This window comes from Chiloscyllium punctatum, chromosome 21 (genome assembly GCF_047496795.1).
Source record: "Chiloscyllium punctatum isolate Juve2018m chromosome 21, sChiPun1.3, whole genome shotgun sequence".
Lineage (NCBI taxonomy): Eukaryota > Metazoa > Chordata > Chondrichthyes > Orectolobiformes > Hemiscylliidae > Chiloscyllium > Chiloscyllium punctatum.
Window position 1 is genome coordinate 9,715,691 of NC_092759.1, and position 254,997 is coordinate 9,970,687.

The following is a 254,997-nucleotide window of genomic DNA, read 5'->3' on the forward strand; positions in this document are numbered from 1 at the left end:
CCACTCACTGTAACACTCTCTGATATACCCCACACCCCACACTGTAACACTCTCTGATATACCCCACATCCCCCAATGTAACACACTCTGATATACCCCACACCCCACACTGTAACACTCTCTGATACACCCCACATCCCCCAATGTAACACACTCTGATATACCCCACACCCCTCACTGTAACACTCTCTGATATACCCCACACCCCTCACTGTAACACTCTCTGATATACCACACACCCCTCACTGTAACACTCTCTGATATACCCCACACACCTCACTGTAACACTCTCTGATATACCCCACACCCCTCACTGTAACACTCTCTGATATACCCCACACCCCTCACTGCAAGACTCTCTGATATACCCCACACCCCTCACTGTAACACTGTCTGATATACCCCACACCCCTCACTGTAACACTCTCTGATATACCCCACACCCCTCACTGTAACTCTCTCTGATATACCCCACACCCCTCACTGTAACACTCTCCGATATACCCAACACCCCTCACTGTAACATTCTCCGATATACCCCACACCCCTCACTGTAACTCTCTCTGATATACCCCACACCCCTCACTGTAACACTCTCCGATATACCCCACACCCCTCACTGTAACACTCTCTGATATACCCCACACCCCTCACTGTAACACTCTCTGATATACCCCACACCCCTCACTGTAACTCTCCCTGATATAACCCACACCCCTCACGGTAACACTCTCCGATATACCCCACACCCCTCACTGTAACTCTCTCTGATATACCCCACACCCCTCACTGCAACACTCTCTGATATACCCCTCACCCCTCACTGTAACAATCTCCAATATAGCCCACACCCCTCAGTGTAACACTCTCCGATATACCCCAAAACCCCTCACTGTAACACTCTCTGATATACCCCACACCCCTCACTGTAACACTCTTTGATATACCCCACACCCCTCACTGTAATTCTCTCTGATATACCCCACGCCCCTCACTGTAACACTCTCTGATATACCCCACACCCCTCACTGTAACACTCTCTGATATACCCCACACCCCTCACTGTAACACTCTCTGATATACTCCACACCCCTCACTGTAACACTCTCTGATATACCCGACACCCCTCACTGTAACAGTCACTGATATACTCCACACCCCTCACTGTAACACTCTCTGATAGACCCCACACCCCTCACAGTAACACTCTCTGATATACCCCACACCCCTCACTGTAACACTCTCTGATATACCCCACACTCCTCACTGTAACACTCTCTGATATACCCCACACCCCTCACTGTAACACTCTCTGATATACCCCACACCCCTCACTTTAACATTCTCTGATGTACCCCACACCCCTCACAGTAACACTCTCTGATATACCCCACACCCCTCACAGTAACATTCTCTGATGTACCCCACACCCCTCACAGTAACACTCTCTGATATACCCCACACCCCTCACTGTAACACTCTCTGATATACCCCACACCCCTGTCTGTAACACTCTCTGATATACCACACACCCCTAACTGGAACACTCTCTGATATATCCCAAACCCCTCACTGTAACTCTCTCTGATATACCCCACACCCCTCACTGTAACACTCTTTGATATACCCCACACCCCTCACTGTAACACTCTCTGATCTACCCCACACCCCACACTGTAACACTCTCTGATATACCCCACACCCCTCACTGTAACACTCTCTGATATACCCCACACCCCTCACTGTAACTCTCTCTGATATACCCCACACCCCTCACTGTAACAATCTCTGATATACCCCACACCCCTCACTGTAACACTCTCTGATATACCACACACCCCTCACTGTAACACTATCTCATATACCCCACACCCCTCACTGTAACACTCTCTCATATACCCCACACCCCTCACTGTAACACTCTCTGATATACCCCACACCCCTCACTGTAACACTCTCTGATATACCACACACCCCTCACTGTAACACTCTCTGATACACCCCACACCCCTCACAGTAACACTCTCTGATATCCCCCCTGCCCCTAACTGGAACACTCTCTGATAAATCCCAAACCCCTCACTGTAACTCTCTCTGATATACCCCACACCCCTCTCTGTAACACTCTCAGATATACCCCACACCCCTCACTGTAACACTCTCTGATATACCCCACACCCCTAACTGTAACAATCTCTGATATACCCCACACCCCTCACTGTAACACTCTCTGATATACCCCACACCCCTCTCTGTAACACTCTCAGATATACCCCACACCCCTCACTGTAACTCTTTCTGATATACCCCACACCCCTCACTGTAACACTCTTTGATATACCCCACACCCCTCACTGTAACACTCTCTGATATACCCCACACCCCACACTGTAACACTCTCTGATATACCCCACACCCCTCACTGTAACACTCTCGGATATACCCCACACCCCTCACTGTAACTCTCTCTGATATACCCCACACCCCTCACTGTAACAATCTCTGATATACCCCACACCCCTCACTGTAACACTCTCTGATATACCCCACACCCCTCTCTGTAACACTCTCAGATATACCCCACACCCCTCACTGTAACACTCTCTCATATACCCCACACCCCTCACTGTAACACTCTCTCATATACCCCACACCCCTCACTGTAACACTCTCTGATATACCCCACACCCCTCACTGTAACAATCTCTGATATACCCCACACCCCTCACTGTAACACTCTCTGATATACCCCACACCCCTCTCTGTAACACTCTCAGATATACCCCACACCCCTCACTGTAACACTCTCACATACACCCCACACCCCTCACTGTAACACTCTCTGATATACCCCACACCCCTCACTGTAACACTCTCTCATTTAACCCACACCCCTCACTGTAACAATCTCTGATATACCCCACACCCCTCACTGTAACACTCTCTGATATACCCCACACCCCTCACTGTAACACTCTTTGATATACCCCACACCCCTCACTGTAACACTCTCTGATATACCCCACACCCCACACTGTAACACTCTCTGATATACCCCACATCCCCCAATGTAACACACTCTGATATACCCCACACCCCTCAGTGTAACACTCTCTGATATACCCCACATCCCCCAATGTAACACACTCTGATATACCCCACACCCCACACTGTAACACTCTCTGATATACCCCACATCCCCCAATGTAACACACTCTGATATACCCCACACCCCTCACTGTAACACTCTCTGGTATACCCCACACCCCTCACTGTAACACTCTCTGATATACCACACACCCCTCACTGTAACACTCTCTGATATACCCCACAGACCTCACTGTAAAACTCTCTGATATACCCCACACCCCTCACTATAACACTCTCTGATATACCCCACACCCCTCACTGTAAGACTCGCTGATATACCCCACACCCCTCACTGTAACACTGTCGGATATACCCCACACCCCTCACTGTAAGACTCGCTGATATACCCCACACCCCTCACTGTAACTCTCTCTGATATACCCGACACCCCTCACTGCAACGCTCTCCAATATACCCCACACCCCTCACTGTAACTCTCTCTGATATACCCCACACCCCTCACTGTAACACTCTCCGATATACCCCACACCCCTCACTGTAATACTCTCTGATATACCCCACACCCCTCACTGTAACACTCTTTGATATACCCCACACCCCTCACTGTAACTCTCTCTGATATACCCCACGCCCCTCACTGTAACACTCTCTGATATACCACACACCCCTCACTGTAACACTCTCCAATATACCCCACACCCCTCACTGTAACACTCTCTGATATACTCCACACCCCTCACTGTAACACTCTCTGATATACCCGACACCCCTCACTGTAACACTCTCTGATATACTCCACACCCCTCACTGTAACACTCTCTGATAGACCCCACACCCCTCACTGTAACACTCTCTGATATACCCCACACCCCTCACTGTAACACTCTCTGATATACCCCACACTCCTCACTGTAACACTCTCTGATATACCCCACACCCCTCACTGTAACACTCTCTGATATACCCCACACCCCTCACTGTAACATTCTCTGATGTACCCCACACCCCTCACAGTAACACTCTCTGATATACCCCACACCCCTCACAGTAACATTCTCTGATGTACCCCACACCCCTCACAGTAACACTCTCTGATATACCCCACACCCCTCACTGTAACACTCTCTGATATACCCCACACCCCTCACTGTGACACTCTCTGATATACCCCACACCCCTCTCAGTAACACTCTCTGATATACCCCACACCCCTCACTGTAACATTCTCTGATGTACCCAACACCCCTCACAGTAACACTCTCTGATATACCCCACACCCCTCACTGTAAAATTCTCTGATGTACCCCACACCCCTCACAGTAACACTCTCTGATATACCCCACACCCCTCACAGTAACATTCTCTGATGTACCCCACACCCCTCACAGTAACACTCTCTGATATACCCCACACCCCTCACTGTAACACTCTCTGATATACCCCACACCCCTCACTGTAACACTCTCTGATATACCCCACACCCCTCACAGTAACACTCTCTGATATACCCCACACTCCTCACAGTAACACTCTCTGATATACCCCACACCCCTCACTCTAACACTCTCTGATATACCCCACACCCCTCACTGTAACATTCTCTGATGTACCCAACACCCCTCACAGTAACACTCTCTGATATACCCCACACCCCTCACAGTAACATTTTCTGATGTACCCCACACCCCTCACAGTAACACTCTCTGATATACCCCACACCCCTCACTGTAACACTCTCTGATATACACACACCCCTCACAGTAACATTCTCTGATGTACCCCACACCCCTCACAGTAACACTCTCTGATATACCCCACATCCCTCACTGTAACACTCTGTGATATACCCCTCACTGTAACACTCTCTGATATACCCCACACCCCTCACTGTAACACACTCTGATATACCCCATACCCCTCACTGTAACACTCTCTGATATACCCCACACCCCTCACTGTAACACTCTCTGATATACCCCACACCCCTCACTGTAACATTCTCTGATATACCCCACACCCCTCACTGTAACACTCTCTGATATACCCCTCACTGTAACACTCTCTGATATACCCCACATCCCTCACTGTAACACTCTCTGATATACCCCTCACTGTAACACACTCTGATATACCCCACACCCCTCACTGTAACTCTCTCTGATATACCCCTCACTGTAACACACTCTGATATACCCCACACCCCTCACTGTAACTCTCTCTGATATACCCCTCATCCCTCACTGTAACACTCTCTGATATACCCCTCACTGTAACACACTCTGATATACCCCACACCCCTCACTGTAACTCTCTCTGATATACCCCTCATCCCTCACTGTAACACTCTCTGATACACCCCACACCCCTCGCTGTAACACTCCAATTTACCCCACACCCCTCGCTGTAAAGCTCCGATATACCCCACACCCCTCACTGAAACACACCCCGATATACCCCACACCCCTCACTGTAACACCCTCTGATATACCCCTCATCCCTCACTGTAACACTCTCTGATATACCCCACACCCCTCACTGTAACACTCTCTGATATACCCCACACCCCTCACTGTAACACTCTCTGATTTACTCCACACCCCTCACTGTAACACTCTCTGATATACCCCACACCCCTCTCTGTAACACTCTCTGATATACCCCACACCCCTCACTGTAACACTCTCTGATTTACTCCACACCCCTCACTGTAACACTCTCTGATATACCCCACACCCCTCTCTGTAACACTCTCTGATATACCCCACACCCCTCACTGTAACACTCTCTGATATACCCCACACCCCTCACTGTAACACTCTCTGATATACCCCACACCCCTCACGGTAACACTCTCTGATATACCACACACCCCTCACTGTAACACTCTCTGATATACCCCACACCCCTCACTGTAACACTCTCGGATATACCCCACACCCCTCACTGTAACACTCTCTGATATACACCACACCCCTCACTGTAACACTCTCTGATATACCCCACACCCCTCTCTGTAACACTCTCTGATATACCCCACACCCCTCACTGTAACACTCTCTGATATACCCCACACCCCTCACTGTAACACTCTCTGATATACCACACACCCCTCACTGTAACACTCTCTGATATACCCCACACCCCTCACTGTAACACTCTCTGATATACCCAACACCCCTCACTGTAACACTCTCTGATATACTCCACACCCCTCACTGTAACACTCTCTGATATACCCCACACCCCTCACTGTATCACTCTCTGATATCCCCCATGCCCCTAACTGGAACACTCTCTGATATACCCCACACCCCTCACTGTAACACTCTCTGATTTACTCCACACCCCTCACTGTAACACTCTCTGATATACCCCACACCCCTCACTGTAACACTCTCTCATATACCCCACACCCCTCACTGTAACACTCTCTCATATACCCCACACCCCTCACTGTAACACTCTCTCATATACCCCACACCCCTCACTGTAACACTCTCTGATTTACTCCACACCCCTCACTGTAACACTCTCTCATATACCCCACACCCCTCACTGTAACACTCTCTCATATACCCCACACCCCTCACTGTAACACTCTCTGATATACTCCACACCCCTCACTGTAACACTCTCTGATATACCCCACACCCCTCACAGTAACACTCTCTGATATCCCCCCTGCCCCTAACTGGAACACTCTCTGATATATCCCAAACCCCTCACTGTAACTCTCTCTGATATACCCCACACCCCTCTCTGTAACACTCTCAGATATACCCCACACCCCTCACTGTAACACTCTCTGATATACCCCACACCCCTCACTGTAACACTCTCTGATATACCCCACACCCCTCACTGTAACACTCTCTGATATACCCCACACCCCTCACTGTAACACTCTCTGATATACCCCACACCCCTCACTGTAACATTCTCTGATGTACCCCACACCCCTCACAGTAACACTCTCTGATATACCCCACACCCCTCTCTGTAACACTCTCTGATATACCCCACACCCCTCACTGTAACACTCTCTGATATACCCCACACCCCTCACTGTAACACTCTCTGATATACCACACACCCCTCACTGTAACACTCTCTGATATACCCCACACCCCTCACTGTAACACTCTCGGATATACCCCACACCCCTCACTGTATCACTCTCTGATATCCCCCACGCCCCTAACTGGAACACTCTCTGATATATCCCAAACCCCTCACTGTAACTCTCTCTGATATACCCCACACCCCTCACTGTAACACTCTTTGATATACCCCACACCCCTCACTGTAACACTTTTGATATACCCCACACCCCACACTATAACACTCTCTGATATACCCCACACCCCTCACTGTAACACTCTCTGATATACCCCACACCCCTCACTGTAACTCACTCTGATATACCCCACACCCCTCACTGTAACACTCTCAGATATACCCCACACCCCTCACTGTAACACTCTCGGATATACCCCACACCCCTCACTGTAACACTCTCGGATATACCCCACACCCCTCACTGTAACACTCTCTGATATACCCCACACCCCTCACTGTAACATTCTCTGATGTACCCAACACCCCTCACAGTAACACTCTCTGATATACCCCACACCCCTCACAGTAACATTTTCTGATGTACCCCACACCCCTCACAGTAACACTCTCTGATATACCCCACACCCCTCACTGTAACACTCTCTGATATACACACACCCCTCACAGTAACATTCTCTGATGTACCCCACACCCCTCACAGTAACACTCTCTGATATACCCCACTCCCCTCACAGTAACATTTTCTGATGTACCCCATACCCCTCACAGTAATACTCTCTGATATACCCCACATCCCTCACTGTAACACTCTCTGATATACCCCTCACTGTAACACACTCTGATATACCCCACACCCCTCAGTGTAACTCTCTCTGATATAGCCCACACCCCTCACTGTAACACTCTCTGATGTACCCCACACTCCTCACAGTAACACTGTATGATATACCCCACACCCCTCACTGTAACACTCTCTGATCTACCCCACACCCCTCACTGTAACACTCTCTGATATACCCCACACCCCTCACTGTAACACACTCTGATATACCCCATACCCCTCACTGTAACACTCTCTGATATACCCCACACCCCTCACTGTAACACTCTCTGATATACCCCACACCCCTCACTGTAACACATTCTGATATACCCCACATCCCTCACTGTAACACTCTCTGATATACCCCACACCCCTCACTGTAACACTCTCTGATATACCCCACAACCCTCACAGTAACATTCTCTGATATACCCCACACCCCTCACTGTAACACTCTCTGATATACCCCTCACTGTAACACTCTCTGATATACCCCACATCCCTCACTGTAACACTCTCTGATATACCCCTCACTGTAACACACTCTGATATACCCCACACCCCTCACTGTAACTCTCTCTGATATACCCCACACCCCTCACTGTAACACTCTCTGATATACCCCACACCCTTCACTGTAACACTCTCTGATATACCCCACACCCCTCACTGTAACACTCTCTGATATACCCCACACCCCTCACTGTAACACTCTCTAATATACCCCACACCCCTCACTGTAACACTCTCCGATATACCCCACACCCTTCACTGTAACACTGTCTGATGTACCCCACACTCCTCACAGTAACACTCTCTGATATACCCCACATCCCTCCCTGTAACACCCTCTGATATACCCCTCACTGTAACACTCTCTGATATACCCCACACCCCTCTCTGTAACACTCTCTGATATACCCCACACCCCTCACTGTAACACTCTCTGATATACCCCACACCCCTCACTGTAACACTCTCTCATATACCCCACACCCCTCACTGTAACACTCTCTGATATACCCCACACCCCTCACTGTAACACTCTCTGATATACCCCACACCCCTCACTGTAACACTCTCTGATATCCCCCACACCCCTCACTGTAACACTCTCTTATATATAAGTTAATAAGTTATGGCTCATTTCTAAACTTCCTGTATTGAATATAAGTTTGTTGCTTTATTTTATAGCAATTGAGTTCAGCTTTCTTCTTTAGTACTGTGTGGGTGTTCAGATAAGTGGGGTATGGATGCTGGGCAGTTGCTTGCTCCTCCTGCAGAATGTGGCAGGTGGGAGACATGGCACACGTCTCCGCTGGCTACATCTGCAGGAAGTGCACCCAACTCCAGCTCCTTGGAAACCGTGTTAGGGAATTGGACCTGGAGCTGGATGAACTACAGATCATTCGGGAGGATGAGGGGGTAATTGAGAGGAGTTACTGGGAGTTGGTCCCTCCTGAGGCTCAGGATAAGGATAGATGGGTTACTGTCAGGGGGAGGAAAGGGGACAGTGCAGAGATCCCCTGTGGACATTCCCCTCAGTAATAAGTATATACCGTTTTGGATACTGCTGGAGGGGGGATGACCTTCCAGAGGAAAGCCATAGCAGTCAGTTCTCTGGCACTGAGCCTGACACTGTGGCCTCGAAGGGAAGGGGGCAGAATAGAAAAGTACTCATGGTAGGGGACTCGATTATTTGGAGAATTGACAGGAGATTTTGTGGTCAGGTTTGGGGTTCCCTGAAGGTATGTTACCTCCCTGGTGCCAGGGTCCAGGACGTCTCCGATCGGGTGTATAAGGTTCTGAAGGGGAGGGCAAACAGCCAGAAATCGTGTTACACATTGGCACCAATGATATAGCCAGGAAAAGGATCGAGGATAGAAAAAGTGATTTCAGGGAGTTAGGGTGGAAGCTGCAGAGCAGGACGAACAGAGTAGTATTCTCTACCGGTGCCACGAGATAGCTAGGCGAGGAACAGGGAGTGGGCGCAGCTTAACACGTGGCTGCACAGCTGGTGTAGGAGGGAGGGCTTCAGACATGTAGATAATTGGGATGCCTTCTGGAGAAGGTGGGACCTGTACAAGAAGGACGGGTTGCATCTGAACTGGAAGGGGACCAATGTCCTGGGTGGAAGGTTAGCTCGAGTAGTTCGAGAGGGTTTAAACTAGTATGGTGGGGGGGTGGGAACCTGAGCTGTATACCGGAGGTGAGAGTTGATGGAGATGAGGCAAGAGCAAGAGGTAGACCAGCCAGTGGGAAGGAGTTTCCTGGGAAAGAACCAAGGGATCAGTTAAAGTGTGTTTGCTTTAATGCAAGGAGTATCAGGAATAAAAGTGATGAACTTAGAGCATGGATCAGTACCTGGTGCTATGATGTTGTGGCCATAACAGAGACATGGGTTTCTCAGGGGCAGGAATGGTTGCTGGATGTTCCAGGGCTTAGAGCATTTAAAAAGAATAGGGAGGGGGGGAAAAGAGGAGGGGGTGTAGCACTGCTAATCATAGAGGGTATCACAGCTACAGAAGTTACCATTGTCGAGGGGGGTCTGCCTACTGAGTCAGTATGGGTGGAAATTAGGAACAGTAAGGGGGCAGTCACCTCATTAGGGGTTTACTACAGGCCTCCCAATAGCAGCAGGGAGATTGAAGAAAGCATAGGTCGGCAGATTTTGGAAATGTAGTGTAAGGTTGTTGTAATGGGTGACTTTAACTTTCCCAATATTGATTGGAACCTCCTTCGAGCAGATGGTTTGAAAGGAACTGTTTTTGTAAGGTGTGTTCAGGAGGGTTTCCTAACTCAGTACAGGCCGACGAGGGGAGAGGCCATTCTAGACTTGGTGCTCGGCAATGAGCTGGGGCAGGTGTCAGATCTTGTGGTGGGAGAGCATTTTGGTGCTAGTGACCACAACTGCCTCACATTCTACATAGCTATGGAGAAGGAGAGAAGCAGGCACAATGGGAGGATATTTAATTGGGGAAGAGGAAACTATGATGCTATCAGAGGTGAGTTGGGAAGCATGGACTTGGAGCAATTGTTCCATGGAAAAGGCACTATAGACATGTGGAGACTGTTTAAGGAACAGTTGTTGCAAGTGATGAATAAATATGTCCCTCTGAGACAGGCAAGAAGTGGTAAGATAAAGGAACCTTGGATGACGGGAGCGGTGGAGCTTCTCGTCAAAAGGAAAAAGGTAGCTTACATAAGGTGGAGGAAGCTCAAGCTCAGGGTCAAGCTCAGCTCTACAGGATTACAGGCAGGCGAGGAAGGAGCTCAAAAATGGTCTGAGGAGAGCCAGGAGGGGGCATGAGAAAGGCTTGGCAGAACAGATTAGGGAGAACCCAAAGGCATTTTACACGTATGTGAAGAATAAGAGAATGATCAAAGAAAGAGTAGGGCCGATCAGGGATAGCATAGGGAACTTGTGTGTGGAGTCTGAGGAGGTAGGGGAAGCCCTAAATGAGTTTTTTGCTTCTGTCTTTACTAAAGAAAAGGACCTTGTAGTGAATGAAACCACTGAGGAGCAGGTAAGCATGCTGGAACGGATAGAGATTGAGGAAGCTGATGTGCTAAAATTTTTGACAAACATTAAGATTGACAAGTTGCCAGGCCCGGATCAGATTTGTCCTCGTCTGCTTTGAGAAACGAGAAATGCAATTGCTTTGCCTCGCTCTCCACTGGAGTCGTACCCGAGGACTGGAGAGAGGCAAATGTAATTCCTCTCTTCAAGAAAGGAAATAGGGAAATCCCCGGCAATTACAGACCAGTCAGTTGCCCGTCTGTTGTCTGCAAGGTGTTAGAAAGGATTCTGAGGGATAGGATTTATGACCATCTGGAAGAGCATGGCTTGATTAAATGCAGTCAACACGGCTTTGTGAGGGGCAGGTCATGCCTCACAAACCTTATCGAGTTCTTTGAGGATGTGACTAGACAAGTTGATGAGGGTCGAGCTGTGGATGTGGTGTATATGGACTTCAGCAAGGCATTTGATAAGGTTCCCCATGGTAGGCTCATTCAGAAGGTCAGGAGGAATGGGATTCAGGGGAACTTAGCAGAATTGGCTGGTTGACAGAAGACAGCGAGTGATAGTGGAAGGAAAATATTCTGCCTGGAAGTCAGTGGTGAGTGATGTTCCACAGGGCTCTGTTCTTGGGCCTCTACTCTTTGTAATTTTTATTAATGACTTGGATGAGGAGATTGAAGGATGGGTTAGCAAGTTTGCAGAAGACACAAAGGTTGGAGGTGTCGTTGACAGTATAGAGGGCTGTTGTAGGCTGCAGCGGGACATTGACAGGATGCAGAGATGGGCTGAGAGGTGGCAGATGGAGTTCAACCTGGATAAATGCGAGGTGATGCATTTTCGGAGGTCGAATTTGAAAGCTGAGTACAGGATTAAGGATAGGATTCTTGGCAGTGTGGAGGAACAGAGGGATCTTGGTGTGCAGGTACATAGATCCCTTAAAATGGCCACCCAAGTGGACAGGGTTGTTAAGAAAGCATATGGTGTTTTGGCTTTCATTAACAGGGGTATTGAGTTTAAGAGTCGTGAGATCTTGTTGCAGCTCTATAAAACTTTGGTTAGACCGCACTTGGAATACTGTGTCCAGTTCTGGTCGCCCTATTATAGGAAAGATGTGGATGCTATGGAGAGGGTTCAGAGGAGGTTTACCAGGATGCTGCCTGGACTGGATGGCTTATCTTACGAAGAGAGTTTGACTGAGCTCGGACTTTTTTCATTGGAATAAAGAAGGATATGAGGGGACCTAATTGAGGGAAACAAGATAATGAGAGGCAGAGATAGAGTTGATAGCCAGAGAGGTTTTCCCAGGGCAGAAATTGTTAACATGAGGGGTCATAGTTTTAAGCTGTTTGGCGGAAAGTATAGAGGGGATGTCTTTATGCAGAGAGTTGTAAGAGCATGGAATGCGTTGCCAGCAGCAGTTGTGGAAGTGAGGTCATTGGGGATATTTAAGAGATTGTATCACTATATAGACTGCACTCAATGCCAGTGTGAGATGTATCACTATATAGACTGCACTCAATCCCAGTGTGAGATGTGTCACTATATAGACTGCACTCAATGTCAGTGTGGGATGTGTCACTATATAGACTGCACTCAATGCCAGTGTGGGATGTGTCACTATATAGACTGCACTCAATGCCAGTGTGGGATGTATCACTATATAGACTGCATTCAATGTCAGTGTGGGATGTGTCACTATATAGACTGCACTCAATGTCAGTGTGGGATGTGTCACTATATAGACTGCACTCAATGTCAGTGTGAGATGTGTCACTATATAGACTGCACTCAATGCCAGTGTGGGATGTATCACTATATAGACTGCACTCAATGCCAATGTGGGATGTATCACTATATAGACTGCACTCAATGTCAGTGTGGGATGTGTCACTATATAGACTGCACTCAATGTCAGTGTGGGATGTGTCACTATATAGGCTGCACTCACTGAAGGTTTGGAATGTGTCACTGTATAGACTGCACTCAATGCCAGTGTGGGATGTATCACTATATAGACTGCACTCAATGCCAGTGTGAGATGTGTCACTATATAGACTGCACTCAATGCCAGTGTGGGATGTATCACTATATAGACTGCACTCAATGTCAGTGTGGGATGTGTCACTATATAGACTGCACTCAATGTCAGTGTGGGATGTGTCACTATATAGACTGCACTCAATGCCAGTGTGGGATGTATCACTATATAGACTGCACTCAATGTCAGTGTGAGATGTGTCACTATATAGACTGCACTCAATGCCAGTGTGGGATGTATCACTATATAGACTGCACTCAATGCCAGTGTGGGATGTGTCACTATATAGACTGCACTCAATGTCAGTGTGGGATGTGTCACTATATAGACTGCACTCAATGCCAGTGTGGGATGTGTCACTATATAGACTGCACTCAATGTCAGTGTGGGATGTGTCACTATATAGACTGCACTCAATGTCAGTGTGGGATGTGTCACTATATAGACTGCACTCAATGCCAGTGTGGGATGTATCACTATATAGACTGCACTCAATGTCAGTGTGAGATGTGTCACTATATAGACTGCACTCAATGCCAGTGTGGGATGTATCACTATATAGACTGCACTCAATGTCAGTGTGGGATGTGTCACTATATAGACTGCACTCAATGTCAGTGTGGGATGTGTCACTATATAGACTGCACTCAATGCCAGTGTGGGATGTATCACTATATAGACTGCACTCAATGTCAGTGTGAGATGTGTCACTATATAGACTGCACTCAATGCCAGTGTGGGATGTATCACTATATAGACTGCACTCAATGCCAGTGTGGGATGTGTCACTATATAGACTGCACTCAATGTCAGTGTGGGATGTGTCACTATATAGACTGCACTCAATGTCAGTGTGGGATGTGTCACTATATAGACTGCACTCAATGTCAGTGTGGGATGTGTCACTATATAGACTGCACTCAATGCCAGTGTGGGATGTGTCACTATATAGACTGCACTCAATGCCAGTGTGAGATGTATCACTATATAGACTGCATTCAATGCCAGTGTGGGATGTATCACTATATGGACTGCATTCAATGCCAGTGTGGGATGTATCACTGAGCAGACTGCACTCAATGCCAGTGTGAGATGTGTCAGTAAATAGACTTCACTCAATGCCAGTGTGAGATGTGTCACTATATAGGCTTCACTCAATCCCAGTGTGGGATGTATCACTATATAGACTGCACTCAATGCCAGTGTGAGATGTATCACTATATCGACTGCATTCAATGCCAGTGTGGGATGTATCACTATATGGACTGCATTCAATGCCAGTGTGGGATGTGTCACTATATAGGCTGCACTCACTGAAGGTTTGGAATGTGTCACTGTATAGACTGCACTCAATGCCAGTGTGAGATGTATCACTGAGCAGACTGCACTCAATGCCAGTGTGAGATGTGTCAGTAAATAGACTTCACTCAATGCCAGTGTGAGATGTGTCACTATATAGGCTTCACTCAATCCCAGTGTGGGATGTATCACTATATGGACTGCATTCAATGTCAGTGTGGAATATATCACTGTATAGACTGTACTTAATGTCAGTGTGGGATCTATCCCTATATAGACTGCACTCAATGCCAGTGTGGGATATATTACTATATGGACTGCAATCAATACCATTGTGGGATGTGTCACTATATAGACTGCACTCAATGCCAGTGTGAGATGTATCACTGAGTTGACTGCACTCAATGCCAGTGTGGGACATATCACTATATAGACTGCACTCAATACCAGTGTGGAATGTATCATGATATAGACTGCACTCAATGTCAGTATGGGACGTATCACTATATAGACTGCACTCAATGCCAGTGTGGGATGTATCACTATATGGACTGCACTCAATGTCACTGTGAGATGTGTCACTATACAGACTGTACTAAATCGCACTTTGGGATGTATCACTGAGCAGATCGCACTCCATGCGAATGTAGGATGTATCACTATGCAGACTGTACCCAAGGCCAGTGTGGGATGAATTTCTGTGCAGACTGCACTCAATGCCAGTTTGGTATCTGTGACTATATAGACTGCGCTCAATGCCAGTGTGGGATGCAACGCTGAGCTGACTGCATTCAATGTCAGTGTGAAATATATCACTATATAGACTGCACTCAAAGGCAGTATGGCATGTGTCGCTATATGGACTGTACTCAATACCAGTGTGGGATGTATCACTATAGAGACTGCACTCAATGTCACTGTGAGATGTATCACTATAGAGACTGCACTCAATGTCACTGTGAGATGTGTCACTATATAGACTGTACTAAATGGCACTTTGGGATGTATCACTGAGCAGATCGCACTCAATGCCAGTGTGGAATGTGTCACTATGCGGACTGCACTCAATGTCAGTGTGAGATGTGTCACTATATAGACTGCACTCAATGTCAGTGTGAGATGTGTCACTATATAGACTGTACTCAATGCCATTGTGGGATGTGTCACTGTATAGACTGCACTCAATGTCAGTGTGGGATGTGTCACTATATAGACTGCATTCAATGCCATTGTGGGATGTGTCACTGTATAGACTGCACTCAATGACAGTGTGAGATGTGTCACTATATAGACTGCACTCAATGTCAGTGTGAGATGTGTCACTATATAGACTGCACTCAATGTCAGTGTGAGATGTGTCACTATATAGACTGTACTCAATGTCAGTGTGGGATGTATCACTATATGGACTGCACTCAATGTCAGTGTGGGATGTATCACTATATGGACTGCACTCAATGTCAGTGTGGGATGTATCACTATATGGACTGCACTCAATGTCAGTGTGGGATGTGTCACTATATAGACTGCACTCAATGTCAGTGTGGGATGTATCACTATATGGACTGCACTCAATGTCAGTGTGGGATGTATCACTATATGGACTGCACTCAATGTCAGTGTGGGATGTATCACTATATGGACTGCACTCAATGCCAGTGTGGGACATATCACTATATAGACTGCATTCAATGTCAGTGTGAGATGTGTCACTATATAGACTGCACTCAATGTCAGTGTGAGATGTGTCACTATATAGACTGCACTCAATGTCAGTGTGAGATGTGTCACTATATAGACTGCACTCAATGTCAGTGTGAGATGTGTCACTATATAGACTGCACTCAATGTCAGTGTGAGATGTGTCACTATATAGACTGCACTCAATGTCAGTGTGAGATGTGTCACTATATAGACTGCACTCAATGTCAGTGTGAGATGTGTCCCTATATAGACTGCACTCAATGCCAGTGTGGGATGTATCACTATATAGACTGTACTCAATGTCAGTGTGGGATGTATCACTATATGGACTGCACTCAATGTCAGTGTGGGATGTATCACTATATGGACTGCACTCAATGTCAGTGTGGGATGTATCACTATATGGACTGCACTCAATGTCAGTGTGGGACATATCACTATATGGACTGCATTCAATGCCAGTGTGGGATGTGTCACTATATAGACTGCACTCAATGTCAGTGTGAGATGTATCACTATATAGACTGCACTCAATGTCAGTGTGGGATGTATCACTATATAGACTTCACTCAATGTCAGTGTGGGATCTATCATTATATGGACTGCACTCAATGCCAGTGTGGGATGTATCACTACATAGACTCCACTCAATGTCACTGTGAGATGTATCACTATAGAGACTGCACTCAATGTCACTGTGAGATGTGTCACTATACAGACTGTACTAAATGGCACTTTGGGATGTATCACTGAGCAGATCGCACTCCATGCCAATGTAGGATGTATCACTATGCAGACTGTACTCAAGGCCAGTGTGGGATGTATCACTATGGACTACACTCAATGCCAGTTTGGTATCTGTCACTATATAGACTGCACTCAATGTCAGTGTGGGATGTATCACTATATGGACTACACTCAATGCCAGTTTGGTATCTGTCACTATATGGACTGCACTCAATGCCATTGTGGGATGTGTCACTATATAGACTGCACTCAATGCCAGTGTGGGATGTGTCACTATATAGACTGCACTCAATGCCAGTGTGGGATGTATCACTATATAGACTGCATTCAATGTCAGTGTGGGATGTGTCACTATATAGACTGCACTCAATGTCAGTGTGGGATGTGTCACTATATAGACTGCACTCAATGTCAGTGTGAGATGTGTCACTATATAGACTGCACTCAATGCCAGTGTGGGATGTATCACTATATAGACTGCACTCAATGTCAGTGTGGGATGTGTCACTATATAGACTGCACTCAATGTCAGTGTGGGATGTGTCACTATATAGGCTGCACTCACTGAAGGTTTGGAATGTGTCACTGTATAGACTGCACTCAATGCCAGTGTGGGATGTATCACTATATAGACTGCACTCAATGTCAGTGTGAGATGTGTCACTATATAGACTGCACTCAATGCCAGTGTGGGATGTATCACTATATAGACTGCACTCAATGTCAGTGTGGGATGTGTCACTATATAGACTGCACTCAATGTCAGTGTGGGATGTGTCACTATATAGACTGCACTCAATGCCAGTGTGGGATGTATCACTATATAGACTGCACTCAATGTCAGTGTGAGATGTGTCACTATATAGACTGCACTCAATGCCAGTGTGGGATGTATCACTATATAGACTGCACTCAATGTCAGTGTGGGATGTATCACTATATAGACTGCACTCAATGCCAGTGTGGGATGTGTCACTATATAGACTGCACTCAATGCCAGTGTGGGATGTATCACTATATAGACTGCATTCAATGTCAGTGTGGGATGTGTCACTATATAGACTGCACTCAATGTCAGTGTGAGATGTGTCACTATATAGACTGCACTCAATGTCAGTGTGAGATGTGTCACTATATAGACTGCACTCAATGCCAATGTGGGATGTATCACTATATAGACTGCACTCAAAGTCAGTGTGGGATGTGTCACTATATAGACTGCACTCAATGTCAGTGTGGGATGTGTCACTATATAGGCTGCACTCACTGAAGGTTTGGAATGTGTCACTGTATAGACTGCACTCAATGCCAGTGTGGGATGTATCACTATATAGACTGCACTCAATGTCAGTGTGAGATGTGTCACTATATAGACTGCACTCAATGCCAGTGTGGGATGTATCACTATATAGACTGCACTCAATGTCAGTGTGGGATGTGTCACTATATAGACTGCACTCAATGTCAGTGTGGGATGTGTCACTATATAGACTGCACTCAATGCCAGTGTGGGATGTATCACTATATAGACTGCACTCAATGTCAGTGTGAGATGTGTCACTATATAGACTGCACTCAATGCCAGTGTGGGATGTATCACTATATAGACTGCACTCAATGCCAGTGTGGGATGTGTCACTATATAGACTGCACTCAATGTCAGTGTGGGATGTGTCACTATATAGACTGCACTCAATGCCAGTGTGGGATGTGTCACTATATAGACTGCACTCAATGTCAGTGTGGGATGTGTCACTATATAGACTGCACTCAATGTCAGTGTGGGATGTGTCACTATATAGACTGCACTCAATGCCAGTGTGGGATGTATCACTATATAGACTGCACTCAATGTCAGTGTGAGATGTGTCACTATATAGACTGCACTCAATGCCAGTGTGGGATGTATCACTATATAGACTGCACTCAATGTCAGTGTGGGATGTGTCACTATATAGACTGCACTCAATGTCAGTGTGGGATGTGTCACTATATAGACTGCACTCAATGCCAGTGTGGGATGTATCACTATATAGACTGCACTCAATGTCAGTGTGAGATGTGTCACTATATAGACTGCACTCAATGCCAGTGTGGGATGTATCACTATATAGACTGCACTCAATGCCAGTGTGGGATGTGTCACTATATAGACTGCACTCAATGTCAGTGTGGGATGTGTCACTATATAGACTGCACTCAATGTCAGTGTGGGATGTGTCACTATATAGACTGCACTCAATGCCAGTGTGGGATGTGTCACTATATAGACTGCACTCAATGCCAGTGTGAGATGTATCACTATATAGACTGCATTCAATGCCAGTGTGGGATGTATCACTATATGGACTGCATTCAATGCCAGTGTGGGATGTATCACTGAGCAGACTGCACTCAATGCCAGTGTGAGATGTGTCAGTAAATAGACTTCACTCAATGCCAGTGTGAGATGTGTCACTATATAGGCTTCACTCAATCCCAGTGTGGGATGTATCACTATATAGACTGCACTCAATGCCAGTGTGAGATGTATCACTATATCGACTGCATTCAATGCCAGTGTGGGATGTATCACTATATGGACTGCATTCAATGCCAGTGTGGGATGTGTCACTATATAGGCTGCACTCACTGAAGGTTTGGAATGTGTCACTGTATAGACTGCACTCAATGCCAGTGTGAGATGTATCACTGAGCAGACTGCACTCAATGCCAGTGTGAGATGTGTCAGTAAATAGACTGCACTCAATGCCAGTGTGGGATGTATCACTATATAGACTGTACTCAATGTCAGTGTGGGATGTATCACTATATGGACTGCACTCAATGTCAGTGTGGGATGTATCACTATATGGACTGCACTCAATGTCAGTGTGGGATGTATCACTATATGGACTGCACTCAATGTCAGTGTGGGACATATCACTATATGGACTGCATTCAATGCCAGTGTGGGATGTGTCACTATATAGACTGCACTCAATGTCAGTGTGAGATGTATCACTATATAGACTGCACTCAATGTCAGTGTGGGATGTATCACTATATAGACTTCACTCAATGTCAGTGTGGGATCTATCATTATATGGACTGCACTCAATGCCAGTGTGGGATGTATCACTACATAGACTCCACTCAATGTCACTGTGAGATGTATCACTATAGAGACTGCACTCAATGTCACTGTGAGATGTGTCACTATACAGACTGTACTAAATGGCACTTTGGGATGTATCACTGAGCAGATCGCACTCCATGCCAATGTAGGATGTATCACTATGCAGACTGTACTCAAGGCCAGTGTGGGATGTATCACTATGGACTACACTCAATGCCAGTTTGGTATCTGTCACTATATAGACTGCACTCAATGTCAGTGTGGGATGTATCACTATATGGACTACACTCAATGCCAGTTTGGTATCTGTCACTATATGGACTGTACTCAATGCCATTGTGGGATGTGTCACTATATAGACTGCACTCAACGCCAGTGTGAGATGTGTCACCATATAGACTGCACTCAATCCCAGTGTTAAATGTATCGCTATATAGACTGCACTCAACGCCAGTGTGGGATGTATCACTGTATAGACTGTACTCAATACCAGTGTGGGACGTATCACTATATAGACTGCACTGAATTCCAGTGTGGATGAAAGAATTTTTTTGTCTCAATGTTAAATTAGTACCAGATGTTTGATTTGAAAATGTGCAATGAATTATATCATGACCCTTGATCTCCGCCTGTGTTGACCTCTAAGATCAGTTGAGAGCCAGTGTTGCATTTAGCTGCTGCAACATCTGTGGCCAAAGTGTGTGTGTGTGTGTGTGTGTGTGTATGTGAGGTGTGTGTGTGTGTGTGAGAGATTTGTGAGTGTATGAGTGTCTGAGTATGTGTGTGTGTGTGAGAGAGAGAGTGTGTGCGTGTTTGAATGTGTGTGTGTTTGTGTGAGAGTGATTTTGTGTGTGTGTGTGTGTGTGTGTGTATGTGTTAGAGCGATTGTGTGTGTGTGTGTGTCTGTGTGTGTGTGTGAGTGTATGTGTTAGAGCGATTGTGTGTGTGTGTGTGTGAGAGATTTGTGAGTGTATGAGTGTCTGAGTATGTGTGTGTGTGTGAGAGAGAGAGTGTGTGCGTGTTTGAATGTGTGTGTGTTTGTGTGAGAGTGATTTTGTGTGTGTGTGTGTGTGTGTGTGTATGTGTTAGAGCGATTGTGTGTGTGTGTGTGTCTGTGTGTGTGTGTGAGTGTATGTGTTAGAGCGATTGTGTGTGTGTGTGTGTGAGAGATTTGTGAGTGTATGAGTGTCTGAGTATGTGTGTGTGTGTGAGAGAGAGAGTGTGTGCGTGTTTGAATGTGTGTGTGTTTGTGTGAGAGTGATTTTGTGTGTGTGTGTGTGAGTGTATGTGTTAGAGCGATTGTGTGTGTGTGTGTGTGAGTGTATGTGTTAGAGCGATTGTGTGTGTGTGCAGTTCAGTGACGCTGTGTGAGTGAGTGAGGTTTTGGTTCAGTGGGGTTGTTCCGATGGGAGAGTTTGATTCCAGCTCAGCGGCTGGATATGGCCAGGGACTGTTTGTCTTTGCCTTTTCATTAAACTCGGTGGCTGCGTTTTTCTGAAAGGGGTCACCCACGGTCTCCCCTGAGGGGTGTGAGAGAGAACGAGAGCTTGACTCAGATCTGACAATGATGTTACAGTGAGGAGGGGCCCCTGGAGTTGGTGTCACAGGAAGACTTTATAATGAGATTGAGGAGCATACTCAGCTTGCAGTGAGCTCTGCACTCAGAGAGACAAGGAGCTACTGATAACCCAGCAACCAGAGGGTCAGGACACTCATCGAGTATGTCTCGCCTTTGCCTCCTGCTCCTTGCTTCCATCTTACACCGTCTGGCTGGCTATCAACACCAGGAGGATGGCAATTTCCTCTTTTACACGGACACGCTTGAAGACAGCCTCCAAGCTGAAGGTCAGACCACGTTACTCATAGTCCCAGGGCAGTCTCAGTGTCACTGGGGCCGGGGGACACCTGGATGTGGGACAGAAGGCAGGAGAAGAGTGTTGGCAGGGGGCAAGGGTGGATTGACAGTGAGCAGTGTTTGTCAGTGCGGAGGGGGTAGCTGGGGGAACAGGAAGGCAGTACCACACTCGGGGTGTTGAAGGTTATGGTGAATCAGGGAGTGATGAGTGGGGTAGGGAGTTCAGTGGTACAGGAAGAGTGAAGGTACAGGGTGACACCATGGGTACTTCCGCAGGAGTGGGAAGATGACAGGGAGGGGAGAGGGGCAGGGGGACGGGGGGAATGGGGAAGATGACAGGGAGGGGAGAGGGGCAGGGGGACGGGGGGAATGGGGAAGATGACAGGGAGGGGTGAGGGGCAGGGGGACGGGGGGAATGGGGAAGATGACAGGGAGGGGTGAGGGGCAGGGGGACGGGGGGAATGGGGAAGATGACAGGGAGGGGTGAGGGGCAGGGGGACGGAGGGGAATGGGGAAGATGACAGGGAGGGGTGAGGGGCAGGGGGACGGGGGGAATGGGGAAGATGACAGGGAGGGGAGAGGCGCAGGGGGACGGAGGGGAATGGGGAAGATGACAGGGAGGGGTGAGGGGCAGGGGGACGGGGGGAATGGGGAAGATGACAGGGAGGGGTGAGGGGCAGGGGGACGGAGGGGAATGGGGAAGATGACAGGGAGGGGTGAGGGGCAGGGGGACGGGGGGAATGGGGAAGATGACAGGGAGGGGTGAGGGGCAGGGGGACGGAGGGGAAAGGGGAAGATGACAGGGAGGGGTGAGGGGCAGGGGGACGGGGGGAATGGGGAAGATGACAGGGAGGGGTGAGGGGCAGGGGGACGGAGGGGAATGGGGAAGATGACAGGGAGGGGTGAGGGGCAGGGGGACGGGGGGAATGGGGAAGATGACAGGGAGGGGTGAGGGGCAGGGGGACGGAGGGGAATGGGGAAGATGACAGGGAGGGGTGAGGGGCAGGGGGACGGGGGGAATGGGGAAGATGACAGGGAGGGGTGAGGGGCAGGGGGACGGGGGGAATGGGGAAGACAAAGCAGAGGTGAGGAAGTGAGGGGAAGAAAGATGATTGATACAGAACATAGGAACTGATCACTGCTATAGACTCAGTCACATATTATCCTTTTCTTTATTTTTATTTTGTTTATTCTACAGTGGGATAAAGGCCACTCACAGTGTACAGAATCATTGCATTTTCAGTTAATGATCACCCTCTGTGTAACTGTACAGGGTCAGGGTTTATTCAGGTAATGATCACTAACTGTGTAACTGAACAGGGCAAAGTTTATTTAGGCAAGGATCACTCTCCGAGTAACTGTACAGAATCAGTGTTTATTCAGCAGGGTAAGGGTCACTCACTGTGTAACTGTACAGAGTCAGTGTTTATTCAGCAGGGTAAGGGTCACTCACTGTGTAACTGTACAGAGTCAGTGTTTATTCAGCAGGGTAAGGATCACTCACTGTGTAACTGTAAAGAGTCAGTGTTTATCCAGCAGTGTAAGGGTCACTCACTGTGTAACTGTACAATGTCAGGGTTTATTCAGCAGGGTAAGGGTCACTCACTGTGTAATTGTACAGTGTCAGGATTTATTCAGCAGAGTAAGGGTCACTAATTGTGTAACTGTACAGAGTCAGTGTTCATTCAGCAGGGTAAGGGTCACTCACTGTGTAACTGTACAGAGTCAGGGTTTATTCAGCAGGGTAAGGGTCACGCACTTTGTTACTGTGCAGAGTCAGTGTTTATTCAGAAGGGTAAGGGTCACTCACTGGGTAACCGTACAAAGTCAGGGTTTATTCAGCAGGGTAAGGGTCACTTACTTTGTAACTGAACATAGTCAGTGTTTATTCAGCAGGGTAAGGGTCACTCACTGTGTAACTGTACAGAATCAGGGTTTATTCAGCAGGGTAAGGATCACTCACTGTGTAACTGTACAGAGTCAGTGTTTATTCAGCAGGGTAAGGGTCACTCAGTGTGGAACTGTACAATGTCAGGGTTTATTCAGCAGGGTAAGGGTCACTCACTGTGTAACTGTACAGAGTCAGTGTTTATTCAGCAGGGTAAGGGTCACTCACTTTGTAACTGTACAGAGTCAGTGTTTATTCAGCAGGGTAAGGGTCACTCACTGTGTAACTGTACAGAGTCAGTGTTTATTCAGCAGGGTAAGGGTCACTCACTGTGTAACTGTACAGAGTCAGTGTTTATTCAGCAGGGTAAGGGTCGCTCACTGTGTAACTGAACAGAGTCAGTGTTTATTCAGCAGGGTAAGGGTCACTCACTGTGTAACTGTACAGAGTCAGGGTTTATTGAGCAGGGTACGGGTCACTCACTGTGTAACTGTACAGAGTCAGTGTTTATTCAGCAGGATAAGGGTCACTCACTGTGTAACCGTACAGAGTCAGTGTTTATTCAGCAGGGTAAGCGTCACTCACTGTGTAACTGTACAGAGTCAGGGTTTATTCAGCAGGGTAAGGGTCACTCAGTGTGGAACTGTACAGTATCAGTATTTATTCAACAGGGTAAGGGTCACTCAGTGTGTAACCGTACAGAGGCAGTGTTTATTCAGCAGGGTAAGGGACAGTCACTGTGTAACCGTACAGAGTCAGGGTTTATTCAGCAGGGTAAGGGTCACTCACTGTGTAACTGTACAGAGTCAGTGTTTATTCAGCAGGGTAAGGGTCACTCACTGTGTAACCGTACAGAGTCAGTGTTTATTCAGCAGGGTAAGGGTCACTCATTGTGTAACTGTACAGAGTCAGGGTTTATTCATCAGGGTAAGGGTCACTCACTGTGTAACTGTACAGAGTCAGGGTTTATTCAGCAGGGTAAGGGTCACTCACTGTATAACTGTACAGAGTCAGTGTTCATTCAGCAGGGTAAGGGTCACTCACTGTGTAAGTGTACAATGTCAGGGTTTATTCAGCAGGGTAAGGGTCACTCACTGTGTAACCGTACAGAGTCAGTGTTTATTCAGCAGGGTGAGGGTCACTCACTGTGTAATTGTACAGTGTCAGGATTTATTCAGCAGAGTAAGGGTCACTCACTGTGTAACCGTACAGAGTCAGTGTTTATTCAGCAGGGTAAGGGTCACGCACTTTGTTACTGTACAGAGTCAGTGTTTATTCAGTAGGGTAAGGATCACTCACTGTGTAACTGTACAGAATCAGGGTTTATTGAGCAGGGTAAGGGTCACTCACTGTGTAACCGTACAGAGTCAGTGTTTATTCAGTGGGGTAAGGGTCACTCACTGTGTAACTGTACAGAGTCAGTGTTTATTCAGCAGAGTAAGAGTCACTCACTGTGTAACTGTACAGAGTCAGTGTTTATTCAGCAGGGTAAGGGTTACTCACTGTGTAACCGTACAGAGTCAGTGTTTATTCAGTGGGGTAAGGTTCACTCACTGTGTAACCGTACAGAGTCAGCCTTTATTCAGCAGGGTAAGGGTCACTCACTGTGTAACCCTGCAGAGTCAGTGTTTATTCAGCAGCGTAAGGATCACTCACTGTGTAACTGTACAGAGTCAGTGTTTATTCAGCAGGGTAAGGGTCACTCACTGTGTAACCGTACAGAGGCAGTGTTTATTCAGCAGGGTAAGGGTCACTCATTGTGTAACTGTACAGAGTCAGGGTTTATTCATCAGGGTAAGGGTCACTCACTGTGTAACTGTACAGAGTCAGAGTTTATTCAGCAGGGTAAGGGTCACTCACTGTGTAACTGTACAGAGTCAGAGTTTATTCAGCAGGATAAGGGTCACTCACTGTGTAACTGTACAGAGTCAGGGTTTATTCAGCAGGGTAAGGGTCACTCACTGTGTAACTGTACAGAGTCAGTGTTTATTCATCAGGGTAAGGGTCACTCACTGTGTAACTGTACAGAGTCAGAGTTTATTCAGCAGGGTAAGGGTCACTCACTGTGTAACTGTACAGAGTCAGGGTTTATTCAGCAGGGTAAGGGTCACTCACTGTGTAACTGTACAGAGTCAGTGTTTATTCAGCAGGGTAAGGGTCACTCGCTGTGTAACTGTACAGAGTCAGGGTTTATTCAGCAGGGTGAGAGTCACTCACTGTGTAACTGTACAGAGTCAGTGTTTATTCAGCAGGGTAAGGGTCACTCACTGTGTAACCGTACTGAGTCAGTGTTTATTCAGCAGGGTAAGGGTCACTCACTGTGTAACTACAGAGTCGGTGTTTATTCAGCAGGGTAAGGGTCACTCACTGTGTAACTACAGAGTCAGTGTTTATTCAGCAGGGTAAGGGTCACTCACTGTGTAACTACCGAGTCAGTGTTTATTCAGCAGGGTAAGGGTCACTCACTGTGTAACCGTACAGAGTCAGGGTTTATTCAGCAGGGTAAGGGTCACTCACTGTGTAACTGTACAGAGTCAGTGTTTATTCAGCAGGGTAAGGGTCACTCACTGTGTAACTGTACAGAGTCAGTGTTTATTCAGCAGGGTAAGGGTCACTCACTGTGTAACTACAGAGTCAGTGTTTATTCAGCAGGGTAAGGGTTACTCACTGTGTAACTACAGAGTCAGTACACATGGAACCAAATGCCACCCAGCATACAGATGGGATGGCATTCAGTTCCATGTGTAGTAAGGAACAACAGTGTAATCAGGCACTGTCTCGACTAGAGATGTCTGAACTTTGTTAAAGAGATTCCCGCACATGATTCCAAGACATTGGAATCCGATGATTCGTTCACACGTTCTTCCCCAAGGTAGATGCCAAACGTGGGTAATGGTCGGTAAACAGAGCAAGGGAATCTCAAGAAGGCATTACCTTCAGAACACTATTTGGACGATATTCCTAGTTGTTGGTTTAGCACCCAATGGACAGATGTATGGAGAGCGTGCCTGGTTGTGTATGCCTTGCTGATGTTATTATAGTAATAATCAAAACCAAAGAGGAACATGGTCAGATCCTTAGCTCTCCCCAGAGGGCTTATTTTCCACAGCAAGAAGTCCCAGGGAATGTCAGTCGGATCCAGTTTCTTCAACTGCCCAAATTCCAAATGTGGAATCTGTCCTGACCCAGGGAAAGTTGAAACTGTAAGACAAATGGCAGCGAAAAAAACCTGGAGTACTAACAGATTAATCTCATTGATGTTGGGAAAAGGGCTCATAAACTTAGATTCTTCAACTTCTGGCACCATACTTTTTAAATGTTTTGGACCAAGCATTATTGGGAGAGCTTCTCAACGGGGTCATATGTTTGGCAGAAGGATCATTGATGTGTCTTCAAAGTGGCTCAAGCAAGCATCTCAAGCTGAAAACAATTCCCTGCAGAATCCTCAAATCCCTACAGTGTGGAAACAGGCCCTTCGGCCCAACAAGTCCATTCCAACCCTCAGAAGAGTAACCCACCCCTACCCTACGACTCTAAATTTATCCCTGACTAATTCACCTCATCTACACATCCCTGAACACTATGGGGTAATTTAGCATGGCCAATCCACCCTAACCTACACATCCCTGAACACTATGGGGCAACTTAGCATGGCCAATCCACCCTAACCTACACATCCCTGAACACTATGGGGTAATTTAGCATGGCCAATCCACCCTAACCCACACATCCCTGAACACTATGGGGTAATTTAGCATGGCCAATCCACCCTAACCTACACATCCCTGAACACTATGGGGCAACTTAGCATGGCCAATCCACCCTAACCTACACATCCCTGAACACTATGGGGTAATTTAGCATGGCCAATCCACCCTAACTGACACATCCCTGAACACTATGGGGTAATTTAGCACGGCCAATCCACCCTAACCTACACATCCCTGAACACTATGGGGTAACTTAGCACGGCCAATCCACCCTAACCTGCACATTCCTGAACACTATGGGGCAATTTAGCATGGCCAATCCACCCTAACCTACACATCCCTGAACACTATGGGGCAATTTCCCATGGCCAATCCACCCTAACCTACACATCCCTGAACACTATGGGGTAATTTAGCATGGCCAATCCACCCTAACCCACACATCCCTGAACACTATGGGGTAATTTAGCACGGCCAATCCACCCTAACCGACACATCCCTGAACACTATGGGGTAATTTAGCATGGCCAATCCACCCTAATCGACACATCCCTGAACACTATGGGGTAATTTAGCACGGCCAATCCACCCTAACCTACACATCCCTGAACACTATGGGGTAACTTAGCACGGCCAATCCACCCTAACCTGCACATTCCTGAACACTATGGGGCAATTTAGCACGGCCAATCCACCCTAATCTACACATCCCTGAACACTATGGGGCAATTTCCCATGGCCAATCCACCCTAACCTACACATCTCTGAACACTATGGGGTAACTTAGCACGGCCAATCCACCCTAACCTGCACATTCCTGAACACTATGGGGCAATTTAGCACGGCCAATCCACCCTAACCTACACATCCCTGAACACTATGGGGCAATTTCCCATGGCCAATCCACCCTAACCTACACATCCCTGAACACTATGGGGTAATTTAGCACGGCCAATCCACCCTAACCTGCACATTCCTGAACACTATGGGGCAATTTAGCACGGCCAATCCACTCTAACCTACACATCCCTGAACACTATGGAGTAATTTAGCACGGCCAATCCACCCTAACCTACACATCCCTGAATACTATGGGGTAATTTAGCACGGCCAATCCACCCTAACCTATACATCCCTAAACACTATGGGGTAATTTAGCACGGCCAATCCACCCTAACCTGCACATTCCTGAACACTATGGGGTAATTTAGCACGGCCAATCCACCCTAACCTACACATCCCTGAACACTATGGGGTAATTTAGCACGGCCAATCCAGCCTAACCTACACATCCCTGACCACTATGGGGTAATTTAGCACGGCCAATCCACCCTAACCTACACATCCCTGAACACTATGGGGTAATTTAGCATGGCCAATCCACCCGAACCTACACATCCCTGAACACTATGGGGCAATTTCCCATGGCCAATCCACCCTAACCTTCACATCCCTGAACACTATGGGGTAATTTAGCACGGCCAATCCACCCTTACCTGCACATTCCTGAACACTATGGGGCAATTTAGCACGGCCAATCCACCCTAACCTACACATCCCTGAATACTATGGGGTAATTTAGCACAGCCAATCCACCCTAACCTACACATCCCTGAACACTATGGGGCAATTTAGCACGGCCAATCCACCCTAACCTACACATCCCTGACCACTATGGGGCAATTTAGCATGGCCAATCCACCCTAACCTACACATCCCTGAACACTATGGGGTAATTTAGCATGGCCAATCCACCCTAACCTACACATCCCTAAACACTATGGGGTAATTTAGCATGGCCAATCCACCCTAACCTACACATCCCTGAACACTATGGGTAATTTAGCACGGCCAATCCACCCTAACCTACACATCCCTGAACACTATGGGGTAATTTAGCATGGCCAATCCACCCGAACCTACACATCCCTGAACACTATGGGGCAATTTCCCATGGCCAATCCACCCTAACCTTCACATCCCTGAACACTATGGGGTAATTTAGCACGGCCAATCCACCCTTACCTGCACATTCCTGAACACTATGGGGCAATTTAGCACGGCCAATCCACCCTAACCTACACATCCCTGAATACTATGGGGTAATTTAGCACAGCCAATCCACCCTAACCTACACATCCCTGAACACTATGGGGCAATTTAGCACGGCCAATCCACCCTAACCTACACATCCCTGACCACTATGGGGCAATTTAGCATGGCCAATCCACCCTAACCTACACATCCCTGAACACTATGGGGTAATTTAGCATGGCCAATCCACCCTAACCTACACATCCCTAAACACTATGGGGTAATTTAGCATGGCCAATCCACCCTAACCTACACATCCCTGAACACTATGGGTAATTTAGCACGGCCAATCCACCCTAACCTACACATCCCTGAACACTATGGGGTAATTTAGCATGGCCAATCCACCCTAACCTACACATCCCTAAACACTATGGGGCAATTTCCCATGGCCAATCCACCCTAACCTACACATCGTTGGACTGTGGGACAAAACCAGAGTACCCCGAGGGAACCCATGCTGACACGGAATCCACATATCCACAAAGTTAGACCTGGAAAAATTGTCAAAATACTACGTGAGATTTTGAGGAAGTAGAACTAGAACATAGAACATTCCAGTGCAGTCCAAGCCCTTTGGCCCTCAACGTTGCACCGACCTGTGGAACCAATCAGAAGCCCATCAATCCTACACTATTTCATTCTCATCCATATGTTTATCCAATGATCATTTAAATGCCCTTAAAGTTGGCGAGTCTACTACGCCCCTACTACTCTCTGAGTAAAGAAACTACCTCTGCCATCTGTCCTATATCTATCACCCCTCAACTTAAAGCTATGTCCCCTTGTGCTAGCTATAACCATCTGAGGAAAAAGACTCTCCCTGTCCATCCTATCTAACCCTCTGATTATCTTGTATGTAACAATTAAGTCACCTCTCAACCCCCTTCTCTCCAACAAAACCAGCCTCAAGTCCCTCAGCCTTCCCTCATAAGATCTTCCCTCCATACCACGTCACACCTGAGTAAATCTCCTCTGAACCCTTTCCAAAGCTTCCTCATCCTTCCTATAATGCGGTGACCAGAATTATGAGGCCACACCAGAGTTTTGTACAGCTGCAACTGACCTCATGGCTCTGAAACTCAATCCCTCTACCAATTAAAACCAACACACCTTCTTAACAACCCTATCCACCTGGGTGGCAACTTTCAGGGATCTATGTACATGGACACCGAGATCTCTGTGGAGAAAGTGAGGACTGCAGATGCTGGAGATCAGAGCTGAAAATGTGTTGTTGGAAAAGCGCAGCAGGTCAGATAGCATCCAAGGAGCAGGAGAATCGACGTTTCGGGCATGAGCCCTTCTTCAAGAATTCCTGAAGAATTCTCTGCTCCTTGGATGCTGCCTGACCTGCTGCGCTTTTCCAGCAACACATTTTCAGCACCGAGATCTCTGTGCTCATCTACACTAACAAGAATCTTACCATTTGCCCAGAACTCTGCATTCCTGTTACTGCTTCCAGAGTGAATCACCTCACATTTTTCCAAAGTAAACGCCATTTGCCACCTCTCAGTCCAACACTGCAGCTTACCTACGTCCTTCTGTAACCTGCAACATCATTCAGCACTATTCACAACTCTACCGACCTTAGTGTCATCCATAAATTTACTAACCCATCCTTCTATGCCCTCATCCAGGTCATTTATAAAAATGACAAACAGCAATGGCCCCCAAAACAGATCCTTGCAGTACACCACTAGTAACTGAACTCCAGGATGAACATTTCCCATCAACCACCACCCTCTGTCTTCTTTCAGCTAGCCAATTTCTGATCCAAACCATTAAATCACCCTCAATCCCATGTCTCTGTATTTTGTACAATAGCCTACTGTGGGGAAACTTATCCAATTCCTTACTGAAATCCACATACACCACATCAACCGCTTTACCCTCATCTACCTGTTTGGTCATAGAGTCATAGAGATGTACAGCATGGAAACAGACCCTTCGGTCTAACCCGTCCATGCCGACCAGATATCCCAACCCAATCTAGTCCCACCTGCCAGCACCCAGCCCATATCCCTCCAAACCCTTCCTATTCATATACCCATCCAAATGCCTCTTAAACGTTGTAATTGTACCAGCCTCCACCACATCCCCTGGCAGCTCATTCCATCCACACACCACCCTCTGCGTGAAAATGTTGCCCCTTAGGTCTCTTTTATATCTTTCCCTCACCTCAAAGAACTCAATTAAGTTTGTGAGGCACCCTTCACAAAACCAGGTTGACTATCCCGAATCAGCTTATTCCTCTCTCAATGATTCTAAATCCTATCTCTATAACCTTTATCAACACTTTACACACAACCAAAGTAAGGCCCACTGGGCTATAATTTCCAGGGTTGTCTTTACTCCCCTTCTTGAACAAGGGAACAACATTTGCTATTCTCCAGTCTTCTGGCACTATTCCTGTAGACAATGATGACATAAACATCAAAGGCTCTGCAATCTCCTCCCTGACTTCCCTGATAATCTAGGATAAATCTCATCCGGCCCAGGGGACTTGTGTATTTTAACACTTTCCAGAATTGCTAACACCCCCTCCTTGTGAACCTCAATCCCATCTAGTCTAGTAGCCTGTATCTCAGTATTCTCCTTGACAACATTGTCTTTTTCCAGTGTGAATACTGAAGAAAAATATCCATTTAGTATCTTTCCTATCTCCTTGGACTCCAAGCACAACTTCCTACTTGTTTGACCTTGATTAGCCCTAATCTTACTCTACTCATTATTTTATTTCTGACATACTATAGAAAGCTTTAGGGTTTTCCTTGGTCTGATCTGCCAATGACTTCTCATGTCTCCTCCTGGCTCTTCGTAGCTCTCTCTTTCGGTCTTTCCTGACTACCTTGTAACTCTCAAGCACCCGAACTGAGTCTCCTTCTTCCTCTTGACAATAGATTCAACTTCCTTAGTAAACCATGGTTCCCTTGCTTGACCACTTCCTCCCTGCCTGACAGGTACATACTTATCAAGGGCACGCAGTAGCTCTTCCTATATGAGCTCCACATTTCAGTTGTGCCCATCCCCTGCAGTTTCCTTCCCCATCCAATGCATCCTAAATCTCGCCTAATCGCATCATAATTACCTTTCCCCCAGCTATAACTTTAGCTTTTGCCCTGCGATATGTACCTATCCCTTTCCATCACTAAAGTAAACATAACTGAATGGGTGGCACAGTGGCTCACGCTGTGAGGTGGCACGGTGGTGCTGCCTCACAGCGCCAGATTCAATTCCTACCTCAGGCGTTTGCACATTCTCTCCATGTCTGTGTGGGTTTGCTCCAGTTTCCTCCCACAATCCAAAGATGTGCGGGTCAGGTGAATTGGCCACGCTAAATTGCCCGGAGTGTTAGGTGAAGGGGTAAATGTAGGGGAATGGGCCTGGGTAGGTTGCTCTTCGGAGGGTCGGTGTGGACTTGTTGGGCCGAAGGGCCTGTTTCCATACTGTAAGAAATCTAATCTCTAATCTCACTATCACCAAAGTGCTCACCCACCTCCAAATCTAACACCTGGCTGGGTTCATTACCCAGTATCAAATCCAGTGCGGCTTCACCACTTGTTGGCTTGTCTGGGTATAGTGTGGGTCTGTACATTGTTCAAGGTGAACAGATGGCTTTTGGAGTGATATGTTCTTCTTGCTCAATACAGCTAAAAATCCCACAACACCACGGTTTATTTGAAAATCCAAGCTTTCGGAGCGATGCTCTTTCATCAGGTAGCTCGTGGGGCAGGATCATAGGACACAGAACTTATCGGAAAAGATCAAAGTGTCATACAACTGACGTGATGTACTGAACAAACCAAGATTGCTGTTAAGCCTTTCATCACCCAGAATGGGGTTGCAGGTTTCAATTGATTAATATGTAAAACCCAGAACTTCTTTCAAGTCATACTCCTGCGGTTACATAAGGTTTTATGTAAAAAGGGGTTGACATCTCAGCTCAGACAATGTATTAAAGTTTATGTTTAAAAAGTGACAACTCAGCACATACTTCCAGGTAAACCTGGTGTTGTGTGATCGTTAACTTTACGGAGGTGAGGACTGCAGATGCTGGAGATCAGAGTCAGGATCAGAGCGGTGCTGGAAAAGCACGGCAGGTCAGGCAGCATCCGGGGAGCAGGAAAATCCACGTTTCGGGCAAAAGCCGATTTTTAACTTGGTCCACCCCAGTCCTTTCACTTGGATGTTGGGAGATTAGGGAGAATTTCAATGTCCCCGGAGATTATGTCCGGTCGAACATGAATCCTATTGGATAACGAGGATTAATTGGAGCAGCAATTAGAAGCAATGAGGAAATTACAGGAGCCCGAGGGTGTGATGGATGGCAGTTTCGGGAAGGGAGGAAAAATGCAGGTATATTCAGGTCGAGGGGTAACTGCTGGGAAAGATAGGAGAGGGAGGCAGGTAGTGAAGGAGTCTCCTGTAGCTATCCCTGTCTCAAACAAGTATGCTGTTCTGGATACTGCTGTGGGGAGGATAGTCTTTCAGGGTAATATATCGCTAACAGCCAGCCTTCTGCTACTGAGACCGGGCTCTGCTGTCATGAGAGTATGTCATGTTTGGAGCGATTGAGTGTAAGAGGAGAATCTCCAGACAGACATTTCTGCAGCAGACAGCAAGACATTAGAATGGAGTGCAGCCTCCCTCGTGCCAGGGTCAAGGATGTCTCAGGGAGGGCACAAAATGTTCTCAAAGGGGAGAGTGAGCAGTAGAAGGTCCCAACAACATAGGAAAAGGACAAGGTTCTGCAGAGACAATATATGGAATTGGGTGGGAGGTTAAAAAGTAGGTTCTTGGGGTTGCAATATCTGCATTACACTGGTGCCATGTGCTAGTGAGAGTAGTTAAACATCAGACAACACCAGGTTATAGTCCAACAGGTTTATTTGGAAGCACTAGCTTTCGGTGGGTCACTCCTTCATCAGGTGGTAGGATAGTGCTCCGAAAGCTAATGCTTCCAAATAAACAGGTTGAATTATAACCCTGTGTTCTGTGATTTTTAACTTTGCGAAAGTGAGGACTGCAGATGCTGGAGGTCAGAGTCAAGATCAGAGTGGTGCTGGAAAAAACACAGCAGGGCAGGCAGCATCCGAGGAACAGGAAAATGGACGTTTCGGGCAAAAGCCCTTCAACAGGATTCCTCGGATGCTGCCTGACCTGTTGTGCTTTTCCAGCACCACTCTGATTTTGAACTTTGTCCAGCCCAGTTCAACACTGGCACCTGTACAGCATGGCAAGTGAGAGTAGAAATAGTGGCATAGGGCAGGTGAATGCTTGGCTGAGGAGCTGGTGCAGGGGGTAGGGATTCACATTTTTGATTCATTTGGATCTCTTCTGGTGGGACCCAAAGAGATAGTGAGAAAAGAGATAAGAGAAAATTTGGGTTGAACTGTAGGCCCCCCAATAGTCAGAGTGAAATTGAGAAACAAATATGTCAGGACATCTCTGCTATCTGTAAACATAATAGAGTGGTTACGATAAGGGATTTTAACTTTCCAAGCATAGACTGGGACTGCCTTAGGGTTTAGATGGAGGGGAATTTGTTTAGTGTGTACAAGACAATTTTCTGATTCAGTATGTGGATGTACCTATGAGAGAAGGTGCAAAACTTGACCTACTCTTGGGAAATAAGGCAGGGCAGGTGACTGAGGTGTTGGGGCCAGTGACCATAATTCAATTAGTTTTCAAATAGTGATGGAAAATATAGACCAGATCTAAAAGTTAAAGTTCTAAATTGGAGTAAGGCCAATCTTAAATGTATTAGGCGAGAACTTTTGATTGGGAGAGGTTATTTGCAGATAAAGGGAGAATTGGAAAGTAGGAGGCTTTTAAAAATGAGATAAGGAGAGTTCAGATGCAGTATGTTCCTGTGAGTGTAAAGGGTAAAACTGCTTGATGTAGGGAATGCTGGATGACTAGAGAAATTGGGATTTTGGTTAAGGAAAAGGAGGCATATGTCAGGTACAGACAGCAGGGACTGAGCACATCCTTAGAGAGCGGCATTAGGAGTGTACCTAAAAGAGAAATAAGAGGGCAAACAGAGGACGTGAGATATCTTTGGCAAATAGGGTTAAGGAGAATTCAAAGGGTTTTTACAAATACATGAGGGAAAATAATAACTAGGGAGAGAATAGGGCCCCTTAAAAATTCCTGAAGAAGGGCTTATGCCCAAAACGTTAATTCTCCTGCTCCTTGGATGCTGCCTGACCTGCTGTGCTTTTCCAGCACCACATTTTTCAGCCCTTAAAGATCAACAAGACCAACTGTGGCTATATAGAACCCTTGTTAGGCTGCAATTGGAGTATTGTGTGCAGTTCTGGTCGCCACACTACCAGAAGGATGTGGAAGTCTTGGAGAGAGCGCAGAGAAGGTTCACCAGGATGTTGCCTGGTCTCGAGGGCATTGGCTATGAGGAGAGGTCACAAAGATTGGGATTATTTTCACTGGAAAGATGGTGGCTGAGGGGAGACCTGATCGAGGCCTACACAATTATTATAGGGCAGATAGTCAGAGGCTTTTTCCCAGGGTTGATGTTTCAATTACAATGGGGCACAGGGTCAAATGGAAGAGGAGGAGAGTTTGAGGGCAATGTGCATATCACGCAGGGAGTGGGAGGAGCCTGGAACACACGGCCAGAAGAGAAGGTGGAGGCAGGCACCTTGGTGACATTGAAGAGGCATCTGGATGGTTCCGTGAACAGGGAGGGAATAGAGGGATACGGACCGATTAAGGGCAGAAGGGCCGGTTGCTGTACGTAGTTCTCATTTGTTCTTCTTTATTTTATGTGTGGAACCACAGAAAATGCGTTAGATACTAAACTAGTATTTTACAGTACTCATTGTAGAGAAGGATATGGAACTAGAGAACTTGGGGAAATAATTAGTGATACCTTGAAAAGTGTCCACATTACAGTAGAAGAGGTGCTGGATATCTTAAAGTTGGGTAAATTCCTGAGACTTGATCAGAACTCTGTGGGAAGCTAAGGACGTGATTGCTGAGCCCCTTGCTGAGATATTTGTATCATTAATAGTCACAGGTGAGGTTGGCCGCAGTGATGCCACTTTTTAAGGTGGTAAGGACAAGTCGGGGAACTAGAGACCAGTGAGCCTGATGTCGGTGGTGGGCAAGTTGTTGGATGGAATCCTGAGGGACAGGATGTACATGTATTTGGAAAGGCAAGGAAAGGACTGATTAGGGATAGTCAACATGGCTTTGTGCGTGGGAGATCATGTCTCACAAACTTGATTGAGTTTTTTGAAGAAGTAACAAAGAGGATTGATGTTGTCTATATGGACTTCAGTAAGGCATTCAACAAGGTTTCTCACGGGAGACTGGTGAGCAAAGTAAGTTCTCATGGAATACAGGGAGAACCATTTGGATACAGAACTGGCTTGAAGGTAGAAGACAGAGGGTGGTGGTGGAGGGTTGTTTTTCAGACTGGAGGCCTATGACCAGTGGAGTGCCACAAGGATCAGTGCTGGGTCCTCTACTTTTCATCATTTATATAAATGATTTGGATGTGAAAATAGGAGGCATAGTTAGTAAGTTTGTAGATGACACCAAAATTGGAGGTGTAGTGGACAGTGAAGAAGTGGCAGATGGAGTTTAATTTAGATAAAAGTGAGGTGCTGCACTTTATTAGATTAGATCACTTACAGTGTGGAAACAGGCCCTTCGGCCCAACACGTCCACAATTCCGAAGAGCAACCCACCCAGACCCATTCCCCAACATTTACCTCTTCACCTAACCCTACAGGCAATTTACCATGGCCGATTCACCTAACCTGTACATCTTTGGACTGTGGGAGGAAACTGGGCCACCCAGAGGAAACTCTACACAGTCAGTTGCCTGAGGCAGGAATTGAACCCGGGTCCCTGGCGCTGTGAGGCAGCAGTGCTAACCACTGTGCCACCCCTTTGGAAAGGCAAATCTTAGCAGGACTTATACACTAAATGGTAAGGTCCTAGGGAGTGTTGCTGAACAAAGGGACCTTGGAGTGCAGGTTCATAGCTCCTTGAAAGTGGAGTCGCAGATAGGTAGAATAGTGAAGAAGGCATTTTGTATGCTTTGCTTTATTGGTCAGTGCATCGAGTATAGGAGTTAGGAGTTCAAGTTGCAACTGTACAGGACATTAGTTAGGCCACTTTTGGAATATTGCGTGCAATTTAGGAAGGATGTCGTGAAACTTGAAAGCATTCAGAGAAGATTTACAAGGAAGGTTTGGGCTATAGGGAGAGGCTGAACAGGCTGGGGCTGTTTTCCCTGGAGGGTTGGAGGCTGAGGGGTGACCTTATAGAGGTATATAAAATCATGAGGGGCATGGATAAGATAAATAGACAAGGCCTTTTCCCTGGGGTGGGGGAGTCCAGAACTAGAGGTCTCAGGTTTAGGGTGAGAGGGGAAAGATTTAAAAGGAACCTGAGGGGCAATTTTTCACACAGAGGGTGGTGTGTGTATGGAATAAGCTGCCAGAGGATGTGGTGGAGGCTGGTACAATTACAGCATTTAAAAGGCATTTGGATGGGTATATGAATAGGAGGGGTTTAGAGGGATATGGGCCAAGTGCTGACAAACAGGACTAGAATAGATCCAAACTCGACATGGACAGGTTGAACCAAAGGATCTGTTTCCATGCTGTACATCTCTATGACTCTCAGACTTCAGCACTTGGAGAATTTTACAATCCCTACCTCTGTATAATTATCATTTGGAGATGCCGGTGTTGGACTGGGGTGTACAAAGTTAAAAATCACACGACATCAGGTTGTAATCCAACTATAACCTGATGTTTCCCTGCTCAGAAACCTAGTGCTTCCAATTAAATCTGTTGGACTATAACCTGGTGTTGTGTGATTCTTAACTCTGTTATGGCCTAATGATTACCTATTTTCCCTTGTAGCATATGATAACATCCCCCTTTCTTCCTAAAAGTAGTTCTGTTATCAGCTTTGGAGTGATGTCCCGTCAAGATTGTGACGTGAATGTGAGCCATGAAGCCAGATGTTGTGATATGACCTCAGGTTTTCTGCACTGTTATCTCTAACACAGGATGTGGCTGCAGATTCCTTCGTACTGGATAGTTTAATTTGCCATTAAATAAACCCACCACAGAGTCATAGAGATGTACAGCACAGAAACAGACCCCTTGGTCCAACTCGTCCATGCCGACCAAATATCCTAAATTAATCCAGTCCCATTTGCCAGCACTTGGCCCATATCCCTCGAAACCCTTCCTATTCATATACCGAACCAGATTGTGTTTAAATGTTGTACCAGCTTCCGCCACTTCCTGTGGCAGCAGACACTTTCAAGGAACACAATTCACAGAGCTCATTCCCATTTTATTTAGATGGGAGTGAAGAATATAAAAAATCATATCAAAAGAGAAAGTTTAAGCGGGAGAGTTGAGCAGAGGGAAGAAGGTCAGAGGTGAGGCAGGAGCAGGTGAGAGGAAAATAAAGAGAAAGAGTAAGGAGAGAGAGAGAGAAAAATGAGGAAGTACCGAAGAGTGATCAATGGATCAAGAAACAGGAAGGAGGAAGCGGGGAGAGAGGGACAGGAAGAGAGGGACAGGAAGAGAGGGGAGTGAGGGTTGTGAACCCAGTGCTGTGTTAGTGACATCTTGATTTGGGATGAAGTGTTAGTGACATCTTGATTTGGGATGAAGTGTCAGTGACATCTTGTATGCTCCAGCTCTTGTCTAACCTGCAGCGCCTTCCCAACCCCACAGCTGAGGCCTGTCCATGTCGTAAGGACCTCTCACGTTGGGACAAGGCGTTTGTGATGCTGGAAGACTCCCAAATGCGTCAGAACATGCTCCTGCATTCTGTCGACCAGGTCCTGGCTGGTGAACTGCGTGCGGTACGCTCTGAGGTGCAAAAGGCACTGGCTGAGGGCTCTGAGGTCCGTGGGCATGCCCACCATCACCTGAAGGATACGGTGAGTGCCCGTCTTGCCAAGCTGTTGGAACAGGCGCGTGAGAGTGCACTCAAATGGCAGTTGGAGCATACCAACAAACTGAAGGAGGTCTTCCTCTTGGTGCTGGGCCTATACGAAAGGCTCGAGATGCTCGATAAGCGCCTGGCGAAGTCAGAGGCCAGCAAGGCAATGTCAGACAGGCAGACCATGTGCACACCACTCATCGAGGAGTTGCAGCAGACCCGAGACGAGATGCGGACCCTGAGATCTCAGGGACCTGCTCCACACTCAGAGACTCACAGCCAGGAAACTCCAGGAGGTAAGAGGCCATCTTGAAAGCTAACCAGAATCATACAATATTACACTGACTTGCACTTCACTATGTTTCATGCTGACACAGTTTTCACCAATACAGAGTCATAGAGATGTACAGCACAGAAACAGACCCTTCGGTCCAACCCGTCCATGCCGACCAGATATCCCAACCCAATCTAGTCCCACCTGCCAGCACCCAGCCCATACCCCCCAAACCCTTCCTATTCATATACCCATCCAAATGCCTCTTAAATGTTGTAATTGTACCAGCCTCCACCACATCCTCTGGCACTCATTCCGTACATGTACCACCCTCGGTGTGAAAACATTGCCCCTTAGGTCTCTTTTATATCTTTCCCCTCTCACCCTAAACCTATGCCCTCTAGTTCTGGACTCTCCCACTCCAGGGAAAAGACTTTCTCTATTTATCCTATCCTCATTTACCCCCATAATTTTGTAAACCTCTGTAAGGTCACCCCTCAGCCTCCGACGCTCCAGGGAAAACAGCCCCAGCCTGTTCAGCCTCTCCCTGTAGCTCAAATCCTCCAACCCTGGCAACATCCTTGTAAATCTTTTCTGAACCCTTTCAAGTTTCACAACATCTTTCCGATAGGAAGGAGACGAGAATTGCATGCAATATTCCAACAGTGGCCTAACCAATGTCCTGTACAGCCGCAACGTGACCTCCCAACTCCTGCACTCAATACTCTGACCAATAAAGGAAAGCATACCAAATGCCTTCTTCACTATCCTATCTACCTGTGACTCCACTTTCAAGGAGCTAAAAACCTGCACTCCAAGGACTCTTTGTTCAGCAGCACTTACCATTAAGTATATAAATCCTGTTAAGATTTGCTTTCCCAAAATGCAGCACCTCGCATTTATCTGAATTAAACTCCATCTGCCACTTCTCAGCCCATTGGCCCATCTGGTCCAGATCCTGTTGTAATCTGAGGTAACCCTCTTCGCTGTCCACTACACCTCCAATTTTGGTGTCATCTGCAAACTTACTAACTGTACCTCTTATGCTCTCATCCAAATCATTTATGTAAATGACAAAAAGTAGTGAACCCAGCACCGATCCTTGTGGCACTCCACTGGTCACAGGCCTCCAGTCTGAAAAACAACCCTCCACGACCACCCTCGTCTTCTACCTTTGAGCCAGTTCTGTATCCAAATGGGTAAAAGCAATGACTGCAGATACTGGAAACCAGATTCTGGAGTAGAGTGGTGCTGGAAAAGCACAGCAGTTCAGGCAGCATCCGAGGAGCAGTAAAATCAACGTTTCAGGCAAAAGCCCTTCATCAGGAATACAGGCAGTGAGCCTGAAGGGTGGTGAGGTAAATGAGAGGAGGGTGGGGGTGGGGAGAAAGTAGCATAGAGTACAATAGGTGAGTGGGGGTGGGGATGAAGGTGATAGGTCAGGGAGGAGAGGGTGGAGTGGATAGGTGGAAAGGAAGATAGGCAGGTAGGACAAGTCATGGGGACAGTGCTGAGCTGGAAGTTTGGAACTGGGGTGAGGTGGGGGAAGGGGAAATGAGGAAACTAGTGAAGTCCACATTGATGCCCTGGGGTTGAAGTGTTCCGAGGCAGAAGATGAGGCGTTCTTCCTCCAGGCGTCTGGTGGTGAGGGAGCGGCGGTGGAGGAGGCCCAGGACCTCCATGTCCTCGGCTAAGTGGGAGGGGGAGTTGAAATGTTGGGCCACAGGGCGGTGTGGTTGGTGGATGCGGGTGTCCCAGAGATGTTCCCTAAAGCGCTCTGCTAGTTCTCCCTGTAGTCCGTGAGCTCTAACCTTGCTAATCGGTCTCCCTTGTCAAACGCCTTACTGAAGTCCATATAGATCATATCTACTGCTCTGCCCTCATCAATCTTCTTTGTTACTTGCTCAAAAACCTCAATCAAGTTTGTGAGACATGATTTCCCACGCACAAGGCCATGTTGACTATCCCGAATCAGTCCTTGCTTTTCCAAATACATGTACATCCTGTCCCTCAGGATTCCCTCCAACAACTTGCCCACCACCGAGGTCAGGCTCACCGGTCTATAGTTCCCTGACTTGTCTTTACCGCCCTTCTTAAACAGTGGCACCATGTTTGCCAACCCCCAGTCTTCCGGCACCTCACCTGTGACTATCGATGATACAAATATCTCAGCAAGAGGCCCAGCAATCACTTCCCTAACTTCCCACAGAGTTCTAGGTACACCTGATCAGATCCTGGGAGTTTATCCACTTTTATGCATTTCAAGACATCCAGCACTTCCTCCTCTAATCTGGACATTTTGCAAGATGTCACCATCTATTTCCCTACAGTCTATATCTTCCATATCCCTTTCCACAGTAAATACTGATGCAAAATCTTCATTTAGTATCTCCCCCATTTTCTGTGGCTCCACACAAAAGCTGCCTTGCTGATCTTTGAGGGGCCCTATTCTCTCCCTAGTTACCCTTTTATCCTTAATGTATTTGTAAAAACCCTTTGGATTCTCCTTAATTCTATTTGCCAAAGCTATCTCATGTCCCCTTTTTGCCCTCCTGATTTCCCTCTTAAATATACTCCTACTTCCTTTATACTCTTCTGAGGATTCACCGTGTGGGCGGCACGGTGGCACAGTGGTTAGCACTGCTGCCTCACAGCGCCAGAGATCCGGGTTCAATTCCCGCCTCAGGCGACTCTCTGTGTGGAGTTTGCACGTTCTCCCCGTGTCTGCGTGGGTTTTCTCCGGGTGCTCCGGTTTCCTCCCACACTCCAAAGATGTGCAGGTCAGGTGAATTGGCCATTCTAAATTGCCCGTAGTGTTAGGTAAGGGGTAGATGTAAGGGTATGGGTGGGTTGCGCTTCGGCGGGGCGGTGTGGACTTGTTGGGCCGAAGGGCCCGTTTCCACACTGTAAGTAATCTAATCTAATCACTCTGTCTATACCTGACATATGCTTCCTTCTTTTTCTTAACCAAACCCTCAATTTCTCTCGTCATCCAGCATTCCCTATACCTACCAGCCTTTCCTTTCACCCTGACAGGAATATACTTTCTCTGGATTCTTGTTATCTGATTTCTGAAGGCTTCCCATTTTCCAGCCCTCCCTTTACCTGCGAACATCTGCCTCCAATCAGCTTTAGAAAGTTCTTGCCTAATACCGTCAAAATTGGCTTTTCTCCAGTTTAGAACTTCAACTTTTAGATCTGGTCTCTCCTTTTCCATCACTATTTTAAATCTAATAGAATTATGGTCACTGGCCCCAAAATGCTCCCCCACTGACACCTCCGTCACCTGCCCTGCCTTATTTCCCAAGAGTAGGTCAAGTTTTGCACCTTCTCTTGTCGGTACATCCACATACTGAATCAGAAAATTGTCTTGTACAAACTTAACAAATTCCTCTCCATCTAAACCTTTAACACTATGGCAGTCCCAGTCTATATTTGGAAAGTTAAAATCCCCTACCATAACTACCCTATTATTTTTACAGATAGCTGAGATCTCCTTACAAGTTTGTTTCTCAATTTCCCTCTGACTATTACAATACAATCCCAATAAGGTGATCATCCCTTTCTTATTTCTCAGTTCCACCCAAATAACTTCCCTGGATGTATTTCCGGGAATATCCTCCCTCAGCACAGCTGTAATTCTATCCCTTATCAATAATGCCACTCCCTGTTCTCTCTTGCCTTCCTTTCTGTCCTTCCTGTAACATTTGTATCCTGGAACATTAAGCTGCCAGTCTTGCCCATCCCTGAGCCATGTTTCTGTAATTACTATGATATCCCAGTCTCATGTTCCTAACCATGCCCTGAGTTCATCTGCCTTCCCTGTTGAAATAAATGCAGCTTAATTTATTAGTCCTACCTTGTCCCTGCCTGCCCTGACTGTTTGACTCACTTCTGTTCTCAGCTGTACCTGTCTCAGATTGATCTCTTTCCTGACTATCTCCCTGGGTCCCACTCCCCCCACCTTACTAGTTTAAATCCTCACAAGCAGCTCTTAGCAAATTTCCCTGCCAGTATATTAGTCCCCTTCCAACTTAGGTGCAATCCGTCCTTCTTGTACAGGTCACTTCTACCCCAAATGAGATTCCAATGATCCAAAAATGTGAACCCTTCTCCCATACACCAGCTCCTCAGCCATGCATTCACCTGCTCTATTCCTGCCTATTCACCTATTCCTGCCCTCACTAGCTCGTAGCACTGGGAGTAATCCAGATATTACTACCCTTGAGGACCTCCTTTTTAAATTCCTGCCTAACTCTCTGTAATCTCCCTTCAGAGTCTCAACCTTTTCCCTTCCTATGTCGTTGGTTCCAATGTGGACAATGACCTCCTGCTGACCCCTCTCCCCCGTGAGAACATTCTGCACCATCTCTGAGACATGCTTGATCCTGGCACCAGGGAAGCAACACACCATTCTGCTTTTTCTCTGCTGGCCACAGCAATGTCTGTCTGGACTTTGGACTACAGAATCCCCTAACACAATTGGTCTCTTGGAAGCCAACGTACCCCTCGTTGCATTAGAGCCAGTCTCAATACCAGAAACTTGGCTGTTCGTGCTACGTTCCCCTGAGAATCCATCACCCTCTACATTTTCCAAAACAGCAGAAATGGGTATATCCTCAAAAGACTCCTTCTGTAACTGCCTACCTCTCTTACCTTTCCTGGAGTTAACCCATCTATGTGACTGTATCTGAGACTTTCCCCCTTCCTATAACTGCCATCCATCACATACTGTTGCTGTTGCAAATTCCTCATTACTTCATCTGTCTCTCTAACCGATCCATTTGATGTGATAAGATTTGCAGCCAACAGCATTTATGGCAGATATAATCCGCAGTAACCCTTAAACTCTCTTTAAATTCCCACATCTGACAAGGAGCACATATCACTGCAAAGGCCATTTTTGCTCCTTCACAATCTACAGACCCAGAAAATAACACCGTCTTATTCCTCTACAAACACTGCCCCAGGTTAAATTAGGAGTTATAGCTTATATTTTAAGTTTATTCAAGAGACATATCTCCAAAGACATATAATCAAGAAAGAACCGACTCTACTCACTACTGCAGACTTTCTGTAGGCCACACTTAAAACTATTAACTTATCTGATTCTGTGCTGTGACTTCACCCAAACAGTTCCTCCAAGATTAGTTGTGAATTTCACTGTTTGTTAATTTTCCCAGATGCACTCCGATGTCCAGCGATACACGAATTCAAACAGCAAAGGCAGGTTCTCTCTCTCTCTCTCTCTCTCTCCTGCACTGTCCTCACCATGTGCTGCCTTTGTCTGCTCTTCTCCCTTTTAAAACTGCTGTTGTTTTGACTTTTTTTTCCCAAAGTTCCAAAACAATGCAACAGCATATAAAACAGGAATTACTGCTCCTGGAATTCGAGGAAATCTCCTCCAACACCTAAAATACCTCAAAAAAGGAGGGGCTGTTACAGACAGACATTTTTCCCATCCTCCAAGCCATTTGGCCCATCTGTTCTGTACTTGGAACAGTGTTGTGTGGGGGAGAGCGGTGTGGGCTGGGCGGGGCGGGGGGGGTCTGCAGTGTTGCTTCAACACCAGACGACAGCAGCTCAGGAAGGCAGTCCAACAGCACCTTGCCAAGGCCAATTAGGGATGGGCAACAAATACTTGTCCAGCCAGTGATGAACACAGGCTGTGGGAGAAATACAACAAGGAGGAGGAATGGGGAAAGATGCATGGGACAGTTACAACCATCCAGTTCATCATTTCAGAGGGAGATCTGTACAAGAACAGCTCAGCTGATCCCACTGTGCTGCAGCACGCCCAGCGATTTGCACATAACACGTTCATCTTTACAACGAGGTCACTGTCTTAATGCAAAAGTGGTGGGCAATTTGTACACAGCAAGATCCCAAACATACCAATATGTAATAAATGGACAATGTCCTTCTGTCATGTTCATTGAGGGACAGGTATTGCCTGCAGAAAACCACCCTACTCCCCTCAAACAAAAACACTGAGAAACAGTATTCTGGTATTGTAGCGCTCACTCTACACTGCCCCTCCTTCAGTGCAATACTCACTCTACACTGCCCCTTCCACAGTGCAATACTCACTCCACGCTGCCCCTCCCACAGTGCAATACTCACTCCACACTGCCCCTCACACAGTGCAATACTCACTCTACACTGTCCCTCCCACAGCGCAATACTCACTCTACACTGCCCCTCCCACAGTGCAATACTCACTCTACACTGCCCCTCTCACACTGCAATACTCACTCCACACTGTCCCTCCCACAGTGCAATACTCACTCCACACTGTCCCTCCCACAGTGCAATACTCACTCTACACTGCCCCTTCCACAGTGCAATACTCACTCCACGCTGCCCCTCCCACAGTGCAATACTCACTCCACACTGCCCCTCACACAGTGCAATACTCACTCTACACTGTCCCTCCCACAGCGCAATACTCACTCTACACTGCCCCTCCCACAGTGCAATACTCACTCTACACTGCCCCTCTCACACTGCAATACTCACTCCACACTGTCCCTCCCACAGTGCAATACTCACTCCACACTGTCCCTCCCACAGTGCAATACTCACTCCACACTGTCCCTCCCACAGTGCAATACTCACTCCACACTGTCCCTCCCACAGTGCAATACTCACTCTACACTGTCCCTCCCACAGCGCAATACTCACTCCACACTGTCCCTCCCACAGCGCAATACTCACTCCACACTGTCCCTCCCACAGCGCAATACTCACTCCACACTGTCCCTCCCACAGCGCAATACTCACTCCACACTGTCCCTCCCACAGTGCAATACTCACTCCACACTGTCCCTCCCACAGTGCAATACTCACTCCACACTGTCCCTCCCACAGCGCAATACTCAGTCTACACTGTCCCTCCCACAGCGCAATACTCACTCCACACTGCAATACTCACTCCACACTGTCCCTCCCACAGTGCAATACTCACTCCACACTGTCCCTCCCACAGTGCAATACTCACTCCACACTGTCCCTCCTTCAGTGCACTACTCACTCTACACTGCCCCTCCCACAGTGCAATACTCACGCCACACTGTCCCTCCCACAGCGCAATACTCACGCCATACTGTCCCTCCCACAGTGCACTACTCACTCTACACTGCCCCTCCCACAGTGCAATACTCACGCCACACTGTCCCTCCCACAGTGCACTACTCACTCTACACTGCCCCTCCCACAGTGCAATACTCAGGTTATACTTCCCCTCCCACAATGCAATACTCACTCTACACTGCCCCTCCCACAGTGCAATACTCACTCTACACTGCCCCTCCTTCAGTGCAATACTCACTCTACACTGCCCCTCCCACAGTGCAATACTCAGTTTATACTTCCCCTCCCACAATGCAATACTCACTCTACACTGCCCCTCCCAACATTGCAATACTCACTCTCTCCTGTCCCTCCCACAGTGCAATACTCACTCTACACTGCCCCACCTTCAATGCAATGCTCAGTCTATACTGTCCCTCACACACTGCAATACTTACTCCACACTGCCCCTCCCACAGTGCAATACTCACTCTACGCTGCCCCTCCCACAGTGCAATACTCACTCTACACTGCCACTCCCACAATGCAGTACTCACTCCACACTGCCCCTCCCAAAATGCAATACTCACTCTACACTGTCCCTCACACATTGCAATACTTACTCCACACTACCCCTCCCACAGTGCAATACACACTCTACGCTGCCCCTCCCACAGTGCAATACTCACTCTACACAGCCCCTCCCACAGTGCAATACTCACTCCACACTGTCCTCCCACAGTGTAAAACTGAGTCTACACTGCCCCACCCACAGTGCAATACCCACTCTCTCCTGCGTATCCCACAGTGCAATACTCACTCTACACTGCTCCCCCACAGTGCAACATTCGCAATACTCACTCTACACTGCTCCCCCCACAGTGCAGTGCTTACTCTACACTGTCCCTCCCACAGTGCAATACTCACTCTACACTGCTCCCCCCACAGTGCAGTGCTTACTCTACACTGTCCCCACCCACAGTGCAATACTCACTCTACACTGTCCCCACCCACAGTGCAATACTCACCCTACACTGCCCCACCCACAGTGCAGTGCTCACTCTCTCCTGTCCCTCCCACAGTACAATACTCACCCTACCCTGCCCTCTGACAGTGCAGTGCTCACTCTCTCCTGCCTCTCCCATCGTGTAGCACTTACCCTGTTTGTAAATATGTATTTGTTGCTGTGTGTGTGTTTTTCATGGAATCCTGACAATTTGGAGGATGGCCATTTGCCCCATTGAGTCCACACTGACTCTCTGAAGGACATCCCCTCCAACACCTACAATATCCCCCCATTCCTGTCATCTTGTATTTCCAATATCCAATCCACCGTAACCTGCATATCTTCAGAGTGTGGGAGGAAATCCCCACAGACACAGGGAGAATGTGCAAACTCCACCGTCACCCGAGGTGGGAATCAAACCCAGGTCGCTGGTGCTTTGAGGCAACAGTGCTAACCACTGAGCCACCGTGCCATTTGCAACTCTGCATCTGTGTGTTTCTTACTCTGTTATGTAACTGTGTTTGTTGATCTATGTATGTGTGTGTGTGTGTGTGTATATTTGTTGGTCAGTGTGTGTAGTTAGAACATAGAACATAGAACATAGAAGAATACAGCGCAGTACAGGCCCTTCGGCCCTCGATGTTGCGCCGATCAAAGCCCACCTAACCTACACTAACCCACTATCCTCCATATACCTATCCAATGCCCGCTTAAATACCCATAAAGAGGGAGAGTCCACTACTGCTACTGGCAGGGCATTCCATGAGCTTACGACTCGCTGAGTGAAGAACCTACCCCTAACATCAGTCCTATATCTACCACCCCTTAATTTAAAGCTATGCCCCCTTGTAATAGCTGACTCCATACGTGGAAAAAGGTTCTCACTGTCAACCCTATCTAACCCCCTAATCATCTTGTACACCTCTATCAAATCACCCCTAAACTTTCTTTTCTCCAATGAAAACAACCCCAAGTGCCTCAGCCTTTCCTCATAGGATCTTCCTACCATACCAGGCAACATCCTGGTAAACTTCCTCTGCACCCGTTCCAGTGCCTCCACATCCTTCCTATAGTATGGCGACCAAAACTGCATACAATATTCCAGATGCGGCCGCACCAGAGTCTTATACAACTGCAGCATGACCTCAGGACTCCGGAACTCAATTCCTCTACCAATAAAAGCCAGTACGCCATATGCCTTCTTCACTGCACTATTTACCTGGGTGGCAACTTTCAGAGATCTGTGTACATGGACACCAAGATCCCTCTGCTCTTCCACACTACCAAGTATCCGACCATTAGCCCAGTAATCCATCTTTTTGTTACTCTTACCAAAGTGAATCACTTCACACTTAGCTACATTGAACTCCATTTGCCACCTTTCTGCCCAGCTCTGCAGCTTCTCTATATCCCGCTGTAACCTGCCATATCCTTCCTCACTGTCTACAACTCCTCCGACTTTCGTATCATCCGCAAACTTGCTCACCCAACCTTCTAACCCTTCCTCCAGGTCATTTATAAAAATGACAAACAGCAATGGTCCCAAAACAGATCCTTGCGGAACACCGCTAGTGACGGCACTCCAAGATGAACCTTTGCCATCAACTACTACCCTCTGTCTTCTTCCAGAGAGCCAATTCCTAATCCAAACCTCCAACTCACCCTCAATGCCATATCGCTGTATTTTCTGCAGTAGCCTACCATGGGGGACCTTATCAAACGCCTTACTAAAATCCATATATACCACATCTACCGCTTTCCCCTCATCTACCTCCTTAGTCACCTTCTCAAAGAATTCAATAAGGTTTGTGAGGCACGACCTGCCCTTCACAAAACCATGCTGACTATCCTTGATCACATTATTCTTATCCAGATGTGCATAAATCCTATCCCTTACAATTCTCTCTAAGACTTTGCCCACAACAGAAGTGAGACTCAATGGCCTATAGTTACTAGGATTATCCCTACTCCCCTTCTTGAACAAGGGAACCATGTTTGCTAGCCTCCAGTCCTCTGGCACTACTCCTGTCGACAAAGAGGACACAAAAATCAAGGCCAATGGCTCTGCAATCTCCTCCCTTGCTTCCCAGAGAATCCTAGGATAAATGCCATCAGGCCCAGGGGACTTATCTATTTTCACCCTTGCCAGAATTTCCAACACCTCTTCTCTACATATCTCAAAGCCATCCATTCTACTTATTCGTGCCTCAGTATTCATATCGACAACAATGTCCTGTTCCTGAGTGAATACTGACGAAAAGTATTCATTCAGCGCCTCCCCAATCTCTTCAGCCTCCACACGCAACTTCCCATTACTATCCTTGATTGGACCTATTCCTTCCCTAGTCATTCTTTTATTCCTATGTGTGTGTTTGTTGCTGTTTGTGTGTGTAACTGTCTGTGTTTGTTGCTGTGTGCTTGTTTCTGAGTGTTTGTTACTCTGTATATAACTGTGTTTGTTGCTCTGCGGGCCTGTGTGTTTGTTGCTCTGCGGGCCTGTGTATTTGTTGCTCTGTATGTAACTGTGTTTATTGCTCTGCGGGCCTGTGTGTTTGTTGCTCTGCGTGCCTGTGTGTTTGTTGCTCTGCGGGCCTGTGTGTTTGTTGCTCTGCGGGCCTGTGTGTTTGTTGCTCTGTATGTAACTGTGTTTGTTGCTCTGCGGGCCTGTGCGTTTGTTGCTCTGCGGGCCTGTGCATTTGTTGCTCTGCGGGCCTCTGCGTTTGTTGCTCTGCGGGCCTGTGTGTTTGTTGCTCTGCGGGCCTGTGTGTTTGTTGCTCTGTATGTAACTGTGTTTGTTGCTCTGCGGGCCTGTGTGTTTGTTGCTCTGTATGTAACTGTGTTTGTTGCTCTGCGGGCCTGCGTGTTTGTTGCTCTGCGTGCCTGTGTGTTTGTTGCTCTGCGGGCCTGTGTGTTTGTTGCTCTGTATGTAACTGTGTTTGTTGCTCTGTGGGCCTGTGCGTTTGTTGCTCTGCGGGCCTGTGCATTTGTTGCTCTGCGGGCCTGTGCGTTTGTTGCTCTGCGGGCCTGTGTGTTTGTTGCTCTGCGGGCCTGTGTGTTTGTTGCTCTGTATGTAACTGTGTTTGTTGCTCTGCGGGCCTGTGTGTTTGTTGCTCTGTATGTAACTGTGTTTGTTGCTCTGCGGGCCCGTGTGTTTGTTGCTCTGCGGGCCTGTGTGTTTGTTGCTCTGCGGGCCTGTGTATTTGTTGCTCTGTATGTAACTGTGTTTGTTGCTCTGCGGGCCTGTGTGTTCGTTGCTCTGTGGGTCTGTGTGTTTGTTGCTCTGCGGGCCTGCGTGTTTGTTGCTCTGCATGCCTGTGCGTTTGTTGCTCTGCGGGCCCGTGCGTTTGTTGCTCTGCGGGCCCGTGCGTTTGTTGCTCTGCGGGCCCGTGCGTTTGTTGCTCTGCGGGCCTGTGCGTTTGTTGCTCTGCGTGCCTGTGCGTTTGTTGCTCTGCGTGCCTGTGTGTTTGTTGCTCTGTATGTAACTGTGTTTGTTGCTCTGCGGGCCCGTGCGTTTGTTGCTCTGCGGGCCTGTGCGTTTGTTGCTCTGCGGGCCTGTGCGTTTGTTGCTCTGCGGGCCCGTGCGTTTGTTGCTCTGCAGGCCTGTGCGTTTGTTGCTCTGCGGGCCTGTGTGTTTGTGTGTGGGTACGATTGTGTATTGGTTGCTTTGTGTATGTTACTCTCATACTGAGTCTTTCGTTATCTCTGTCTCACTCTGATCTCATTGTCTCAATCACTCATGGATGGTCAGGGTATACCTATGACATGACTCTTTCTAAACGTTCAGGCCTGTCGAGAGATTAAGCTACTGCAGGAAACAATGAACATCAGAATGCTGACACAAAGAGTGATTAAAATATACTGGTTTGATTGTTTCATAAATGTGGTTTGACTCTAATCGTTGTCTGAGGCCTCAGAGGCTTTGGTTTGGGCACATTCCCATCTGACACTGGAATTCTGTGGGAAGCATGCATGTCCCGGGAATACATTGCAACACTATTTATTTCATGGTCGTTGGTTATTCCATGTCCCCCAGGTTGTATTTGATATCATCAGTTTTTGAAAGAGCTTCTATTTTCCCACACCCAGTCTGTTTCTCACCCCTTCCCTACTGTAACAGATTAATGAAAGAACTCAGTGGCTCTGGTTACCAAGAGAAGTACAGCAGAACCGACAGAGGTCTAACACTCCGACCCTGACTGAAAACACACAGACACTCAGAGACAGAGACAAGCACTGTCACAGACACACACAGAAACTCAGACAGAGACAGAGACAAGCACTGTCTCACACACACACAGACACTCAGAGACAGAGACAAGCACTGTCTCACACACACACACACTCAGACAGTGACAGAGACGAGCACTGTCTCACACACACACAGACACTCAGAGACAGAGACAAGCACTGTCACACACACACTCAGACAGAGACAGAGACAAGCACTGTCTCTCTCACACACACACAGACACTCAGACAGAGACAGAGACAGAGACAAGCACTGTCTCTCTCTCTCACACACACACACACACTCAGATAGAGACAAGCACTGTCACACACACACACACATACACACACACACACATACAGACACTCAGAGACCGAGACAGAGACAAGCACTGTCTCACACACACCGACACTCAGATAGAGACAAGCACTGTCTCACACACACACACACAGACTCAGACAGAGACAGAGACAAGTACTGTCACACACACACAGACACTCAGACAGAGACAGAGACAAGCACTGTCTCACACACACACACACACACACACACACACACTCAGATAGAGACAAGCACTGTCACACACACACACATACACACACACACACACATACACATACAGACACTCAGAGACCGAGACAGAGACAAGCACTGTCTCACACACACCGACACTCAGATAGAGACAAGCACTGTCACACACACACACACACACACACACAGACTCAGACAGAGACAGAGACAAGCACTGTCTCACACACACACACACAGACACTCAGACAGAGACAGAGACAAGCACTGTCACACACACACACAGACACTCAGACAGAGACAGAGACAAGCACTGTCTCACACACACACACACACACACACACACAGAGACACTCAGACAGAGACAGAGACAAGCACTGTCACACACACACACGGACAGAGACAAGCACTGTCTCACACACACACAGACACTCAGACAGAGACAGAGACGAACACTGTCACACAGACACTCAGAGACAGAGACAAGCACTGTCTCACACACACACACACACAGACAGAGACAGAGACAAGCACTGTCACACAGACACTCACACACAGACAGAGACAGAGACAAGCACTGTCTCACACACACACACACACACAGACAGAGACAGAGACAAGCACTGTCACACAGACACTCAGAGACAGAGACAAGCACTGTCTCTCACACACACACACACAGACAGAGACAAGCACTGTCTCTCACACACACACACACTCAGACAGAGACAGAGACAAGCACTGTCACACAGACACTCAGAGACAGAGACAAGCACTGTCTCACACACACACACACACAGACAGAGACAGAGACAAGCACTGTCACACAGACACTCACACACAGACAGAGACAGAGACAAGCACTGTCTCACACACACACACACACTCAGACAGAGACAGAGACAAGCACTGTCACACAGACACTCAGAGACAGAGACAAGCACTGTCTCACACACACACACACACAGACAGAGACAAGCACTGTCTCTCACACACACACACACTCAGACAGAGACAGAGACAAGCACTGTCACACAGACACTCAGAGACAGAGACAAGCACTGTCTCACACAAACACACACACACAGACACTCGGAGACAGAGACAAGCACTGTCACACACACACTTAGAGAGAGACAGAGACAAGCACTGTCACACACACATACACACACACACACTCAGAGAGAGACAGAGACAAGCACTGTCACACACACATACACACACACACACTCAGAGAGAGACAGAGACAAGCACTGTCTCACACACACACACACTCAGAGAGAGACAGACACACTCAGAGAGAGACAGAGACAAGCACTGTCACACACACACACACACACACACATTTGGATACTCATGAAGACACACACAGAGATACTCTTTTACATAGACTCAGCGACACATTCACGCAGACACTTGCACGCGCACACTCACTCACACAACTTCCTAAAGATACATACACTCACACTTTTACATGGACACCTGCAACCAACAATTCAGCATCAAATAATTTCTCTCCATCTCCTTTTGATTAAGAAACCAGTCAAAATGGTCATGACAGTCGTGGCTAGTAAACGGAAGAGTTTCTGTTCCATGGAATATACAGGAACTTGCTGACTGGTCACTGAGCCTCTGCAAACTTTGGCTCGTCCAGTCTGTTTTCTCAGGTTATACTGGCGATGGACGTTGGCTCCTACAGTTTTCAAATTATCATCCGCATTTTCACATCATCCACTCACCCGCCCATCCCAATCCCTGCAACCTACTCGAGTTCTGGCTGACAGGGAGGGGGGGGTGCGATTCGGGAAGCTGGTGGGCTACTGACCATGTCGAATCGTACGGTGGCCCAGACTAATGTTCTGGGAACATGGGTTCGAATCTCACCATGGCAAATATATTCAATAAAACCTGCAATTAAAAGTTGTGATGACTGTCGGTTGTCATAAAAACCCTTTAGGAAAGGGTTTGCTTTAGGAAAGGAAATCTGATGTCCTTATCCAGTCATGGCCTCCACGTGACTCCAAACCCACAACAATATGACTGCCCCTGGAAATGGCTGAGCAGAACACAGTTCAGCAGGAACAATGACTGGTCTCGGCAGCACCTCCCACATCCTTTACAAAATTAAAGAATTTGACGGATCTGCTGATCCAGTTGCTTGTGGATTCAAATGAATTTGGAAAGCAAAGCAACTGGAGTATAATAAGGAGAAAGTAAGTCATTGAGCAAGGATACCCATATTGAAGATGATTGACTGAGGGGCAGATGAGGAGAATGCTCTTTCTTTTAGCAGGGACTTTGAACAGGGGTTGTGGGAAAGTACCCAAAAAAGGGAAATTACAGGGGTTATTGGATAGCTCATTCACAGAGCTAGCACAGGGACACTGGGCTGAAAGGACACCTGACTTGCAAACTCTAAGCTCTCTCCATCCTTAAGACACTTTGTAAAAGTGAGCAAACATTTACTCGACTATCCCTAATCTCTCTTCCTGCTGCTTGTGTTCAAGTCTAGTTTGACAATCTGTCTTATGAAGTGCTTCCGATGTTGCTTCGTGATAAAGTTGGCTACATAAATCTAAGTTGCAGTCGATGCTATAAGCCGCAGTGAAAGGCAAATCAGATGGGTATGGGGGAGCGATGTGTTGCAGAGTAGGGGGAGGTCATTCCATTTTTATCCAGAAAGCCCTGTCTCTGTGGGAAAGTGGTTGCCAGGTGTAGATGTGGCTGTAATGTCCCTGTAGTCCAACAGCCCACAATCAGTCCTGAGTCCAATGCAAAGAAAGGTAAGGCAGTGGAACCCGAGAGAGGTAACAGAAAGGTTTGATGAGTTGGTGTACTTTGACATCCAGAAGGTGTTAGATACAGTGCCACACAACAGTCTTGTGAGAAAGGTTATAGGCTATGGAATGACAGGGACAATAGCAATGTGGATGCAAAAGGGAAGGATGTGGAAGCATTGGAAAAGGCACAGAGGAGGTTTACCAGGATGTTGCCTGGTCTGGCGGAAAAGTCTTATGAGGAAAGGCTGAGAGACTTGGGTCTGTTCTTATTGGAGAGAAGAAGGGATTTAATAGGGACACACAAGATGATCAGAGGGTAGACAGTGAAAGTCTTTTTCCAAGGATGATGACGTCAACTTGTACGAGGGGGCATAACTACAAATTGAGGGGTGATAGATTTAAGACAGATGTCAGAGGCAGGTTCTTTACGCAGAGAATGGTAAGGGCATGGAATGCCCTACCTGCCAATGTAGTCAACTCAACCACATTAGTGAGATTTAAACAATCCTTAGATAAGCACATGAATGATATTGGGATAGTGTAGGGGGACGAGCTGAGAATAGTTCACTGGTCGGTGCAATATCGAGGGCCGAAGGGCCTGTTCTGTGCTGTATTGTTCTATGTTCTATGTTCTAAAATTGGCTGATGATAAGAAACAGAGAGTAATGCTCAATGAAGCATTTTCGGGCTGGAGGATGGTTTGTTTTCGAGTTCCCGATGGGTCAGTATTGGGACACTTGCTTTTCCTGAAACAGACCAATGGTCTGGGATCTTGGTGTGCAGGAGACAACTTCAAAATTTTCAGATGACAGGAAACTTTGAAGATTTGTAAACCGCGAGAAGGATCGTGTCGAGCTCCAAATCGACATTGACAAATGAGGGGAGTGGGCAGCTAGGTGGCAGATGAGGTTCCAGGTAGAGAGGTGAGGTGTTGGTACAAAGAGCAACAAAACACAGGGGCTAAAATTCAGAAGGTGTGCAGGTGAAGAGATCACCAAAGGTGGCAGGACAGCAGTTAATAAAGCAGGCAACATTCTCAGCTTCATTAATAGGGGCATTCAGTACAATAGCAGGGAGGTGATGTTGATCTTGTACAAGACACTTGTTAGGCCTCTCTTGGAGTCTTGTGCACAGCTGTGGGTGCCACAGTATTGGAAAGATATTAGTTTATAGAAGAGATTGCAGAAGCAATTTGTCCAGGAACGAGAAAGCTCAGCGATAAGAATAGATTGAAAAATTTGGGACTGTTTTCATCGGAGAGAAGAAGGCTGAGAGGAGATCTATTGGAGGTTTTCAAGATCATAAGAGGGCTGGATAGAATAGGTAGGGAGAAGCCGTTACTAAGGGTGATATTAGCAAAACCTTTTTCACACAGTGAGTAGTTAGGGTCTGGAATGCGCGCCCTAGAAATGTAGGTTCAATCGAGGCATTCAAGAGGATGTTGGATGATTAGATTACGTTTAGATTAGATTAGATTAGATTAGATTACATACAGTGTAGAAACAGGCCCTTTGGCCCAACAAGTCCACACCGACCCGCCGAAGCGCAACCCACCCATTCCCCTACATTTACCCCTTTACCTAACACTATGGGCAATTTAGCATGGCCAATTCACCTGACCTGCACGTCTTTGGACTGTGGGAGGAAACCGGAGCACCCGGAGGAAACCCACGCAGACACAGGGAGAACGTGCAAACTCCACACAGTCAGTCACCCGAGTCGGGAATTGAACCCGGGTCCCTGGCGCTGTGAGGCAGCAGTGCTAACCACTGTGCCACCGTGCCACTTGGGTAAACATAATGTGCAGAGATATGGGGAAAAACAGGGGTGTGATGGAGTACACTGTATTCCCCACTTACCTGGATAGGTACAACTCCAACAATACTCATCCTCCAGAATAAAGCAGCCTTCTGACTGGCACCCCATCCACAAACCTTCACTCCCTCCACCATCAATGCTTTGTAACAGCAGTGTGTACCGTCTACAAAGAAGCACTGCAGAAATTCGCCAAGGTCCCTTCCAAACCCACAACCACTGCCATCTATAGAAGGACAAGGACAAGGACAAGGACAGGGGAACACTATCATCTGCAAATTCCCCTCCAAGCCACACACCATCTGATTTGGAAATACATCACTGTTGCTTCAGTGTTGCTGGGTCAAAGTCCTGGAATTGCCTCCTGAGTGTCTTTGTGGAGGTTACTGCTGCCCTTGAGCTGCAGCAGTTCAAGCTGGCTACTCACCGCCACCTTCTCAAGGACACCTAGGGACAGGCAATGAGTTTGAGCACCTTGATCTAATCTCCACTCAATGTTCTCTACTCTAACAAAGTTAAAAATCCCACAACACCAGGTTACAGTCCAATAGGTTTATTTGGAAGCACTAGCTTTCGGAGCGCTGCTCCTTCATCAGGTAACTAGTGACGGAGCAGCGCTGCGAAAGCAAGTGCTTCCAAATAAACCTGTTGGACTATAACCAGGTGTTGCATGGTTTTTAACTTGGTCCACCTCCACGGCATGTTCTCCAAGAAAAGCAGTCCCAGCTTCACCCATCTATCCAGGTCATTGGAGTCCCTGGTCCCTCAAAAGTGAGGTCAGGGGGAGTTCTCTCACTGTCCAAGGCCTATGTTTATCCCATGAATGACTCAGCAGGAACAGATGATCAGATGATCTTGCTGTGCACCGACTGGCTGGTCAAGTGTCCTGCCTTTCCACAGTGAATAGACCGCGGTGGCCAGGAAAGAGCTTTGGCATGTCCTGAGGGCTCTCGGAAGGGTTAGGGTTATTCTTCTCATCAGCAGTGTGTCCTGACGCAGGGGGTGACCATTGAACAGGTCTATTCACCAGTCAGATGAGCAGCAACACTCTCTGGCTTACCCTTCAGACCTTTTCGCAGTTTGTGCTTTCTGTCTTGTTCCCGGTCCCACACAGAAAATAACTTGGATGACGATTTGCTTTCTTTATTAATGTCGGTCTCCCCCAAGAAGAGGGGACAGTGATGGGGGGGAGAATGGGTGGGGGGACAGTGAGGGGGGGGGGACAGTGAGGGGGGACAGTGATGGGGGGAGAATGGGTGGGGGGACAGTGAGGGGGGGGACAGTGAGGGGGGGACAGTGATGGGGGGGACAGTGATGGGGGCAGTGATGGGGGGGACAGTGATGGGGGGGACAGTTATGGGGCGACAGTGATGGGGGGACAGTGATGAGGGGGAGTGTGGTTGGGGGGACAGTGAGGGGGGGACAGTGATGGGGGAGAATGGGTGGGGGATCTCTCAGTTACTTTGTGGTTCAATCGTTTAGAGATAATGTGAGCAGAGATTCGAGAATCAGATCCAATAGAAAGAGAAAAATGACCAGGTCACCCTCACCGCTGCCGTGAGTCTTGAGCAGAGCTCACTAACACTGCAATGCTGTGACTGCTGCCCCTGCTGATGCCACCACCTCAAGCCTTGCACCTCATGGCTGCCTGAACCAAATTCACCGACAATGTCAGCAGGGCTCCAGTTGCTGGGCTCACCTCACTGACGCCGTTATAGAATCTATTAACTATCCAGAATCCACAAGCTTCCTCAACAAATGCTTTGATCCAGCGCTGACGTCAGACCTTCCAACGAGTCAGCACCTCCAGCCCATTCCAGTGGCCAGCGAATAATTATCCAGGTCTGGACTCCCACCGAGGCTGGGCTGGGCTGGGCTGGGCTGGGTAAGAACAAAGAAGAAAGAAAATTTACAGCCCAGGAACAGGCTCTTCGTCCCTCCAAGCCTGAGCTGATCCAAATCCACTGTCTAAACCTATCGCCCAATTCCTAAGGATCTGTATCCCTCTGCTCCCCACCTTCTCATGCATCTGTCCAGACGCATCTTAAATGAATCTACCGTGCCTGCCTCTACCACCTCTGCTGGTAACACATTCCAGGCACCTACCACCCTCTGTGTAAAGTACTTGCTGCGTGTTTTCCCCCTTAAACCTTTCACTTTTCACCTTAAATGTGTGATCTCTCGTTATTGAATCCTTCATCCTGGGAAAAAGCTTATCTCTATCCACCCTGTCTATACCCTTCATACCATACGCCTTCTTGACCACTCTATCCACCTGTGCAGCCACCTTCAGAGTACAAGGGACCTGAATTCCCAGATCTCTCTGCTCATCAGCTTTTCCCAAGGCTCTTCCGTTTACAGTACAGTTCGCTCTAGAATTAGACTTCCCAAAATGCATCACCTCACATTTGCCTGGATTGAACCCCATCTGCCACTTCTCTGCCCGACTCTCCAGTCTATCTATATTCTCCTGTATTCTTTACAGTCCCCTATGCTTTCTGCCGCTCCACCAATCTTCATGTCATCTGTAAATTTAATCAGACCAACAGTGCCCTCTTCCAGATCATTGATGTGTATTACAAACAACAGTGGCCCCAACACTGATCCCTGTGGGACACCACTGGTCACCTTTCTCCATTTCGAGAAACTCCCTTCAACTACCACTCTCTGTCTCCTGTTGCTCAACCAGTGCTTTATCCACTGAGCTAGAACACCCTGCACACCATGTGACTTCAATTTCTCTATTAGTTTACCATGGGGAACCTTATCAAACGCCTTACTAAAGTCCATGGATATGACATCTATAGCCTTTCCTTCATCTATCAACTTGGTCACTTCCTCAAAGAACTCTATTAAGTTGGTAAGGCACGATCTCCCCTGCACAAAACCATTGATAAGCTCATTCTTTTCCAAATATAAATAGATTTTATCCCTCAGTACCTTCTCAGTGACGTCAGGCTCAGTGCTCTGTAGTTACCCAGAATTTCCCTACTACTCTTCTTGTAGGGGGACAACATGAGCAACTTTCCAGTCCTTCGGCACCTCACCTGTATTTAAGGATGCCACAAAGATATCTGTCAGAACCCCAGCTATTTCCTCTCTCACCTCCCTCAGCAACCTGGGATAGACCCCATCCGGTCCTGGGGATTTGTCCACCTTAATAACCTCTAGCCTATCCAACACATCTTCCCTCCTTATGTCAACCTGATCCAGAGTAAACAAACTTCTATCTCTAATCTCAACATTCATCACCTCTGGTTCCTCAGTGAACACTGATGCAAAATAACCATTGAGAATTTCACCCATTTTCTCAGGTTCAACACATAGCCTTCCTTCCTTATCCTTTCGTGGACTAACCCTTTCTCTGGTTACCCTCTTGCTTCTTATATAAGAGTAAAAGGCCTTGGGATTCTCCTTAATTTTGTTCAATGAACTTATTTCATGACCCTTTTTAGCCCACTTGATTCCTCATTTAAGATTGGTCCTACTCTTCCGATATTTCTCCAGGGCCCGTTCTGTTCTTAGCTGCCTGGACCTTATGTATGGTTCCCTTTTCCTCTTGGCTACTCGCACTTACAAATTCTGCACCATCCAGATCTCTGGCACTAAGTGTATTTCAGATAATGTTGGGCAAATTAAAATCTCCCATCACCACCACCCTGTTGCCTCGACATCTTTCCGTAATCTGTTTACCTATTTGTTCTTCTACTCCACGCTGACTGTTGGGAGGCCTTTAATACAGGCCCAACAATGTAACTGCACCCTTCTTATTTCTCAGCTCAAACCATAATGCCTCACTGCTCAAGCCATCCGTAGTGTCCTCCTTTAGCACAGCCGTGATATCGTCCCTGACCAGCAATACAAAAGGTGATGCATTTTGGGAAGTCTAATTCTAGAGCAAACTATACAGTTTACAGGAAGAGCCTTGCGAAAAGTTGATGAGCAGAGAGATCTGAGAGTTCAGGTCCATTGTACCCTGAAGGTTGCTGCACAGCTGGATAGAGTGGTCAAGAAGGCATATGGTATGCTTGCCTTCATCGGACGGGGTATTGAGTATAACAGCTGGCAGGTCATGTTAAAATTGTACAAGATATTGGTTCGGCCCCATTTAGAATACTGTGTACAGTTCTGGTCTCCACATTTCCAAAAGGATGTGGACGCTTTGTAGACGGTGCAGAGAAGGTTTACGAGGATGTTGCCTGGTATGGAAGGTGTGAACTATGAAGAGAGGTTGAGTAGATTAGGATTGTTTTCATTAGAGAAAAGGAGATTGACGTGGGACCTGATTGAGGTCTACAAAATCATGAAAGGTATAGACAGGTCAATAGCGAGAGGTCACACTTTCAAGGTGAGAGGTGGAACGTTTAAGGGGCAATTACTTTACACCGAGGGTGGTAGGTGCCTGGAACGCGTTGCCAGCTGAGGTGGTAGAGGCAGGCACGGGAGATTCATTTAAGATGTGTCTGGACAGATGCATGAGAAGGTGGGGAGCAGAGGGATACAGATCCTTAGGAATTGGGCGGCAGGTTTAGACAGTAGATTTGGATCGGCTCAGGCTTGGAGGGCTGAAGGGCCTGTTCCTGGCTGTAAATTTTCTTTGTTCTTTGTCCCCCTGGCCCCCAACTTTACTTCCCTCCCTGTCATGTCTGAAACAGCTATATCCCGGAACATTTAGTTGCCAATCATGCCCTTCCTTCAACCGAGATTTTGTGATTACAGTAATGTCATACTCCCAGGCACCAATCCAAGCCCTAAGTTCATCTGCCTTACCCACTGTACTCCTTGCATTAAAGTATATCCCATCGCTTCTTTTGCAATCACCTGCTGTCTACCTACTCTTCCCCTTGGTAATGCCAACTTCATGATCCTTACAGTCTCCAGTTTCCACCTCACTATCTACTAGTCTTCTCTTCTGGTTCCCAGCCCCCTGCCACATTAATTTAAACCCTCCCCAGCAGCAGAATCAAAAACTCCTCCAAGGACATTAGTTCCAGTTTGGTTCAGGTTTCCTGCCCTAAAGGTCATTAGGGTTTTTAACAATAAAAGGTTATAATTGGCATGGTCACCACCACTGAGACAACCTATCGACTGCAGGTTTTATGTGAGAGATGATTTTTCTTCAGAGCAGGAGTTTGTGCCTCTAAGTTGTAGCAAAAAGGCCAAACCTCTACCATCGACCCATTAATAATAAGGCCTTTTAGTATTTTTCTGCCCATATTCTAACTTGCCAAAAGTGAGAACTGCAGATACTGGAGATCAGGGTCGAGAGTGTGGTGCTGGAAAAGCACAGCAGGTCAGGCAAGCAACCGAAGAGCAGGAGAATCAACGTTTCGGGCAAAAGCCCTTCATCTTCCATGCTCCTCGGAGGCTGCCTGACCTGCTGTGTTTTTCCAGCACTACACTCTCGACTCATATTCTAACTTCCACCAAGTCCTACTTCATGAATCATTTCTGCTGTGCTCACCGATCCACGTTGGTTCTTGGTCTGACAATTCTCAAGCTCCCAATCAAATCCCTCCATTGCATTGGCCTGTTTGTCACTGTCACCTCCTACAGTCCCTCCCTATCTCTGAAACCTCCTCCAGCCCCTATACCCCCTGCCTATCTCTGTAACCCCCTCCCTATCTCTGAAACCTCCTCCAGCCCCTACACCCCCTCCCTATCTCTGTTACCCCCTCCCTATCTCTGAAACCTCCTCCATTCCCTACACCCCTCCCTATCTCTGTAACACCCTCCAGCCCCTACACCCCTTCCCTATCTCTGTAACCTCCTCCAGCCCCTACACCCCCTCCCTATCTCTGTAACTTTCTCTGGGTAACAATGTTTGTTTGAAAACCTGCTTCAAGCATGATATAATGAATGGCCTCCTACATCGTTACCCCTTGTATTTGCACACCTCCTGCCTTCATTCTCTCATTGCGAGCTCCAAGATTCTGTTCCGTGCAGCTATGAGAGCACTCAGGGTTCTCAGTATAATACCTCACTCCAGGTCGGTTACCTATCGCGGATTGCTACACTCCTTCAGTACTGACACTCAAAGCGTGAGCCCGGATTATCAGCCTTGAGTCTCTGGAGTGGGCTGACTGACTCACAGACTGGGGCAGAGGCAATGGGCCCTGGCTCAAGAAAGCACCACCAAGTCCACAGCTCCTGGAGGAACAATGCTGGCATTTGGGTGTGGGTAAAATGCAAACGTGGTCATTTGGTTGGCCTTTGAAGTAAGGACGAACAGCAGAATAGTGAACAAACATGTCTCTGTCTGGTTCTGCTCGCACAGCTGTTTAACATCCAATCCAGCCCCTGTTCCATATGACCAAGTAATGTTTGTGCTTAAAGGTCAGGCAATTGTGAGCTCTCATTCTCTCCTCAGTCTTGTTAACCTTTGACCTTACTGCATCTAACAGAACGTGTCTGTTGTGTCAAATCATGCTACAGTTCTTTCAGTCAGATTAAACAATGTGTTCAGAGGGACTCTACCATTTACGTCAGTAATCAGCAGTATCCTTCGAGTCCTGCCTCTCTTGCTTATTTATCCAGCTTTCCCTCTTCGATGTATGAATACTGTTCCTGTCACCCACTCCCTGTGGGAGCAACTTTCTACACTCTCTTGGTGAAGACCTACACCCCCTGCTGAGATTTATCAGGGATTGACTGAGATCAATGGCCCAGGGCTCTGGTCTCCATCACAGCTCATTTGTGGGATCTCACTGTGCACAAATCAGTAATCCCGTTGCTTAGAATACAATAGTGTGAAAACAGGCCCTTCAGCCCAACAAGTCTACATCGACCCTCTAAAAAGTATCCCACCTAACACATCCTTGAACATTATAGGCAATTTAGTACGGCCAATCCACCCTAACCTACACATCCCTGAACACTATGGGGTAATTTAGCATGGCCAATCCATCTTAATCTACACATCTCTGAACACTATGACAATTTAGCATGGCCAATACACCTGACCTGCACATCTTTGGACTGTGGGAGGAAACTGGAGCACCCGGAGGAAACCCACACAGACACGGGGAGAACGTGCAAACTTCACACAGTCAGTCGCCCGAGGCTGGAATCGAACATGGGACCCTGCTGCTGTGAGGCAGTAGTACTAACCACTGAGCCATCGTGCCGTGCCTGTATAATAATAGTGGCTATGCCTCAACCAAGTTATTCCAGAAGGAGGAACACATTACTGCAGATGCTAGAATCTGTACCAAAGACAATAAATGCTTGAAATCATTGTGGGCTAAGCAGCATCCCATGAAGTGAGAGTAAGCTAATGTTTTGAATTGAGGTGACTCTTCATCAGAGATGAAATCGAGTGTGGAGGGGTTAGCAGTAATGCAATAGTTTGGGGGGGGGGGGGGGGGGGCGGGGAAAGCCATGTAGATTGTGATCGGATGTGAGGATATAAGATTTACACCAGACCATCAACACCCTTTCTCCCCCAGCCCTCCATTATTGCCTAAATGCTGCCCTTCCATTAGCTTGCTCTCTCTCCATGGACGCTGTCTGACCCACTGTGATTTCCAGTATTTTTTTGTTTCCGTTCCAGAAGGAGGTAGTTTGGCCCATCATTTCATAGATAGAACCCTTACAATGTGGAAACAAGCCGTTTAGTCCAACACGTCCACACTGACCCTCCAAAGAGTAACCCACCCAGACCCACTCCCCTACCCCAATGCACCGGACCTCCACATCCCGCTTTGGGCAAGTTCCCATGGTCAATTCACCCCGACCTGCACATCTTTGTGTCTGTGGGACGAAACCGGAGCACCCGGAGGAAACCCACACAGACACGGGGAGAACGTGTAAACTCCATACAGGCAGTCGCCCGAGGCTGGAATCGAACCCAGGTCCTGTGGGGCAGCACTGAGCCACCATGCTGCCACATCTATACTGGCTGAACAATTTGACTCAGCACCAATTTCCTACCCTTTCCTTGGAAACACACACTGTTTCTAATAGATGAACATCCAATGCCTCTTTGAATGCCTCAACAGAACCCACCTCCACCACATTTCCAGGCAATGCTTTCGAAACTCTTTACAATTGCTTCCTTTGCAAATTACCTTGTTTGCGATCCCTTTACAATCATACAGTTTCTCTGTGTGTACTCTCTCCTGACTGCTAGTGATCTTGAAAGCTTCTATCAAATCTCCCCTCAGCCTTCTCTTTGCCATCGGAAACAATCTGAACACCTCCAATCCATCCTCATAACTTGGTGTCTTGTCGCTGGAACCCTTCTTGTAAATCTCTTCTGTACTCTCTCCAACACATTCACATCCTTCCTCCAGCCTTGAAACTGTACACAACACTCCATCTGAAGACTACCACATCATGTATAAGTTCAGTATCATTTCTATACTTGCATACTCTACAACCATGTTAATGAAGTTAAAAATGACACAACACCAGGTTAGAGTCCAACAGGTTCATTTGGAAGTACAAGCTTCCGAAGCGCTGCTCCTTCATCAGATAGCTAATGGGACAGGATCATAGGACACAGAATTTATAGTAAAAGATCATAGTGTCATACAACTGACGTGATGTATTGAACAAACCAAGATTGCTGTTAAATGTTTAGTCATTTAGAACGGGGATGCAGGTTTCAGTTGATTAGTATGTAAATCCCAGAACTTCTTTCAAGTCATCCCGAGATAACTTGAGGTTTTGTAAAATAAAAGGTGACATCCTCAGCTCGGACAATGTATTAAAGGTGTGAGGTTAGAGTCTGCCTGTGTCCACCTTGAGCCAGACGGTTCAATTTCCAAAGTAGGAATTTATAAAATCCACAAGGACTGACTGCCTAGAGTGTGTGCTTTTTGAACAAAATATAATGTATCTGCAAATACAAATCTGTAAATGCAAATTCACCCCGTGGACCTATATGTGTATGTGCACATACTTGAGAGAGTGTGTGGCACAAGTGTGATAGAGTAAACGCCTGTGAGAGGGTGAGGGTGAGGGTGAGGGTGAGGGTGAGGGTGTGGGTGAGGGTGAGGGTGTGGGTGAGGGTGTGGGTGAGGGTGTGGGTGTGGGTGAGGGTGTGGGTGAGGGTGTGGGTGAGGGTGAGGGTGTGGGTGAGGGTGAGGGTGTGGGTGTGGGTGAGGGTGTGGGTGAGGGTGAGGGTGTGGGTGAGGGTGTGGGTGTGGGTGAGGGTGTGGGTGAGGGTGTGGGTGAGGGTGTGGGTGAGGGTGAGGGTGTGGGTGTGGGTGAGGGTGAGGGTGAGGGTGTGGGTGAGGGTGTGGGTGAGGGTGAGGGTGAGGGTGTGGGTGAGGGTGAGGGTGTGGGTGTGGGTGAGGGTGAGGGTGTGGGTGAGGGTGAGGGTGTGGGTGTGGGTGTGTGTGTGTGTGTGAGGGTCTGTGTGAGTGTGAGTGTGAGTATAAATGTGTGTAAGAGTGTGTGTATATGTGTGTGAGTGTGAGTGTGTGTGTAAGGGTGTATAGTGTGGTGGGGGTCACCTATAGTGTGACATGAATCCAAGAGCGTGGTTGAGACCATCCTCTGGGTAGTGAACTTGGCTATCAGCCTCTGCTTGGCGACTCTGCATGGTTGTGTATCCCGGAGTCCACCTTGGAGGATGGTCACCCGAAGATCCGAGGCCGAATGTCCTTGACCACTGAAATGTTCCTTGAAGGACGTCCTCATACGAACGGGATACAATCCTCAACTCATCGATCGCCAGTTCCAATGTGTCCCAGCAAGTAACCGTAATGAGACCCTCAGGAGACAGATGCAGGACACCACCGATAGGGTACTTTTCGTTGTTCTGGGAATGGGGAAATGACGCCATGGTCTTCGCAGCCTGCAACACGTTATCGATGAGGATGAGCACCTCAACAAGATCTCCCTACAGCTCCAATTCTCATCTTTAAACAATCACCAAACCTTAAACAGAACATTGTTCACAGCAACCTGCCCAGCCTTCAGGATAACATTGACCCCAACATCATGTGTCCCTGTCATGGCAACCTCCGCAAGACGTGTCAGAGTGTCAACATGGATACTGCCATTACATGTGGGTACACCACCCACCACATACACACCAGGTACTCATGTGGCTCAGCCAGTGTTGTCTATCTCATTGGCTGCAGGTAAGACCAAGTAGATGAATGGACACCATGCAACAATCGTCAGAACACCTCAGCGGTCAGGAATATTCGGCCTCGGATCTTCGGGTGACCATCCTCCAAGGCGGACTTCGGGATATGCAACAATGCAGAGTCACCAAGCTGAGGCTGATAGCCAAGTTCAGTCTCCATGAGGATGGCCTCAACCACGCTCTTGGATTCATGTCACACTACAGGTGACCCCCACCACACTACACACCCTTACATGCACAAGCACACATACACATGCACTCTTAAACATGATCCCACTCACACAGACCCTCTCTCAGGCACACACTCTCTGTCTGGCACATACACACACACAAAACACACACACCACCCAACCACACTCACACACACACAGGCATATACTCTGTCACATTCTTGCACACGCTCTATCAAGCACACACATACACACTCTCCCTCTCTATCTCACAGACACGCATGCGTACGCACACATACATAAGTCCATGGGGTGAATTTGCAGTTGCAGATTTGTATTTGCTGATACAGTCTATTTTGTTCAAAAAGCACACACTCTGTAGGCAGTCAGTCCTTGTGACATTTTATAAATTCCTCTGAATGACCTATAATTCTTTTCACAAGCCTGTTGTGTTGGCACAGGATCAAACATATTTAGGAAGTCCATTGACAGAATTATCCTCATCGGCCCTCCTGTAATCTCTTCCAAAGTGTTGAGCAAGTTATTTTCCTTTCTGAAATCCACGCTGTCTTTTCCAAATGAACCCACATCTGACGAGTGCTGCATAACTGTTTCTACAAGCTTCTCCACCAGTGAAGTGAAACTAGGCCTCTTTCAAGATTTATTTGAAGAAGAGCACGACATTTGTAATGCTCCAGTCATCTGCCACCTCCCCTGGGTCTTGGGAAGACTGAGAGATTGTTGTTGGCGTTTTTCCACTCCCAAGTCCTTCAAATTTCTTGAATGCATCTCATCTAGACAAATCATACAATCACAGGATCCCTACAGGGTTGAAGCAGCCATTCAGCCCAAATCCACATTGACCTTCTGAAAAGCATCCCACCCAGACCCATCCCCCTAATCCTGCATTTCTCATGGCTAATGGGCCTAACCTACACATCCCTGAACACTATGGGGCAATTCAGCACGGTCAATCCACCCGAACCTACTCATCCCTGAACACTACGGGCAATTTAGCACGGCCAATCCACCCTAACCTGCACATCCCTGAACACTACGGGCAATTTAGCACGGCCAATCCAACCTAACCTACACATCCCTGAACACTATGGGGCAATTTAGCACGGCCAATCCACCCTAACCTACACATCCCTGAACACTATGGGGCAATTTAGCATGGCCAATCCACCCTAACCTATACATCCCTGAACACTATGGGGCAATTTAGCATGGCCAATCCACCCTAACCCACACATTCCTGAACACTATGGGGTAATTTAGCATGGCCAATCCACCCTAACCCACACATTCCTGAACACTATGGGCAATTTAGCATGGCCAATCCACCCTAACCTGCACATCCCTGAGCACTATGGGGTAATTTAGCATGGCCAATCCACCCTAACCCACACATTCCTGAACACTATGGGTAATTTAGCATGGCCAATCCACCCTAACCCACACATTCCTGAACACTATGGGGTAATTTAGCACGGCCAATCCACCCTAACCCACACATTCATGAACACTATGGGCAATTTAGCATGGCCAATCCACCATAACCTACACATCTTTGGACTGTGGGAGGAAACCAGAGCGCCCAGGAAAAACCCACAGAGATATGGAGGGGTGGTGGGAAACGCGAAAACTCCACACAGACAGTCACCCGAGGTTGGAATCGAACCCAGCTGCCTGCCCACCACTAAGCTACCTTGTCAACTTTATGCATCAACAACCATATCTGTTATCCTTGCCAATCTTAACCTTCCTAAATTACTGAGTTTTCTCCTCCATCACTTTTCTTAGCAAAAGTAGATGCAAAGTATTCATTTAATGGCGGCCTCTTGCCTCCATGTGTAAATCCACATTTTGGTCCCTAATCAGCCCTACCCTTCTTTTTAACCACCCTTTTAACTAGTTATGTGCCCATAGAAAATATTGGGATTTCCCTCCAAGTTAACTGTTAGTCTCTTTCAGAATCCCTCTCTAAACCGTCTCGACCTCTCTTGGTTCTCAATGGTATTTTCCACTCAACATCTGACTTAAGCTCTATTTCCTTTCGCATCTGGGGAGTAGAGTCATGGAATTGTACAGGATGGGAACAGTCCAATCCGTCCATGCATAACCAGATATCCTAAATTAATCTAGTCCCATTTGCCAGTAGTTGTCCCATATCCCTCCAAACCCTTCCTATTCATATACCCATCCAGATGCCTCTTAAATGCTGTAATTGTACCAGCCTCCACCACTTCCTCTGACAGCTCATTCCATACACGTACCACCCTCTGCGTGAAAACGTTCCCCTCAAGGTCCTTTTTAAATCATTCCCTTCTCACCTTTAACTTATGCCCTCTAGCTCTGGACTCTCCTATTATGACTTTGTCTATTTACCCTAGCCATGCACCTCATGATTTTGTAAACCTCTCTAAGGTTACCCATCAGCCTCTGACGCTCCCTGGGTTTGTTTGCTCTGTCTTTCCCTCCTGAATTAATATACTTCACCAATGCCTGAACCATCTCTTCACTGAAGGTAGCCCATTGTTCAGTTACCCTTTTCTTCTGACATCCCTCAGTTCCACTGTACCCAGCCCAAGGCTGTTCTTGCACCATTATTTATACTCTGGGTTTTTTTTCCCGTTATCTTATACATAATAATACAATGACCATTGCCCCTCAAAAGCTCCCTCACTGACACATTCTCCGCCTGGCCCAATTTGTTCCCAACAGCTGGGTCTAACAGTGCCTCCTTTCTTGTCAAACTGGACATATATTGCTGCAGGACATTCTCCTGAACACTGCTTGCCCCTTGCGTTTCTTTACACTACCATTATTCCAGCCTATATTCCAGTAATTAAAATTCCCCATCATAATTACTCTGTGATGTTTGCATCTCTCTGGAATTTCCTTGCAACTCAACATCTTTCCCATTAGCTTGCTGGTTTGCAGACCATCCCAGGCAAATAACTGCACCCTTATCATTCCTTAAATCAACTCTGATCTTGACCCCTCTGGGACATCCTCTTTTTTTGGAGCAACTACAATGCTCTGATTAACCAATGCTTCTAGCCCTTCTTTCTTCCTTCCATCTCCTGTCTTTCCCAAATATTCTGAAATCAGGAATACTCTGTAACACCCATTTCTGCCACATCTCAGACGACAGCCGTGTCTTCTAACATCAAAGCATCATAATTCCACATGGCAATCCGTGTCAGAACTCCCCTATCATATCGACTGGACTCTAGTTCATTCACATATGTGGAGTGGATCCTTGGTTTAGACTTGTTTTTCCCTTTCTGCAACATCACCTGTTAACTAGCTACTCTCTATTCCAACACTACCTGATGTGTATCTATCTCATCGGCTATGAGACTCTTCAGGATGACTTGCAATGGTGAAAGGCGCTAGATTAGACTAGATTTCCCTACAGTTTCCCTTCAGCACAACAAGTCCACACCGACCCTCCGAAGAGCAACCCAACACCCTCTGACGAATGCACCTAACACCATGGGCAATTTAACATGGCCAAGCCACCCTAACCTGCACATAAGGGGCGGCACGGTGGCCCAGTAGTTAGCACTGCAGTCTCACAGCACCAGGGACCCGGGTTCTGTTCCAACCTTAGGTGACTGTCTGTGTGGAGTTTGCAGATTCTCCCCGTGTCTGCGTGGGTTTCCTCTGGGTGCTCCGGTTTCCTCCTACAGTCCAAAGATGTGCAGGTCAGGTGAATTGGCCATGTTAAATTGCCGGTCGTGTTAGCTGCATTAGTCAGAGGGAAATGGGTCTGGGTGGGTTACTCTTCGGAGGGTCGGTGTGGACTTGTTGGGCTGAAGGGCCTGTTTCTACACTGTGGGGAATCTAATCTAAATCTAATCTTTGGGCTGTGGGAGGAAACCGGAGCACCCAGAGGAAACCCGTGGAGAATGTGCAAACTCCACACAGACACTCCCTCAAGGCTGGAATTGAACCCGGGTCCCTGGCGCTGTGAGGCAGCAGTGCTAACCACTGAGCCACCGTGCCACTAGAAAAAGTTAATATTTTTTTAACCCATGCTGGATGGTGTGAGAAGGCATTTTTATTCTCCTGTCACTTGCCTTTCAAGTTAGAATCACGCCTGGCCTGCGCTCAGAACTGCCCATGAACTAAGAAGTAGTACATTGCTCCATTTTTAATTTTTATATTTTGTTTTTAGTTTTTATGGAGTTTGAATTTGAAATAGTCAGCAGCAAGCTTCCACGTTAAACGAGATAACGGTTAAGTTATTGCTAAATTACTGAGGTTACTCAAGCTAAAGTGATGAGGATTAGCTAAAAATACAGATACAAAGATTAAACGTAGGTAAGGACAGCGAAGAGGGTTACCTTGGATTACAACTGGATCTTGACCAGATGGGCCAGTGGGCTGAGGAGTGGCAGATGGAGTTTAATTCAGATAAATGCGAGGTGGTGCATTTTGGGAAAACAAATCTTAGCAGGACTTATACACTTAATGGGAAGATCCTAGGGAGTGTTGCTGAACAAGGAGACCTTGGAGTGCAGGATCATAGGTCATTGAAAGTAGATTCACAGGTAGATAGGATAGTGAAGAAGGCGTTTGGTATGTTTCCTTTATTGGTCAGAGTATTGAGTTCGGGAGTCGGGAGTTAGGAGGTCATGTTAAGGCTGGACAGGACATTGGTTAGGCCACTGTTGGAATATTGCGTGCATTTCTGGTCTCCTTCCTATCAGAAGGATGTTGTGAAACTTTAAAGGGTTCAGAAAAGATTTACAAGGATGTTGCCAGGGTTGGAGGGTTTGTGTGAGAGGGAGAGTGAGAGGTTGGAAAGACTGGGGCTGTTTTCCCTGGAGTGTCGGAGGCTGAGGGGTGACTTTACAGAGGTTTATAAAATCATGAGGGGCATGGATAGGATAAATGGACAAAGTCTTTTCCCTGGGGTCAGGGAGTCCAGAACTCGAGGTCATAGATTTAGAGTGAGAGGAGAAAGATATAAAAGGGGCAACTTTTTTATGCAGAGGGTGGTACGTGTATGGAATGAGCTACCAGAGGAAGTGGAGGAGGCTGGTACAATTGCAACATTTAAAAGACATTTGGATGGGTATATGAATAGGAAGGGTTTGGAGGGATATGGGCCGGGAGCTGGCAGGTGGGACTAGATTGGGTTGGGATATCTGGTCAGTTTGGATGAGTTGTACCGAATTTCCGTGCTGTGCATCGCTGTGACTCTATAAAGGATACTTATAAAAGTGAAAGCAACAGTAATCATCAAAATCACTACAGGCATGCTACTTTTTGAAACGTCTGTTTGTGAAGTGAAGTGAAGTGAAGGAGATTGAACCTCAGATTCAACAACTCTGGTGGTTACCATGCTTGAACAGTCAGTGGATTTAGCAGGTTAGAAGGATGAAAGAGGGAGAGATAAGTTTCCTTTGTTCTTGACTAGTTCTGCAGTGCCTGGACTCTTTCAACAGTGCAGCCGTTATTTTCTGAATGCTGACCTTCTTATGCTCCCTTTGGCTTCTCTGATAGCATCTCTCAGAGTCCTTCCTGCGAGTTCTGCTTTCACAACCTGTCTTTATCACTGACCAAGTCAAATGGCAGCTGTGTTGTTTTGAAATGAGCCATTATTTGACTAAACAGGGAAGTTAATCATGTTGGGTCTTTCATTCTCCCAGAGCTTTGAACTCTCAAGTTTAAAAGGACCCACATTGCTGTCTCAGAAACAATCGAATTATAAAAGTCTTTCTTTTGTGGCTAATGCTGATCTATTACAATTCAAAAGGCTGTATAACAGCAGATAATTGTCTGCTGTGACTTGCGTCTTGAAATGACTAGAACAAAGTACAAAGAAAATTTACAGCCCAGGGACAGGCCCTTCGGCCCTCCAAGCCTGAGCTGATCCAAATTCACTGTCTAAACCAATTCCTAAGTATCTGTATCTCTCTGCTCTCCACCTACTCATGCAACGGTCCAGACGCATCTTAAATGAATCTACCGTGCCTGCCTCTACCATCTCTGCTGGCAACGCATTCCAGACTCCCACCACCCTCTGTGTAAAGTGCTTGTCTCGTGTATTCCCCTTAAACTTTTCACCTCTCACTTTGAAAGAGTGACCTCTTCTTATTGAATCCTTCACTCTGGGAAAAAGCTTGTCTCTATCCCCCCTGTCTAAACCCTTCATGATTTTGTAAACCTCAATCAGGTCCCCCCTTCACTCTCCTTTTCCTAATGAAAACAATCCTAATCTACTCAACATCTCGTCATAGCTAGCACCTTCCATACCAGGCAACATCCTCATAAACCTTCTCTGCACCCTCTCCAAAGGATCCACATCCTTTTGGAAATGTGGGTGACCAGAACTGTACACAGTATTCTAAATGGGGCCGAACCAATGTCTTGTATGATTTTTGAAACTTAACAGAGGGTTGTTTATCAAGTTACAGATTTAAAAGCAGAAATGTTATTTTAGCAGAGTTTTTCCTAACAATCTTCAAAATCACAAATTCACAGTTGTGGCAGCTAGCCTTAAACTTTGTCACTGGGACAGTGAGGACTGCAGATGCTGGAGATCAGAGTTGGGAGTGTGGTGCTGAAAGGCACAGCGGGTCAGGCAGCATCTGAAGAGCAGGAGAGTCAACGTTTTAGGCATAAACCCTTCACCAGGAACGAGGCTTATGGGTTGGGGCTGAGAGATAAATAGGAGGGAGGGATGGGAGGGAAGATGGGAGGGGAGGGGAGGAAGGAGGGAAGATGGGAGGGGAGGGGAGGGGAGGGGAGGAAGGAGGGAAGATGGGAGGGGAGGGGAGGGGAGGGAGAATGGAAGATGGGGGGGGGGGAGGATGGAAGATGGGAGGGGAGGGGAGGGAGGAGGGAAGATGGGAGGGAAGGGGAGGGGAAGGAGGAGGGAAGATGGGAGGGGAGGGAGGAGGGAAGATGGGAAGGGAGGGAGGAGGGAAGATGGGAAGGGAGGGAGGAGGGAAGATGGGAGGGAAGGGGAGGAAGATGGGAGGGAAGGGGAGGGGAGGGAGATGGGAGGGAAGGGAATGGGAGGGAAGGGAAGGGGAGGGGAGGGAGATGGAATGGGAGGGAGATGGGATGGGATGGGAGGGAGATTGGATGGGAGGGAGATGGGATGGGGGGAGGGGAGGGGAGGGGAGGGGAGGGGAGGGAGGAGGGATGGGATGGGATGGGATGGGATGGGAGGAGGGATGTGAGGGATGGGAGGGGAGGAATGGGAGGAATGGGCGGAATGGGAGGGATGGGAGGGATGGGAGAATGGGAGGATGTAGCTGGGAAAGCAATAGTGGTGAAGGTGATAGGCCGGGGGCAGTGGTGAGGGAGAAGGTGACAGGTCAGAGGGGGTAATGGTGAGGGAGAAGGTGACAGGTCAGAGGGGGCAGTGGTGAGGGAGAAGGTGACAGGTCAGAGGGGGCAGTGGTGAGGGAGAAGGTGACAGGTCAGAGGGGGCAGTGGTGAGGGAGAAGGTGACAGGTCAGAGGGGGCAGTGGTGAGGGAGAAGGTGACAGGTCAGAGGGGGCAGTGGTGAGGGAGAAGGTGACAGGTCAGAGGGGGCAGTGGTGATGGAGAAGGTGACAGGTCAGAGGGGGCAGTGGTGAGGGAGAAGGTGACAGGTCAGAGGGGGCAGTGGTGAGGGAGAAGGTGACAGGTCAGAGGGGGCAGTGGTGAGGGAGAAGGTGACAGGACAGAGGGGGCAGTGGTGATGGAGAAGGTGACAGGTCAGAGGGGGCAGTGGTGAGGGAGAAGGTGACAGGTCAGAGGGGGCAGTGGTGAGGGAGAAGGTGACAGGTCAGAGGGGGCAGTGGTGAGGGAGAAGGTGACAGGTCAGAGGGGGCAGTGGTGATGGAGAAGGTGACAGGTCAGAGGGGGCAGTGGTGAGGGAGAAGGTGACAGGTCAGAGGGGGCAGTGGTGATGGAGAAGGTGACAGGTCAGAGGGGGCAGTGGTGAGGGAGAAGGTGACAGGTCAGAGGGGGCAGTGGTGAGGGAGAAGGTGACAGGTCAGAGGGGGCAGTGGTGAGGGAGAAGGTGACAGGTCAGAGGGGGCAGTGGTGATGGAGAAGGTGACAGGTCAGAGGGGGCAGTGGTGATGGAGAAGGTGACAGGTCAGAGGGGGCAGTGGTGATGGAGAAGGTGACAGGTCAGAGGGGGCAGTGGTGATGGAGAAGGTGACAGGTCAGAGGGGGCAGTGGTGATGGAGAAGGTGACAGGTCAGAGGGGGCAGTGGTGAGGGAGAAGGTGACAGGTCAGAGGGGGCAGTGGTGATGGAGAAGGTGACAGGTCAGAGGGGGCAGTGGTGAGGGAGAAGGTGACAGGTCAGAGGGGGCAGTGGTGAGGGAGAAGGTGACAGGTCAGAGGGGACAGTGGTGATGGAGAAGGTGACAGGTCAGAGGGGGCAGTGGTGATGGAGAAGGTGACAGGTCAGAGGGGGCAGTGGTGATGGAGAAGGTGACAGGTCAGAGGGGGCAGTGGTGAGGGAGAAGGTGACAGGTCAGAGGGGGCAGTGGTGATGGAGAAGGTGACAGGTCAGAGGGGGCAGTGGTGAGGGAGAAGGTGACAGGTCAGAGGGGGCAGTGGTGAGGGAGAAGGTGACAGGTCAGAGGGGGCAGTGGTGAGGGAGAGTACCCCTCTGACCTATCACCTTCATCCACTATCACTTTCCCAGCCATCTCTCCTCACAACCCCACCTCCCACCTCCCATTTATCACTCCACCCGTGAGGCTCCCTGCCTCATTCCTGATGAAGGGCTTATGCCCGAAACATCAACTCTCCTGCTCCTCGGATGCTGCCTGACCTGCTGTGCTTTTCCAGCACCACACTCTTGACACAGTGACAGCGAGCAGAGGGGAACTCATGTAAACCCAAGGCCTGACACATTCAGCTGCTCAATCCAACTCTCCTCGTATCCTCCTGATCTCTCTACACAAGATAATATCTTTCAGATGGGAAGTAACTTGAGCTGAGAATTGATGAATCAGGAACACAGAGGGAGTGGCAAGTGGGTCTCCTTCTTTAAAAGGACATTCTGAGTGCCAGGTTTCCTTGAACAAATGGCATTTGTCTGGTCTCAGCAACCGGTGTTCCCTGAATGCCAGATTTCCAGTGGAGGCATTTCTTTCACTCCACCTAAACACTGTTGGAAGGATTGTTTTTGAGGAATACTATTCTTCCTTTCAAAGGCCCTTTATAAATACACCCTCTTCCAAAACAAGTTTCCAAATTCTTGTCCCCATGATTTGCATTTTCACAAAGCAAATCAGGGCAGGACTTATACACTTAATTAGAATAGACTCCCTACAGTGTGGAAACAGGCCCTTCGGCCCAACCAGTCCACACCGACCCTCCGAAGAGTAACCCACCCAGACCCATTTCCCTCTGACTAATGCACCTAACACTATGGGCAATTGAGCATGGCCAACTCACCAGGCCTGCACACCTTTGGACTGTGGGAGGAAACCCACGCAGACACGGGGAGAATGTGCAAACTCCAGACAGACAGGCTGGAATCAAACCTGGGACCCTGGTGCTGTGAGGCAGCAGTGTTAACCACTGAGACACCATGCCGCTATCCTGGGGAGTGTTGCAGCTTGTTTGGATAAGCAGAGGGGGCTGTAGGATGGTTGAGCAAACCCACTGTGGTACAGGAAGCCATTCAAGTGAATTTGGTAAATGGAATGTTGTGATTGTAGGGAACAGCAATCCCTACAATTCCCTGTAGCCAACAGCGAGATTCCAGACCAATGCCAAGGCTATGGTTGTCTGGGCTGGGGAAGAACAGACAGTGGGAGGGGGAGAAGCAAGTTGGCATAGTCCACATGGTACCAATGTAATAGGACTAGCAAGCAGCTCAGGGATAATGAGAAAATAGAGGCTAAATTTTTACAAATAGAACTCAAAGGTAGTAATCTCTGGAAAATTCCCTGAGCCACAGTAAATTGACATAAGGCTATTAAGATCTAGAGTTAAAATGCTCAATGACTGGTGTGGGAGAAATGGGTTTCAATTCCTAGGGCCCTGGCATTGGCACTGGGGGAAGTGTGTGCTGTATCATTGAAACAGGCTACACCTGAACCATGCTAGGATCAGTGTTCTGGGAAGTAACTTTTCAACTTAATTGTGCTGGCAAAGGATAAGGTGAGGGAAGATGTAATAAGAGAAAGGACAAGGCAGCAGGAGCAATAAGGGAAATGAGAATCAAAATGTGAGCAGAAGGGACAGTGTTTAATCTGAGCAGATAGGTTTGCTTAAAAACAATAAAGAGATGGAACTGTACAAGAGTAGGCCATTCGGTCCTTTAAATCTACTTTTCAACTCAGTGACACAATGGGCTGGTCTGATTTTAACCTCAATTCTACATTCCTGCATATCCCTGATAATCTTTCAACTTTATCTGAATGTATATAGCAATTGTAACAACTCAAATGAATTGTCAGCTCAAACACAAATAAATATACATGATCTGGTAGCCATTGCAAGGTGACTAAGGCTGGGATCTGAATATTCAGGTCTATGTGACATTTTAGAAGCATGGGAAGCCAGGAAAGGTGGAGGGGTAGCTCTGTTAATTAAGGATGGCATTAGTACAAGAACGACAGATGTCGTTAAGGTAAGAAATTACTTGTGGTAAATATAACCCAAAAAAACTGCGGATGCTGTAAACCAGAAACAGAAGTTGCTGGAAAAGCTCAGCAGGTCTGGCAGCATCTGTGAAGGGAAATCAGAATTAACATTTCGGGTCTGGTGTATAGTGCTGAGGAAGGGTCATCGGACTAGAAACATTAACTCTGATTTCTCTTCACAAATCACTTGTGGTAGACCCTAGCAACAATCACACTCTAGGGCAGATTGTACAGGAAGAAAGAATGGGGACTTGTGAGGAAGGGACTGCAATAATTATGGGTGATTTTCACCCCGGTGTTGGACAAATCAGACTGGCAAAGTAGTTTGAAAGCAAAGCCTGTCCATGCTGACCAGATATCCCAATCCAATCTTGTCCCACCTGCCAGCACCCGGCCCATATCCCTCCAAACCCTTCCTATTCATATACCCATCCAGATGCCTCTTAAATGTTGCAGTTGTACCAGCCTCCACCATATCCTCTGGCAGCTCACTCCATACACACACCACCCTCTGCGTGAAAATGTTGTCCCTTAGGTCCCTTTTATATCTTTCCCCTCTCACCCTAAACCTATACCCTCCAGTTCTGGACTCCCCCACCCAAGGAAAAGACTTTGTCTATTTATCCTATCCAAACCAGTCATGATTTTATAAAGCTCTATTAGGTCAACCCTCAGCCTCCGACACTCCAGGGAGAACAGCCCCAGCTTATTCAACCTCTTCCTATACCTCAAATCCTCCGACCCTGGCAACATTTTTGTAAATCTTTTCTGAACCCTCTCAATTTTCACAACATCCTTCCAATAGGAAGGAGACCAGAAATGCACACAATATTCCAAAAGTGGCTGATCCAATGTCCTGTACAGCCGCAACATGACCTCCCAACTCCTGTACTCAATACTCTGACCAATAAAGGAAAGTATACCAAACACCTCCTTCACTATCCTATCTACCTGAGACTCCACTTTCAAGGAACTATGAACCTGCACTCCAAGGTCTCTTTGTTCAGCAACACTCCCTAGGACCTTACCATTAAGTGTATAAGTCCTGCTAAGATTTGCTTTCTCAGAATGCAGCACCTCGTATTTATTGAAATTAAACTCGACCAACTGACGTGTGATGCAGTAGTTAATTAATTATTGAACCATTAATTGGTTTTGAGTGCCTCCAGATAGCACTGATTATAACAATCAAATTTCACATTGAGGGAGAGACACTAGAGTTTCAAAAACATGAACAAAGGCACTTACATAGAAAAGTACAGCACAGAACAGGCCCTTTGGCCCACGATGTTGTGCCAAGATTTAATCCTAATGTAAAATATATTAGCTTAACCTACGCACCCCTCAACTCACTGTTATCCATGTGCATGTCCAGCAGTCACTTAACTGTCCCCAATGACCACAGCTGGCAACGCATTCCATGCATTCACAACTCTCTAGGTAAAGAACCCACCTCTGACGTCTCCTTTATACCTTCCTCCTAACATCATCAAATTATGACTTCTCGTATCAGTCAATCCTGCCCTGGGGAAAAGTCTGTGGCTATTGACTCTATCTATTCCTCTCATTATTTTGTACACCTCGATCAGGTCTCCTCTCTTCCTCCTTCTCTCCAGAGAGAAAAGTCCGAGCTTAGTCAACCTTTTTTCATATGGCAAGCCCTCCAGTCCAGGCAGCATCCTGGTAAACCTTCTTTGCACCCTCTCCAAAGCCTCTGTATCTTTCCCGCAGTAGGGCGACCAGAACTGGGCACAATATTCCTAAGGGGATGAAGATACAGCTGAATAAAATTAACTTGCAGAAGTATGGGAAAGATCAGTAGAGATACAGAGACAGATATTTAAGCAGGTATTACACTGTTCACCTTTAATGGGTTTTAACAGGCTGAGTGGCCTCCCAATTACAAGAGGACAGAATTAGATTTTCCCTAAAACCACATTAATTCCTGTATTGTTTTTAACAGGATGCCAGAGGGTATTGACATTTCCGGCTCACGTGAAGGGGACACAGGCCAACATTCTCCCTGTAGACAGCCGCAACCTCCTCACCTTCACCGCCTGCATCTGGGCAAATCCAAGCAGCACAACGGAAGAAGTGGTGCTGTTCTCCTACTGCGCTGAAGGAAATGGCACCGGATTCCAGCTGTACCTCAGCCGAGGCTCAGTCTGGTTCTCGGTGGACTCTGTGGAAGTACACACTCGCACAGTCTTCTCGGGAAAGTGGACGCACTACTGCGGGATCTGGGATGGCAACCTTGGGAACATCACGTTGGTAGCCAATGGTCAGGTGGTGGCTTCACGCAGCCTTACCACCGGGTTGCGCACAATCCCTGGCGGAGGAGCTGTGCAATTGGGCCAAGTAAATGCCAAATGTCAGGTGGGCAAAAACACCAAGGTACCCACTGCGTTCACTGGAAAGCTGACAGGCTTTAACCTGTGGGACGCAGCCATCTCAGAGATGAAGGTTAGCCTTCTGCTGCAAAACAACGGGTGTGACTTTAAGGGGAACATGGTGGGGTGGGATGTTTCTCCAATAACCGTGGGGGCTGGTGTGTTGATCGAGTAGAGAATCATTCTGATACGCACGTTAACAGAATATTATATCACAGATTCAAAAAAAAAAGAAATCCCTTCCCCCACCAGCCCCCCTGCAAAAAAACTTAACCTTACAGCAGATATTTTATAAAATGAAAAATGGTCTTGCATCTGGTCAGGCAGCCATTTTAAAAACTATTTCATTTGGTGCCCGGCCTATCCGATGTTGTAAAACCAGTCATACACCACACAAAAAAAAAACAGCTGAAACAGTCCAGCAAAAAAATGGTACAATTACAAAGTACCTCAGGGTACACTTGCTTGGGGTGCCATTTTAAAGTCACTCCCTCGTAGCACCCTGTTCCACCTGGATACACAGGGACTGCAGGGAGATCTAATCATGGACACACTACCCTGTTTGTCCAAGAATGCTTACTGCGCCCCCCAACCATCCCGAATGTTTTGGTGTCCCCTTCGCATGGGTAAAGTTATTGATGCAATGGGGATTTTTAATATAAATATAAATATATAGATATATATATACACACACACACACACAATATATTCTTACGAACTTGCATAACAAATAAAATGTTTGCTTTTTAATATAACAGCATACAAAGTTTCCCACCTCACAGCTTTGTGTCGTTGAAGTTATGCATGTTTAAGCCTATCTACATAAGCGTATTGTGAATGTTCTGGCAGAAGTTGAATGTTACTGGAAGAAGCTTACAAAAGTATTCACAGAAACCAGATGCAACTGATCCACGACCCACTCAAACCTTAATCGATGCTACTCCCCCGACCACTCTCTATACAGTGACTTCCATATTGTCCCACTCACTGGGCGAAAAGGTTTCTCCTGAATTCCTGATAGAATTTCTTGGCAACTATTTTCCTGAGTTCTGCCCCTCCCCTCACTTGAGGAAACATCATCTCTACCATTATCTTTTGTCACCTTGCCTTCATAACATTTGTCGCCTCCAACAGGTCACCCTCTCAGCCTAGAGAAGTAAGGCGATCGCTTAGCAGTAACGCCAACAGAAGAGCAATCCAGGGGCAGACTAACATTCTAAGGACGTGGAGTCATGTGTGGAAATTCTACCATTGCAGCTGGTGTAACTTTAAATTTAATTAAAGAATTTGAAATTAAAAGCAACTTTCAGTAACAGGGACTATGAAATGACCACCAGTTGCTGTAAAAACCTAACTGGTTGACGAATGTACTTTAGGGAAGGAAATTTATCTTACCAGGTCAGAAACTACACATGACTTCAATTTGGTTGATTCTGAACAGCCCTCTGAAGCGGCTGATTAAAGTCACTTAGTTCAATGGGTAATTAGGGCTGGGCAAATGCCAACTGGGACAGCGATGCCCAAATCCCATGAAAGAGTAACAAAAAAAGGTTATACCTCTATGGAAAATATTGGTGTGGCATGGAGCACAGGTAACCTTTCCTAAGACTGAACACATAGAGGAACAAGACCTCCGAGTGAAATAAATTGGACAAAATCAACAGGAAGAACGGATGAATACAGTCCCCAATAACTCAGAGGCTCAAGTCTTTTTTAGTTTAGCCACATACGTTTTGTTTTATATTTCAAATGGACAAATAAAAATCAACCATTTAAATATTTTTCCTAAATGCACATATTTGAATAAAAATGACTGCCACAAAATACATATTTTCTGTCTGTCTCTCCCAGGTTATGTATATTAATGCTTTCTGTCTCCAAAGCATCATGTTTTGCTGACACCACTGTTCACATTTACTCCCAGCACCAAAACACTGTGCAGGCTGGAAATCTGAAGATAGAAATATCCACAAGTCTTGATATTGGCGGGTGGCGCGGTTGGAAGAGGAGAGAAGCTCAGTGTTAGTCAGCCTGCAGAGCATGGGTGAGCTGTTCAAGGCATGTGATAGCGACAGGCTATCATAGGGGAAAGGGGAGTGAGTGATAGACAGTGCACAGCCATCATCCAGGGAAAACAGCTCATTGTGCATGAGAGCAAGGCAAACGTGCCTGTGATGCCTCAGCAGCTGGGCAGCTCCCCATTATGTGCTGAGAGGTAATGAACAAACCAGTCTGTTCCTCGGCAGGACAGGTTACAGAGCAACGAGACAGGTGGGGAGTACCCTGTTCCGAGAACTGATCTGATCGTAAACAAAGGAAGCCATACCGAACATTCCAACTGAACTTTCTGTCCACTCAGGAGCATCTTGTGATCGTGCCAACTCCTGAACAGCGACTGACTTCAGATCATTTTCACTCACGCAACATTTTGGACTGGGACAAGAGTGAACTAAAGGTTCATTAACACGTGTGTGTGTGGAGGTAGAGGACAAATCGAGTGGCTTCTGCTAGGGAGGATAAAGTAGCTCCTGTTCAGTTGCAACGAGTGAATTTCAGCTCCAGCCCCACTCTCCTGCTGAAAGGGAGAGGGAAACGCGGAGGGGCAGGGAAACGCAGAGGGGCAGGGAAAGAGAGAGGGAAACGCGGAGGGAAAAGCAGAAGGAAAAGCAGAGGGGCAGACAGACAGAGACCAAGCAACCAGTTCTTAAGATTCTGGAAGATCCAGAAATTCAAGTTGCAACTCAGATTTGTGTGTGTTGTTTGTTGTTGTTAATACATTGTAGTTTGTCTGTGTCAGGATGTTTGAAAAAAAGAATTGTTTTTGTCCTGGTGGATGTCCTCCTATATTTGATTGAGGGTAAGCGTCTCTCTCATACTGTGTTTTTATACAGAGTTCATAACAATTTACAGGACCTTGAGATCTTGTTCAGATAAGCTGAAATTCATATAACCGAGGTTGTTCTGTATACATATATACATACTCACACAAGCTACTGATAATGGATCATAAAGAACAAACTGGGAAACAGTTTTCAAGTTCATTAATCAACCAGCCCTCTGCTTCAAAATAATCACTGGAAAAGCAATATCCCCGAGGCTCAGTTCACGTGCAGTGGGCAGCTGCTGTTGATAAGTCATTAGGTTTATAGATCCCAGGTTGGTTTTCTTGGGGTGCGTGTAGGGCAGGCGATGTATTGACTGGATGGTCATGGGAGGCCTCATGCATCATGTTGGAAGAGGAAGAGGAAGAGGTCAGAAGAAACATGGACCAGCCAATGGGCTGACTCAGGCAACACTGTCCAGTTTGTTCCATCATCTCAGTTGAACTTGACAAGTAATCTTCAAAGGAACAAGCCCCTGCCACCAATGCAATAACGATGAACAAGGTGCTGGCTGGGTGGAAGCCTGGGCAGGGGGTGGGGAAGGTCATGGTCCTCACAGTGCCACAGACATTGACCGTGCACCCAGGCCTAGGCACCCAATGCATGCCTGGCTTCCAACAGCCAAGCTCTGTCTCACATATACGGTGGGCTTGACACACTGTCCATTTCAACCTCGATGGAAACAATGTGATGCCCAGGGATCATGGCCAGACCCAGCACTCGTGGCTCACCGTGTGCCAAGGAATCTGCAATGAGATGCATTTAAAATAAAGTAAACATCATTCCTCTTGGCCTTACTCAATCTGTGCAATGTCCTAGAAATATGGCCCTCGCCACCACATGCAAGTTGGAGACTTTCCACTGTTGCAGGCATGGAGGGTAAACCCGTTAGGCTGGTGACCATTCTCACCAACTAGAGTTGGGGCCCTACTTCATGCTCCCACACTATAGGGGAGATGTGAGAGCCTGAGAAAGTGTGCAGAAATCCCAGCATTCCTACAGCGTGGAAGCAGGCTAAGCGGCCTATCGAGGCCATACCAATCCTCCGAAGAGCCTCATCCCACCCAGACACACCCACCCCTGTAGCCTTGCATTTACTATGGCTAACCCACCTAGCCTGCACATTATGGGCAAATTTTGCATGACTAATCCACCTAACCTGCACATCTTTGGACTATGGGAGGAACCCAGAGCACCCAGTGGAAACCCACGCAGACACAGGGAGAATGTGCAAACTCCACACAGACAGTCGCACTAGGGTAGAATCAAGGCGCTGGGAGGCAGCAGTGCTAACCACTGAGCCACCATTTCATCTGAATGATTCTAGGGATGAGAGGGCTTCAGTGATGAGATCAGGATTTTTCTCCTCAGAGTGAGAGAGATTGAGGAGAGATTTGCTCGAGATGTTTGAGACAATAGGAGGTTTAAGTGAGACAGGTAAAAGAAAGGTTGCTTTCAGGACAGAGTTAACCCTAACACTGCCCTGACTCTTTGTAGATTCCTGTTACTGACCCACCCTCACAGGCTCCTGTCATTTACCATCCTCACCTGGCAGGTTCCTGTTCTTTATGCTCCTCCCAACCCCAGACAGGTTCATGTCTCTCCCTACCATACTCCCTGCCTCTGCAGATTGCTATTCTTTCCCTGTACCCAAACCCCTCTTCCACCCGCAGGTACCTGTTATTTACCCTCTTCCCACCCTCCTCATAAGGCCAATCATTGACTCTGGAACACCGTCCCCCAGCCTCTCATCCTCTGGTCACAGACTACTCTTTACCTGTTGGTTTCAGGTACTCCTGGGCTGAGCCCAAAATGACATTGCAGTCCCGGTCGGTGCACAGGAAGAGACCAATCAATGTCCTGCCATCGGTCATTTGGATCCTCATACTTTTGTTCAGTAAGCTCTCCAACATCTGCCTGGAGTTGGAGGCCATGGCCACATTGCTGTCTGCCATATCCTGGCTGAAGAAACAACAGACAAGGTCACTGGGAGCTGCAGCTTGCTGACTCTGAGCTCATCGCACAAGCTCTCAGTAACTCACAGTGAGATCTGCATACATTCACCGTCCAATCACCTAACAGTCAGCACCTCAGGAAACCTTGCCTGCCACTTCAGTGAGTCGTTCCCAAAGCCCTTCACAGCCAAAGCTGCGAATGTGGATGCCAATTTGCACATAGCACAATCGATCCCACACCAACCCAAAATCTGACTCAGGGATAAAGGCAATGACAGGCCAAATGCGCATTCCTTGTAGCAGCATTTTCCAGTACAACTGGAATGAAGTAATTTGTTGTTCATCACTCACACGTGCACACTAATGTGCACACTATCATAACATGTGCATACCACTGCATTTCTGCACACACTGGGCACAAACAGGGACACATGGAGCCCCTACTTGCCTGACACCCCCGGACTCCAGTGATCACAACCACCACCCCATCATTCTTCACCTGAGCGGCCCCTTACCCCATGGCCCCCTCATTCTGATAGCCATCCTCTACAATTTGTGACCTGCTTCCATCCTTGGATCACCCTCATCCCTCTGTTTGATCAGCTCCAATTCCCCCTGCCCTACAGGTTCTGCTACCTCCTATGCCCCAGTCTCCTCCACTCCCCCAACACATTGCCTCCCCAGGTTTCTCCCACCCCCACTCCCAGTTTCTACACCTGGCTACTGCCTCCGAGTCACCAGGTTTCCACTGCACACCTCCCTCCTCATTCTTCCCAACCCCAGTTCCTGCAGCCTTCCCCACTATCCTCTGGATGCCCCCCTTTCCCACTGTAACCCCAACCCACTTTCCCCACCCACCTACCCAATGTCTTCCTCCGCTCTCCCCAGTTCACCCTCCTCCTCTTCCTCGTGCTCCCCCCACCATGGCTTGGCGAGAACTCCCTGCCACCTATGCCCCAATACCCATCACCTCTCTATTTCACAGTAATCTCTTCCATCCATCATACATCCCCACCCTATTCACCTGGTCACCCCTCTTCTTTATCCCATAGTTCTCATCCTCCTTACCCTACCCCCAGTTCCTACTTCTCTTCCCTTCTCCCCTAACCGTAATTCCTTCCCCCATCACCCAGTTCCCTCACTTCCTTCTGTCCTCCCCCTGTTCCAACAATTCTAAACAGCTCTAACCCCGGGTCTCTCCCTCCCACCCTGTTCTCTCCCATCTTCTGTGCATTTCCGTCCCTTCACAACCCCATTTACCCAACTCACACCCCTGGATCCCTGCCTCCTCCCACCGCTTTCCAATCCATCCTCAGAGTGCCCTCCAAGCCTCCCAACCATCTCGCTTATGGCCACTTCCTCTGCTTTTCTACCCATTATCTCCATCCCTACCCTTCCATTCTCTACCTCCTTTTTCCACCATTCATCCCCATCATGTTACCCCCTGATATCCCCCCCGTCACATTCCCCCCTCCCCGATATCCCCCCCGTCACATTCGCCCCCCCCCCCGATATGCCCCCCGTCACATTCCCCTCCCCTAGATATTACCCCATCATATTCCCCCCCCCCGATATCCATGTCACATTCTCCCACCCCACCAATATCCCCCCGCCACATTCCCCCCCCGATATCCGCCATGTCACATTCCCCCCCCCCCCAGATATCCTCCCATCACATTCCCCCACCCTCCCGATATCCACCATTCCGCCATGTCAAATTCTCCCCCCCATCATATTTCCCCCACCCGATATCCAAGTCACATTCTCCCACACCCCCTGTCACTTCCCCCCTCCAATATCCCCCCATTACATTCCCCCCCCAATATCCCCCGTCAATCCCCCCCCGATATGCCCCCGTCACATTTCCCCCCCCAGATATCCCCCGTCACATTCCCCCACCCTCCCGATATCCGCCATGTCACATTCTCCCCCCCATCATTTCCCTCCCACCACTGATATCACCCGTCAGATTCCCCCCCCATATCACAACGTCACATTCCCCCCTCCCCGATGACCCCCCCTTCACATTCCCCCCTCCCCGATAGCCCCCCCGTCACATTCCCCCCTCTCCGATATCCCCCCCGTCACATTCCCCCCTCTCCGATATCCCCCCATCACATTCCCCCCTCTCCGATATCCCCCCATCACATTCCCCCCTCTCCGATATCCACCCCCCGTCACATTTCCCCCCTCCCCGATATCCACCCCCCGTCACATTTCCCCCCTCCCCGATATTCCCCCCCGTCACATTCCCCCCTCCCCGATATCCACCCATCACATTCCCCTCCCCCGATATCCGTCTAGTCACATTCTCCCGTCCCCCCATCACTCTCTCCCCCCTCCAATATCCCCCCGTCACACCCCCCCGATATCCGCCAAGTCACATTCCTCCACCCCGATATACCCCCTTCATATTCCCCTCCCCAGATACCCCCCCATATCCCTCCGTCACATTCCCCCACCCTCTCAATATCCGCCATGTCACATACTCCCACCCCGTCACTTCCTCACCCACCCCCAATATCCCCTCCTGTCATATGCCCCCCCCCATATCCCTCCCGTCACATTCCCCCCACAGATATCACCCCCGTCACATTCCCCCCCCAGATATCACCCCCCTAGATATCACCCCCCGTCACATTCCCCTTCCCCCCCCCCCCCAGGTAGCACCCCCGTCACATTCCCCTTCCCCCCCCCCCCCCCCCAGGTAGCACCCCCGTCACATTCCCCCCCCAGATATCACCCCCCTTCACATTCCCCTCCCCCCCCAGATATCACCCCCCTAGATATCACCCCCCGTCACATTCCCCTTCCCCCCCCCCCCCAGGTAGCACCCCCGTCACATTCCCCCCCCCAATATCCCAACCCATTACATTCCCTCCACTCCGATAACCCCCCCGTCACATTCCCCCACCCTCCCAATATCACACCCGTCACACCCCCCTCCCAGATATCACCTGTCCCATTCCCCCGCGTCACGTTCCCCCCCGATATTCCCCCGTCACATTCTCCCCCCCCCGATATGCCCCCATCACATTCCACCCCCTCCAGATATCCCCCGTCACATTCCCCCACCCTCCCAATATCCGCCATGTCACATTCTCCCCCCCCACCACCGATATCCCCCCGTCAGATTCCCCCCCTTATCACTCCGTCATTCCCCCCTCCCCGATATCCCCAGTCACATTCCCCCCTCCCCGATATCCCCGTCACATTCCCCCCTCCCCGAAATCCCTCCCGTCACATTCCCCCCTCCCCGAAATCCCTCCCGTCACATTCCCCCCTCCCCGAAATCCCTCCCGTCACATTCCCGCCTCCCCGATATTCCCCCCATCACCTTCCACCTCCCGATATCCGCCAAGTCACAATCTCCCACTCCCACTCCCCCCACCCCCATAACACACACCCCCGATATCCGCCATGTCACATTCCCCCATCCCGATATGCCCCCTTCATATTCCCCTCGCCAGATATCCCCCCCCCCCCCCGATATCCCTCCGTCACATTCCCCCACCCTCCCAATATCCGCCATGTCACATACTCCCCCCCATCGCTTCCTCACCCACCCCCGATATCCCCCCTGTCAAATCCCCCCCATATCCCTCCCGTCACATTCCCCCCCCAGATGTCACCCCCGTCACCTTCCCCGCCCCCCCGCCCATGATCCCCCCGTCACCTTCCCCCCTCCCCGATATGATTCCCCCCCCCGTCACGCACCTCCCCCCCACAGATATCCCCCCCTCTCCGATATCCTCCCGTCACTTTCCCCCCTCCCCGGTGCCTGCGAGTGTCCCGCTCACTTCCCGCCGCCATTTTGCGGGCCTGATAAAGCCAAACACACCGTCCGTTCCCCGGCCACAACCGGAGCCGCCGATCCCGGCGGCGGGAGAATCACCTCCGACAGCCCTCGTGAAGGAGCGGGGGCGGGGCGGGAGCGGGGGCGGGGCGGGGCGGCTGCAATGTCCGCGGGGCTCACCTCCGCACGGCCTCCTGGGAGATGTAGTTCCGAGCACCGGAAGGTGTGGACAGCCACTTCCGGCTCCCTGTCACCATGGCAATGGAGGAGGCAGCAGAAGGGAAGCAGTCAGTGACCATGCTGCACTCCCGCTACTACAGCAGTCGGGAAGTGGCTGTCCATAACACCATGGATGATTTATGGGTCTCCTACCTGGGAAAAGTCTATGACCTGACTCCTCTGGCTGAACAGTTTAAAGGTGAAGAGCTGTCGTCACTCAGCCTGACACAACAACAACAACAACTTGAGCCTTAGAGCAAAAGATTTCTGGAGTAATTTGTTCCAACAGCTTGGACCTTTCCCTGTGTTGAAGGGAACGACTTTCAGACGAGCTCTGGTTGAAGAATCATCTGGGCTCGAGATGTTAGCTTGCTCCCTGTGCAGGGGGATGCTGGCTGACCCACTGTGTGCTCCAGCATCAGTACACACACTCCAAACACCTGCAGTAACTTGCTCCTGAGTTACCAAAACTATGTGGTTCCACGTCCGAACTGCACAGGGAAAGATTACAGCCACTGACCAAATTCCTGAGAGGATTAGGGAGGGAATGCCACACTTTGGGGTCCACCAGCTGAAGGCACAGCGACCAATTGTGCAGCAACGGGATTCAGCGGATGCTCAAGAGGCTGGGATTGGTCATAGGAGCACCAAGACCTTGGACGAGAGCAGGCTACAGAGAAAGTGAGGGAGGTAGGGGCTGGAGGAGGTTACAGAGATAGGGAGGGGTGTAGGAGTTGGAGGAGTTTACAGAGATAGGAAGAGGTTAAGAGGATGGTGGAGATTACAGAGAAAGAACAAAACCGTGAGGAGATTTAAAAACAATTAGTGAGACTTTTAAAATCTGGACCGGCAGGCACTTTGGGTTCATGAGTGGTGGGGAAATGGGAGTTGGCCTCATCTGCCCTTGGAAAGATCCTGTGACTGCTATTTCAAAGCAGAGCTGTGAAGAGGGGAGAGCTGGGGTTCTCCACAGAGATCTGTGGCAAACATTTATTCCCTAGCCAACATTGGTAATAGACAGTTATTTGACCTTTATCACATTCCTGTTTGTGGGATCTTCTTGTGCACGAACGAGATGATGTGTTTCAAGAATAGCAGCAACAATGTACTGTAAAGTACCTTGTTGATTGTAAATTACTTTGTTCTGTCTAGGGGCTTGATGACTCTAGTGGTCACGAATGGGGCTATGCCAATGCAAGTCTTCTTTTAGTGATGACAGCCACATTTTGACATCTTTCGTTACTGTTGGCTCTGGTTTAGCTTGGCTCTTCAGGATTCAGAAACCATGGCATGGGATACACTTCATTTCGACGTGAAGACACCCTTTGGAAGATGTAGCTGGCAGACCGTATCTTTGTGGTTGTATCCTGGCTGTGCTGATTTTGTATTCTCCTCCCATTCAGGTGACATTCTACTGAAACCCATTTTAGAAGCAGCCGGTCAAGATATCAGCCATTGGTTCGATGAGAAGCGTAAAGATGTAAGTATGGAATCTCGGTTGGAAGGGGAGATGAAACTGAGGTCAAAGAGGATTAACCAAAGCATTGTAGCTATTCACTATCTCACCGGGGACCACAGCAGCCAACACTGCCTGACCCATGTTTAAACTGGTGTTTCACCCACTTGGGAAAGTACACTGATTCTTAAAATCCACTACTGGGTTGTCACAGAACTCAATGATTTGTTCAAAGCAGGCAAGTTCCCTGGTTTAACTCTCTGATGGAATCAGTTTAACAGAAAATGTTGACCAGGTTCCTGTATTTAAGAGGTACTGTATGAAACATTGGTAAGGCTAGAGTATTGTTTACCATTCTGGAATTTGCTTTATAGGAGAAATATGATAGTACTGGAGAAGCGAAGAGAAGATTTACCAGGATGTTGCCAGGGTTGGAAAGTCTCAATCATGAAGAGAGATTGGACAGACTGGGACTGTTTCCTTCAGGGCAGAGGAGATCGAGAGAGGCTATGACTGAGATGTATCAAATTTTGAGGGGCATAGATAGGGTAGACAGGAAGAAACTTTTCCCCTTGATGGGGGGGGGGGGGGGGGGGGGGGAATCAATGAGCAGGGGCATAGATTTAAGGCAATGGGTGGGGAGGAGATGTTAGGAGAAAGATTTTCACCCAGAGGATGGTAGGAAACTGGAGCTCACTGCCTGTAAGAGTGCTAGAGACAGAAACCCCCATAACGTTGAAGAAGTATTTAGATGTGCACCTGTTGAGTTTGAACATTTTGGGTTGTTGTGAGGTTTGTCCACTCCCTCTGACATTCCTGACTAAGCCCCTCAGCGTATTAGGTGCCTTCCCAACTGAACCTGCCCCATTTGGTTGGTTGCAATGCCAGGTTTTCTGTGAGGAAAGGTGGCAGTGGAGGAGTTGTATAACCTCTTTGGCGATGTCTTGAGGACCTTCCTAAAGCATTTCTGCTACCCCATGGTTCTGAGTAATGATTTCCAGAGTCAGCTGTCAAAGGATATGAATGGCATATCCCACTCAAGAGAGCTGGTTTAGAGTGATTAATGCATCATTGAGCTGCTGGGTTTCCAGTGTTGCCACGGGTTTTGAAGAATCTTGTGAAGACCGTGCTGGTGCTTCTCCTGTCTTGTGAAGTGCTGGCAGTTTGCAACTATCTGAAGCATATGGGAGCCTGGAGATCATTGCTGCCCAGTAAACCTTGACCTTAGTCTGGGTTTGAGATTTTGGACTTGAGATCCTCTTCTCCTCAGTCAGCTGAGGGCTGAATTGGCGTTTTGGAGGCCATGAGGAATCTTCTCATCTGCCTTTAATACAAGGAAGTTGTGATAAAAACCTGTGTGGAACACAACATCATTCTCAACCAAATTGCAATTCTGGGAGCTGCACTTTAGGAAGGCTTTAATGAGAAAGTGCAAAAATGGTCTTGGGATTAGATTAGATTCCCTACAGTGTGGAAACAGGCCCTTCGGCCCAACCAGTCCACACTGACCCTCTGAAGAGTAACCCACCCAGACCCACTACCCTCCAACTAATGGACCTATTGCTATGGTGCAGTTTAGCATGGCCAATTCACCTGGCCTGTGGGAGGAAACCAGAGAACCCGGAGGAAACCCACGCAGACACGGGGAGAATTGCAAACACAGACAGTTGCCCGAGGCTGGAATCGAACCAGCAACCCTGGTGCTGTGAGGCAGCAGTGCTAACCACTGAGCCGCCGTGCCGCCCTCAGGATGAGGAACCTCAGTGATGAAAGGAGATTGGATAAATATGGAGAAGAAAAGGCTGATTGAAGATTTAATCAAGCAGACAGAAAAAAATCTGTTCTCGTTGAAGAAAGGATCAATAACCAGAAGGTACAAGTTTCAAGTGATTGGCAAAAGAAGCAAGTGTGACAAGAGGAACACATTCTCCACACGGTGAGTGGTTAGGATTTAGATGTGCTGCCTGACTGTGGTTGAGACATGTACAATTGAACTCTTTTTTGAAAGAGTTTTGAAACATTATCTGAAAAGGCAAAATTTGGACTGCTTTGGGGAAAAGATAAGGGAGGGGGACTAGGAGGATTGCTTGGAAAGAGGGCCAGCATAGTACAACAGGCTGAGTGGCCCTCTGCTATCCCTCTTCTGTAATTCTATAAATCTCTGTGACCTGACCTCCATGACAGAAATAAGTGTGTTACCCACTAACCAACAGGGGTAGACCTGGACCAGGAGCAGTCAAGGGTTCTGGGATGGGAAAAGCTTACTCTGTATCAAATTGTCAGCTGGAGAGGAGTGGGGTGGGGGGAACATCTGAAGAAGCCACAAAATTGCAAGCAGCTTTGTGTACACTATAAGAGTGGAGCAGTGAACAGGAATCTCTTCATTCCCAACATAGATACGCATCAAGATTGACCAGCTCACCAATTGCCAGAAGTACCACACTCCTCGTGGCCGCTTTGCTCACATTCCACCCCTCATGCCGATGAGTGATTGGTGTAATGCCTTTGGAACACCATGGTGGAAAGATCCAAAGTACGAGGTTGGATATTTAACTGAAAAAACAAGAGACATCCGCATTATCAACACGCTAACAGGCCAAGAACAGGTGATAGAGGTATGCAGCTTCAATTAATCAGTAATTGCTGGAAAAACTCAGCAGGTCTGGCAGCATTAACTCTGTTTTCTCTCCACAGATGCTGCCTGTGATGTGATGCACTCCTTCATCTCAATCAAAGCCCTTCCTGTTTTTGTTTCTGATTTGCAACGTCTGCACTTCTTCAGAAACAAAAACAGAAATTGTTGGAAAACCCCAGCAGGTCTGGCAGCATTAACTCTGCTTTCTGTTCACACAGCTTGTAAAATGTCCAGATTACAGAGGAGGAAGTGCTGGATGTCTTGAAACGGTCAATGGTGGATAAGTCCCCAGGACCTGATCAGGTGTACCCTAGAACTCTGTGGGAAGCCAGAGAAGTGATTGCTGGGCCACTTGCTGAGATATTTGTATCATCGATAGTCACAGGTGAGGTGCCAGAAGACTGGAGGTTGGCAAACGTGGTGCCACTGTTTAAGAAGGGTGGTAAGGACAAGCCTGGGAACTATAGACCAGTGAGCCTGACCTCGGTGGTGGGCAAGTTGTTGGAAGGAATCCTGAGGGACAGGATGTACGTGTATTTGGAAAGGCAAGGACTGATTCGGGATAGTTAACACGGCTTTGTGCATGGGAAATCATGTCTTACAAACTTGATTGAGTTTTTTGAAGAAGTAACAAAGAGGATTGATGAGGGCAGAGGGGTAAATGTGATCTATATGGACTTCAGTAAGGCGTTCGACAAGGTTCCCCATGGGAGACTGATTAGCAAGGTTAGATCTCATGGAATACAGGGAGAACTAACCATTTGGATACAGAACTGGCTCAAAAGTCGAAGACAGAGGGTGGTGGTGGAGGGTTGTCTTTCAGACTGGAGACCTGCGACCAGTGGAGTGCCACAAGGATCGGTGCTGGGCCCTCTACTTTTTGTCATTTACATAAATGATTTGGATGTGAGCATAAGAGGTACAGTTAGTAAGTTTGCAGATGACACCAAAATTGGAGGTGTAGTAGACAGTGAAGAGGGTTACCTCAGATTACAACTGGATCTGGACCAGATGGGCCAATGGGCTGAGAGGTGGCAGATGGTGTTTAATTCTGATAAATGCGAGGTGCTGCATTTTGGGAAAGCAAATCTTAGCAGGACTTATACACTTAATGGTAAGGTCCTAGGGAGTGTTGCTGAACAAAGAGACCTTGGCGTGCAGGTTCATAGCTCCTTGAAAGTGGAATCGCAGATAGATAGGATAGTGAAGGTGGCGTTTGGTATGCTTTCCTTTATTGGTCAGAGTATTGAGTACAGGAGTTGGGAGGTCATGTTGCGGCTGTTCAGGACATTGGTTAGGCCACTGTTGGAATATTGCGTGCAATTCTGGTCTCCTTCCTATCGGAATAATGTTGTGAAACTTGATAGGGTTCAGAAAAGATTTACAAGGATGTTGCCAGGGTTGGAGGATTTGAGCTGCATGGAGAGGCTGAACAGGCTGGGGCTGTTTTCCCTGGAGCGTCAGAGGCTGAGGGGTGACCTTATAGAGGTTTATAAAATCATGAGGGGCATGGATAGGATAAATAGGCAAATAGGGGTCAGGGAGTCCAGAATTAGAGAGCATAGGTTTAGGGTGAGAGGGGAAAGATATAAAAGAGACCTAAGGGGCAACTTTTTCACACAGAGGGTGGTACAGGTATGGAATGAGCTGCCAGAGGAAGTGGTGGAGGCTGGTACAATTACAACATTTAAAAGGCATCTGGATGGGTATGTGAATAGGAAGAGTTTGGAGGGATATGTGCAGGGTGCTGGCAGGTGGGACTAGATTGGGTTGGGATATCTGGTCGGCATGGACAGGTTGGACCGAAGGGTCTGTTTTCATGTTGTACATCTCTATGACTCTATGACATGTTGCCAGAACTGCTGAGTTTTTCCAGCAATTTCTGTTTTTGTTTCTGATTTGCAACATCTGCACTCCTTTGTTTTTTTTTAAATTAACCATTGTTTGTTTTGAGTTAGGAAGGGATTTGATTGAGATGGAGGTGGGCATTACATCGCAGGGTTTGCCTTCAGGAAAGCTGGAGTCACTAATGCGCTCTGACAATTGATCAATATTTCAAACCGTCTATTTTTAGGCAACACACAGAACAATGTGGAGTCTTACATCCAAACACTCAGCTGTTAATAAAACACTCCAGGAACATGACTGATTGCAGAGTGAGTGACTGAGAGACACCAGTCATTGTACACATATCTCTCTAAGGGAGATGGAACTGAGAGACACCAGTCAGTGCATGTATATCTTGATTAGGGAGAGGAGACTGAGAGACACTAGTCAGTGTGCAGACTTGTCCCAGTAAGAAAGAGATTGAGACTGTTAAGTAACACAGAGAAGGAAGATTTGCTGACCCTGTTAGTGTGAGCATGCCAAATGATAGAGGTAAATATTCTGGCACTGGACAATGAGCAGGTGGGTTGTAGTGGTGGTGGTGGTGGTAATAATTGGGGGCGGAGGTGGGAGGAGAGAGGGAGAACCTGAAGAGTAGTAATAGGCTGGAGAAGGGGACAAAGGAGGATACTCTGAGAGCAAACATATCAAACTTGGTCAAATAGAAGTGGCAAAAAAAATGGGTTGAAGGGGACAGCTCATTATCAGAATGGCTCGTGAACTGAATGATTTGTAACATATAATGTCAGAGGACTAAGGAGGAAATTAAAAAGGCATCCTTTCTCTGGCAGTAATAACTTAAGACCTGGATATACCTCAATATCTTTTTCCTAAATTAGTGATTCTTTCATAGTGTCAGCCCTTGCCACTGAATTAGGCAATACAGTGGTATACAGTAAGGAGGGAGTTGTTCCGGGAGTCCTTAATATTGACTAAAGTCTCCATGATATCAGGTCAAAAATGGGCAAGAAAACCTGCTGCTGATTGCCGCGTGTTATCCTCCCCCAGCTGATGAACTAGTGCTGTTCCGTGTTGAACATCACCTGGAGGAAGCACTGAGGGTGGGAAGGGGGCAGAATGTACTCTGGATGGGAGATTTCAATACCCACCACCGAGAGTGGATTGGCAGCATCATTGCTGATTGAGTTGATCTGGTCCAAAAGGACATTACTGCTGGACTGGGTTTGTGACAGTGGTGAAGGAACCAACAAGAGGGAAAAACATACTTGACATCACCATCACCAATACACATTTATGTATACAATGATATATTTGTCAATGACAGCACCAGTAAGAGTGCCAACTGCACAGCCTATGTCTTCACATTGAGAGTACCTTCAGTTGCATTGTATGGCACTATTACTGTGCCAAAAGGGACAGGCTTCAAACAGATCTAGCAACTCAATCCAGGCATCACTGTAGGCCATCAACAGTGACAGAATTGTACTTCAACACGATCTGCAACTTGATAGCCCCACTCTACCAAGCCAGGGGATCAACCCTGGTTCAATAAGAGTGCAGGAGAGCATATACCACAAGACGTACCTAAAAATGAGGTGTCAACCCAGTGAAGCTATAAAACAGGACCACTTGCATCCCAAGTAGCATTGGCAAAAAGTGATAAACAGAGCTATGTGGCTGCATAATCAATGAGTCAGATTGAACCCCTGCAGTCCGGCCACATCCAGCTGGAATAGTGGTAGCCAATTAAGCAATTCATTGGAAAAGGAGGTGGCACAAACATCCTAATCCTCATTGATGGGAAGCCCAGAACATCAATGCAATGATCTTCCATCCATCAGAGGTGGAGATGTTTGCTGATGATTGCACAATGTTCAGTACCATTTGTGATTCCTCAGATACTGAAGCAGTCCATGATCAAATGTGGCAAGATCTGGACAGTATTCGGGCTTGCACTGACTGGTAGCACATACCATTCACACCACACAAGTGCCAAGTAATGACCATTTCCCACAAGGACACCATTACTTCGTTACATTCAGTAGTATTACCATCAGTGAATCCTTCATTCTCAACATCCTGGGGTTACCAATGACCAGAAACTCATCTGGACGAGCCACCCAACACTTAGGAAGCTTGACACCATCAAGGACAAAACAGTCTGCTTGATTGGCACCACACCCACAACCATTTATTCTCTCTATCATTGATGCACAGTAGCAGCAGTGTGTAGCATTTACAAGATAGATGACAATAATTCTCCCAAGATCCCTGGATAAAAGGGCTCAGTGGTTAGCACTGCTGCCTCACAGAGCCAGAAACCCGGGTTCAATTCCCGCCTCAGGCAATTGTCTGTGTGGAGTTTGCACATTCTACCAGTGTCTGGTTAGGTGAATTGGCCATGCTAAATTTCCCGTAGTGTTGGGTGAAAGGGTAAATGTAGGGGAATGGGTCTGGGTGGGTTGGTCTTCGAAGGGCTGGTGTGGACTTGTTGGGCTGAAGGGCCTGTTTCCACACTGTAAGTAATCTAAACAGCTTTCAAACCCACAATCATTTCCATCCAGAAGGACAAAGGCAGCTGATATTTAGGAACAACACCACCTGCAAGTTTCCCTCCAAGCCACTCATCATCCTGACTTGGAACTATATTGTCATTCCTTTCATGTTGCTGGGTCGTAGTCCTAAATTGCCCTCCCTAACAGCATTGTGGGTCAACCTACAGCATATGAAATATAGTGGTTCAAGAAGGCAGTTCACCATTGCCTTCTCAACTCATAGTTATGAGTGGTCAAGAATTGCTAGTAAAGCCAACAACACCCACATCCCGTGAATGAATATGCAAAAGATTCTAGAATCAAGGCTCGTTTCTGGACTTGAATACAAAAAGCAATGCCGACACTCCAGTCCAACACCGAGCGAGTTGAGGTGCTGTCACTCAGGTGAGTCATTAAACCAAGCTTAATGATCCACTTGGGTGGATGCGAAAGATCCCACAGCCACCAAATGGAAGAAGAGCAGTGTGGGTGGGTGTCTTTTACCCAATGTCTAGGGTGTCACATTGACCTCTCAGTGAACATTGCAAAAATACACTGTTTGGCTTTTAGTGCAGGATACTGATGTGTACAAATTGGTTGCTGTGGTTCGTAGATTGCAACAGTGACCACATTTCACAAAATACAACACCTTCACTCTAGCTGAGCAATGAAAATGTGTCATATTTTTGTTTTCTTCAATGCGTGTTTTCCTCTCTCTCCATCCAACCCCTCAAACACGGGCTAACCAGGTGTGCAGTGAGGAGACGGTGAATGACATTCTTGAGAGGTACCTAGAGTATAATGCACATGCAGCCAGCTACACGTGGAAATATGATGGGGTACCTCTGAAGATGGACAAGACGCTAGAGGAAAATGGGATTGTGGATGAGGATGAAATATTCTACGAGCTGCAGATGGAGCCAGATAACTATCGCCAGTCCATTCTGCTCTATTTCAATGATGATCTAACAGTGCTGTAGAGAGAGCTTTGACCTCACCAAAGAGAAAGCCTGCAGCATCTCCACCAAATACTGACTGTCACCCATGACCCTGCTACTTGTAATCAGAATGTTATCAAATTTCACAATAAAATGAGCTTTTATTAAATGACTTTGATTAAGTTAGCAAGTGAGGTCTATCCATCAGTTTCCTGCTGATAATTCAATCCTCTTGTCCTTTTGAGTTCTTATTTTTTCAATAGATTCATGGGATGTGGTTGTCACTGGCTGTACAGGATTTATTACCCAAATTTCAGTTTAGAGTCAACCACACTGCTGGAATCACATGTAGTCCAGACCAAGTAAAGACTGCAAATTTTCTTAATGGCATTAGTCAATCATGATGGTTTTGATGACAATTGATAGTCATTATACACAGCTAGCCTTTTATTCCAGATCATTATCTGCCATGGTGGGATTTGAACTCAAATCCCAGAACATTTACCCAGATTTCTGAAATAGTCCAGTAACATTACCAACATGCCATCACCTCCGCCCCACAAAAAAGCCCTGCAGGCAGCAGAAATATCTTTACTTGGGGAATCGGAAAGAAGTTGGGAGAGTAGAAAACCTAGCGCCAGAGACCTGGGTTCAATTCCCGCCTCAGGCAACTAACTCTGTGGAGTTTGCACGTTCTCCCCATGTCTGCGTGGGTTTCCTCCGGGTGCTCCGGTTTCCTCCCACAGTCCAAAGATGTGCAGGTTAGGTGAATTGGCCATGCTAAATTGCCTGTAGTGTTAGGTAAGGGATAAATGTAGGGGTATGGGTGGGTTGCGCTTTGGCGGGGCGGTGTGGACTTGTTGGGCCGAAGGGCCTGTTTCCACACTGCAAGTAATCTAATCTAATCTAAAACATAAAGGTACACTGATAGGATGAAATGAAGAAAGGGTGTGAGGAGTCTCATGTGAGCAGAAAAAAAAGCATGCGCCTAGTTTGGGCCTGAATGGCCTGTATCTGTGCTGGACATTCCATGTAATTCTATTTTTGTCTTTCTCGCTTGCCAAAGCTACTGGCTCCAGACAGAATTCAGATCCACCACAGAATCTGTGACCTGGCTGACTGCACTCCTGTCACTGAGCCAGCTGTAGGTTGGTGGGTTCAAATCCAGCTCCTCGAGACATGAGCACAAAAAGTTAGGCCAAATCCTGACAGAGCAGTGACAGTATTAACATGCAGGGTATTTTAGTTTAGGCCTGTCAGAATAATCTCTCCCTCTTTCTCAGCACTGATAGAGTTAAAGGCCAGTGAGCACAGAGGTAATCCTTGCAGCAAATTTGTTCATGTTACACACTTGGGTTGAAAACAAAAGAAAATGTGTTGCTTGACCCTGACTTTTGCCTTTGTTAGGAAGAGATGTGGATACTTACAAGTTTCCAAGTGGGAGAGAACTCTCTTAGTTGAGCTCAAGATATTCTTAATTGGAGGGGCTACTTTAACAATAATAACTCATATTTATGTGTAACGTTCCAAGGTGTTTCGTAGGAGTGTTATGAGATAGAATTTTGACACTATAACTTGTAAAGAGATGTTGTGGAGAGGTGAACGAGAACTTGATCAATGTTTGAAGAAGCATCTTAAAGAAGGAAAATGAGAGGCAGGGAGTTATAGGGAGGGAATTTCAGGGCTCGGGGAACAGAGCTGAAGGCCAGGTTGTCACTGGTTGAGCAATGGGAATTGGGAATCTTTAAGAGACTTGAATTGGAGGAGTGCAGACTTCTTGGAGGATGTTGTGAAGACAGGGAGAAGTGAGACCTTAGAAGGATTTGAAGACCTGGATGAAAATTTTAAAATCAAGGTGTAGCTGGACCTGGAAACAAGGTAGCTCATCAAACATAAGGTAGACTGGGGACAATGAGAAAGCTTTAAAAGAAGCTTATTGCTTGTCCTGTTCTCACTACTGTGCTGGAAGCTTGAGGTTTATGTCTGATTCTGAGCATGTAAGCCAGACTGACATTCCCAATGCAGTCCTGACAGAGTGCTATGCTGTCAGATGTCCCTTTATTTGAATGTCAAACCGAGGTGCCTTCTCCTTATGATGGTACGAATCATCTCGTGATGTGATAGGAAAGGGCAGTGATGTTCTCCTCTTACTCTGGGCCAACATTAGCTCCATGACCAATGCCACCCAACAGGTTACGTAGTCATTTATTAATTTGCTCTTGGAGCCTTGCTGTCTGCTACTTCAGTTTTACATGACATGCACTACCTGATAGGATGGTGGATAAAAGTTGTAGCCTCTGAAGTGAAAATGGATACATCAAAGGAGGAAAATGGCAGAGGTATAGGAGGAAAGGAATGTGGTAGGAGGGTGAGGGACCATTGAGGTTCCTCATTGAAACAGGCAGCAGAGACCTAATAGGATGATTGGCCTCCTACTATGCTGTATTGTTCCATGATTCATCCCATTGAACTGGTTTTGTCACATCATTAGACCATCATGTTAATTTTGTTAATCAGCAAACTACAAAAAGAATACAGAAGCATTGAAGAATGTATGACAAAGATTCACAGAGCTGATAGGGTGAGGCTATCACTCAATGCTAAATAGAATGAATTTATTTTCTCCAACAAAAGGGCTGAGGGGTGACTTGATAGACTGAGGCCTTTAAAATTAGCAAGAGGTTGAATAGCTTAGATTGTAAAGAAGATATTTATGGGTGAGGCCAGTACTTGGGACCATCAATATCAGACAGTCAAATGTAAATCAGGAATTCAGAAGAAACATCTTTACCCAGAGAGTGAGGAGAACGTGAAACCCACTCACACAGGGAGCAGTCAAACGGAATAGTGTTGATATGTTGAAGAGGGGAGCTGAATAAATACACAGGGGGAGAAAGGAATAACAGGATATGCTGACAGGGAGACATGAAGAGGGGTTTGTGTGGAGCAGAGCTACAAATGGGACTAATGGATTGTTTCTGTGTTGCAAAGATGGGTTAATAGGGAAGAACACAAAAACAATAAAAATGTGTTGAAGAAACAGGAGGGATGGGATCCAGTGATATGTTGACATGAGTTAAAAGTTAGAAAAATCATTTACTTGTTGCCAAAGAATTTATATAGCTTTATGACTTAGTAAACATTTACTTAATTTAGTTTCTAAATGAGATTTTCACAAAACTGGATGTAATCCTGACTTCTCTAGTGACATCTCCAGATATCCAGATAACACTCATTTACAGTGTCCTTGTTGCTGTCAATTTGCTATAATCACACACTACCTAAAACCTGGCTGTCAAAATCCAGGATTGTGCTTTTCGATCTCAAATTGGTGAAAATAAAAAAAGTACACATTTTCTCAGCACAAAGTATTTATAAATTATGATATCTTTGTGCCTGTTGGAATTAATGTCACTTTTAAGTGAAGGGGAGGTATGTTGGACTTGAAATGTTAACTCTCTTCCTCTCTTCGCAGGTGCTGCTAGACCAGCTGAATTTCTACAGCGCTTGCTTTATTTTATATTAGTATCACTTGGTTGCATTCTCAGCTCCTAGTCTGTAGGTCACAGGTTCAAATCCTACTTCAGGATTTGAACACATAGTCCATGTCATCTTGGAGGGGTCATCATTTGAATGACATTAAGATGATAACTAATTACTTAAGTCAATATAAATGCTTCCCTTGCCATGACTTAAAGATGGGGTGGTGGCCTTTTCCCCAGTGTCCTTGCCAAAGGTTTGCCCTCAACTAAAACTACAAAAAAATCTGAAAAGAAAAATCTTAATAAAGAAATTTCAAACATTTTTTGGAACCTTTTGAACATGATCAAATTTTACAAAGAAGAAACTTTCTGGTTAAGAGTTGTTTAGTCCAGCAATTATATTCAAAAAACACATCAGAATTGTTCGGACAAAAATAAAACAAATTAGTCTCTTCATGCAAAGCCTTAAACACTGGAACCACCTGGAAGATAAAGAGAAATTGCCAGAAAGATGCAATACTTTACTAATATCTTTGCTGTATGTCTTATTGTTTAGAATTGTTTTTTGAATGCCTGGAACTTTTTTAAAACTTTGGGTATCCCTCCAGAGATACATATACACAGACAGACTTTCCAACCTCAGAGACATTCCGTGATGATGAAGGTTCAGGCAATAGCCAAAACTTCTGGGTGCAGCCAAGCTAATGGAACACTTTCATAAAAAAAATGCACTTATATATCATGCCCTTCACAACTTCAGGATGTTACAGAGCTTTAGACAAACTTAAAGTTCAATCACTGCTGCAACATAGGAAACACTACAGTAAATTCACATATGGAAAGGTCCTGCAAACAGCAATGTGCTAATGACCAGTTAATCTGGTGATTATTTTTTGTTTGCAGGATAAATAATGGCTAGAGCCAATGAAAAAAACTCTCCTGTCTTTCTTTGAAGCACATGCTGTGAGATATTTTACGCCCAACTGAAGGGGTACATGGTGTCATATTTTAATACCTCACCAGAAAGATGGTATCTTTGACAAGGCACTGCTTCTTTTGAAGTGCTCTGAGAAGGTTGGCTAGGATCTAATGCTCAAATCCCTGCCGAGGGAATATGAAGTCACAGTCTCTTAGAGGTAAGAGTGCCACTCACTGAGCCACCAGACATGAACTCCTTGGGAGCAATGTTGCTCCACAGTGTTTCTCTTGCTTTAATACAGTGACCAGCAAACTGGGGCCACGAGTTCTTTAGGTTTGAAGTGGAAAATAAAATTACCAGCAGGACATTTTTAAAAAAAATGTTGTTCGTTTTGGTTTGAGAGAAGGTTTCGGAGACTAGGTGGGGGACGGCTTCGACGTTTTTGACGAGTTGCGGTGAGGAGCTGGGAGCATTGGAGGGAGGGAAGAAGCAGGCATCTTTCTTTGAACCGGGCAGGAAATGTTTGAGCATGAAAAGAAGGAAGAAAGATGCACATGTTTGACCGAGGGAGAGAGGACAAAATATAAGTTGGAAGTTGACCTTGAAGGTGTTTATCATGGTATTAATGAATCAAGAACATTAGGGCCAAAAGGGGGCTGACCACCTTCACCAACTTGCCTGAAAAATGGCAGTTGCTGGACATCCCCTGGTTACTTGGTTAAAGACCCACGTGAGTCAGTCCTAACTAGTTAAACTGGTGCTATTATGGGATGCAGGGTGCCCATGGCAACGGGAGGGGGTGACGTCAATCTGAGCATGAGCACTGATTAATTTTCCACCTTTTTTCCTCTTCAAATCCCCCCCCCCTTGTATTTCATAATGGGGGGGGTGGAAAATATTTTGGACGCCATCTTTTCTTCCCCTTGTATATTAAAACATTTTTTTCAGGGGGTTTGGTCAAGTAGCTTGGAACTTTTTCCTTAAGAAAGGGGGGGGGGTCTTTAAATTGAAAACTGGCGAAGGGGAGAGATCTGATCTTTAAAGAAAACCCTCACACACAAAAACAAAAGTCTGTAGGATAACTTTTGTTTGTGTGTCAGGAGAAAGATAGAAAGGGGGGGGGGCTGGGAGAGGGAAAGGTTTGGCGTAGTTTTCGTTATTTTGTGTACATATATTTAAAAAGGGGGGGGGGAAGAAGAAGGAAAAAGTGTGAGGAAATATCTTTTTATTCAGAGTATTTAGTGAGGGGAGGGGAGGGGAGAGATTCCTGAGGCCATGGCATCTCCAGTGAGGCACCCAGAAGAAGAAGAAGAGGAGGAGGAGGAGGAGGATGAGGAGGACATGGACGAACGCAGCGGCAGCGGTTTGCAGCTTTTCCCGCCAGCGGCAGGTCAGCGCGCGCGCCGCTTCCCCGGGGCCGCTTCGTGCAAATTATATTTTTTTTTAAAAAAAGGGCATTTTGTTTTCCTCACCCCCCCCCCCAAAAAAAAATTGCAAAAAAAAAACCTTTCGACATAAAGCGCTCGGGTAGAATGCATGAGGGGCGACCGGTTGCAATGGTAATACGGCATCTCTTTCTTTTACCCCCCCCCCGCCATCTCCAACTCAACGAATTTTTTTTTTCTCCGCCCGCCCCTCTCGCTTTTTTTTTCTCCCCCCCAACACTCAATATTTTGGTTGCTGTCGCCGCCGACGTTTTTTTTTAAGGTTTGGCGCGGGGTAAAAGGTTTTGTTTTGGGTGGGGGTGCAGGGGCGACAAGGTTAGTGCCGCACCTTTTTTTTTCCCCCCCCGCGCGCCCCCCAACAACAACAACAACACAAAAGACGGTGGCCCGTATGTTCTGTTTTTGTTTTGTGTCCCCCTCCTACCCCGTGCCCCTCGGACGCGGCTCCTGCTGCAAGTGGAAGCTCGAGCCCCCCCCGGGGGCCGCGCGCTCTCTTGCGCTAACGGCCGCGCCTGTCAATCAAACACCGCTACAACAACAACCCGCAGACAGACAGACACAGCGCGAGTGAGAGAGAGATTACAATGTCCAGGCGAAACAAACCTTCCTTTTTCCCCGCATTTCCCCCCCCCCCCGAACAATATCTATATAAACAACCCCCCCCCCTCCAACTTTCTCCCTGCGTTCCTCTCCTCTAATTTTTTTCCTGGTTAACCCCCCGCGCGCCCAACTTCATAATATCCAAAATCGCTCGTCATTTTTTTCCCCCCCTACAAAAAAAAGACACGTTTCCTGATTGTTTAGAAGCCGATTTATATGTTTTTCTTCTCCTTCTTTCCTCCCCCCCCCCCCCCCCACGAAAAAAAAGGCGGCGAGCCGCCATTTCGCCTTTCGGTGGCGCCGGCTTCTTTAACTCTTTTTTTTAGCTCGCCGCTTACTCCTTATACAACACCAACCCCCCCCCCCCCCCCACACACACACACACACACACACACACAACTCCACCACCACCCCCCCCCCCAAAAAAAATATTCCTCCTCCCAAACCCCCGCCCGCCTCGCAGGGATGTGAAGCTGAGATTCTCTTTCTCTTTTTTTCTCCCCCCCCCCCAAAAAAAAAAGTTAAAAAGGTGGGGGCTATTAATTTCTTGAGACAGTGGAACTGCCATGAAGGTCCCAATTGCAATACCCTGAGCCCATCATCACCCTCTTTTTGTCCCCCCCCCCCCCTTAAACTGGTACATTTTTGTCTGCCCTTTTCTGCTACTCCTGATTTTTTTTTTGTCTCTCTTGAGCCAGTCTTCACCATCTGTTTTCCAGTGGTCCCCTCGCCACTGGGTCTACCCTTGGGGTGTACTTTCTGTGCCTTAAATTTTAAATTTTCGCGTTAATTGGCTGTGGTCTGGTCTGGTTACTCACTGGCGAGAGCAGGGTGGGGGAGCTGGGTGCCCACCTCCTGTTGCTCGCAGCAGCCGAATTGAAACCCTTCACGTTTCTCGTTTCAGCAGAGGATGTGGAAGAGGAGGACGAAGAGCTTTCGGACAGCGAGGGCATCAAGAAGAAAAAGAAGAAATTCCTGAAAAAGCAAAAAGAAAATAAACCAACTAAGTTGAAGAAGCGGAAGAAATTGGTGAGGAGCAGCTCATTCTCTGGCTATTCACCTTTTTATTTTTAAAATTTTCTAATCAACCTGTTCAGGTATAAAGGTACGGAAAAGCCAGGGGAGGCAGGCAAGTTGTTGGAGGGAATCCTGAGGGACAGGATTTGCATATATTGTAAATCAAGGACTGATTAGAGATAGTCAGCATGGCTTTGTGCATCAGAAATCGTGTCTTTCTAACTTGACTGAGTTTTTTTTTGAAGAAGTAACAAAGGATTAATGCAGACAGAGCGGTATATGTGATCTATATGGACTTCAGTAAGGCGTTCAACAAGGTTCCTGTATGTAGACTGTTTGGCAAGGTTAGATACAGAATTGACTTGAAGGTAGAAGACAGAGGGTGGTGATGGAGGGTTACCTTTCAGATTAGAGGCCTGTGACCAGTGGTGTGTCACAAGAATCTGTGCTGTGTTCACTGCTTTTTGTCACTTATATAAATAATTTGGATGTTTAGGAGGTATAATTAGTAATTTTGCAGATGATACCAAAATTGGAGGTGTGATGGACAGTGAAGAGGGTTACCTCAAAGTACAATGAAATCTTGATCAGATGGGGGAATGGAAGATGGAGTTTAATTGTGAGGTTCTGCATTTTGGGAAGGCAAATCAGAGCAGGACTTACACACTTAATGGTAAGGTCCTAGGGAGTGTTGTTGAACACACCTTGGAATGAAGGTTCATAGTTTCTTGAAAGTGAAGATGCATATGGATAGGAAAGTGAAGAAGGCATTTGGTATGCTTTTTCTTTATTGGTCAGAACCTTGAGTGTAGAAGTTGGGCGGTCATGTTTTGACTGTTTAGGACGTTGGTTTGGCAACTTTTAGAATATTGTGTTCAATTCTGGTCTCTGCTATCAGAAGGATGTTCATGGAATTCCTACTGAGTAGAAACAAGCCAATTGGGGGGGGGGGCGGGGGGGGGGGTGCGGGGAGGGAGAGGGAGACAAAATCCAATAAAAATTCATTTGATCTGCAATTTCCAACTGGACCCAGTGTCAATTGTAGACTAGGGGGGGCCAGATTCTCACTCCCTTTTATGTGAGGAAGTGCTTCCTGACATCATCTCTGAATGGCTGGGCTCAAATTTGAAGTTTCTGTTACCTGGTTCTGTACCTCTAGCCTCCCAACCTCCTCAGTAGTGATGCTTACCTGTTCTTTCTTCGAAGGTTCCTCTGAAATATGGGTGACAGTGTCCATTGGGAAGTTACTTGTCATGTTTTATACCTTTCTGGGAACTGCTATAAATCTAGTATGACTGGAGTTCCATTTTGCCCATCTGCTCTGTTTTTCTGTTACTGTTGCTCGCAAGCTTCCTCCGCGGCCTTTTCTCACCCCTCAACTAGTCCTTCTTTCTCTTGAGTAAAGAAACTACCTCTGACGTCTGTCCTATATCTATCACCCCTCCAGTTAAAGCTGTGTCCTGTCCTGCTAACCATCACTGTTCAAGGAAAAGGGCTATCACTGTCTACCCTAACTAACCCTCTGATTCTCTTATGTTTCAGTTAAGTAAACTCTCTCAACCTTCTTCTCTCTAATAAAAACAGCCTCAAGTCCCTCAGCCTTTCTTAAGACCATCCCTGCATACCAGGCAACATCCTAATAGATCTCCTCTGAACCCTCAAACTTCCACATGCTTCCGTTAATGCGGTGACCAGAACTGAATGCAATATTCCAAGTGCAGCCCCACTAGAGTTTTGTACAACTGCAATATGACCTCATGGCTCTGAAACTTAGTCCCTCTACCAATAAAAGCTAACACACTGTATGCCTTCTTAACAACTCTATCAAAGTGGGTGGCAACTTTCAGGGATCTATGCGCATGGATACAAAGATCTCTGTTCATTTACACTACCAAGAATCTTACCATTAGCCCAGTGCTCTGTATTCCTGTTGCATCTTCTAAAGTGAATCACCTCACACTTTTCCACATTAAACACCATTTGCCACCTCTCAGCCCAGCTCTGCAGCTTAACTATGCCCCTCTGTAATCTGCAATACCCTTCACCACTATCCACAACTCCATCAACCTTAGTGTTACCTGCAAATTTACTAACCCATCCTTCCAAGCCCTCATCTAGGTCATTTATAAAAATGACAAACAGCAGTGACCCCAAAACAGATCCTTGCAGTACACCATTAGTAACTGAACTCCAGGATAAACGTTTTCCTATCAATTGCCACCCTCTGTCTTATTTCAGCTAGCCAATTTCTGATCCAAACCACTACATCACCCTCAATCCCATGCCTATCAAACACCTTATTGAAATCCTAGACACCACATCAACGACTTTACCCTCATCCACCTGTTTGGTCACTATCTCAAAGAACTGAATAAGGTTTGTGAGGCCATGTTGACTATCCCTGTTCAGTTATTCCTTTCCAGATGATTATAAATCCTATCTTTTATAACCCTTTTCAACACTTTACACACAACCAAAGTAAGGCCCACTGGTCTATAATTTCCAGGGTTGTCTTTACTCCCCTTCTTGAACAAGGGAACAACATTTGCTATTCTCCAGTTTTCTGGCACTATTCCTGTAGACAATGATGACATAAACATCAAAGGCTCTGCAATCTCCTCTCTGACTTCCCAGAGAATCTAGGATAAATCCCATCCAGCCCAGGGGATTTATCTATTTTCACGCATTCCAGAATTGCTAACACCTTCTTGTGAACCTCAATCCTATCTAGTGGCCTGTATTTCAGTGTTCTCCTCAATAACATTCATTTTCCAGTATGAATACTGACGCAAAATATTCATATAGCGCTTCCTCCATCTCCTCGGACTCCACGCACAACTTCCCACTACTATCCTTGATTGGCCTAATCTTTCTCGAGTCATTCTTTTATTCCTGATATAGCTATAGAAAGTTTTAGGGTTTTCCTTGATGCAACCTGCCAACGATTTCTCATTTCCCCTCCTGGCTCTTCATAGCTCTCTCAAGGTCTTTCCTGCTTAATTTGTGCCCTAACTGAGCCTTCACATCTACTCCTAACATAAGCTGCTGCTGCCTTCTTATTAGCGACTGATTGCCTGATGGCTCTAACCTTTGGTCTTTGCCACAAGTGGATCCCTCTCTTTGTTTTTACCTTTCTATTGAATACTGACCAGGTCATCCTTTCTTTTCTGTTCAGTTTTTCACCTGTTCAGGGTGTAGTTCAGTGGAAGTTGAATTATGTTACAAGAGACCAAACGTGAAGGAAAGAAAAAGCATGAACAACTTTGCATCTAGTTAATTAGATTGGTGATTATTTGATGTCTTGGATAACACGTTTTTAAAAAAAATTGCTCCTGTTGCTGGATCTTTCTGACTCCTGTGCTATTGCTGCCAGTGATGAAGGTTATCCTAATAGGCATGATTTGATATGTTGGGCTAAGTGTTGTTGGAAGCAAGTGTGGAAGGGTGCTGTGAGGTATTAGCTATACTGTATTACCAATATATAAAATGGTGTTGCTGATCAAAACATTCTGTAGTTGTCATTTAGGTGTCTTTATGTTGGTGACAGTGATAACTCAAGATAATAACTTTTGTAACGTCTGCAAAAGATAATAAAATAATGCTCAGGGCTGAAACATACTCTTCAACTTGAGTAGACAGATTGGAGCTTTGCTCGTTTTTGTCCCAAATGTTTGGAAGTTTGATTACATGCTGTCAGCCATCATTGCATTCTCCCATTGTTGAATGCTTTCTCTTGTGTTCTCTCAGCTCTATCATTGAATGGTTAATCTGTTGTTGGTTATCACTTTAAGACTGGTAGTGGTTATTTTACAAATGTTAATTCTATCAGATGGTAGAACAGCTACAAGTTTACATAATATCCAGAATAAAACATCGTCCTTCCGATCTGTGCAGTGTATGTTTTAAGGAAGCCAGGTGTTGGTTATAGTTTAGAATCTTGCAAGGCAGTAGACAATCATCCTGAAGAAGGGCTCATGCCCAAAACGTCGATTCTCCTGCTCCTTGGATGCTGCCTGACCTGCTGTGCTTTTCCAGCAGCACATTTTCAGCAGCAATCATCAGTATCAAACTTAACCTAATTTTCAATGGACGCTTCAATTAGATTCCAGTCTGTAACTCACACACAGGTATCTGTTAGTCAATTCCTAAGGACACCTGAAGCCCCTCCATTAGATGCTAATATTTTACTCACTGCTGGCATCCATATCTTCAAGCTAAATGTGGGGGACCAATGTGAGTCTGAAATTCTGATCGTTATGGCTAATTTGCAGAATGACTGTCAGAAAATTCTCAAGAATGAGAGTTGGTCTTGGTTGTGATGCTGTAGTAGTTACAGACCCAGTGTGTAAACGTACAAACAAGAAACAACAGCAGGCCATTTGGTCCTTGGAGCCTGCTTCACCATTCAATAAGATCATGGCTATTCTGATTTTAACATCCACTCTACATTCCTGCATATCCCTGCCTCGATCTTTTATCCCCTACTCTGCCTTAAAAATATTTAAGCACTCCTGTCTGAGGAAGGAAATTCAAGCACTGACTTCTGAGAAGGAAAACCAAATTATTTCTTTGTCTCTGTTTTAAATGGGTGCCCCCATATTTTTAAATTATGACCCCACAAGAGGAAGCATCCTATGTGCATGTTCTAGGTCAAGTCCCCTCAAGATCTTTTTGTTTCAGTTAAGTTGTCTCTGACCTTCTAACCTGACTTACTTTCTTCATAAAGCAATCTGCTCATTCTAAGTATTAAATCGTTTTTGAGGAAATTGAATAAATCTTTTCTGAAACAAACAGAAATTGCTGGAAAAGCTCAGTAGGTCTGGCAGCATCTATGGCGAGAAATCAGAGTTAAAGTTTTGAGTTGAGACACTTCCTTAGGAGAGGGGTAGGACCTCAAGGTGGGCATGCCTGGCGTTAAATAAAATCTGAAAGAACTACGAATGCTGTAAATCAAGCAACTGCCCTCTGGGCAATCACATTGCTGTGGGTCTGGAGTCACATGTAGGCCAGACTATGTAAGGATGGGTTTTCCGACAATTCACATTATTTTCATGGTCACCATTAGGTTCTGAATTCTAGATTTTTAAAAAATTGAATTTAGACCTCCCCATTTGCGATGGTGGGCTTCAAGCATAGTTCCCTAGAACATTGCCTGGGTTTGTGGATTAATAGTTCTTTTTATGTATCTTTTTAGAGTTATAGAGATGTACAGCATGGGAACAGACCCTTCGGTCCAACCTGTCCATGCCGACCAGATATCCCAACCCAATCTAGTCCCACCATGGCCCATATTCCTCCAAACCCTCCCTATTCATATACCCATCCAAATGTCTTTTAAATGTTGCAATTGTACCAGCCTCCACCACATCCTCTGGCAGCTCATTCCATACACACACCACCCTCTGCATGAAAAAGTTGCCCCTTAGGTCTCTTCTATATCTTTCCCCTCTCGCCCTAAACCTATGCCCTCTAATTCTGGACTGCCCCACCCCAGGGAAAAGACTTTGTCTATTTATCCTATCCATGCCCCCCATAATTTTGTAAACCTCTAAAGTCACCCCTCAGCCTCTGACGCTCCATGGAAAACAGCCCCAGCCTGTTCAGCCTCTCCCTGTAGCTCAAACCCTCCAACCCTGGCAACATCCTTGTAAATCCTTTCCGAACCCTTTCAAGCTTCACAACATCTTTCCGATAGGAAGAAGACCAGAATTGCACACAATATTCCAACAGTGGCCTAACCAATTTCCTGTACAGCCGCAACATGACCTCCCAACTCCTGTACTCGATACTCTGACCAATAAAGGAAAGCATACCAAACGCCTTCTTCACTATCCTATCTATCTGCGACTCCACTTTTCAAGGAGCTATGAACCTGCACTCCAAGGTCTCTTTGTTCAGTAACACTCCCTAGGACCTTACCATTGAATGTATAAGTCCTGCTAAGATTTGCTTTCCCAAAATGTAGCACCTTGCATTTATCTGAATTAAACTCCATCTGCTGCTTCTCAGCCATTGGCCCATCTGGTCCAGATCCTTTTTAAGTTTCTGAAGAAATTTCCTATTTTAAAAATACTTTTGATATTTTTCTCATCTACTCTATGTATGCTGTTGTTTCTAAGCACCAGTGCTATAGAGTAGAACGAGTCAATTTGCCCAAGAGTGCTGCTGATGAAGATTAGATTAGATTACATTACATTACATTACAGTGTGGAAACAGGCCCTTTGGCCCAACAAGTCCACGCCGCCTGGCCGAAGCGCAACCCACCCATACCCCTACATTTACCCCTTACATAACACTACTGGCAATTTAGCATGGCCAATTCACCTGACCTGCACATCTTTGGACTGTGGGAGGAAACCGGAGCACCCGGGGAAACCCATGCAGACACAGGGAGAATGTGCAAACTCCACACAGTCAGTCACCTGAGGCGGGAAATGAACCCGGGTCTCCGGTGCTGTGAGGCAGCAGTGCTAACCACCGTGCCGCCCTAGTGTAAGGTGTTAGACTAGGAGCAGAGTTGTCTAGTTTCCCTTATGTTTGGATAACTTTGTAACTTGTTGGACAGTGTATAGTTTTTGACCTTGTCAAAGATAACTCTCCTCTCGCAATACCTGATTGGAGTTACATCGCCTCAGTATTTGGGACTTAGTGCTACCTCACAGGTCTATAATAGAATAACCAATTTCCAACTTTACACAATCACGTCAGTGCCTGTTTCTACTGTTTTACGTTATGAATAGGTAGTTCAGGAGTTAATAGGCACTGAAAGTCAAAATCAAAAGTGGCAGTGATGCTGGTTTTATTGCAGTCTAACACTCTATTCTTGTGGAAGTGAGGGGCACTGTCCCAGTGGGACAGGGGTAGGAGGAGAGTATGAATCCTCTGGCCTTCTAGAGGCATTGTCATGTTTGTAGTATGAGCTTGGGATAATTCTAGATGTAGTTACATTCTCCAGTGAAACAACACATGTCGGACTTTGTCCATCAGTGTTGCTAAGTGTGGCGCTGGAAAAGCACAGCAGATCAGGCAGCATCTGAGGAGTAATACGATCAACATTTCGGGCATTAGCCTCTCTTCTTCATCCCTGAAATGTCGATCTTCCTGCTCCTCAGATGCTCTCTGACCTGCTGCACTTTTTCAGTGTCACACTCTTCGACTCTGATCTCCAGCAACTGCAGTCCTCACTTTTTCCTTTGTCCACCAAATGTCAGGTGGAACTTGTGCAGCATTCCTAGTCATTTGGTGTACTTTGTGGTCACAAACTGAACACTTGTGATTCAAGAAAGCAGTTCAGTATTACCTCGGAACAGTTGAGGTTGGGGCAATAAATGTTGACTGAACCAGTGATGCCATATTCCATGAATTAAATAAAAACAAATAGAATCTTCAAATAGTATAGGCAGGTTGAGTGAGCTTAACCTTGACAGATGGGGTGTGACGAACAAAGATGTCAACTTGCCCGAAAACACAAATAAGGCATATTATTTAAGTGGAGAGAGATTGTAGAGCTCTGAGGTACAGAGAGATCAGGGTATCATACTACTATTAACTTGTGATTAATGAACTACGGCAAGTGATAAGGAAGAGAAATGGAATGTTGTAACTTATTGCAAAAGGGATGGAGAATAAAAATGGAAAAATTTTACTGTAACTGTCCAGGGTCTTGGTGTTTCATGAATTTCTTCCTTTAACACAAGGATGTTAATGTGTTATAAACTAAAATAACTGCACAGACAACGGTTCCTTGTCACCTAGTCACCCTTTTATTTACTAGTGCAGAGTACTGTTGCTGTGGCCCGCCAGCTCAGTTTGTTCTTAACTGAGGAGATTCTAATATTGGTCAGCCAAAGCTTTCCTGATTGGCCCAAGTGAACAAACCCAATCAAGAACCCTGTAGTCAAGGTGGTCCACCTGGTTCCAATCAGTACAGAAACTGTTTGGACAAGGTTCGCTTGATAGCTGGAATTGGAGGAGGTGGGGGGCTTGGGGGTTGTCTTGTATGTTTAGACAGGCCTGGGCTTGTAATAATTTCATTTCAGATAAATTGAGAGGTGATCTCGTTAAAACACACATGCTCTTGAAGGACTTGCTAGATTGGATGCTGAGAGAATCTTCCCTTGCGTGAGAGAGACTACAGTTTGTGGACATTAATTTTAAACATTTGTTTTTAAAAATTTCCATTTTGTATGGAAGTAAGGATAACTTGTCTTGGGTGAGTGTTTGAGCCTGTGGGACTATCAGGAAGCCATAGAGTTGTTCAGAGTATTTTGGAGCTGAGATAGATCGATCCTTGGCTAATAAGAGAGTCGGCTCTTATTGGGGGTGGGTAAGAATATGAAGTTAAAGCCACGTGAACTTGTTAAACGATGGAGCAAGCTCAAAACAGGCTGACTGGCCTGCTGCCCCTCCTCTTTGATTTCATTTATTGTAATCACGTGTACCTAAAGTAGAGTGAAAAGTTTCTTGTTTTGCAAGCAGTACAGGCAGATCCATAGCAAACAAGAACATATAAATCAGAGGGTACTTAGACGCAAGAATACGAGGTTACGGTTGCTCAGGAGATGTACAAAGCAAGGTCAACGTTTGAAGTCAGAGGTCATTCAGCAGTCTAATAATAGCAGGGAAGAAGCTGTTCTTGAACCGGTTAGTGCGTGTTCAAGCTTCTATGTCTTCTGCCTGAGCTGGATGAGGGCATTACTGGGGTGGGAGGGGTCTTTGGAAGCTTTTCTGTGGCAACAAGAAGTGTAAACAGAGTCCACTGATTGGAGGCTGGCTTCTGTGATGGTCTAGTCCATGCATACAACTTCCTGTAGTTTTTTAAACGGTCCTGGGCAGAGCAATGTGTTCAGAATTTGACTATACAGTTGCAGTTGTGCAGGGGATACAATAGGGAGCATTCTTGTGGGGTGCCAGTGTTGAGGATTATCATAAAGAAGGTGCTTTGTCTATCTTCACTGAGCTTTCTTACCTACAGACTGCAGAGGATCCAGTTGCAGAGTGCGGAGCCAAACCCTATGTCTCGGAGTTTTGAGATTAGACTGGAAGGGATTATGGTGTTGACTACGTTGAAGCTCTGACTTCAATGAGTAGGAGCCTGAGTTTAGATACCCAGATATTCCAGGACCGGGTGGTTGGGCTAGGAAACTAGCATCCACTGTGCATCTGTTTTGGCAACAGGCAAATTGAGGGGACTGGAGAAGGCTGGGAGGCTAGAGTTGATGTGGGCCAGACCAGTCTCTTGAAGCACTTCATGATTTTGGAGGTCTGAGCCTGGCCGTAGTAATTCTGGCACGTTGCATGTGTTTTCTTTGGTACTGGGATGATGGTGGACTACTTGTAGTAGGTGGGGACTTCAGCTTTTAGCAAGGAGAGGTTGAGGTGTGAGCATATATCTCTACCATCTGGTCCACACAAGATTTAAGTGCACGGCCAGGGATTCTGTCTAGGCCTGTCACTTGCCTTGGGTTAACTCACAGGAGACTGATCTGACATTTGCAGCAGTGGTGCAGGGAACAGGTGTGTCTGAAGCTGTCAGGGCAGGTGATGCCATGCCACTGGCATTCTGCTCAAAATGGGCAGAAAAAGCATTGGGTGCATCAGGGAGGGCTGTGTTTTTCTTTTGTCTGATATCGTGTTCTGCTTTTTTAATCTCATTTATGTTGTGAAGGCCGTATTTGGGCGCCTAACTTGGTCCGGTACTGCCTCTTGGCATCTCTGGCTTTGTGGAGGTCACATCTGGGTTTTCTGCATAGCTCTGGGTCCTTCAACTTGAATGTTGCACCCTTGAATTTCAGGCAATGAATTTCCTACTTCATCCAAGATTTCCGATTGGGTAACGCAAGGATTGACTTTTAGCACGCAGTTGCTAATGAGGTCCATGATAGGGGTGGCATACTCCTCTAGATTGTCCACTGAATATGGTTCAATCTGCTCATTCCAACTAGTCCCGGAGAAGCTGTTCCGCTGCCTCGGACCATCCATCGTACCACTTTCTGTGAAGGATTCTCCTGTTTCACTTCTGCTTGTAAACTGCGAGGCAGAACGCAGTATTGTGATCTAATTTCCTGAAGTGTGGACAGCATATGGTGCAGTGTGTGTCTTTTGATGGCTGTATAACAGTGGTAGAGATAGATATTTGGCCTTCTGGGGTAGGAGACATGTTATTTTGGCAGCACTCTCTCGAATTTCATTTCTAGAGCATTTGTAATGGTGTAAATTTCATCCAGAGCATTCTTCACTTCTGCATGTGGTATTCTAGACACTGCTATCAGAATGGCGGAGATGAACTTGCGTGGCAGATTGTAGGGTCAGCATTTCACTTGGGTATTCTCCATCCTTGTGGCTTGCCAGGGTTGCCACATCTGAGCACCAGAGGTATGGATTAGGAGGCATACCGCTGAGTCCTTTGCTTTACCTAAGGACACTGTGTGGCCCATGTGAAATATAGCGAACCCTTCAGCTTGCAAGGTGCAGTGAGCCATGTCTCCATAAAGCAGAACACAGTCACTCTCTTGTACATTTGTATGTCAAATATGAGGTTTTTTTTTAAACCTCCACTTTACCGTATGGCCCCTTTCAGTCTCCTTCTGGTGTATTTTGATTGGGAGAAGGGTGCTGTGTGATGATGGTGGGAAAGGCTGAGGGTAAAGAGAGAGGTACTGAAGTTGGAAGGAATGAGTAGGGCCTGCGCTGGGAACTGGGGGAGGGATAAATACGGCTGAGTGGAATTTGACTGCCAGGCCCAAAGGTACTTTCTCATCTGCTGTTGCATCATGTTGAAGAAAAATCGATAAGGTTCTGACTTGTGATAGCCTGTTCCAGAGATCTGTGGGGCCATATAACTCTATTCCAATAACCACCTCCAGCCATGTGTGTAGAGTCCTAGAATAGATTCAGAGAATCCCAACAATGTGAAAGCAGACCATGTGGCCATTTGAGTCCACACTGATCCTCTGAACAGATCAGAGCTTCCCACCCAGACCCACCCTTGTAACCCTGCATTTCTCATGGTTAATCACCTAGCTGTGGGACTGTGGGAGGAAACCCATGCAGACATGGGGAGAATATGTGCAAACTCCATACACCTGTGCAAATTCCATACGGTCACCCAAGGCTGAAATGAAACTTGGATCCCTGGTGCGTGTGCGCATCCTCCACCACCAATATCTCATGGATCTCTCCCTTGATTTGCTTTGGTATTTCCTATATCTCTTCCTTGCCTTCATTTGCGCTTTCAACTGCCTCAGTTCTATGTTGTGGATTCCTGTAGTAGAGCCCCTGCTTATGACTTCACGTTTTTTAAACTGGCTACTGACCTATTCTTGTGTAGCTTGGTGTCAAATATCTTTTGACCCTGTGCAATACTTTGGAACAGTGGGTGGGTTCCCCTTCACCCCAGCGGGGAAATTAAGCTGTAATTTAGTGAAGTCTTCAGAAGACTGCAGTGCTGCACTCCCTCAGTATTGCACTGAACCTGTCAGGTTTGATGATGTTCAGGTCTATGATAAGGCATGCAGCTAGGATGTTCAGGTTATAAGATTAGTGTTTACTGAGATGCAGCATCGGTTTAAAATGTACATTCCATGTGACTTGCTGATTGGTACTTTCCCTGGTAGGGTGCCTGTCAAAGATTTTTAAAATGTGTTGTGAAAATAGCTAAATTGTTTTTTTTACAAGAAAAGCCACTTCAACACCTGGCATGATTTTAATTTTGGCTGGTTGCCTTTTTTTATATTTGAAATAAAAAGTTTGTTCACTCTCTCATCCCCGATTTGTGCCTCCCTTTTTGTTGTTTGTTTCCCCACAGGAACAGCTCACCCCCACGCAGCCCTCTTCAGCCGTGAGGGCAGGATGGTCTGAGCCACAGACCTTGCGACGACCACGGTCAGCCCCACTCCGTGACCGGCCTGTGGGAGGAGCGCCCGCACTGGCACGGACTCAATCAGTCAGTATTTCACTAACCCCTCTTTCCCGCCCCCTCCCCCCCCGGTTTAGATGTAGAGCTGGTTCTCGTGGTTGTCCCTCTTCCTGTGTCCTTGAGCTGCCTGGTCGAGGCTTCCTTTGATGTTGTGGAGTATCTGAGTGCAAAGGGGGAGAATAATTTGGATTTCCCTTTTTGAATGTTAGGGTGCCTTGTGGTGTGAGGCTACAATTGATAGAGGCCTTTCAGACCTCCATGCTTCTGTTGGCTCTTTTGAAAGAGCTGTTCGATCACTTGCAACACTATCCCCACCCCACCCATTACCATACCTGCTGTCTTGCCACAAATGTGCAAGTTCTGTTTTTATTTTTCAATTCTTTATCCAACTTCTTTGTCTAGTGAATCAGTCCAGCATGCTATTAACCAGCAAAAAGCACCTCTATGCCTTGCAGTCCTCCACTTTTCTGATGATTCCAGACTCTATTATTTCTCTGGCTGGCTTCCCAGCTTCCACTCTCTGTAAATCTGAGCTTTGCTGTCTGTACTCTCACTCGCATCCCGGTCTCCTTCTGCAATCACTTCTTCATTCCATCCCTCTGCTCATTGACCTACAATAACTCCTGATACACTGAGTTTTGATTTTAAAATTCTTGTTCTGTCTAATTTTGTTTTCACAATCTTAATGTAAACTCCTCCAATCCAACTACCCGTAGGGATCTTTCTGCTGTATGTCTGTTCAATTGTGACCTCTCGCATACCTCAACCTTTCATCACTTGCTCGTATTAATCTTTTGAGCTGTCTAAAACACAATATTTAAATTTTTTTCCCTAAAACCACACTAATGACTTCTGAATACATCCAAATTGACTTTTTAAAACAATTTTGCAGGTCACCTGTGCCAATGTCATTTCATGTGACTCAGCGGCAGATTGTGTTGGATTATAGCTCCTTAAAGTGCCTGGAGTCGTCAAGATGTTATAGAAATTGAATTAGCTGTTTTTATTAAGAGCTGACTGTTATATAGTATCTAGTGAGTCACTTATTTGTGTGGTCCACTTAATGTGCAAGCGGTATGAAACAGTACAGATGTCTGAATCCCCGTTAACCTTTGGTAGTGATTCCCATTGTGTCAGAAACCCCCATATACTGTAAAAGACCAGACCTTTAAGAGAATTGATAAACCGAGATCGTGGGGATCATGTCTATAAGCTCCCTGAAATGCAAAGCAAGTGGATAAGGTGTGCTTGCCTTCGTTGGTCAAGGTATTGAGTATAATGGTTGGCAAGTCATGCTGCAATTATATAAGACTGAGATTATAATTTGGAGTATAATGTGCAGTTCTGTTCGCTGCACGATAGGAAGATTTTGAGTGTGCAGTGAAGTTTACCTGGATTGGAGTGTATTAGCTATAAGGACAAATTTGGATTGCTTTTACTACAATATCAGGCTGAAGCGTGACTTAATAGAAGTATATAAACTTCAGAGATGCATGGATAAGGTGTAAAGTTAGAGGTTATTTACCCAGTATGGAAATGTCAAATGCCTGGGGGCATAGGTTTCAGGCAAGAAAGGAGTGCTTAAAGGAGATGTGTGGGCAAAGACTTTATTTACAAAGTGTAATAGTTGCCTGGAACGTCCTGTCTGGGAGATAGTAGAAACGGGTATGAAAGCAAAGTTTAAGAGGCATTTAGACAGACTTATGAATGGGCAGAGAATAGAGGGATAAAGTCAGTATCATGTGCAGGTAGATGGGATTAGTTTAGAATGGCATCTTTGTCAGCGCAGACATGGTGAGTTAAAGGGACTGCTCTTGTGCCATACTGTTCTGTGTAATGTTGGAGTATAATGTTGGATGATTTATTTTGCATATCATTGCACCTGCTGACCTTTCCTAGTCAGGAAAGTAGAGATCAGATCAGCAGTGGGGTTGGATTGAAAAGCCAAACATGTTTGAGGGACTGAACAGTCTACTCCTATTTCTAGTTTGTTTGGAGTGCTTTATGCACCATATTACCAAGGGAGACATTGGATAAGTGTGATCACTGATCTATTTGAAAGAAGGCAATTGCATTTCTGCTGCAGTTTTCTTAAATTCAAGAAAATCCCAAAGATCTTTAGCATTAATGGGGTAGATTTAGAGTATGTTTATGTTGAAAATGCCAAATGTCCTGTGGTGGGGTGTATGTTTCCAAGAAGTAGTGTGACTGACAAGCTTGTTCTAGGTTGTCTGAACTGGGAGTTCACCAGCCTTTTCAATCTTGCTTCTTGAAAAGAGAAGATTGAACCATGACCTGATTGGCCTTTAAATTTATTGAAAGGTGGGTCAGTGGTTAACACTGTTGCCCCAGCACCAGGGACCCACATTCAATTCTGCCTTCTGGCAACTGTCTGTGTGGAGTTTGTACATTCTCTGTGTCTGCGTGGGTTTCTTCAACCAGAAAGCGAGGAGAATGTGGAACCCACTGTCTGTCTGAGTGTATGAGGTGAATTGAAGGAGTAAGCTAGACAAGTGCAGAAGGATTTAAAGTCAAATAATTTGCTGACGAGTGGAATCAAGTTAAGTTGGGAGGGGCATAAGTACTAAGACCATTCGGTCCAACTGATCAGTATTTTTCTGGGCTACATGGTTTACTTTCCAAGCAACTCCTGAAGGAGAGAAATGTTAAAATACACTTTGACCTCTGCTTTGTTCAAAGCAGGAAAGTGAAGATGAAATCACCTCCGATCTGGAGGAGCTCAAGGAGAAATCGGACAGTGGCGGCAGTGATTTTGGCAAGAAAAAGAGAAAGAAACGAAAGGAGAAGAAAGAAAAGAAAATCAAGCGCCGGAAGAAGGAGCAGGGTGAGGGGGAGGAAAGTCACAAGGTAACTGTTGCATACTCCTCTTTTGAGGTGTCCCGATCAGCAAGGGTATCTCGTTGCTCTAGAATCGTATCTTGATGTCTGTGTATCCTTTTTCCCCCTCTTTGGCCATTCAGCACTGTAACAGACCAACTTTGTTGCTCCAGCTGGACTGGTCTTAATTCTTTCATATTTGCTCTGTTTTTCCTGACCTAATGAAAATCAATGGATCTGAATCTTGAGATCTCCAGAAACCTCAACAGCTTATTAATTGGGCGGGGTAGGAGGGGGACGGCAGTTGTTCCAGGTTCAGACCTGCCATGTAACGGAGTGGTTTCCCTTACCACCTGTGAACAGCCTGACTCGAATGTTAACATTATATCTCTGTTCCTAGCAAACCAAAGGAAATATGTGCCCTCTTTATGCTCTTTTGAGTTTTAATTATTCAGTTCCGCTCAATCTCATGCAAAATATTATAAACTAATTTTCTCCAACCTATTATAAAAATAAATCTGTTAAATTCTTTGTATACGAGGTCTCAAAATGCCGAATCATATCGCATCAATTATGGATGAGTTGTTCTTCCCTAATAGCCAAGAGTCATGGCTCCAAGCTGTCAGTTAGTGCAATTTGGCTAAGGGTGTTTGTCCCTGTCTCTTCTCTTGAATTGAGAAAAACAAAATTTCGAAGAGGTGGGGTGGGTGATACTTCCGAAAGTGGGAGGGAGCATGTTGTTTAACCTTGGCTGAGTTAAGGATTCAAATACAAGGCAGCCTCTGGTCTTCTAAATCTGAGATGTTGTAGAAGGACCTAATGTGGAATTCATAAGCTTGGATAGTATTTCCTTACAAAATTCTACTTGGTCTGGGAGGTGGTGGTTTATGCAGAGGGATCATAGGGTGTAGATTGGTAAAAGAACCAGAGGTAGAGATAGCAACAGTCTATGTAAGACTGCCCTAAAACGGCGGTGGAAGCAGATTTAATAATAACTTTCAAAGGGGAAATATTTTGCAGGGATACAGGGGAGAGACTAATCGCTGTTTCAAAGCAGGGCATGATGGGCTATGTGGTCTCTGCTGTGGTATCTGCTTTTTTTTCTCTCTTGTTTTAACCTATTTTCTGCCCTCTCTCAACCCTACCTGTGTCTCAGCCTGAACCGAAGTCTTCTGCCCGCCTTCTGGAGGATTGGGGGCTGGAAGATGTTGACCATGTTTTCACCGAAGATGACTATCGCACTTTAACGAACTACAAGGCTTTCAGCCAGTTTATGAGGTGAGCTTGGAAAGAGTAGCCCTAGACTACCTTGATCAAAAGGCCAATGAAAGAAATATGTGCATTTATGTCTCAGAAACACCATTGAATGATTGGCAGCGTAGTCACAGATTCTTCTTCTTCATCTTTGCAGCTATCTTCATCATCACCATCTCATCTATTGTTCTCAAATATTCAAAATCTACTAATTAATGTATTAATTCATTCAGGAAGTACCTAATGCCTGTAGGACTATCTTGCCCTTTTAATTGAACCATTTCGTTCATATCAGTCACACTCTGTATGGATTGCACTCTGAATGAAAATTATCTGAATGCTCGTCCAAATTTTACCCTTGGTTAGTTTGTGCGTGGTAAATTTTTCCACAATAACCAACACTTCTGCTTTTAAAACCATGAAATATCCTACAGGGTTTTCTATGGTAAATAAAATCTGTGAAGGCCATCTGTGGGACCACAACTACTCATGTTGTACATTAATGACTTGATAAAGGAACTAATGGCATTGTTGCTAAGTATGCAGATAACACAAATAGATGGAGGAATGGGCGGTGTTGAGAAAGCAGGGAGGCTGCACAAGGACTTGGACAGGCTAGGAGAGTTGGCAAAAAAGGGGCAGATGGAATAAAACGTGGGGAAGTGAGAGTTCTGCACTTTGCTGTCCCCTCCTTCCTATCCGTGTGGTATTACCGCTGGACTGCTAATCCAAAGACCCGGGTGATGTCTGGGACCTGGGTTTGAATTTGAATTTTAAAAAAATTGGAATTAAGTTTCTTAGGATGAACATCAATCCATGGTCAATTGTTAGAAAAGCTCATCTAGTTCACTCGTGATCCTTTTTAGGGGAGGAAACTGCCATCCTTACCTGGTCTAGCTTATATGTGACCGCAGACTTGTAGAGTCATAGAGGTGTACAGCATGGAAACGGACCCTTTTAATCCAATTCATCCATTCTGACCAGATATCCTAAACTTATCTAGTCCAATTTGCCAGCAGTTGGTCCATCTGCTCATAACTCTATTTTTTTTTTCTTTTGTTATACCCATCCAGAAGCCTTTTAAATGTTGTCATTATACCAGCCTCTACCACTTCCTCTGGCAGCTCATTCCATGAACGCACCACCGTGTGTGAAAAAGGTGTCCCATAGGTCCCTTTTTAAACGTTTTCCCCCCTCACCCTAAGCCTATGCCCTCTAGTTCTCCACTTCCCCCAGCCCAGGGAAAAGACACTGTTTATTTACCCTATCGATGCGCCTCATGATTTTAGAAACCTCTAAGGTCACCCCTCAACCTCCATTGGTCCAGGAAAAACAGCCCCAGCCTATTCAGCATCTCCCTTTAGTTCTTAAATGCCCCTGGTCATTTAGGGATGGGCAATAACTGATGGTCTGACCAGTGTCACCCTTATCCTGTGAATGAAGTTTTTAAAAAGCATATACTATTTTGAGTGGGGAAAAGCTTTGGAAATCTGAAGGATGTGAAAGTTTGGCTGGCAATTAGAAAGGCAAATGCAGTCTTGGCATTCATTTTAAAAGGGATGAAAAACCAGAGCAGAGATGTACTGCTGAGACTGTATAAGGTTCTGATCAGACCTCATTTGAAATATTGTGTGGTTTTGGGCCTCTGTCTAAGGAAGGATGTGCTATCATTGGAGTGACCACAGGAGATTTACAAGAATGATCCCTGGAACCAAGTCCTTGATGTATGACGAGTAGTTGAGGACTCTACTTGATGGAGTTTTCAAAGTTGAGCGGTGGATCTGATTGAAACTTACAGAATACCAAGACCTGGAAAAATGGACATTAAGATGTTTCCACTAGTAGGAGAGATAAGGCCCTGGGGCATATCGTCAGAGTGAAGGGGCGATCCTTTAGAACTGAAATGTGGAGGAATGTCTTCAGCCATGGGATGGTTAATCTGTGGAATTTATTGCTGCACAATCCTGTGGAAGTCAAATCACTGTATTTAAGGCAGTGATATGTTTTTGATTATTAAAGGAATCAAGGATTATGAGGAGAAGGCAGGAGAAAGCTGATATGTTTCTCAAACCCCTATATTCAAATGGTAGCACAGTCTCACTGGGCTGAATAGCATAATTCTGCTCCTATATCTTATGGCAAAGGAGAAAGCTGGCCAGCAGAAAAGAGTTGGATTCAGCGGAGGTGGATTTTATTTTAAAAAGGCAGGATCCAGTCAAAGGAGACTGGGAACATACACTTGAAGGTAAAACTACAGAATAGTGAGGCATTCAAAAAGGTATTGGAGGAACACAGGTACAACATGTTTCTTATTCAAGTGAAATGTAGGAGCAACAAGCCCAGAGAACCATGGATGCCAAGGGATATTCGGGATTGGATAAAAAGGAAAAAAAGACAAAGGGTATGAAGGGAACAAAACAACGAAGGTGCTGAAGAAAGTAATTGGGAGAGCAAAGGGGAGTATGAGGAAACATCAAGTAAGGTTAGCAAGAATCCCAAGTTGTTCACGTATATAAAGGGAAAAAATATAACCAGGAAAAGACTAAGCCTTATTAGTGACCAAGGGGGCAATCTTTGCATGAAGATGGAGGACATTTAGTAGAATGTTAAGAGTACATCCCATCTGCCTTCACTGGGAGAAGGTTGCAAGTACAGAATTCAAGATGATGGACTATGAATTTCTTGAGCAGATTAATATATAAAGTAAGGAGGTGTTGGCGATTTTGATGGATTTAAATTTGATGGACAAATCCCCAGGTCCGGATAAATTGTATCCTGGGCTTCTGTGGGAGATAAGGGAGGCAATTATAGAGACCTGCCCCAAATGTTCAAATCTGCCTCTGGCCACAAAAGATAATGGAGGACAGCGGTGCTCCGAAAGCTAGCACTTCCAATTAAACCTGTTGGACTATAACCTGGTGTTGTGTGATTTTTAACTTTGTCCACCCTAGTCCAACACTGGCACCTCCAAATCCGTGGTAGGGAAACTGTAGGAAAAAATTAATCTCTAGTTAGAGAGGTGAGGTTTGCTCAGGGGGCTTTGTCAGAGGGAGGTTATGTTTAATAAATATAGTGGAATTTTTTCCAAGGAGGATACCAAGTGTTTGAATGAAGGTGGGGCAGTTTTCTTTATCAATTTCAGTAAGGCCACACATGGGAAAGAAACATATAAAGAAGGGAAGCACTAGCTGGATCCACATTGGCTGTTATGGTAGAAGGCTGTTTGACTGGAGGCTGGTATGTAGTGGCATACATGGATTAGTACTAGGTTCTTCCTTGCTTGTGATATTCACAAATGATGTAGATGTGAATGTGTGGGAAAGTTAAGTTTGTGATTACTATGAAGATTGGCCAAATGACAGTGAGAAGAAAGGTGTTAGGAGGATATAAACGATTGACCAAATGGGGAGGTCAATGGCAGATGGAATTTAACTCCGTTAAATGTGAGGTGATGTACTTTGCAAGAAGAAACAATTCAAAGAGGTCTTAGAATGCCATGACAAAAGGAAACTCTGGAACAGAGGGATCTTGGCATGCTTGTCCTGAAATCCCTGGAAGTGATTAGAAAGGTTAATAGGATTGTTAAGGCAGATGGGATGCTTTCCTTTATCTGTGGCATAGAACATAGAACAATACAGCACAGAACAGGCCCTTCGGCCCACGATGTTGTGCCGAACTTTTATCCTAGTTTAAGCACCCATCCGTGTACCTATCCAAATGCCGCTTAAAGGTTGCCAATGATTCTGACAAAGATAGATTCTGGCATAGATTATAAAAGCAGGGATGTCATGTTAGAGAAGAACAGAACATCAGTTTGGCCACAGCTGGAGAACTGTGCACAGTTCTGGTCACTGCTGTGTAGGAAGGATCTGATTGCACCAGAGGGGGTATAAAATAATGGTATATAAGATTGAGGGGCGTGGACAGGGCATATAAAAGCAGCTGTTCCTTTTAGTTGAAGGGTCAATAACAGGGGAGCATAATGTTAAAGTGAAAGGCAAGAGCTTTAAAGGGGATTTGAGGAAAGATGTTTTCATGCAAAGGGTGATGGCAGTCTGGAATGTACTGCCTTGGAGGATGGTTGACGTAGGAAATCTTTCCAATCTTTTAAAAGTACTTGAACAAGCATTTGAAATATTGTAACATCCAAAGTTATGGGTCTAGTGTGGGAAAGTGGGAGTATTGTAAGTACTAGTATATTTTTGGCAGTACAGACCCATTGGGCTGTACTATGCTTCTACGCTGACTGCGTGAGATGGGGTGAGGGAAGTGAAGAATCAACATTGGCTGAACAGCCTGATTTTGTCATTTGTGTGCCAGTTGAAACTCTGCTGTAGCACTTTTAACAGAAAGTTGCAGTCTGGAGATATGAGCATCTGCTGGCTATCCAACTGCTGCACTGTATTGACGTTCTCTTTTTTTTTGGATGAGACGTTAAACCAAGGTCCTGTTTGCTGCCCCCGGTGCACCTAAAAGAGCTTTCTGCCACGGATGGTAAAGACCCTGATATTTTAGCTAGTGTCTAACCAGAAACTGATGTACTCAGTATCACATTTGCTATCTGTGGGAGGTTGCTGTGTGCAAATTGGCAGCGACACTTGGTGATTCCTCAGTGGTAATAGACTATGGAATACTTTGGGACATTCTAAATGGTAATTCTGTGTATTGTATGTTTTAACAGACTGCTCATTCATGCAAATGTATTTTGAAACCCTAGGCCACTCATTGCCAAGAAGAACCCGAAGATTCCAATGTCCAAGATGATGACAATCCTTGGCGCCAAGTGGCGAGAGTTCAGCGCCAACAGTCCGTTTAAGGGGTCAGCAGCTGCAGTGGCTGCAGCTGCTGCAGCAGCAGCAGTTGCAGCTGTTGTGGAACAAGTGTCTACTGCTGGTGCCTCATCAGGGAGCCTTCCTGTGCCACCAGTACTTCCTATCCGCAAAGCCAAGACCAAAGAGGGCAAAGGTTAGTAACATTGCACAGACCTGTAAATGATACCCCAAGGGAGGCTGAAAACTTGTGTGCTGTTATGCCTCATTAGAATAGCATGTTCGAGATCATTCCCTATTCCCTGAGACATCCCAAAAAAATCCAAAGTACGCAATTGTCCCAGACTAACAGAAAACACAGCTTAGGTTCTTGTACCTAAGAGTTGCCATATTTATTACAAATAAAAAAATTTTGCTCACAAGTAAATAGCTATGAACTATTGGCTACTATTTAAAACTCTAGCCGCCTCCTTCTAAAAATCTATACACCGATATAGACTGACAAAAAGTTATAGTTGGGGGTGGGATATACTGGGGGGGGGAGGGGGGGTGGTGGTCAGTTTAGCACCAGTCCTCTGAATTTGATGGAATGTTGTTTTTTGTTTCCTGAGTCATTCGATTCCCTGATCTTTGCACTAGTCAGACCATAGTCTGAATACTGTGAGCAGTTTTGGGCTCCTTTTCAAAGAAAAGGTACATTAGCATTTGAGGCGTCCAGAGAAGCCTCACCAAGTTGGTCCTGGATATGGAAAGACCCCATTATGAGGAAAATTTAAGCTTGTACTCAATTTTAATTTAGAATGGAAAAATACTGTTCTTTTAAGGAACTTGATAAGGTAGATGTGGAGAGGTTGTTTCACCTTTGGGGAGGGTCTATGAGCAGAGGGCATAATCTCACAATAAGGGGCTACCTGTATAAAACAGATGAGCTATTTTCTTCTGAGGGTAATGAATCGGTGGATTTCTTACCTGCACGGGGCTGTCAAGACAGAGTCATTAAGTAGACTTGAAAACTGAGGCCCTAATCATTAAGGGGATCTGGGTTTTAGTGGATAAAGTAAGAAACAGACATTAACGATTATCAGATCGCGTTGAATGTAGATAAACTGGAATCTGAAAGAACACAGCAAGCCACGCAGCATCAGAAGATGGAGAAGTCTTTATTTCACATCTCAACCTGAAGGGTTATATGTGGGGATGGGGGCGGTGGCTAGGGTGGGGGGAGAGTAGCAGGATGGTGAGGTAGTGATAAGTGGTCACAGGTAGTGAGTATGACTTAGTTGGTTGATGGGAGGAATGGATCTGGTTGGTAGCTGGAAGGAAGGGTCAGTAGGTGGAATGGAAGGGAGGAGGAGGGGCTGGAAAGTGAGCCAGGAGATGGGTGGGATGGATTTTTTAAAATTCTCCGAGCTGTAGGCTGCCCAGGTGGAAGAGGTGTTGTTGTTACTCCATCTTTGTGGTCTGATTCACTGCAGCAGTGGAGGAGGCTGAGAATGGACATGTTTGAGTGGGAAGGGGAATTGAAATAGGCAGTGACTGAGAGGTCAGGCTGGCTGTTTTGGGCCAGGTGAAGATACTCAGTGAAATTGGCACTTAGTCTGTGTTTGGTCTCACCAATGCAGCGAAGACAGCATCGCATACCAATAGAGTAGGATGGAGGAGATGCCAATGAACTTCAGTCTCACCTGGAAGGATTGTTTAGGGCCCTGGATGGGGGTGTATCTAACAGTGTTCTCATTGAATGGCAGAGCACATTTATTAGGATAAACTGCCTACTACTGATTTCTGCATCATTTGGTTTTACGGTCCTCTTCACAGAAGCTACAGAATGACTGGCTTATAAATTATGTAGTCTTTGACTAGTTAGTTAAAATCCATCATTTACAGCAACTGTAAATGTTCTTCGCATCTTGACAGATACAGGAATATGCAGGGAATTGAGGGAAGGAGACAGCATAGAGGCAAAAAACTTAGTTTAGAACGGCGTCATGTGTCTTTGTGGTCTTGGGGCGAAGGACCTGTTCCTCTACTGTTCTTTATTCAGGCTTGAGGTATTTTCCTGGAGAGAGGCTGACAATTGCCCTTTCAGCATTGTGAAGACTTCTGCCAGTTCACACCCACGAGCTGTTTAGACACCCAGAGCTAATCTGGTAGTTGGTCATGGTCAGGCTGGTTCCCTTCAGCATCCAACAATTGGTCACAACTGCAATCTATTGCTGTTTTCCCTTTTTATATTCACTGTGATGTCATCTCCTCTCACCCCCACTCCCAAAATAGAAGTGTAAATACAACCCACAATGAGCCTCAGTAGTGATATTTTCAAAATTTTAACAATTCCTTCTGCAATTTTAACAATCATCTTTTTCCATTTCAATCCACACTCAAAAATACTAAATTACAACAGAAGACCACCCAGTCTGTGTGGGGTGCCCTGACTAGAAGCATTACAGCGAGTCTGCTTATCTGTTCCAAGAGCACCCCACCCCACCTCACCAAAGAAAGTGTTTTCATACTAAATCTGCATTGAACCTTTCTTTGACCACACGGTTGTATGCACAGTTTTATTTCCCATATTACAACAGGATACAGACCCACTGGTGTGGGAGCAGGGAAGAATTGCAAAACTTACGCCAAATATGAGTGCCTTTGCCTATTGTGAAAGGTACAGGAGACTCTTTTTTTTTTTTATTTGTCTTTCCTGAGGCAGGGGCAGATCCTGGGGATCCTGGCAGTAATTTTCAAATCCTGCAATCATTGGAGGGAGGGATGCCAGAGGGCTGAAGGGTTGCAAGATTGCCCATTATTAAAAATGGGAGGCAGGGATAGACCAAGAAGTTTGCAGGCCAGTCATTTCAAACTGTGGTGTGGAAGTTAATAGAATTCTGAAGAATATATCTGCTCTTGGAAAGAGACACTGGTTAATCAGTTGTAGTCAGCACAGATTTGTTAAGGGAAGATTGTACTTGACAAATTTGAATTTTGAGAAGGTAACCAGGAGTGTTGATGAGGCTAATGCACTTGCTACAGCTCATACAGATGACAGCAAGGTCCTATTGAATAAGTCCTTGACAGACTGGTCAAGAAAGTTTGAGCCTATGGGATACAAAGCAAAATGGGACAATGGTCCCAAACTTGTGCAGGAAGCAGCAGATGATGGTGAAGGGATGATTCTGTGACTGGAAGTTTTGTTTCCAGTGGGGTTCTGCAGCACTCTGGGCTGGGGGCCTTGCTGTTTGTGGCGTACATTAATGATTTGGACTTTATTGTAGTGGTGTGTGATCAAATAGTTGAGGAGGGTTACACTCTGAATGGTAGGACCCAGGAAAGTGCTGAAGATCAGAGGGATCTTGGTGTTCATATCCACGCATCCTTGGAGATCGCAGGACAGAGAGATAAAGTAGTTATGAAGCTATATGGAATACTTGTCTTTATTAGCAATGGCATAGAATAAAAGAGCGGCAGCGTTATGCTGGAATTGTTCAAAACACTGGCTAGGTCACGACAGAAGTACTGCATGCTTTATATGGTCACTGTTGTCGGAAAGATTTGGTTGAACTATCGAAGGTGCAGAGGAGATTTACCAGGACGTTTCTTGAAGAATTAAGCTAGAAGGTCTGAGTTGTTAGTAATGATTGATTGGATAGGCTGTGGTTATTTTCCTTTAGGACAAAAGAAGATAGAGGTATATCTATTTAAGCGGCATAGATAAGCATTTTTTTCCATTAATATAGGGATCAATGACCAGAAGGCATAGATTTTTAAGGCAGAAGGCTAAAGGGAGAGAGAGGCTAGCAATGTCTATTGGAGAAAAACGAATAGCCTTATGATTAGAATCAGATGAGGGAAAAATGGAAGCAAGCTCGAGTGTAACATAAACATCAGGCCATAACTCTTTGGCCTGATTGAGCCAAATAGCCTGATTCTGAGCCCTGCGTCTTTTGTGTCGCCTTTCACCAAGACCCTTCTCTTGCTCTCTTAAGGGAGGAAATATAGGAATTGGTTTGTGGATTGCCAGTTCCCACAAAACATGATAGCCTGGTTAACCAGTTTGTTGGAGGAGGAGCAGTCACTCCAATTAAAAAGGTTTTTCTTGCGTGATTGCAGGTCCTGGCGCAAAGAAACGGAGCAAGAGTCCGAGGGTCCCAGATGAAAAGAAGAAAAAGAGGAAGAAGATGATTCCTTTGAAAATTAAGCTGGGTATAATGGGGCCAAAGAGGAAGAAGAGCTCCTCGGTAAATGAGTCAGACTGTTCATTGGCTTGAAAGCTAGTCGAATGATTGGTCTTCTGCACATATTATCCTGTATTGTAGTAAAGAATGTGCAACTGCGACGGTCTAGAGAGGATACTGGAATGATAGTGTATGGTGGGGTCCAATCTGTCACTATAAAACCAGGAGCAGTCCTGGTTTGGAAAAATCTGTCACTGTATAAAACAGCATAATAACACTTAACACTGTATAGTACTGGTTGGTTGTTTGTTCTATTTGATTATTTTAAAGACATTTTGTCAGAAATTTTGCATTGCTAAAGATGTGCATGAACCGTGTTGAATTGTAAGTTGATTCTGGAGAGCCCTTTGAACTGGAATGTGTTGACTTTTGATTCCTGTTGCAGTCCAGCTATGTGAGGCTCCAGATCCCTCCTGATGAGGGACTTTTGCTCATGGTTTCAAATGTTGTGTTGCAGTTTAACCTATTATCTGCAGCCAAGGAGGCCATTGTGAGCATTGGTGGCTATCTTCTTGTACGTTAAGTCTAATGTAAGGCTTTGTTTTGTCACGACTGCATAACCATCATTTTCACATGGTACTTTTGTGCTTTTTCAGAGTGATGAGGCAGACTTGGATGCAGAGTCCGATTTTGATGATGCCAGTGTGCACAGTTCATCAATTCGATCTGACAGCTCTGTTGCACCCCTGAAAAAAGCAAAGTTGAAAGCTAAGGTTGGCCGTAAGAAGAGGAAGGGTAAGTGTTGGATTGTGGCTGAAAGTGACATAATAAGGACAAAGTAGTTATACTGTCCCTTCTCTGGTGTCCATAGAATATCCCATGTCTGTTTTGAAGACTAGCAAGGTAGTTCTCTGTAGTATCTTGGAGCCAATGTTTATCTTAATCTATAGGAAATATTGCAACAGATTATCTGGCTATTTGTGGGATTTGCTATACACAAATCCACGGCTGTGTTTCCTAAATAATAAAGTTGCTAAATGTCAATTTACACAAATGGTTCTAAACCACATTAGGATGTCTTGAGGTTGTGAAAGACACTATATAAGTTCAAAGTTTGTGAGAAGACTTGTAGCTCGTTGTTGTGGTTCTGTTCGCCGAGCTGGGAATTTGTGTTGCAAACGTTTTGTCTCCTGTCTAGGTGACATCCTTGGTGCTTGGGAGCCTTCTGTGAAGCGCTTATGTGATGTTTCCTTCGGCATTTATAGTGGCATTATATTTATCCACCATAAATGCCGGAGGAAACATTACCAAAGCACTTCACAGGAGGCTCCCGAGCACTGAGGATGTCACCTAGACAGGGGACGAAACGTCTGCAACACAAATTTCCAGCTCAGCGAACAGGACCACAACAGCACTATATAAGTGCAAGTATGTTTTAATTGTCATCCTTTTAACCTGCTGGTTTATGTAGTTGCTGGTGAAGAAGAGGCAGATGGGTATGAGACTGATCACCAGGATTACTGCGAGGTCTGTCAGCAGGGAGGAGAGATCATCCTGTGTGACACCTGTCCTAGAGCCTACCACTTGGTTTGCCTAGATCCAGAGCTGGACAAAGCCCCAGAAGGGAAGTGGAGTTGTCCACACTGTGTGAGTACAGCTTTCTCAATTAGTAAATAGCAGTCTTGTTGAAAAAATGCCAGCCACCAAAGTGAAGAAATTTTTTTGTATTAAAAGTGCCATTTGAAAGGACAATTTAACATTGTAAAATGTTTGAAGGTGTCCTCCAAGTTGAGAAGGCTTTTTTTTAAGAAAAAAAACATTTGGGACCATTTATACACAATGTTTGAGTATAAAAGTAGGGAGATTATACTGACCCTTTCTAAAACACTGCTTCAGTGTGTCAGATTTTGGACATCACATTTCAAGAAGGATGTGAACATTTTGGAAATGGTACAAGAGAAGATTTCCTACAATGGTATTGAGGATGCACAAGGAGCAAGAGTAGGCCACTCAGCACTTCAAGCCTGCTCTGTTATTTGTTAAGTTTATGGCTGATCTTAGATTCATAGAGTGTAGAAAAGGCCCATCGAGTCTGCACTAACATTACTAACATTAAAAGTGTGCTAATCCTAATCTCCTACACTTATCATAACATTCAAGGATATGAGACATTTGAAGTGTTCATTGAAATATTTTTCAAAGGTTATAAGGTTTCCAGCCTCCATAACCTTTCCCAGGCAGTACATTCCAGATTCCCACTTGCTGAGTGACCATTTCTTTCCCAAATCCTTTCTGAATCTCTTGTCCCTTGCATTTTAAAACAATGTCCTCTCATATTGACGCACCCACCAAGGGAAACGGCTGCTTTGTGTTCGCCCTGTATACACACCCTCAGTCTCATACACTGCAATCATGTTGTTCCTCCACCCCGTCCTCTCTTGTCTTAAAAAAAAATCCAAGCCTATCTGGTCTCCCTTTTATAGCTCAATTTCTCCAGCCCAAGCAACTTTCTCGTGAATTTTGTCTGTATTCCCTCCAGTGCTATCACATTCTTCTGGTAGTAAGATGACCAGAACAGCCACAGTAGTCAATAGACAATAGGTGTAGGAGTAGGCCATTCTGCCCTTCGAGCCTGCACCACCATTTAAGGATGATCAGCCATGAACATATTGATCAGTGTCCTGTTCCTGCCTTATCTCCATAACCCTTGATTCCACAATCCTTGAGAGCTCTATCCAACTCTTTTTCTTAAATGAATCCAGAGACTGGGCCTCCACTGCCCTCTGGGGCAGAGCATTCCACACAGCCACTACTCTCTGGGTGAAGAAGTTTTTCCTCATCACTGTCCGAAATGGTCTACCCCGTATTTTTTAAGCTGTGTCCTCTGGTTCGGCACTCATCCATCAGCGGAAACATGTTTCCTGCCTTCAGAGTGTCCAATCCTTTAACCTTATATCTCAATCAGATCACCTCTCAGTCTTCTAAACTCAAGGGTATACAAGCCCAGTCGCTCCAGTCTTTCAGTGTAAGGTAATCCCGCCATTCCAGGAATTGACCTCGTGAACCTACGCTGCACTCCCTCAATAGCCAGAATGTCTTTCCTCAAATTTGGAGACCAGAACTGCACACAGTACTCCAGGTGTGGTCTCACCAGGGCCCTGTACAGCTGCAGAAGAACCACTTTGCTTCTATACTCAATTCCTCTTATGAAAGCCAGCATGCTATTAGCCGCCTTCACTACCTGCTGTACCTGCATGCTTACCTTCATTGACTGGTGTACAAGAACACCCAGATCTCTCTGTACTGCCCCTTTACCTAAATTGATTCCATTTAGGTAGTAATCTGCCTTCCTGTTCTTGCCACCAAAGTGGATAACCATACATTTATCCACATTAAACTGCATCAGCCATGCATCTGACCACTCACCTAACTTCTCCAGGTCACTGTAATCTCCTAACATCCTCATCACATTACACCCTGCCACCCAGCTTAGTATCAGCAGCAAATTTGCTAATGTTATTGCTAATACCATCTTCTATATCATTAACATATATTGTAAAAAGTTGCGATCCCAGTACTGATTCCTGTGGTACCCCACTGGTCACTGCCTGCCATTCTGAAATGGAGCCATTTATCACTACTCTTTGTTTCCTATCAGCCAACCAACTTTCAATCCAAGTTAATACTTTTCCCCCAAAACCATGCGCCCTAATTTTGCTGACTAACCTCCTATGTGGGACTTTATCAAAAACTTTCAGAAAGTCCAGGTACACTACATCTATTGGATCTCTCTCATCCATCTTCAGAGTTACATCCTCAAAAAAATTCCAGAAGATTAGTCAAGCATGATTTGCCCTTCATAAATCCATACTGACTCTGTCCTATCCTGTTACTACTATCCAGATGTGTCGTAATTTCATCCTTTTTATAATAGACTCCAGCATCTTTCCCACCACTGAGGTCAGACTAACTGGTCTATAATTTCCTGTTTTCTCTCTCCCACCTTTCTTTAAAAAGTGGTGCAACATTAGCCACCCTCCAATCCTCAGGAACCGACCCGAATCTATCGAACTCTGGAAAATCACCAACGCATCCAAGATTTCTCGAGCCACCTCCTTCATTACCCTAGGATGTAGACCATCGGGCCCCGGGGACTTATCAACCTTCAGACCTAACAGTCTCTCCAACACCAACTCCTGGCAAATATAAATTCCCTTAAGTTCAGGTCCTTCAGCCACTGTTACCTCTGCTTGTGTCTTCCCCAGTGAACACAAATCTGAAGTACCAATTCAATTCTTCTGCCATTTCTTTGTTCCCCATAATATATTCCCCTGTTTCTGTCTTCAAGGGCCCAATTTTAGTCTTAACCATTTTTTTTTTTGCCTTTCACATAACTAAAAAAACTTTTACTATACTCCTTTATATTATTGGCCAGTTTACCTTCGTACCTCATTTTTTCTCTGCATATTTCCTTCTTAGTAATCCTCTGTTCTTTAAAAGCCTCCCAGTCCTCCGTTTTCCACTTATCTTAGTCCAGTTGTAATCTGACCAATGCTCTGTACAACTCCACTATTTATACTCTGTACCATGCCCGATGAAAGCAAGTGCTCGATATGTCTTTTTAACTATCCTGTTCATGTGATCTGCTGACTTGAGGGATTTATGAATAATTATACAAGATCCTTCTGTTTCTCTAAGATACCCCATGGTGGATATCACTAAAATGTCCACCTCAAGGAACACCTGTCCAGCTTCTTTCCCCAGAACCAGATCCAGCAATGCGCTGTTTTTAGGACCTTTTCCATACTGATACAAAAATACTCCCCTGGACATAATTCCAGAAATAATCTGGATAAGTGGCCTTCAGTTTTTAAAAGCATAAACTGGAATTGATCTCCATGGAGCAGAGAAAGAGCAGATTCATTTGAGACTTTCAAAATTATGAAGGGTTTGATGGTGTAAATGAGACATTGTTTTCCAGTGGCTAGAGGGTTAGTAACCAGAGAGAGAGAGGAATTGGAGAGAATTGGAAGAAGAACTTGAGAGATGCTAAGAATGTTTTGGACAGCGAGAAGTTGTGATCTGGATTGTAGGAACTTTCAAAAGGAGAATCAGAAACACTAAGGGGAAAGAGTGATGTTTTGGTGAGACTTGAAGCCAAAGTTCAAATCAAAATGGAGTTGGAAGGGGAGATAAAGCACTGATTACCCCATTTGTGCCCATCTCTCTCAAAGTATCATGAGCATTGATGGACGCAGTGTGCTCCCCCTCCAAAAACTTAGATACTTTGGATGCAGAAATGTAACTGTGGAAGAGGAGCTGACAGCCAGCAGATATGAAAATCCCCCTCCACAGCCCTCTTCCTGTACTTGTTGATAGCCAGCCTGGCCAAACCCAGGAGCAAACCAACAGGGAGGTGCTCTGACCCGTCCATACCCCTCCACACTGGATGCTCAAAAATCAGAAGAATAGTGGCTGAAGTGCAAAAGATTTTGTAACTAACTACAAGAGGGGTACAATCGCCCACAACCAATATATGGCGAATGGTAGAGCCTTAAATAGTGTAGTGGAACAGAGGAACCTCTGAGTCCTGGTGCACTATTCTCTGAAAGTGGAGTCACAAGGTAGTGAAGAAGGTTTTTGGCATACTGGCATTCATCAGTCAAGGCATTGAGCATAGAAGTTGGCAAGTTAGAATAGAATCTTCACATTTAGAAACAGGGCCTTCAGCCCAACCAGTCCACACCTACACTCAGTAACCCACCCTCATACTCTACATTTTACCCTGACTGATGCACCTAACCTACACATCCCTGAACACTGGGCAAATTAGCTTGGTCAGTTCACCTGAACGCCACATCGTTGGACTGTGGGAGGAAACCACAACACCTGGTGGAAGCCCATGCAGACACTGGGAGAATGCACAAAATCCACACAGTCACCCGAGGCCGGAATTGAACCTGGGTTGCTGGTGTTGTGAGACAGCAGTGCTAACCACTGAGCAACTGTGCCGCCCCAAAGTTTTATGTTGCAGTTGTACAGGACTTTGGTGAAGCCAAATTTGGAGTATTGTGTTCTGTTTTGGTCACCTTGCTATAGGAAATATGTTATTAAACTAGAAAGAGTGCAGAAGAACTTTTATAAGGATGTTGCCATGATTCAATGGCCTGAGTTATAGGGAGAGGTTAGACAAGTTAGGACTCTTTTTTTTTAAAGAGCGTAGGACACTGAAGGGGTACCTTTTATAGAGGTATATAAGATTATGATAGGCATGGATAGGAGGAATGCACTTAGTCTCTTTCCCAGGGTTGAGAAATCAAGGACTAGGGAAACAGCCTATTATGGTTAAAGGGGAAAGAATAAACTGGAATCTGAGGGGCATCTTTTTTACACAGTGCTAGGCATGTGGAATGAGCTGCTAGCAGAAGTGGTTGAGGCGAGTACCTTAACATTTTAAAAGGCATTTGGACAAATACATGGATAGAAAAGATTTGGAAAGATTTGAGTTAAGTGCAGGGAAATGGGGTTAGCATAGATGGACATTTTAGTTGGCATGGATGATTTTGGGCTGAAGTTTGTGCTGAATATATGCATGATCCAAAACACCACAAGACTAGTCTGCTTTAGAGCTGCCAACATCAAAGTCCCATTGCACCCTGACTATGCTCTCCTACAACCTCTTCCATCAGGCAGAAGATTCAGAACCCTGAACATATGCACCATCCAGTTCAGGAACAGCGTCTTGGCTGTTATCAGTCTAATGAATGGACTCTCTGGCCTCCAATAATGCTGATCTCACCTAGCGCACGCCCTGTGCAATGTAGCTTGTATGTTTCTAAGTCTTTTTTTGATCTGTATGTCTTGCTTACTATGATCTGTCTGTACTGCTCATTTAAAAAAAAGCTTTTCACTGTACTTCGGTACATAGTCATAGAGATGTACAGCATGGAAACAGACCCTTCGGTCCAACCCAATCTAGTCCCATCTGCCAGCGCCCTGCCCATATCCCTCCAAACCCTCACTATTTGTATACCCATCCAAATGCCTCTTAAATGTTGCAATTGTACCAGCCTCCACCACATCTTCTGGCAGCTCATTCCATACACGTACCACCCTCTGCGTGAAAACGTTGCCCCTTAGGTTTCTTTTATATCTTTCCCCTCTTACCCTAAACCTATGCCCTCCAGTTCTGAACTCCCTGACCCCAGGGAAAAGACTTTGTCCATTTATCCTATCCATGCCCCTCATAATTTTATAAACCTCCTAAGGTCACCCCTCAGCCTCCGACACTCCAGGGAAAACAGCCCCAGCCTGTTCAGCCTCTCCCTGTAGCTCAGATCCTCCAACCCTGGCAACATCCTTGTAAATCTTTTCTGAACCCTTTCAAGTTTCACATTTTCCTGATAGGAAGGAGACCAGAATTGCATGCAATATTCCAACAGTGGCCTAACCAATGTCCTGTACAGCTGCAACATGACCTCCCAACTCCTGTACTCGACACTCTGACCAATAAAGGAAAGCATACCAAACGCTGCCTTCGCTATCCTATCTACCTGCGACTCCACTTTTCAAGGAGCTATGAACCTGCACGCCAAGGTCTCTTTGTTCAGCAACGCTCCCTCGGACCGTACCATTAAGTGTATAAGTCCTGCTAAGATTTGCTTTCCCAAAATGCAGCACCTCTCATTTATCTGAATTAAACACCATCTGCCACTTCTCAGCCCATTGGCCCATCTGGTCCAGATCTTGTTGTAATCTGAGGTAACCCTCTTCACTGTCCACTACGCCTCCAATTTTGGTGTCATCTGCAAACTTACTAACTGTACCTCTTATGCTCTCATCCAAATCATTTATGTAAATGACAAAAAGTAGAGGGCGCAGCACCGATCCTTGTGGCACTCCACTGGTCACAGGCCTCCAGTCTGAAAAACAACCCTCCTCCACCACCACCCTCTGTCTTCTACCTTTGAGCCAGTTCTGTATCCAAATGGCTCGTTCTTCCTGTATTCCATGAACTCTAACCTTGCTAATCAGTCTCCCATGGGGAACCTTGTCAAACGCCTTACTGAAGTCCATATAGATCACATCTACTGCTCTACCTTCATCAATCATCTTTGTTACTTCTTCAAAAAACTCGATCAAGTTTGTGAGACATGATCTCCCATGTGCAAAGCCATGTTGTCATATCCCTAATCAGTCCTTGCCTTTCCAAATACATGTACATCCTGTCCCTCAGGATTCCCCCAACAACTTGCCCACCACCGAGGTCAGGCTCACTGGTCTATAGTTCCCTCGCTTGTCTTTACCCCACTTCTTAAACAGTGGCACCACATTTGCCAACCTCCAGTCTTCCGGCACCTCACCTGTGACTATCGATGATACAAATATTTCAGCAAGTGGCCCAGCAATCACTTCTCTAGCTTGCCCACAGAGTTCTTGGGTACACCTGATCAGGTCCTGGGTATTGATCCGCCTTTAACAGTTTCAAGACGTCCAGCACTTCCTCCTCTGTAATCTGGACATTTTGCAAGGTGTCACCATCTATTTCCCTACAGTCTATATCTTCCATATCCTTTCCACATTAAATACTAATGCAAAATATTAATTAGTATCTCCCCATTTTCTGTGGCTCCACACAAAGGTCGCCTTGCTGATCTTTCAGGGGCCCTATTCTCTCCCTAGTTACCCTTTTGTCCTTAATGTATTTGTAAAACCCCTTTGGATTCTCCTTTTGATTCTATTTGCCAAAGTTATCTCATGTCCCCGTTTTGCCCTCCTGATTTCCCTCTTAAATATACTCCTCCTTCCTTTATACTCTTCTAAGGATTCACTCGATCTATCCTGTCTATACCTGACATATGCTTCCTTCTTTTTCTTAACCAAACCCTCAATTTCTTCAGCCATTCAGCATTCCCAATACCTACCAGCCTTCCCTTTCACCCTGACAGGAATATACTTTCTCTGGATTCTTGTTATCTCATTTCTGAAGGCTTCCCATTTCTCAGCCATCCCTTTACCTGCGAAAATCTGCCTCCAATTGGCGTTTGAAAGTTCTTGCCTAATCCAGTCAAAAATGGCCTTTCTCCAATTTAGAACTTCAACTTTTAGATCTGTCTATCCTTTTCCATCAGTATTTTAAATCTAATAGAATAATGGTCACTGGCCCCCAAAATGCTCCCCCACTGACACCTTATTTCCCAAGAGTAGGTCAAGTTTTGCACCTTCTCTAGTAGGTACACCCACATGCTGAATCAGAAAATTGTCTTGTATGCACTTAACAAATTCCTCTCCATCTAAACCTTTAACACTATGGCAGTCCTAGTTGATTGTTTGGAAAGTTAAAATCCTCTACTGTAACTGCCCTATTATCCTTGCAGATAGCTGAGATCTGTTTGTTTCTCAATTTCCCTCTGACTATTGGAGGGTCTATAATACAATCCCAATAAGATGATCATCCCTTTCTTATTTCTCAGTTTCACCCAAATAACTTCCCTGGATGGAATTCTGGGGGATATCCTCCCTCAGCACAGCTATAATGCTATCCCTGATCAAAAATGCCACTCCCCCTCCTCTTTTGCCTCCCTTTCTATCCTTCCTGTAGCATTTGTATCCTGGAACATTCAGCTGCCAGTCCTGCCCATCCCTGAGCCATGTTTCTGTAATTGCTATGATATCCCAGTCCCCTGTTCCTAACCATGCCCTGAGTTCATCTGCCTTCCCTCTTAGGCCCCTGGCATTGAAATGAATCCAGTTTAATTTATTAGTCCTACCTTGTCCCTGCCTGCCCTGACTGTTTGACTCACTTCTGTTCTCAGCTGTAGCCGTCTCAGATTGATCTCTTTCCTCATTATCTCCCTGGGTCCCGCCCCACCACCTTTTACGAGTTTAAATCCTCCCAAGCAGTTCCAGCAAATTTCCCTGCCAATATATTAGTCCCTTTCCAATTTAGTTGCAATCCGTCCTTCGTGTACAGGTCACTTCTACCCCAAAAGAGATTCCAATGATCCAAAAATGTGAACCCTTCTCCCAAACACCAGCTCCTCAACCATGCATTCATCTGCTCTATCCTCCTATTCCTACCCTCACTAGCTTGTAGCACCAGGAGTAATCCAGATATTACTACCCTTGAGGACCTCCTTTTTTAAATTCCTGCCTAACTCTCTGTAATCTCCCTTCAGAGTCTCAACCTTTTCCTTTCCTATGTTGTTGGTTCCAATGTGGACAATGACCTCCTGCTGGCCCCTCTTCCCCCTGCTGCACCCTTTCTGAGACATCCTTGATTCTGGCATCAGGGAAACAACACACCATTCTGCTTTTTCTCTTCTGGCCACAAATGTCTGTCTGTATCTCTGACTACAGAATCCCCTAACACAATTGGTCTCTTGGAAGCCAACGTACCCCTCGTTGCATTAGAGCCAGTCTCAATACTAGAAACTTGGCTGTTCGTGCGACATTCCCCTGAAAATCCATCACCCTCTACATTTTCCAAAACAGCATACCTGTTTGAAATGGGTATATCCACAAAAGACTCCTGGCCTAGGTGCCTACCTCTCTTAACCTTCCTGGAGTTAATCCATCTATGTGACTGTATCTGAGACTTCCTCACCCTCACCCCCCGCCCCTCCACCCCCCCCTTTCTATCTGTCTGTCCAACCAATCCACTCAATCTGATAAGATTCATATCGAACAGCATTTAAGGCAGATATAATCTGCAGTAACACTTAAACTCTCTTTAAAACTCCCACATCTGACAAAGTAGTACGTATCATTACAAAGGCCATTTTTGCTCCTTCACAATCTACAGACCCAGAAAATAACACCATCTTATTCCTCTACAAACACTGCCCTAGGTTAAACTAATATATTTTAAGTTTAATCAAGAGACTTATCTCCAAAAACATACAATCAAGAAAGAATCCACTGTACCCACTACTGCAGCCTTTCTCTTGGACAGACTTATAACAACAATTAACTTACCTGATTCTGTGCTGTGAACTTTGCCCAACAATTCCTCCAAGATTACACTCTGATGTCCAGCGATACACTAATTTAAACAGCAAAGGCAGTAACTGTGCAGGTCTCTCTCTCTGTCTTTCTTTTTCTTTGTCTCTTCTCTGTCTCTCTCTTTTGTCTGTCTGTCTGTCTGTCTGTCTGTCTGCTCTTTTTACTCCTTTTTCTCCTCTTTTTTTTTTCCCCCCCCCCCCGTCTCTTCTCCTCCCCCGCCCCCCCCCCCTCTCTGTCTCTTCTCTTCACCTCCCCCCCCCCCCTTCTCTGTCTCTTCTCTTTCCCCCCCCCTGTCTCTTCTCTTCTCCTCCTCCCCCCCTCCCCCCTCTCTGTCCCTTCTCTTCCCCCCCCCCCCCTCTGTCTCTTCTCTCTCTCTCTCTCTCCTCTCTCTCTCTCTCTCTCTCTCTCTCTCTCTCTCTCTCTCTCTCTCTCTCTCTCTCTCTCTCTCTCTCTCTCTCTCTCTCTCTCTCTCTCTCTCTCTCTCTCTGATGTGATGACAAATTAAATTAATCCCTTCCGCCTGCCTTGGTCTCTATCCCTTCATGCCTTCAGTATTCAGTACTTATCTAAAAGTCCCTATTAAATACCCCTATTGAATCTACTTCCACCACTACCCTTGGCAGCACATTCCAGACTCCTACCTGTGTTTTTTAACAAAAAAATTCCCCTTGCATCTCCTTTGAACTCCCTCTCCACCCCCATCCCCCCTCACTTTAAATGCATGCCCCCATTTAAACATTTTCACTCCTGGGCGGGGGGAGGAAGGGGAGAGATTCTGACCATAACCCTATCTATACATCTCATAATTTTTTACACTTCAATCACGTCTCCCGTCAGCCTCTGTTGCTCCAGACAAAACCTGAGTTTTTCTAACCTCTCCTTTATGGCTCATACCTTCTTGGTCAAGGCCCCAGCAATCTCCTCTTGCCTCTCACAATAACCTGGGATACATACAAACAGGGCCTGGGGACTTACCTGCCTTAATGCTCTTCAAGAGACCAATACCATTTCTTTCTTGATTTCAAAATGTCCTAGCACATTAGCATGTTCCACATTAGTCTCTCTATCCTCCATATCCTCCAAGATGAATACTGACGCAAAAGTGCTCATTCAGGACCTCCTCCATATCCTCTGCCTCCAAGCCCAAGTTCCATTCTTTATCCTTGAGTGGTCCTACCTTCTCCCTAGTTATCCTCTCAAATGCATATATAGAATGCCTTGGGATTCTCTATCCCTTCTTGCTAGTGTCATTTCATGGTCTCTTCTTACTCTCCTAATTCCCTGCTTGAGTTCCTGTTTGCTTTATGTTCGTTACTGACCCTGTCTAATTTTTAATTTCCTCAACTTTTATGGTTTTTCCTTTTTTGTAATTAAATTCACAACCTCACTTGTTATCCAAGGGTCCCTTATCTTGCCACTCTTGTCCTTTCTTCTTTATTACAACATGCTGGTCCTGAACTCTGATTAGCAGGTCTTTATACAGCTCCCACATGTCAAATGTGGACTTGCTGATAACAGCTCCTCCCAATTAACACTCCTCAGCTCCTGCCTAATACTGACATAATTTGCCCTCACAATTTAGTACCTTACAGCAAGGTCCTGACTTTGTGATAATGGTTTCCAAAACGCTCTCCCACTGAAAGGTTAGTCACCTGGCCAGGCTCATCATCCAATACAAGGTCCAGTATGGCCCCTCCTCTAATTGGACTATCTGCATACTGTTTCAAGAAAACCTTTGGATGCACTTAAATTCTGCCTATTCTAAACCCCTTGCTCGAAGGGAGCAAGTCAATATTGTGGAAGTTGAAGTCACCCACTATGACAACCCTTTTTGTTATTGCATCTTTCCATTATCCTACTAAATACTTGTTTCTCAATGTCTCGGTAGCAGTTGGGGGGCTTATAGTATGATCCTGAATGATTGCACTCTGTTTGAACATAGAACACAGAACAATACAGCACAGAACAGGCCCTTTGGCCCACGATGTTGTGCCAAACATTTGTCCTAGCTTAAGCACCCATCCATGTACCTATCCAATTTCCGCTTAAAGGTCACCAATGATTCTGACTCTGCCACTCCCACAGGTGGCGCATTCCATGCCCCCACCACTCTCTGGGTAAAGAACCTACCCCTGACATCTCCCCTATACCTTCCACCCTTCACCTTAAATTTATGTCCCCTTGTAACACTCTGTTGTACCCGGGGAAAAAGTTTCTGACTGTCTACTCTGTCCATTCCTCTGATCATCTTCTAAACCTCTATCAAGTCACCCCTCATCCTTCGCCGTTCCAACGAGAAAAGGCCTAGCACTCTCAACCTAACCTCGTACGACCTATTCTCCATTCCAGGCAACATCCTGGTAAATCTCCTCTGCACCCTCTCCAAAGTTTCCACATCTTTCCTAAAATGAGGCGACCAGAACTGCACACAGTACTCCAAAAGTGGCCTAACCAAGGTCCTGTACAGTTGCAACATCACTTCACGACTCTTGAATTCAATCCCTCTGCTAATGAACGCTAATACATCATAGGCCTACTTACAAGCTCTATTCATCTGAGTGGCAACTTTCAAAGATGTTTGAACATAAACCCCAAGATCCCTCTGCTCCTCCACCTTACTAAGAACCCTACCGTTAACCCTGTATTCCACATTCTTATTTGTCCTTCCAAAATGGACAACCTCACACTTGACAGGGTTGAACTCCATCTGCCACTCCTCAGCCCAGCTCTGCATCATATCTAAGTCCCTTTGCAGCCGACAACAGCCCTCCTCACTATCCACAACTTCACCTATCTTCGTATTGTCTGTCTGCAAATTTACTGACCCACCCTTCGACTCCCTCTTCCAAGTCATTAATAAAAATTACAAACAGCAGAGGACCCAGATCTGATCCCTGTGGAATTCCACTTGTAACTGGGCTCCAGGCTGAATATTTACCATCTACCACCACTCTCTGACTTCGACCGGTTAGCCAGTTCTCTATCCATCTGGTCAAATTTCCCTCTATCCCATGCCTCCTGACTTTCCGCATAAGCCTACCATGGGGAACCTTATCAAATGCCTTACTAAAATCCATGTATACTACATCCACTGCTCTACCCTCATCCACATGCTTGGTCACCTCCTCAAAGAATTCAATAAGACTTGTAAGGCAAGACCTACCCTTCACAAATTCGTGCTGGCTGTCCATAATCAAGCAGTGTCTTTCCAGATACTCATAAATCCTATCCCTCAGTACCCTTTCCATTACTTTGCCTACCACCGAAGTAAGTCTAACTGGCCTGTAATTCCCGGGGTTATCCCTATTCCCTTTTTTTGAACAGGGGCACAACATTTGACACTCTCCAGACCCCTAGTACCACCCCCGCTGACAGTGAAGACGAAAAGATCATTGTCAACGGTACTGCAATTTCCTCTCTTGCTTCCCACATAATCCTAGGGTATATCCCGTCAGGCCCGGGGGACTTGTCTATGCTCAAGTTGTTCAAAATGTCCAATACATCTTCCTTCCTAACAAGTATCTCTTCTAGCTTACCAGTCCATTTCTCACACTCCTCTTCAACAGTATGGTCCCTCTCGTTTGTAAATACTGAAGAAAAGTACTCATTCAAGACCTCTCCTATCTCTTCCGATTTCAATACACAGTCTCCCACTACTGTCCTTGATTGGACCTACCCTCGTTCTCGTCATTCTCATGTTTCTCACATACGCATAAAATGCCTTGGGTTATCCTTGATCCTACCTACCAAAGATTTTTCATGCCCTCTCTTAGCTCTCCTAATCCCTTTCTTCAGGTCCCTTCTGGCTATCCTGTATCCCTCCAATGCTCTGTCTGAACCTTGTTTCCTCAACCTTATGTAAGCCTCCTTCTTCCTCTTTACTAGACATTCAACCTCCCTCATCAACCAAGGTTCCCTCACACGATCATCTCTTTCCTGCCTGACAGGTACATACATATCAAGGACACGTTGTATCTGTTTGCTTTGTGTTTTTGTATTGTTTTTCTTCTACTGGGTCAGCTTTTGTTTTTAAACCACTCACTGCCATCAGTAATTGCCTGTGCAGCCAACTAAAAATTTACAAAGTCTATTCTGGGGAATGTAGCCATCAAAAGTGAAGGGGAAGAGGAAAGGGTTTAAATTGAAATGGAGCTGGGGGGAAATTTTCGAGTGAATGTAGTGACTTTTAGCAGTCACCTTTTATTGAAAGACTGAGAGGAAAGGCAGGCAGCACTAATATTTGAACTCTGGATCACCTGGTTGATAGGCAGGTGCTTTAACCCAGAGTAGCAGACCCGGAGAATGTTTGTTTTTATTCTCATTTACCCAAAAGTATATTCACACAATTGAGCTACTGTTCGACCACGGCAGCTGTGACTTTTTGTTCATTTTAACTGCCACTGATCAGCACCTCTACAGTCAAGTCTGCCACAGCGGGCAATTTAGCATGGAACCAGAGCACCTGGAGGAAACCCACACAGACATAGGGAGAATGTGCAAACTCCGCATGGACGGTTACCCTAGGTGGAATCGAACCTGGGTCTATGGTGTTGTGTGGCAGCAGTGCTAACCACTGTGCTGTTTTGATGCTCTCCCAATTGAGTGACCTTCCCACCACAAAAATCATAGGTGAGGGAGGATAAGGAGAGTGAGAAGTGACTAAATCTAAACTGGATTGGATGAGGAAATAAAGCACTTATCCGCTGTAGTAGTGCCCCTCTCTCTGTGCCTGCATGGATACATTTATACCCAGCCTGGGCCAGTCCAGTAGCGCACACATGAGCAGGTCCTGTGATTTGCCTACACCCACCCACACCGGATGCCCAAAGACAACAAGCATAGGGTTGAAGGTCGCCCAAAAACACAACAAAAGATTTTTTGAGTAATTATTAAGGAATGCCACTGCCCGTAACCAGTACATCTGGTCTACAGACTCCACAGCGCTACAAAGTATACTGTTGGACTGGGAGGTCCTGAACCGTTACACATTGAGGGGCTACTGCATTCTACCTGGATCTGCTTTATCAAGGATTTAAGTGATGAATACCAGTGGAGCAGGCCAATGCCTGTTACCAAAGGAACTCCTATTAGATAAATTCCATAGGAATATTCATTAGCAATTCTCCATAGGCCTTAAACAGGTTATCATGAGAAAATAGTCAAGATGTTTGGAGGCTGAGACCATTACATTATTTAAATAGACATCTAATGTTGAGGGTGAGTCATGGTTTCCCTTTTAAGTGGTCATGGTGGGGGGGTTCTTTATTTAGGTATTTTTGTTACTCATGTCTTCAAACAATTTATTTAAGGATAATTTTATCCACTTGCTTGACAAAATTATGCAAGATCTTCAAAGATGGCAGGCTCTTCCAATATCCTGGTTAGGCCAAATATCCCTTATTAAAACAAATGTCCTTCCTCGTTCACTATACCCTATGTGAGTGCTTCCTTTGATGTTTAGAGACTTAGTGGCTGGCACCACAGGTGGCCCCTTATTAAGCTCATCATAGGTTTCGTATCGACTGGAGTGCTGTGGCAGGGAAATAGGGAGGGTCTTGGAGACCGATTTCTCTTCTCCTGGGTCTGCCCAATTTATCATCTTTAGACAGTCATGGGAGAAATATCCTTCCTCTCTGCGTGAGGAGGAATATTTTGTATTGGGTGACTGGAGACCACCCCCCGGGCCAGTCAGGTTGGCGTAAGCTGATTATGGAACATATCCCACTGGACTTTCTTACAAATATGGTGTACCAAAAAAAACTGAATTTTTATAAGACATGGCAACCCTATTTGGATTACCTAGATGCAGATTTGTTTGCCATTTTAATTAGGGTTTTTGTGTAGCCACGACGATCTAATTTAGCGAACGTGGTACTCCCGAGAGAAAGAATTGGGCTAATGGTAAGTGTAGATGAACAGAGATACCTCTGTGTCCAGGTACATAGATCCTTGAAAGTTGCCATCCAGGTTGATAGGGTTGTTAAGGCATACAGTGTGTTAGCTTTTATTGGTTGAGGGATTGAGTTTTAGAATCATGATATCATACTGCAGCTGTACAAAACTCTGGTGCGGCTGCATTTGGCATATTGTATACAGTTCTGGTTACTGCATTATAAGAAGGATGTGGAAGCTTTGGAAAAGATTCAGAGGAGATTTGCTAGATGTTGCCTGGTATGGAGGGAAGGTTTTGAGGAAAAGCTGAGGGATTTGAGGCTGTTTTCATTAGCGAGAAGAAGGTTGAGAGGTGACTTAATTGAGACATACAAGATATCAGCGGGTTACATAGGGTGGACAGCGAGAGTCTTTTTCTTTCCCTAGGATGGCGATGGCTAACACAAGGGGACTTAGTTTTAAATTGAGAGGTGATAGATATAGGACAGATGTCAGAGGTAGTTTCTTTACTCCGATTAGTAGGGGTGTGGAATGCACTGCCTGCAACAGTAGTAGACTCGCCAACTTCAAGGGCATTTAAATGGCCATTCCATAAACGTATGGATAAGAATGGAACAGATGGGCTTCAGATTGGTTCCACAGGTTGGCACTACATCGAGGGCCGAAGCGCAGTACAGGCCCTGTAATGTTCTGTTCTAATTTCAAATATGCAGGTGTTATATTCAATACTCTAAGGTCGGGAGCTATTTTTTCATTGCGCTGCGCAGTGTTATTTTATCTATTACTTAAACTGGACTGTTTATCTTGCACATGAGTATAGTTTTGTTTTGTTTTGTTTTTTTAAATAGATAGTCGTGTTGTTGATTTATTGTTGTAACTTTGTAATTTTATAAAAACTAAATCTCTTCTCAATAAAAATATATTTTTTTAAATAAAAAGCTTTTAGATGGGTATGTGAATAGGAAGTGTTTAGAGGGATGTGGCCCAGCTGCTGACAAATGGTACTAGATTCATTTAGGATATCTGGTCAGCATTGATGAGTTGGACCGAAGGGTCTGTTTCTGTGCTGTGCATCTGTGATTCTACCTGGTTTAGTATATTTAACATGCTGCGTGAATGTTAGCTGATGCCTTGGTTGTGATGCCCTCAGGATAACCCCATCCTCTCAAAACTGAGAACAATGGCACAGCCTGCCAGTGAATTACAGTCTGTGGTGGCTTTTGTGGTTTTAATCTCAACACCTGACTGGAAATTCAGGCTTATTGTACCATTATTGCAATGACATCAGGCTCATTTGTGTGTGCAGAATTCCTTTCAGCCACTTGCTAAATTCTCTAGTCCTAGTTGACTTTTATCAATCAGTACACGGTTTTTAACAAAAACGCCCTCTGCTCCTTTTTTCTATAGGTTTATATAGAAGGTTCATGTCCAAAAACATGAAAGTTATAACTTGGTATCTCATCCCGTTGGTGTCTTTCCTTAGGAAAAAGAAGGTATTCAATGGGAGGCAAAGGACGAGGAGGAAGAAGAGGAAGATGAAGAAGAGGAAGTGGAGTTAGGAGGCGAGCGGGAGGAAGAAGACGATCATATGGAGTACTGCAGAGTCTGTAAAGATGGTGGGGAGCTGCTGTGCTGTGACGCCTGTCCATCGTCCTACCATATTCACTGTCTCAATCCGCCACTTCCAGAAATCCCCAATGGCGAATGGCTATGTCCCCGCTGTACCGTGAGTGCCTTCTTCATCCAGCACAAAGTTTACTTCCGGGTGAAAAGGGAGCTTGAATTGGTCATAGTTACAGCCAGTTCTAGTAACTGTTCTTGGGATATGAGCATTGTTGACCGGCCTATCCCTTAAGGTGATAGGATTGCAACAGTTTAATTGGGTTCTCTATTTGGGGAAGCTGACACTGGTGCTGCTGGATGGGTGGCAGCTCTAAGAGTTTGACCTGTTGGTGTTGACTTGGCATTGGCTTCAGAGTGATAGTGCTGTCATGTCCCTGTGCAAAGCCTTCCACACTCACCTAGTGGTACTTGTATTTTCCAGACCAATTCTAGAGTAGCCCGAAAGATAGGTGAAATCCAGCCCCTGACCATGGCCAAAAGTTGACCTTTTCAAAGATTCTGTGGTGAGTGAATTTGTGTCACCTTGGTAGCTGCACCTGTGGTCATACCGATTATAGTGTGCGCACTTGTTTTTGGGCAGGAGCTTTCCAAGATTTTATCAAAATCCAGATTCCTAGTCACGATGCAATGGCTGTTCCCAGCTGGTAACGTGGGCGTTGGTCAAGTGTGGATAATATCTACCTTGGCTATTTTCCCTGGTTCAATTGTTTGGGTGTATAGGTTTAATTATAAGGCAGTGACACTCGCTGACCTGCTTGTCCAGCAAATTGCTTGCACCTGCTGAAGAAGAGGCCAGGAGCTGAAGTGTTAATGTCTCTAGTTAGAAGTTTAGTACAGAAGGAGGCTATTTGACCCATCATGTCTGTACTACCACCTCCTGAAAGAGCTACCCAGCTGGTTCCATTCTCCGGCCCTATCTCTGTAGCCCTGTCAATTCATGACTTTCAAATATATATCCAGCTCCGTTTTGAAACCTGCAAACTCTGCCTCTCCCATTCTCCCAGGCAGTGTGTTCCAAATCCTAACAACTCTGAAAAGAAGCTTTTCAATGGTTTTGATCCTTAAGAATAACATCTATCTCCTTGAAGATGTTCAATATTTTGGTCTTGACCACTTTTTGGAAGGGAATTTCACAGGCTCAGCAGTCTGAGTAAAGAAGTTTCTTATTTCAATCTTAAACTCCTTATCCTTCCACTATGAGCCCTGGTTCTAGATTCTGTGGTCATCAGGAATATCTCCTGCTTCCTTCCCCACCCGTCCCACCCCCAAAGTCTGAATATAGTCCTAATTGATTCACTCTCCCTTCAGTCTTGCCATCCCAGGAATCTGTTTAGTATTTTCCTTAACATCCAACTTAAAGCATTCAAGCTTTACAATAGCTTGATTTTTCTGTGTTCTGGAGGTGATCCAGACTAGAGGTGGGAATGTAACCTCAATTTCAAACCTGTTTTATTAAAAAGTTTTAACTTTTATTTGTTCAAGAACTGGGCAAAGCTAGGAAGGCTTTCTTATTAGCTAGTTTTGAGAAGATTTGTAGCTCAGGTTGAGGTTCTGGGTGTAGGTTTGCTCACTGAGCTGGAAGGTTCATCACCATGCTAGGCTCACTGATGTTACCTAGTATGGTGACGAAATGTCTGAAAATGAGCATTCCAACTCAGTGAGCAAACCTACATCCAGCTGTTTTTATTGTCCATTTCAAGGCAGGACTTATGATGGCTTTGGGGAATGTTGCCAAGCAAAGAGACTTAAGGGTGTAGGTGCATAGTTCCTTGAAAGTGGGGTAACAGACAGTGTGGTGAAGAAAGTGTTTGGCACACTTGCCTTCATTGATCAGAGCATTGAGTTTTTAGGAGTTGGGATGTCATGTGGCTGTTGAGAGGGTTGACTTTCTAGAGGCTTATAAAATCATGGAAGGCATGGGAATAGGATAAATAGTCAAGGTCTTTATCCTAGGGTGGGGAAGTCTAAAACTGGAATGGCATAGGTTTAAGGTGAGAAGGGAAAGATTTAAAATAAGCCTGAGGGGTAACTGTTTGATGCAGATGGTGATGCATGTACAGAATAAGGTACCAGAGGAAGTGCTGGAGGATGGTACAATTGCAACATTTTAAAAGGTATCTGAATGGGTATAGGAATAGGAAGGGTTTAGAGGGATATGGGCTAAGTGCTGGCAAATGGGACCAGGTCATATTAGGATGTTTGGTTGGCGAGGCTAAATTGGACTGAAAAGTCTGTTTCCGTGCTCTCTAACAATGACTTTTGCTGACAGTCTTGAAATTGTGACCCTTAGTTATGGACATAGCTGATTGAAACCGAATATCCTCTTTACCCTATCAAAATTGTTCATAATTTTGAACACCTCAATAAGGTCACCTTTTTACTTTTGTCTGCTCCAAAAGAGAATAAACCCAATTTCTCTAATCTTTCCTTGTCTCTAAAGTCCCCCGTTCGTGTTGTCATTCTTTTGATCTCACTTCTAGAACTTTGAGCCCAGGGCTGAAAACAATACTCTGTGGTCTGGATAATGATTTGTAGATGAATAATGTCACTTCCTTGCTTTTGTGCGCTATGCTTCTGTTTATAAAGCCTTTATAAGCCACCTTAGCAACTGTTTCAACTTGCCTGGCCACCTTCAGAGAATTGCCTGAGGTCCCTCTGCTCCTGTACTGCCCTCAAACTTGCACCATTTGATTCTACGTGTCTCTCCAATATTTCTTCTACCAAAATGCATTACTTCACATTTGTCTACGTAGAATTTCATATGGCATGCGTTTGCTTATTTGGCCAACTTGTTAACGTTCCTGTCAAGTTGGTCAGCATAATCATAACAATTCAATATTCTTTCAGTTTAGGGTCATCTGTAAATTTAGATTTTGATCTCAACATCCATGTCCAAATCATTTATATAAATCAGAAAAAGCAAATGTGTCAACACCAATCCCTGGGGAACGCCATTTTCGACTCCTCTCTAATCTGAGAAATGCCCATCTATATAAAAATAATTTTTATAAAATCCTGGAGGGTAGGGGGATAGGGTGAATAGTCAAGGTCTTTTTCTTAGGTTGGGGAGGTCTAAAACTAGAGGGGCCTAGGTTTAAGATGAGAAGGGAAAGATGTAAAATAAGCCTGAAGGGTAACTCTTTGATGCAGAAGTGTTTCCTCTAATCCCTGTGTTTTTAGCCAACTTCTAATCCATGTTGCTAAGGACGCATCAATCCAAAACATTTCTAATTTGCTAAACAATCTGCCATGTGGCATTGCATCAAATTATTTTTGAGAAGCCAACTGAAGAACATCCACATCCTGTACCCTCATCCACTGCCTGTGTCACCTTGTTAAAGAACTCCATCAAATTTGACAGTCATGATTTGCCCTTGACAAAGCCATGTTGACTATCTAGTATTAACTTAGCTGTCTGTAAGTGTATCCCATATTGTTGCCTCCATCAGTTTTCCTAATGCTGATGTAAAGCTGACAAGTCTGTAGTTTCCTGGGTTATTCTTTACCCCTTAAATAGTGGTGTCACGTTTGCAAACCTCCAGGATGAAGTCTGTGTTCAGAAAGGCCTGGAAAATCTCTGGCAACAGCTCTGCAATTTGCTCTTGTACCCCTCTCTATCTAGAGTGCATCCTATCCAGGCCTGGTCTTTTCTAACTGCCAGCCCTTTTAGCACTACTTAATCTGTCACTGTACTGGTCATTTGCATAACAACCACATTTCAACTAGGCGATCGTGACTGTTTTCTAGTTTGATAAAGACTGAAGCAAAATATTCTTTAGCATCTTTGCCATATCCTTTGTTCCAGTGCACAGCTTGTTCCTTTTGGGCTTCACTTTATCCTTCTCTAATCTTTTACTATTAAATGTTTAAAGAATACTTTAATACTTGTTTTAACACATCCCTTCCTCATACTACTACTTATTTCTTATTACATATTTTGCAAATCTTCTGCATTTGAGATACTCTTCCTGATTTCTGTTGAGATTATTATTCCGGCCTGCATCATATGCCTCCTTTTCTTTACTTTTTTTTCCCCTTCAATATCATTAGTCATCCAGGGTATTGTACCCCACATTTCATTCTCATCTCTTTTGAATTTCTCTCCTTTTTCATTCCCTGTTTTATTTGCCAAGGTTCATTTCTAATCAATGTACTCCAATTCAACTTTCAGACCCTTAAAATCTACCCTTTCCAGTCTGGAATATTTTATTATTGACTTTTTTAAAAGCATTTTTCCAACTTAATATTGAACCTTATTGTGATTGCTATTTCCCAAATGCTTCGCCACCTTGATGTTCTGCATTTGGCCTGCTTCAGGACCAGCTCTAACATCACTGGAAATATACTGATGCAGAAAGTTCACCTGAATATATTTCAGTGATTCCTCCACTTCTGTGCCCCACAATCTACCTTTTTTGCAGTCTGCCCTGAAATCGCCAACTATTACAACCATACTTGTCATGCAGATTTCTTGCCTATATATGCTCTCACTGCTTCCTGCCTGCCATTTGGAGAACTAGAATAGGTACCCAATAAGGTCACCACTCCTTTCCTGTTTCTCACCTCCAACCGTCCAGATTCTAATCCAGGAGCTGCATCTCATGCAAGGACAATTTATGCTATCAATGACCCAAGATCGCTACACTACCTCTCCCTCCTTTTTTTTTTAAAAGCACAGTTTCTCCTAAAAGCCTTAACCCTGGGTGTGAAGTATCCAGTCCTGTTCTGGCTTGAGTCAAGAGTGTGGTGCTGGAAAAGCACAGCAGGGCAGGAGAGTCAATGTTTCGGACATAAGCCCCTCATCAGGAACGAGGCCCTTACACATACAATTTAACTCTTTCATGCCCACTGGAAGGCAACCATTTATTTGTTCACTATCAAATCTTAAGCCTTCCTTCACTTATTTTCCCCCATTCACGATCTTCTCTCTTTTGCCCTATCTGTTAACTTCCAAAACTAGGTCCATTAGTCAACCCACCTCACTGCTTTACAAATTTTAATCCACCCCCACCACACTATTTACACACAGATTAATTCTGTATCTGCTCAAGTGAAGCCCATCTCATCTGACCAGCTTTTTCCTTTCCCAAAGGTGATCCCAGTGTCTCAAAAATCTAAACCCCTCCCTTCCAAACTATCCCTCAGGACACACAGTATCTAAATTTCTTTGAGTCTGCTTATGTAATCCACCCAATGTCTGGATCTATAAGCATAAAATAACTTACTTGGTTGTTCCTGTGTGTGGGATCACTGTGCAAATTGTCTCACTACTCATTGTGACACCACTTCAAAAATATTTCATTTACTGTAATGTGATTGTTTTGCAACTTTCACAATGTAAGTTTTTCTGCTGTGACAGTAAGGATTCACCTTCTTTCCTGATATTTTCTGTCTTAAGTGCCCTCCCTTGAAAGGCAGAGTCCAGAAGATTCTTCATTGGAAGTGGGGTGAATTGCCAATACCAGTCCCTGTATCCAGACCACCTGATGCCACTCCTGAGGATTCCCCACCGAAACCACTGCATGGGCGCCCTGAGCGGGAGTTTTTCGTTAAGTGGGCTGGCTTGTCGTATTGGCACTGCTCCTGGGTCACTGAGCTGCAGGTGAGAAATGGTATTTTTTCCTGTTCTGTCCGTCAATCTGAAATTTGGAGGAAAAACAGAATAGGATTAAATACAGCGTAAAACTCTCGTTATCCCCATCAAACACACTGAAAAGAATATAGCACAGATTGGAATCCCTGAAGTGACTCAGTGGTTAGCACTGGTGCCTTACGGCGCCAGGGATCCAGGTTCAGTTCCATCCTCTGGCGACTATGTGCAAACTCCACAAGGATGTTCTCCTTGTTTCTGCGTGGGTTTCCTCTGGGTGCTTCTGGTTCCTCCTGTAGTCCAAAGATGTGCATGTTAAGGTGGAGTAGCCATGCTAAATTGCCCGTTTGTGTCCAGGACTGTGCAGGCTAGGTGGATTAGCCATGGGGAATGCAGGGTTGCTGGGGAGGGGGTGAGGGATGTTTCTGGGTGGGATGATCTTTGGAAGATTGGTGTGGACCAGCAGGGCCAAGTGGCCTACTTCCACACTACAGGGATTCTGAGAAATGAGCTGTATGAATGCAAGCTGGGAATTATTTTGGGTTAACATGTACATGGTGAAGATTTGGGTTACTTGGGGACTCTTCACAAATCATCCACAGTTGATGTAACCCATAGCTTTGCTGGTTTCCCACAGCTGGAGATTTATCATTCAGTGATGTTTCGGAACTACCAACGAAAGACTGACATGGATGAGCCACCTCCGTTTGATTACTGCTCTGGGGATGATGACAGCAAGAGTGAGAAAAGGAAAGCCCAGGATCCTCAATATGCTGCAATGGAGGAGAAGTTTTACCGCTATGGGATAAAGCCTGAGTGGATGACCATTCATCGTATCCTGCAGCACAGGTTGGACAGCTGCCAGTTGAAGAACCATTTTGTCTTTAGCATCAGGGATGGAATGCCCTTCAGATCTTCCAAATGTATCCACCATTCACTTTTTGATCTGCTACTAATGTCCATTTATCATCTTGATTCTTAACTCTGTACACCATTTCTGAGCATGGACTATATCACTGGTAGACATGAAAGTTTGAAATGACCCCCAAGACCCAAAGCGTTTTTATAGGACATGAACACCCACTGATTCCAAATATAGAAGTAGAGCGCATGATGCAAGCAGTCCAGTCTGTCCAACTGCTCCATGCGAGTGTTCTTGCTCCACTAATCATTTTATATAAATCTTTTCAACTGCATTTGTTGATTTGTCTCAACCTGTCCAGATGTGTTATGACCCACAACTGGAGGAGGTGAGACTTGAACCTGGGTCTCCTGTCTTGGACCACCACACCACAGAGCCCTCATTTGATTGTATTTGTATTCCTTCGAGTATGGAAAATCTAATTAAGGTGTTTAACTTGATGTAATTACATGTTCCTTGTTAAACCTTAATATGCGTTCAAGACACAGCTTGGTCCTGACCTAATTTATTGTAAGCTTGACCTTCTCCTGTGTCTTCCTTTTTTTCCCCCTTTGGTGCTTACTTATCTTGCGCTTCCTTAAATATAAGGTCAGTTTGTCTCAGCTGCTGTCTGAATATTCTCATTCTCATTGCTTCCTGAGTGAAGAATTTCCTTATGAGTTCCTTTTAAAGCACTTTAGGCAGTGCCTTGTATTCTAATTCTAGTTTTGAACTCTCCCATATATAGAAACCTTTTCATTCCCACCCTACCCTGGCTGAGTGCAGTTACAATCTTGCCTTCTGTCGATCAGGAAAGAGTAGACTGCTCAAACATGGGTTAAAGCACACCTTTTTTAAAAAAATGATTTGAGCTGCCTTTTGATGATAATGGGGGGTGGTGGTTTAATGAAGTTTCTGATATTAATTTTAATCTCATTTTTCGTTGTGATCCTGGCCGTTATTCATTTTTGGACTTGGTTAAGAGCTGCCACCTGATCCAGTGCCCTCTGCTTGGTTTGTTATTTGTACTTGCCTTGTTGAATTGTGCAGGAATCAGTTGAGATTGAATGGGTGGCACAAGCAGGACATTGCTAGTGTGCACTGTCCAGACCATTCCACTCAGCTCGTATCGCGTTCATTTCTACAGTATCGACAGGAAGGGAAACTACCACTACTTGGTGAAGTGGAGAGATCTGGCATATGACCAGGCCACCTGGGAGAAGGATGAACTGGAAATCCCGGATTTCGACGCACTCAAAGTTGCATACTGGAATCACAGGTCAGTGAGGACAGGAATGTGTGCCGTTTTTCATACAGCAAACTGTTACCTCTGGGATACTCCAGAAGTCGGTGCTGGGCCTCAGCAATTGCCAGACTTCAAAATTTCCTCTCATAAGTGTGGGCAGTTGATCATTGAATACATTCAAGGCTGAATTTTAGACATCGAGAGAATGAGGGGATATAAAAAGTTGAGAAAGTGATGCAGAGATCAGCCTTATTATTAATGAATGGCAGGGCAGGATTGAGAGACTGTAGATCTGCTTCTGTTTTTTGTGAACTTGAATGTTGCCAGTTGTCTACAAGCACAGCATGCTCAATGCACTCTTCTGATATGCATAAGATGGCTGCTGATATCTAGCTTTAACCCCGTGCTGTTTCTGCTGCAGGGAGATGATCATTGGGGAGGAACCCACCAGGCCCAAGAAAACAAAGAAGTTCAAGAAAATAAAGGAGTTCTTGGCAGACAAGCCTCCTGGCTCACCTGTAACAGAAGTGAGTAGGAAATGGAGGCATGGGACTGTCTAGTGTTCGTAGTCTGGGCTGGGCTTGTAATTAAAGCAATAGAGAACGGTAACCATTCTACTTTTGTTTTAATTAAAAGCGAAAGTATTTGGTGACACAGAACTGTATATTGGGGCATAAATGGTGGTGAGGGGTGATCAGAATGAATTATGATTTTAAGCAGTAAAGAAGCTTGACCCCAATGATCACTCTTTAGTATATGGGGTACACATTCAAACTCCAAAGTTGACTAGCAAATCAATGACTGCACAGAGCATGTGGAGAGAAGAATGTAACAACTCATTAAAAAAGAAACTAAATCAATCTTAGGCTGCATGTGTTACATAAGGAACCAATCAGATAAACTGACTGGTCTCTTCCAGCTGTTATGATTTGATTTGTAAGAGATTTTGGAACTTCTAGCTTACTTAACTTCATCTATCATACTGAAATAATGTGTAATAAGCAGTAGGAATTGCAGACTTCACGCTTCTAAATGGGGGAATAAAGGTTTGGTTTTGCCACTTGATGTCAATGTTGGGGATTATCCTGCAGTCTTTGGAGTTGTGTTGTACTCTATAATCACAGCTGAATATCTTAAGACAGCACCAGTGACAGTCTGGTACCAGTACTGCACTGTCAGGCTTTTGGGGTTTGTGTTTGAAGCTTCTGATTCCAAGCCAACATTCTACCGGATGAAGTGACACTTTTGCCTTCATCATGTTCTATTCCTCTATTTAATTCCAGAACTAATGTCAAATGTCTTTTCAGTCTGTCTTGCTACTGGATTTAATGGCCTTCCTGATAATTGAGGTCCTCCATAACTGTTACTTTACTATTCACTTCTTATTTGGTATTTGATCTAGGACTCCCCAAAATTCCTTTTTAAAATTTCCCAATATCAATTCCTGTTCATATTCCTAAATGCCACCACCATTGTGTTTTTAGTAAGCCCCAACAATCCAACTTCCCGAAGTGTTTTTTCTTGTTTCCTGACTCAACTTGGCTGGCATGTTCCTCCAATGGGGGCATCCTTGCTTCTGAGTTAGTAGCTTGTTGGTTCAAGTTTCACACCAAAGACTTGAACACAAAAAAACAACTTTGGTGTTGTATTGAGGAAGTCGTGCTCTAAGTTCAATGGAAGTTCCATCCATCCTATTCAGACATAAGATTATTTTAGATATTTTAGAGAATAAAAATTTTCCCAGTACCCCGCCAAAATGGCTCTTTTCAGCAACACCAGCAAAATATGAACCTGGTCCTTCATTGCTACTTATCCTCACAGTGAAGAAACAGGCCAAACAAGTCCACACCGACCCTCTGAAGAGTGTCCCACCCAGACCTAACCCCCGCACCCCCTCCCCACCCTATCCTTATAACTCTGCATTTCCTGTGGTTACACACCAAACCTACACATTCCTGAACATTGGGCAATTTTAGCATGGCTAATCCACTTAACTTGCAAGTCTTTGGACTGTGGGAGGAAACTGGAGCACCAAGAGGAAGCCCATGCAGACACTGGGAGAATGTGCAAACTTCACACACAGTTGTGGGGACCTTGCAAGAATGGACTGGACTGTTTGTGTTTTTTTTCGCTTACCAGAGAAGGGGTATCTGTGGCTGCACTAGCATTTTTTTGCCATCCCTAATTGCCCTTGAGAACGTGGTGGTGAGTGCCTTGAACCACTGAAATCCATCTGGTGTAGGCACACCCACATTACTATTAGGAACAGAATTCTAGCATTTTGACCTGAAGGAATGGTGATATAGTTTCAAATTAGGATGGTGAGTAACTTGGAGAGGGACTTGCAGCATGTGGTGTTCCCATTTATCTGTTGCTCCTATCTTTCTAAATGGAAGTGGTTGAGGGTTTGGAAGAAGCTATGTAAGTCATTTCGGTGAGTTATAGAGTTGGTCACCCTTTAAAAGTATTTCATTGACTGTATAGGACTTTGGGACTTAGGAGATTATGAAAGGTTACAAATGAATTATTTCTAAAAGGCAAATTTCTGACGTTTTTTACTTTATGAGCCCCCACCTTGCCACAAAAGCCATCACAATGTGTCATTCCACCGCTGTGCTTTTTGTCTGAAGGTTGCATAATTTGTTTTTCTTTTATTGTCTTTTTTCCCTGCAGCCAACAATTAAATATGAAGTCCAGCCAGACTTCATCACGGTCACTGGTGGAACTTTGCACATGTACCAGCTGGAGGGGCTAAACTGGCTGCGCTTTTCCTGGGCGCAGGGCACTGACACTATCCTCGCTGATGAGATGGGACTGGGAAAGACCATACAGACCATTGTCTTCTTGTATTCTCTATACAAAGAGGTAAAATGCAACTTAAACTCAGTAAGTCTGATTATGTTGTGCTAAGAGTAGGAGCGTGGTAGTGTATTTCAAGAGGCATGAAGTTGCTGTACCAAGGCTTGGACTATTCATCTGGAGAAGTATATTAATTGAATCATCAAAGATCAGTAACTGCAAAGCTGTAAAGGGAAGAAAATAGTGGTCTTTCATTGATGCCTTTTATGGAGTAAAGCCAAAGTCATGATCGCTTGAACCTGTGCGAGTCCAGTCTCGTGTCAACATAGTTGACTTGCATCCTCTTTCAGATGTGGCCCTGTGAATTATTCCAATGCCACAGCTTATTTGTGGGGAATGAAGGATGCTAGCAACCCCAGAATCGTGTGTGTATTTGGGGTTAGTGTTTTGAGCAGACAGAGTATTGGGAAGCTACCTGCATTGCCATTGTGAGATTAACAGATTTTTTCCAATTTATTTTCCCATGCAATGTGGCATCATTGAGTAAGGCCAACATTTGTTGTCCATCCGTCTTTCCTTTTGAACTGAGTGGATTGCCAGGCCATTTCAGAGGGCAAATGAGAGTCATTCACGTTGTAGGTCAGATGGAGAGGAAATCTGTTTTGCCTAAATGCCATTCATAATGGCCAGAGGGATTTTTAAGACAATTGATAATTTCTTGGTCAATATTTGAGACTGCCAAAAAGATTTATTAGTTGAATCCCATTGGTGCGGTTTGACCCAGTGTCTCAAGAGCATTAGCTTGGTCCTCTGGGAGGTTAAGCCAGTGAATTATCGCTATGCTTTGTCTCTTTAGATTCACACTTAACCTTTTTGTTTTATTTTGAAACTCCCAGGTCAGTTGGTCCTGAGAATGCTCAGTCTTTATCTGATGATGCCTTAGGGAGTGTTTTCATATTGAAGGATTATGTAATTTTAAAATATTGTTGAGGTAGTTTAGAATTTAATTGCTAGTTATTGGAAGAAATTTCCAGGTTGCCAGGCTCTTGAGAATTCCAGTTCCACGTTGGGAAATGGTGCATTTTCTTACTCCATCTCCATTGGGCATTCTGGATTTTGTCCATCACTCCAACTGGACTGATTAGTTATACATTTGAGTACAATAGGATTGCTCCCTACCTTCTCAGAGTTGGGGGGGATTTGGATTTGAAACAACCTCCTGAAGGATAAGTGGATCTCCATAGCAGAAAATTGAATATCTACTTCATCTGAAATAGGATAGCAAGTCAGCAGCCCAGAATTATACTTGCTCAAAATTCTACATCTGTTTATAAAATTGGCATCTTTTACAATTTAAAAGCTCAGTTTAGTGTGAATTCTCAAAGTGATGGTGGGGACACAGTAGGATACTTTCATAGATATTTTGGTGCTTCCCAGTGGAAAAGAATGGGTTTGAAATCCTATCTGGTCATTTAGCCTGCTGTCAGACATCTTCTCAGCTACCATCTGTAAAAGGGGTGTAGGTTTGCTCGCTGAGCTGTAGGTTTGATATCCAGACGTTTCATTACGTGGCTAGGTAACATCATCAGCGGCGACCTCCAAGTGAAGTGAAGCTGTTGTCTCCTGCTTTCTATTTGTATGTTTGTCCTGGATGGGACCCATCCAGAACAAACCTATAAATAGAAAGCAGGAGACAACAGCTTCGCTTCACTTGGAGGTCGCCACTGATGTTACCTAGCCAGGTAATGAAATGTCTGAATATCAAACCTACAGCTCAGCAAGCAAACCTACACCGTAAACCTCAATCTAAGCTACAAACTTTCACAAACCTTGCAAAAACCATCTGTAAAAGTTTCAGCTCATCCAAAATTCTGCCCCATATCCTCCTTCATTCCCAGTTCCTTTTCCCAATCAACTTTGGTACTTGCTAACTGGCATTGGCTCCTGATCTGTTAACATCTTTAAATATAGAAACAAACTCTTCCTAGTCCTTGCCATCCTCTTTCCCCTATAATCTCTTCCAGCTCTGCACCCAAATCCATATACCTCTGATATCTCTCCCATTTTCTGTCATTCCACCATTGGTGTCCTGGTTGGGCTCTGAGCTTTGAATTCCTGTCAGTTGATCTGCACCTTTTTTAGCAAGTCACTTGGCACTGTTGTTTTGTTAATGTAGCTGTATGAATGCAAGCAGTTTATTTGTATAATTGATCATCTTTTGTCTCCTCAGGGACATTCGAGTGGCCCCTTCCTGGTCAGTGCTCCTCTGTCTACCATCATAAACTGGGAGCGTGAGTTTGAGATGTGGGCTCCAGATTTCTATGTGGTGACATACACTGGAGACAAAGACAGCCGTGCTGTCATTCGGGAAAATGAGTTTTGTTTTGATGACAATGCAGTCAAAGTCAGCAAGCGAGCTGTCAAAATCAGGGTAAGCCTTCAAAGTTTAGAAATTTTAGTGCTGGGTATCCCGGGGCTAGGTACCGGTATTGAGTTAGTGTGTCCAGTGACTGTAGGGCCCAGTGCCTACACTGGAGGTTTACGCAGGATCGTTTGACTGTGGGTTGGGTTTTATATCGCATTTGGGCATAATCTGAAAACAACTTAAACTGGAAAAGGGACCGTTTTGAAAGTTATCCTAAGCTATTCTAACTAATGTTGTATTGTTTTTTGTAGAGTCAGGCACAAGTGAAGTTTCATGTTTTATTGACCTCCTATGAGCTGGTTACCATTGACCAGGCAGCTCTGAGCTCCATTAAATGGGCCTGTCTAGTGGTAGATGAAGCGCACAGACTGAAGAACAACCAATCCAAGGTGAGGTCAAATGGGCATCCTGTATCCTGTTATGTCAACTTTGTATTTATATCATCCACGTTTCTTAGCATCTCTTTTTGTGTAAGGACTCTATTTAAACAAAAGCTTTCTCATTTAGGGATCACAATGAAGTGTAGGAAGAATTTCAAGACCATAATTAGCAGGTTTTGGAGAAGATTTGTAGCTCAGCTTGAGGCTCTGGGTGTAAGTTTGCTTGCTGAGCAGGAAGGTTCGTTTCAGATGTTTGTCACCATACTAGGTATCATCACTGAGTCTCTGAAGGCTTCACTGGTGGCTCACTAATGTTACCTAGTACAGTGACGAAATGTCTGAAAACTAACTTTCTAGTTCAGCGAGCAAACTTACACCCAGATCCTCAACCTGAGCTACAAATCTTCTCCAAAACCTAATTACTGTCTTGAATTTCTTCCTAAACTTTATAATGATCCCTAAATGAGAGAGCTTTTGTTTTAATTGAGCCCTTAATTCTGGTAGTGACCACCCTGGCTCAACACTTCATTCTGTGGTTGTGGGCACGGCTGATGTTTATTCCTCTTTCAAGGTTATGATGGTAAAGTTGGTAACTGAGTGTCCTGCTTGGCCATTTCAGAATGTAGTCGTCATCCAGGTCAGCAAGCGTCTGGTGTCCTCTACAAACCCTGACGTATTCTGACCTCCATGAAGACCCCTAACTTCTAAAGCGCTGAATTCCCATTTGCCAATTCAAAAGAGAATGCTACATAGAATCCCCACATGCCGTTCAGCCCATTGAGTTCACACCAACCCTCCGATCAACATCCCACCCAGGCCTACCCCCTCTGCTATCCCTGTAGTCATGCATTTCCCATGGCTAATCCATCTGGGATGCTACAGGCCATTTAGTGTGGCCAGTTCACTCAACCAGTACATCTTTGGACAGTACAGCAAGAAACTACAACACCTCAAAGAAATCCATGCAGACGTGAGAATGTGCAAACTCCACACACAGTTGCCTGAGAGTGGAATTGAACTGGTTCCCTGGTGCTGTCAGGCAGTACTGCAAATGTGCAAAAGTTACACATTTTGAGACTTTTACTGTAACAAAAGTCAAGTACAGGGGCTTCCTGATTTATGGACATCTAACTTATGAACATGATATCATACTGTGATATAATTTTAAATACTGACATTTGAATATTTTCTGCACTAACAATTCCTTTATGTTGCCCTGTATTGTGTACACATTGATTTGCAGATGGACTCCTGAACGGAATCTTTTAGCAATCTGGGAACTGCCTGTAACACCCAGCCTCCATCAGGCTTGCTTACTTGTTTCATTAAGTTGTAAAGCTCAGTGTCTGTTTTGGAAGCAGTTTCCCTCAAAAGTGTAACCAACTTCTAGTAGCAAGGCCCATTCTGGTAATGATTCCTTTCAGCATCCTCCAGTTCTCTTTCCTATCTAAAGATTTTAGTCTCTAACCAGAAAATAACACCTGCAAGGTGACTTTTAGAGGGCCATTTTCTTCTGCTATTCACATGTCTGTCTGTTTGTTTCTCCTCCCCATTCTCTAAGCATTAAAAATTGGGATTGAAGACATGCTGATGCCTGCAGCCCGTGAAAGAATAAACAAAGGAGACTGCTTAAAACCTAACCGTTGTACAAGACCTCCACGCTTCTGACCAAATGTTACTGAGTCAGTGTAGATCTTGCAATAATCTAGTAGTTTCATGGTTATTTCTTCAGTTTATTTTCAAACATTTAGAAGAGCACAATATAAATCCTCATGCTGTTACAGAGGAGCTTGAACTTAAATTCTCAGTTATTCCTGCAAACCTCTGGATTACATTAGTCTGCTAACATAACCACTGCACAGCTGTGTGTGGGATGAGTGATATTTTTGAAGGCGAATTTATAGTTCATCCCTACTTCCCAACTGAGTGACTCGGTGAGTCACTGAAAAAATCCTTCAAAGTCAGAAGGTGACTTGTGCACTACCTGTCAGCGTCCCCCAGTGGTGTGCAGCTTTGTACAGAAGTGTACATACCTTCCCACAACAGTGAATACAACAAACTCCCAGAAACAAGTTTGTATGCTGATGACCAGACAACCCAGTCCAGTGATTAGATTAGATTTAGATTACTTAGTGTGGAAACTGGCCCTTCGGCCCAAACAGTCCACACCGACCCACCCTGACCTATTTACCCTTTCACGAAACACTACGGGCAATTTAATATGGCCAATTCACCTAACCTGCACATTTTTGGACTGTGGGAGGAAACCGGAGCACCCAGAGGAAACCCACGCAGACACTGGTAGAATGTGCAAACTCCACACAGTTGCCTGAGGCAGGAATTGAACCCAGATCACTGGCACTGCGAGGCAGCAATGCTAACCACTGAGCCACCGTGCCGCCCATCAGCTGAAACAGGTGTTCAGTCAGATAGCTGGGGCAATACCTCCTGTCCTGTTCTTTGCAAAAAAAACCAGACAATCTGAAAGCAACCAGGATATTGAGTTTACACCTCCCCTCACCTCACCTCACCTGAAAGATGGCACCCTCCAATAATGCACAGCTCCCTCCTTACTGGGGGCTGGGCAAAACATGCTGGCCGGCCAGTGACTCCCATGTAATGCAATTGAATTTTTTTTTAAAAAGCTGTGAATATGAGCCTGGATCATTTGTTACAGTCTCTGGAGGCAGAATTGAACCTACAACCATTTTGCTTCAGAGTTCTACGGCCAAGTCAAAGTCTGGGCTCGCCTGCTATAAGTTACTTACTTTTGCTCCTTAGAGCCATGTATTGAGCTCTGAGAACATGCAAATTGAGGTAACACAGACATCCTGATGATCGTGCTGACTTAATAATGATTCAGTTTTTCAGAGTGTTGAACGCTTATAAGATTGACTGGAAGTTGTTGCTGACAGGAACACCGCTTCAAAATAACCTAGAAGAACTCTTCCATTTGCTCAACTTTCTCACGCCTGATCGTTTCAAGTAAGTGCCATTTTAAAAATGGCAGGGAAAGGAGGGACTTTTGACCTTCCACGTTTGGGAACTTAGGGCTTTTTTTTTGCAAAAGGAAACTTAATTGGTTATAAAGTGTAGTTGTGTTGTAATTCCTAGGAAAAGCTGTCACAAATAGCAATGTGATATTAACCAAATTTTGTGTTAGTGATTTTCTTTTGCAAAATTCCTTGCATCGGTGTGAGCTCTGCTCTTTTTCAAATTGGATTTGTGCGGTAACATCTGTTGAGACTCCTTTTATTTTATTATTCATTTGAAAGAATAAGCATTTGTAATACTTCAAGCCTGTAAAGGTGTGTTTAAAATAAAAGTAAAACCTTACGAGATGTTGGTATTCAGAACCATTGGAAACATTAATATTGGCTGTGTTTTCCTACCTGAGAGGGCAGATGAGACCATTCCTTGGCCATTAAGTTATCCACTTAGGTCAATGTTGACAAGGGTACCACAGGGGGCTGCTAAATAAGATCAAGGGTAAGGTGCTGGCATGGATCGATTGGCTGCAATGCAGAAGGAGGCGGTACAGAAAACTATTCTTGTTAAACATTTAATGGTCTGGACAGAAGAACTGAGGATATTGTTGCTAAGTTTACAGATGATGCAAGGTAGATGGCTAGACTGATAGTTGAGGAAGTGGGGTGGTTACGGAAGGATTTGGAAAGGCTAGGAGAGTGGACAAAAAAGTGACAGATGGAATACAATGTTGGAAAGTCAGAGATTACTTTGCACACTTTTGTAGAAAGAATAGAGGCATAGACTATTTTCTAAATGGGGAAAGGCTTCTGCAATCTGAAGCATAAAGTGACTTAGCAGTCCTAGTTCAGGATTCTCTTAAGGTTGACCTCCTGGTTCAGTTGGCAGTTGGGAAGGCAAATGCAATGTTAACACTGCTAAGGCTCTGGTCAGAGACTGCATTTGAAATATTGTGTGCAGCTTTGGGCCCCATTTGTAAGGAGGGTTGAGCTCTTGTTGAGGAGCAGTTGAGAGCTTTGTAATGATTGGAGTTTTAGGATGAGAGGGGATCATATTGAAACTTGCATAATACTGAGAAGCTTGGATAGAGTGGACTTGAGATGATCTTTTGACTAGTTGAAGAAAATAGGACCTGAGGGCATAGCCTCAGAGTGAAGGAAGAACCCATTGGAACTGATAAGACGAGCTTCTTCAGCCAGAGGGTAGTGAATCTGTGGAACTCAATGCTGTAAAAGGCTTTATCCCTATTCTCTTTTTTGCTAGGCAGCTAATCTATCCTTACCCTGATGGTATTTATCAGCTTATCGTTACACTTAAGACCAAGCTAGAAAGATTCTTGATTGGTAAGGGTTGTGGGGAGAAGGCTGGAAAATGGCATTGAAGAACAAACTAATTTGTGCAGTTTTCTAAAGGAAAAACCCCTGTTGACTGTAGATGTTACTGCATACAAATGGGAACGTAATGTGTGCTTCAAATAGTCTCAAATTATGTCAATTTAGGGGAAAAATATCTCTCAATTAAATGAAATGCAGAATACTGCTTCAGCCTAGTAATTTCCTTTAGCTGACGATGCAACATTGTCTCAGCACTGTGCTGGAGCTGCACCAGTCTAAATCTGCATCTCCCCCTTCCTTCTGGCTCTTTTGGACTTCCTGCCTGTAGTTGAATGCTAGTGATTTGAAAGACTTCTGGGAGTTTCAGGTTTAATTAACTCCCTCAGTTAGCAACTCTGGACTCTTGTGCAATCTGGGCATTCGGCACCACCATTGGCATCAGTTAAATACTCTAATTCCCTTTTATAAACCCATCTCCTCCTTCAATAAGCTACATCTTAACTGCTCCCTCTTTGATCATGCTTTAGGTCACCTACCTTCATGTCACTAAATGAAATTTAGAAACTAAAAACAAAGTTTAAAACTCTGAAGTCTTTTGGGGAGCTTTGAAGTCGCAAAGGCACTATATTGGTATTATACAATTGGCATTGTTAATGGTGCAATAGCTTGAACAGCTAGAGAAGATTCAAGTCCTGTTGGTTGAGTGACCACCCAAAGCCTGGCTCTCACTCCCTTTCTTTTTCAGTAACCTAGAGGGTTTCCTTGAAGAATTTGCTGACATCTCAAAAGAAGACCAGATCAAGAAGCTCCACGATCTCCTTGGTCCCCACATGCTTCGACGCCTTAAAACTGATGTTTTCAAGAATATGCCGTCCAAGACAGAACTGATTGTGCGTGTGGAGTTGAGTGCGATGCAGAAGTAAGTAATCATTAGCTAGGCCTTTGTCCCTAAATGGTATCCTTTACTTTCGGGACAAGATTCTTACTGGCAGGTGGAGTGAACATTCTGGAGTGTGAAACCCATTCAACTTATCCAATTCCTTCCATCCAGGGCTGTGTTTAGTCCATCGTTGACTTTCTTCCCAGTCGACCTCCTATCTCTCTCTGTTACCAATGTGAAATAGCTTCCCTTTACATTGATGCTAAACTTGTGCCATAAGTGCATCCTGAATCTGTAAATCTGTCCCTGCTGAAACTGGGCTGGAGGCTTTCTGGAAGAGGTGTACTCACTCCACTTGGCTTTCCAATCAGCTTTTGGCCTTCATGATCAGTTTCTGGTGCAGCATTGGATATTACAGCTTCAACTTTATTTCAAAACTGGGCTTGTGAAGTGTGAATGCATATTCATCTATTCCTACTATAGAGCATAGGAGGGGATCATTTGGCCCATTGGGCTTATTGTGACATTCTTGAAAAGAGCTCATCAGTTATTTTCCACCTACAGTCTGGGAAATGTTGCTCTTTCAAGTATTCAATGATTCTCTTTTGAAAGGTATTGAATGTGTTTCCACTGCCCTTTGTAGCAGCTGGCTCCGTTTTTATTTTTGTTTATAAGTGCTTTTTCTTTTTGCCAAGTATTTTAAAACTTCTCCAGTCTTTCCACTTTATTTTATCTTCTCAGCCTTGTAACTTTCTCAAGAAGTACAAACAAACGAGCAGGGGCTTTGATATCACTCGAGCCCTCAATGAGGCTGAATATTGATCCAGCTGCTTGCTTTATTTTTGCTTATTGACATTAAGGGAGGATCTCGTGTGGTGCATTGGTAGTGTTCCTGTCTCTGGACCAGGAGACTAGATTCAAGTCCCACCAACGCCAGAAGTGTACAATAAAATAGGTTAATTTAAGAAATATCTAACCGACCCTAATTGATCACGAGTGGAATTTGTTTCACTTGTGTGTCACAGTGAATTTTCTAATTCTTAGCTTTGGTGAGGTAGTGCACTCATGTCTTCTTGTACTCATGTCTTCTCATTCCTGTATTGCCCCTCTCAGAAATAATTGTATTTTAGTTCCCTATTTGGTGAAACCTCCACTTAGCTTCTTTAAAAAGTAATGTACTCCAGTTCCTTTTAGCTGCCGGTTGTTTTAACTTACCTCACCACCTCTTCCCCAGGTGTAATGAGGAGTAGGAAGAAGTGCTGCCTTATCTATAATCTCTATACTATTTTTCAGAAAGTACTATAAATTTATTCTGACAAGAAACTTTGATGCGCTGAACTCGAAAGGTGGTGGAAATCAGGTGTCATTGCTGAATATTATGATGGATCTGAAGAAATGTTGTAACCATCCTTATCTCTTCCCTGTGGCTGCTATGGTAGGTGATCACTCTGGTATGTTTCTTTCTCAGTCCCAACTTAGTGGCCTGCATTTGATCCAGCTGCTTGCTTTATTTTTGCTTATTGACTAGGATCTTAACAAGTATATAGCCAATAATGAGAGGGTTTTATGTCCTGGTGTCCATGAAAGGCAACTGTGCCAAGCAATAGTTAGTTTTAGTTGAGGCTCTTTAACATTAACCTCTTTCACACTTTTAATGGAATGCTATCCTTTAACACCAGAGACATTGAACATAACTGAAGCAAAACATATAGGGTTTTGGTCAAACTGCATCTTGAATACTTTGTGCAGTTTTAATTCCTTATTTAAGCAACATTGTATGAACATTGAGGAAATTCAGAGGAGGATCACCAGATTGATTCTGGAATGAGCAAGCTGTCTTATGAGGGAAGCACCAAACTCTCTCTCTAGTGCCAGTTTCCTACCCTTTTCCTGTGTCACTGTGCACCATTTAATATCCAAAAAAGACCATCCAATGCACTTTTGAATGCCTCATTGAACCTCCCTCCATGTTTCCAGGTTGTGTATTTCATACCCTAATGAGTCACTATGGCGGGGGGAAAATGTTTCCTCACACTAACTTTGCTTTGTCTGCACACCACTTTCAATTTGCACCCCTCTTTTTACAAGAGGAGCTGGCTTTGTCGTATCTACTCTGTCCAGCCCGCTTATGATTTTGAAAATCTCAGTGAGATTGTCTCTGTCTCTGTCTCTGTCTCTGAATATTTGTTTTGGGAAGATCAGCCCTACTACTTCAATCTATCCTCCTAACTCCGGTTTCTTACCTGGAGTGATTCTAGTAAATCACTTCTGTGTATACTCCAATGCATTCGTGTCTTTCGTATCATGTGGTGCCCACACCTGTACACAGCACTCCAGCTGAGGCGTGATAAGTGTCAAGTTCACATGGTATCCTTGCTCTTTAGAGTTGTACCCTTTACTTTGTATTGACTTTTGTGTTCTTATGACCAAAATGCGTCACCTCTCACTTTCCCAAGTTGAATCTCAACTGTCACCTATTCACCCATTCACGTGACGTGTTAATGTCCCATGCTGGGTTTGTTTCCACTGGAGTTTGAGTGAGAGACAACTTTATTGAAGTCTATAAGATCCTGAATGTTGGCATTAACTTATGTGGAAAAGGATGTTTCTTTTTATGAATGAGTTCAGAACTAATGGACACTTTTTCAAAACAAAGGGATCATTCTTTCAAGACTATGATGAGGGTAATTTCTTTAAAGGTTGTGGGTCTTTGAAACTCTGCCTCCAGGAGATGGTGGATGTGTGGTTGTTGTCTTAAAAACATTTCAGAGGTTGTTACAAAGGCAAAGTTGCTGTAGTCCTAGACGACCACAGGGCTGATCTCTCATTAGAGAAAAATAATGGGTAGTTTGACCTCCAGGTCATCACACCTCAGGGAAAGGGGGAGAAGGAGAGACCTTTTAATGGTCAACTCGGTTAATGTGGGAATTGAAAACGTGCTATTGGCAGACATGGGTAGATTCACTTTTTAGAAGAAGGGATCAAAGTTTGTTGAAGGTAATTGGAGATGTAGAATTCAAAACAAACCAATTAGCAACAATTTTATTCAATGGTGGATTAGACTGAAAGGGCTCAATGGATGATGTTATTTCATATAATTTCCCTCTCAACAGGTTTTTTGGGTAAGAGTTCTAGATTTCTGCTTCACCTTGTGGCATCGCCTCTCAACAGCCTGGCTCAAATTCTAAAGTTCTGTCTCATGTTCTAGACACTTTTACCTTCCCTACCTCAGATGGTAGTTTTTCTCTATAACTGAATGGAGTCATTTTTATTCTAACATTTTGAGTAGATCACTCCTTAATTTTCTGTACTCAATGGAGCGTAATCCAGGTTTACATCACTGTTTGAATCCTTGTCTCATCTGCTCCTGCCAGTATGTCCTTCCTGTGCTGCATTTTCTATAGAATTGAACGCTGACACCTAGTTTCCTCTGGAGTACTGTGAACAGTCCTGAACTATCACTGATAAGTAGACAGCAGACAGACCAGAACATTGAACATGGGTTGATGAGGAGGGAGAGTGCATGATCCTATGGTTGGTATGAGAATTTGGTGCATTTTCTTTGGGAAGTTGATACAATTTGGCCACAACAGGAAATGGAGAAGTTTAGTGCAGAAATGTGAGCAGTAGAATTTAAAATAAAACTGCAGAGTCCCTCAATAACAAGCTTATGATCAGATAATTATTTCAGTTGTGGTATTGTGGGGAGGGAGAACAGTTTCTGATGTGTTACCCTCCCCACTCTCCCATGCTGTCTAGGCCATTTGTGTTGCTTAGGCTCTTGGGCAAGAAATCAGAATACATACCCTTCTGGAATGGGTGGCGGGAGAAAAGGGAAGCGAAACTCTGTGGTGCTGGAGCTTTTTACTAAAAGGGTACAGAAGCTAATAAGATATGGTGAACATTAGCAATTCTGCTAATTTTGATGTTGTAACTCAGCACTGATACGATTAGAGGTCTGTTCTGACTCTGCTGCTTTGTTTTCCTCTGCTGCAGGAGTCTGCAAAGTTGCCAAATGGTGCGTATGAAGGCAGTGGGCTGATCAAGTCATCAGGGAAGTTAACACTCCTCCAGAAGATGCTGAAGAAACTGAAAGCCCAGGGTCACAGGGTGCTGATATTTTCTCAGGTACAGCTACTCTCAGGCTTAGGGTGCTGAGATTTTCTCAGGTACAGCTACTCTCAGGCTTAGGGTGCTGAGATTTTCTCAGATGGCTCATGTCTTCAGTGCTCACTTTTCATATTAGTACTTAAAGCCAAACCTTCTGATTCGTTCCGCCAGTTCTACGGTCGTACGGGTGATATGGTTAATTTTTATGTTCCCACTAAGCTGTTCACTTTCCAGCTATGCAGTGCAACACCACACCAATGAAAGATGGGGTTGGGGCACTCTTGTTCAGAATATGAATTGTTGGAGATGATTTGAAGTCCATCTTGACTTCAGGCATGTTGCTGCTGTCTGTTTTGGAGCTTAGTTCACCACCTTAGTGCTGGACTGTTCAGAATCTGAATTGAGTCGGCAAATTGGGAGGTGATAGATGAATGAAAATATCTTAACTGCAGAATTGATCTGGTCAATACTTCTAGTAAAATAATAACATGATAACATTGTGATTTGGCTGGAAATAATGAATAAGGATCTTCCTAGAATTTAATAATTAAGCTAATAACATGTCAAAAGAAAATCCTGTTGTTTTAGTATGTTAGGCCTCATTGGAGTAGCATGCTGGAAGGCAAGCCCCTCCTAATTCCAGAGTTGCCATAAAAGTTAAATTTTATAAAGGTCGTCAAAATCCCCAGTTACCTGCCTGAGAGACTTTGTTGAACAGACAACATGAACCTGCACTTAACTAGTTTCTGTACTAAACAAGAACTGCTATTTATTACAAATAAATAGATGCTAACCATAGTTAAACAATATGAACTGTTGACATTAAAGCTCTGTGTTAAAACTTTAATTCGCTTCTAAAAATCCCCTAATGCGCATGGCAGATGAAGAAAAAAAGTAGCGTTTAATGGAGGAGCAAAACATACTGAGAAAACAACTGAATTGTGCCAGCCCTCAGGGTTCAGAGAAATATTCCTTCTGTTTCCTTTCATTCTCCAAGGTTGTCCTTCAGGTCCTTTCTCTGTATCACATGAGACACTGAGCAACTGATTTACCAATTATGAAATCTGACTGGTTAAAGGCAACAACACACAACTGATAGAAGAAGCAACTGGATTTCCTTTACCATCGGATTTTCTTATCAGAGTGGGAGACAGACCACCAGAGGCCCGAGAGAGCTTCTACCTTTGTCATTTGCATATGCATAAGCTGTTTGTCTCTCCAGGAACTAATTGGAGAGTTGCTGTCTGGGTGATGACCTTTGGCATCCATGACCAGTCACAGTTACCCAAAACAATTAGCTACTTGTTCTTGACTGAATTGCACTCTGCAAGTGCACAGTGATGCTCAGCCATTTACAAACCACATCCCCACCACTTGATCAAGGTAGCAGTTTAAGTACCATGTATGAATTTCAATAATTTCTTTCGCAGTCCTTTGGTTTCAAAACCCTCCCTCTTTTTGTTTCTTCTTCTTGATAATCAAAAATACAGAAGATAACACTTCACGATCATTACATGTCGCTGACCTTGCATGGATTGGATAGGCTGAATGGCTGTCTGACACACTGAAAGCCCACATCTTACATCTGCCACACTTCATTAGCTACATGCTGTGTGAAAAAGCCACACAAAGTGTCTTGGCATGCACAAGTGCCACATGAATGTGCAAGGGATTCTGTACTCAATATTGCCATGCAAACATCATGAAATGTACTATGTGAAGACCACATCAAGCTCTGAATTAACTCATGGCACCCTGACATTTACATAGATCACAACCTTTCAAGCTTTTTTAAACTGGACTTTGTCCTCAAAGTTATCACATTCCCTGTACTACCACCCTTATATGCTGCCTTTTCCTTAGATGACTAAAATGTTGGATTTATTGGAAGACTTCATGGACTATGAGGGCTACAAGTATGAAAGGATTGATGGAAGTGTCACTGGTGCAATGAGGCAGGAAGCTATCGACCGATTCAATGGTGAGTGTGGCAGAGACCATCCTTGAAGATTTTTGTGCTTTTTTTCCCCAAATGCAGAGTTAACACTTTCTTCCCCCCACTGCCTTTTCTCCCTCTGCTCAATTACACTATTTATTTGTCTTTTCTCAGCTCCGGGAGCTCTGCAGTTTTGCTTCCTGTTGTCAACTAGAGCTGGGGGGCTTGGAATTAACTTAGCCACAGCTGACACAGTTATCATCTTTGATTCAGACTGGAACCCCCACAATGACATCCAGGTGAGAGACAAGAATAATATCAGTGGTGGGGTTGAGGGCAGGAGGCAGGCTGTCTGTTGCAAGCAAATCCGTCTAGGCATGTCTAGTCTAGGTTTCACTTTTTTTTAATGCCATAGGGACCGTAAGAGAGAACTGGGCAGATCAATCCAGTGCTGAGATTGTGGGCATTCAAAAGTAGCTTTGGACACTGAGCCTTTAAACTTATTCTACATTGTATCTGTGTGATCAAGTTTTGAATATAAAAGATTAAGGAGTTGGTGCAATTGGGTTATCTAGTAGTTTAGGTATGGCCTTCTGGAATAGGAGTCGTCCAGACCAGGGGACAAAACTTCAACATTTGAGCTAGCCAATTCAGGGGTGTTGTTAGAAGCACTCTCTAACACACAAGGAAGTGGAATCTGAACAATAACTCCTCCCTCACACTCCTGAAAAAAACACATTGTGGATCTGACAGGGTTAATTGAAAATTTAAAGACGTCCTTTCATTGGATAAGAGTATCAAGGTGAGGAGCCAAGCAACTACAGAGGAACCTTGATTATCCGGCATTCATTTATCCAAATTTCGGTTTATCTGAACGAGATTGCAAGGTCCCAATGCTTGGCTAAACTACTATCCAGCAGTCGATTAACTGAATGAAATATTCCCCATCCACATCCTTCGGATAATCGAGGGCCTTCTGTAAATTGCATCCAATCTAATTGAACGCCAGCTGGTGCAGTGGACTGAATGGCCCCTCCTAATTTCTGGAATGACTAGTGTTTTGAGCTTAGTTTTGAACTTTATTTAGTCCTGCGTTGATGCTCCTGATTCACATACCCGTCTCTTCATTCCTCCCATTTCTGTATTTGTACTTCAGGCCTTTAGCAGAGCTCACCGCATTGGTCAGGCAAATAAAGTGATGATCTACCGCTTTGTCACTCGCGCCTCTGTAGAGGAGCGAATCACACAAGTGGCTAAACGTAAAATGATGCTAACTCACCTGGTGGTTCGGCCTGGCCTGGGCTCCAAGACTGGTAGCATGACCAAGCAGGAGTTGGATGATATCCTCAAGTTTGGAACAGAAGAACTCTTCAAAGGAGATACTGAAGGTAAGCAGATTGAAGAGAAAATCCAATCTTAAACATAGCAGTGGAGTTAGTTGTCAGGGAGAAAGGAAGAAGCTGAACTGATGTGGTGAAGTCTCTTCTCATCTCAACCACCCTCTCTACAAGAAGTGCTAATCTATTTAATGTTGACGTTGGGTAGATATAATGCGAAAGCAATAAAAGGGTGTGCTGATGGGGTGAGATGATGAAATGAGGAAGGTATTTTCTGTGCTGTAGAATTCAATACAGTGGGAGCTGGAAAACTAAGAAATGACAAGGACTAAGAGAGGAAAGGTGCTCTGTGATGACTTGGGTTTCCTTTGTGCAAAATCTGCAACAGCTGTTGTGACCAATTTGGGGATGAATTGATCCTTTCCTTGACCCACTGTATTTATCGCAGTTTATTATTAATTTTAATGGGCCAGCATTCATTGTGCACCCCCTAGTTGTTCTGGAGGGTGGTGATGAACTGTTGTCGCCTATCTGCTGTAGATGGGCCCCTGCCAATAGATAGAGAGTTCCAGGAGTTTGGTGTTCCTTCAGTGTCACTAGGTCAATGTATTTCCAAGTAAGGATACTGACTAGCTTGGACGGGAACTTTAAAGGCTCTGTTATTACCATGTGTCTTTTGCCCTTATCCTTCTGGATGATAGTACCTTCCAAACCCATAATCACTGTCTAAGGATCTGTGGTGAATTACTGCAGTGTATCTTGTAGATGGTACAAGATGGAGTTTTGGTGGTAGAAGGAGTGGATGTTTGTGGATTTGACTGCAGTCTTGTCTGGTCTGCTTTGTCCTGAATGGTGTCAAGTTTCTTTAGCGTTGTTGGAGCTGCACCTATCCAAGCAAGTGGGGAGTAATCCATCATTTTCCTAACTTGTGCCTTATGGATGGCAAACAGGCTTTATCAGGATGTAAGTTACTCGCTGCATAATTCCTAGTTTCGGACTTGTTCTTGTAGCCACAGTTTTTTTTTATAACTAGTCCAGTTCAATTTGTACTCCGTGATACCTTTTCAGGATATTGATGGTGGGGATTTCACAATGGTGAAGCCATTGAACATCAAGGGCAATGATTAGATTCCCTCTTGTTGGGGATGGTCATTGCCTCGCACCTTGTATAGTGTAAATGTTGACTATTGGGCTGATAAGTGGAAAGTTGATGTTGTATAGGTCTTGTTGCATTTGGGCATGGACTGCTTCAGTATCTGAGAATGTTGCCAAACATCGTGCAATCATCAGTGAAGGTCCACAACTTCTGATGTTTTGATGGACGGGAGATTGTTGATGGAACAGCTGAAGATCATCAAATTCACAGAAAGAAAGATTATTGTTAAATTTTATATATCAGATGTTTAATGATGCGCTATATAAGTCAGATATACGTCAACAAAATTCCTTTAATAACAAGTGACTAATTTATTGCAAACAACTTACTCCAGTAAAGGTTATTAACAAAAGATACAATCAAATACAGCTTCTCTTCCAGGAGGGAGGGAAAAAACACATCACCCTGCCTCCACATCCTCCCACTTCCAATTTGAGGAAATAACACAACTGCTGGATGTTATCTCAAAAGTACTTTGGCCAAGTAATAGTTAAATTCAGGAACAACAATTGTTCAGATTGTCCCAAATGCTGGTCTGCAGTTGAAGTTGATTCCATGTGAACTGTTGATACTGGGATTTCTTCTTTAATCAGTCATGGATGGCCAAAGTTGCTTTTCTGGATGCAGCAGTGTAGATTTTGAATTCCCATTTATTAACTTTCAACATATGATGTCATTTCCCAGTGGCTTTTCAACTCAAACTTTGAGATGAAGCATTTTGAAGAAAAAGGGGGCAAAGGCCTTTGTCACTTGGCAACATCTCTCTCTCGCCCGTGCTCTCTCTTGCCCAGATTGTATCCTTTGGAAATGCAGCATTTCCCTGCTGAAGCCTTTCTTTTCAGAGATCTTTGACTTTTTTTTGCTATTCTACTTAATCCATGATACTGCCATCTTACCACCTCGGTCACCTGAGTCACTTGGAACAAATGAAAGTTTCACTTTCATTTGGCACCTTTTTTTTATATAACTGATATCCTCCATGTCCTTGCTGCAAGTGTGGCTAGGAACCTGACCTAGGTTGTCCTAGTGTGTATAGATCAATACATTTGTTTCTACTTTGGCTCCACTGCAGTATCCACTGTTGTTACCATCATCTCTGAAAGTGTAAATTCTCAGGTGACTCATGCTCTCTCATTCTATGTATTTGCAGGTGATAATAAGGATGAAGACAGCAGTGTTATCCACTATGATGGGGCTGCTATTGATCGACTGCTAGATAGGAACCAGGATGCAACAGAGGACACAGATATACAAAGTATGAATGAATACCTCACCTCCTTCAAAGTGGCTCAATATGTTGTCCGGGAGGAGGACAAGGTAAACAAGGCTGACTGAATTGGGTTGGAAAGTGTGTGAGCAATGTATGATACAAAGTAATACCACTAGTGGTTCACTTCTGTACCTCAGTCAATCTATCAGATGTACTGCCTCACAGTGCAATAACAACCCCCTCTCTGTATCTATCTGAAATGACTTCCATGAACTGTATATATCCTAAAATGAATGCAATATGAATCAAACAACATGGTTACATAAAAGGCAAAAGTAAGGATTGCAGATGCTGGAAACCAGAGTCTAGATTAGAGTGGTGCTGGAAAAAGCACAGCAGGTCAGTTTAGCATCTGAGGAGCAGGAAAATCAGCATTTCGGGCAAAAGCCCTTTATCAGGAATCATGGTTATACAAAAGCCAAATATAGCAGATTTGAGAAATGTGGAATACTGGAAGGAATCAGTTGGACTGCATCTGTGGAGAAACACAACTGACTCGAAGCATTAGAGCCAAAGACCGTAGGTTTGAAATACGAGAAACAGAGGGTAGATGAAGGTGTGCATTTATCAGTTTGGAGAGGAGTTAAAAGTGATATCCCTTGGGGATTGGAGTAGGGACTCTTTTTTGATTTATGTAAGCAAATTGGAGATGGATGTTGCAGATGATATTAAGCTGGGGTGCATAGTAAGAATGACGCTGAGTAACTTCGGAGGGACATTGATAAGTTGGTTAAATGGTTAGATATGACAGATAAAATTCATTGCAGGGAAATGTGTGGTAATGCATTATGGTAGAAGAAATATAGAGGCAATACAGGCTTGATGGTATGTCTTTTGAGGGGAGTATAGGAGGGCAGGGAACCTTTGTTCATGTGTGTGATTCTCTGAAGGTGACCAGGCAATTAGAAACAATTTAAGAGGGCTCATTAGATCCTTTAGGTTTATAAGTAGAAGCATAGAATACAAAAGCAAGGAAGACCTGCTACATCTTTGCAATTTATTGATCGTACCACATTTGGAGTACTGTGTTCAATTCTGGGATCCTTATTTAAGGAAGGATGTTAAAGCTCAGGGCGGGGGGTGGTGGAGAGAGATTAATTTTAAAGGAGATTGACTAGAATGATAACAGAAATGAGGGTTATTAAATGTGAGGAAAGATCGGAGAAATTGGGCTTATTCTCCTTGGAGTAGACGAGATTAAGAGGTGACCTTATTGAAGTTCAAAATTCTGAACAATTTTCACAAGGTAAAGACAGATTTTCAGTAGTTAGTATGTCAGTAATTAGGGGTCACAATTCAGCAAGAGAGCTAGAAGTGAGGTGAGGAGAAGCTTGTTTACTCAGTGTTGTTAGGAATGGGTTGCCTGGGAGAGTGGTGATTTTCAAAAGCAAATTGAATATATATTTGAAAATGTTGAATTTAGAGGGCAATGGAAATAGGGCTAGAAAATGGGACTAGCTTTTGGGTGCTTTGGGCACCTGTATGGAAGTGATGGTTTGATTGATCATTGAGTCTTATGCAGCCCCAGAAAGTAGGTGTAATTAAAATATAGATCAGCCATGATCTAATTGAGTAGTGCAAAAGGTTTGAGGTGCTGAATGGCCTATTCCTAATAGTTTCTTTCTTTAAGAAAAAGGCATGAGCAATAGAAATACAGAAGGGCTATTGACAATTTAAGGCCACTTTTGGTATTCATCAAGATTATTGCTGATCTACCTCAACTCCACTTCCTGCACTATAAATCTCCAGGCCTGTATTCCAGAATATACGACCTTCATGTAAGGTGGGCAAAGAGATTTTTTTTAAAAAGTGGTGGTGTCTATTAGAGCTCAGAGGCCTGAGTCTTAGAAGGCTCCTCAAATGAAGCCATACAAGTAGAACTTGAAAACCAAAAATGAGCAATCGCATTATTTGGCATGTACTACAGGACTCCAACAATCCTAGAGAAGGACAAGAGCAGATACGCAGGCAAATTTAATCAAAATGTCTTGCATTTTGTCACAGTCCTCTAAATTGAGTATGCGTCAGGTTGGTTAGCTCAGTTTGCAGTGCAGAGTGATAGCCAACAGTGGTTATTCAATATAGTATAGCTGAGGTCACCATGAAGAGCCTGCCCTCTCACCATCTCTTCTCCTCCTCACCGCCACCTCTTTCCCCCCCCCCCCCCCCCAATTGGGCATCCTCCAATTAAAAGCACCACCAGAATCAGAGAGCTGCCCCTCTGATCCAGCTAAGGACGTGATTGTTGGGCCACTTGCTGAGATATTTGTGTCATCGACAGATATAAGTGAGGTGCCAGAAGACTAGAGGTTGGCTAACGTGGTGCCACTATTTAAGAAAGGTGGTAAGGAAAAGCTAGGGAACTATAGACTGGTGAACATGACATCTGTGCTGGTCAGGTTGTTGGAAGAAATCCTGAGGGTCTGAATTTACATGTATTTGTAAAGGCAAGGACTGATTAGGGATAGTCAGCATGGCTTTGTGTGTTGGAACTCATGTCTTACAAACCTGATTGAGTTTTTTGAAGTAACAAAGGGGATTGATGAGGGCAGAGTGGTGGACATGATCCAGAAGGTTCCTCATGGTAGACTGGTTAGCAAGGTTAGACCTTGGAATGCAGATTCATAGTTACTTGAAAATAGAATCTAGGGTAGATAGGATAGTGAGGAAGGCATTTAGTATGATTTCCTTTATTGGTCAGAGTATTGAGTCCAGGAGCTGGGAGGTCATGTTGTGGCTGTACAGGACATTGGGTAGGCCACTGTTGGAATATTGTGTGCAGTTCTGGTCTCCTTCCTATCATAAGTATATTGTGAAACTTGAAAGGGTTCAGAAAAGATTTTCAAGGATGTTGCCTGGGTTGGAGGATTTGAGCTATAGGGACAGGTTGAATAGGTTGGGGCTGTTTTCCCAAGAGCTTCAGAGGTTGAGGGGTGACCATAAGAGATTTATAAAATAATGAGCATGGATAGGGTAAATAGGCAAAATCTTTTCCCTGGGATGGGGAGTCCAAAATTAGAGTGTGTAGATTTAGGGTGAGAAGGGAAAGATATAAAAAGGACCTAAGGGGCAACGTTTTCATGCAGAGGGTGGTACGTGTGTGGAATGAGCTGCCAGAGGATGTGGTAGAGGCTGGTACAATTGCAGCATTTTAAGAGGCATCTGGATGGGTATATGAATAGGAAGGGTTTGGAGGGATATGGGCCGGGTGCTGGCAGGGGGGACTAGATGGGTTGCGATATCTGGTCGGCATGGACGAGTTGGACCGAGGGGTATGTTTCCGTGCTGTACATCTGTATGACTAAGTCATCTGCTTTTTGTTCTTTTTCTCCTCTGGCTGGGATGTTAGGAAGCCCTTGTCTTTTCGTAGGCAGTGGCTTGTCTTCAGCCCCTATGGGGAGGTGATGGCCTTAGTGGTATTATCACTGGGCAGTTAATTCAGAGAGCCAGATAATGTTCTAAGGACCCAGATTTGAATCCTGCCATGGTGGCATTTGAATTCACTTTTTTTAAAAAAGTCTGGAATGAAGAGTCAAATGATGACCATGAAACCATTGCCAATTGTCAGAAAAACCCATCTAGTTCACTAATGCCCTCTTTAGGGGAGAAAATCTGCCACCCTTACCCAGTTTGCTCTGCATTAGACCTCTTCAGAACCACAGCAATCTGGTTGACTCTTAACTACTCTTTAGGCAATTAGGAATGGACAATAAATGCTGGCGTAACCAGTGATGCCCTCGTCCCCTGAATGAATTAATTTTTGTTTAAAAACCCCATTGATATGCCACTTTTTCTGGGGTTAATGGTTCAACCTGTGTCAATCAATAGTTTGAGCCCTTCTTGCTAATAAATACAGGGTAGGTACCCAAGATGTCAGGGTGGACAACTCTCATCCCTTCCTGTACATCAGTCCCCTCAAGGTCACTTCTTAATGTAGTCTATGCTAAGGGCCAGTTGCTATCCCTTTCCAAACACTTCCGTAGTTAAATATAACTTGAGTTTGGAGAAGGGAATCCAGCACCTCAAGCCTACTCTTCCATTTACTAGGATCTTATCTGAGCCTTGACTCCACCTCCTGCCTGCTCCCAATTACCCTTTTAACATGTTCCTCATTAATTAAAAATGTCTGTGTTTGCATTAAATGTATTGTGTCCCAGCATCCTCTATGGTCTGAATTCTGCAGGTTCACAAGCCTTTGCAAAAAAAGGGAATCCACTCCCACAACCATAGCCTTAAACTCTTCTCTTGTAAGGAGACACATCTGATCTGCATTGATTTTGGCAGTCCCGTTTTAAATGATAAGAAATTGGAACAATGAGCTTAGCCGTTGAGCCTGCTCCGCCATTCATTCGGTCCCACGCATCTTTTTTTCTCTGCACCCTTGATATCCTTGATTTATCAATAATTTATCTATCTCTGCCTTGAATATACCTAAGGACTCTGCTGCACCCCCACAGCTTTAGCATCTTTTATACCTCAATTAGATTTCTCCTTTGGTTTACACAGGATATCAGAAGATTGTCAGTTCAAGAAAGTAGTAACCTCAGCATTAGGGTGAGCTTTGACTCTTCCCTTATATTGACTGACTACATGGAATTGTTTGTGCGTTTCCATGCAGTTATGAAAAGTCAATGCTGTGCAAGTTAATTTCATGAGTTTTGACACCATACTGAAACAAGTATTTAAGGGTCCTTAATTTCTTAAGTGTCATAGTCAATCAATTACAAGTTTATCAATGTGGATATGATATCGAAATTTCTTCTGTGACTGTAGGAAGAGGAGATCGAAAGGGAGATCATCAAGCAAGAAGAGAATGTGGATCCTGACTACTGGGAAAAGCTGCTGCGGCATCACTATGAGCAGCAGCAGGAGGACCTGGCAAGGAATCTGGGCAAAGGCAAACGAGTCCGCAAGCAGGTCAACTACAATGACGCTGCCCAGGAAGATCAAGGTCAACAGCAGAGCTATGCTTTCCTAACAGACATTTGATTGACCATACCTGGTTCAGGTGGAAATGCTGAGCTACCAGCCAGTTGGAAACTTTGGCGCTAAAATCTCATGTGCTCAGCCCTTCCCAGCTTTGCCCTGCCCTGCCCGTCTAGTCGATTGCATCTAGGGACCCTGCAACCACACGGGATAAATGTGGATTTCAACAGCTTCCTCATTCCCCTCCCCCCACATTATCTCAGTCCCGAGCCTCCAAATTGACAACGCCCTTCAGACTTGTCCATCACTACCACCTCTGACCTACCATCATCTTCCTCCTCTTCATCCACCTATCACTTTCCCAGCTACCTCGCCCAACCCCACCATCTTCCTATTATTCTCTCAGCCCCGACCCACTACCCTCATTCCTAATGAAGGGCTTAAGCCCGAAACGTCAATCCTCCTGCTCCTGTGATGCTGTCTGACTGGCTGTGCTTTTCCAGCACCACACTCTCGACCCTGCCCCATCTAGTTGATTGGTTGAGTTTTATAATGCAATGGGAGGAGCCTGTTGTAGACTGTTTTGAAAGAGATGTTTCCCTTACCCTTTCCATTATACTTATTTAAGTTTCTTTTCTAGATTCTGTTTTCACCATGTGGAATTCCATGTGCTAACAACCTCTTGTATACTTTAAACACAATCTCCTTATCTCTTACTTTGTTTCTGTGCTGAATATCTTAAGTTCATGCCATTTGTTCTTGAATCGACGGCCACTAGAAGCAGTTATTCCCCAGGTCACTCTTTTTGTCCGAAGTCTAAGTGTACCTTTGGATGTCTTTTTACTTCATTGGAACCAAGAAAGTTAACATGTTGGAAATTTGAAGTAGAGAAAATGTTGGAGAAATGTAGCAGGTCTGGCAGCATCTGTGGAGGGAGGTGACTGACTTGTTTTCCACATTGCTTGAGCAGGCATCACAGATTGCTCATTCCCTGGGCTGGACTGACAGCTGAGTACTCCCTCTGTTTGCTGTGTGACAAATCCCACAACGGCTTTGACTCTGACAACTCACCCCTATATTTTATAAGTTTAAATTGTACTTTTGCCTGTCCTCCGATTATAGAGTTATGGCATTGCCTGAAGTATGGAAGGAGGTCATTCACCCTGCTGGATTTATGCCAGTTACTTTTCCCACAGCACTACAAACTTGTTTCATTTCAGATACTTGTATGGTTCTGTTTTCAAAGCAATGATCAAACCTGTCTTCAGCATTCCAGTCCCTATGTGGTTTTGCCAATTGTGTATAAATCTGTCCTCTTGTTCTCTCTTCTTTCACCAATTGGAGCAGTTTCTTTCCAATTCTCATGATTTTGAAAACTGGCTCTCGGCCTTCTCTGCCATTTTGAGAACTTGGGATAGAGTCATAGAGTGGTAGAGATGTACAGCATGGGAACAGACCCTTCGGTCCAACCCATCCATGCCGACCAGATATCCCAACCCAATCTAGTCCCACCTGCCAGCACCTGGCCCATATCCCTCCAAACCCTTCCTATTCATATGTCCATTCAAATGCCTCTTAAATGTTGCAATTGTCCCAGCCTCCACCACTTCCTCTGGCAGCTCATTCCATACACATACCACACTCTGTGTGAAAACGTTGCCCCTGAGGTCTCTTTTATATCTTTACCCTCTCACCCTAAGCCTATGCCGTCTAGTTCTGGATTTCCTGACCCCATCTGAAAGCACTTTGCTGCTAATGAAGTGTAGTTCCTGTTGTAGAGAAATAATCAGTTCTGCACAGAAGATCACAGCTGCAGTGTTATGATAAATGGGGTACTCCAAGTGCAATTGTGTTTTGCTTGGTTTGCGGATGGTCGCACTCCAGTAGTCCCTGCCTGCTGAGTGGAGAGCCAGTACAGCTTGCACAGGGCACAAGCTGAACTTGAATCTTTCATGAGATAGGTGAAAAGTTTAATTTGATTTACTAAAACTTAAATTGGATGTGGCTAACTACCTGCAACTGTGTATGCATGTTTAGTTACCTTCCTCATTTCTGTGTAGATGAAGTACTTTACTGTGAGGTGATGCTTTTTGAATGAGCCAGTAAATAAAGACCTCGTTTGTCTTTGAGGTTAAAGGAAAAATAGCCATGGTAACTATCAGAAGAAGAGGTGGAGGAGTTTACCCTGATTTTTCCCTGGCCGATTTGCAATTCCTGACCAGTCTTATTGTTATAGTTTATATGTTATTGCATTGTTGTTTTTAATTAGATTACTTTCAGTGTGGAAACAGGCCCTTCGGCCCAACAAATCCACACCGACCCTCCGAAGAGCAACCCACCCAGACCCATTCCCCTACATTTACCCCGTCACCTACATTTACCCCTTCACCTAACACTACAGGCAACTTAGCATGGCCAATTCACCTAACCTGCACATTTTTGGACTGTGGGAGGAAACCCATGCAGGCATGGAGAATGTGCAAACTCCACACAGTTGCCTGTGGTGGGAATTGAACCTGGTTCTCTGGCACTGTGAGGCAGCAGTGCTAACCACTGTGCCACAGTGTGGGAGCTTGCTATATGTTAACTAATTCCTGCATTTCAATTGTGACTGCATTTCAAAGGTAGTTTTCTGTAACTAGCGTTGTCACATCAGAGATGCCACATAAATGCAAGCTTTCTTCCATTTTGGTGTTCCAAGGACTAAGTTGTGAGACACAACAAAGTGGGTGACTTGTATGTCCCCTGTAGGGTTCATCTCCAGTCAAATGTTCCCACACTGGATCATGATTTAAGCTGATCTTCCCACCTCTGGACCCAGTTCACAGCTGACCCTTTGCAGAATGAGATAAGAGACCCAATAGTGCTGATTGAAGAATTCACATTTGGTTGATCTGAGTGTGTCTCTTAACCTGTATCTCTGTCTGGTATGGCCTTGCTCCAACAAGCTAATAGGTTAAATAAGTAAAAGAGCTTCTGCAGGTGCAAGCATGAAGAGCTGAATGACTAGCTTCTAATATGTAAGGTTCTCAAGTTAGAAAGGGAGTTGAAGGCTTGCACATTAATCTCAGTTAAATTTCTTTTCCTGTAAGGTTGGGCTGGTGCCAATGGAGCAGGATGTGAAGTAATGTGTAAGTGAAATTTGTTGTAAAGTTCAGTTGGCTACAGGAAAGACTGGGCCTTTTATGTTCAATTCGCTTTGCTCCCTTGAATGTTGGTGAGTGCCTCATCAGGGCAGCTGTGCATGGCAGGCATGAGATGTTGAAATACCTGTGCTGCCTTTGTCAGATCCTGGTCAGTGTTAGCTCCCGGGTGCCTCCATCAATTGTACCAGTGTTAAAAAGGAAACATTTGGCAATGTACTGTTTCCAGCAATCTCCTTAATTGACCAGTTTAGAAGCTTAAGGTTCAGCTTGAAAGAGAGTTAATTGGCAAGGGAACCCTAATGTGAAAGAACCTTACAAAATCGATGATTAGCACAAGGAATCTGATGTATTTATCATTTTTCAAAGTTGCATGATAGAAAGATAAATAATGGTAGTCTTTTCTTCCTTATGAACAGAATGGCAGGATGATGTATCAGACAACCAATCAGAATATTCGGTTGGTTCAGAGGAAGAAGATGAAGACTTTGATGAAAGACCAGAAGGTCACTTTAAAATTTTCATTCATTTGAATACATTTGTTAGTTAGCATTTGAATATTTTCTTCGAGCTTAACTTCTGCCTGTGGAAATGATGTGACACATGGGACTGTTGGGAGAGTATGTAGACGCTCCATACCAGAGATTCTGTTCGGAGAGAAAGAACCTAACAATCTTCATAGAGGCCATGTGTAAAGAGCGAGAGAATCTGACACCTTAGTGTGTAGAGAGTGGAATTTGACACCCTGCAATGGGACTGTCCATTGATAGAGTGTCAGACAGTGTGTGGATGTGATGCACTGCAGCAAAAATGTGTGGCGTGAGAGTGATCTGAGTGTCCTGCAGCAGAACATTATATGGGTTTTACTTGTCCTACTAGCTAACAGATTTATAAATAAAAACATTTATTTCTTTTCCTTTGACTCTGAAGGTCGCCGCCAATCCAAGCGTCAACTCCGTGGTGAGAAGGATAAACCGCTTCCACCTTTGTTGGCGCGAGTTGGTGGAAACATCGAGGTAATTGATGGCAGAGGTCGAAGTAGCATGTGGGCAGTTATAATAACTTTACACTGGATTAACAAAGCATCTGCATGATATTTATAGGCTGAATGGCCAGCTTGGTGTGCTGTAAATTCCACTACGATGTTCAGCATTGTAGTGATGTGATCATGTGTGTTGGCTTGTGAAGAGAATCCCATTCGCTCTCTGGGGAATGGGTCACAAGTACTGACCAAATCCTCACTTCATCCATTCCTGCTGCTGACCTTTGTTTTTCTCTCTATCTGCATTCTGTGTAACTCAGTTTGGTCGTGGAGCAATTTTGCTAACCCTGTCTGAAAAGCTGCCCCACCATTCTTTGTGTCGCAATTTAGTTGGCAGTGTTTATGCTTTCCTTCACAGTGGGACTTTGTCTTGCTGAGTACGTTTGGACCTATGTTTGCAGGAGTCGGCCCCTTGAGCCTACTCGTGTCAATCAACTAAGATTATGGCTGACCTGATCATACCTCCGTGACTACCTGGTCAGGTCCACACCCCCCTATGACCCACCCTCCCATTCTGGCACTTTTCCCCTGCCACCGCAGGAACTGTAAAACCTGTGCCCACACGTCCTCCCTCACCTCTATCCAAGGCCCTAAAGGAGCCTTCCACATCCATCAAAGTTTCACCTGCACATCCACCAATATCATTTATTGTATCCGTTGCTCCCGATGCGGTCTCCTCTACATTGGGGAGACTGGGCGCCTCCTAGCAGAGCGCTTTAGGGAACATCTCCGAGACACCTGCACCAATCAACCAAACCGCCCCGTGGCCCAACATTTCAACTCCCCCTCCCACTCTGCCGAGGACATGGAGGTCCTGGGCCTCCTTCACCGCCGCTCCCTCACCACCCGACGCCTGGAGGAAGAACGCCTCATCTTCCGCCTCGGAACACTTCAACCCCAGGGCATCAATGTGGACTTCAACAGTTTCCTCATTTCCCCTTCCCCCACCTCATCCTAGTTTCAAACTTGCAGCTCAGTTACTGTCTCCTTGACTTGTCTGACCTGCCTATCTTCTTTTCCACCTATTCACTCCACCCTCTCCTCCTTGACCTATCACCTTCATCTCCTCCCCCACTCACCCATTATACTCTATGCTACTCTCTCCCCACCCCCACCCTCCTCTTGCTTAACTCTCCATGCTTCAGGCTCTCTGCCTTTATTCCTGATGAAGGGCTTTTGCCCGAAACGTTGATTTTGCTGCTCGTTGGATGCTGCCTGAACTGCTGTGCTCTTCCAGCACCTCTAATCCAGTATTTGATTTTCAGCATCAGCAGTCATTGTTTTTACCATACCATACCCCTGTCTACCCTCAACCTTTCACCTCTGGCTTGTCAAGAATCTGTTCAGAAATTCTGCTTTTCCCTGCTTGAGGGAAGAGAATTCCAAAGACTCATCTCATCTCTCCTGCTTCCCCCACCCCCCAAAAAAAATTTGCTCCTCATTTCTTTCTTACTTTTTAAATAGTGACACCTGGTTCTGGATCCTCCCTCCAGAAGAGTTTTCCTTCCAACATCTGCCATTCAAGACCTGTCAGGATCTTGTTTGTTTCAATCAAGCCACCTCTTGCTGTTCTTCAAAATTCACACTGTGTGCGCACTTAGCCCGGCCAACCTTTCCTCATAGATGACAACGATAACACTTTTTTTAAAAACCCTAAATATTCTAGTATTAATTTCTGGGGTGGCAGGGCTGATGTAAGAAGTGTGACTGGATCAGTCAGGAGTATATTCACTCGAGTCGAGAAGAATTGGGGGGGAGGAGGGGTAGCATCTCAGAATAAGCTTTCAAACAGGGAATATACAATGGATGTTCCTGATGACTGGGAAGTCCAGAACTGGGAGTCGCAATTTCAGCGTAAGAGAGTAGACTATTTAGGACTCTGATGAGAAATTATCTGGAGAGCGATGAACTTGTGGAATTCTCTGCTAAGATAGCAGTTGTAGCCAAAGTTTTAAAAATTTTCAAGGTGGTGCATGTAGTTTCTGGGGCTAACAGGATGAAGGGTAATGAGGAAGCAGGGACAGGGTACTGAGTTAACATAGCATATCATATGATAAGCTATAATCATATGGAATGATGAAGCAGGTTTGAAGGGCTGAAAGCCTACTTTTGCTCCTATTTTGTGTTTTTTTTTATTCATTTCTCTCTGCAATGAAGTAATTAATATTTTATTTACTTTGTAGCTTGCAAAGATTTTAGAATGCTGGTTCAGCAATTCCTGGGTTGAGGCACTCAGATCCTTCTGTATCCTGGAGTTGTACTCCATTTTACTCAAGGTTCCTAATCTAAATCCTGAAGGGCAGTTCAGCCCGGACTTACCTCACTTATTTATCAACTGGCAAGCATTGTCAAAATTTACCTCCCTATTTTGAAACAGTGAGAGATTAATTAGGAGCAGTGTTGCACACAATGCCTCACATTCCCAAGGCCCCTTTTATCAAGGGATTCCAACCATTTTGAAAAGAACGTGTGCTTTTTCAGGAACATGGCTGCCTCCTCCTCTTCTTCTCTTTTCTTTTTCCCTCCCCCCCCCCCACCTCAACCACCACCAGCAGATCTAAGATAAGAATGTTTGACTGTCTGACAGAATAACTAGTGAGACGAGTACTGGGCTGAGGCAAATTTGGACAGTTAGGATGGTGTGGGGAAATGCAGGAGAGCAGAGGCCCTGATTTTGGTTGCCAAGTGATGATAGCCTTACTCAGATGAAATGTCACTGACTAATGTTGACTGTCTTGATTTCCTAGAGGGGGTCTTGAGACATGGCCCCTTCTCTCATGCAGGACAGACATTCAAACTGTGTAATGGGCTTCCGCAGGCAGTCTAAAGAGAGCCTGCCCTGCAAACCAATACAATACAGTCACTGCAACCTCTGGTGCAGTGGTGGGTGAGGGGAGGGGAGAAATTGGACTGAAGTCAGTGATTGCATAATGAACACTTTTTTGGCTTTACTGATGGCAAAAATCCTATTTTCAGTGGAATAAAGGTAATACAGGAGGTGTGGAAGATAAGATGTGAGAGCTTCCCTGGACTGCACCAGAAAAGCTCCAGTTTCAGTTCCCATGCTCTGGCCTCCCTCTTGGGCTGGGAATGAGCACAATTGACCCAAAACACCATTGGTTATGCTTCCTTCCGCAGTCAAATAAACCAAATCCCCTCCCCTCAAATGTTTCCTCACTCCTCCACAGGTTTTAGGATTTAACACTCGGCAGAGGAAAGCTTTCCTCAATGCAGTGATGAGGTGGGGCATGCCTCCTCAGGATGCTTTCAACTCCCAGTGGCTGGTCAGGGATCTGCGAGGCAAAAGTGAGAAGGAGTTCAAGTAAGTTTGCCGTCCTGTTTCTTGTTGGAAACATTACCACTGACATGGTTTTGTTTTGTTTTGTTTTGTTTTTCTTTTGAATCTGTTTATCCAGTGAGTCCTGTCAGGTTGGTCTGTTTCATTGTAGGGCTTATGTATCTCTCTTCATGAGACATCTGTGTGAGCCTGGGGCTGATGGTGCAGAGACGTTTGCAGATGGCGTGCCTCGAGAGGGTCTCTCTCGGCAGCAAGTCCTGACCAGGATAGGAGTCATGTCTCTGGTGAAGAAGAAGGTTAGTGTCAGACGGTTCTGAAATTACTTGAGTGATGGGTACAGTTGAATGATTTGCATCATATTGCTATAAGGGTGTCCAGATGCAGTCAGTGATGGGAGAATCCTTTTACCTTGGATGGTGATATTAGTGAATATTTTTCAGCTCTGAATGTATTTCAAATGCATTTTCCTTTGCACAAGCATGTTATGCTGATAATGCTCAGCAGCCTCCAAAATGGCAAAGTGAATTCATATTGAAGAGAAGCCTGTTGTCAATACTGCTAACTGTCTTGTTTTATTGCCTGGACCAATGGAGGTAGTTAACCCTGTGGTTACACTAGTGGCTCAGAGGACCTGACATGTTTGAATTTCACTATTTGGGGGTACGTTGTAAAAGTGAATGCAGTGCATCTCGTTAGCTGTATGCTGACACAAGGACAAAACTGATGGTGGATAATTTTTACACTAACCTCAGAGGGAAAAGAAGCTGCCATCAGGCTGTATTACTGGGTGTTTCTGGTTTCTTAAGCAGTGGCTCACTCTTATTACGCTGGTGGCGTGTAAAACTGGGCAGTAAGTGCTTTCTTGTCCGGTGGATTCTCAAAATAACTTCTTTCGTATCTAAGTATGTTCACATCCCCATCTTCAAGTCTGTTTAGTTATTCTGGAGACTGGTGAATTCACCATCCTTGTTGCTACCACTATTGCTGCTTTGTAGACCTGGCCATATTCTGACTGTTCGGTTGTGTTGACTCTTACTCTGCTGTATAATTATTGCCAGTAATGCGAGTCAGTGGATTGATCACTAACTTCCTGACTGTCCTCTCTTGGTATCAGGTGCAGGAATTTGAACACATCAATGGGAAATGGAGCATGCCAGAGCTTATCCCAGAGGTCACTGCCGATTCGAAGAAATCATCCAGAGCCTCCTCTCCCGTAGTGAAGACAGCAACAACAACACCAGAGCCCAGTTGTAGCAACACACCCTGCACTTCAAAACCAGGTACAGGGAGGAACTGAGAAACAAACTCCATTGACCAACCCCCTTGTCCCCTGCACCAAAAAGGTACGCAGGGAAACAAGCCATGCATATAGCAGTACAGTACTGTACCTTGAGGATCAGACGTCTCAGTCTAAGGATACTGAGTAGACGATTTGGGATTGACATGCAGAGAAATATCTTCATCCAAACCGTGTTGAGCCTATGAGATTCTCTGCCACAGAAAGCAGTGAGGCTAAAATATTGAATAACTCATTTGAAGAAGGAGTTAGATGTGGTGGGGCTGAAGGGATTCAAGAAGTACGGGGAGAAAGCGGGAGCAGAGGACTGAGCTGGATGTTCGGTCATGGTCATGTTGAATGGTGGAGCAGGATTGAAGGACTGAATTGCGTACTCCTATTTACAGTTTCTGTGTAGACAGAAATCTCCCTACCTAAAACAAGTCCCCCACCCCAACCGTGTCGGTGTCTTGCACTCCTCCCTATCTGTCTGTGTCTTGTGTGGCCCCACTCTCCTCAAGGTACACAGGAGCAAATATTTCCTATTGCATCTGCTGTATATTAGCAAACTACTGGCACTAAAGTGCCATCTTCTATTGTACTAGCAGACACAGGCACATGTCTGATATTTTCTTGAATTTTGAATGTCTAGCAACTCCTGCCCCAAGTGATAAATTGGAAGGAATTGGAAATCCTGCTGAAAAGGAGGTGACAGATTCCAAGGAGGAAGAGGCAAATGGTGGCGAGAAAATGGAACTGGAGGTAGTAGATGTTCTATGTAAACAGTGTGTAAGCTGGGGAGGATTGTATTGTTTTGCGTAGGAGGGGAAATATTATTGGAGACAGTGTTCTTATGTGCAATCTATTGCACAAAATAGTAGGGTTTCTGGCCTGAAATGTCACAGACCTATGAAAAATTCACTTTAATAATAACACACAACCGTTTTGCAAGCTTTAGCTGGTGAATCCAATTGTGTTATGCTGTGACCATATTACAGACTAATTAAGCAGATCAGAACCTTTTCCAACCTTTTATGTCTTCGATATAACGATTTGCACAGTTCATAAGATTACATCAGTGTCAAATCATATCCTGATCTCGCAGCTATAGACTTAGAACTTTAATTTGACTGCTTTCATAAATCCAAAACAACAGGAGTTTCTCAATGTGTTATTATAATCATAGAGATCTCCAGTGCAAATAAAAGCCCTTTTGGCCCGTCACATCCATGCTGGTCAAAACCAACCACCTAACTATTTTAACCCCATTTTCCAGCCCATTACCACATATGTGTTGGCATTGCAAGTGCACATCTAAATGTTATGAAGGTTTCTGCCTCTACCATCCTTACAGGAGGTGAGTTCCAGATTCCTATCGTCCTCTGGTTGAAAATTCTTTTCCTCACACCTCCTTCTGCCCCTTGGCTTAAATCTATGACCCTAGTTATTGATTCCTCCAGTAAAGGTACGTGTATTTTTTTCCCATCTCCCCATCTATGATGCTCGTAATTTTATGCATATCAATTATGTCCCCTCTCAATCCCTTCTGCTTGAAGGAAAACAAACTCACTCTATCCATTCTCTTTTCATAACTGAAGCTCTCCAGCCTAGGCAACACTTTTTATAAATCTTCACCTGGGGAGGGTGCAGTGCTGTCACATCTCTCCTATAATGTGGATTCCAGAACTGCACACGCTACTCTAGCTGTCGCCTAACAAACATTTTGTGCCGTTCCAGCATAGTTTCATCTGTCTTTCTACCTTACGGAACCAGTATACATGCACAACAAGGCCCTGTGCATCTTTCGTGCTTCCCAGGAACCTACCATTCATCATGTTGGCGAATTCTGCAGAAGTGACACCAGCTAATGAAAACTGAGATGTATATAGGAATGTTATCTAATTGGGCTTCTTGCTTAAGTTGACCATTTGCTTTTGATTTTTGATTTCTTTCAGTAATCATTACTTTTTGCCTGCTAACAAGTCAGTTTAGAAGTTGTTCCATAATATCATACAATCTGACAGCATTGGAGAGGGGTCATTCAAACCATTATACCAGTTTTCTGACTCTCTGAAAGAGCAATCCAGTTGAGTTCCTGCTGTCTCCATAGTCTTGCAAATTTTTGTTTTTCCAGTAGTGCTCCAGTCCTATCTTGGAAATTCCCATTGAATCTGCTGCCACTGTCCTTTAGGCATTCCACATCACAGCTGCGTAAGATAATGTTTTTAATATCTCCATCTCCCTCCGATTCTTTTGCTCGTTATTTTAAGTCTGGATTCTCTGATTCCAAACCAACCTGCTTACATTCATATGGAGGTATTGCTTAGTAAAAATGGTGATAGGAAAGTCAGTAGTGAGATCATGGCAGATTTAGGTATCTGATTGACGTGTTTGAGCTCTTGCTGTTCAGTGCTGTATTTTTTAGGGTTTTATTTTTTAAACCCTTTTTGTGTTTCTTCCTTATTCTGCATGGCAGTTGTGTATGTTGATGTTTCTGTTTTAGACACCCAGTACAGAGGAAGATCCTGTGACTATTGAAAAGGCTGAGACCCAGACCCAGCACCAGCCACCAGTTAGTGAAGATGTTAAAGACCTGCCAGAAGAAGAGAGGCAGACTGGTGGAGTAGAAGGACAGGATGCAGTGACCAAAGATGAGAAACAAGGTATCAGATTAGATCAAAAATCAAAGGGTGAGGGATTCTGCAGGGGAAACAGGATTGGTAACGTTGACTGAAGGAAGAAGGTGATTTGTTGATACTGAGGCTGTACAGTGGATGATTGGAGCATAACAGTCATGGTTCCTGTTTCTGATTGCTGTACAGAGTTTCTTGCTAATAGGGGAGGTTGTGTCCAGGTAAATGGACCAAAAATAGTTAACTGGAGTTTAAATTACACAGTCATGCTTGAATGGCATAACTGGGTCAAGACAATGGATAGCATACCCCTCTCCCTGTCTACTAATGGAAGTATTTACAGTTATGATAGGGTTGATTCTCTCTACGCTGGCTCCAGGCGGGGATGAGTCATGCTGCAGGACAATCCATTCATGTTGAATAGAGGTGTAACTGTAAGAGTTCTCCACAAGCTTTGCATTTTAGTGCAGCTATAACTGAACTGTTCTCTTTTTAACTGCAGAGACTGAAAGGAGTGGCAGGGAACTGACAATCGAAAAAACCGATGTGACCTCGGAAGTGAAAGAAAAGGTTGAGCCAGAGACTGCTGTTATTAAAGGTAATGATGGCACTGAATGACCCCAACTGTCAGGGATTCCCTAAGAAGCACAGTGTGAAAGGTAACTGAGGTACTGTCTGACAGTCTCCATCAGCTTGGCTTCACCAAGCATACAGAGAGGAGCCTCTGATAACAACAGCCCTCCAGCAAACAGATTTTGTGTGTTTGTTATTCACTAAACCTTCAGTGCCTGAGGTTTACTTGTGTCCAGTATTTTTTTTAAAGGTGTTCATGACCTTATTTCAAGGAGGAGACTTCTAACTGTTCTGTCTGTTGATCTTTAATCTTGACCTCCAGATCTGTCAAGGTCTCTTTCCCCATATGCATGCATCTGATTTGTCTTGAACTGCTGCATTCAATTATGGTGAAAATATGCCCACAATGCTGTTAGGGATAGAATTTTGAGCCAGAAACAGTGAAAGAATGGTCTGTGTTTCCAAATCATGATGGTATATGGCTTGGAGGGGAATTTGCAGATGTTGACATTCCCACGTTCTATGCCTTTGTGCTTCGAGATGGTTTTGGTCACAGGTTTGGCAGGTGCTGTCAGAGAAGCCTCAGTCAATTGTTACAGTCCATGTAGTAAGTGTGCTGTGTTGTTGGTGAGGAGAGTGAATGTCAATAAGGTTCCAATCAAGCAGGCTGCTGTGTCCTGGATGGTGTGGAGCTGCACTCTCCCAGGAGTGTGGGGAGTATTCCATCGCACTCCAACTTGCCCCTTGTAGACAGTGGGCAGCTTTGGGGAATCAGCAGATAGGTTCCCCTGTCAAATTTCACTAACACCAAGGGTACAAGGGAGATCATAACTTGGTTGCCATGGCCAAGTTGGACCGAAGGATCTGTTTCCATGCTATATACCTCTCTTACTGTAATCAGGACTGAGATGAGAGATGTTTTCCCTCAGTGGTGAGCCTGTAGAATTTACTACACGATGAAGACACTGTAGGATTTTCAAGGAGTTGGATATAGCACATATGGTAAAGAGCCAAAGGATATGGGGGAGGTAAAGCAGGAGCAGGCCATTGATTTTGGTCAGCCTTCATACTGGTGAATGGCTGAGCAGGTTCAAAGGGGCTGAATTGCCTCTCACTGTTCCTATTTTCTATGTTTTACTATTTATATATTTTCTACTTTTGTACAGAGGAGACTAAAACCGAGAAGGATTTACGATCTATTAATGTTAAAGATGAAAGCAAGAACAATGGGAAGAGGGAGGAGGACAGGACGGAGAAGTGCAAGTTCATGTTTAATATTGCCGATGGAGGCTTCACAGGTGATTTTGTTTTTGTGTACATATATGTCACTAACCATTGTTTAATGCATTTTCATTGGTGAGAGGATCAATAACTTGGAGGGATGCCGATTTGAACATAATCAGCAAAAGAAGCACCTTCAATTACAACTTTCAAAACACAGTTTAAAGAACAAAAGAAATGCAGGATTCTGGGGAAAGGATTTGGGACTAATGAATCACACAGGTTGTTATCCAGTCCGTCTCAGTGACTGCATGGAAGGACTTTTTTTGTTTTGGCCCATTGTTTCTATTGACTGTGTAGGAGCAGTTACCTACCACTATCTCGCTGTCTCCCTGTACTTTCTGTTGAACCTTGCCTTGTCACTTGGTAGTCACATGAGTATGGGGAACACTTAAAAATAAAAGTAAATGTTAGGCTTTATAGAGTCATAGAGATGTTCAGCACGGAACCAGACCCTTTGATCCAACCCATCCATGCCGACCAGACATCCCAACCCAATCTAGTCCCACCTGCCAGCACCCGGCCCATATCCCTCCAAACCCTTCCTGTTCACATACCCATCCAGATGCCTTTTAAATGTTGTAATTGTACCAGCCTCCACCACTTCCTCTGGCAGCTCATTCCATACACGTACCACTCTCTGTGTGAAAATGTTGCCCTTAAGTCTCCTTTATATCTTTCCCCTCTCACCCTAAACCTATACCCTCTAGTTCTGGAATCCCCGACCCCAGGGAAAAGACTTTGTCTGTTTATCCTATCCGTGCCCCTCATAATTTTGTCAACCTCTATAAGGTCACCCCTCAGCCTCTGACGCTCCAGGGAAAACGGCTCCAGCCTGTTCAGCCTCTCCCTGCAGCTCAAATCCTCCAATCCTGGCAACATCCTTGTAAATCTTTTCTGAATCCTTTCAAGTTTCACAGCATCTTTCCGATTAGGAAGGAGACCAGAACTGCACGCAATATTCCAACAGTGGCCTAACCAATGTCCTGTAAGCTGCAACATGACCTCCCAACTCCTGTACTCAATATTCTGACCAATAAAGGAAAGCATACCAAACACTGCCTTCACTAACCTATCTCCCTGCGACTCCACTTTCAAGGAGCTATGAACCTGCACTCCAAGGTCTCTTTGTTCAGCAACACTCCCTAGGACCTTACCATTAAGTGTAGAAGTCCTGCTAAGATTTGCTTTCCCAAAATGCAGCACCTCGCATTTATCTGAATTAAACTCCATCTGCCACTCCTCAGCCCATTGGCCCATCTGGTCCAGATCCTGTTGTAATCTGAGGTAACCCTCTTCACTGTCCACTACGCCTCCAATTTTGGTGTCATCTGCAAACTTACTAACTGTACCTCTTATGCTTGCATCCAAATCATTTATGTAAATGTCAAAAAGTAGAGGGCCCAGCACTGATCCTTGATGCACTCCACTGGTCACAGGCCTCCAGTCTGAAAAAACAACCCTCCACCCACCACCCTCTGTCTTCTACCTTTTGAGCCAGTTTTGTATCCAAATGGCTAGTTCTCCTTGTATTCCATGAGATCTAACTTTGCTAATCAGTCTCCCATGGGGAACCTTGTCGAATGCCTTACTGAAGTCCATATAGATCACATCTACTGCTCTGCCCTCATCAATCATCTTTGTTACTTCTTCAAAATACTCAATCAAGTTTGTGAGACATGATTTCCCACGCACAAAGCCATGTTGACTATCCCGAATCAGTCCTTGCCTTTCCAAATACATGTACATCCTGTCCCTCAGGATTCCCTCCAACAACTTGCCCACCACCAAAGTCAGGCTCACCAGTCTATAGTTCCCTGGCTTGTCTTTACCACCCTTCTTAAACAGTGGCACCATGTTTGCCAACCTCCAGTCTTCTGGCACCTCACCTATGACTAACTATGATACAAATATCTCAGCAAGAGGCCCAGCAATCACTTCTCTAGTTTGCCCACAGAGTTCTCTGGTACACCTGATCAGGACCTGAGTATTTATCCACCTTTTTAACTGTTTCAAGACATCCAGCACTTCCTCCTCTGTAATCTGGACATTTTGCAAGATGTTCACCATCTATTTCCCTATAGTCTGTATCTTCCATATCCTTTTCCACAGTAAATATTGATGCAAAATATTCATTTAGTATCTCCCCCCATTTTCTGTGGCTCCACACAAAGGCCACCTTGCTAATCTTTTGAGGGGCCCTAGTTACCCTTTTGTCTTTAATATATTTGTAAAAACCCTTTGGATTCTCCGTAATTCTATTTGCCAAAACTATCTCATGTCCCCTTTTGCCCTCCTGATTTCTCTCTTAAATATACTCCTCCTTCCTTTATACTCTTCTAAGGATTCACTCGATCTATCCTCTCTATACCTAACATACGCTTCTTCTTTCTTAACCAAACCCTCAATTTCTTTAGTCATCCAGCATTCCCTATACCTACCAGCCTTCCCTTTCACCCTGACGGGGATATACTTTCTCTGGATTCTCATTATCTCATTTCTGAAGGCTTCCCATTTTCCAGCTGTCCCTTGACCTGCGAACATCTGCCTCCAATCAGCTTCAGAACGTTCTTGCCTAATATTGTCAAAATTGGCTTTTCTCCAGTTTAGAACTTCAACTTAGATCTGGTCTATCCTTTTCCATCAGTATTTTAAATCTAATAGAATAATGGTCACTGGCCCCAAAATGCTCCCCCACTGACACCTCAGTCACCTGCCCTGCCTTATTTCCCAAGAGTAGGTCAAGTTTTGCACCTTCTCTAGTCGGTACACCCACATGCTGAATCAGAAAATTGTCTTGTACACACTTAAAAACTTCCTTTCCATCTAAACCTTTAACACTATGGCAGTCCCAGTCGATGTTTGGAAAGTTAAAATCCCCTACCATAACTACCGTATTATTCTTACAGATAACTGAGATCTCCTTACAAGTTTGTTTCTCAATTTCCCTCTGACTATTGTGGGGTCTATAATATTATCCCCATAAGGTGATCATCCCTTTCTTATTTCTCAGTTCCACCCAAATAACTTCCCCGGATGTATGTCTGGGAATATCCTCCCTCAGCACAGCTGTAATGCTATCCCCTATCAAAAATGCCACTCCCCCTCCTCCCTTGCCTCCCTTTCTATCCTTGCTGTAGCATTTGTATCCTGGAATATTAAGCTGCCAGTCCTGTCCATCCCTGAGCCATGTTTCTGTAATTGTATGATATCTCAGGGCATGTTTAGGAACATGGGTTTGAGATCATCTGCCTTCCCTGTTAGGCCTCTTGCATTGAAATAAATGTAGTTTAAGTTATTAGTCCTATCTTGTGTCTGTCTGTGTCTCAGATTGATCTCTTTCTTCACAATCTCCCTGGGTCCCACCACCCCCCACCTTGACTAGTTTAAATCCTCCCAAGCAGCTCTAGCAAATTTCCCTGCCAGTATATTAGTCCCCTGCCAATTTAGGTGCAATCCGTCCTTCTTGTACCGTTCACTTCCACCCCAAAAGAGATTCCAATAGTCCCAAAATGTGAATCCTTCTCCCATACATCAGCTCCTCAGCCATGCATTCATCCGCTCTATCCTCCTATTCCTGCCCTCACTAGCTCGTAGCACTGGGAGTAATCCAGATATTACTACCCTCGAGGGCCTCCTTTTTAAATTTCTGCCTAACTCTCTGTAATCTCCCTTCAGAATCTCAACCTTTTCCCTTCCAATGTCGTTGGTTCCAATGTGTGTAAATCTATATTTTTAAAGATTTGTCTTCGAACTGTACTTTAGTGGCTGTGCCCAGGGTCGAACTATTTCCTGTTGCAGAAGGACCTTCATCAATGTGGTTAATTGGTCCAAATAAAATACGGAAAGGAAATATGCCCGCTGATGTTTGGGTTGTATTTAGTATACTAGAGGTCTAGTTAAGACTTGACCAGCAACACTGTTCCATTTCAGGCACCACTTCTTGGGGAGGCTGTATCGACCTTGGATGGGGTCCAATGCAAATTCACCATAGTTTTAATTCATGAGGACTGGTTGCACAGTCTAATTGATTCTGCCATGATCTTTTTGAGGCATTTAAGTTGATTAAAGAATTTGATGGGGTCAATACAAAGTATCACCTTTTTGAAAGGATGGGTAACAAAGCCAAGGAAACAGCACCCTGAAATTCAATCCAGGACGCTCAAGGTAATGTAACAAAGTACTTTCTTCACATGAAGTAAAATGAAAAGTCTGGACATTCTTCCTCTAAAATGAGTGCTATAAGGCAGGGAAGTTGAACAAAATTTTTAAAAGTGAAATTAATTTTCATTGTGGAGATCTGAAATGAACTGGCATAGTTGGATACAGATTAACCAGAATGTAGTCAAGATTAGAGTGGTGCTGGGAAAGCACAGCAGGTCAGGCAGCATCTGAGGAGCAGGAAAATTGACATTTCAGGCAGGAATTCTTCATCAGGAATGCTCCTCGGATGCTGCTTAACCAGAATGTAGTTGAGCAATGGATCAGGTTAGATTGGTCAATTGATTGTCTTCTGCTTGTGCTCCTACAGGGGCAGTAGTGTGGATTCTGGGTTGGCCTCCTATCCAAAAGCTGGGGAGGACTGAAATGGAAAAGGACTTGCCCCAAGCTTGATAGCATGACAGCGTCTTTACATTCATTGGAATGAAATGAGATTGAGTATCCTGAGATACTGATGAATTAATAACAATTTTTGGGTGGATGCTAACCATGGTGCTTCTCTTAACAGAACTGCATACACTGTGGCAGAATGAGGAACGGGCTGCAATATCCTCTGGGAAGGTATCTGAAATTTGGCACCGACGACATGACTTCTGGCTGCTGTCTGGGATTGTTGTGTATCCTATCTATTGCTGCTCTAAGATGAGCCACTCTGTGCCAGGTCAACTCAAAGCTTTGTTCTGTTTTTAATTTATGACCACAATGCCACAAGTTAAGTCTGGAGTGGAGCATCCTGTATGCTGTTTCATTAGGTCTGGTATGTAATGACTCTTGCAGGTGTGCTGACACAGTTTGTGCACAGCAATTGAATTTCTGTGTAAGCTCCCTTGGTTGAATAATTGCTAGCAGTTGCTGTTAAGGACAGTGAGGCATTCTGAGATTGATCCCAGCTAGGGTCTGAGTGGAGGTGGGGGTGAAGAGATTGGAGAATGAGTGATCATTGTCCTTACTGAGGTCCTCTCGTTTTTGTCTGTCTTATATTTGTGTGAGAGGCTACAATTTCTACCCCCCCAAATATATCATAGAATTTCTGTACTGCAGGTAGAGGCCATGCGGCTGATCGAATCTGATCTGGCACTTTGAAGAGCATCCCACCTTATCTTCATAAGCCCACATTTTGCCATAAGTTATTCATTTGGCCTGGAAATCGTTGCACTGTGGGAGGAAACCCACTAAGATGGTGGGAGATCATGCAGATTTGACAGTCACCTGAAGCTGGAATCAAACCTGCATCTCCAGCATTGTGAGGCAGCATTGCCAACCACTGAGCCACTGTGCTGCTCTTGTTTAACAACTTGTAAGAAGAAATTTGAATTCACAGTGGCCAACTTGAATAATGCAATTTCAAATATTTGACTGAAACACATTCAAAATAACATTAACTAAACGCTATTTCTTGTACTGTAAACTTCTTCAGGAGAAATTCTCAGTGCAATGCTTAAATCAGCTAAACAATTCCCTCTGCAGCTATACTTCTTCCCTCACTTTAGAAGACACTATATTCTTTTGCAGCAGTCTGAAGTGACTCTTGGCTCTCAAGGCCTTGCTGCCCTTTCTTTTCCAGCCAGATGCTTTAATCTCTGAACTGGCTTTTACAGTAAGCATTAATTTGGAGCCCCCTTCCTTTCACCAAAGCTGGGTGATTCGTCTAACCTTATTTAAATCTTCAAAATAAGCTAGGTCTTTTCGTATGAGGGTGAGCTTGTACAGTAAACAGTTGAGACTGACTGACTGTCTAGCTTGCATTTTTTTTTCACTCAGCAAGTTGCCCTATGACAGCTTACCCCCTCGAACTTAGCACCATGATACCTACAGTCAAACGATTTATGTCCAGGATGAAATGCTGGTTGGCTAACTTTTTCAAATCCAATTTCATTCTATCTTGAAACTCCCAAGCATAACTATTTACAAAACATGATACTCTTAAGATTCGTAAAGACTAAGTTGTAACAGTTCAACCAAATTTGAGTCACAGATGTATAGCATGGCAACAGACACTTCGGTCCAACTTGCCCATGCTGAGCAGATATCCTAACCTAATTTAGTTCCATTTGCCAGCACCCGGCCCATATCCCCCTAAACCCTTCCTATTCATATACACCTCCAGATGCCTTTTTAAAGTGCGTCCACCGCTTTCTCTGGCAGCTCATTCCATACACACACCACCTGCCTGAAAATGTCCCTTAGGTCATTTTAAATCTTGCCCCCCTCGCCTTAAATCTGTGCACTCTTGTTCTGGTCTCCATCACCCTAGGGAAAAGACCTTGTCTATTTATCCTATCCATTCCCCATTTGACCTTATAAACCTCTATAAGGTCATCCCTCAGCCTTTGATAGTCCAGGGAAAAAAAGACCCAGCCCCTTAAAAGCTCAAATCCTCCAATCCTAACAGCATTCTTGTAAATCTTTTCTGAACCCTTTCAAGTTTCACAACATCCTCCCGATAGAAGGGAGACCAGAATTGAGCACTATACTCTTGAAAATGGCCTATCCAAGTTGTACAGCCACAACGCAACCTCTCCAACTCCTATACTCAGTACTCTGACCGATAAAGGAAAGCATACCAAACTTCTTGTTTACCATTCTATGTACCTGTGACTCAACTTTGAAGGAGCTATGAACCTGCACTCCAAGGTCTCTTTGTTCAACAGCACTCCCCAGGATCTTAGCATTAAGTGTATAAATCCTGCCCTGATTTGCCTTTCCAAAATGCAGCACCTCACATTTATCTAAATTAAACTCCACCTGTCATTCCTTGGCCCATTGATCCATCTGATGAAGATCTCTGAGGTAACCTTTGCTGTCCACTACGTCTCCAATTTTGGTGTCATCTGCAAACTTACTAACTTATACCTCCTTATGCTCACACCCAAATCATTTATGTAAATGACAAAAAGCAGTGGGCGCAGCACCAATCCTTGTGACACACTGCTGGTCACAGGCCTCCAATCTGAAAACAGCCCTCCATCACATCCTGTTTTCTACTTCAAGCCAGTTCTGTACCCAAATGCACCTTAACTCCGAGCAGGTATGGATATGCACGATGGCAGGACATTCAGAATGATGCCCGGTTTGCCATTATCAACGAACCCTTCAAGTTGGAAGTGAATAAAGGAAACTTCTTGGAGATGAAGAACAAGTTTCTTGCTCGAAGGTTTAAGGTGAGTAACCTAGAAAGTTGGTTATGGGGACTAAAACAATCGTATACATGGAGAGATGGAGTGCAACGTGTCCAGCGAGTACAGGAAACAACAATTTGCAATTAATTACAAGACTTGCAAAGGTACTTTAAAGGAGTAATAACAAGAAAGTTAATGTCGAACCTTGTAAAATAGGGCTAATAGTGAAAAATTTGGTTAATTAGATAATGAGCATTTTGAAGGTGGTGTGGAGGGCAGATGTTAATGGAGAGAATGCCAGAGTTTAGAGCTGAGATCGATGAAGGCACAGCCAACAGGCACAACTAGGACATGCAAGAGGCCAGAGTCCGCATCACAGATCAGGAGAGTTCTGCAATCTGAAAGAGGTTGTGCAGATGGGGAGTGTTGACAGAGGCTGGAGGATATTTTAAATTAACAGGATGCAGGCATTACCAGATAAGCTAGCATTTGTTCCCCATTCCTTGGGGCGATGAGTTGCAATCTGGAGTGAGGACACCCACACAGACAGTGCTGTTAGGAAGGGGTTACCTAGATTTCTGTCCAAGTGACAGTGAAGGAGCAGGTGATGTACTTAAGTCAGAATAGGAAAATGTATGACATGGAGGGCAAACTGCAGATGGTGAAATTCCATAAATCTGCCTTTTCCTGAAAGATTTCAGGTTTGGAAAGCGTTATTGATCTTGCAGATGTGTCAGGAGGAGGGAGAGTGTGTTGAAGGCACATAGTTGGAGAGGTCGATGAAGCAGGCTGATTTATCCAGAATTGCATTGAACTTGCATTGTTGGAGCTGCATTCATCCAATCAAGTGGTGAATATTCCATCACGCCTGACTTGCATCTTGTAGATTGTGGACAGGCATTGGGGAGTTGAGCAGTGAGTTAGTTGTGCAGAAATTCTGGCCTTTGACCAGCTTTTGTAGCTATATTATTAGTATAGCTGCTGCAGTTCAGTTTCTGGTCACCAGCATCCCCCAGGATTGTTATGGTAGGGTCAGCAATGCTAATTCTATTGAAGATCTTGGGTGATGGTTGGATTCTCTCTTGTTGGAAATGGTCACTGTGTAATACTTTTGTGTGGAGAAAATATTACTTGCCACTTATCAACGCAAGCTTGAATGCTGTCCATGTTACAGCGATGGAGAGAGTTACAGTGGCTGGGGTGGATTATCAAGGTTAGATGGGAGGGTGTAGGGTCTGGAGGAGACTACATTGAGTTCAGCTGAAAATTGCCACTGTGGATTATACTTGCTAACCATTGCCAATTGCCACATGCTTTGTGTGCCTGTTTTAATACAATAATCCAGTGAATTGTTAAGTCATCTCTCACATAGATGTAATGTACCTCCTTCCTCTGTTGTGATTAGCTTCTGGAGCAAGCATTGGTAATTGAAGAGCAGCTGCGGAGGGCAGCCTACTTGAACATGACACAAGATGCCACTCACCCAGCCATGGCACTCAATACCCGCTTTGCAGAGGTGGAATGCCTGGCTGAGAGCCACCAGCATCTGTCTAAAGAGTCGCTAGCTGGGAACAAGCCTGCCAATGCTGTCCTGCACAAAGGTGAGTCTGCCAACTCCTGTGTCCTTTCCTTTAACCAAAGACCAGCATTTCTGTAATGTTTCACAACCTGAGGATGCCTGAAAGCACTTTTTCTGTCCTTCAAGTAGAGGTTGTCATTGTAGGAAAGGTGACAACTAATTTGGACAGAACAAGATCCCAAAAATAGCAATGCAGCTGTGAGCAGTTTGGCCCATTCCGATCAAAGATTGCGACTATCAAACTTTGAAGCTGAGTAATTGGCTGTCTTCATGAGATGTTTTATTGTCACTCTTTCTTCTCCCCTCCCTGACTTTCATTGCCTCCCTCCCACCTGCCTCTGCCCCTCCTCCACCCCTTGCCACTTTATTCTCTCATCCTAGTTTTGAACCAACTGGAGGAGCTGTTGAGTGACATGAAGGCAGATGTGACCCGACTCCCGTCTACATTGTCACGGGTACCACCAATAGCTGCTCGTCTCCAGATGTCCGAGCGCAGCATTCTCAGCCGACTGGCCAATAAGGGAAGCGAGGCTGCAAATACACCAGTAAGTTGCAACTCTGCCTGCTGTTTGCAAATAGAACTGTGTACTTTGACACCCTGTCTCTACACTAGGCTCCTTTTTTGCAAGGGTAAAAAGATAGTCAACTCTGTAAGCACGTCCTGTATTCATAGTATAACTGTTGATACTGGGAATATTCAGCTCAGGAAGAGTGGTGAAAGAAATAGGTCAAAGACCCAAGATTCTTTCAATATTACCAATAATTTGTTTAGCTCTGCATCTGAAAGCTGCAGTCTGTCTTCAACTTGTTTGAATTCAGACTTCAGTGAACTTCCCTTTCGGTTTTTAATGAAACAGTTGTTGTTTCTGATTTCTTTTTAGTGGTGGCTCAGTGGTTAGCATTGCTGCCTCACGGTGCCTGAGACCCAGGTTTGATTCCAGCCTCTGTTGACTGCCTGTGTTGAGTTTTTATATTCTCCCTGTGTCTGCTTGGGTTTCCTCCCACAATCCAAAGATGTACGGATTAGAGTGAATTAGCGATGCTACGTTGCCCATAGTGTTCAGGGGTGTGTAGGTTAGTTGAATTAGTTTAGGGTAAATATCGAGTAATAGGGTGGGAGATGGGTCTGGGTGGGTTACTTTTTGGAGGGTCAGTGTGGACTTCCACACTGGGGATTCTATGAAAAGTGATTTCTTACCTTTTTTTTCTTTTGTATTAATTAGTCTTTTTCTCATTGTTTTTAATTAATTCTACAAACTGCAATTAATTTGTCAGAATGGGCACTCTACTGCAGCATCTTAGCTCAACAGCTTACTGGGTGAATGTCAAGGGAAGGTTACTTTGTATCTAACTCAATGCTGTACTTGTCCTGAGAGTGTTTGGGGACATGGTCAAGGAAGCTTTGCTTGAGTAGCGGATAGTTTAATCTTTGCATTGGTAGTGTCTTTAATAATTGAAGTTTGTTTGTAAGCTTGATCTTAGTTTCTAATTACTTGTTAATTGGTTTCTGAAAAAACACACTAATTGAGTCAGTCCTCCCCAGCTGACCTTGTTTGTGTTTTGTGAGATTGGTGCTTGTGCAGTTATGGAGCAGGTTGTGTGGAATTCTGCTTGTATCTGTTGGTGCACAATTTTAAATTGATAGAAATCTGACCTCTAATCAAGTTGTAACTGGCAGTTATTTAATCTGAAATTTACTTTTGCTTCCCAGGCTTTCCCACCAGGCCCATATACAACATCTCAAGCATATGGTGGCTCTTTTGGGCCACCTGTTCCTGTCAGCACACCTGGAGGCCCAATGAATTTCAGTCAGGTGCCTGGTGGCTCCTTTGTAACAGGTTAGTGATGTGTATTTTGTGAGCTCTAAGTTGATTAACCATATTGTGGATAGGAATGTGATGGGTAAGCAAAGGGGACCTTAACAGGTGGTTGTTCTCCTTTCTCTAAACCGTTTCCTCGGGGAATAAGCCAAAAATATAGAAATCAAAAAGATCACAACTGGGGTGGTCTCTGTCTGGTTGAAACCATCTCTAATCTAGTCTGTATTAGCATTAGTTCTTATAAGGCTGGAGGGTTGCCATAATCGTGCAATAAGGGAGGGATAACTACATTTCTGGGTGTAAGTCTAGAATTGCAATCCACAGAGAAACTGGGACCACTCACTAGAAAATTGGAAGAGTACTTGGACTCTTCTTCATCTGACCCAAAGACAGGAATGTCATTACTGCAGTTGTGGGTGGGAGGGGGAGTGCTCACTACTGTTGAAGGGCCAGTAATAGCCATGATGAATGAGCCACAACCCTTTTTTTTAAACCCTTAACACAGTACAGAAGGGAAATGAATTAATGTCACCACAGCTAATCTGCCTTTTATTATGCTAGTGTGAGGGGTCCATGGTATAAATGCCAACAATGCAGGGAGCCCCATAAACAGCTAACCAGCCTGCCGACAACTGTGCTGATGTACTATCGGTGAACCTGATGTAACTGATTTTGGGGGGACTGAGGATACAGCCCTTTTTTCTTGTGAAATCCCCTCGTGTAGAAACTATAAAAAATGACTTGGCTCAGAAGGGGGCCATTTGGCCCATCTTGTCCAGAGGCAACATACTTTTCAGGAATCTCTTGAGGTAAATCAGCTCTTGTCAAATGAGGTAATAGCCCTGTAATATTTCAGCTCTGTTCCTTCCCCATAGTGTCAAAAACTCAGTTTCAGTTGTTCATCTCTGCTATCTTGGTGAGTTAGCTGGAACATCACACAGTTCCTGAATGAAAAGATTGAGAAACAGACAAAATGCTGGAGAACCTCAACGGATTTAGCAACATTTGTTGAGTGGGGAACAGACAATGTTTTGAGTTGAAATGTGTCAGAAATGTTTTCATGTTTTATATAATGTTTGACAGTGACGAAGGAGGGCTAATGGGAGCAAATGGCATAGAGGCCCATTTAAGAGGTTGTCAATGGTAATGAAAGAAAAAAAGCAACTCGATGTAAAAACTTTCTTGTGCATGTTCACTCTGGTGTTCTTTAATCACCAACCAGCCTCCTGCCCATTCGCCTGTCCCTTGGGTCACTTGGCATTGTCCTTTTGAGCAGTGCAAACAGATCAGTGCCCCTCAGTACTCCAGACCTCCAGGTCCTTGTGGTGTGCATCCCTTTGTGTTTAATTATCTTTCATTCTGCCAGTACAAATCCGTTACAGTGAATCAGGCAAATAAAGTAACATTTTCTATTGCTGCCCAAAGGCAACATGAATACTAGGAATTTGCTCTCTTGGGAAATGAGGGAATAGCATTTATTTTGATTCTGCATATTGAAGCTAGACCAGCATTTCCTGACCACTAGTTATCACATACAGAGTGTGATCTCACCTGGGGACAGCCAGGGAGATGTGGAAAAGATGTGGAAAATGCCTCCAAAGCTGCTCTGAAAGGAAAGTGAGTATGAGTGGAAAACATGGGTGTTGCCCTTCACGGCTGAATGCCAAAGTCCAGCTGCTGTTTGTTGATACACACCACAATGGACATATCATTCACTGAGTGGTGAGGGGAGAGGTGTATTGATGCCAGGTAAACTATGTCTGGTGTGTTTAAATGTTTTAGAGTTTGGTCTCTTCCAACAGCTTGATATTTGAACTAACGAAAGGGTTGTTGTTCCTTTTCTCTCTCTCCTGTCCTGCCCGCCCTGCTTCTGTTCCCTCCTCCCCTCCCTCCTGCCTCTCATGCCCCCTTCTTTCTATTCTGTACAAGATCCTGTACAGCTCCCCCCACCAGTGAGCTTTCAACATCCCGTTTCTGGAGCACTCACAAGCCAGGGCCACCTCATCCTCCCACAGCCTTTTCTGCAGCCTCCCACCCAGAGGCCCATCTCTTTCAGTAACGACAAACTTCCTACTAACACGCTGGGAGCCGCAGGTGCAGCATCAACTATCATCCCACTCTCTATTTATGTCTTATTTCTTGTGAAGGCTGATGCTTTGAAACTGTGTCTGTGTCTCATCACATCTCTTGTGCATGTTTAGAAGCTCTGAAGGGAGGGACTTTTACCATCAGGATCTTTTTGACTGGTTGATTATGACATTTCTCTCAACCACTCAAATGGTTAAATCAGTGGGTAATGTGGACCAACAAAGTCCTACATTTGGATTTTTTCACAGCATGGTTGTTGTCCAGTTGGAGCAATTATAGCTGAAATGGCAGCAATATCTCTGTAATGTAACTCCAAGCACCTGGATTAGGCAAGGTCGCATCCTAATCTCTAGAAAGTATGATTATCCTTTCTGATGCTCCCCCTCAATAGAACAACCTGACAATTCCTTCCCCATGCTCCAGTACCAGGGTGAAGTTGTAAGTGCATTTTTTCAAGGGAGGAGAACTCCAGAGTTCCCACCTAGCCTCTGTGCCAAATATAGAAAACGTTCCCTTTTATTTCTTCCTATACCTTCAGTTATTCCATTGCATGGTATAACATCAGAGTGAGGTAAGCATAGTCAACTGTGGCAGGCCTCTCTTACTTGTGTGTTGCCCATAAGTGGAGCCAACCCTGGACTTGAAACCTACATTAGTCATGCTCAAGAGTTCCCTGTGCAGATAATCAGTTTCCCTGCTGAGCTGCTGTTTTTTTTCCATCTGCTTTCCCCAAAATATTAAATTCTCTCAATCTACAGAATTAGACTGTTGTTTGCCTGTGATAGTATGACTAGAGGCTGGTTGCTTGGGTTAATTCCTACCTCTTAGCATTTGATGACCTCGTTTCTGACTAGGAGTTGTGTAACTGTTTTCTAGTGCAGAGTTTATTAAAATTAGTGCATTAATCAGCTGATTAATGTTCCTGCTGAGCAATTTTTGGATCGAAATTTCTGTCCAAACCACACAAATTTTCATGAGTTCTGCTGGTGAGAGTTCTATCCATTTTTCCTGTTTGCACTCTATCATTCGTTCATTCACTTGTTCTTGTCTGTGGGACAGCTTCCGAATGTGCTTCACCATATGCATGTCCCAGATTTAATAGCTCTGGAGTTATCTCCATTCATCAACTTTGCATGCTTTCTGTCATACCTTTCACTGCACTGAAGCAGAATTTTGAACAGTGTCATACCATGTATTAAAATTGTAGTGATTATTGACTCATAAGTTTTAGGTTTGAAATTAAATCATGCATCATGTGTTTGGGTGACTTATTAAACCAGTGCCTCTATTTAATGAGTTAAGGGAACATCATCTACATGATGGTAATTGTGAATATTTGCAGTATTAATTGTTAACTTCTGTACACACATAAGTAGTTATGGTTAGTTTAATAGTCAACATTTCACTCTGGATTGTATGAAGTTTAAATGATGAGTATTGTTGTTAGAAGCCGTTCTTAACTGTTTTATTATGAACATATCTGGATAATTCAGAATCTTGACAGCACTTTGTATTTGTCTGAGAAGTAGTTGTACTTCAACAATTGAAGTTCAATTGTTACATTAAGTTGTTTCTCTGCAGTGATATCTTGGCATGGACACCAGGGCAAGTTATTCCTGGAGTTAAGAATAAATTATTAGGATTCCCACTCTTCATCGTTCTCTACATCTTCCTGCTGTTATTGTCAGGACAGTGATGTAGGATGCGTAACCTTCTGATGCTGTCGAGATTCTGAAGTAGAGCAACAACTTGTGTTGGTGCCAGTAAAGCTTTCCTATCCATGTAGAAATGGAGGGAAGGTGCTGAGGAGAATGAGGAAACAATTGGTGCTGCCAACCAGTGGTCCATCTCAGGTGGATTAAACTTGACCTTGCTTTTCGGGGCATTTTCAAGCATTGGTAATATGGCATTCCAGATTGAAACTAGCTCACTGCCAATTGAATATCATTCATTGAAACCACCAGTGAGTTCATTAACATGAGCAAGAATGAATACTGAATAGTCATTGAGTACTGCTTTACCTAACAATTCATTCCCATCAATCCTCACTAGAGGCTGCAAGTGAGCTGAGAATTCAGCATCTGCAGTCATTGTTTTTACCATGTGGCGGTATTGTCAGCCGAGCCACTGATACCACAGAAACTATCTTCTCTACTATGAACTCCGATTTCTATTTCTGTTCTCAGTAAATGCTGTTAACAAGTACATGTATACACAAATAGATATTTCAGCTGGATAAGCAGATCAGAAGCAATGCTATCTTCCAGTGTCATTAGCTTGGTTCTTAAAGCATTGGAACAACATGCAGCAACCTTCCTACTCTTTCTATTGGAGGGAGGGTCAGTTACCAGGGGACACTTCATTTTGGCCAGAAAGTGAGAGGTTTACTGGGCTATTGGGAAAGAGATGAGAGTGTGGGAGCAGGTCTAGTTAAATAGGTTGCTTACAAAAAAATGGTGCAATGGATCGAATTGCCTACAACCTTGCTGTGTTATTCTTTATGGTATCTGTAATGTGCTATCATACCTGTCATAATACTGGTGAGGTGCAGCCTTGGGTGTTCAGTCAGTGCTGTTGGTATCGACAGATGGCTGATTTACAAAAGGATTGTGTAGATTATAAAGATATAAACATTGATTTCAATAACAGGTGAGCAAATACAATTAGAACTCTAATTGTATGTCATAAAGATCATTAAACCTGATTCAAGCTTAGTAAATCAAACTCTTTAATGGAGAAAAGAGAATCCCAAGGTGGCTCACAGGGACATTATCAAACAAAAGTTTGAAACAGAAACTTGGGACCCAGAAGAAGGCTTAGGTCCTATGGAGCCTGTTCTGCCATTCAAAAACATTAATAAGGGTGACATGGTTATGGTTTCAATCCCATTTGATGGGGTTCCAACTCAACCCAGATTGTTCAACTCCTCCTTTGTATGTACATTTGAGTATGAGAGTTGGGATGTTCATGTGGCCGTACAGGACATTGGTTAGGCCACTTTTTGGAATACAGTGTTCAATTCTGACGCCTCTCTGCTATAGGACAGATGTTAAACTTGCAAGAGTTCCAAAAATAAATTTACAAGGATGTTGCTGGGATTGGAGTGTTTGAACTAAAGTGAGAGGATGAAAGGGCTCAGACTATTTTTCCCTGAAATATTGGAGGCTGAGGGATGACTTTTTTAATAGTGATTTATAAACTCATAAGAGGCATGGATAGGGTGAATAGCCAAGGTATTTTTCCCCCAGAGTGGTGAGTTCAAAAATAGAGGATGTAAGTTTAAGGTGAGAGGGGCAAGATTTAAAAGGGACCTATAAGGGCAAACATTTTCACACAGAAGGTGGTGTGTGTATGGAATGAGCTGCCAGAGGAGATGGTGGAGGCTGGTACAGTTGCAATATTGAAAAGGCATCTGGATGGGTATATGAGTAGGAAGAGTTTAGAAGGATATGGGCCAAATGATGGTAAATGGGACCACATCAATTTAGGATATCTGGTTGGCATTGGCAAGTTGGACCAAAGGATCTGTTTCCATGCTGTACAACTCTACGATGCAAATTTATCTAACTGTCTAGAATAAATTCAGTGATCCTACTTCAATATTTTCTGGGGGAAAGAATGCCAGAGACTGACAATCCTGCACCATACGCCGTGCAATGACTTGTTCAAGGAGGTACCTTCTGAGGAATGTCCAAACATAGAGAGACTTACAGAAAAGGAGAGTTTTAAGGAAGAAATTTAGAGTTCACAGTCAACGTGGCTGAGAGGTAGAACAGTGGAAGGCTGGGATATAAAAGAGTTCAGAATTAAAGAAAGTAATTTGGTAGAATAGTACTTGAGTATGCTCAAGAAAAAGACCTTTTTATTGAGCTTAGATGGTCATTTGAGGGTAGGGCAATGGAGGAATATTGGAAGAGTAGGACAAGTCTTAAACGAGGAGTCAAGCGAGCTAAAAGGGTTCATGAAATAGCTTTGTGGCATCCTTAAATACAGGTGAAGTGCCAGATGACTGGACGTTTGCTCATGTTGTCCCCCTGTACCAGAAGGGTAGTAGGGATATTCCGGGTAACTACAGACCAGTGAGCCTGACGTCGGTGGCGGGAAAGTTGCTGGAGAGGATACTGAGGGATAGGATCTCCTTATATTTAGAAAGGAATGGGATTATTGGTGACCGGCAACATGGTTTTGTGCAGGGGAGATCATACCTTACCAATTTAATAGAGTTCTTTTGAGGAAGTGACCAAGTTGATAGATGAAGGAAGGGCTGCTGATGTCATATACATGGACTTTAGAAAGATGTTTAATCAGGTTCCCCATGGTAGACTAATGGAGAAAGTGAAGTCACATGGTGTGCAGGGTGTTCTAGCTCGGTGGATAAAGAACTGGTTGAGCAACAGGAGACAGAGAGTAGTAGTTGAAGGGAGTTTCTCCAAATGGAGAAAGGTGACCAGTGGTGTTCCACAGGGATCAGTGTTGGGGCCACTTGTTTGTAATATACATAAATGATCTGGAAGAGGGCACTGTTGGTTTAATCAGCAAGTTTGCAGATGACATGAAGATTGGTAAAGTAGCAGAAAGCATAAGGAACTGTCAGAATACAGGAGGATATAGATAGACTAAAGAGTTGGGCAGGGAAGTGGCAGATGGATTTCAATCCAGACGAATGTGAGGTGATGCATTTAGGCAAGACTAATTCTTGAGTGAATTATACAATGAACGGAAGAGCCTTGGGGAAAAATCGATAAGTAGAGAGATTTGGGAGTGCAGGTCCTTTGTATGCTGAAGGTTGCTGTACAAGTGGATAAAGTGGTCAAGAAGGCATATAGTATGCTTGCCTTCATCGGACGTGGTATTGAGTAAAAGGGTTGGCAAGTCATCTTAAAATTTACAAGACGTTGGTTTGACCACATTTAGAATACTGTGTACAGTTCTCGTCGCCACATTACCAAAAGGATGTGGATGCTTTGGAGAGGGTGCAGAGAAGGTTTACAAGGATGTTGCCTGGTATGGAAGGTGCTAGCTATGACGAGATGTTGAGTAGATTAGGATTGTTTTCATTAGAAGAAAGGAGATTGAGGGGGGACCTGATTGAGGTTGATAAAATTATGAGGGGTATAGACAGGGTACAAAGTTAAAAATCACACAACACTAGTTTATAGTCCAACAGGTTTAATTGGAAGCACACTAGCTTTCAGAGCGACGCTCCTTCATCAGGTGATAGTACCTGATGAAGGAGCGTCGCTCCAAAAGCTAGTGTGCTTCCAATTAAACCTGTTGGACTATAACCTGGTGTTGTGTGATTTTTAACTTTGTACACCGCAGTCCAACACCGGCATTTCCAAATCATAGACAGGGTAGAGATCGACATAAGCTTTTTCCCAGGCTGAAGGACTCAATAACGAGACGTCATGCTTTCAAGGTGAGAGATGGAAAGTTTAAGTTTACACCGAGGGTAGTGGGAGTCTGGAGCGATTGCCAGAAGAGGTAGTAGAGGTAGATTCATCTAAGATCAGTCTGGACAGATGCACGAGTCGGTGGGGAGCAGAGGGATACAGATACTTGGGAATTGGGCGACAGGTTTAGACAGTAGATTTGGATCAGCTCAGGCTTGGAGGTCTGAGGGACTTGTTCCTGGCTGTAAATTTTCTTTGTTGTTCTGTTGTTCTTTGTTTTCTACATGAATTTTTCTAAAGCATTTGACAAGATCTGTCATGGTAAATTGGTTCAGACATTAAATTGCATGGGATCCATGATGAGTTGGTAAGTTTCATACAAAATTGGCTTGATCATAGGACACAAAGGGTCTGTGACTAATGCTGTTCAGCAAGGATCAGTGCTAGGACCTAATAATATATACAAATGATATCAATGAAAGTTAACAGACAACATGAAAATTAGCAGAGTTGTGGATATTGAGGAAGATTGTCAAAGGATACAGTGAGATATAGATCAGCTGGAAAGTTAGGCCATGAAATAGGTGGAGTTTCTGAGGTTGTGCATTTTGAGTGTTGCAAGAGGAAAGCGTACAGTAAATGACAGGACCATTGGGAGCTTTAATATGCACAGAAATCTTGGGCCCATTGTTTCCTAAAAGTGGATAAGGTGGTAAAGGTGATGTACAGCATGCTTGCCTTTGTTGGTCAGAGCACTGAGTTTAAAAGTTGGCAGGTCATGTTGCAGCTGCATTGGACTTTGGGCAACAATTTGAATATTGTGTGCCATTCTGACCAGAAACTCTGTAGGCTTTGGAGAGTGAGCAGAAGAGATTTACCAGGATGTTATGTAAATTGGATAGTATTGGCTACAATGAGATATTGGACAAACTTGGATTGTTTTTGCTAAAACATCAGAGGCTGAGGGGTAACCTGACAGAAATGTATAAAGTTATGAGAAGGTTGGATAGTTGGAGTCTCTTTCCCAGTGTGGAAATGTCAAATACTTTGGGGTATGTGTTTTGGGTGCAAGGGGGAGTGTTTAAAGGAAATGAGAAAAAAATGTTGTTCTTTTTTTCAAATCTGAATGGTAGATGCTTAGAACATGCAGCCAGTGGAGGTAGCAGAAGTAGATACATTAGCAAAGTTTAAATCTGCATTTAGCCACATGAACAGACATTGCATATCCCTCCATTCTATGTGCAGCCAGATGGAATTGTTTTAGAATGGCATCTTAGTCGGTGTTGACATGGTGTTGATGGGCATGTTCCTGTGCTGCACTGTTCAATATTCTATGTTTAACAAGGGTCATAAAATCCTGAGCTCTAGGTTGTAACAGGTACAGGTTTTTTTAAATAAGGCAGTTGGAAAATATGGCCTAGTTTCCTGTGGTAATGTTAACCTGCTATATGTATACCTCATTAAGTAGTTTTGAAGTGTAATGGTGAAATAAAACCTGAGAAAACTGTGGATGCTGTAAAATAAAAAATACAAATTGCTGGAAAAGCTCAGTAGGCTTCTTCATCATCAGTTAATGTTTTGGGTCAAGTGACCTTTCGAAGTGTATTTTTGAGATTCTGTCCTAATAACCAACAGATGTCAGCAGAAACATGCTCCACTCCTCTACAACCAAGTAACTGTTTGCACACCAGGCCCTTAAACTTCAGTTGCCCATGCAATACTGAATAATGACATAATTTGGAGGGGAGGGAGGTTGGAATTATTGCAACACAATAATGACATGAATAAATTTAGAGAATTTGTGTAAATGGCCAGATTAATAGGTGATGACTCATTTTACAAAGTATGGTAAGGCCATGTACTCGCTCAAAATGATGTTGAATGGGCCAGAGGAGCAAGATGTGGGGTGCAGCTTCTCATTGTAATGCAACAGAGGAATAGAATTTAAAAGCAAGGAAACTGATATCATTTCCATAGCAGTTCCAGACTGCACTTGAGACAATTTTGAAGTTATAAAGACATTCTAATTTAGATTAGATTAGATTACTTAGTGTGGAAACAGGCCCTTCGGCCCAACAAGTCCACACCGACCTGCCGAAGCGCACCCACCCATACCCCTTCCCCTACATCTAACACTACGGGCAATTTACTTTTTGTATTTTCTACAATGAGGACATGAAAATGGAGGGATTGCAGTAGTCAGGAAAGATTGACCAGGAGGAGCCTCATTCTAATGGAGACTTTTTTTAAATGATGGGGAATTTTCATAGTCTGGCGGTAGAGAAAATATTTTGACTTTGTAGGGGTGGGTAAGCCAGAACTTGAGGCCATCAACATCACAGTCCCTAATAAATCTGTTCGGGAATTCTGGAGAGCAGGTGAGGTGAATGTGAAACTAGTTTGTACAGGGAGTAGTTGAAGTGAACAGAACTGATACATTGAAAGGGGGGGGGGTGGAAAGCTGGTTAAGTATAAGGGAGAGGAATAGGAGGATTTACTGATTGGAGAAATGAGTGAGTGGGAAGAGGCTTGTGGAGCAGAAACACCAGATTGGACTGATTGGCCTGTTTCTGTGCTGTAATTTCATTGCTCATGCAGTTTGATATATGTAACTGTTGCAAAGTTTCAGCTGTTTAAGTGCATCAACTTGTTTAAATTGCTTGTTATGCTAGTGTATTTTCCATTCACCATTATTCATCTGTGTTGACAGGGGCAGGAAATTGGTGCTTTCAGTCAACTTATTTGTCCGTAGTAAGTCTTCCACCTCCTTATTCTCAGTCTGGACCGAGTATCCATCACTGAAAGCTAAGCTGGAGAGTCACTAGGTTTTCCCAGTCTGAGCACAGCCTTACCATTGCTTCAGAAGACTATCTTGGTGGTCTTTGATGTGGCCCAGGGTCAATGTGAATCACCCACTCATCATATCAGTAGGCATTAGGAAGTGGCAGCCCTGCCAGCAGTGTCCCAGCTATAGTAACAAGAGGAAGCCATTCAGCCCTGAAGCCTTTTCCAACATTTCATTAAATCATGGCAGATCTGTGCCATGGATCCATGGTGAATGGATGGAGTTATTGTCTTGATCCCTTTAGCCAACAGAACTGTAACCATTTCACATTTGAAATGTGCATTAGCCCCCAGTATGACCAGGCCACCAACTTTATGATCTGTCTAGAAACAAATTCCATGGATTTCCAAGAGAATGAAGGCATAATTTGTGGTTTTGAACAAACAAGACTTTACAAGTTAGCGAAGTATAGAATCTACAATCATTCTCTAACTTATTTTCAATGCCCAGAATTAACATGTGAAAATGGTAATCTCGAATGGGTAATATAGTTGTACAGCATGGAAACATCCCTTCGATCCAACTCCTCCATGCCAGCCAAGTTATAATCTACCCCTTATCCTTAGTAGTAATTTAACAGGAAAACCCATCTCCTGATTCAGAATATGGTAAAATAGCCCACCTTGCACATCAAATAATAAATGTAATCAAGACCAATGCCACAACAACATCCCCTGTCCCACTTCCAGACATTAATGGCATCAAATCTCATTAAATTTCAAGGGATTACAATTTTCTCTTTTTTTTTATCTGCCTTGAAAACCCCCTTTCAAAAGCTATAACTTATGCTGTGGTCAGCTGCTGTCCTTTCTTGGGTCCATGCATACCTGGACTCTTAAACATGTAATTGAGTACTTATCCAGAGTGACAGTTCCAGCTTTTGCCAGCAGCTTACTTCACCAGGCCAGATCTGTCCTTGTGTTTCTTCATGCACTATCCTCTTGCTCAGCTCTATCAAACAAACACTGCTTATGGCTTTTCAACCTCCACTCTCCAGCTGTACCAACCCATTCAGTATCCAATCTCTTGTGGGCTTAGCCCTGACTGCGACACCTAACTGACTAATAACTGCTAAAACTTTGGCCAGAGCTCTAACAGCACAGCATTATCAAGCTGTTCTTGGAACTTGACTCACTAGCCTGTATAGTTCAATTGCCTTCTCTGCAGTATAGCTTAAAAAATCATCACTTCTAACATTGGATCTATTCAGTCTCTTCGACTTTCTGATCTTTAGTATCTGTATCTCTAATCTTTTGAACTGTTGAGTGTAAATCTTGCATTGGGCCCCTCTTCTGATGCTGGGCAGAATTGAATGTTAATGTTGCTATCTAACAAAATTTAGAAATGGCTGGCTTGCTCTGCATACTAAATAAATATAGGTTTCCTCACACCACCTACAACTCTCGTTTCAACAGTGTTTAATGGGATAATGTTCTAGGTTTCCACATCCTCTGCCCAGTAAGGAAATGCATCCTGAAGTTGCCTCAGTTTTGGACCCCACCTCCAGAGAAAATAGCCCCACTTGTCAAATCCTTTCATCTGATTAGTGTGTTTTAAAATGATTAAAGTATACAGATTTAACCTGTGCGACTCCTTTTTTATAATTACACTGGTGTAGGTTTACCAGAGAAACAACAGGTCAAGATGGCAGCTCATCACCACCATCTTGATGACCATTGGAGATTGGGAATAAACAGTGCTGTCACATTTCATGAAAGCATTTGTTTTTGTTTTTTAAAAAAAGCTGTACTCACAATTTTAAGACTAAGTTCCTTTATAATTTTTCTGAATCTGTTTTCCTCCGTCTCCTCCAAGGTTGATGCCCTCCTAGCTGAGGTAGGCGGGCCCAGAACTGAACTCAGTTGGAGATTAACTAGAACTTTTGAAGGACAGGGAATCACATTTACGTAGCCGGCTTTAAAATAAGAATGTGGAAGCTAGTGAGAATATTTGGGTGGTTGGTGCAATTGGAAATTATCTGCTGGAGAATAGCAACAGTTCTTCAGAAATGTCCTGTCAATCAGAAATGATTAGTTACAGCTTGAATGATCTGTCTTTTTCCCCTCTCTCTTTTTCAGCATCCAACGGTCCTTCTGTCTTAGAGAAAAAGGAAAGCAGCAAGGACGGAGTGAATTTGGAAAAGAAAGAAAAGACCGGGGAAATAATATGCATAGATGACTGACCCCTCCAACCCCATTCTTGCTTGTCCCTGCCCTCCGTACTGGTTATGTTTATATTTTGTTTTGAGAGGAAACACAGGCTGATGTGGTTGTTTGTGTGTTTACTGCCCCAGAAGGTGAGAGTGTGAATGGGAGGGTTTATAACTTATGAAGATCTCTTCAACACTCCACCTGCTCACCCCTCAACCTCCCAGAGGATGCCATGGTATGGATTCTGAAATTGGTGGGAACAACACCTGTGTTGATGTGCATTGGTGAACTTGGCTCACAGTAGTTTTAGATATTGATGCAAGGCATCATCCTTTTTTATTTTCTACTCTCCGTCTCCCTCTCTATTGTCATTTGGGAATTCTGAGTGGATGAGCAGGCAAGACTTTAGCTCCAAGTGTCACCCCTAATGCTGGAAGACGTGATGTTATTTGAGCACAGTAGCAATCATGCTCCTGCCTCAATTTATTAATGAGGACATGTTTAGGCTTTGAGGCTCAACTGAGTTACCGCAAAAACAACAAATTGAAATTAGCTCATACACGTTCTGCTCCAATATCTAGCACCTGCAGCAGAAATATCACCCAGTAAAATATTAGGTGAGAGTTCAGAAATTGTGTGGTGGAATTGTGGCCCTGCAAGTGATGTACTGGGCTCTGCAGCACTCAAAAGCTTCCTTGAGACATGTTATAGGTTGTGTGTTAGATGTGAGAAAAGAGGGACTGGGTCATTCTTGTGACCTTGTAGGATACAATAGCTTTTAAAAGGTGTTGCACCTCTTGATCCTTGTGGGCTGACACCTTATCACTACCAAAACAACCCATTTTCATCAGATACTAAAGAGCTGTATTGTGTAATTGTATGGTTTGATTTCATTCCTAGATCTCAGCAGGCACACGTTTCCAAAATAGTTTTTCCAGCTTGATTGCTCTATGGTAGACATTTTGGAAGCAAGGCACCAAACCACTTGCAATCCCAATGTGTTGCTAAGTGTTAATCTATTTATTTGCTTCCCTGAAAGGAGTGTCAGTAGAGCTGCTTTGAGGAAGGGTGGGTTCTGGGGATTAAAAAGAGCCTAGCTACTGGGAAATTGGCATTCTGCTAAATTTTCTTCCTCGTTGCCCAAATGTTTTGTTCATACATCAAGTGTTCTATATTGTTTTCTCTTAAATATTTTGAAAATAACCTGGAGAAATTGGAGTTTAAAATGGAGAACACTTGGGAATGCACAAAAGGGAAGTCAGCATTGTGAAAGGAGGAATTATAACATTTTCCAGCAGAGTTTTCATTGCAGTGAACCTGGCCAAGTTATTGAGCTGTACATGCTCTTTCCCATGCTGACTGACCTTGTGCTGCTTTTTATGTTCAAAAGAGTATGTTAAGCATTAGAGTTTTTTTTGCTGAAATCTCTGCAGCCTCTTCTTGTAATCTGTTCCTTGCTATGAACTGTGTCTCATCTCAGCCTTGCACAGTGAGGACATTGGAGTAGATGTGCTCAGGAATAAGGGGGTAAATGAGTTTGAAAGGAACAAAAATGCCCAGCTATTAAGTGAACCATCCTGCTTTTCCTGTATCCCTTGTGCAGATCAAGCAGAAGCACAATTTTATTTATCACGTCAAAAGTGCATCCCAGTACTTTATAAAAAGGAAATACCTACATGCTTGCTTAAATAGGATACGACTTCTCTGACACCTCACACCCACCCCCCCACCCCCCCAAAAAAATTACTGCCCCTTTGGGATAGGTGGATGTATGCATTGTTCATGTTTCCTGCTCTCTGCTTGGCTTTTAGAGTGTAAGCCTGTCTCCATCCCTGGTATGTGACATTGCTACATGGCAGGACATTTTTCCAGCACTCCATCCCTGAGCTTATGGTCCCTTCCAGTTGATTGGCTGATTCATATGTTGTGGGATAAGGGATGATGGGAATGGGGAATCGGAAGAGATGTTTACCCCAGCAGAAGTGGAGAAGCTTTGGGGGTGGGAGAAGCACAAACTGATGTGCCATCTGCTTTGAATAGGGATCTTATGTTCATTGAGCCTCAGGCTCTGTAGCTGTGAAAATCTGTGACATGACATCCCATCCCACCTCAACCAACTCAGCGCCAGTGGCGAGCAGGTGTAGGGGCAAAAACCGCTTCAGAAAGGAAACTTAAATGTATACTTTAAATTATGTCTGCGTAATAATCTGTTGCAGCTGACATTTATTATTACTTAATATCCTTTGTTTTAAAAGAATATTTTGAAGAATTTTTCATTAAAGTTTTTTTGTTACATGTTTGATATTGCCACTTGTATGTTCCTGAATTGTCAGTAGCCATGTGGTCCTTGCATCAATCGGGTATATGCTTTATTCCCCTCCACCCCATTGGCCAGTGAGTTGCATAGGGCTCAAAGGGTAAAACTGTAGGCAAGACACAATATGCAGTTAATAGATATCTATCTCCATCTTGGACTACCTCCAAACATTTGGTTACTTATGATAGCAAAATGAATGGCAATTCTTTTGTACACAACAAGATGACACTCCAGACACTCCTGAACAACATTGCTGGAGGGAATGGAGTTATGGAATGTTGCTGTGCCAGAGGTGCCATTTTTTTTGATGAAATTAAACCATTTGCCCCTTCAGTCGATATGAAAGGTGTCATGGTAACTCTTTTTTTATTTCAAAGCAGAACAAGGGAGCTCTCCCTAGAGAGACCGGAAAGTGTTTGAAAGTATCCTGTGTTATGAAACCTGGTATGAAAATAAATATGCTTTCTTTGCAGTTGCTGGTCGAAGAGTCTAGTTTGATGGTGGGTGGGGCAGTTAATTGCACAATGTTATACCAGCACCGCTTTGTACTTTGTACTTTTTTATTCCTTTCATTTCTCAGGCTGAATTCTGAGCACCACTTCCTGTTTTTCTGTCAAGCTTTTTTTTACTAACTGAGAGATTTGGTTTTAATATGAGACACATTCAGCTCCTCTGTGTGAAACCCAGGAAGTGGAAGAAATCAGTCAGGCCGTTCTACCTGTTTCAGTATTCAGGTAGATTGTGGCTGATCTGTACGTTTTTTGAAATTTATTTTTCTTGATCTCTCCAACCTTAGTGCCCTTAATCTAACAATCCATTGATCACTTCTACAGTTTCCAATTGACCTCTAGCCTCTAACTTTTTTTTTCTGTTTCAGATCTATTTTTCCACTAAACCCCTGCCTCCATGTGAAGGTGCATCCTGATGTCACTTCTATTTAGACTATCTCATTTTCAAGTTTGATCCTCTCACTCTGAGATCACCCTCCAAAAGGTTTCCTCTGATTTCAACAGGATCTGGACCAGATGGGCCAATGGGCTGAGAATTAGCAGATGGAGTTTAATTCAGATAAATGTGAGGTGCTGCATTTTGGGAAAGCAAATCTTTGCAGGACTTGTACACTTAATCGTAAGGTCCTAGGGAGTGTTCCCTTGGAGTGCAGGTTCATAGCTCCTTGAAAGTGGAGTTGCAGGTTGATAGGATAGTGAAGGCGGCATTTGGTATGCTTTCCTTTCTTGGTCAGAGTGTCGAGTACAGGAGTTGGGAGGTCATGTTGCAGCTGTACAGGAAATTGGTTAGGCCACTGTTCTGGTCTCCTTCCTATCAGAAAGATGTTGTGAAACTTGAAAGGGTTCAGAAAAGATTTACAAGGATGTTGCCAGGGTTGGAAGATTTGAGCTCCAGGGAGAGGCTGAACAGGCTGGGGCTGTTTTCCCTGGAGCATCGGAGGCTGAGGGGTGACCAAAATGTTTGTAAAATTTGAAGGGCATAGGTTTAGGGTGAGAGGGGAAAGATATAAGAGACTTAAGGGGCAACCTTTTCATGCAGAGAGTGGTAAGTGTGTGGAATGAGTTGCCAGAGGAAGTGGTGGAGGCTAGTATAACTGCAACATTTAAAAGGCATTTGGGTTGGTATATGAATAGGAAGGTTTTAAAGGAATATGGGCCAGATGCTGTCAGGTGGGACTAGATTGGGTTGGGATATCCGGTCAGCATGGACTGGTTGGACCAGAAGGTCCGTTTCTGTGCTGTATGACTCTATGACTGAGGCCGAGGGTCTCCAGCACTTCTGTCAAACCACCACTATATGAAATAGCTATTGAATCATTTAATGATCTTAAAAACACTCTCAATGGGATCAACACTTTATGCTGTTGAGGGAATACAGGGAATATATGTGCAAAAAGCCAAAAGAACTACAGATGCTGGAAAATCTCAGCAGGTCTGGCAGCATTTTTGGAGAGAAACCAGAGTTAACATTTTGGTCTAATGACCCTTCCGAACTGATGGTAGCTGGGAAAATGATGCTTTCTTATAATGCCTAGTGTATTTCAACTGAAGAGGTATTGGCCAATGTTGCAACATGTGAATCTGTCACTCATTAAAAGATGTCAGAAAACTGGTCCAAGAGATCACTTGACATCTGAAAAGTTAATTCACTGTTTCTCTTTTGAGACCTGTTGAACTTGCTGAGTATTTTCACTTTATAATAGAATTAGCATTACAGAAGGACATCTGGCCCATCTGTTTTGCACTGCTGTTTCCGCTCCCCTCAATCCTTCTCCCACCACTCCTCTTCTCACCTTGCTTTATCTTTCTATTCCTTTTGTCCCTTGTGTTTCAATGTATTGATACTATTCATCTTGAGCATTGTCTATGAGAGAAATTTCCATGTTCTTCCTAGTCTCTGGGTGGAACACTCCTTCGTACCAATAATTTGAGAGTCTTATAAAAGGGACTGGCAACAGCCAGCAAAAGCTTGTCCCAAGACTGGTTTTACTGAGCATCCACCAGAGGCAAGAGTAATAGTTCTGGAGCTTGGAATGAATTGAGTTTTTTGGGGGGCTCCTTGCCTTTTTGCTTCTGTTTCATCCCAGCCTCTGCTTTTTCAAACTTTGCTTTAATATCTCAAAAATCTGAATGCCAAAATAGAATTAATGCTTTTTAGATATACAGTTGCAAGAATGTTGACCGGAAGCATTCAGGTGAACAAATCACAGGTAGTGACTGTAAAGGAGTCTGTTACACTTGAACAGAGGCGGCATGTTATAAAGTATTTTCAGTCTAATGAAGAACATAGAATATTCTGTGCAAGAGGAATAAAGGAGTCTACACTATGCACAATTAGAGACAATACAGAAAGAATTAAAGCAAGCTGCATTGCTGGAACAAAGCTTGAGATCACAAACAAAGCTAGTGTTTCCAAATAAACCTGTTGGACTATAACCTGGTGTTGTGTGATTTTTAACTGTGCAACCCAGTCCAACACCAGCATCTCCAAATCAAAGGAATTTGAGATAGTGCAGCTGCTAAATGTGTGAATAGAAGATCAATCAAGAAAGCAATTTGGGAACCACCTTTCTCACCATAAAACAAAGCCTTATCAATTTATGAATCATACAACACCAGGTTATAGTCCAACAGGTTTAATTGGAAGCACACTAGCTTTCGGAGCGCCGCTCCTTCATCAGCACTCCAAAAGCTAGAGTGCCTCCAATTAAACCTGTTGGGCTATAACTTGGTGTTGTGATTCTTGACTTTATACACCTCAGTCCAACACCAGCATCGCCAAATTATCAATTTGAGGGCCTAAGAAAAAACGCTGAAAATCCTGCAGATCTACCTGCCTTCAGTGGTAGGAGTGACTAATTTGCTGGATTTAAGAACCACTATGCTTCAAGTAATGTAAAGTTATGTGGAGAAGCTGCCAGTACAGACAAGGAAAAAGTTGTTCTGAGGAGGAAGGATGCACCTTAGATCAAATCTTCAATTTGGGCGCGACAGGTTTTATACTGGAAGCAAATGCAACCCAGATCCTATGTTTTGAAGAATGAGTGCACACTGGAGGTTTTCAGGTGGCAAAGGATCATGACTGTTGGGTGGCAATGCTAATGGAGACTTGAAGCTTAAGCCTTTAGTGGCATACTACAGTGCCAATCTGCGAGCCTTGAAAGGTTACCTTAAGTCCACTCTAGGTGTTTACTTCAGGTCAAGCAAAAGAGATTGGATGATAGGGCAATTGTTTTCTGACCTTACTGCTGATGTTTTCAAGGATGTTTTTAGAAATTATTACAGGAGGAAAAAATGTTTTGGATTTCAAGATTCTCCTCATTCTAGACAATGCACCAAGTCATCCTCCCACCATTGGTGAAGAATAGAATAGAACCCCTACAGTGTGGAAACAGGCCATTTGGCCCAACAAGCCCACACTGACCCTCAGGAACTCACCCAGATCCATTCCCCTACATTTACCCCTGACTAATGCACCTAACCTGCACTTCTTTGGATTGTAGGAGGAAACCAGAGCACCTGAGGGAAACCCATGCAGACACTGGGAGAATGTCTGAACTTTCTGAAAACATAAAGGTGATATTTCTACCTCCAAACCCAACCTCTCTCATTGCACCCTGGTCCATGGGTTGAATAGCAGCTTATAAAGTTTATTATTTAAGGCGCACCTTCAGGTAACTGATTGCAGCTACTGAAGGCGATAATGACCACGGAAAGACCGAAGCTCCAGTACAGATGTGAGCTTAGATACCTTTTGATTCCTTCTCACTTTATCTTCCAAAGCATGTAACCTGATCTTGTGAACTCTGTAACCCAGGTAGGTCCCCTGGAGTGCCTAGAACACACATTTCTCCCTCTTAAGGTGAACACCAGCCTTGGAGAAACGTTTAAGCACTCTAAATGCTCTTTGTTGGTCTTCTTGATTATTAGCATGTCATCCAGATAAACAGCAACCTGAAGTAGACTTTGTTAAATATTCTCCATTGTCAGCTAGAAAATGGTACAGGCTGATAATACCCCAAAAGGCAGTCTCGCATATGGGTCAAACCCTTATGATATTGTAGCATGTTTCTGGAAATCCTCATCTAATTGTACGTATGCATAGCTCATGTCCAGCTTTGTGAAGGACAGTGTTCTTCTCTTCCTCACAATCTTTCCTTCTTTTCCCCCCCCCCCCACCTGATTGGGTATTTATCCAGCTACAAAATTTAGTTTACCATTCCTGAAGAAGGGCTTATGCCTGAAATGTTGATTCTCCTGCTCCTTTGATGCTGTCTGACCTGCTACGCTTTTCCAGCAACACATTTTTAAGCATTTATTTGAAATCCCCACAAAAGTGAACCAACAGTTCTAGCTACGCAATCGGTATAATTATGCTGCCTGTTCCACATAGTTTCATGATTCTAGGCACCTGATTTCTGCCTTGGTTTGCACATAAGGCAAATGGCACCAGTGGACTTGCTTAGTCAACATATCAGGTGGATTTGGCCAGTTTGGTTGCTAGATGTACCTTTACAGGTACTTGGTTAGGCCTTCATCCATGTACCTATTTTCTAATCAAAGTGATGTGCCAACTAAGTTGAATCTTTCTCAACCAATTTTACCCCACCAACCTTGAGCCTGAGCCTTTTTACTATGTTAAATGAGCCAACTGTTAAGAGTGGAACTGAAGTTGTACCCTTAATGGGTTGGGTTCCCTGGTATAGGTTAGAACAGTAGAGCAGCATCCCTCTGTTCTTTGCATGTTAGGTATGTGCAGCAAATTGAAGTATAGTGAAAACCTTTGTTTTGTGTGTAGTATAGGCAGATCATAGAAAACAAGAAAATACCGATCATAGGGTGCTTAGAGCAAGGCTTACAAGGTTATGGCTTATCCAAAAGACCCTTAAACCTCCTATCGTATCTGCCTGTACCACTACCCCTGCAGCACATTCCAGACCCCTACCACTCTGCAAAAAAACCACTTTCCCTTCACTTCTCCTTTGAACATTTCCCCCTCTCCTTAAATGCATGCCTCCTTGTATTAGACATTTCAACTCAGGGTTGACTGTCGGACTCTTTCTCCCCAATCTATGCATCTCATAATTGTATATACTTCTTTCAGTTCTCCTGTCAGCTTATGCCACTCCAGAGAAAACAACCCAAGTTTTTCTAGCCTCTCATTGTAGCTCATATCTCTTATCCAGGCAGCATCCTGGTAAGCCACTTTGCACCTTCTCCAAACGCTCCTTCCTCTTATGGGGTGACCAGAATTGAATGCAATAATTTCAGTGCAGCCCGATAGAAGTCTTATAAAGCTGCAACATGAGAGTCTGGCTCTTATACTTAATGCCTTGACCAATAAAGTTGAGCATGACCTATGGCTTCTTTACAACCCTATCTACTTGTGTGGGTAGTTTCAGGGAGCTATGGCCTTGAACCCCAAGATCCCTCTGTACATCAATGCTGTTCAGGGTCCTGCCATTTGCTGTATACTTTTCCTTAAATTTGATCTCCCAAAGTGCAGCACCTGACACTTGCTCAGATGAAACTCCACCTGCTATTTCTCTGCAGCTGATCTAGAATAAAGAACAATACAGCTTAGGGACAGCTCCTTCTGCCCTCCAAGCCTGCACCGACACACTTTGCCCTTCTCTATTAAAACAGTCTTCACTTAAAGGATCCGTATCCCTCTCTTCCCTTCCTATTCATATATTTGTCCAGGAGCTTCTAGAATGCTGCTATTGTGTTTGCTTGCACCACCTCCTCTGGTAGCATATTCCAGGCATTCGCTACCCTTTGTATGAAAAACTTGCCTTGTGCATCTCTTTTAAATGTTCCCCCACCCCCATGCATACACTTTGAACTGTGTTCCCTGGTAATTGACCTCTCCACCCTAGTAAAAAAAATCCTATTATTTTCCACTCTATCAATGCCATTCACAGTCTTAAACTTATACCAGGTTACCCCTCAACCTCCTGCATTCCAATGCAACAAACCCAGTCTATCCAACTTTCTTCATAGGTAAAATCCCCCATACCAGGCAACATCCTGGTTATCTTTTCTTTACCCTCTCCAAAGCATCCACCAGCTTCTGAGGACTGCAGATGCTGGAGATCAGAGCTGAAAATGTGTTGCTGGAAAAGCGCAGCAGGTCAGGCAGCATCCAAGGAGGAGGAGAATCGATGTTTCGGGCATCAGCCCTTCTTCAGGAATGAGGAAAGTGTGTCCAGCAGGCTAAGATAAAAGGTAGGGAGGAGGGACTTAGGGGAGGGGCGTTGGGAATGCGATAGGTGGACGGAGATCAAGGTGAGGGTGATAGGCTGGAGTGGAGTGGGGTGGAGAGGTCAGGAAGAAGATTGTAGGTTATGAAGGCGGTGCTGAGTTCGAGGGATTTGACTGAGACAAGGTGGGGGGAGGGGAAATGGGGAAACTGGAGAAATCTGAGTTTATCCCTTGTGGTTGGAGGGTTCCCAGGCGGAAGACTAGGTGCTCTTCCTCCAACCATCGTGTTGCCATGGTCTGGCGATGGAGGAGTCCAAGGACCTGCATGTCCTTGGTGGAGTGGGAGGGGGTGTTGAAGTGTTGGGCTACGGTGTGGTTGGGTTGGTTGGTCCGGGTGTGCCAGAGGTGTTCTCTGTAACGTTCCGCAAGTAGGTGGCCTGTCTCCCCAATGTAGAGGAGGCCACATCGGGTGCAGCGGATGCAATAGATGATGTGTGTGGAGGTGCAGGTGAATTTGTGGCGGATATGGAAGTGTCCCTTGGGGGGAGATGTGGGCGCAAGTTTTGCATTTCTTGCGGTTGCAAGGGAAGGTGCCGGGAGTGGAGGTTGGGTTGGTGGGGGGTGTGGATCTGTTGAGGGGGTCACAGAGGGAGTGGTCTTTTCGGAACGCTGATAGGGGAGGGAAGGGAAATATGTCCCTGGTGGTGGAGTCCGTTTGGAGGTGGCGGATATGACGGCGGATGATACACTGGACATGGAGGTTGGTGGGGTGGTAGGTGAGGACCAGTGGGGTTCTGTCCTGGTGGCGATTGGAGGGGCGGGGCTCAAGGGCAGAGGAGCGGGAAGTGGAAGAGATGCGGTGGAGGGCATCATTGACTCTGTCTGGGGGGAAATTGCAGTCCTTGAAGAAGGAGGCCATCTGGGTGGTACAGTTTTGGAACTGGTCCTCCTGGGAGCAGATGCAGCGGAGACGAAGGAATTGGGAATATGGGATGGCGTTTTTACAGGGGGCAGGGTGGGAGGAAGTATCGTCTAGGTAGCTGTGGGAGTCGGTTGGTTTATAATAAATGTCCGTGTCGATTCGGTCGCCAGAGATGGAAATGGAAAGGTCTAGGAAGGGGAGGGAGGAGTCTGAGACGGTCCAGGTGAATTTGAGGTTGGGGTGGAAAGTGTTAGTAAAGTAGATGAACTGTTCAACCTCCTCATGGGAGCACGAGGTAGCACCAATACAGTCATCAATGTAACGGAGGAAAAGTGGGGGGTGGGGCCAGTGAAGCTGCTGAAGATGGACTGTTCCACATATCCTACGAAGAGGGAGGCATAGCTGGGGCCCATGCGGGTGCCCATGGCTACTCCTTTGGTTTGGAGGAAGTGGGAGGATTGGAAAGAGAAGTTGTTCAGAGTGAGGACCAGTTCAGTCAGTCGAAGGAGGGTGTCGGTGGAAGGGTACTGGTTGGTACGGCGGGAAAGGAAGAAGCGGAGGGCTTGATGGGGGATGGAGGTGTACAGGGACTGGACGTCCATGGTGAAGATAAGGCGTTGGGGACCGGGGAAGCGAAAATCATGGAGGAAGTGGAGGGCGTGGGTGGTGTCCCGAATGTAGGTAGGGAGTTCTTGCACTAATGGGGACAGGACAGTGTTGAGGTATGCAGAGATGAGTTCGGTGGGGCAGGAGCAGGCTGAGACAATGGTTCGGCCGGGGCAGTCAGGTTTGTGGATTTTGGGCAGGAGGTAGAAATGGGCGGTGCGGGGTTGTGGGACTATGAGGTTGGAGGCGGTGGATGGGAGATCCCCTGAGGTGATGAGGTTCTGGATGGTCTGGGAGATGATGGTTTGGTGGAGGGAGGTGGGGTCATGGTCAAGGGGGCAGTAGGAGGAGGTAAATGCGAGCTCTTACCCGCCCTCGATCTCTTCATAGCCAACTGTCGCCACGACATTAACTGCCTCAACTTCTCCACCCCTCTCACCAACTCCAACCTCTCACCCTCGGAATGTGCAGCCCTCCACTCCCTCCGTTCCAACCCCAACCTCACCATCAAACCAGCAGACAAGGGAGGCGCGGTAGTAGTTTGGCGCACCGACCTTTACACCGCTGAGGCTAAACGCCAGCTCGCAGACACCTCCTCCTACTGCCCCCTTGACCATGACCGCACCTCCCTCCACCAAACCATCATCTCCCAGACCATCCAGAACCTCATCACCTCAGGGGATCTCCCATCTACCGCCTCCAACCTCATAGTCCCACAACCCCACACCACCCATTTCTACCTCCTGCCCAAAATCCACAAACCTGACTGCCCCGGCTGACCCATTGTCTCAGCCTGCTCCTGCCCCACCGAGCTCATCTCTGCATACCTCGACACAGTCCTGTCCCCTTTAGTCCAAGAACTCCCCATCTACGTTCGGGACACCACCCACGCCCTCCACCTCCTCCATGATTTTCGCTTCCCTGGTCCCCAACGCCTTATCTTCACCATGGACGTCCAGTCCATGTACACCTCCATCCCCCATCAAGCCCTCCGCTTCTTCCTTTCCCGCCGTACCAACCAGTACCCTTTCACTGACACCCTCCTTCGACTGACTGAACTGGTCCTCACCCTGAACAACTTCTCTTTCCAATCCTCCCACTTCCTCCAAACCAAAGGAGTAGCCATGGGCCCCAGCTCTGCCTGCCTCTTCGTAGGATATGTGGAACAGTCCATCTTCCACAGCTACACTGGCACCACCCCCCACCTTTTCCTCTGCAACATCAATGACTGTATCGGCGCTGCCTCGTGCTCCCATGAGGAGGTTGAACAGTTCATCCACTTTACCAACACCTTCCACCCCGACCTCAAATTCACCTGGACCGTCTCAGACTCCTCCCTCCCCTTCCTAGACCTTTCCATTTCCATCTCAGGTGACCGAATCGACACGGACATTTATTATAAACCAACCGACTCCCACAGCTACCTAGACGATACTTCCTCCCACCCTGCCCCCTGTAAAAACGCCATCCCATATTCCCAATTCCTTCGTCTCCGCTGCATCTGCTCCCAGGAGGACCAGTTCCAAAACTGTACCACCCAGATGGCCTCCTTCTTCAAGGACCGCAATTTCCCCCCAGACAGAGTCAATGATGCCCTCCACCGCATCTCTTCCACTTCCTGCTCCTCTGCCCTTAAGCCCCACTCCTCCAACCGCCACCAGGACAGAACCCCACTGCTCCTCACCTACCACCCCACCAACCTCCATGTCCAAAGTATCATCTGCCGTCATTTCTGCCACCTCCAAACGGACCCCACCACCAGGGACATATTTCCCTCCCCTCCCCTATCAGTGTTCCGAAAAGACCACGCCCTCTGTAACTCCCTCGTCAAGTCCACACCCCCACCAACCCAACCTCCACTCCTGGCACCTTCCCCTGCAACCACAAGAAATGCAAAACTTGCGCCCACACCACCCACCTCCCCCCTTACCTCCCTTCAAGGCCCCAAGGGACACTTCCATATCCGCCACAAATTCACCTGCACCTCCACAAACATCATCTATTGCATCCGCTGCACCCTATGTGGCTTCCTCTATATTGGGGAGACAGGCCGCCTACTTGCGGAACGTTTCAGAGAACACCTCTGGGACACCCGGACCAACCAACCCAACCACCCCCGTAGCCCAACACTTCAACTCCCCCTCCCACTCCACCAAGGACATGCAGGTCCTTGGACTCCTCCATCGCCAGACCATAGCAACACGACGGTTGGAGGAAGAGCGCCTCATCTTCCGCCTGGGAACCCTCCAACCACAAGGGATGAACTCAGATTTCTCCAGTTTCCTCATTTCCCCTCCCCCCACCTTGTCTCAGTCAAATCCCTCGAACTCCGCACCGCCTTCCTAACCTGCAATCTTCTTCCTGACCTCTCCGCCCCCACCCCACTCCGGCCTATCACCCTCCTTGACCTCCTTCCACCTATCGCATTCCCAACGCCCCTCCCCCAAGTCCCTCCTCCCTACCTTTTATCTTAGCCTGCTGGACACGCTTCCCTCATTCCTGAAGAAGGGCTTATGCCCGAAACGTCGATTCTCCTGTTCCTTGGATGCTGCCTGACCTGCTGCGCTTTTCCAGCAACACATTTTCAGCTCTATTAGAATTGTGCCTATTTAAACATATGTTTATCTTGATTAGTTCTGATCTGGATGTGGTGAAGGAATTTAACTGTTCCAAGCCAGTTGGAGGTGGACATTCTATGGTGTGTGCTCTTGGATACTGACCTGTGAGTTCTCTTATTCAATTCAGGCCTACTGGGACTCTTTTGCTGTCTCAAGTCTGCATAATGATAGCAGCTACGATCGTTCGCTGACCTGGATGCTCAAAACCATTTTACCCATTTGTCTGAGGCTTGGTTTTGTTGTGGGCTGACCTAGAGTCCCTCTGTGCAGAATTTGCCCTGAGTGAGGCTATGCAATTATCTTCACTCAAGTGGTCTTCCCCCAAGCCCAGTTGGCCTGGCGAGGGTGTCCAATCCCATCAGTTTACTCCATTGCGGTGCCTGTTGGGCTTCAGCTCGTTGGTGCTTTTGCATGACGAATTCCATGTCACCAAAGCTCTCTCAGCATCTCACTTCGACATGTGATTTTGGTTTAATCCTCTGCCCATCATCTTCGTATTGTTAGGCTCCTGATAACTCGAGCCATGCATGCATAAGCTGACAGGCGAATTGCTCCTTGCTTTCTGTCTGTTCTAGTGCCATGTGCCTGGAAAAAGTAAAGCATTCTTTCCATGTACTGGGCCCAGACTTGGCAGGATCGAACTGGTTAAGCTTCCCAAATAGCAGAATGACGCAAGAAATGCTTACTCCAACTCAGAGACTACTGTTGCGAGCGAATCTCTTCAGGGGTGTGTTTTTCCTCTCGCTACTGCTGAAATAACTCCACAAATAACTCCAACAAACCCCATCACTAGCTAACCCTTTATTTAATCTGCCTAGTACAGGACACTGACCCAGCTAACTCAGAGCCTGCTCCCAGAGTGAACACAACTCTTGATTTATTTAATGAAACTGTCTCCGCTGCTTCATTGGGCAGAGAATTCCATAGACTCTCTACTATCGGTGGCACAGTGGTTAGCACTGCTGCCTCATAGCACCAGAGACCTGGGTTCAATTCCCACCTCCGGCAACTGTCTGTGTGGAGTATGCACATTCTCCCTGTGTCTGCGTGGGTTTCCTCCGGGTGCTCCGGTTTCCTCCCACAGTCCAAAAATGTGCAGGGCAGGTGAATTGGCCAGGCTAAATTGCCCATAGCATTAGGTGAAGGGGTAAATGTAGGAGAATGGGTTTGGGTGGGTTGCGCTTCGGCGGGTCAGTGTGAACTTGTTGGGCCGAAGGGCCTGTTTCCACATTGCAAGTAATCTAATCTAATCTAATCTAATCTGGGAAAAGCAGTTTCTCCTCATCTCTGTCCTAAATCTACTCCCTAATCTTAAGGCCATGTCCCCTAGTCCTAGTCTCACCCACCAGCAGAAACAACTTACCTGCCTCCATCTTATCTATTCCTTCCAAAATTTTGTATGTTTCTATAAGCTCCCCTCTTCATTAGATGAGCACTTTGGCAAGAGTGATCACAATTCAGTTATGTTTACTTTAGTGATGGAAAGGGATAGACATATACCGCAAGGCAAGAGTTAGAGCTGGGGGAAAGGCAATTATGATGCGATTAGGCAAGATTTAGGATGCATAAGATGGGGAAGGAAACTGCAAGGGATGGGCACAATTGAAATGTGGAGCTTATTCAAGGAACAAGTACTGTGTGTCCTTAATAAGTATGTACTTGTCAGACAGGGAGGACATTGTCAAGCGAGGAGGCATGGTTTACGAACGTATTTGAAGCTCTTGTCAAGAGGAAGAAGAAAGCTGATGTTAGGATGAGACGTGAAGGTGGAGTTAGGGAGCTTGAGAGTTACAGGTTAGCCAGGAAAGGCCTAAAGAGAGAGCTCAGAAGAGCCAGGAGGGTACACAAGAAGTCGTTGGCAGATAGGATCAAGGAAAACCCTGAAGCTTTCTATAGGTTTGTCAGGAATAAAAGAAAGACTAGAGTAAGATTAGGGCCAATCAAAGATAGTAATGGGAAGTTGTGTGTGGAGTCCGAGGAGATGGGGAAGCACAAAATGAATACTTTGTCTTTTTTCCAGTGCGATACTGATACAATGTTGTTGAGAACACTGAGATACAGGCGACTAGAATAGATGGGATTGAGGTTCACAAGGAGGAGGTGTTAGCAATTCTGGAATGTGTGAAAATAGTTAAGTTCCCTGGGCTGGATGGGATTTATCCTAGGATTCTCTGAGAAGCCAGGGAGAAAATTGCAGAACCTTTTGGCTTTAATCTTTGTCGTCATTGTCGAAAAGAATAGTGCCAGAAGACTGGTGGATAGCAAATGTTGTCCCCTTGTTCAAGAAAGAGAGTAGGGACAACCCTGGTAATTATAGACCAGTGGGCCTTACTTTGATTGTGGGTAAAGTGTTGGAAAAGGTTATAAGGATTTATAATCATCTAGAAAGGAATAATTTGATTAGGGATAGTTAGCGTGGTTTTGTGAAGAGTAGGTCGTGCCTCTCAAACCTAATTGAGTTCTTTGAGATGGTGGATGAGGGTAAAGTGGTTGATGTGGTGTATATGGATTTCAGTAAGGGCCTTGATACGGTAAGCTATTGCACAAAATACAAAGGCATGGGATTGAGGGTGATTTAGCGGTTTTGATCAGAAATTGGCTAGCTAAAAGAAAGAGGGTGGTGGTTGATGGGAAATGTTCATCCTGGAGCTCAATTATTAGTGGGGTACCGCAAGGATCTGTTTTTAGATAGATTAGATTCTCTGCAGTGTGGAAACAGGCCCTTCGGCCCAACAAGTCTACACTGACCCGCCCCCACCCAGACCCATTCCCCTACACCAAACACTACGGGCAATTTAGCATGGCCAGTTAACCTGACCTGCCCATCTTTGGACTGTGGGAGGAAACCGGAGGAAACCCACACAGACACGGGGAGAATGTGCAAACTCCACACAGTCAGTCACCTGAGGCGGGATTGAACCCGGGTCTCTGGCGCTGTGAGGCAGCAGTGCTAACCACTGTGCCACCGTGCCGCCCATTTTGGGGTCATTGCTGTTTGCCTTTTTTTATAAATGACCTGGATGAGGGCATAGGTCAGGGCCTTTGCCCGAAATGTCAATTTTCCCTGCTCCTCAGATGCTGCCTGAACTGTTGTGCTTTTCCAGCACCACTCTGCTCTAGAATCTGGATGAGGGCACAGAAGGATGGGTTAGTAAATGTGGAGATGATATTAATGTCGGTATAATTGTGGATAGTGCCAAAAGGATGTTGTAGGTTACAGAGGAACATAGATAAGCTGCAGAGCTGGGCTGAGAGGTGGCAAATGGTGTTTAATGTGGAAAAAGTGTGAGGTGATTCACTTTGGAAGGAGCAACAGGAATGCAGAGTACTGGGCTAATGGTAAGATTCTTGGCAGTGTAGATGAGCAGAGAGATCTGTGTCCAGGTACACAGATCCCTGAAAGTTGCCACCCAGGTTGATAGGGTTGTTAAAAAGGCATACAGTGTGTTGGTTTTTATTGGTAGAGGGATTGTGTTTCAGAACCATGAGGTCATGCTGCAGCTGTACAAAACTCTAGTACGGCCCCACTTGGAGTCTTTCATACAGTTCTGGTCACTGCAATAATCGGAAGGATGTGAAAGTTTTGGAGGGTACAGAGGTGCTTTACTAGGATGTTGCCTGGTATGGAGGGAAGGTCTTACAAGGAAAGGTTGAAGGACTTGAGGCTGTTTTCATTAGAGAGAAGAAGGTTGAGAAGTGACTTAATAGAGACATACAAGATAATCAGAGGGTTAGTTAGGGTGGACAGGGAGAGCCTTTTTCCTCGGATGGTGATGGATAGCATGAGGGGACATAGCTTTAAGTTGAGGGGTGGTAGATACAGGACAGATGTCAGAGGTAGCTTCTTTACTCTGAGAGTAGTAGGGGTATGGAACGGCCTGCCTGCAACACTAGTGTATTTGCCAGCATTAAGGGCATTTAAATGGGCATTGGATAGACATATGTATGAAAATAGAATAGTGTAGGTTAGTGTAGGTTAGATGGGCTTCAAATTGTTGCGCTGACCTGTGAAACCATTGAGGGCCGAAGGGCCTGTACTCCGCTGGAATGTTCTCTGTCCTCTGTTCTATTCTTCTAAATTCTAGCGATTACAGTCCCAGGCAGCTCTACCTCACCTCATAGGGTAAACCCCTCCTCTCCAGATTAACAACCCCAATCAGGGAACTCTTAATCTACGAGGTCCACCTGGCTGATCTCATTCCAATGCAATGCTCATTTGATCCCTTTAGCTCCAAGAACTGTGTCTAACTCCTCGTTTTGGCTTCAACTGCTTTCTGTGGTTGAGATTTCCACAGTCTCCCCACACTCTAGTGAAGACATTTCTCCTCATTTTGCTCTAAACTGGCCTTGCCTGTGAAATTAAACTGTCATTCCCTGGTTCGGCACTGCCAGGAACTTCCTGCATTCAACCTATTTAGCCCTCTTAGAATTGGATAGGATTCTATGACGTTCCTCTCGCATTCTTCCAACATCTAGTGACCAGACTCCTAATCAATGTTGCCACTCTTTTTATACATTAGTCTGATAAATCATTTCTTCCATGGCCAGAACATCCTTCCTCAGATAAGAAGTTAAGAACTGCATATGATACTTCAAGTGTGGTCTCACCAAGGCTCCATAGATTTGCAACAAGACATTCCTAGCTGTTCTCTAATCCTCTCACTCTGACTGCTAACAAACCATTTGCCTTCTTCATTACTTACCTGTTTTGTTTCTACAAACCCATCGACTCCCACAGCTACCTGGATTACACCTCTTCCCACCCTGCCTTCTACAAAAATGCCATCCCGTATTCCCAATTCCTCTGCTGCATCTGCTCCCAGGAGGATCAGTTCCACCACAGAACACACCAGATGGCCTCCTTCTTTAAAGACCACAATTTCCCCTCCGTCATGGTTGAAGATGCCCTCCAACACATCTCATCCACGTCCCACAGCTCCACCCTCGAACCCACCCCTCCAACTGCAACATGGACAAAACCCCCCCCCCATTCCCGCCCCACCCCCCTCCGCAAGTCCTCCCCTTCCACCCCACCAACCTTCGTATAAGCCACATCATCTGCCGACATTTCCGCCACCTCCAAACAGACCCCACCACCAGGGATATATTTCCCTCCCCACCCCTTTCTGCCTTCCGCAAAAATCGTTCCCTCCCTGACTACCTGGTCAGGTCCACACCCCCCAACAACCTATCCTCCCGTCCTGGCACCCTCCCCTGCCACCGCAGGAATTGCAAAACCTGCACCCACACCTCCTCCTTCACCTCCATCCAAGGCCCTAAAGGAGCCTTCCACATCCATCAAAGTTTCACCTGCACATCCACTAATATCATTTATTGTATCCGTTGCTCCCGATGCGGTCTCCTCTACATTGGGAAGACTGGATGCCTCCTAGCAGAGCGCTTTAGGGAACATCTCCGAGACACCCGCACCAATCAACCACACTGCCCTGTGGCCCAACATTTCAACTCCCCCTCCCACTCTGCTGAGGACATGGAGGTCCTGGGCCTCCTTCACCGCCGCTCCCTCCCTACCTGACGCCGGAGGAAGAACGCCTCATCTTCCGCCTCGGAACACTTCAACCCCAGGGCGTCAATGTGGACTTCAACAGTTTCCTCAATTCCTCTCCGCCCACCTCACCCCAGTTCCAATATTCCAGCTCAGTGCTGTCCCCATGACCTGTCACACCTGCCAATCTTCCTTCCCACCTATCCGCTCCACCCCCTTCTCTGACCTATCACCTTTACCCCCACCTCCATCCACCTATCACACTCTCAGCTAACCTCCACCCATTTATCTCTCCACCCTGGAGGCTCCCAGCCTCATTCCTGATGAAGGCCTCTGGCCCGAAACGTTGATTCTCTTGCTCCTCAGATGCTGCCTGACCTGCTCTGCTTTTCCAGCACCACTCTGATCTTGTTTATTTTGAGCCGCTGGTGTTCAAGGACACTCAGGTCTCATTTCACTCCCCACGCCCCCCCCCCACCTTTCCAATTTATTGCCATTCCGATAATAACCAGCCATCCTGTTTTTGCTCCCAAATTGGATAATCCCATTGGATTATCCATGTTATATTTCATTTGCAAATGCATTTGCTCACTTACTCAACCTGTCCAAATTAGACCGAAGAACCTCTGCATTCATCTGACAGCCCATTGTCCTACCTAGCTTTGTGTTGTCTGCAGCCATGGAAACATTACACTTAGCTTCCTCATCTAAATCACTCATATACATTGTGATCAGCTGAGTTTCAAGTTTGATCCCTGCAGTACTCCACTAGTTGCTGCTTGCCACTCGCAATCGGTCAATTTATTCCTACTCTACTTTTGTTTGCCAACCTTTTGTGTTTGTCCATGTTGGTACACTTGCCCTGTTCTCATTTGCTTAAATTTTGCATCTTAATTTTTTATGTGGAACCTTATGAAATCCTTCTGAAAGTCCACGTAAACCACATCCACCGGTTACCCTTTATCAACTCTCCAAATACATTTATTAAACAGGGTTTTTCCATTTGCAAATCTGTGCAGATCCTGTCACTGTTTTCCAAGTGTTCTACTATTAGATCTTTTATAATAGGGTGGTGCGATGGTTCAGTGGTTAGCACTGCTGCCCCACAGCGCCAGGGACCTGGGTTCAATTCCAGCCTCAGGCAACTGCCTGTGTTTGAGTTTGCACGTTCTCCTCGTGTCTGTGTGGGTTTCCCCTCAACAGTCCAAAAATGTGCAGGTCAGGTGCATTGGCTGTGGTGTTAGGTGCATTAGTCAGAAGGAAATGCATCTGAGTGCGTTACTCTTCGGAGGGTTGGTGTGGACTTGTTGGGCCGAAGGGCCTGTTTCCATACTGTAGCAAATCTAATCTAATCATAATGAGCTCTGATGGGGGTGAAAGTGTGAATGTTGGGCTAGCCAATCTATAATTCCGATTTCTCTCTGCCTCTTTTTACTTTAGCAACCCTCCAACATATAGGAACTGCTCCAGCGTCTATGGAAGCTTAAAAAAAAGACCACTCATGTACTTACTCCTTCTAACCCACTTTCATAAGTACCCTGGGGTATAAATTATCGGGCCCTGGGATTTATCGATCTTTAATCCCAACAATTTCCCCAATATCATTTCTCCAGTAATACTAGTTTCCTTCAGTTCTTCCCTCTCATTAGATCCTTGTTCTCCAACGTATTTGGAATGTTATTTTAGTTCTTTCTCCACTCATATACATTCAGTTGGTCTGTTATCTTTGTTTCTCATAACATCCAATGTTTCTGATTAAGGGGCTTACATTTATTCTAAGAAATCTTGTTGCGTACCTATAGAAGCTTTTATGGTCAGCTTTTATGTTCCCTGCAAATTTACTCTCCTGTGTTTTATTGGAGAAGGGCCAGCCTTGCATGGTCTGGAGCAGAGTAGCTAATTAAAGAGAAGAATGTTTAAAAAAAAAATCACACAGTACCAGGTTTGAGTCCAACAGGTTTAATTGGAAGCACGAGCTCCATATCCACCTGATGAAGGAGCAGTGCTCCGAAAGCTAGTGCTTCCAATTAAATCTGTTGGAATCTAACCTAGTGTTGTCAGATTAACTTTGTTAATCCCAGTCCAACACTGGCATCTCCAAATCATAAAGAGAAGAATGTATTCTTAGTAGGAGCCAGACCTGCACAGATTGATGAGGCAAAGAATCTTCCTTGAAGTTACATCAGGGTGACTTGGCATAACTGAATCCCATTAAGAACATAGCCCAGAACCCACATAACCCATTTCCTGTTCCAGCCCAGTGCACACCAGGCTATGGCATAGTGGTAATGTCACTGTGCTAGCAATCTAGAGGTTTAGGCTAATGATTAGATTACTTACAGTGTGGAAGCAGGCCCTTCGGCCCAACAAGTCCACACTGCCCCGCCGAAGCGTAACCCACTCATACCCCTACATCTACATTTACCCCTTTACCTAACACTATGGGCAATTTAGCATGGCCAATTCACCTGACCTGCACATCTTTGGACTGTGGGAGGAAACCAGAGCACCCGGAGGAAACCCACACAGACACGGGGAGAACGTGCAAACTCCACACAAGAGAGTCGCCTGAGGCGGGAATTGAACCTGGGTCTCCGGCGCTGTGAGGCAGCAGTGCTAACCACTGTGCCACCGTGACATTTTGCAAACTGTATTAATAAAACTTGCAATATATAAAGCTAGCCTTGGTGATGGTGACATAAAACTGTGGATTGTCACCAAAGGCTACCTGGTTCACTAATGTATCTTAGGAAATGAACTCTGCTGTGACTCCAGATCCACAGCAACATGGCTGCCTCTGAACGGACCTCTGTAATGACCTGAGCAAGCTACTTAAACAATGCCTATTTCTGAGGAAACAGGGGAAAATTATTACTGAGCTGCTTTTCACTACAGAATTGTTAAATTCAAATCTTCAGCCCTACTTAACTAAAGTAAGATATAAAGTAGATATGAGTCTTGCAGAAAAGTGTCCTTTGTCCTAGAAAGTGATGACAACACTGGTGATTGTTTTTAAATACAGTTGAGGCATATGGAGAGCGAGTGAGAGGCTGAATCTGGAAGTTGGAACAAGCTGAATGGTCTTATTCGTGTTTTGCTTGTTGATCATCACCAGCCTCCTCTTTATCATTTGGGCACAGTGTATCTGGAGTGATCATTCGACTTGCGCTAATTGTTGATTGAAATGTAGACCAAGAATCCACAAGCACCTGAAAATAAATAACACCTTGGAGAGCTGACCCCCCCCTCCTTCCTTTGTTGGCATTAGGATCTTATACCCCTCATGTGAGAAGGCAGATTGATCAGTTTAATAGTTGAGTGTGTGTTGCTGGAAAAGCACAGCAGGTCAGGCAGCATCCGAGGAGCAGGAAAGTCGAGGGTTGGATGGATGGTTCGTTCCTGATGATTAAGGGCTCCGCCGCGAAACGTTGACTTTTCTGCTCCTCGGATGCTGCCTGACCTGCTGTGCTTTTCCAGCAACACATTCTCAATGCTGACCTCCAACATCTGCAGCCCTCACTGTCTCCCTCCTGATCTGTTCAATATCCCAACTTAAAAGAAGCAGCTGTTGGCAGAGCTGCATGTGCACTGGGAGTGTTGGCCTGACCAATGTGCTTACGTTGCTGCAGTGGAACTTGGGTACATAAACGTTCACAGCACAGAAAGTAGCTGTTCATCCTTTCATCATGTGCTAGCCCTTTGAGCTGTCTACCATGAGGGTGGCACGGTGGCTCAGTGGTTAGCACTGCAGCCTCACAGCTCCAAGGACCCCGGTTCCATTCCAACTTCTGTCGACTCTCTGTGTGGAGTTTGCACATTCTCCCAGTGTCTGCGTGGGTTTCCTCCGGGTGCTCCAGTTTCCTCCCACAGTCCAAAGATGTGCAGGTTAGGCTGGATTGGACATGCTAAATTGCCCCATAGTGTTCAAGGATGTGTGGGTTAGGTGAATTGGACATGCTAAATTGCCCCATTGTGTTAGATGCATAAGTCAGGGGTAAGTATAGGGTAGGGGAATGGGTCTGCGTGGGTTACTCTTTGGAGGGTTGGTGCAGACTTATTGGGCCGAAGGGCCTGTTTCCACACTGTAGGGAATATAATCTAATTCAATTCAATCCACTCCCCAGCTTTTGCACCACAGCACTGAAGAATATTCCTCATCAATTTCCCTGTCTAATTACCTCTTTAAAATTCCTGTGGTGTCTGATTCATTTCCCCTCTTTCAGGTAACACACTGTCAGTCACAACTTATCGAGCAAGATATCTCTCTATTTATCTTGTTTCATGCTCTGGTTTGGTGGTTTTTGGGCAGTGTGTATTCTGGTTACTGACCCACGTCAGTGGAAATAGCTGCAGCGTCTCGCAACTTACTCCATCAAAACCTCTCAACTTTGAACGCCTCCGCTGAATGTTGTCTCTTAACCTTTGCTGTGGGAAGAACAGTCTCACCCCACATCATCTCCACCTGACTGAAGTCCGTTGTTCCAGTTAAAACAAAATGCAAAGCACTCGGCAGGTTGGGTCGAGTCAGTGGAAGGAAAAACCTAGTAAATGTTTCAGGTCAATGCTGGTGAAAAACCTGAAATATTGGTATGGTTGATCTTGCCACAGACTGCCTGACCTGCTATGCATTTGCAGTGTGATATATTTCTATTACATTATCTACAGCCTCCCCACGTGAGCCCTAAGTTTAGGATGTGGTTCAGGTGAGAGGGTGTTACCTGCAGCATCTGAGGAGCAGGGAAATCGGCGTTTCGGGCCTGAGATCCTTCATCAGGCGTGGCAAAAGGGCTCCAGCCCGAAACATCGACTCTCCCGCTCCTCGGATGCTGCCTGGTTGGCTATGCTTTTCCAGCAACGCACTCTCGACTCTGATACTCCAGCGTCTGCAGACCTCACTGTCTCCCTCCCGATCAGCGTAATACCCCGACTGAAAGGCAGCAGCCGTTGGCAGTCCTGACCAATGTGCTGCAGTGAGAGTGGAGCGAGACACCGAACGTTCCTGAATTGTCACTCTCCAACAACACCTGGGCGATTTGGCTTTTTTTAAAAATTTGGTTTCCGCCGCGGTGTCTCCACCCTGTTCACCTTTAGACTATTTTTCGACATGTGCGTACATGTGCATCCCATCAGCAAATGTCTCCTCTTATCCTGAAGGAGTTGAGATCTGCTGCGGTCTGATCCTGTAGCAGCCAGTCACGGTCTGATAGCTGCATTAACTATGGAGGCCTGCTGCTGACTGGTAATGCCTCAGCAGGGTGATGGCGTAGTGTTGATCATTTAGGCTATTAATCCTGGGAGTCTGGGTTCAAATCCCCGCACGACTGATGGGAGTTTAAATTCAGTAAAGGTCTGTGATTAAGAGTCTAATGACGACTGAAAAACTCACCTTGTTCACACCCTTCCTTTAGTGAAGGGAATCGACCATCCTTACCTGGTCCAGTCTCCACGTGGCTCCAGGCCATCGCTGGTCAACCAGCTCCTGGTGAATTAATTTTATTTTTGATTTTTTTCGTTGATCTGGAACGGGAGTCACTCACCTGATTACCCTGCGTGTCCCTCTTTCCCCACACCCACCTTGCCACGCTGTCCTTACAAAGTGCTGAGCCGGCCACGGTGGCTACAATAATGTAGATTCAGCTGCCATGACCATGGGGGTTGAGGTAAGGTCGAGGGATGATCATCCTGAGGCAGGGGGGGTAGGGAGGGAGTTGAGAAGGTTTCAAGGGTGTTCATCCAGAATCTTCCATCCAGCCATCCTGCGGGTGGATGGAGTCCACTGTTGGTGCGTACCAAGGGAGGCACAGCAGGCTAAACTTGTGCACAGCAAGATCCCACATGCAACGAGACAAACAACAGGATATTCCGTTTTTAATTCCGAACTATACAGTAGGTTAGGATTGTTTTCATTAGGAAAAGGAGATTGAGGGGGGGGACCTGATTGAGGTTTACAAAATCATGAAGGGAATAGACAGGGGGGATAGAGATAAGCTTTTTCCAGGGTGAGGGATTCAATAGCAAGAGAGATGAAAAGTTTAAGGGGAAATACACGTGAAAAGTACTTTACACCGAGGGTGGTGGGAGTCTGGAACGCGTTACCAGCAGAGATGGTAGAGGCAGGCATGGTAGATTCATTTAAGATGTGTCTGGACAGATGCATGAGAAGGTGGGGAGCAGAGAGATACAGATCCTTAGGAATTGGTTTAGACAGTGAATTTGGATCAGCTCAGGCTTGGAGGGCCGAATGGCCTGTCCCTGGGCTATAAATTTTCTTTGTTGTTCTTTTGTTGTTTAAAGTCGCATCATTTCAAAGAGCAGTCACTGTTATAATGAAGGTCATATTTCCCACCTCTTGATTACTTTTACTTTTTTTTAAAGAGACAGAAGGTAAGGCTGTCATTTAAGGTTGTTTCTCTCTGACCCTGAATTCTCTCCTGAAAACAGGGGGCTGAAATTACGAACAGCCGTTAACCTTACAGGGACTAAACATGGCGACTGTCTTCCAGCTGCCCTGCAGCTCCTGCATCTCCATCTGGGTGTGAGGAGACGGCTACCGAAGGGAGAAATCTCAACTCTTTGGTGCAATAATGAGCAATACTGTGTGACCTTCACAACATAGCAAGTTCTCTGCCACTAGAAACTGCACTTCAGCAAGCTGCTCACTCGGCTTGGCCCAGAAACAGCCGATGGTAGCAGCTGGGCTGAAATGTCTGACCTGCTAGCAATCTCTCTCTGAGTGGGTAGCGGCCCACTCCCTCCGGTTTCAGCGTTTTCGAAAGCCTCAACTGATCTGTTTCCTGTTCCTCAGTTGACCACAACTTCCTTCTCAGTTGTCTTAGTGTCACCACCACAGCGTCAGAGGCCAGGTCTCCTTCCACATACTCCCCGGCTACGCTGCACCTTGGTGATGATATGAAGAAGGTGATGGGAAGGGCCTGGGTGAAGCCTGGCATCTCACGTCCTGTAGGAGGGGTAGAGGTGCCAAGGCATGCAACTCAATGGGCCAAGTGGTGGGAGATCAGATTGGAACAGTTCAGTGGCTGTTTTTAACTGGCAAGGATGGGTGGACTGGAGGACGTTTTCTCTTTGCATAGAAGTCTATGACAATACCCACTCAGTACCCAGCCCTGAGTCTGGTCTCTGGGTGACTTGGAAGGTTGTAGATTTGAATCCCCACTCCAGGGAGCTGAGCACATAAAATCCACCATTTAGAGCTGCCGGTGTTGGACTAGGGGTGGACAAGGTTTCAAAATCCCACCACACCAGGTTATAACAGGTCCAACCGGTTTATTGGGAAGCACTGGCTTTCAGAGCACTGCTCCTTAATCAGGTTAAAAAAACCTGCTGGGCTATAACCTGGTGTTGTGTGATTTTTAACATATAATCCTAGACTGTCCTAGAGTCATAGAGACGTACAGCACGGAAACAGACCCTTCGGCCCAACTTGTCCTTGCCAACCAGATATCTCCCAACCCAATCTAGTCTGATGTGCCAGCACTTGGTCCATATCCCTCTAAATCTTTCCTATTCACATAATCATCCAGATGCCTTTTAAATGTTGTAATTGTACCAGCCTCCACCCATACTGTCGGAGGGTCAGTACTGAGGGAGCACCGCACTGTCAGAGGGTCAGTACTGAGGGAGTGCCGCACTGTCAGAGGGTCAGTGCTGAGGGAGTGCCGCACTGTCAGAGGATCAGTGCTGAGGGAGTGCCGCACTGTCAGAGTGGTCAGTGCTGAGGGAGTGCTGCACTGTCAGAGGGTCAGCGCTGAGGGAGTGCCGCACTGGCAGAGTGGTCATTACTGAGGGAGTGCCGCACTGTCGGAGGGTCAGCGCTGAGGGAGTGCCGCACTGTCGGAGGGTCAGCGCTGAGGGAGTGCCGCACTGTCGGAGGGTCAGCGCTGAGGGAGTGCCGCACTGTCGGAGGGTCAGCGCTGAGGGAGTGCCGCACTGTCAGAGGGTCATTACTGAGGGAGTGCCGCACTGTCGGAGGGTCAGCGCTGAGGGAGTGCCGCACTGTCGGAGGGTCAGCGCTGAGGGAGTGCCGCACTGTCAGAGGGTCATTACTGAGGGAGTGCCGCACTGTCGGAGGGTCAGCGCTGAGGGAGTGCCGCACTGTCGGAGGGTCAGCGCTGAGGGAGTGCCGCACTGTCGGAGGGTCAGCGCTGAGGGAGTGCTGCACTGTCGGAGGGTCAGTGCTGCGGGATCGTTTGAATAATTTCCCTCAAAGAACACATAAAAACTCACTTTACATTATTAAAGGATTTGATTGGGGTGATGGAGGGAAACGTTTTCCTCTGAGTGGGAGGGGAGAAGAACAATGGGTGAGTGTTATACCGGCCTGGCCGTTTGGGACTGATGTCAGGAAGCACTTCCCCACACCGAAAGGAACAGAAATGGGGAACCCCTCCCCTCTGATTGTCCTGTTGAGGATGGATTCCAACTTCCTCTGGCAGCTCATTCCATACACGTACCACCCTCTGTGTGAAAAAGTTGCCCCTTAGGTCTCTTTTATATCTTTCCCCTCTCACCCTAAACCTATGCCCTCTAGGTCTGGACTCCCCGACCCCAGGGAAAAGACTGTCACTTCCTGTGCCAGTCCTGAGGGAGTGCCCAACTATCAGAGGTGTCCGTTTTCAGGTAAGTATTGCTCTGAGGTCCATGCCAGCCTAGCTGCCTGCCTTTCTCAGAGGCCATTCCTTTGTAGGAGAGCAGGGAGGGGGAGTTTGCTCTGCTCGGTGTCTGAGGTTCCATTGATTGACAGGGCCATGAAGCAGGTGATCCAGGTCATCGACAGGGAAGATATCGCTGACCTCAATCAGCCAATACCTTTGCCCCATTCCGCTCCTCGAGAAGGATGGGCAGTGCTGCAGTCACAGATGGACACACTGGAGCTGTTCGGGAGCTTGCTGGATTGTCACAAGCTGCCTGATGCCAAACATGCACTCCACCCACCCCACCCCGAAACATCCCACCCCACCCCACAACATCCCACCCCACCCCACCCCGAAACACCCCACCCCACAACACCCCGAAACACCCCCCAAAACACCCCACCCCAAAACACCCCTCCACACCCACACCACACCCCACACACCCCACCCCACACACACCACCCCACCCCAAAACACCCCACCACACCCACCCCAAACCACCCCACCCCACCCACACCACCCATCCCACCCCAAAACACCCCACCCCACAACACCCCAACACACCCACCCCAAACCAACCCACCCCACCCACACCACCCATCCCACCCCAAAACACCCCACCCCACAACACCCACCCCACCCCACCACACCCCATCCCACCCCATCCCACAACCGCCCACCCCACCCCACCCCGAAACACCCCCCAAAACACCCCACCCCAAAACACCCCACAACACCCACCCCACCCCACCACACCCCATCCCACCCCATCCCACAACCGCCCACCCCACCCCACCCCGAAACACCCCCCAAAACACCCCACCCCAAAACACCCCACCACACCCACACCACACCCCACACACCCCACCCCACCCACACCACCCCACCCCAAAACACCCCAACACACCCACCCCAAACCACCCCACCCCACCCACACCACCCATCCCACCCCAAAACACCCCACCCCACAACACCCACCCCATCCCACCACACCCCATCCCACCCCACCCCACAACCGCCCACCCCACAACCGCCCACCCCACCCCACCCTGAAACACCCCCCAAAACACCCCACCACACCCACCACACCCCAAAACACCCCACCCCATCTCACCCCACCCCACCCCGAAACACCCCCAAACCACACCACCCACACCACCCACCCCACACCACCCCACCCCACCCCACCAAGACAATGTAGCCAATCACTGAGAAGAAGATCCTGCCTCCATGCCCTTGGGGCTGGCCCAGCTCCTCACTTCCTCCAGTGGCTAACTGATCAGCCACACTCACTCACTCAGGTCTGCAGGTTCTTAGGTTCACCTCTCGCACTGTCAGAGGGTCAGTGCTGAGGGAGTGTTGGACTGTCAGAGGGTCAGTACTGAGGGAGTGTTGGACTGTCAGAGGGTCAGTGCTGAGGGAGTGCCGCACTGTCAGAGGGTCAGTGCTGAGGGAGTGCCGCACTGTCAGAGGGTCAGTGCTGAGGGAGTGCCGCACTGTCAGAGGGTCAGTGCTGAGGGAGTGCCGCACTGTCAGAGGGTCAATGCTGAGGGAGTGCTACACTGTCAGAGGGTCAGTGCTGAGGGAGTGCCGCACTGTCAGAGGGTCAGTGCTGAGGGAGTGTTGGACTGTCAGAGGGTCAATGCTGAGGGAGTGCTACACTGTCAGAGGGTCAGTACTGAGGGAGTGCCACACTGTCAGAGGGTCAGTGCTGAGGGAGTGCCGCACTGTCAGAGGGTCAGTGCTGAGGGAGTGCTGCACTGTCAGAGGGTCAGTACTGAGGGAGTGCTGCACTGTCAGAGGGTCAGGGCTGAGGGAGTGCCGCACTGTCAGAGGGTCAGTGCTGAGGGAGTGCTGCATTGTCAGAGGGTCAGTGCTGAGGGAGTGCCGCACGGTCGGAGGATCAGTGCTGAGGGAGTGCCGCACTGTCAGAGGGTCAGTACTGAGGGTGTGTCGGACTGTCAGAGGGTCAGTGCTGAGGGAGTGCCGCACTGTCAGAGGGTCAGTGCTGAGGGAGTGTTGGACTGTCGGAGGGTCAGTGCTGAGGGAGTGCCGCACTGTCAGAGGGTCAGTGCTGAGGGAGTGCCGCACTGTCGGAGGGTCAGTGCTGAGGGAGTGCCGCACTGTCGGAGGGTCAGTGCTGTGGGAGTGCCGCACTGTCGGAGGGTCAGTGCTGAGGGAGTGCCGCACTGTCAGAGGGTCAGTGCTGAGGGAGTGCCGCACTGTCGGAGGGTCAGTGCTGAGGGAGTGCCGCACTGTCGGAGGGTCAGTGCTGAGGGAGTGCCGCACTGTCGGAGGGTCAGTGCTGAGGGAGTGCCGCACGGTCGGAGGATCAGTGCTGAGGGATCGTTTGAATAATTTCCCTCAAAGAACAAATAAAAACTCACTTTATATTATTAAAGGATTTGATTGGGGTGATGGAGGGAAACGTTTTCCTCTGAGTGGGAGGGGAGAAGAACAATGGGTGAGTGTTATACCGGCCTGGCCGTTTGGGACTGATGTCAGGAAGCACTTCCCCACACAGAAAGGAACAGAAATGGGGAACCCCTCCCCTCTGATTGTCCTGTTGAGGTTGGATGCCGATTGGTCAATTGAAAATAGAAGTTGGTAAACCATTGCAGGTCCATGGGGATGAAGGGTGACGGAACCAATACAGGGTGAGTGGGCTGAAGATACAGATCATCCATGATGTCATTGAGTTAGTTCCACCCTTCAAAGTGCTGAACAGACCTCTTCCTGTTCCTGAGTGATAGACTGAGGAAAGGTCTGATTGATCCCGTGTCCTTGTATAACCCATTGGAGGGACTGAATGGCCTCCTGTTATTCGGGGCACAAGGGCTGAATCACCTCCTCCTTTCCCTTAGAGGTAGGCTTGAGCGAGGACAGATTGGCCTCCTGTTCCTCCAGTTTAACCATTTTGAGGAGGTGAACGGCCTCCTCCAGTGCCTGTGTAACTATCTCGAAGGGCTATATGGCCTCCTCCTCTTCCTGAGTGACAGACTTGGGGAGGGGAGGGAGCAGCTGAGTGGCCTTCTGATACTGCGTAACAGGCTGGAGGAAAGGCCGAATGGCCCCCCTTTCTGTTGCAGTGATTCGAGCCGATGTTTGAGGAGGTGCAGTGAGGCCGAGACTATGCAAACACAGGTTACTCCAATAATTGTTCCCTGTGAGTAAGCCCCAGTAGTTTTGGTCCTGAATCTGCCAGGGAGCGGATTAGAGAGACCGCTACCACCGTGTCAGTGCTGTCACGGTAACAGACAATGCAGAGGTTTCCAGTGTGTGTAGGGATGAGGAGGGAGGAGACTCACGTTCGTGTATTCTATAATAAACAAGGTCTCTGCCAAGTCACGCGTTGTGTCATTGTACTGCTGTTCAGAGCAGGTGCCTTGGAACCAGTTTAGACCTGAAAGCAAGCCAGTTATCCTTGTTTGACTATCAGTTAGCAGGATGCAGGGAAATCTGTCACATGGGTACCTCTGCTTGGTTAAGAATGTTCCAGCAGCTGCCGAGAGAGAGAAAAAAAAACGCATTTATCTTCCTTCCGCAAAGTAACTCAGTGCGCCCATGCTGAAACAGACTGGATCCTCCGACAGCTGGGAGGTCACAGGCCCAAGTCAACACACCAGGAGACTTCACCCCATTCATTCAGGGAGAAAGGCACTGTCAGAGGGTCAGTGCTGAGGGAGTGCCGCACTGTCAGAGGGTCAGTGCTGAGGGAGTGCCGCACTGTCAGAGGGTCAGTGCTGAGGGAGTGCCGCACTGTCAGAGGGTCAGTACTGAGGGAGTGCCGCACTGTCAGAGGGTCAGTGCTGAGGGAGTGCCGCACTGTCAGAGGGTCAGTGCTGAGGGAGTGCTGCACTGTCAGAGGGTCAGTGCTGAGGGAGTGCCGCACTGTCAGAGGGTCAGTGCTGAGGGAGTGCCGCACTGTCAGAGGGTCAGTACTGAGGGAGTGCCGCACTGTCGGCGGGTCAGAGCTGAGGGAGTGCCACACTGTCGGAGGGTCAGTGCTGAGGGAGTGCCGCACTGTCAGAGGGTCAGTGCTGAGGGAGTGCCGCACTGTCAGAGGGTCAGTGCTGAGGGAGTACCGCACTGTCGGAGGGTCAGTGCTGAGGGAGTGCTGCACTGTCAGAGGGTCAGTGTTGCTTCTGTTGAAAGTATAGCAGAAGTGAGTGGCTGTTGTTGACATGTAACTGTCCGAATGGTTCAGTCATGAATAGAATAAACACTCGCATTGCTGTGAGATTATAATCTTAGTCTCCAACTAAATTCTCTCTATTCCATTTTGTCTTAGTTTTACAAAGCTCCTCCCACTGAAACCAAATCCTTGCAATGTAGTTGGTCGTTCCCCAGTTGGCTCTGCGTGGTCCCAGTTCATCTCCACAGCATCTCTCAGGTGCTCAGGCCTATATCAACTGGACAAGAAATGAAGGAGGCCTTTACCTTTGTCCTACTCTTCTGTACCTTCCCATCAGAGGCAGGTTACTCCCTCCAAGGTCAACTCTGTGACCAGGTAAAGGTGACGTGACCCTCATGGTCAGAGTTTAAAAATGCAGCTCTTCACTGTTGCAAGAGGTCAGATTAGACCTATATTAGTGGTTACATGTAGATAAAGATACAGCAAAAAGCCCTTTATTGCATACAACATGAATCAGTGAATATAATACAAAATTTTATGTAATAGAGTCATAGTCATAGAGTCATAGAGATGTACAGCTCGGAAACAGACCCTTCAGTCCACTTGTCCATGCTGACCCAGACATCCCAATGTAGTCCCAGCACCTGGCCCATATCCCTCCACGGATTCCTGATGAAGGGCTTTTGCCCGAAACGTCGATTTCGCTGCTCGTTGGATGCTGCCTGAACTGCTGTGCTCTTCCAGCACCACAACTCCAGTATTTGGTTTTCAGCATCTGCAGTCATTGTTTTTACCATATCTCCCCAAACCCTTCCTATTCATATACCCATCCAAATGCCTTTTAAATGCTGCAATTGTACCAGCCTCCACCACTTCCTCTGGCAGCTCATTCCATACACGTACCACCCTCTGAGTGAAAAAGGTTGCCCCTTAGGTCTCTTTTATACCTTTCCCCTCTCACCCTAAACCTATACCCTCTAGTACTGGACGCCCCCACCCCAGGGACAAAGACTTTGTCTATTTACCCTATCCATGCCCCTTGTGATTTGATAAACCTCTATAAGGTCACCCCTCAGCCTCTGACGCTGCAGGTAAAACAGCCCCAGCCTGTTCAGCCCCTCCCTCTCACTCAAACCCTCCAACATCCTTGTAAATCATTTTCAAAGCCATACAGGTTTTCCTGCAGCGGGGAGACCAAAATTGTACGCAGTATTCCAAAAGTGGTCTAACCAGTGTCCTGTATTGCTGCAACATGACCTCCCCACCCCTCTGCTCTCTGCACGGAGTGTTCATTGTACACTCTTGTTATCCTCTGCTACTCCACTATTCGCGACTTGTTATCAGCCAAGGTCTCTGTAATGGGCTTGAGGTTCTTGGACACTCAAGGGGTGTGGATTCCACATCCACGGTGTCCATCCCGTGCCTACAGTGATGGTCACATAACATGAGAAAAAGTTCCAGGACTATTTTCAGACCACACATCCTGTGACTGTCTTGATAATTATAGGTAGTTGTCCCAATGGAATCTCCCCTGGCCTCTCATTTGCAGAATTTGTCATTTGATTGCCTACATCCTGCCTGAGGAACACATCCCTCCTGAGGATTTCCCTCACACTGCTGAACAGGCCATGAATATTTTCCACTCACCTACCCCTTGTGTTTTCATAAAGGTGAGAGGTAGTCAATACAATAGAGGCCAAACACCTGTGACTGGTCACACCTTATGTACAGTAACTCACAGAGTCACTCTCAAAATGCAACTAAGAATTCCACCATCAGCTCAGAGCATTCTATCAGGCCAGTTTACAGATTCGGAAAGGATTGTAGGGATATCAGGAAGGTATAGAGAATGGGGGATTACATGGGGCTGGAGGAGCTAAGAGTTAGGGAATTATGGAGGGGTTACAGGCATAGGGAGGGGTGTAGGGACTAGAGGAGATGACAGAGATAGGGAGGGGGTGTAGGGGGCTGGAGGGGGTTACAGAGATAGGGAGAGGGTGTAGGGGTTGGAGGGGTTTACGGAGATAGGGAGGGGGTGTAGGGGCTGGAGGGGTTTACGGAGATAGGGAGGGGGTGTAGGGGCTGGAGGGGTTTACGGAGATAGGGAGGGGTGTAGGGGTTGGAGGGGGTTACTGAGATAGGGAGGGGTGTAGGGGCTGGAGGGGGTTACAGAGATAGGGAGGGGGTGTAGGGGCTGGAGGGGGTTACAGAGATAGGGAGGGGTGTAGGGGCTGGAGAGGGTTACAGAGATAGGGAGGGGGTGTAGGGGCTGGAGGGGGTTACAGAGATAGGGAGGGGGTGTAGGGGCTGGAGGGGGTTACAGAGATAGGGAGGGGGTGCAGGGGCTGGAGGAGGTTACAGAGATAGGGAGGGGTGTAGGGGCTGGAGGGGGTTACAGAGATAGGGAGGGGTGTAGGGGCTGGAGGGGGTTACAGAGATAGGGAGGGGGTGTAGGGGCTGGAGGGGTTACAGTGATAGGGAGGGGGTGTAGGGGCTGGAGGGGGTTACAGTGATAGGGAGGGGTGTAGGGGGCTGGAGGGGGTTACAGAGATAGGGAGGGGTATAGGGGCTGGAGGGGGTTACAGAGATAGAGAGGTGTGTAGGGGCTGGAGGGGGTTACAGAGACAGGGAGGGGTGTAGGGGCCGGAGGAGGTTACAGAGATAGAGAGGGGTGTAGGGGCTGGAGGGGGTTACAGAGATAGGGAGGGGTGTAGGGACTAGAGGAGATGACAGAGATAGGGAGGGGGTGTAGGGGGCTGGAGGGGGTTACAGAGATAGGGAGGGGGTGTAGGGGGCTGGAGGGGGTTACAGAGATAGGGAGGGGGTGTAGGGGTTGGAGGGGTTTACGGAGATAGGGAGGGGGTGTAGGGGCTGGAGGGGTTTACGGAGATAGGGAGGGGGTGTAGGGGCTGGAGGGGGTTACAGAGACAGAGAGGGGTGTAGGGGCTGGAGGGGGTTACAGAGATAGGGAGGGGGTGCAGGGGCTGGAGGAGGTTACAGAGATAGGGAGGGGTGTAGGGGCTGGAGGGGGTTACAGAGATAGGGAGGGGTGTAGGGGCTGGAGGGGGTTACAGAGATAGGGAGGGGGTGTAGGGGCTGGAGGGGTTACAGTGATAGGGAGGGGGTGTAGGGGCTGGAGGGGGTTACAGTGATAGGGAGGGGTGTAGGGGGCTGGAGGGGGTTACAGAGATAGGGAGGGGTATAGGGGCTGGAGGGAGTTACAGAGATAGAGAGGTGTGTAGGGGCTGGAGGGGGTTACAGAGATAGGGAGGGGTATAGGGGCTGGAGGGAGTTACAGAGATAGGGAGGGGGTGTAGGGGCCGGAGGAGGTTACAGAGATAGAGAGGGGTGTAGGGGCTGGAGGGGGTTACAGAGATAGGGAGGGGTGTAGGGGCTGGAGGGGGTTACAGAGATAGGGAGGGGGTGTAGGGGCTGGAGGGGGTTACAGAGATAGAGAGGGGTGTAGGGGCTGGAGGGGGTTACAGAGATAGGGAGGGGGTGTAGGGGCTGGAGGGATTTACGGAGATAGGGAGGGGTCTAGGGGCTGGAGGGGGTTACAGAGATGGGGTGGGGGTGTAGGGGCTGGAGGGGGTTACAGAGATAGGGAAGGGGTGTAGGGTGTGGAGGGGGTTACGGAGAGCGGGAGGGAGTGTAGGGGCTGGAGGGGGT

The 254,997-nt window shown here is 45.6% G+C and overlaps 4 protein-coding genes across 14 annotated transcripts; 3 read left to right on the forward strand and 1 right to left on the reverse strand.

The window, feature by feature from the left end:
* The first annotated feature begins 21,123 nt into the window (after positions 1-21,123).
* Positions 21,124-81,103, forward strand: LOC140492563 (pentraxin-related protein PTX3-like). The gene is made up of 3 exons (XM_072591526.1): positions 21,124-22,288; positions 39,725-40,231; positions 80,502-81,103. Exons 1-3 carry the CDS (start codon positions 22,165-22,167, stop codon positions 81,101-81,103), a joined length of 1,233 nt encoding a protein of 410 aa, XP_072447627.1. The 5' UTR covers positions 21,124-22,164.
* A 549-nt stretch (positions 81,104-81,652) lies between these two features.
* On the reverse strand, positions 81,653-93,782 carry naa38 (N-alpha-acetyltransferase 38, NatC auxiliary subunit). 4 transcript variants are annotated; one of them, XM_072591531.1, is made up of 3 exons: positions 93,659-93,782; positions 85,588-85,772; positions 81,653-84,556 (listed from the first exon to the last, which is right to left on the reverse strand). In XM_072591531.1, the coding sequence occupies exons 2-3, from the start codon at positions 85,763-85,765 to the stop codon at positions 84,444-84,446; spliced, it is 291 nt and encodes a 96-aa protein (XP_072447632.1). In that variant the 5' UTR covers positions 85,766-85,772; positions 93,659-93,782; the 3' UTR covers positions 81,653-84,443. The 4 variants fall into 4 exon arrangements, with proteins under 4 accessions (XP_072447632.1, XP_072447629.1, XP_072447631.1 ...); XM_072591528.1 differs by lacking the exon at positions 93,659-93,782 and adding an exon at positions 89,742-89,875; XM_072591530.1 differs by lacking the exon at positions 93,659-93,782 and adding an exon at positions 89,607-89,709.
* On the forward strand, positions 89,817-99,363 carry cyb5d1 (cytochrome b5 domain containing 1). Its single transcript, XM_072591527.1, has 4 exons — positions 89,817-89,979; positions 91,184-91,260; positions 93,633-93,851; positions 99,003-99,363. The coding sequence occupies exons 1-4, from the start codon at positions 89,817-89,819 to the stop codon at positions 99,231-99,233; spliced, it is 690 nt and encodes a 229-aa protein (XP_072447628.1). The 3' UTR covers positions 99,234-99,363.
* A 5,486-nt stretch (positions 99,364-104,849) lies between these two features.
* chd3 (chromodomain helicase DNA binding protein 3) lies at positions 104,850-222,649 on the forward strand. Of its 8 annotated transcripts, none has more exons than XM_072591517.1 (42): positions 104,850-104,982; positions 106,542-106,666; positions 118,462-118,599; positions 121,273-121,440; positions 122,567-122,688; positions 127,382-127,629; positions 131,538-131,665; positions 132,259-132,397; positions 133,074-133,249; positions 149,982-150,224; positions 155,520-155,723; positions 156,349-156,560; positions 157,760-157,891; positions 158,280-158,385; positions 160,532-160,723; positions 162,888-163,088; positions 163,334-163,471; positions 166,326-166,447; positions 168,530-168,703; positions 169,958-170,099; positions 172,661-172,792; positions 174,638-174,755; positions 174,885-175,009; positions 175,867-176,098; positions 178,354-178,520; positions 183,247-183,424; positions 186,962-187,048; positions 187,473-187,558; positions 190,773-190,906; positions 191,034-191,178; positions 191,997-192,162; positions 192,811-192,920; positions 194,662-194,821; positions 195,294-195,389; positions 196,531-196,662; positions 201,375-201,483; positions 203,895-204,027; positions 205,391-205,586; positions 205,946-206,109; positions 207,276-207,402; positions 209,314-209,478; positions 219,789-222,649. In XM_072591517.1, the coding sequence occupies exons 1-42, from the start codon at positions 104,868-104,870 to the stop codon at positions 219,890-219,892; spliced, it is 6,291 nt and encodes a 2,096-aa protein (XP_072447618.1). In that variant the 5' UTR covers positions 104,850-104,867; the 3' UTR covers positions 219,893-222,649. The 8 variants fall into 8 exon arrangements, with proteins under 8 accessions (XP_072447618.1, XP_072447620.1, XP_072447624.1 ...); XM_072591519.1 differs by having other exon boundaries at positions 121,276-121,440; XM_072591523.1 differs by having other exon boundaries at positions 209,325-209,478; positions 219,789-219,903.
* The last annotated feature ends 32,348 nt before the right edge of the window (positions 222,650-254,997 follow it).

What these genes read in the sequence shown, in the direction of transcription:
- LOC140492563 (XM_072591526.1), top strand. Translation starts at nt 22,165, where the DNA reads ATGTCTCGCCTTTGCCTCCTGCTCCTTGCTTCCATCTTACACCGTCTG. An exon ending in AGACAGCCTCCAAGCTGAAG is followed by an intron (nt 22,289 to 39,724) that starts GTCAGACCACGT and finishes CCAACCCCACAG; the next exon opens with CTGAGGCCTGTCCATGTCGT. An exon ending in CAGCCAGGAAACTCCAGGAG is followed by an intron (nt 40,232 to 80,501) that starts GTAAGAGGCCAT and finishes TGTTTTTAACAG; the next exon opens with GATGCCAGAGGGTATTGACA.
- cyb5d1 (XM_072591527.1), top strand. Translation starts at nt 89,817, where the DNA reads ATGGCAATGGAGGAGGCAGCAGAAGGGAAGCAGTCAGTGACCATGCTG. An exon ending in TCTGGCTGAACAGTTTAAAG is followed by an intron (nt 89,980 to 91,183) that starts GTGAAGAGCTGT and finishes CCTCCCATTCAG; the next exon opens with GTGACATTCTACTGAAACCC. An exon ending in GCCAAGAACAGGTGATAGAG is followed by an intron (nt 93,852 to 99,002) that starts GTATGCAGCTTC and finishes CGGGCTAACCAG; the next exon opens with GTGTGCAGTGAGGAGACGGT.
- naa38 (XM_072591528.1), bottom strand. Translation starts at nt 89,860, where the DNA reads ATGGTCACTGACTGCTTCCCTTCTGCTGCCTCCTCCATTGCCATGGTG. An exon ending in TCCCAGGAGGCCGTGCGGAG is followed by an intron (nt 85,773 to 89,741) that starts GTGAGCCCCGCG and finishes TTGTTTCTTCAG; the next exon opens with CCAGGATATGGCAGACAGCA. An exon ending in GGAGTACCTGAAACCAACAG is followed by an intron (nt 84,557 to 85,587) that starts GTAAAGAGTAGT and finishes ATCTCATTGCAG; the next exon opens with ATTCCTTGGCACACGGTGAG.
- chd3 (XM_072591517.1), top strand. Translation starts at nt 104,868, where the DNA reads ATGGCATCTCCAGTGAGGCACCCAGAAGAAGAAGAAGAGGAGGAGGAG. An exon ending in CACTGGCACGGACTCAATCA is followed by an intron (nt 118,600 to 121,272) that starts GTCAGTATTTCA and finishes CTTTGTTCAAAG; the next exon opens with CAGGAAAGTGAAGATGAAAT. An exon ending in CCTGGGTCACTGAGCTGCAG is followed by an intron (nt 155,724 to 156,348) that starts GTGAGAAATGGT and finishes GGTTTCCCACAG; the next exon opens with CTGGAGATTTATCATTCAGT.